Below are 268,405 nucleotides of genomic sequence, written 5' to 3'. Positions count from 1 at the left end.
AACCTCTTCTGGTTGACTATAATGATGTCCTAATAATGTAATTGAGAAATATTGGGATACTCTGGAATGATAATGTGTGTATATCTATCTATCTATCTATCTCTCTCTCTCTCTCTCTCTCTCTCTCTATATATATATACATTTATTTTACAAGTATTTATTTACTTCAATGATAAACTACATCAAAGAAATCCCCATCTATGCGAAAGTGCGAAGCGCAGTGTCGGTTGTGCATCATTGATTGCTGATTTAAGGAGCGATGTTCGCGACACAGACTGGATCTGTGGGACAAACCTGAGGGGTGATACTTTTATGGTTTCCAATTTTATAAAAACGCAACGGCAGTGCATCAGTAACGTGTCCCTGTCGCTGTTTCAGTAGCAAGTAAAGCCGAAAAACAGAAATGGACTGAACTTGAACAATAAATAAATACAGGTTTATAATCATTTGGGACTAGAGGCAGAGCGCCATCTATTGGTCACATATGCGCACTCCCTTCGTTGTCCTGCATGAACCCGGCACAACGCCTGCACTGTGTGCTGGGTTTAGGCAACAATAATTAAAAGCAATTGATCTTAATCTCTGTGTACCTGCGTTGTATTTCGTGTAGTCTGACGCATGCGTGCTTTGTTCACAGGAGAGGGTATTCCAGCAAACACAAAGTACTACATAATAGATATGGGCTCTACAGTGTGGAATACAGGTGTTCCCTTAAGCAAGACACTATACCTGGATTGCTCCAGTAAAAACTAAAAAAGTGGTAATTGTATGTAAAAAGTAATGGGTCATATTGTAACAATTGTAAGTTGCCCTGGATCAAGGCGCCTGCTAAGAAATAATATAATTAAAATACTAATACTAATAATATACAACCATTCCATTTCTTCCCATCCCAAAACACCATCTTAACACAAGTCACTTGGGGACGTGCACAAGTGATGCATTTTATTAAGGAGTTCAATGAAGTGTAGATGTAAATCATGGGAGAATCACACAATCTTCGAGAACTGCTAAATAAACATATAGCATGCATTTCTGTGGGTCTTTAAGCAACATTAGAGAGCGTAGTATGGAGAAATATCAGAGGGTCGATTGGCAGGCATGAGAGCAAGAGGAAGACCTTGAGTCACTTGTTTGTATGTTTGTTTGTTTGTTTGTTTGTTTGTTTACAAGAAGGGAATTAAATGTAGAATGTCCCCCAGCTGCTGCCCTGAAAGGATCCCAGTGAGTCAGGTTTACCTTTACGACTGGGAATTTGTTCTACAGCTCCTAAATGCAGAAAAATGATTCAGATAATAACATAACTGTATATATCAAGAGAGGGAGGGGAGAAAAAAAGGGGGTATATTTTAATTTCAATTTTATTAAGGCATATGTCAGGTTTAATAGCCTTAGTGTTCAGATCTGTTTCCTGGTATGATTGTGGTGTGCAGTGCTCTGCTCCTGACTTTGATGTAATGGAGATATTAATTTGCATCTGATTAAATTTCCTTTCTGCATATATTAATGTGGCGTGCCCGGGTCTGCTTACGCTCTATGAGCCAAAGACGGGGGGGCAGGCACACAGGAAATGAGTGACAGTGCCCCCAGGACGCCAAGGAGCATTACTGAAGGCTGGAATTAATTACTCCAATTAACAACAACAAGGTCACAGGGCACTCAGGCCTCCAGGAAGATGTAGATGAAAGCGCAGAATCAGAAGAGGGATCTCTGGTGGAATACAGTTTAGGTAAGTGGAGAAAAGTGTCCCAGATTTCAAATTGGCACTGTTTATAGACGGTTAACCTCAGAGCAATAATAATGCAATAATATTCTTCTGCCCTTTCTTTCCCTCTTTCATTTGTAATGCACAACATCTGTGAGCTGAAAGCCCAGGCACTGTGGAGCGACGCCGAGTACCAGCCGCACCGCAGTATTCAGTTTATCAGAAGTGCGTCATGACTAAATAGATCCATGGCTGTTTGATCCCTATTAACAGTTTTATCTAATCGCTTTTGGATAATAGACTTCATAATTACCAGCTTAGGGAAAAAATAAATCAAAACAAAGCTATCCAAAATCCTTTTTCTTTTTACAATTGCCAAAGTTTGGTCCTCACCATATGATTTCTCAAAACAAGTGTCTGTCAAGATGTATAAAGATTGGAAAGGGGGCTGTTCTTCAAAATAAAATAAAATAAATAATACATAAATAAATAAATAAAGTTCCCCCCACCACTACAACTCAGATAATCAAAAACAGGTGATAAGAACAATATGCCTACCTCACCACACTGTGGGTGGCATGTCTTGACTTCTTTCAGGGGTCTGTTGGCACCTCTTCCAGTCACACCACTTTTATATCCGCTCTGTGCCCAGCAAACAGCGGTGCTCTCTGTGGGTCGTGTAGGAGAATAGGAGAAGTCTTGCCAAATGGTGTTTAACTCACATCAGTCACAGTGTCAGGAATGAAGGAAACAAAGCTGCTCTCCCTGAATTGACTTACCTGGCATGGCAAGTGGAGAGTGCCTGAGACTGGGGCCTGTGTGCTGATGCTCTAGTATAACCATGGGAAGAATGGCTGAATTGTGGGCCCTACAGGTTGGGGCTTTAAGAGACGGACTGTATAGCAGAGCACTGTGACTGTGCTGTATGTTCACTCCCTACAGTCACTAACAGTCAGGTCCTCAGTCGGGTAGTCTGGGGAAGTGAAGTGGGGGGTGGAAACACTTGCGATTGCTCCTGTCGCAACACATTGGAAAAAAACACCTCTCGTGAGGAAAGGGCGGAATGCTGTTCCCCCCGAGCGAAACGTGTGTGCAGCGCTGTCCTCAGTTGCAAACAGGTCTATTTGAGGAACGGCACTTCTGCCAAACACAGCTCCGGAGATCTGAAGACTCCGGTGGCATTTATGACAAATTTCTTCACATCTGTCTGAGAGATGGAAGTTTATTTCCGTTTGTTTTTTTGCTCTCTCTCCCTACAGATATGATTGTTCTCTAAGTAAACTGCTTGTTATTCACAGATGTATTTGTATGAATGTTTTTCTTTTTCTTTTTTTTTGAGTGTGACAGCAAATATTGAGAGGGTATTTTTAGCCCTCCCTGGATCACTCTTGAGAAGGGGTCTAGAAGGCTTATGTTGTTGCCTGGTAATCTCTCTGTCTTTTGCTGACATTTGCAGTAAGAACAGGAACGCTCATGGAATAATAATAGGCTTCTCTGATATTGTTGTTGTCGTCGTCTGCTGTTGCGAACAGCACCGTGCCTGGCAGTGTATCTTAGGGAGCAGGGAGAGGATTCACCGGCTCAGAGTTTGTATACATCCTGCCAGGTGTGTCCCCTGTCCTACCCATGTGTCCGAGTGAGCACTGGAGCCTGCCTGAAAGCCCGCTGCCCTGGGCTGGATGTGTGCCCCACTCACATGGGTAATGCCATGCAGTATACCAAGGCAAGTGTGCAGAGAGGAGGGGAGTGGAGGCTTGCTGGTTGTGTCTTGGCTGTTAATTAAGACTTATTGAGAACATCCTTTACTGGTTACCTTTTGGGTTGGTAATACTCAGATCAGACATAATCAGGATCTTCTGCGATACGTGTTAAGATTGAGTTGTTTTTGTTTAGCTTTTTTTCCAAGTTAATTTGCAGGGACCCTGTGAGAAACTCTGTGCATCCGTTCAATTGCACGCTGAACACGCTTCAGAAAACGGAGAGTGATGGAGACAGATTGATCTTTTGTTTTTTTTAACCTGATCTTCCAGAGTGTCCAGGGCTTTGGAAGCACCTCATAGGTCTGCTCAGAGGTTAATGCACTGAAAGGTCTGCTAGTGCACTGCATAACCAGTCCAGTCCCACACATTCACACTGCACAGCCCCTAGCCTTCCCTTTTGAACACAGCTCTTCATTCCCCATGTTGGGAAATACAGTGTGTCTCTATGTCAGGTCATTTCTCTGACCACAGCTGCCCATCTTTCAGAGGAGACACAAGTCTGTAGACTCTGGGCTGGGCTGAGGAGCAGAGCAGTACTGGACATCAGGATAGGATATGGGAAATACAATTCAAATATATTATATATATAAAAGTAGTAGAAAGACTTAAAAACAGACTCATTTACTAAAGGTCCTCATTCTCAAAGGCAGTGCTCTGGAGCTGGTCAGGGGTTAACTGGCTTTTCAGCACGGTAATTGCTGTTTGAAGGTACCATCCTCTTGCTAACAAGGAGCCAGTCAGCAGGGGCCAGCAGTCAGAGCTCCCTGCTGAAGCTGCTCAGGGATCACGCTGGAGCACAGTGACAGTCCTGTGTCAGCCAGACTCCGGCCTCCTCTGCACAGTGGAGACAGACAGGAAGTGCAAAGCAGGCTGCACCCAATGTACTGCTCTGCCAGCACTACAACACGCTCCAATAAATCATCTTCATCTAAAATCACACCAGAGAAAAAGCTTGCAAAGCGATCATGTGCATTAATTTAAAATAAGCAAAGAGCACACACATGCATGCACGCACACACACACAAGACTTCTGGGATGACAAAAACAGGAGGTATCATTCATCAAAGACAAAGTCAATTAAAGGAGACAATTCCAGAGCTGTACAGCCAAAGGCTTTTGCACAACTCATCTTACTGCGGTGATCTGGAACTGGCTGCCCAGTTTTCCAATGTGTTCATTCTCTGCTCACTCAGAGGGCCACAGTCCGGCTCATCTGTGCCGCCCACTCATCGCCCCCTAGTGGTGAGAGGACAGTGTGCCACCATTGTGACCATTTACAGCAGTATTGCAACACTTCCCCAACTTCTGGCGCTGTATCCGGGAGACACGCCAACTTCACCTGCCAAAGCCAGTCACGTGTTGTCTTTTGTATCTGTACAGGTTCACATTTGCAGATGAGAAACTATGAAATACGTCTGCATGCCGTGTTGTATTGTACCACAACTAGATACACGACGACCAGGGTCACACACTTACGGAAAGAAGCCCGCACATTGAATGCAGAATTAATACATTAGTATTTTTAATTAAGGGAAGTAATCAAAAACCAATAGGAAACCCAGTTTACTTTGAAACAACATCCCACCTTTTTCCACGCTTCACTGAATCTTTAAATGAACACAGCCATAGAAATGATTTTGCCATTAGTGTTGCAGACTACCGATTGACCTTGTGTGGCCAGAGTTCACAGGGTTAGGCATGTAGTCATGGTAGCTCTCACTTTGTATTGACCTCGACTGTAAATACATATGTAAAAAACAAAACAAAACCTCCTTCACAGCCAAGCGTCGACAAGAACTGGAATCCTGCACTCGGCCAATTAAGCAGAGGCATCCAGGTGCGACAAAGTTGTTGTTCCTCACGTATGGCAGGTAAGGAGACATCTCTAGGTGCAGCCAGCTCGCTGTGCTGGGGAGCAAGACGTGACATGACCCTTGGTACTCTTTAGTAAAACTTTTATTTTCTTGCATCATGCTACTGCTTCTGGAGAGTTGCCCATAAGCCCCAGCCTCCCGCTGCCACAGGGGGTCTCCAGTTGGCACCACTTGTGACGTTGTCCCTGCTGGGCCCACTGAGGTATTTCCTTCCTCGGACCAGGCTGTTCCAGTAGTTCTCTCTGAGCCTCTGGATTCATTTAGAGTAGGTAGAGTACAAATCAAACTCACTTTCACACTGACGAGATCTCTCACCGAGGCCACATACACAACTATATATATAAAAAAAAAACGTTTTATTCCAGGGTTTGTTTTATTGTAGTATTTTATCATAGTTCCTTTTCTTTTATTCTTCTTTCTCACCTCTTGCGTTACATTAATGTGCAGTGTTAAGGAAATGGTATTACCAAAAGAGAAATGACTAAATTAAAGTAACTGACAACTGAGGTATTCTACTGAGAAACGCTGCATCAAAAAAATAAACAAAATAAACAAATAGAGAGACGACAAACAAACAGACAACCAAAAAAAGGAAAATCTGCAGTCACTGAAGTTATTTGCATATCTGTAGGAAAGAAACAGACTCTGCTTTGCACCATTGAAAAGTCAGACCGACTCCTGACCAAGACCAGGGCCAGGTAGACACGGCATCTACAAAACTGAAAGCAATAATATAAAATAACCCCACTGACATTGTAGCACACGTTCCTTATGATATAGGCAGTTTTGTGAATGCTGCCTTGTCTGGATCTGCACAGACGGACAATGCACCAGTTCCCAGGAAGGCTGGAATATGCACAGCACAGTCCTCAGGGCACAGACTACTGCCACCGCGCTGCCATGGCAAAAGCAAGTAAGGCTGAATCAGTAAGGCCATCTCCCCGGTCACTACCCAGGCTAGGCAGCAAGAGGAGGAAAATGGATGTCTTTTGTCCCTTCAGTCTGGATACACGGACTTACTTCCTGATGTCCCAGGCAGAAGTAAACTACCAGATTCGGCATACATCAGTGTTTTTACATTGACACAATCATTGAAAAATATTATCATAATGAAAATGATTTGACCTTTGAACTTTGCTTGGATGCTATTGCTATCAATATCAGCCTTTGCTTGCCCTGTCTTGTGCTGCTCCCCCCATGAGTAGCAATGACATCTTTGAACAGACCCCCCCAACCCTGAGTGCTGATTCTGGCGCTGTCTGTACCCCTCCAGGACAGAGACCATCCATATACAGACCACGAACAGCACGAGCAGGCCCAGTCCATAAACAGGAGGACAGACAGGCCTTCACAGAGGGGAAGAGGGGCAGGTCCGTCCGTCACAGCCAGCACACAAGGGGTCAGACAACACCCTGTACGCAGGAGCAGAGAGACCGTCCATACAAAAGCAGAGAGATAGAGACAGACAGAGAGAGAGAGAGAGAGAGAGAGACAGACAGAGACTGTCTGTAGATGCAAGGAAGGAAAGAGTCTGTACACCAGAAAAGAGAGTCGATCCATACAAGAGAGGGAGAGAGGGGTGAGAGAGGGAGAGGCAGTGTGCACCTGAAGTGACAGATGCAGTCAGTATGTAAGGTGTGCCAGTCACAGTCAGTCCCCCCATTAGGACCATCCTGGCACATGTGCAGTAATTGAAGGCAGTGACCTGACCACTGAAGTCATCCTGAATGTGAGCGCTTGGCAGGCCAGGCGCCAACGAGCAGGCCGAGGTCAGAGGTCAGCGATCCCGCCTCCTGGACCACAGGCCGCAAATGCTGAGTTTAAATGTCAAGATTACAACAACATTAACTTTAATGCATCACAAATGTATGCATTTTGACATTTCTTAAAAACAAAAGATAACAAAAACAAAAAACATCTCTTAAATTATTTGATTTTAAAATACTATGGAAATAATAATAATAATAATAATAATAATAATAATAATAATAATAATAGTAAAGGTTTAAAAGGAAGTTGTGTTCTCCTCAGAAGCTTTACAAACCGTTCTGTCTCGTCCGAACAATGTCAGCACTTATATGTACAGAAAAAAAAAAAATCAGCCTTCGGATGTGGTGTTAACTGAACCACATTTCAAACTGGCTTCAGCTGTATTTAAAATGTCTGTATCTGGGTGGTTACCAATGCGGACAGGGGGGTCAGAGAAGATGAGATGACTGACAGCTGAGGAGAAACTATGTGATTCCCCCCGACTGCACCCAGGGTGACGCCCTCTACTGGCAGAGGCTCAAAGAGGAGGTAGAAAAAACACAACGTCACATACAGGGCCCTTCAGATTTTAGCTTGGCTAATCTACCTGCCTGGTCACAGAATTTAAGGTGGCGCCGTTTCCCAATAAAGCTTCGCCAGGGGAGGGGTAGGTTCAATATCTCGCCCAGGGTCAGCTATGGTGGCCTCAGGGAGTCAATGACGTTCTGGGAAGGTGGCCCATTCAGGTGATAACAAGGCAAACACCACCCATATCTACAGCATCTCCACCTTCACTCTGCGTCAGGGAGTGAAGGGAGAGGGCTAAATGGAGTCTGTCCGGGGCTTTGAAAGCAGGCAGAGTGGCAACACAGCAAAAGGGCCTGAACCACAAGTTTATGTAACATACTCCATTTGTAGTAGCTGTCAGGGGAAATGAAGGATCAGGGGATGGAAGGGGAATAGACCAGGCAGACGCCCCACTGGCTGCTGTTCAGTGATAACAGGATTCCTGCCCCACGATAGCGAATCACAACGTAGCACTGAAGACTATAGTATTGTCACTGACTTGGGCGTGTGGACTTCTTTCTCTGCACCAGAGGAGCAGAAAGACACCAAATGTGAAAAAGTTTGAAGTGTTAAAGTCAGTTTAAACATGACTCCTAATTTTTCCCTGTCACGGTATTTATACCACAATGTTTTAAATTTTACAACGCCATGGATTGTAAATGGGTTTGACTGTGTATTCAATCTTATGCACACTTTTTCAGTTCCTGACTGAAAGCTGTGTGCACAGATGCTTCATTGTAATGGTTTTGTAATTCAAGGACACAGTTAATTAAATCGTGGTTATGGATTAAAAGTGTGTGTAAGAATCGATAACCCACGCACACAAACTCATCTCATGTTTCACATTTAGTGTGAAATCATACTCGGGGGCTCCATGGCCTTCCTGTTTCTGCTCACTTGTAAAGCACATTTAAGTGTGGAACCTTAAAGCACCAGTAAATGTAACCAAGTGGGACTACAAAGTGTGATGCACCAGCTCTTCACACCAACTCCCCCATGCTTTAGTGTTACTATGAACATGGTCTTCACATTGGAAATGGGGTGGCTGACAGTCGGATGAAGAACCAGGAAAGAAAAGAGATGGAATTAAATACAAGCCATTGTGGAAGGCTGCTTGTCAGGAAAAGGCAGTACAGAACCAGGTACACAATTACCTGGACACACCTACGAGTGAGAGAGAGCCAGCCTGTACAGACATGAGGTAGTTCTGTTGTCCGAGAGCAAAAAGAGGAGAACATTATAAAATGCAAATAATTTTTTAAAACACACATAACGTTATAAAATTAAATATAAAGTAATTGCTGGATAAGATAATAATACAGTGTTCTTGTAACATTGTTTCATTATTATTTATATATATATATATATATATATATATATATATATATAAATATATATAAATATATATATATATAAATATACACACACACATTTATATAAAATATTATATATATTTAAATATATATATATATATACACACACACACACACATATATATATATATATATATATATATATATATATATATACACATATACATATATTTAGTTTTCTTTCTTAATTGTACAGAGGTTAAATGCACCTAAAATATTAGGCATCTGAACCCAAACCGAAGCCAACGTGTGTCCCCTGGCCTGGAGTCTGGAGGGGTTCAGTGTTGGTGAGAGCTGGTCGAGGCACTCGCAGAGTGTGTACATAAAGGCTGTTGCTCCACCGCTGGGTGTCCACTACTGAAGCAGTGTCCGGAGAGACAGCGGGGGTGGGGGGAGGGGCACTCCAGTCACAGGGGTAGGGGCAAGAGCACGATGCTGTGGCACCTGCAAGGGTCAATGCAGCCTCCTAGGCAGTCATCCAAATGTGAGCGCCTTATCAAAGCTGCAGGGTGGCGTGCTGGCTCTTGGGTTTCCCTTCCCGGACGAGTGTTATGGGTGTGGCGCTTGGAGAGCCACAGTGTGGTGAAGGGTGACGGCAGCTCCTTTCAACAGACATCTTTCATTCCAGCACGAGAGGTCACTCTGCCTCCCGGATACAGCATCGCAGGGGGCGGAAAACCTGCTGCTGCTGGAAGTGACTCCGCAGAGATCAGCACCAACTGTGCTGCTGGAATTAACTGCACTGCTAAAGGGGGATTTTGATTCATGTGCTTAATTAACTCATAGGAATAATCTGTGTTGCTTGTATACCAACCGCGCCAGGTTCCCCTCTCCTCGTCAACTGAAAAGGGCACAGCGCGAGACCGCCGATGCAGCAATCACTGCAGGGGAGGAATCCTGCCACTGAAACAGAACACCTCTATCCTGTCGTCCATTCAAAAGCAAACCTCATTCCTCCCCAAACACTGTGTGGTGAAAAATCAACACTGCATGCCATTCAAAGGTAAAGAGAATTCCTTGAATCAAACAGCAGGAACTTTCTTGTATATGAATGTGTTTTTTAAGAACTCGATGAGAATGGCCCGCTCTCTCTTGCGTTTCAGGGGTTGCATGTTTGGCAGCTCAATGATCACTAAACCGAAAGAATAAATTATAGCTATAATGTATATACATATAGACAAGTATATACAGCCTTTAGTTTCTTCCTTCAGAGGGTATGCAGTGTACTAGAACGCAGCTGATTGAGAGCCCAGCTGTGTTTCTCATTATCCTCTCAGTGCCCCCCCCTTTGCCTAAGCCAAAACATAGTGACCTGAAGTCCTTGCAGTGGCTATGGACACAAGTAGTTGTGAGCTGTTGAGGTAGAGTTCATGAAACCAGAGTTTGCAAAATGTGACTGGGGCTCCTGGGGGAGCAGCGGGAGGCCCTTGCCCAGGGGGAAATGTTTGTTGCTGGGCTGGAAAGAGTCTCCGTTCTCCAGAGCGGCGCGGTGCTCAGTAGGGGGGCTGTGGAAGCCGTTGCTGAGCCCCTGGACGTTGTCGCTGCTGCTGCCATGGCTGGGCTCCTGCCTGCTGTGTTTCCACCTGGCAGTGTTCAACACCTCCTCCCCGTCTGTGTCGCCGTTCACATCGCTGTGATTGGTCAGCGTCTTTGGGGCAGGCATGCGGGAGTCCAAAGGATTGGCGTCTGGTGCCACAGGGGATTCTGGGAGCTGCTCGGGGGCTGAGGTGGCATCGCCCTCGTCATCATCACCGTCACTGTACGAGAGTCGCCCGCCGGAGCCGTCGCCCTCACCATCCCACTCCCCCTCTGGCTCGGACAGCTCCGAGTGCACAATCACTTCGGCCTCCACCTGGTTAGAGCCCACTGCCGAGTAGGGCTTGCTCTGCACCTCGCCCTGCAATACAGACACACACGCGCGTGAAAACCCATATTACATCACACAGAGTCAAAAATAGACACAGCTGAAGTAGGTGGGAATAATCTATTCATAAAAGTGTGCTGTTGTTTGAATAATTGTTGTTTAACTAAAGACGCTCAGGAGAATTTAAGCCCCACCAAATCCTTCCATGAGAATATCCTGATCAGTGTATTCTCTATAAAATGGCTCACAGTCCCAGTAAAGCATGGTGTCTGTACTGGCAGATCCCCAGAGGGGCAGACAGAGCTGACCTCAAGGATGGCAGGTCACTCTTAATGCCCCTTCTCCACCAAATGATGGCCCTCAGGGGAGCAATGAACCCTGGCCACAGAGCGGCCATGAAGGCAATTTCTCTGATGGGATTTACGAGCCCACAGAGCCTCACTGTCACCCCCTCTCCCCTGCCACGCAGCTGGAGCGCAGGGCAGGGTCTTCAGGGACACAAAGAGGAGACGTGCAGGAGAGACTGAACATAAACTGGAAGGGGTGTTTATATATATCGTTTTGACTTTCAGCAGTAAGTAAGTGCCTCCAGTGACTGTTAGCTTCTGGGGTTTTCCTGCTCCTGTAACACCATTACAGTTTCTTAGAAATCTGATATAGATGACATGCAAATTTATGCTTGATTTGAAACAATTAAAAACAGAATTTAATGTTTTATGCCTGCTGTTTGAATAATTAAGCAGTTTAAGTGTGCAGCATACTTTTTTTTTTTTTTTTAAGTGCCTCGCACCCCCCCAAAAAAACGCACTGAATTTGAATATCGTGACAATTAGCATCTCTGAAAAGATGTGTAATTTTCTTTTGTGATCCTGCTCTCAGCGATTCATTCGCTACCTCACACCTCTCACACACTGCGGAACTGAGGGGGAGGCTAATCTGCTTTACAAATGTCACATTCTAATTAGCTTTTGAAAAACACTGCTGTCCTAGCGCACTGCTCTGGGATAATTACAGCCTGCACACCATTGATTTCTACACGCTGTGGGGCAAGGGGGGCACTCACGGCGTTGTGGGTTGTTTCTGACTATTAACCATCGAACCCGTGCCGTTACTGCCTTTGGAAGGGCCTCCATCATCAGCCACCATTCAGGACAGGAGGCACAGAGCATGCCCAGGGTTGTTCCTCTATAACAGTGACCAGTTAGTCTGTATCCCACTTTCATTCATTCTTCCTCTCTCGGTCTCTCACCTTGTTGCAGTCCGAGGCAGGGTTGTCCAGAGCCCTCTCCGGGGGCCGTTTACTTGACGGACTCAGGAGGCCGTTGCTGAGCACAGTGCAGTCGTCTGTAATGGTGTCCCGGTAACTGGTAATATTGTTGGCCCAGTTTCGACTGACAGAACCATTCCAGGCAGGCTGAGGAGGGAGGGAGAGAGAGAAAAGAAGAGGCATAGAGCAAGGAGAGAGTGAGAGGAAGACAACGAGAGAGAGAGAGAGAGAGAGAGGGAGGGAGAGGCAAAGAGAGAGTGGAACAGGGAGAAGCAGAAGAGAGAGATCGAGGGGGAGGGGGAGAGAAAGAGAGACAGTGCCTTTCATTAAAGCAGCAAGCAGGGGGGAGAATGACAGTGTCCATGCGCCTGCAGTGAAGGACCCCCCTTGCTCACAACTGACAGACTGCAATCAGCACTGAGTGCAGGGTCGCTTTCGGGCAGGATTAATTTGTGACATAAAAAAATTCAGATTTCACTATACTGCTCGGAGTTTGTCTTGAGGCCTGCCTCATACTACAGAAACAAAAACAAAAAATAAAGACACAACAACACAACTCCACTGCTTTCTGACTAGTGCCGTCAAACAACGTATTTGTGGCTAAATATGTGCGAACGGGGCCTTATTTCTACCATTACTCAGCCCCTGTTTGTTCGGCACTGTTTGTGAGAATGGAAAAAGAAAGATGATTGCAGACAAGATTTTATTCTTAATGTATTCAGTGAATAATGCATGCAAGTATGAATTCATTTCCTTTACTGTGCAAGGTGTTAATTAGAACGGGAGTAGCTAATGAGCGCTGGGCACGGGCTGCACTGAGAGTGTGTACAGCGCTGTACATATGGCATCAATGAATCATGTTAAAACCGACACTGCCTTCAAACAAGATGGCGATACAGTCTCCAGCACATTTCACTCTCTGAAGACTTTTCCCCACTCCTCATTAAGCGGGAGATGTGTTTGCTCATCTTTGAAGGGACGGAAGGGTTAAAAACACATGTCAGAGAACGCCTCCTACACCCTATTTACATTTGGAAATTGTCTGCATCGTTTTCATGATGCTCCCTGGGGTCCCGTCGGGAACCAGAAAATACATGTTACTTTCTTTTTCTCTCTCTCTCTTCCTTCCTTCTTCCACTTCCATAAAAACAAAACACAAAGTCATCTGGAGTTCATTGGAGAGTTAGAGGTAGGGAAACTGCAGCAGACTGGAGTGTTCCCACATTGCAGCTCTGCCCGGGGTTCAAGCGGCAAAGTCACAGTTACCTTGGGCTCCAGGGGCAGGCTGTCCTCTGCCAAACTGGTCCCCATGAGGCTCTGCTCTTCGGTCAGCTCAGTGACCTCGGTCAGGGGGAGTGTGGAGTCCTCGGCCCGTGGCGACATCAGCGTCTCCAACTCGTGGCAGTCAGGCGCGGACACTGGGACCTTCCGGTACTGAGGGGGGAGAGCTGAGGAGTCCAGCCCCCCTGACAACTCCCTGAGAGGGGCAGCCCGGCCAGCATGGGGACAAGAGAGGAAGAAAGGAAGAGAGGAAAAACGTCAGGCAGGTGTCAGAGTTTACTGACTGGTCCACTGCCTCACCCATACTAACGACCAGATGCCTCCCTCCTCCTTCCACCCTCCACACATACACACACAGCCCTTTCTCCTGAGATTGTTTATAATGTAATGCAGTACGGCCAAAAACAAGACTACAGCAAGGCTGAGGAAACAATCAAATTAATCTCAGATAATGGTACCTGCCAGGGAAGCTTACGGACACCACTATCTGTAGCATCACCGCCGGGCCTCTCTCGGGCCACTCTACCCGGCATCATGACAATCGTTCACGTATGGGAAATCTCCCTAATGGGATGCGGCCTCTGCCTCTGCCGCCTGGGCTTTACTTACATCCGTCAGAAAGGAACAAGATTAATGTTAGAATATTTTTCGCTAAACACATAAATAAATCTCCGCAATACGATCGGCTCCCAGGTTCTTCTCTGACCAAATTGTAAATAAAACCGCTCCGTAATTGATGGGAGCTGCAAGCGAGGTCTTACAGACAAAGTTCCTGCTCCGCGCCGGCGCCACCCGCTACTTGGCCACGGGGCTCCGCCGCTGCCAGCGTGGGGAGATTAACCGAATGGCAGGCAAGCGCAGGACTGTAAACCGCCTGCATCATTTTCAATCAAGGGTGCTGGATGGCGATAAGGGCTTTATCTCTTGTAAGTGCAGCCAGGCTATCTACAGGAAGCTCTCATCCCTAAAGCTATGTGCAAAACAGCACCATTTCAATCAAATTAGCTAATTTTAGTACATCAGTACTGCAGAACACATCAGTGTAAATATTCTCTCAGATCCTGGGATTTCATTGCTCATTAAGTATATAGCTTTTTAATAGAGAGTGCGCAATACATCCCTGCAGCTCTTAAAGCACCAATGGCTGTGTGTCAGTCAGGGCCTTGTGGAGCTGAGCTAAGCACACTGGCACTGGCTCTCTCCCATGCTGATTGGGTGGCTTGGATTTCTACACACACACACAGATTCTTACACACGCACTATTCTACAAAACATTCACATAACTTAGCCAATGTAACTGGGGAATTTACCCAACCCTGCCTCACTCTTACCCACCTGTCCAGCTCTCTCACTCCCCTGCCCACTCACTCGCTCACCTGGCCTTGCTGGAGCGGAAGCTGATGCACATACACAGCAGGATACAGAGCAGTCCCAAACACACACCCACGATGATGCCCGTCACCGAGTGCACATCCAGCGGGTCTGCCGAGAGGGGCAGAGAGACAGGTTATCTCCATGGCAACAGCAGTATCTTGTTATTAGAGAGTACTACAGCCTTTTTTTTTCTTTTCTTTTTTACTATTTTTTTTTACAAATATTGTTTCTTGAGGAATACAGGTGGTATGTAGGTACAGTGGCTCTCAAAAGTGTTCGCCCCCCTTGGAATTTTCCACATTTCATTGTGTTACAACATGAAATCAGAATGGATTTAATCAGGAGTTTTTGCCACTGATCCACACAGTAAATGTCCATTGTCAAAGTGAAAAATATAATCTGCAAATTGTTCTACATTAATTACAAATACAAAACAGAAAATACTTGAATGTATAAGTAATCACCCCTTTGCTATGACACACCTGATTGAAATGTGGTGAAATCAATAGTCTCTAGAAGTCACGTAATTAGTTGAATGGAGTCCACCACAGTTGGTTAGTGCAATTCCTAACAAAAACTACATCATGAAGGCGAAGGAACACTCAAATTAAATCCTGAATAAGGTTCTTCAAAAGCACCAATCAGGGGTAGGATATAATAACATTTCCAAGGCATTGAATATCCCCTGGAGCACAGTAAAGTCCATTATTGAGAAATGGAGAGAATATGGCACAACTGCGAATCTGCCTAGATCAGGCTGTCCTCCAGAACCGAGTATCTGGGCGAAGAGGGCACTAGTCAGGGAGGCCACCAAGAGGCCTATGGCAACTCTAAAGGAGTTGCAGTCTTCCACTGCTGAGCTGGGAGACACTGTGCAGACTGTAACAATAGCCCGGGTGCTTCACAAAAGTGGCCTTTATGGGAGAGTGGCAAAACGAAAGCCATTGTTGAAAAACTCAGATCAAATCTTGGCTAGAAGGCATGTGGGAGACTCTGAGACCTCTGGCCTCAATGCTAAGCTCTACGTTTGACACAAGCCTAACATAGCACATCATCCTGAGAACACCATCCCTACCGTGAAGCATGGTGGTGGCAGCATCATGCTATAGGGATGCTTCTCTGCGTCAGGGCTTGGAAACCTTGTAAAGATGGAGGGTAAAATGCATGCAGCAAAGTACAGAGAAATCCTGGAAGAAAACCTGCTGAAGTCTGCAAGAGACCTAGGACTTGGGAGAAGATTAATCTTCCAGCAGGACAATGACCCCAAACATACAGCCAAAGCCACACCAGAGTGTCTTAAAAACAAAAAGCCCAATGTCCTGGAGTGGCCCAGTCAAACCCATGTTTGTAACGCAATGAAATGTGGAAAAGTCCAAGGGGGTGAATGTATCAATGTATGCATGTATTCATTTATATATTTATTTTAACTGACACTGTTGTATGTTTGTATGTTGGATGAGAGGGGGAGGGGGGCATCATTCAAAATCAACTGCAAAATGTGTTGGCCTGCATGTGCTGGTCCCCTTTCAACTGCATCTTCTGGGACACCCCCTGACAGCAGAGCCACAGTGAACTCGGCAGTAATGGACCCTAATATGGAGCCCCATCCTGGCCTGCAGAGCCCTCAGCGGGGGCTGTGGGGCCAAACACCTTCCACCTGTGACTCGCGACAAGAGGGGGTGAGCAAGAGGCAACCGCGCCCCCTACAGCCACCCTGAGAGATTGTGTGCTTGTGTGTGCGTGTGTGAGCGCACTAAAACAAACGGCTTTAGGAGAAAAGCTACACATGATAAAATATGTACAAATACACTGTCATGTGGGAAGATTAACTACGCTCCCCCCCACCCCCATCCCAGCTGGGAGTCACGCTGCTGTTTAAAATGATCCATCAGGGAACCAGTGAAGCGCGGCCCAAGAAAAAAACAAACAAACAAACACAGAACAAAAAAAATAAAATTACAGTGAGTGAAAAGATAAAAGCCTCGTCTCTGCCCCACTCACAGAAGCTGCCAATCAAACAGGCACCTCGGGGAGGCGGCTCTGGTGACTGCGGAGAGGGAAGTGCACAGGGCCTCGTTGGAGCCGGCTGAGCATGGCAAGAAACACGCGTTGTTTCGCTGCGTCCCCCGAGAGCCGCACACGACCAGCGTGCAGTGCTCAGACGCAACCGTCTCTAGTTTCGAAAACCAGCACACGTGACGGCGGAACAGGGCCAGCAGTGGCTCTCTCACTGACGAGAGGAGGCGCCCCTCATTCCCACACACCCTCCTCGGTGAGCTCAGTTGTCAACAGTTTGTTTGTCCCTGAAGAGCACCACTCAGAAAGCTCTCCTGAGAAGACGCTTTGTGAGGGAATAGTATACTTTCTTTTTTCAAACTCATGCACAAACACCTTCAAGGAGTTTTCCTGTGTTTGCTTGCTCATCCCCAGTCTGCTGAGCGCAGCCCCGTTACCCAGCACAATGCACACAAGCTACAGTGCCACAACAATCTTCCTTTAGGTTCTGCTGCAGGCTAGTGTGGGACTGTGGGAAGGAAGAATCCGCTGGCGGATCCTGAGAACGGTAAGTTTAACCATTCCGCTGCTGGAATTAGACGCAGGAATTAAATGAATGAACAGGGGGGTAGTTACCGGGCCTCTTGTCCAGCAGCGTGTGGACATCCTTCACCTGGGTGAAGGGACCGGCCCCCACCACAGTCCACGCAGACATCTTGAAGAAGTACCGGGTGGCGCTCTGCAGCCCCTGCACCTCTGCACTGAAGATGTTCCCTGAGAGAAGGGGAGAGAGAGAGGCTTGAGGGAGAGGGAGAGAGGCATTGGGGCGGAGGGGGGTACAGGAGTGAGGGTGAAGCGGGGACTCAGCAAGAAAGACAGGGAGGAAGGCATATTGACAGGGGAGGCAAGAGTGAGAGAGAAGCAAGGAGTGGGTGAGAGAGAGAGACAGAGGAAGGAGGGGGAGGGAAAGAGAGGGATGGCGAGGAATGTTGAGTGCAGGTGTGTGTAGGACAGGTGTGCACAGGGCCCCACAGGCGGACTCACCTTCCCGGGTCAGGGAGCTCCACAGGCTGTCCGGCTGGCTGCTGTTGCTGCTGTATAGGATGCTGTATACCACAATGATGCCATTGGGTTCCAAGGGGGGGCGCCAGCGCACCAGCACAGCATAGGGGTTCAGGGGGCTGAGTTTTAGCTCTGAAGGTGGGGTGGAGGGTCCTGGGGGTGAGAGGGGTGAGACAGCTGAGCGGTCACAGCAGAAACTGACACAGCCCTGGCTCCCAGTGCTTTTCATTTCTGGTTCGCACAGCCATGTACAGAGCTGTCTAAGGACCAACTATATGGCAAACCAAATTATCATTTAGAGATACCTGCAAACCATTTAGAGATCTAAATAAGGTGCTTTTTAAATATATCTTTACATTATTTGCAGATCTCTCTAAATGATTTGAAAATATCTGCAAATCATTTAGAGATATATGCAAATGACTTCCTGTATTTTGGCTGAGATTATCACTTCCTGTTTCCTCATTCAGTTACATAGAAATGAATGAACAAGTTAAGAGGAAGTGATAATTTTGGGATACATACAGGAAGTGATTTGAAGATATCTCAAAATGATTTAAAGATATCTCCAAATAAACAGGAAGTAATTTGCAGATATCTCTAAATGCCATACAGCTGGCTCTGCCACCTCCACCGGTACACCGGAAGCATACATGTACATCTTTTCTTGCACATCACAAGCATACAGCTCATAATGTTTTTGTGATGAAGGAGCCGCAGTCTTCAGGGAGAGACAGGAAGATCCAACAGGAGCAAGAGGGAGAGAGGCCGAGAGTGTCCTGACTTGCTACTCACTGTCCGGGAGGGTGGACTCCTGCACCACCTTGCTGAAGGGGCCGTCCACTTCCTGCCCATTGGACTGCACAGCCAGCTCGTACAGCGTGAAGGGCTTGAGCGCCCCCAGGAGGATCTCCTGAGCAGAGCTACGGACACAGAGATAGGGTGGTTTAGGTGAGTTGCTGAGCTACTGCACTGCGCTGTTACTGTGAGGTGTGTTGCAGTATAGTACTGTCTGGCTCACCTGGTGTGGTAGGAGACCAGTGAGGCGTTCTTCAGTCCAGAGGGGCTGCAGCGCACAGTGTAGTTGATGATCCTGATTGCGCTGAAGCGGGGCCTCTCCCAGCGCAGCCAGATTGTGGTGGAGCTGTTAGCCGAGGCCTGGATCCCACTCGGGGGCAGCGGGGGCAGCTTGTGCACCCCAGGACCTGCAAAGCACAGCCAACAACAAGACCCCCTACATCAGTCAGACAGACAGCCAGCCTGCCCTGTGCGCCAATGCAACTGTGGTCCGGACAATGCTTGGCTTCCTCTCTTGACGTCTTGACTTTTCACAGGTCAAATGGTTGGCCATTCCACCACTGAGATCAACACAGAAGCACCCAGTTTACTCACCGACAGTGACCGGTGCTCTCTCCGTCCTGCCCTTCCACACAGCAGCGTAGCCGTCCGCCTGTTTGTTGAAGGCCCTCACCTTCACCTCGTACAGCCGGTCTGGGACTGGGAGAGAGAGAGAGAAGGAGAGAGTCGCAGGCTGCAGTCAGACTTGCTGGGCTCGTGGATGCACCACAGAGAACCGGCAGCAGGCCGAGAGGACAGAGTCTCTCGTAGGGCTCGTCAATCACTTCATGTCAAACTTATTAGCCCCATCAGCTGCAGCAATCTGAGAGGCGCAGTTGGAGTGTGCCGCCCACCTGCCCCTAACCAGGTCCCTCTGGGTAAAAGACTGGGTGGGTCTTCAGAGACTGTGTGTGACAGAGTGAGAGGGAGAGACGCAGTGTGTGAGGGAGAGAGAGAGGAGCGGGTGCAAGAGTGGTGCGAACGCATAAGCAAATTCTTTCTGGGTCACAGCAGAAGGTTGACTCTCAAGAATGGCGGCAACTTCAGTTCAGAAGTGACCTAGATGTAACTCTGTGGAGCTCTGCCAGGGAAAGGCACTGACACGGCTAGAGAGAGAGCCGTCTTCAAACAAGGTTTGCAGAATGTGTAATTCCTAAAGATAAAATAATCTTCTGGAACACTTCATTTATTTATTTATTTCCTCTAAATTTAAATGTTTCATTTCAGGCCAAAATGAGGGATATTAGGCTGCGATTAAAAATAAAATGCTCAGGGAATACTCCACTAGATGCTAATTGCCTCACTGCTTGGTGCACCAATCCTTTAATAATTATAATTAATGCAAATTGAACTTATTAATGCAGATTAGGAATAAGAGCTGTAGCCAGCCTTAACACAAACAGTGTGTGAAGGTACAGCAGGTCTGCATTAATAATGAATGACAAAAGATCCTCACTTCTACAGTTGATTTAAGAAAGTGCTCACTGGAAGAGGGCTTTAGAAACGCTACTGGCTTTCGCTTAAAAAAAAAAAAAAAAAAACTCCAGGAATAATGATTGCACTACCCAACTAATTAAGAAGAAAAAACACCAGCAGACATTTCAGATCCTATAACACACTCAACACATGTCAGTCAGCACATTTTCCTCCACAGCTCAGAGCAGCAACCACCAATTCTGCGATTGACTTCACTACGGGATAGCGAAGTCAATCGCAGAGTAGGACACAGTGTGGAGCAACCCGAGGCCTCTCCCTAACCGTGGTCTGCTGCCATGGTACACCCCTTCCTCTCCTGCCCATCTGCTCAGCTGCAGCCAGGAGCTCCTTTGCTCGGTTAACAGGCAGCGCGCATCAGTGCAGAGCGCAGTCCAGCAGGCGGGGGGGGTTCTAATAAGAGTGCTACTTCATATCTGTGAAAGCGTGGCAGCCTGTCAGAGCTGACATGTGGCTGGATTAGGAGCTATCTTGCCATATCAGCAGTACAATCCTTGGCGCATCAATTTGTCAAAACTGGAAAAAAAAAAAAGACAGGCCACAGCTGCTCCTCCGACCGTCTCCTGTGAACCAGAACTGCATCCCTCCTCAGAAATGTGTGTGTGTGTATGTGTGTGTGTGTGTGTGTGTGTGTGTGGTGGGTGGGGGGGGCGCTTTCAGGCAGTGCTTGGCAGGGTGAGGCGCTATACATAATCGGACTGCGTTCGATTGGTCTCCGGAGGCCCACACTCACCCAGGCCGGTGATATCATATTGTTTAACCTTCTTCCTGAGGCGGATGGTTAGGCCCTCCCGGCCCTCCCCTCTTGGTGTCTCAGGGCTCTCCTCATTGGCCGGCTCCTCCAACTCCGCCTCCCGGTAGTACAACTTGTAGCCCGAGATCTGAGCGTGATTGGCCGGTGGCTGCCAAGTGACATGAAGGGAGTCCATCTTGGCTTTGACTTTCAGCTCCGTCGGGGCGAAGAGCACTGCGGGGGGAGAAACAGTCAGTCTAGTCTAGTCTGTCTCAGTGGATTGAGGTGTCCCAGCACGCAATTTCTAAATGTTGTCATGACAAGTATGTAATATAAGGGAATGCGTGTCCATATGTCTATGAGATGTGTAAATGCATATACTGATATTTTGAATGCCGTGTGTGTGTATTTGTGCGTGTGTGTAAAACCACTGGCTGGCCATGCAGTGCCATCTCAGCATAGCGCACCCATGCTGTGGTTGTATCGGTCGGGGGTACGGTGCAGTGTCCAGTCGGAGGGCATCCCGAACCCTGCTCGCGTTCCCGCAACGATCCTGACGCGATAGAGCCGGTTGGGGTGCAGGCCGGGCAGCGTCACCTGCGTCTCGTTCCCCGCCACCTCCAGCGAATACACCTGTTCTGCTGAGAGAGACACCTGGTCACACTCACCCTCTCCACACAACACCACCGCCCTGGGGGTCACACACAGTACACACAACATGTGGACAGCGGTTATAGGAGGTGGAGTAGAGGTGAAGTTGAGAGACTTGACTGGGAGGTATGGTCTGTTTAAATCTATGGCATTATTGTTATCATCATCATCATCTTTGAGATAATTGAATAATTGATAGTGCTGGGATAGTGTCCTGCCACTCACCGTCCTCCGGGGGGCAGTAGTCAATGCGGTAGCGGATCAGAGTGCCACGGCTCAGCTCAGCGGACAGGGGCTGCCACATCACACGGATGTCTGTGGGGGAGGTGCTGAGCAGGGACAGCTGGGGGGGGGCGCTGGGCACTGCGGGAGGAGACAACACACAGACTCTGGATCAGGGGTCACAAAGTAAGAGGCAGTGTCCTGCACAAACAAAATCCGCCACACTTCTTCTCGTGTGTTTACAGCAAAATACAAGTTGTTCTACAAAAAAAAAAATGTCATGCAAGGGCACACCGTGTCCCTGTTACTTCCCTGCTGCTGTGGTCTGTGGGAGCTGAGTAGCTGGCTGCTCCAGACAGAGACAGAGAGAAAGAGACACTTACCGTCCTCCAGGGTGTGCACAGTGACGGAGGCAGAGGTCCTGCTGGCGCCCATGGGGGAGTAGGCAACCATGTAGAAGGTGTAGGCTGTGTTGGGCTGCAGGTCTCTCACCGGGAACTCTGTGGTCTCATTGTTCACAGCAAACTGATACTCCATGTTATCTGAACCTGCAGCATGTGGTGAGGGGGGGAGAGGCAGAGGGTGAGACAGACCAGAGACCAAAGCACATCCCAAGGCAGGCATGCATTCAAACGTATCTTTATGTTTTTAAACTACACTGCTCTGCATAAGACCCTGAAGAACCAGGGGCGCTCAGGGACCAGGGGCTGGCCTGTGAGGGACGCATGATGCACATACCCACGGCCTTCTGGTAGTGCACAGAGAAGCCAATGATCTGGTCACTGTTGTGCTCTGGCCGCTCCCAGGACAGCAGGGTGGTGGAGCTGGAGGTGGGTAGCGCCGAGACGATGCGGGGGGCACTGGGCAGACCCTCGCGCACAATGACCGACAGCTTGGCCGTGGCGCAGGCCGTGCCCAGGCTGTTCTCGGCCACGCACTGGTAGTAGCCGGCATCACTCAGCCCAATCTGGTTGATGAGCAGGATGCCCGGGCTCTGGGTCTTCACACGCCCATTGGACAGGATGGGCGCCCCGTTCTTCAGCCAGCGCAGCGTGGGGGAGGGCTCCCCGGAGCTGTTGCACAGGAAGCGAGCGGTGTTGCCCCGGGAGAGGGAGACCGTCTCCGGCGTTTGGAAGATCACCGGTGGAGCTGCAGGGTGGGGGTGAGACACAGCATCAGCATCACACAGGACCAGAGCAAGACAACTAAGTGGCTACGTTCAGTTAGTTGCGTCCACTTTCCTAAGTATGTAGGGAAGCTACATAAATACATTTTAAGTACAAGTACACAATCCATCCTCCTCACTAAACAGAAATAATTCCTGTGAGGGTTGAGATTTCCATAAGCTGATAAATAGGCTGATGAACAGCAACCCAATGTGTTGACCTGGTACAGTTAAAGCATTGTGGGGACTCAAACTGTTAAACTGGGTCTGTGCTTCATTTAAAAAGCAATAATTTATTATCTCTTCAAATATGAGTTTCACTCTCTTCAGCTGATTTGGGGTTTCCAAGCTAAAGGCAGGGTTTCACACAAATTACAAATATGGCTGTCATTACAAACGGGAAAAAAAATAATTCCAGCCTTACTAAGACTGACTCACCCAGAACACGCAGCTCGGCGGCCGCCATGACAAACTCGCGGGTCTTGGGCTTGTTGGCGCGGCAGACGTACACACCGGCGTGGTGAGGCTGTGTCTCTATGATCATCAGGTTAGTGGCCAGGACCACCGCCTCTGTGGAGATGGGCTTCCCGTCTGCAGCATGGCGGGGGGGAATAGAGAGAGAGGTGTGAATACATAAACAAATTCCTTCTGGGACACAGCAGAAGGGAGACTTAACATCTCAGGCACGGCGGCAGCTACAGGTAAGACAGAGACAGAAGTGAGCGAGGAGACGGGAGAGGGGAGATGTCTTCCTTGCACCACTAGGTTGCGTGCAGAGTGATGGGGGGCTGGGGGGGATTACATTAATAAAGCACATCCCACTTCATAGCAGAGTGCGATCCCCTCACCCTGCCGGATCCAGGACACGAAGGGCGTGGGCTCGGCCTGGGCCATGCACTCCATCACAGCGGTCTGGCCTGACACCACGGTGGTGTTCCTCGGAGACACCAGGATCACCACCTCCTCCATGCTGGGGGGGGGGCCTGTGGGGACATGGCACCCTGAGACACAGAGACACACAGGCACACACCGGGACACACAGCTGGGCACACACTGAAGCTTAGAAGAAACTGCACCCATTGATCCCCCTGTTCTGGCCCCCCACCCCATCCCCCAATATTTAAGATTTGTATATCATCCCCGCTGTCTGCAGAACTCCATGTCCAAGTGTGCTGGAGGCTGCCTGGCCCTTTGTTTGTTTTTGCCCTGAATTGCACTTCAGTAATGCAGCTACGAATCCTGCATTATAGAGCACAGCAGCACTCTGTCCCTGAAATGGAGACCAGAGCAGGAGACTGTCCAGCACAACACAGACCAGCAGAGGGCAGCAGCAAGCAGTATTAAAGGTTCCAGTGACAACCTGCCCCGCCCCCCTGTACACTCCATAATAAATAAATAAATGCCACACACACTTGGACATGATGGTGCACGGATTTCAACAGAAAATCTGCAAGGATGTGTGTCACATGTAAAGCAATATACCAGAGAGAGAGAGAGAGAGAGAGAGAGAGAAATGTATTATATATACTTATATAAATGTAGATCTAAACCTGTTTTGTTTATTCCCCAACAATATTATTATTATTCATGGTTCTATTGAACTCCTTTTGTAGTTGCTTTGGAAAACATTATACATGACAGGCCAATAAAGTACATCGAATTGAATCGAGAGAGGAACAGAAACACAGAAAGACAGAGAGTCAGAGAGAGAATAAGAGTCTTTCAATCATACTTTGCACAGGAAGAAAATGCGAGAACAACATTCAGCTGAGAGCCAGACCAAGCGGGAACTGCACTGTTACTGTAAAAAGTTCCCGGGATATCAATCGAGTTCGAGAGGAGGTGGCCAGCAGGGAGCTGCCGGGCACAGTGATGCTGAGCTTCTCCATCTGGAGCCCAGAGATATCAGGACAGGGAGGACTGACCTACCCTTGAACACACAGAGATGGAGGAACACTCTGGCATTTGCATCCATTTCTGAACTGTGCACAGTTAATCCAGACTAGTTGTGTTTTTGTGTGCTGTTAATTTTTTGTTGTTGTCGTGTGTGTTCGTGTGTACGTTTTTCTCCTTTTCCAAAATTAATTCCAAGAGTGTTGTAGTAAGAAATATATATGATATCTAAAAATAACTAAACTCCCCAAAAAACAATGAGGACACTGTTGGGAAAGAAGCATCTAAATAAATAATTAAGACGACAATGCCTCTCAATTATAGATGCATGTAGGGCTGCTGTGGAGTAAATGGGTCAGGCCTCTGTGTGATGTCAGTGGCCAGGTCGCACTACAGGAGCCTGCCCGGGTGCGACCTTGTTATTTATGAGCTGGCGGTCAGTGGAGCCCCAGCTACAGCGCTGTGCACGGCCTCTGCAAGCAGCTCCAGATACTGAACAAACACACAGATAACCAGCACCACCCCTCCGCAGTAGGGCCGTCCAATCCCTGCCCGCCAGCCTCTGCCCTCCCCGGTATATAAACATAGCCCTGCGGAGCACCTGCTGACGGGGGGCTTGACTGGCAGCTCACTTCATCGATTAGGAACCTCGACCTGGATTAAAGGGCCAGGATTGAAGTGGAGCCAGAGCCGAGCTGCATGGACTTCAGATGCTGCGAGATGCCGAGGGAAACGCGGTACGAACAGGCAGCCGCCCATGTCTCCAACATCACGCTGCAGTGAAGACACACACTTCAGCTTCGCCTCAGAGTTCTGTCCTTTTTCCAAACCTCTAGAGCAGTGGTCTCCAACCCTGGTCCTGAAGAGCCCCAATCCACTTACTCTTATAGGTCACCTTAAATCACCAATTTTGAATTCTGGGAACCCAAGTGAGTTATTAATCAATTAAGCAAGTCAACCAAGGGAAATCTTGACTCGAGAGATTGAAGGTATTCAGATAATTGCTCCAATGGTTTCTAAAGGACTGAATTTGCCAAACCAACCACCTGCTTAATTGTTTTGAATTAAATACGTTCAGGTATTTATAAGTTGGTGATAGAAGGGTGACCTCTAAAACCTGCTGGATAGAGCCTCGCTCCATCCTGGGGAACGTTAGTTCAGCCTCAGCGACTGGGTGCTGAACTGGTGGAAGACCTGGTTCACAGAAGTTCTCTCATTAAGTAACTACTGTAACTAGTAACTAGTGCAGACTGGGGGCGGAGGGGGGGGAGAGAGAGAGAGAGAGAGAGAGAGAGGTGGCGGGGGGGATTGATGCAGACAGAAGAATGCGAAGTGGGTGCAGATTGATAGAGCTAACAGGAAGCCATAGTGGTACATTAATTTTCTGTATAAATGCTCACTGGTTATGACTGTCACCTGGGCTACTGCAATCTTGTGGGGAAAAGAAAAGGGGGTACAAAAGCTGTCACAAAAATGCAATAAAACCTCTTCTCTGTGACAGATCCGTCTCTCCGCATGTCACCGGTCTCCTTAAACAAACCCAGGAGCCCCGGCCGGCACCCCACCGCAGCCCTTGCGAGGTGTAAAGAAATAGCCCGCTGGTATACATGCTGGGGGCAGGAGTACTTCTCGCTGTCAGATCATGGGAAACCCAATAACTCTCCAGACACAACAGAGATGTGCTTAATCTGATCAGGCTGCAGGAAAATAAATAAATCAGGCTGCCAGTCGGACACCACATTATGGCCCTGTAATGAATACGCGGCCCTCCGGTGGGTCTGGCCCCGGCTTCTGAGAGCGCCCAGGGAAAACACTCATCTCCGCTTGAGTCTCCCACACACTCCATTAGTGTGACCCACGCAGTGCGGACGGGGAGGGTAATCCGAGCCAGGTGGGCAGGAGAGAGCAGCACGATCGGCCTCCATAACTCAATCTATTGATCTGCCAAGACCCCCCCCCACCAGCGTAACGCACGCTAGTCCAGAAGACGAGTTTACACTGAGTTTGGCCACTGCCATGCAATCACCACAGGGAAAAATAATTATAATTTCAAACAAACAAACAAAAAAACAACTCCAGCAACACAATGAAAGTACATCCGCTGACTGCGTAGGAGGAGGATAAACAATGTCTGCCAACTGCTTTCAGATTCATATTCACTGCAGTTGAAATGCAATCACTGTGTGAGCAGAACCGCAGGCCAGCCTGTGCAAACACTGTGTTAATTCCCCTTCATTTACACTTTCTTTAAAGATTTCTCAGGACTTCCGCTCACGGAGTGACAACCAGGGCAAATAGCGCACCTTGGAGTGTAAACATAACTTGGCCGCGAACTTAAAGAGCCACCAGCAGGGGGAGAGCAGTGACTGTCCCAGGGGGCTTACCTGGTGTGACGGAGAGCTGGGCATCCTGGCTGTAGCGCTTCCTTGCCGAGTTGGAGGCCACGCAACGATAAGTGCCCTCGTCCTCCTCTTGCACCCTGGTCACCTGCAGGACGCCGCTGGGGAGCGGGATGAACCTGCAGACAGATGAGACAGGGCCGTCAGCCTCTCTCCGCACAGGACCCAGATGGGCAGAGCACCAGCCGTGTCCGGAATTCAGTCAATAAAACGTTTTATTCCGGCCTTTTTTCTATTAAGACACATCTGTTAAGTTCTATTAAGCCCACAGGGACAGGCATGCCAGGGTATCTCACTTTGCTTCCTTTGCAATTTTTTCCTTCATTCATTGTTCATTTAAAATATTTTACATAATGCTAACATATGTTACATTAGTTGCCAAATTAAACAGGTGAGAGATGCAGGCAAAATAGATGAGATCAAGTTGAACAATTCAAATATAAGTGAAACCAACAAAACAATTAAGAAAATGGGCATAGAAATATTAGATAAGAATATAAACAATCTAATAACAGCATCTTTCACAGTGACCTTTTCCTTCCTAGGTTTGTTTCCAAATAAAAGCCCATATTGAATATAAGAGCCAATCAGATGTGACCATAGTCTTTCCTGATTGGTCTAGGGCTTAGGTATTTGAGCACGGCGAGGTATTCCAGTATGCAACACCGGCGCTGCCCGCCTCTCTGACAAAAAGGCAGTCCTGCACACTGTTGGTCTGGCTGAGGTCTGGAGGTGGGGTTGGTGTGGGCACTAAACTATCCAAACACCAGGGGGGAGGGAGGGAACAAACAAACAGCAAATACTTTTCAATCTGGGTCATTGAGAATTGGCCGTCACATGCTTGCCCAATAGCAGCAGCAGCCACCGCAGGCCAGAGTGCCACTGCTTCACGCAGCAGGATTGTCAATATTGATCTCTATTTTGCTTTCCCACCAGCGCTAAGGCAGACGGGAGCCAGGGCCACAGACCATCACAGTGCTGGGCAATCACACTGAACACAGGCCCTCCACGTTCAGCTGAGGGTTGTGAGAGAGGAGAGAGGAGAGAGGAGAGAGGGGAGAGGGGAGAGGGCACTGCAGCTGGACTCGCCACAGAGAGACGAACCAGTTTCAAAAACCAATTGGTGTCGGGTACAAATCCCAGCCGTGCCAGTTCACCCCCCTATGTGACTGTGTTCCCAGCTGTGGACTAGGTCACTCGAGGACACAAGAGTTATAAAACTAAAGTAACTAAAATAACAGTGCCGCACGGTGACTGGTGCCATGCTGTGGTTGGGCTGCTCTGCTGGGCTGCCCTAGCCTTGGGTTTGCCTCTCCGCTCCATCGCATCACAAGGCTCTGTCCCGAGAGATCAAGCATAATTTTTGTCGCATAAAAGACAGGTTTAAAGTGCCCAGGAAAAGACAGCAGGTGTGGTCTTCTGAAGCCGTTGATATAGTGCTTAAAAAGGTGAATGTTGCGAGAAGGGCTGGTGAGGAAGAGCCTGGAGACTGCGGCTGTGGAGAGTGCAGACTCTGACAGCGCTGCTGAGGAGGACATCACTGACTCCGTCTCCAACGACACTGCGGGATATAGTGCCAAAAGCATTAAGGATTTTTAAGGGAGAACAAGGGGAAGAGGAATGTAGCTTTAAAAACAGCTTTGAAACAGTAAACCTGGGGGAGGCCGGGTTCCAGCATTATTTCACTGGCCAGGCTGGATACATTTTATACAGACATCATGTCAATCTGATTGGTGGCTGCCGTATCACACCCACCGGGCCTGTCCGACCACTTTCTCATCACTATGAGTGTCACCCTGCCTCCTGTCCAGCTGCGGAGTGCCTACTGGCTTTTTAATAGTTTGCTGCAGGACAGGATATTTTGTGATACGTTTATTTTCTTTTGGCAGAGGTGGAGACAAGAGCGCCCTAGGTTTGCCTCCCTGAGGCAGTGGTGGGAGATTGGCAAGGTTCAGACCAGGCTCTTCTGCCAGCAGTACACTGAGCATAGGACTGACAGCTTGAATGAATCTATGAAGGAGCTAGAAGGAGAGATGCAGGCACTCCACCGAGCCCTGGACTCTGGAGATTCGGGGGTATTAGAGGACCTCAAAGCTAAGCAGCAGCCATTGTCAGAGCTGCTGGGGATGCAGGCTAAAGGGGCGATGGTGCGCCTGTGTTTCCAGAGCCTTACACAGATGGATGTACCCACTGTGTTTTACTTTGGGCTGGAGCGCAGGCAGCAGCAGAGCAGGGTGATGAGCAGTCATGCCGCCCAGTTCTATAGGGAGCTGTACTCCGCAGAGCCGGGCAGTTTGGAGCAGCAGCAGCAGTTTCTGCAGGGTCTGCCTGAGGCCCCACAGGATGGGGTCCAGGGGCAGGAGGCCCCACTAACCCTGGCAGAGATGACCTGCGCAATGCAGGAGCTCAATAAGGGCCAGGCGCCGGGGCTGGGTGGGCTCACTGCAGAGTTTTTCTTAAGAGTTTAAGAGTTTAAGAGTTTAAGAGCTTAAGAGTTTGAGCTGGGCCCAGACCTGCTCAGTGCTGCAGGAGGGCCTGTGGGCCGGGCTGCTCTCCATTAGCTGTCGCAGAGCCGTTCTGACCCTGCTGCCCAAGAAGGGGGATCTGTCCTCCATTGGAAACTGTCTTTTTGGGTTATGACAGACACGTTTTACCTTAAGACACCTCCCCATATCCTTCCTTCCCTTCCTGTTTTTTATTGTACGGAATTAAAGGTGTAGCAGTAGTAGGTAGGGAGGTAGGGGGCTTCAGTCTGTATTGGCTGTTGGAGGAGCCACTGCTGTGGAGGCCTGTGTTTAGCTGCCCACTCCTGCTCTCCAGCAGCTTCAGGTCAGTCCTGCTTAAGGCCGGCGTGATTCGGCTGGGGGATTTGTTGGATTTAACAGGGGTCAGTGGGTTGGTGCCGGGCTGGGTGTGCGGTTGCTGAGAGTCGTTGACAGACTTCTCTGGGCAGTGCAGAACGCCCTTCTGTGCTGTGGAACGGCTCTCCCAGGCCCTCACACAATGCTGCTGGCCCCAGGACCCCAACCCCATCTTTCCCCTTGTGCATCTGTGTCTCTCAGTCCCCCCTAGCTCCTCAGGCCGCCTTCTGTCGCCTCACAGTCTGTGTAGTGTGTCCGTCTCCACAGCCCAGCACCGGGAGCTCTACCAGCTCAGTGTGAGGGAGCTGCATCATCAGCAGCTGCAGCCCCTCCCCGACACCCCCTGGAGGGAGCACCTGGCTCTGGAGGAAGACGCCTAGAGGAGCCTATACAACCCCCCTGCTCCCCAAGCACTCCGCAGACCTGCATTGGAGGCTTCTGCATGGTGCCACTGCAACAAACTCTTTTGCACACACACTGGACCCCCGAGTGAGCGACACCTGCCCCCACCGCGGGAAGAGAGACACATTTTCATTGTTTATGCCACTGCCCTATATTAGAGCTGCTGTTCACTGCACTGGAGGGGCTGTTCAAGCAGCTGGGCCTCTTTTTCTCTCGCACTGTGTTTATTTTAGGAGTGCAGTACAGAGCGCCACAGACAGGTTTTCAATTAGCAAACTTTCTAGTAGAGCAGGCTAAGCTGGCTATCCTGAGCAGTAGGAGAAGTAGGACTGAGTGCGTGCAGCAGCAGTGTGCACTCTCCCTCTTCAGGTCTCTCGTGTGCTCCAGAGTGCGACTGGATTACAGTTTCTACAGCCTGACGGGAGACCTGGACGTTTTTCTGCAGATGTGGGGGGTCAGGGAGGCCCTCTGTGCCATTGACTTTGAACATTCCAACCAACTGTTTTCATTTATTTTAATCTTTTACTGGTAGCACATGTTCAGTGTTTTTTATTGAGGGTTTTGGATGGGTTATAATGTCTGACGTATAGTTCATGTTTTTAAGTGTTTCTAGTTTGTGTTTAGTTTATTGTTAGTTTTTTGTAAAATAAAAGGTGTTAGAAATCAAATCTCTCTCTCTCTCAAATCCCCCTGCCCACAGCCCACCAGTTGCCATGCAGTGTTGCTGACAGCCAGCATGCCGACGATCTGACTGGAATACTAATGGCGCTCTTCCCACACACACTGCTCCTGCCATTACAGCATCCGCATTCAAGCGCCGGCTGCTCTCTCTCTGTCATACAGGGCGGAATGGGGACGGTCTTTCACTATTATTATTATTATCATCATCATTATTATTAGTCTGCATGTGACAACACACAGACTACTGTTTTCTTACAGGATTATCATCATCATCATCATCATCATCTTTATTATTATTATTACTACTGTCCCTTGAAATAAATCATTCCAACCAGAATTATAACCAGATATTATTAGTTTGTTTAAACCCTCTTAAATGAAAATCTATATATAATAACAAACAACAAAATCTAATAAATTGAATTTAATAAAAACAGATCTGTGGCATATTAAGACAAGCAGGCTGGATCTAGGCGCAGTACCTCAGTGGCGCACTAAGGGAAGCTCGGGCTTCTGCACTCACTCTTCCCATCAATATTGCTGCTGAGGGGGCAGGAGAATAACTCCAACGCAGCTGCTCTCTGGAGAAGAAATCTGGGGCGCAGGGTACTAGGGTTCACCCGCACACATCCCACCCTAATTACTGGGGCTGGGTTCCAGGGGAGACTGAGCCCCAGGGCTACTCCCGCCGTGCCCAAATTGAGCACCTGGGTGGGGGGGAATTGACACACACCACATTGCTTCCTGTCGGGAACAGGGTCGGGACACGCCCTGCTCTACGGTCAACCACTTCCCTTCCCCAATCCCTTCCCGCGGATTCTCCGCACCGAGCCCCGGAAAAAGCTCCAGGAGTGGGGTTTTCAGGCTCCAGCTGTAACACCATTTAAGCCAGCTGCACAATGCTCTGGGCAGGGCTGAACAATGGCAGTAAAAGCGCATGCAAACACTGCAGATTAGCGCCAGCAGAACATGCTTCCCCCTCAAGCAGGGCAGCCACATCCTGTTAGTTTAGCAAGCCCCTCGCAAAAAAGCATTTTAGCACAATAAACCAAGGCTATGCCTTAGGACTGCGCTAAACATCTGTAAAACGCTTTTATTCAGGAAAGGAAAATGCACAACAACAATAATAAAGACATTTGTCTGAAGAGCGGTGTTTAAGCACAAACTGATAGCATGCTGCTCCTGAGGGGAGGGGCTGTGACTCTGTGACGGGCGAGGGGGAACGGGACAGGACATACTGGAGCAAGTGCCCTGCCTTTGGGGGTCAACCTTGTATAACACTCCAGCACTATTACACATGCACAGTCACGGTTTGGAAATTGTTTATTAAAATTCAATCTAAACAGAGAGAACGGCCGTCTTTAGCTCCTTGCCCCTCCCCCCTGGGCTTCCAAGCATCTTTTGGCATTCGCACACCACGGTGCTTCCTGCCGTGAGGGGGCTGAACTTTCCCTCTGTGACCTTTGCCCCCCAATCCCAAACTATACAGCAAGAGGGGAGGGCAGCTACGTTATCTCTGAACCTAAGTGACCGGACAGAGATTACGACACTCGCTTGACTCAGAGTGACTCTCGCTGCTGCGCTCTTGCTCAGCCCAGAGAAAAAGGCTGCCCTACTGGCGGAGAGGTCCCTGCCACCGCCACGCCGCACCACACCGATCCACCAGCCCTGCACATCCAACACACAGCACCTCCCACACCACACTGCCACCAAATGCTGAACACAGGCTCTTACTAATGACACACGGGCAGGAAAGAGCCCCAAGGGGCAGCAATGCATCCAAAGACTTTGGTCACAAAAGCATTTAATAAGTGACGAAACGTGTTGAAAGTTGAAAGTTGCTCTTAAAACAACCTGTGGGTCAAACCAAACAATGTGACAGTGCAGTATTCACTCAATTAAAAGGTTCAACTTTCTAATTAACCTTTTAATTAAATGAGCAAACGCTATGCTTTCTTTTTTCGTATATATTTATATACACTCACCTAAAGGATTAGTAGGAACACCATACTAATACTGTGTTTGACCCCCTTTCGCCTTCAGAACTGCCTTAATTCTACGTGGCATTGATTCAACAAGGTGCTGAAAGCATTCTTTAGAAATGTTGGCCCATATTGATAGGATAGCATCTTGCAGTTGATGGAGATTTGTGGGATGCACATCCAGGGCACGAAGCTCCCGTTCCACCACATCCCAAAGATGCTCTATTGGGTTGAGATCTGGTGACTGTGGGGGCCAGTTTAGTACAGTGAACTCATTGTCATGTTCAAGAAACCAATTTGACATGATTCGACCTTTGTGACATGGTGCATTATCCTGCTGGAAGTAGCCATCAGAGGATGGGTACATGGTGGTCATAAAGGGATGGACATGGTCAGAAACAATGCTCAGGTAGGCCGTGGCATTTAAACGATGCCCAATTGGCACTAAGGGGCCTAAACTGTGCCAAGAAAACATCCCCCACACCATTACACCACCACCACCAGCCTGCACAGTGGTAACAAGGCATGATGGATCCATGTTCTCATTCTGTTTACGCCAAATTCTGACTCTACCATCTGAATGTCTCAACAGAAATCGAGACTCATCAGACCAGGCAACATTTTTCCAGTCTTCAACTGTCCAATTTTGGTGAGCTTGTGCAAATTGTAGCCTCTTTTTCCTATTTGTAGTGGAGATGAGTGGTACCCGGTGGGGTCTTCTGCTGTTGTAGCCCATCCGCCTCAAGGTTGTACGTGTTATCGCTTCACAAATGCTTTGCTAGATACCTCGGTTGTAACGAGTGGTTATTTCAGTCAAAGTTGCTCTTCTATCAGCTTGAATCAGTCGGCCCATTCTCCTCTGACCTCTAGCATCAACAAGGCATTTTCGCCCACAGGACTGCCGCATACTGGATGTTTTTCCCTTTTCACACCATTCTTTGTAAACCCTAGAAATGGTTGTGCGTGAAAATCCCAGTAACTGAGCAGATTGTGAAATACTCAGACCGGCCCGTCTGGCACCAACAACCATGCCACGCTCAAAATTGCTTAAATCACCTTTCTTTCCCATTCAGACATTCAGTTTGGAGTTCAGGAGATTGTCTTGACCAGGACCACACCCCTAAATGCATTGAAGCAACTGCCATGTGATTGGTTGGTTAGATAATTGCATTAATGAGAAATTGAACAGGTGTTCCTAATAATCCTTTAGGTGAGTGTACATGATATAACATATAATATGATAATTAAATTATAAGAAATTCTGTTTTAAAACATAAATAATTGAATTTCACCCCCTGTGGTTTGTCCCTGCTCTTTATAGTCCTCAGGAAGTCGGGGACTGACTTTGCTTGGTTCCTCTCGTTGGGAGACACAGCAGAACACTTCCCTACCCATGATGTCATGATGCACACACACCGCACCGATTGACTGCGCGCACTTACTGCATCCACCGGCTACCAACACTGGCCGCTACACTGAGACCAACATGCTTTCATTTTATGGTGCTGTAGGAGACCCTGCCAAATCCAACACCTTGGCAGTGGTCCATTGTTATGAGGGATGTGCCAAGAACAATGCCGGGATCTCACGTAATCGCTGGAGCCAGCCTGATACATCCAGCACTGAGGGGAGAGAATGCCAAACTCCTGACACCTTCAGCAGGTCAATCCTTGACCTGAGCAGACCCCATTTTATTTTAAACATAAATCTTCCCATCTCTATGGGATTTTACACTGACCATCGTGCAAGAACAACCACAACCAAGTCCTGCTCAGGTGACCTAACCTGGAGGGTGGCTATTACAGAGTGAAGGCCCCTGTGAGTTGAAGGGTAAAGAGCTGGGGGGAAAATAAGTGATGACAAACTACCTGAGGCCATTTGAGAGATGAAGGGAGGGAAGTAAAAAAAAACGTGTTTAAAAAAGTGTTTTTTGGATATTTGTGACGCACCGTCACTTTCATTAAATACATATTTGCATTGACAGTATTCTTCCATATTCAGTTCAATGTTATCTGGGGGTTCATTAGTTTATAAATGTGAATATACGGTTGAAGGTGGGGTGTTATATCTAATGCAGTCTCTATATGGTTACAGCTTATATAAATATATAACTGTAAATAAATATGACACTTCCAAGCTTAAAATAGTACAGTATCCACAGATTTCTCAGAGCCTGCAGAGAGTTTGACACCCCAGGTTTGAACAAACAAGGGGCCACCGAGCGAAACATTGTGGTTTAGCAAACAGTGCATTTTAATAGAGAGAAACAGACATTGTGGGTGGGACTCTGACCTGGGCTCTGCGGGTAATGGAGCCTGGTCCTTCTCCCAGGTGATGAGGGGGGCTGGCAGCCCATCCACGTGGCACTGGAACCTCGCTGCCCCCCCCACGGGCACGCGATGCGGCTCCGGGTGCGACAGGAAGCGGGACAGACCTGTGGAGAGGAGACGCCATGAGGACAGAGCTGGGAGTGGCATACAGCGTGCTCTGCACGGCACTGTCAACACACTCAGCTCATCACAGCACAGCACTGTCAACCACATACAACAGGTTCAGCACAACACAGCACTGTCATTCACAATTCACACACAGCTTCTCGAACTCAGTACTCTCAGCTACAACACACCCCTGGACACAGAGCTCTCCTCTCGACTGCACACAACATACTCAACAAAACGCTCTACTGTCAAACACCGACACAACACTGTCCTGTCACACATGCAGCAGACACACTTGCAGCACTGTCTCTAGTCCACTCCACTGCATTCACATAATATATATAAATTATTAAATTATTATAAATTATTAAATTATTAAACTCCACCTTGGAAAAGGAGGCGGCCATCTTGGTAGAGCCTCTTCAGGCTCTAATTGGCTGTGGTCTAATTGGGGTAATAGGATAATTGAATACACTTGGGGAGAACTATTTAAAAAGCCTGAGGGGGGTGGGAGGGTGAGAAGGAAGTACAAAGGAGAGTCTAAGGGAAAAGACAAACACAGTGTGGTTTGGTGGCAGAAACAAAGGGGTTTTGTTACAGGGTAAACTGACATAGCTGTCCCTGGCCAGTTGTTTTCATTTTGAGGTATATTTGAGAGCCCAGAGACGGGTTAGGTTTTTGTTTGTTTGTTTTTTTGTCAATAAATACACACCCCGGCACTTCCAACTATATCTGGTTGTGCGAGTTTTCAGATTTATTGACCATAAAGGGAAGCTGATCTGTCACAATATACCATATATATGTTTTTAGCTAAATCCGTCAGGGAGTGGGTTGTAAGAGACTGGCTGCTGTACAAGGGCAGACAGTCTTGATGCTTCTATCTCAATCCACCTGTCCGCCTCCCCTCCTCATACTGCGCTGTGACATCAGTGGGCTGAATCAGAGCTGCTGGAGACTATTTTTATTTATGTTTTATACTGTTTGCAGATTTTAAAAAGTGAACAATTGGGACTTGGAAGCTTTTACTTTCCCTCCCTGTTGACTTGCATCCTGAATTTTGGTGAGACAGATTGCACAGACCAGCAGCCCAGGACAAGCCAGCGTGGCACCACATCTGTCCTCCTCCTTCCAAAGTTTTTTTTTTTTCCCTCCCCTTCAATCTGTTGGCTCCCATAGCCAGGAGGAGAGGAAGGAGGAAAGCAGCCTGTTTATACAGCCGTCTCTTTGCTGTCTCACACAGGTGTGTCCCTCCACTCCTCTCTTGGGAGAGGCACACCGGCAGTTTCAAATATTTAATTGGTTTCTAGCTGTTAAGAATAACTGAAAATAGGAGAGGCGGGGGGGGGGGGGTGTACAGACATGCAGACTGCCTGATTTGGTCTTCATCCTGAAACACATAACTTCTATTTGCATTTTCACTCCAGCCCCATTGCTGTCCTGGTCAGCAGTCCACGGGAACCGCAAGATGACCGGGATTGGGCCATGTGTGGAATAACACCAGAGATTTAAACGGCTTTCATGTCCTGAAAACCAGAAATGCTGTCGAACTTTAATCTCAGTTCTACAGTTTACTTTCCTCTTCCACAGAGGATTGGTGTAAAGGATGAGTAAAACTGCCTGAAAAAAAACATCTGCGCTGAAAACGAGGAGAGAGGCCGGATTTTTTTTCATGTGGCAATTTATTCTGTGGTTCCGGAGGGAAATGATGTTTTTAAAGATGCTTAAAAGGAGGAATGTTCAGAAGGCTCTTACGATGCTCCCCTGACCACAGTTAGCAGCCATCACTACAGATCTCAAAGTATACTGTTATTTTTGTGTGTGTGTGTGTGTGTGTGTGTGTATACACATGTGCCTGTGTCCGTGGCAGGAAAATAGTGCAAAATTATTGCACACAATACTAAAAGATAAAATAAATTTAAAAAGACCTCCCCAAAACAATGTCACATCACAGAGTTAATCAATAAAACCTGGTTGGTGTAGTTGATCTGGAGCAGCCCCAGCAGGGCCCAGCTGATTAGGAATTCTGGCAGCGTGCTTTTCACCCAGAGTGATTTAAGTGTTTCCAAATGATTCACTTTATTTTTTCTCATTCTGCTCAGGCAGGCTTTCGAATTAACTTCCCACAGGACAATGAATCGCATTTACACCTGCGGACACTGCAGCCGTGCAGACACACAACCCCAGCAAATCACCTGCCCCATTGGCAGCAGGGGGGGCTAGCTAGGTAAAGGGCACATCGGCCTGATTTTCCAACAGCGCTGGGAAGCAGATGGGAATACCAGTCACTCTCCATTTCAATTGCCTTCCGTGACAGCACACTACCTCGCCCCAGGTGTCCCACACAGGCAGTGCGCACAGAGACAGCGATAATGGGCCGTCCCAAAAGCACACCCTGAGCTTGACCCCGGTACTGAGAGTTGTGCAAAGCAGGCGCAGAATCAGCGGCCGTGCAGGGGATGCAGGGAGGGATGCGAGTGCCATTGTGCAGAGGCTGCCAGGCCCCGCTTTTGGAGAGGGAGCACGGTGCAATGCTACACACGCAGCGGTGCAATTCTAAAGCATGGAAATTTACAGCTGAATCTGGATAGAAGTAAAAAATCTATACATAAATACAACAATACATAAGTAAATAAATGCTGATGTGCATTATTGCTAGAGGGGGCAGATGCGTGGATCTCTAACCAGAACCTGAGATATGCTGGACCTACTGACTCTTTGACACACTCAGACACTCACACACACGGACACACATCCTGGGGGTGACACGTGTCGTCAGAGCTATGCAAGAAAGCCATGTGTTTCCAGTGCTTGTGGTGCGTGTGTGAGGCTGGGAGGAAGAGAGGAAGGAAGGAATAAATACATAAATAAATACATACATACATACATAAATGTACACATAAATAACAATTGAAATGTTAAGACAGCGGACAAGTCGCCCTCAATAGATCAGCGCAAACAACTGTGTGGGTGAGATTACGATGTCCATGTTGCAACTTCGATGCATACTGCGGCAGGGAGTGTGTGTCTCTGTACGCAGGGGAGTTTGGTAACCCGGCTGCCAGTTAGATGCATTCGCCTCACGTGCACCAGAGCCACCTGGTTTTCAGGACACCCCCCCCGGAGCCTTGGAGAGGAGCATGAGCAGAGAACTGCATGTGAGCAAGTTAAATATTTACAGTCCCCGAAAGACATGGCAATAGTCATGCAAATCTGTCCCGGACTGCTCTCTTTGCACAATGCACGCTGGCCCCTGGTCAATAGAGCAATCTCATAAAAATAATAAGCATATGACAGCTGCAAAACAGGTGTGTGGAGAGGGGGGAAAACAAAACAGGGGGCCTTAATCTCCTGCCAGATGACTGCAGATTTTACCTGGGCCAAGCACAGCCCAGCTGGCCTACTGCAGGTAGCCAGGGGCAGGGGGAGCAAGGCGCGCTTCACTGCTGAGCACCGGTGCGCTGCGTTAACCGTGACAGCAGGGGCCTCTGAAGACATGCTGGCAGTAGAGTGCGCGGTGCCAGGCCTGCATTCGGGAAGCCTCCCCCCGTCCCTCCACAGAGTAGATTCGCTGCACTTCAAAATGACTGCTGCTTTCTAGTTATTTATTTATTTATTTGTATTACATCGCAGTAATTCAAGTGGATAATTTGAAGCTGATGTGTTCTGTAAGACAAACATGCACGCACACACATGGAAACAAACGTGAAGTCTTTCGGCGTCCCAGTGAATAAACAGGCAGGCCAGTTCATGAGTCATGATCAAGTGCAACAAATGTGCTCAGTGACCCCAGATAGAATGCAGAGAACAGTTATCTTTTATTTTATTTTCTACATCCACACTTCTTTCTGTCCGATTTTGTAAGACTGGCGGCGGCTGTGGGGGCGGGACTTACTGGACAGGTGCACCATGACAGTGCGGCTGGTGACGGCTCCGAAGGCATTGGTGGAGATGCAGGAGTACCCACCCTCCACGCTGGCGCCCCCCCCGCCGCGGTCAAGCATCCTCCACTCGTGCAGTGCGGGCAGGAGGGCCAGGGAGCCATTGGGCAGAACGCGCAGGACCTCGCTGTCCACCACAGGCAGCCCGTCTCGGACCCAGGACACATTGACTGGCCGGTCCACCGCGGCCAGCTCGCAGTCCAGCAGCAGGGATTGGGTTGGCTCCAGAACCACCTGGACTGGGCCGGTGCCACAGCTCAGCTCCAGAGAGAAGGATTTATCTACAGAGAGAGAGAGAGAGAGTTGGACACATTGTTGGACTAGTCTGACACCCCCTGCCCTACCTCTCCATGACACAGAGATCTAGTTCCTGATCTACGCAGATAGCCTGGTGCTGCTGTCGCCGACAGAACAGGGGCTGCAGTGGAACCTGGCCCTGCTGGAGCAGTACTGTCAGAAATGGGCCCTGACAGTCAATCTGGACAAGACCAGAGTTATGGTTTTCCAGGAAAAGCTTCAGCTACCTGGGCCTGACCCTCAGTGCCTCAGGGAGTGTCAATCAGGCCACCAGCATACTAAAAGAAAAAGCATGTCGGTATAGCAGCCAAATAGGTGTCTGCCTGCCACAGCCAGAGGGACAACGTGGGGACAATGGGTAGACAATGTGGACAATGGGTGGACAGCCTGCAACCGCACAGGCTCACTGCTACAGGGAGCAGGGGGGCAGCCACAAAGCCCAAAGTCTGATATAGGATCAGCGCATCAGTGGGGGGCAGTGTTAGAGCTTCTTTCTAAGGTGGGGGTGGGGGGACTTTACTGGGAACAAGGAACATTTTATTGAGGTCTAGTTTTTTCTCATATATATTATTACGATTACTAGGATATATATTACTTGTATGTATTGAAATGTACCTAATCATACCATTTTCAAAGATGTTCTTATTCTTTTTATTATTTTAATGATGTTTAATCTATGTATTTATTTTTATTTCTATTTTTTTGTTTTACTTTATTTTCTATAAATCTATATTTTCCTGTTAATATGCATCAATTATATCACATGCTTTGGCAATACTTGTATACAAATGTCATGCCAATAAAGCCTGCATTGAATTGAATTGAATTGAGAGAGAGAGATCTAGTTAGATAAACAGTGGTGTAAAATGCAGTGCAGTATAATCTCCCGTTCACATAAAAGTTTCCGCAAGTCTGTTCTCTTCAAAACACGTTTCCCTCAAATCAGCAATTACTGCTCGGTTACAAAATCCAGATCGAATACAGCAAAGTCAAACATGCACCTTGGACATCCCCGAGCTCAGGCCCTTGCACAAGTTCATATCCCTATGCTGGTCGTATATATCTTTTAAACCCCGCTGTAAGCAACACACATGTAGCATATTTGCTAGCAGTTGTGAAAATGCACAGTGATAAAACATACACAAACTTTTAGGAATATATATATTTGTAATCCCCCATCTTCCTGCAGTGACTGATGTGATAGAGACATTGACATAAAGGAGTCAATCTGTGCTAGTGTGCCTTCTATGCCACACTAGCACAGTTCCTGTCACAGGCCTAAAGGGATCCAAGAGCTACATAACAGCGGCTGTGCTCTCCGTGTCGCATGGTGGGGGATGGGTGGGATGTGATTGCAGTCGAGGCACAGAGAAGCTGGTGCTGTGAATGCCCAGCAAGCGAGGGCAACGGACTCCCCGGGTTCTGCCCCGGAGTGCAGCTGAAGGCAGAAACGGGGCTCAGCTGGCATTGGGGCACTGTGGAGCTGGGAATGCAGAATCATACTTCAGGAGGCAGGAAGAGCAGCTCCCACACCACTACAGTGTTACTGGAAACAGTGCAGCTAATGGCAGGGTGCACTGTAAAGCAGGCTGTGTGGGCACAAACAGCACACAATAATCACACACCCTGACAAACACACAAATACACACATATACTCATTGATGCACATACACTCACAGACACACAAATACACACACACACATACACTCAGAGGTGCAAACAGATGCACCCAGAGACGCACACGGGCAGCTGCATGCTCCCATGCGCTCACAGCGTCTCTCGCACGCTCTGGTGGACCTGCTCCAGACTATTTTGACAGGGTTCCAAAGACACAACGTCTTCCGGCCTCACTTGGCAAGGAGTTTATCAACACTACAGTCCACTCCACCCCACTCCACTTCTCTCCAGCCACATGGCTCCCTGTCTGCTGCCCTCAGCGACTGGCCACTGCACCGCACTGTGCACGCCGTGTGACTGAGGGGAAGGGGCAGGGGGGGACAGGAGGGAGACATGAGGCCGGGGCAGATTGCAGTACAGAACGCCACCGCCACCACCCCCTATTCCCTTCCCCCAATGAGAGCCCTATCCGCTGGCTTGAGACCTTCACCTGTAATTTTCACATTCTCTGGACCATTCAACAATGTGCAGCAAATCACAGAGATTGCCTTCCCACAGAAATAGGTCAGCTCCTGCCAACTACCTGAAAGGAAAACAAAACCCTCCTGGGATATCAAGTTTCTTCCCTTAGGCCTGCCTGCACAGCTCTCAGGATGATATGTGATTTTTCCACACTGTCCTTGTGCAGAACTCCCAGTCTGATTGATTACCCTTAAGCCTGTGATGATCTCGCTGTGTCTAATTACTCCCGGGTGTGGTTAATTAGCTCCTCATAAAGCCCGGCATGACACTTCCTGTGTGTGACACGGGCGTTCTGTCAGGCGCCTCGTGCAGGACACAAAGATTCCATTTCAAAAATTAATTTCCTTCAGGGGCAAAAACATTTCTCTTGTGGAAGCTTTCTCGCTTCTGCCACCTCTGCCCAGAAACATCACTCAACAAAGCGTCGCAACCAGAGTCTGTTTTGTGGGTGAGGATGATGTTAATTTTGGAGGCTTGCATTATTTTATTTTTTAAACTCTCCCGATTTGGCATTGCACCCTCTGCTTACACATGTCCTCATGTTCCCACGTGGCAGCCCTCAGTGTTAACCACAGAGCTACAGGATTCCAGGTAGGACCGACAACACTGCGGTTCTCACATCCACATGCTCTAAGGCACCGGTCAGTCACAGGGATTTACTACTACGTGGCAAAACGGACAGTCCATCCATACAGGTGTTGGAGGGCTGTGGTCTTTTTTTTTTTTTTTTTTTTATCTGGAGCTCTCTCAATTACTAAACCAACCTAGTACTGTTATCAGTGGCATATTCATAAGATCATTGAAAGGTCTTGAGCATTTCCACGGCTTCAAGGTGCATTTGATCCAAGGTTTGATCCCCTACCTGTATGACAATTTGCAGTCTCCATGCAAAGTCTGCTGGTTTCCCTTCTCTCGACTCAGCTATACTAAACTATACCCCTGACAGAACTAATCGTTTGCTTGATTAGACCGTTTTGATTGCTTTTGGGGGGGGATACAGGCATTCAAACTGCTGGTCCGTAACTTGAAGAGTTTATTTCGTACGCAGGTTAATGGCTCCCCTGTGCAGCACTGCTCCTCTCATCACGAGCCTTTCGTCTGTTTGGGATTCACTTCACGAGAGTTTAAATGACCCCGCACAGCATCCTGATTCTTGTGTTGATTTAGTGTTATTGGGACACAGCACGTTAACTTCACCCTCCAGCTCAAACAGAGGGACCCTGGCACCACCGCTCACAGGCCCTGCTGCTGGAGACCGCGTCTTGGAATTACAGTAGGCCTGCCCGAGTGGTGCCCCTTTCCGGCAGGCGAGACCTGTAACACTGTCTCACTCTCTCACACACACTACTGACAGCCACAAAGACTAGCTCTCTGCATGCACACACACACCATCCTCCCCAGTGCTCAAGGCATGAAGTGGCATTCAAAATGTATAGTCAATGAAAATAAGGAGAGCACTCCTGTGAATACTTGGCCAGCTCCGGCCTCGTTGTGTATTCAGATTGAGCTGCAGTGAATGCGGGGATGGCAGCTCGCCAGTGGCTCATCTGCACAGCCTGCCCTTGAACTGCCGTGGTGTGGCGTCCCCCGCCCCAAGGTTCTGCGAGTTGAGTGATGCCCATGCACACCCCTACACTCTCACCCACCCTCCCCTCACATGCACTCTCCCAAGCAAGAGGGCTGCTGGGCGAGTGGGCGAGCACCCCACAATGACAATTGTACATGGGAAGCTTATGATGGGATGCCTACGTACACCAGTCCTAGAGAGCTACACTATGGAAGGTCTTAATATGACCCCTACCTGAGGCAGGGGGGAACTGTTGGACTAGCCAATGAAGCCAAAGGTAATAGACCTTCTGTATTGAAAGTCAGAAAAGCCTGTGGATCTGATCATCCCCTCTCATCACTGTCCTTCACCCGCAATGACAGAATGAGAGAGAGTCCGGGCACAATTTAGAGTAGCTTCCAATTAAGAAACGAAAACCTATTCAGTGCCACAACTAGAACCGCAGTGCATTCTGGGTTCACTGTGTTAAGTGAAACAGTTTGCAAAAAATAAGAGGGGAAAAAAACGTACTAGAGAATGCCGTAATATTTCCCTCCAGAGCAGTGTTGTGATCGCTGCTCAACATGCAGGGAGATCCCTGTACCACAATATTGACAGGGAGCCAAGTTATAAAGTCAAACAGACTTCTGAATTGTCTAAACATTTAACATAATAGGCTTTTATCTGCACGTCCCTCAGAAACCAAGATATAATGTTATCAGATGACTCGGGAGGAAAGCAATCACTTTGGTTTCCTAATGCAATGGAGGCAGTGAGATGGAGAGACAGAGAGGGAAAGAGGAGAGAGAGAGAGCAGGGGCAAATAAATGGATGAGTGGAAAAAGAGACAGAAAAAGAAGAGGGGAAGAGACAAAGGGAATCGCAAGGAGAAGAATGAAAGAGAGGGAAACTGAGAAGAGGGGAATGTCTGAAACAGAGCAATGCCAGGCAGCCCAGACTGTCTTCAAAAACAACAGGAACCAATGGGAATTTCTCCCAGTAGCTCAGTGCTCTAAATCAGGTTTTTGTTTCAGTAGCCAGCTTTTTTTATTGTGGCTAGAAAAATAAAATGTCCGCCCATAACTGAAAAGCTATAAATATGTATTACATATATACACAAAATATTGTTACAGTAATAGCTGAGTGTATTCATATCTTTCATTTAAAATAATGTTATCTGGGGAGTTTAATTAATATTGTTAATTCAATCATAGTTATTTATCAATTATGTATTCTTGTGGAGAGGATACACAATCACAGGTACAAGTGTCACTTATAAAATAAAGGCATCTGCCCCCATAGCTGTAAATCCTCACTGCTGGTTGGCTATCGACCATATGAGGTCTATAAATGTTATAGTTACATACAGATGTTTGTCATGGCGACTGATCGTTACTTTTGGGCCCTGAGCTGCTTGCTTTTTGAAAGAAAAAAGAAACCATAGAAACACTGTGATTAATTTATTTGGAGAGGTGTGCTGGCTGTTGTGGTTGGCTGACATCCCCTCTCCAGTATCCTCGCTAATCTTATTATAGTCAGGTTCTTTATTTCCCATCGCTTTCGGTCACAACAAACTATTTCAATGAATAGATTACATAAATACAATAAAAGACAGACGAGCTCCTCAGTCTCTGTGACTTTACACTAGCGGTTTGCAAAGGATGAGCGCCAGCGTTTCGGGAACGACAGAGTAATCTGATCACCCCTTCGCTTTGCTTTTAATCCCTCCTAAGTGCCTGCGAATTCCTACGTGCAATTAAAAACTTACAGTCTAAAACATGGCTAAATACCTAGCTCTGGTAAAGTGTGCTGAGGAATATCTGAGTAGAAGAGCCGTCCCCCCCGCTGCCTCTCTCTCTGCACATTGACAGCATGACTGCTAGATGTGACCTGTGTGACCTGTACAGCTGAACTACAGTGCTTTAATTAACAGGAAAACTGGGCCAACTAGAGCCTCTCTTTTCAAAGCTCAGAGACTGAACACGAGTATCAGGGGCTAACCCTGTTGCCCGTATGAATCTGTCTGAGCTCTCAAGCGTCATCCCATCGCCTACACCCACAGACACATGCAACTTAAAAAGGTCAGGCTACCTCTCCGACAAATGAACTGGAGTTTCATACCTGTCCTCAGTGATGTCTTGTACAGCTGTGGGGTCAGCAGCGCCTGGGTGTAATGAACAGCACTTTATATGATGTGCCACTTAATAATAATGTAATGTTGCGTGAAGGGAAATTGCACCCCTGTGCTATCACATCCGTGTTTCAGGTGGTGTCAACAGGACCCCACGCATTAACCAGCAGTTATAGATTAACCTGAAATTACAGATGCTTACTACAGCGTATCTCTTTCCTGTCCCACACAAAAAGGGGCCCAACTTTTTCACACAAATAGTCAACATGAAGCAGAAACACATCCAACTGTGTGGGAGAGTCTGGAGATGTAGAATGACAACAGGACAGGACTGTGACACTGTGTTAAAAAAGAGAGAGTAATCAAGAGACAGGGAAATGGAGAGCTCCCTGACACAGGTGGGTGAACAGGCTTCTGCAACTCTGAGTCGTGAATCAGCCCACATCAACAGTAAGAGGAAACCTCCCACCTGTACCTGGGTCAGCGCCAGAGAACACCTGTATCGAGGTGCAGGCCGGGAGGAACTCTGTCTACCTGACAACATGTCCTCCACACAGGTGAGAGAGGCTGTGTACCTGTGGGTCTCCCCTGCAGCACAAGGACCGAACTCTCTACTCGCCCACATAATGGCTGAAACACTCGAAATCAGAGCCAACACCAGATTGCTAGACTGGTGGAGTCTCCACATGATTTTACTTCCCCCCCTCCTCTTTCAGAGGTGTAAATCTCATCTCATTTACAGTCCAAGCCACAAGCCGTGCATCAGCATTAGTGTATTAAAGTGAGCATGCAAATTCCATTGGTTGTTAGGAAAATGCTTTATTCACGAAAACCAATTCCAATCTTGAAAGTCATGAAAACTCACAGCTTTCAGAAATTGCACCCGAGAATTGTGTGCAAGTCAATTTTGAGAAAACTAATACCTCCAAAAAACTTTCAAAATATGGGCTTCCAGAAGCGAGTGGGGTTACTCTACACGTGCAAACTGCTTCTGCTAACTAACTGTCCAAGTGCCCTGCTCGTGGGGAGGGGGGGCAGGGAGGGAAGTATCCTATACAAAGTATATTCAGATTGTTTTTGGAAGACTTCATGTCAGTTAAAGGTACTGGTTTGACTGAAAGGGAAACATCCAGCAAGTGATTAAATGAGGAGGTCAGGGTTAAAGTGTGCACGTTAGGCAGACACACCAGTTTGCTCGGGGCAGGGCTGTGATTTACCGACAGAGGCGGAGTAGAGTTTTATGGTGTACATCATGCCTTTGATTTACAGCACACCTCCTCTTCTGCTCTCTTCCTGCAGGGAACTCATCGGGCATGGAGTCTATACTGTACTGAACCAATAACTAGCCACATGGCTGGCATAACTACTGCTATAAAAGCCCAGACGATAACCAGGTGCCACCCTAGACACAGCAGCAGCATCCCAGTGAATCCGTTTATCAATTTCCAATGGCTATGCATCTTCTTGTAGGGTCACATGAGATGCGCTTTTGTGATCTGTAAGTACAACAACAGCAACAGCAGCAACAGAAGGACCGGTTTGATTTCAAAGGCAAAAGTGATCATACAAATCACCCAGGCAGTCAGCTCTTATGGCTTGTGGGGCGTTTAACTGCACTGTAATGCAAGCAGGTGGGTGCTGACTGAAGCATTGGACAGAGCGCCCCCCTCCCTCGGCCCCGGGCTCTTCCAGCCCCACTGCTCCACCGAGAATGCCCTTTGCCTGGCACATTCTGATCGAGCCATGCCAAGAGGTGGCAGAGACTTCCTCTGTGCAAGTGGGCAGCAGGAGCTGTAAACTCATAAATAATTTGACACCCCATCTGCTCCCCTCCTCCGTACCAAAAACCTGCGAGCAGCACAACTTGAACCACGGCCAGAAAGCATTTAATCTTTGTAGATTATCTTATTAGGGGACCAGAGCAGCAGAGAGAGAGAGAGAGAGAGAGAGAGAGAGAGAGAGAATGCTTTCCTCTTCAAATTACTCCTGCTGTACAACCATGCTGAGGTCTGGAGAGGGGATGGGCCAAGGGTTTGAGGGTCTCATTGGGGGATGGAGAGAAGAAAAATATAAGCTCAGAGTGAAATATCACAACAGGTTGAGTAACGGGAAAAAAAAAAAAAAAAAAAAAAACACAGCTGCAGCAGCCTTTCTTCATTTTCTCGGCCGGCGCTGCTCTTCAGTGTCCTGGTCACTGAGCAGGCCAGGGAGTGGAGAAGAGCTACTTCAACCTCGCTTCCCTGCCGCCCCTGCACTCAGGCACTGTTCACTCTCCTGTGCCACTTAAGAGCCGCCTCACTTCTGACGAAAGAAGCTCGGACTGCTGTGGGGCATCACAGAAATGGCAGCCAGAGCAGCAGCCTAGTTGAACGGATAGGAGAACATGAAGTTTGCAAACGAGAGGAGGCCATTCGACCATTGTGCTCGTTTGGTGTCCATTAATAACTAAGTGATCCAAGGATCCTATCCAGCCTATTTTTAAATGATCACAAATTTTCAGCTTCAACCACATCGCTGGGGAGTTTGTTCAAATTGTGACGACTCTCTGTGTGAAGAATTGTCTCCCGTTTTCTGTCTTAAATGCCTTGAAGCCCAATTTCCATTTGTGTCCCCGGGTGCGTGTGTCCCTGCTGATCTGGAAAAGCTCCTCTGGTTTGATGTGGTCGATGCCTTTCATGATTTTGAAGACTTGAATCAAGTCCCCATGTAGTCTCCTCTGTTCCAGGGTGAAAAGGTTCAGTTCCCTCAGTCTCTCAGTAGGACATTCCCTTCAGACCTGGAATAAGTCTGGTTGCTCTCCTCTGAACTGCCTCTAGAGCAGCAATATCTTTCTTGAAGTGTGGAGCCCAGAACTGTCCACAGTATCCAGATGAGCTCTAACTAGTGCATTGTACAGTCTGAACATTACTGCCCTTGTTCTCAATTCTACACTTTTGACAATATACCCTTGCATTCTGTTTGCCTTTTTATTGCTTACCTACATTGCTTGGATGGAGAAAGTGAGGAGTCCACATAGACTCCTAGGTCTTTCTCATGTGTTACTTCATCTAGTTCTATTCCTCCCATAGTGTAATTATAGTGGACATTTTTATTACCTGCACGTAATACCTTGTACTTTTCCACATTGAATTTCATCTGCCAGGTGTCGGCCTGAATATTATCCAAGTCCCTTTGAATAACCTGTGCTGCTGAGATTGTATTTTCTGAGCCACCTATTTTAGTATCATCTGCAAATTTGATAAGTTTGCTAACTATCCCAGAGTCCAGATCATTAATATAGATTAGAAAAAGCAAAGGCCCTAGTACTGATCCATGTGGAACTCCACTAACAACCTCACTCCAGTTAGAAGCAACTCCTCTAATCAACACCCTCTGTTTCCTATACAGCAACCAGTTCATAATCATCTACTTACATTACCCTGAATGCCTACAGCTTCCAATTTGAGGATCAGTCTTTGGTGTGGGACCCTATCAAAAGCTTTTTGAAAATCTAAGTATATCATATCATATGCTTTCACCTGATCTACAGCTGCAGTTGCATGTTAAAAAAACCACAATAAATTAGTATGACATGATCTGCCTCATCTGAACCCATGATGGACTATCTCCAAGAATATGGTCTTCATTAAGATGCTCCTCTATTTTCCAACATTTTACAAGTAATGCAGGTGAGACTGATTGTTCTGTAATTTCCTGGCTCAGTTTTGTCCTCTTTCTTGTGGATTGGTATGACATTTGCCGTCTCCCAGTCAGTTGGCACATCCCCTGTTCTAAGTGTCATTTGGAATATTTGAGTTAGCGGGCTATAAATAATTTCCCTCATTTCATTAAGTACTGTTGGAGTTATACCATCTGGCCCATGACGGTCAAGGTCTTAAAAGCCATTTCAGCTTTTCCATGCATTCGTCTCCTGTGTTTCCCTAGAAAGCTCCCTCCCCTCTCCCCACATGCACATCAGCACTGTCACACTGCGTGTACCTCCACCTAGAAAAGTCGGTAAGCAAGGGTTTTTTGTTTTTGTTTTTATTGCTTTGTTTTGTGTCTTGTTTACCATCCCCCGCCCCCCACATCTTAAGATGTATACCGGGGCCTGTGATCTAAAGCACTGTATTAAGTCTGCAGTTCGAGTCAGTGCTGCTCGCTTCAGAAACAAAACTGCAAAGGGAGATAAGCAGCTCCAGCAGCAGCAATTAATCATGAAAGCCGTGACGTCTCCCTTTCTCCCAGGAGTGGGCGGACGTACTTGTTGTTTTTCATCGACACAAGCCGATACGATCTCAGCCTCTCTGGCCCAGGATAGAGTGGTTGTTTTCTTCATCTTGCTGCAGTTAACTCTCACTGATTGTGTTTATTTATTTATTTATTTATTTGATATTTAATGGGGCCTGGCATCTATGGTATGTGGAGAGCTCTCTCGCTCTCTGGCATTCCCTCTCTCTGTCATTCTCTCTCCCTCCATCCCTCCCTCCCTCTCTCTGTCTGTCCCATGATGTCTGTAGTCTGTCTGTAGGTCAGTGGTGGGTCACAGGTTCTTCTGGTTTGTATTCCACCTGAGCTCCAAATGACTTCACAGAGACGGTTATTTTGCAAAATGGCACGATTTAAGCGTGGTTTCCTGGTTATAAGCATGCGCAGGTTTCAAGATGCCAAGAAAGCTGTTTTGAAGAGGAGGGTTGTAGCTTTTGGTATGATCAAAATATGTCCAATTTATTATATTTTTTTTAAATAACAAACTAGTTTTTAATGACCACCACAAAGCAAGCATTAGAATGAGAGCAGAAAAAAAGAGAGCATCATTCTGCACTTTGGTTTCTGTGTGCATGGCAAACTGCATTTTCTAGTAGCTGTTTGGTCAGCATGTCTGTATGTGTGTGTGAGTGTCTGGTTTGTCTGTCTGTCTGCATGTGTTGGTCTCTGAGCATTTCTCTTCTAACTACCTGTTTTGTGTGTGTGTGTGTGTGTGTGTGTGTGTGTGTGCGTGTGTGCGCGTGTCTACCTGTCTGTCAGCCTCCTGTGTTTGTGTGTATGTTTGTTTGTGTAAGTGAGTGAGTGTGAGAGAGTGTGACTGTGCTTGTGTGCCCAGCCAGCTGCTCAGTCAGGGGTTAACCATCCCCCCAAGAGCAGCCCTCACTAGCCCTCACTCACAGCAACTACAGCCATGTGACACGGCAGCCAGCACCCAGAGAATGGGAAGAATGTGATCGTATGACTGTTTACCCAGCGAGCGCTGCGAAAAAGATCCCACTTCACAGAGGATAGGCACACACACACACACACACACACACTTCCACAGAGTCATTCCCATCCAGACAGACAGGCAGGCAAACACACTCACACAGATACATGAAAAAATCCTCCCATGGAAAAGCTTCCATTGACAGACAGGAAACTAGACCCCCTCCCCCTCCCCATCCCCAGTGCAGTTAGGCCAGGTTTCCCCTCGATCTATGGGGGGGAACAGTGACCCAGCCACAGCAGAGCAGGCCAGACTAGAGGGCAGCTACATAAACTTAGCGTGACCGTCTCCACAAACGCAGCGCACTGCCTTCTCACAGGTTTGGAGACAAACAGCCCATCGCAGCTTCTCGTGAACTCTACCAAAAAAAAAAGAGGGGCCACTTCAAGGTTAGCACCCCCAGGGGTTAATCCTCCGAAACCCCAACACTGAAACTGAGTTTGGAAGATAAAGTGTCACTTAAGGGGCGGGGATGGGCAGGAGGCTGAAAGACCTGAGAAATCCCATTGCCAGTTAAATAAATACATTTTGTGGATACTTGAGTTTATTTTTAATGCCGATTTGATGGGATTCCCTCAAAAAACACAAATGGAGAGGTGCCAAGAGGTCCGATGCGATTTCAGTTGGTCTAGTAGGCTTCCTCTCATGGTCTTTCAAGGGGTTATTTGGCATCAGATCACCAAGTACTGACTCCGTGTTAAACTGTGTCTCAGATTGGATCGCTCACCTGTGCCCAGGCTGTGGGATGGATGTGGGCCGTTTCATACACTTCACATGGGAACCCAGAAGGACTCTCCCTCTCGTCGCAAGAAAATGAATCATACTATCATGCCCAATTAATTTAATTTTGGTGCAACACATATCGTGACACATAAGGCAAGTGGCCGGCATTGCTTGTCTCATTAATTAGTAATTAGTAATTAGTAATACTCCTTCTGCAAATTATCAAATTGTGGAAATGGTGCCCAAGTCTGATAAAGCAGGTTTTTGCAATCACAATTCCTTTCATATGTACACAAATAAAGAGAAGACACAATCAAGGTGTATGGGACGCATCTGAAATTCAGTGACATGACTTCTAATACAATACAACACAACAAGGAGTCATCACAGTGATATTGATGTTAGACTTTGGGCGCAACAGCACCCTGGCAACACATCAGTCTGTGAAAGCAGCTGACACGCCAATCAAGGAGCCGCCAACAGCTCACAGTACCAGCGACGAAGAAAAGGAAACTAATTTGTCCACATGTGGAGTTGCTGTTTTTCTGTCAGATAAAGAGCTTCAGTAGTAGAAGCTGCACGGAAATGACCCCAATCCCAGACTGCACTTGTCAGCAAACTCCCCGTCACGCAGGCAAAGCTTCCGGTCATCGTGTAGAACACGTGCAGAATTAGGATTTGCACCCGGCAGGTCGGTTCCCTTCAAGCTGGTTCTGACCAGGCTGAGAATTCACATTTAACATGCAAAATCCCAGCATTTTCAGCTACAACAGCTCAGCCTATTTCTTCTAGTTTTGCGGCCAGGCACCGGCAGCCTTCAAGGACACAGAGCAATCAGCATTTCTTGTGCCGAGCACCTGAAGCATGACTGGTCGGTCACTGTCGGTGCTGAATTACCGAAGGCTGAAAACAGATCAAAACAAGAGACGACCGCAGGAGCAATCTGCCTCCAGTGCTAGCAGGACACCGTGAGGTTCCCCTGTCTAACTTCGGTTGACATGAACTCAATACAGGTTTACGCAACCCAGAAATAGGAGATGGAGTAAACAGCTGCTGCTAATTACTGCCTCAGCTCGCACACACCCACATAGAGGCCCGGGGAGGCTCAAAATAAACTGAACGGAGGGCACAGACGCTTCAAGGCTGTACGGATTCTCATCTCGCAAACCGCTACCCAACCACGTAACCACACCCCCAACAGGGAAACCCACAACTCTGCAGGTTCACCCTGTAATACTCAAGCCACTCCCCCTTCACCCATTCAAAACTGACACTGATCCTGTCACAGTCACCTGAAACTTATGGGCATATCCTCTTCAAATAGGGCCTCAGCCCTGTCTATTACAGTACTTCTTTGCATAATACAGGCCTTCATCTCTCTCTCTCGCCTGTGCAAGACCAACAGACACAATGTGTTTCTTAAAAAAACAAAACCTTCAAGTGCAGAGACACATACAGATACACACAGGCAGGTCAAATGTACTTATGTTAATAAAAGAGTAAAAAAGTTAAAGAGCTTCAATGAATGGTCTAACTCTTAGATTTTATTTTCCTGTCCTCACTGCCAGGAAACACAACGGCGGGTAAAGAGATTTGACTCGTCTCCCGGGCCTGAGGGATTGTTGGGGTTGGAGGGAATGGGGATTACAGCAGCAGCATGCCTTACAAATTTGAGATAATGCTAATGAATTTTAAGCCAACAGCATATTCATTTATATAATATAATTAGCATAATTACAACATTTGCAGAACAGCTTCTTGAAAATGCAATTAAGTTCATGAATAAAACTATTCAGCAGGACTCACTCAGTTCCTCCTCCTGTGGAGAATAGGACAGTCAGTTCCAATGTGTAGCCGGCAAGGCCTGGCCTGGCTTTACTGCGGGCCCAGTCAACCAAGCAGGAACAAGGTGGAGGGGGGGAGATTTGCACCAACACTATATTGATGTCGTCCATTATACCACCCTCACTTGCAAGAGCTTTAGCACAACAATATAATAGATTGGGGGATTGCAAAATGACTGATAATCTAAGACACTAATGAAAATAATCTTGAGAAGAGCTTTTATCATCTCGGTTACCGTGCCGATCCCATCTAGACTAAAACCCGGCGAAGCTCCAAACTAAATGCAACAGAACTTCAAACCCATTACAAGGCAATTCTTTGGTATTACCCATTATATAATTTAATGAACTATCTGTCAAACCAACAACAGCACCATTGACAAAAGGGTTGGGCCAAATTTCTGGACTGAATCAATTGGGAGGGCGGATACAAGACATTTTGAAGCAGGAAGCTTTGTTTTGCTGTTGGCCATTCGCATTCAAACACCCTGCGGGTCACAGCAGGGGCCAGGCAGCAGGAGGAAAACACACCGATAAGACCACACACTCCCAGCGCCTCCCTGCTTCACAAGGCCCCCTGAGGTCAGACCGTACATTGTTGTTTAGCAGCAAATACACACACACACAACTGCATTCACAGATAAATAAAGATGAATGCAAGTGTTGATCTTTCAGTGCGTCAATAGGCCTGGTGAATCTGCATGCATGTGACATTCTCCAGCCAGGAGTCATGGGAGACGGGTACTGGGGCCATGTGACACACAGCACAATAGCAACAGTGGCTGTTATCCAGCTAAAAGTCATGGACTCCCTGCAGCCACAGCCCAGGAGCTCACTCCATCGCAAAACAACTTCAAGAAATAGTTTGGATTCAATACAAAAAACACCAGGAAATCGTCAAAAAACAAGCAAGACAAAGAGGGGAGAAATAAAAAAACACAAAAAGCAAGACATTTAGATCTTCCACTTTATTCACTCTCTCTCACACACACACATTACACACTCTGTCCAGTGGCGGGCTGCAGGAAGCACTCACAGTATTCAGTATGCATGAGTTCACCAAGCGATGTGCATTTCACTTGATCTGTCAGATGGAAAACAAGCCCTTTGTTTAGAACGCGATACAAAAACAGCTCCCCACCCTCCCCTTGGCTCCTGAGCACAAAGCCCCCACAATGCCCGGACTACGCTTCCTCAAACACATTCCCCCCATCCAGCAGATGAGCAGAGAGCTCCTCTGGGCTCCAGCGTGGACACGAGGGACACCAGGGGCCCGAGGTGGTGGCAGAGACAGCCAGAGCCATTCTGATGTGCACAAGACCTGCGGTCACCAGCCTAGACACCTTGGGAGCCAACACAGCTTGGAGCAATAAACATTGTCTACTCATCTACTTGTCACTAATCAAAAGTCTTTCCAAACTCCCCCAAAAGACAGTTCGAGAGAGAGAGAGAGTGGAGTGCATAGAGCTATATTCAGCAATGACAGAAAACACAAAAACATTGAAATATGCACTATTTTGTATTTTATTTATCCCTTAATGCTCCCCTGGTTGATCTCTATCAGCACACACAGAGTGTCCAAGGTCTCTTTAAATTAGAACGATTCTTCTAAACCTGTTTGGCACCTTCATCCAAGTATATTTAAGGAAACTTCTATTCAGTGGATTTCAAATTCTGTGGATATATCTCACAATAAAGGGGGAAATTTGGCTCTAAAACTGGACCTAACCACACAATGTCCTGCCCACAAATGTCTCAATACAGGACAGGTATGGAAAGTCATCTTGTACCAATATAGAATGCTCATAATAATGTCGAAAACAAATAAATACAGCGAACACAGTGAATAGGCAGCCGCCTGAGTGATGCTGGAGCCCTGTGGCATCACTGGTCATTGGTTTAGCACTGGTTGCCCACCTGGCAAGCAGCTGCTGTTGCCCAGGCAAACGCTTCCACAGGTCCCTGACTGCAAGACGTTTGTTTCAGGGAGAGAAAAACAGAATAGCGTTGTCGTGGATACCTCCAATGCCAGCTGATATTTAACATTATAAAGGTCAGAGGAAGGCAGATCAGCCCCTACTTATGGCGCATTTCATAGCGGGGGCATGGGTCTCCGTGTCGCAACTAAGTCTTTAGTTTAACAGCTTTTCACTATTTATGGAGGGAATCCTTTACTAAGCTGATTAATTAATATTGTGCTGCTCAAATGTTGTTAATATGATTAGGTTCTTAAGCTACACTTGCGCAGGACATATTGAGCGCAAACCAAACGCGCCGGCCCCTGTGCCAGCGGTAAAGCAGCAGAGCAAGTTGCCCTAGTCGCCAAATGTTATCGAAACAAATGCACCCATAACCGCAGAATTTCAATATTTGTTTAAGGCATTTTTATTTAGTTTTGTGTTCATTGGTAAAATAGTCAATATATATTTAAACACATGTTGTGTGCGTTGGTTACGTGTGCGATAGAGCCATGACAATATTTAGGGCAAACCATTCATGTGCCTAATGGTTTATGTAATTTAATGTATTTGTTATGGTTTATGTATTTGTTTGTCCGTTAATAATCTGTAAAGCGCTGTCTTCCATGCGAAGGGAGCTATACTAAATAAAAGCTGATTGATTGATTGATGGATGGATGGATGGATGGATGATTGCCGTCTGGCGTTTTGGAGCGGTTTGTAATGTCCACCTCTTGATGGCAGACAACGACATGCTGTGCACACAGTCAGTCCTGAATGCATGTTTTACCCTCATTCCCATCATCTCAATTCAATACAATTAACTTTCGCTTCGTGTTTCTCATAGAGGTTCATATGCCTCCAAATATCCCAAAATACTCGAATGATGCGTTTCACGACTGGGACCGTCACAAATGGCAATACATGCATGAATCCAGATCCATGCCTTTCCACTGTAGTTTCCCCGTGTTGACCGCACACAGATCCGTCTGATTTGCTACCTGCACGCAGCCTGCTGTTTAAATGCGCCTGCCTCTGCGCTGCTCTTTGTCATGTAAATGTGCTGGCGGGACCCCCCTCTCTGTCGGCCTGGCTGGGGGCTGCCCGGCTGCTGGCGCTTCCTCCACAACAACAGCGCCCACCCGAGACGGGAGCGCACACCCCTTCCCCGCAGCTATAACAACACGGAGCACATGGCACTGGTTTTAAAATCACACGTTATTACCGAGATACCGTTACACGAACCCTCCCCGAATACCTGCAAGATCTCTCAAGCTGTTTTTCACCACTACTATTATTAACAGTAGTGGTTTTATTATTCATAGTGGTTATTTTTGGTGATGCCGAAAATCCATACGTTGATTTAGGTTACAGCGTAAATGCATTGCATTTCGTTCACCTACATCAACATTTACAGCCTGTCTTTTCATGAATAAGACTCTGGCAGTGCTGGGCGCAGGACATCGCATGGGTCCAGTCCATGAGACCATGTTAATATAAAGCCCGATTTCCAAAGCAAAACGACGCGTTGAAGAAGAAAAAACGATGTCTGCACTAAAATCAAGAGGGGGTAACACAAAACACGTCGATCCAGCTCGTTTTGGAGAAAGCACACAAAATAAACCCAGGAACAAACAGATTGGATTTTAAAATCCACGCTGTGTAGACGACACCCTCAATCAGGGCATTTCCTCCAGCTTTCGGGCGTCCAGCATACATCTGTCAGCCCGCGGGATTGCAAAACACCCTCCTTCACAAGAGCAAGCCCCCAACACGCTGCCCTGCAGGGAGCACCCCACACCCCCAGCACACAGCTCGCTCAACTGTGCAACTTTGTAGTTAAATTGTAACTTTGCATATCAAGTAGACCCCGCCGCTACAGAAGTAACAGTTTGAGAGAGGGGTGGGGGGCGCAAATACTCAGGAGAGTAAACATGATTTCCCCCATGCACAAGGCTTACTGAGATGAGTGCAGCTAAATGCGAGGAGGGTGCAAGTGTGCCACGCATCTCTCTCGCTCACGCACACAGACACGGGATCAGGGAAACACCACGGACATGAAACAAACCTCTTTACCTTGAACGGACAGAGCAGGGAGCCCCAGCGAAAGTAGACACAAAAACCAGAGATCCTCCAGCGCCATGAACAGCCTTTGGTTTCCAGCAGCAGGAGCGACGCGTGTACTTACATACACATCTAGATGCGAGACGGAGGGATACGCACACGCCCGCCTTTGCTTATTTCTTTATTGGTCTGAATGAGTCGCGTTGGCTGCGTCTGTAACGTCTCCTACAGGGAAGCGCGACAGCGGTGAGGGGCGAGCCGTGGCTTCGCCCTCCGGTCCATCGCCATGTTGTGAGCGAGTGTGTGTGTGTGCGCTCGCTGCACACAGTCAAGTCCCGCTTTAGGTGTCCACTGGAGACGCCTGAACCGCTGCCAACAGACCAACACACCCCCCAGCACCATGCTGCTTCCCAGCCAACAGCCACCGGACGGACTGCGGCCGGTCCCGCCCCGAGTCCCCAACGCCGCTCCTGGACCAGCGCGACGGAAAGCTGCGGAAAGCGCTGGTTCGGTTGCGCTCAGTGACAGGACGGCTCGGCGCTGCTGCGCAGATAGGGAGAGCGAACGACTGGCATTGTAATGAATTGGGTCAAAGCATTAAAGGGATACGAGTGGCTCTATATGTTGGGCACTGTCTGTAGGTGCCTCCATATATGCATACATGCACTCAAAGGTGGTGCACCGTTACTGTTACTGATGCACCGAAATGACTCTTTCCTCCACCTGTCCCACCAAAGAGCATGACACGTGGGGCCTGTTGTAAACTCAGCGAGAGCAGCCCTGGTCTCATGGGGTAATTGCCGCCACTAGATAACAGCAGGACAACAAGCAGGTGGAGCCCCCCCATTACCCTTGCACCCAGAGAGCTCAAAGTGGGTCCTATAATTAAATACATCACCCACGCATTGGCTTTGCAAGTCTGCTTGTGTAAGTACTCCTGTTTTTCCCTGCAGTTGGTGACTGCTGGGTCTGCTCAGGACCAGAGCAGTAAAAGGTGATGAATGGAGGTCAGCGAGCTATAGGCATGATTCAGTAAACACCCTTGTGGCGGGAGTGAGATGAGGCCAGCAGGGGTGATGTATGGCTCAGTCGGCGCTTTCTGACACAGACGCTGTCGAAGGATCATTCAGGCCGCAGGACTGATGCCACTGCAGCGCTGATATCATTTTCATGGCTCCCCTGGCCTCATCCTGTCACAGGCCGGTCTGACAGATGACAGGAGCGGCGCAGCTTGCATCCGCTGGAAAATAAACCCCTCTGAAAACTTTTCTGGTCTCTTTGTTTTTGGTTTGTTTGTTAGATCATTACTTAGTTCATGAAATTTGACTGTGTCTGTGTTGAGTTGTGTGTGTGTGTGTGTGTGTGTGTGTGTGTGTGTCTGTGCTGAGTGAGTGCTGTTAGTGACCAAAGCTATAAAGAACAAGAGATTTTATTAAATCTGTGCCTCAACTAAAGCCAGGCCTTGGTCTTATAAAATGACCCAAACAATGGTGCAGTACAGCACACCACAAGACATCTGAATCAAAAACACCTGCAGCTCTCATTCAGTGATTCTTTACCCACTTCAAAGACATTCTTGGTAACCACAACAAAGGCTGTTAGGAGGAAGAAAAAGCTGCCTTTTCCTTTTTCCTTTTACAGCGGAAACAATGTGAAACAAGAAAAGAAAATCTAAAGATAATAATGAAGAAGCTTTATAAACCACAAGTATTTGCAAACATCTAGTTTTATCCAAAGTAGCTAATTCGTGTGGGAGAGCAGACGATTGCGCCTCACCACAAACAGTGGTTTTGGCAAAGAACACAGGGCTTGTGGTTTGGGATTATTAATTCTGAATTTCATCTGCAAAGAGTGGGAGAAGATCTCTGCTCCATGACGCTGCTGATTAATGACAGCAGGCTGAACAGTCTTTTAATGGATGCCAGCGTCAGCCCTTCAGAGCTTTTAAGAGATAAGTGATTGTAAACCAGAAGACTGGAATGTTCCTCACTTTCTATTCAGGGCTGTTATGGAACGGTTCTGGCTGTTGTCAGTGTAGAACATTAATTTGGCAAACACATGCTCACATCTAGAATGATGATGTCTGTGTTTTAGTACTGGCATTGTCAATTTCATTGAGGAAAATGGAAGAACTACTTTTTTTTTTTAATATGCATATACATATATATTTATCTCAGATGAGCCTGCGTGGGATTAGTTGGCTGCAAGGTCAGAGATGATGCAGTTCAGAGCATAGGTTTAGGGGAGAAAATGCTGTGTCACAGATTTAAAGAGAATAGCACCTGCTCGGTCACATCTCCCCTTCCTTGTTTGTTTTCATATCCCATGTCTCCCTTGCAGATTTTACCATTCTAGAAGGCACAATTATTCAATTGACAGAACTATGTCATCTCTAAGATTTGTGCAGACGTACAACGCCACCTGACATTGACTTCTATGGGTGGATCTGATCACAAGAATCACAAGAAAGAGTTTTGGTCCTGAGCTCTGTATGCTCACCAGTCAATCGCACAGCTGTCCTGCACCTACACTGCTGTCTCACGCGGAATGGGAATGGGATTTGAAAGCATTCACCTTCTTAAAACTTGTCAGATCACATGGATCAAGCCGATACGAAATATCTGAGGCTGCTGAATTGTATTAATTCCAGTCATGAATTATAAGCAAGAAGCATCATTTAATTAATTATTATCATTATCATTATCATTATTATAATGGCTTACAATAAGATTGACCATTTAAAATCTGAGAAATGTAGAAATTGAATACGTTGCAGTAGGTCTAGCACAGCAGTTCATATGGTGCATTGTGAAGTATTTTCCCCCATCTAATTAAAAATTAAAAATTAAAAATTTGTTTGCAGATGGTTTTGCATGGAGCTACTGCAAGACTTTTAACATGCACTAAAAATGAACGAAAGAAAAGAGTTTCCAGGAAAGATGAGAAGAGGAACACAAATCAATGCATGTTGGAGGGGCACTGCCCTGCAGCTCTCCCTGCATCCGAAGTTGGTGTGTAATGGGGGTGGGGGGGTTGAGGGAGAGACGCTTGGCTATAAAGAAGCAGTATCCATAGAAACAAAGACTTAAGGGTGACACACTGACAGACAGTGGTGCCCTGCTGCGACCTGGCACGGTGGCATCGACCCAGAGAGTGGGGAGTGGGCACAGAGCCCAGACACAGGATGGCACTGAAGGTACAGGACAGTTAATCAAAATAACAATAATAATACAATACATTAAACTAAACATGCATGCTAACATACACAAACACAAACATGCACACATTCTCCAAGTTGATAACCCTGAGCCACCCCCACCCCACCCCGAGTTCTGGGTCTTAAACTCGGTGCCTTCCCTCCGCCCCTCCCTCCTCGATATTCTGAGCACATCGAAGTATGAGCTCATGGGCACAGCTCTGGGCTCCATCTGCAGGGCCTTTGTCTTCTCTGCCTTCTGAGTTTAAAAGAAGAAAGAATGAAAGAAACAAAAGTGGGAAAAAATAGAAAAAAGGAGAAGAGGAAGCAGCAATAGAATAAGAAAAGGAGGAAATTACCTTGTGCACAAAGTGAAGTTGTTACATGTTACATGCAAGTGGACAAAGGCAAGATCTACAATTTCAAGGTGCTTCAAGGAGATAAAGGCAGCATGGAAACTGATACACCAGGTGCCATCCCTGGCCCCCCGCTCGCCCCCTGCTCACCAGCATGGCACTGAGACCCTCTGTCTGCAAGATGCACAGCCACAGGTCAGAGGTCACCGCTGTTCAGGTGCAGCGCATCCTCTCTCTCACATTGTGCTGTTGTGCTGTGTGCAAAGGTGGCAAACCTGACTGGGGTGAATCCAATAAATAGACATTTTTCTATTGATGGGAGCATGACACCCACACACTCACAGCTTTTATATATACTTCTACAGGATATCCAGGCACAAACACACATACATAAAGACACTGAAAAATAAGACAGACACATACTAATTAAACATACATAAAAATATATACCTACATACAGTTTACATAAATATATTAGTTAGATAGCAGGAGCAATACTATAATGGATTTCCCTCACAGCCATAAGAGTTGCCCCTCTGTCCCTGTGCAGTTACCCAGCCTTTCCTGTCTCAGCTGGACTATTGTAGAGTTGGAGGGTATGTGTGTGGAGGGGGGGATTAGAGTCTTCTCTTATGGTCGCTATAACCAATACTTCATAAAAGAACCACCTCTTACACTAATTAGCTTAAAACTAGATTTTAAATTCCAGTAAAAGGCAACTTGCGGGTGAAAGCATGGCTTCAGTGTGTGCTGGCAATGTGTTGCCTGAAGTGTCCCAGTCAATAAAGGGCCTTGTTAGCAGGAGAAAAAGAGCCCCCACCAACAAGCCCTTATCTGTATTTGAGCTCTCCATTGAAGGTGCATGTCATTAGAACTAGTGTGAACAAGGACTTTCAAGAGCCTGTCCAGACTGTTCGCACTGAATATTCATGAGAGTGAGAGATGGAGAGCAATGGAGGGGGAGAGGGGGAAAAGATGGAGGCGTGCTGAATGTGGGAACTCTGTAACAACCAAGCCGCAGCCACCACCACAAAGGGAAGAAAAGAAGTTGTGTTCTGTAAGATTTGATTTTCCTTTATTTACAGGTTTCAAGGTTAAAGCAACACTGAAAAGTCTGAGCTCAGAATTAAGACTGTAGATACCGTACTTTTTCATTTGTATCATGTTCACGCAGAGCTCTTTAGACACTGAGGCAAAACGCCAAAATAAAAACTCGTTTTTTTTCTCTTCATGCAACACAAGAAAAGCCATTGTGGTGTTTTAAATGGGAGCCATGAACAAAGCATTTTTCTCAGCTGCCCTTTTCATCTCTAGGTATGTCCGAACAAACCTTTTGTAATGAGGAGCCATTGAGACAGATTGAGATGTTCTGCCCACCTTGTTGACTGACTGAAAGATCTGATTCTGTAGTGAAACACGAAGCCCTAATGACACTTAGCACACAATGAAGAGGACTTTATTCTGTGGAGAATAGACAATTACTATGTAATTATTTATTTATTCATGTGATAGGTGCCTTTATCCAATTCATCCTACGGGGTCAGTAGAATCTAATAAAGATACACAATGGTCTTCATCATTATTAGCCTACATTGATCATTGTTCCCCTTGCTTCAATCGGCTTCCCTTTTCCAAGTCACGTCTCCAATTGGAATTATTTAATCTTCCCATCTTTTATGCATTTGTTTCCTAGGTCTTTTTTCATCTCTTGGGATCCATTCGTTGGCTTCCTTTAGTCCACCTTAGATTCGTTGTTCTTGCAGTGTGTCCATCCCATTGCCATTTTAACACTCTTTCAATGATGTAACATATTTCAGTTTGTTCTAGAATCTGTTCATTTCTTTAATATACATATAAACAAATAAAGTGGACACACTTTAAATATCATCCTTAGTGAGATTGTTTTTCCCCTCCCGGTGTTGTTAATACAAAGCCTGTCACAGCCGGTGGCTCTGTGTGATAACATCCATCCGGTAATGCTTCATTCTCGCTGGAATTCATTTTCTGAAAATTGGCATTGAGAGCAGTGGAGATGCTGTGTGGGCGCGGGTGATGTGCCTTCCTCCAGCTGTCTGTGAGGAGACAGTGTGTGTGTTCGCGCAGAAATCATCTCCAAGCAAACGTTTCTCTGCATCTCGGGGACTGTATTTACACGGCGATGGGCTATACATGCCTCACACAGACAGAGATGCCAAACTGTAGTATCTCTCTGACATGGGACACCCACAGCCTATGCTGAGCCAGAGCTGTTTAACCCTGCTTAACTGTACACACTTACCCCCCTCCGTGTTCAACCACAGGTCTTTCAAAGGGAAGACGCTTCTAGAAACTTGTATTATTTTTTTAACAACTCTATTTATGGAAAGGTTTCTTTCTTGCGAAGCGTAGCAGTCTGAATTCATACGGAGTGACAGAAGTGACAGTTGTCGCCGCTGCAGCCAGTTAATGAATTCAGCTTCATTTCCCTCTGAGATTAATTGTCTGTTTAACAGCTACAGTGTGCTAAGAAAAAATAAAAATAAAATAAAATATACATATATATATATATATATATATATATATATATATATATATATATATATATATATATATATATATATATATTTTATTTTTTACAAGATCAATGATGAAATATTAAAGGTTCAAACTCAAAAACAAAAAAGTCTAGTGTGGCTGAGTCATATCCCTCTCAGGAGAGATTGTGTCGGAGATTACGGAGGCAGCGTGTGGCTCTCCTGTTTGTGTTGACAGGATTGTCACATCTCTCTCCTAATGAGGGATAATGCAGATGTTGAGGGGGGGGCGGACATTGTGTGTTGTGTAGATGGGCAAGTAGAGACTGCTGTTTGTGAACAAGACACAATTTTCCGCCCTCTGAGAATCTTATCCCACACACACCTTTACTTTGATTGAGTCCCTGCAGCTAGCTCGGACGCTGCGTGTGTAACCAAGGGAAGGAGAGCCCATAGTTACCTGGCTGACTGACAGTTTAACAGCCGGACAGCTCTTCTGTTGTTGTATAATCCATAACACCAACTTCTCAGCAGTAGAGTGAGCTGCTTCAGTATTTTTCCTGGAGCATTTCGGATTTTGCATTTTTTGAGACAGCCTGCGTTTTTGGAGCTGGTGTTTGACTTACACATGGAAGCTGTGTTCCTGTCATACTACAGCAGACAACTGCTTCACACATCTGGGCGAAGACACATTTCTCCTTCCCTAGGACAGACTTCACTGGAGATAAATCTCCCAAAAACAGAAATCACTTCTTAGGCCCTTCTTCCTTCGTACCACAGAGCACTTGTCAGGAACTGTGCCGCTGTTTCCCTGCAGGAAGAGCAAGGTGCTGGTTTTGATGCAACATCCTGCATTCATAATATGGTTTTATATGTATATGTGTGAGAAATGCATGAGGGACAGTGGTAGTTAATAACATTCCTGAAGAATGTATGCCCAGCATTTTGAATATGTACTGCGCTCGGCTTGTAAATAAATCACACTTGCCCACGGATACAGCGACCAGGAGAGATGTGTAGCCGAGATGTCGCCAGCAAGAGACTTCTCTGTGCTACTTGCAGGTGAGGGCTGTAATGTGTGGCGTCCTCCCTGCCCTGCGATTGGGCTCCTTCATGCTGCCACGTGTCCACGTGCACAGGACCACACTGACACATGGGCCACAGCCCTGCAGAAATAACTCTTAACCATCAGTGAAGAAAGGGCAGGCTTGACACAAGCACAACTAAACAGGAGGGGACAACTTCCCAGCTCCAGCAGTCCAGTGGCAGACAGACAGGGCGATTCTGTACCACAAGCACAGGGAAAGGAGTGTTTAACGGCATATGTCATTTCACCGCCACCCATCAATCACTGCAGCTCGCTAAAACACAGCGACGCCCTTTCAAAACGCAGCGATTTGTGTGATTTAGTGAGATAGAGATGAAATACAATGTACCTGCGGTTGGGGATTCTCCAGCGAATAGCTACAGCGTTCAGAGGCTGCAACCGCATAGAGTGGCGTCTTGGTGACCCCTCCACTCCCCGGCCCCCCTTCCTCATTCTCTGCAGTCCAGGTTTTTAACACCAGCACGGTTACTCTGTAATCGGCACCACTTCCCACAGCATGTAAAACACTCACATGTCCGTCTTCCTATTCAAATCTGGGAAGTGTTTAATATGCACTGAGGATTTCAGAGTACACGCCAGAAAAATACCTATTCAGGTAGATAGATAAATAGATAAACAGATAGATAGAAAGACAAAGAAAGACAGATTACAGCCCCAAAGCTGTTGAATGAATGTCTCAGTATCTGTCAGTGTAAGACAGCCTCTTCGTCAGACAGTCTTTCTATCAGGGCGGTACTGGAGGAGGGAGTTGGCGGGGAGGTACTCCCACCTCACCTACTGCACTCTCTGTCACAGCGCTCCTTTCTCTGGTTATTGAAATCCCCCATGAGCCCAAAATGAAATTCTTGCAGGGATTAGGTGGTCTCCGTCTGGCCCGTTCACACGGCCTTGTCCTTGCTGCTGCCCCTGTGCAGGCTCTGTGATCCTAAACTCCAGCTACACCCATCTTTTTGCTTGGCTCCCCGTCTGCTCACCCTGCCTGGCCGTGGCCGCCCATCTACTCTATGCCTACTAAGCCGCGTTTTCTGCCTGAAGTTGTTTTTAATCTGCGCCCAAGCCACTTCTCTATAGCCCCTCTTCACAGAGCAGATTTCAGCTCCTTAAATAAGCATATGGGAAAATGGAGATTGGAGGAGTGGGGCTTTTCAAACTAGGGAGGGATTTGGGATTCGGAAAATGATGATTGCTTAAAATGTTTTCTTTATTCGTCCCCCCTATGACGCCACTCCACCCCCCCCCAGGGGTGAGAGAAAGCTCAGTGCACAATCTGACAACTGTGCCTTAAAATGGTCTGGGCCCGGAAGACCACGGAAAACAACTGTGCTGGATGACAGAATAATTATTTCCCTGGAATTATTTCCCCTTCACAACAGTTGACCAGATCAAGAACACCCTCCAGGAAGTAGGTGTATCTGTGTCAAAGTCAACAATCAAGAGAAGACTTCACCAGAGTAAATACAGAGGGTTTACCACAAGATGTAAACCATTGGTAAGCCCCAGAAACAGAAAGACCAGATTAGAGTTTGCCGATAAAGAACTCTGTACAGTTCTGGGAACTGGTTCTCTTGTATTTAATTGATGATTTGACTGCTGACAAAAGCAGCAGGATGAATTCTGAAGTGTTTAGGGCTATGTTATCTGCTCAGATTCAGCCAAATGCTTCAAAATTCATTGGATAGCCCTTCACAGTGCAGATGGACAATGAAACATACTGCAAAAGCTACCCAAGACTTTTCTAAGGTGAAGAAGTGGAATGTTCTGCAAAGTCAATCACCTGACCAGAATCCAATTGAGCAGCATTTCACTTGCTGAAGGAAAAACTGAAGGCAAAACACCGCAAGAACAAGCAGGAAGTAAAGACAGCTGCAGTGCAGGCCTGGCAGAGCATCACCAGGGAAGAAACCCAGCATCTGGTGATGTCTATGGGTCCCAGACTTCAGGCAGTCATTGACTGCAAAGGATTTGCAACCAAGTATTGAAACTCACAATTTCATTCATGATTATGTTGTTTGTCCTATTACTTTTGAGCTCCTAAAATTGGGGGGACCACATATACAAATGGGTGTAATTCCTACACCGTTCACCCAATTTGGATGTAACTACCACTTTAAGGATGAAAGTCTACACTTAAAACACATCTTGATTGTTTCCTTTCAAATCCATTGTGGTGGCGTACAGAGGCAAAATGATGACAATTGTGTCACTGTCCAAATATTTATGGATCTAACTGTATACACTCACCTAAAGGATAATTAGGAACACCTGTTCAATTTCTCATTAATGCAATTATCTAACCAACCAATCACATGGCAGTTTCTTCAATGCATTTAGGGGTGTGGTCCTGGTCAAGACAATCTCCTGAACTCCAAACTGAATGTCTGAATGGGAAAGAAAGGTGATTTAAGCAATTTTGAGCGGGCATGGTTGTTGGTGCCAGACGGGCCGGTCTGAGTATTTCACAATCTGCTCAGTTACTGGGATTTTCACGCACAACCATTTCTAGGGTTTACAAAGAATGGTGTGAAAAGGGAAAAACATCCAGTATGCGGCAGTCCTGGGGGGGCGAAAATGCCTTGTTGATGCTAGAGGTCAGAGGAGAATGGGCCGACTGATTCAAGCTGATTGAAGAGCAACTTTGACTGAAATAACCACTCGTTACAACCGAGGTATGCAGCAAAGCATTTGTGAAGCCACAACACGTACAACCTTGAGGCGGATGGGCTACAACAGCAGAAGACCCCACCGGGTACCACTCATCTCCACTACAAATAGGAAAAAGAGGCTACAATTTGCACAAGCTCACCAAAATTGGACAGTTGAAGACTGGAAAAATGTTGCCTGGTCTGATGAGTCTCGATTTCTGCTGAGACATTCAGATGGTAGAGTCAGAATTTGGCGTAAACAGAATGAGAACATGGATCCATCATGCCTTGTTACCACTGTGCAGGCTGGTGGTGGTGGTGTAATGGTGTGGGGGATGTTTTCTTGGCACACTTTAGGCCCCTTAGTGCCAATTGGGCATCGTTTAAATGCCACGGCCTACCTGAGCATTGTTTCTGACCATGTCCATCCCTTTATGACCACCATGTACCCATCCTCTGATGGCTACTTCCAGCAGGATAATGCACCATGTCACAAAGGTCGAATCCTTTCAAATTGGTTTCTTGAACATGACAATGAGTTCACTGTACTAAACTGGCCCCCACAGTCACCAGATCTCAACCCAATAGAGCATCTTTGGGATGTGGTGGAACGGGAGCTTCGTGCCCTGGATGTGCATCCCACAAATCTCCATCAACTGCAAGATGCTATCCTATCAATATGGGCCAACATTTCTAAAGAATGCTTTCAGCACCTTGTTGAATCAATGCCACGTAGAATTAAGGCAGTTCTGAAGGCGAAAGGGGGTCAAACACAGTATTAGTATGGTGTTCCTAATAATCCTTTAGGTGAGTGTAAATATACAAACAAACATACACACACATACATACATTCATGAAGTAGTGCAATGCAAAGAAATTCGAACTCACCCACCTAGCCCCATACCAGGCCTCTTGCCTGTGTTGCTATATTATCCAGAACTGGATACTAATGTATCCTTAAAACAAGATTTGTACTTTTAGCAAACGATCACACGTGGAAATGTTCACTGTGTTCAATTCCACCCAGGTCTTGAGCTGCTGTGGTTTGGGCAAGATCTATTGAACCTACTGGCCTGCTGCTGCCTCTCCTTCACAGCCCAGCCCAGCACAGATCTGCCCTGAAGTGGCTTCTCTCTTTACACCAAGAGAGGGCGAAGAGCTGGCCGGGGGCCCAAACTAATCTGCAGACTAATCTTCAGAGTGACAGCACCCAATTCCGCAGGTCACCTACACTGCCCTGCGACCAGAACATGGGGGATGCAGGGGGACACATCGAATGGACTGCCGTTGGCTGACTCTGGCTGAGATTAAGCAAAACTCCAGCAAGAGGCCACTACTCAGAGAAAGTTAAAATTCTACCAACTATCCCCTGACACAAACACAGGTGCCTCTCACCCTCACACACTTACACACACAAGGCCAGCAAAAGAATCAAGTTTCTCTTGTGGCTTTTTATTCTATTTAATTATTTATTGATTCATGTATCTTTTTCACAGAGAAAAAGGTAAGGTGAAGGCTTCTGAAAATTTACATATACTGAGCTGACTAGGCCAAGCTCTCTCTGGGTAGTCACTCAATTGAGGGACGCCCCAGGGCCCACCCACATCACACCATCCCCCACGACTCAGTGTGTGTGCAGATGGGCGTGTGTACATTACATGATTGTGCTTGTGATTTTGCATTTTAAAATGTGAGAATACCTGTAGCAGTTTCTTTTCAGCGCCCAGCAGCACCGCAATGTCAGACAGTAAGATTCTTACCTTCAGCGACGTGCCGAAGCGCGGGGCCTCTAAAGCACGTAATGGCTCCAGGAATTTTCGCATTTCACTTTATACACATAATTTGATAAATGTGGCGCAGGAGGCTGATAGCGAGGTGTAAATTCATAATTTCAATACCGCTGATTAAACCCGCACTGATGAAAGAGCCTGCCCATCTGACGCATATTTTGCCAAGCTGGAGTGACGCTGCTAAGAGCTCTGTAATTGTTCCGATTCTCATAAGAACATAAGAAAGTTTACAAACGAGAGGAGGCCATTCGACCCATCGTGCTCGTTTGGTGTCCATTAATAACTAAGTGATCCAAGGATCCTATCCAGTCTATTTTTAAATGTTTCCAAATGTTCAGCTTCTACCACATCGCTGGGGAGTTTGTTCAGATTGTGACGCCTCTCTGTGTAAAGAAGTGTCTCCTGTTTTCCATTTTGAATGCCTTGAAGGCCAATTTCCATTTGTGTCCCCGGGTGCGTGTGTCCCTGCTGATCTGGAAAAGCTCCTCTGGTTTGATGTGGTCGATGCCCTTCATGATTGTGAAGACTTGAATCAAGTCCCCATGTAGTCTCCTCTGTTCCAGGGTGAAAAGGTTCAGTTCCTCAGTCTCTCAGCAGGACATTCCCTTCAGACCTGGAATAAGTCTGGTTGCTCTCCTCTGAACTGCCTCTAGAGCAGCGATATCTTTCTTGAAGTGTGGAGCCCAGAACTGTCCACAGTATCCAGATGAGCTCTAACTAGTGCATTGTACAGTCTGAACATCACTGCCCTTGTTCTCAATTCTACACTTTTGACAATATACCCTAACAATCTGTTTGCCTTTTTAATTGCTTCCCCACATTGTTTGGCTGGAGAAAGTGAGGAGTCCACGTAGACTCCTAGGTCTTTCTCATGCTTTACTTCTTCTATTTCTATTCCTCCCATAGTGTAATTATAGTGGACATTTTTGTTACCCGCATGTATTACCTTGCACTTGTCTGCATTGAATTTCATTTGCCAGGTGTCGGCCCACAACTGAATATTATCTAAGTCCCCTTGAATAACCTGTGCTGCCGAGATTGTATCTGCTGAGCCACCTATTTTAGAATCATCTGCAAATTTGACACGTTTGCTAACTATTGATAATTAATATAGATTAGAAAAAGCAAAGGCCCTAGTACTGATCCCTGTGGAACTCCACTAACAACCTCACTCCAGTTAGAAGCAACTCCTCTAATCGACACCCTCTGTTTCCTATACATCAACCAGTTCATAATCCATCTACTTACATTACCCTGAATGCCTACAGCTTCCAATTTAAGGATCAGTCTTTGGTGTGGAACCTTATCAAAAGCTTTTTGAAAATCTAAGTATATCATATCATATGCTTTCACCTGATCTACAGCTGCAGTTGCATGTTCAAAAAACTCCAATAAAGTAGTAAGAGGTGATCTGCCTCGTCTAAACCCATGTTGACTATCTCCAAAAATATGGTTTTCATTAAGATGCTCCTCAATTTTCTGTCTAATCATTTTTTTTCCAACATTTTACAAGTAATGCAGGTGAGACTGATTGGTCTGTAATTTCCTGGCTCAGTTTTGTCCCCTTTCTTGTGGATTGGTATGACATTTGCTGTCTTCCAGTCAGTCGGCACATCCCCTGTTCTAAGTGTCATTTGGAATATTTGACTTAGCGGCCTATAAATAATTTCCCTAATTTCTTTAAGTACTGTTGGAAATATACCATCTGGCCCAGGTGATTTGTTTGTTTTTAATTCTGCTAGTCCCTTTAGTACCTCCTCCTCATGTATCCTGATCTCTCTTAGGGTTTGACTGGACTGATTGTTAACCTGTGGCATGTTATCTGTTTTTTATTTTGTAAAAACTTCTGTGAAATACTTGTTTAGTGCATTTTCCACATCTTGTTTGTTTTCCAATATACTTCCATATTTGCCCGTTATCTGTTTCACTTCCTATTTTATTGACCTCTTGCTGTTGTAGTATTGAAAAAAACTTAAGATTTCTTTGCAGTTCAACATATTCTTTGTATTTTGTTTTGTCTCTATCCCTTTTGTATGCGCTATACAACATTTTCTTTCTCTTGATATTTTGCATACTTTTATTAAACCATTTTTGCCAATGTTCTTTGGTCCTCAATTTGCTAAGTTTTGGTACAAATTTCTCCTGAGCCTCAAGTAGTATATATTTAAAATATAATCATCCATTTTCAACTGAATGTGTCCAGTGTGCTCCAGTCTAACTCTTCTAAGTGCCGCCTCATACCTTTAAGGTTTGCTTTTTTAAATTGTAGACCATTGTTTTAGACTTGGACCTTGTTTTTTGAAAGAATGCCTCAAAGCTAACCATATTGTGATCACAATTTGCCATTGGTTCTGTAACTAGTTTCCCTCTGACTCTATCTTGGTCATTTGAAAAGATCAAGTCAATGCATGTGCTCTCTCTGGTTGGTTCCCTTACAAATTGAGTTAGAAAGCAGTAATTTACCATCTCAACCATTTCTATTTCTGCTTCTGTGGTTCCAACTGGGCTTTCCCAGTCTATGTTTGGGAAACTGAAATCCCCCATTATAACAGCCACATTCTTGCTACATGCAGTCCTGATTACATTGTACAATGCAGCATCTTTCTGAATATCTGAGTTGAGTGGTCTGTAACACACTCCTACCAATCCAATCCTCTGGATCTTTTATTCAAACATTTAACCCACAAAGTCTCTGTTTCGTTACTAGGATCTAATTTGAGTTCTTCTGCCTCAATGTCATTTCTAACATATAATGCTACCCCACCACCTCTTCCATTTTGCCTGTCTCTTCTAAACTGTGTGTATCCTTTCAACTTGTATTCATCCCCATCATTTTCTGTAAGCAATGTTTCTGTCGCTCCTACATCATAGTCACCCGCCAGCACTGTGGCTTCTAAGTCTAATATCTTGTTCCTTATACTCCTGGCATTGAGGTACAAACATTTCAGGACTTTCCTACTAGCAGTTTCCCTTTGTTTTCTTTCCTTAGTGGAACATCTCCCATTGTCAGAGCTCCCTGCCCCCCTGGTCCCTAGTTTAAAAGATGTTCAATTACTCTGCACATACGCTCTCCCAATGCATTAGCCCCCTTCTGTTTAGATGTAGACCGTCCGGTTTGTACAGGTCCCATCTATCCCAGAAGAAAGACCAATGCTCCACACATCTAAAACCCTCTTCCCTACACCAAGATTTCAACCACGTGTTAAACTTTCAATTCTCTGCCTGTCTCCCCTGGCCATGCACGTGGTACCAGAAGTATATTGGAGAAAACTACAATGGAGGTTCTGCTCTTTAGTTTCTTTCCTAACTCTTTAAATTTGTCTTGCAGAACCTCTGCCCTTCCTTTTCGTATGTCGCTGGTTCCAATGTGGACCATGACCAGTGGATTCCCCCCGGCTTTGGCCAGTAGCACGTCTACAAGTTTAGGAAGATCTGCAACCTGAGCACCAGGCAGGCAAGATACCATGCGGGTCTCCTTGTCACTAGAACACACTGTGTGATCTACACCTCTAAGAATTGAGTCTCCTACTATAACTACCTCCTTGTTCTGGGGGGGGAGGGGGGACACCATGGTGCTCTGGTGCTCAACTGCCCTCCCATCACCCTCGGAGCCATCACTGTCCAACTCGGTGTCCAGTTGGGCATTTCTAGCTCTTGGTATGTCTCTAAGGGATGTGTGTGCCCTTTTCTGCAGTTACGACCTACTGTAACCCAGCAGTTCTCTACGCTGTCCTGCTCTAAGGTCTCAACTCTCCTAGGTTTTGGCATGCACACCATCTCTCTAATGTGCTAATTGACCAATTCTTCTATATCCCTAATACAGCGCAGATCTTGATCTCTAGGATTTCAACATGCTGACAACGTTCACAAATGAAATCATCTTCGATGAGTTCATCCAGGAAGGCAATCATTCTGCAAACCTGACACTGTAGTGGCCACATGCTCCTAAATTTTGCAAGTGTTTTTTTTTTTGGGGCTCTTGGTTTCTGTCCCCTGGTCAACTGCTTGACTTTTTTTGTCACATGTCTCAACAGCAGCTAAGTACCCTTTTGTCTACTTGCCCCCAATTCACACCTAACTGGCTCCAAATGGATCCACCTCGGACAACTTACTTAACTGCAGTTATAAGCATCCCAATGTAAAGCAGGGCCATCAATGCTCAGTGACATTAATTAATTAATTTATACAGTGGGATGGGAGGGAAGGGGGGTAAATCAGAACGTAGTAGTAATAATACAAATAATAATAAGTAGAGAACAGTACTCTGCTTCTAGTCAGTGTGTCAGTCAGTCTGTGGCTCCTGTCATTTTTATTTTTATACCTACAGTACTGTATGTGTGTACAATGGTCAACTGATCCAAGAGTCAATACACTACAGCTGAACAGTTCTGTGACCACAGGGAGCCGTTACAACAAGGGTCTGTGTCTGTGTAGCACAGCCGAAAACATGTTATAATAAGGGTCTAAAGTTTACTATAGATCGCCAGCATAGTGGCAGGGCTGGAAATCCTTGGTTCACTATAGTTAGAGATAAGGTTGTCATTTGTTTTAAATTAGGAAAATATACATATGTAGAAGTTTTTAAATGAAAGTATCAAATTGTATTAATTTTAAGTTTCAACCCCACAATTCACTGTGGTGCGCTACTGCTTGAGCTAAGCAAGCTATTTCGAAAGCTTTTTAATATCTGTGTACTACTGTAGATTCTGTTGCCACTTACACAGCTGTCAGTACATTAGCCTTCGGCGGTGCTGTTTCAATAGGGGGCACTTAAAACATGAGGCTATGGAAACAGTACTGAGCATAACCTGTACTGAACCTGAGCAAAGCTGTGACTGTGACAAGAGCCTTCTTAATTAGCTAACGGTGTCATGTCCCCAAGATCAGGGAAGACTCCAGTTGGCAAAGAAGATCTTAACACCAGCCTGTGTTAATCTCAGGCTCTCAGCCGGCTGCCACCCCAGAGCTGCAGAGCGGAGCAGGGCTCTCCTTGAATCCAAGGCCTAATTTAAAATCTGTGGTTTCAAAGGACATGGCAACCGCAGACCTCTCTCTCTCTCTCTCTCTCCCCCACACACTCTCACTCACTAACTCACTCATTCACACAAAGAGCTGTAAAATACTTAAGTTAGCACACAGCTCCCCCTAGTGACGCTGGAAACACATTGGTACTACAATTACTACTACTGGTCCTGTTTACACTCCGCACAGCAGGGGTCCTTGGCAAGCGTCTGCTCTTTATTTTTATCACTGACCGTAAAACAGGGGATCGGGTTGCAGAACACTTAAATTATACCTGCAGGAGGGGGGGGGGGGCTCTATCCTGGAAGAGCCAAGTGCTAAATTAATTATAGGTTTATCAACTTATCAGGTGAATGCGCCGGTAAGCTGAGCTCCTTAACAATTTGAATGTATTGAAGCAGAGGACCTCTGACACGATGGCAGCCTTGGAGGTGATGCCAACGCTGGGGCAGGGAGCCGAGTGGGACAGACGGACTCTGGGGTCTCACGCCACCCTGATAACCAGCGGAGATGCCAGCACGGGCTCTGATCCTCGCACCCTGACTGTCTAGATGTTCTGCTTCTCGGGTGATGGGCAACTCCAGCTCCATATCTCAGTGGCGACCGGAGTTCAGCCCTTTGAGCCTGATCCATGCCAGCTCTCTGAAGCAGCAGCTTCCTCCTCACTCGGTGTTGCCGGGGTACACACCTCTGCCCACTGCACCCTGCACTGAATGTTACTGCACTGGATGGGACGGGATGGGATTGGACTCTCCCACAGGGCTGCCAAGGAAAAGTTTCTGTTTCTGTCAACTCCAGTTCAGAGAGCTGCTGCACCCCCCCCCCCCCCCCCCCCGCAGCATGCACACTCACCTGTCAGTTAGCCTAGGATGATCAACAAAGGAAAAGCCTTCAAATAGGGAAGTTATTGAAGATCACAATGCGTTGCCTGCGGTCTCTACTGGTTTACGTGAAGATCTGGGAATGTGTGTGTCTTTAAAAGTATGAGAGGAGCAGCAAGCTTCAGCTAAAATAATTCACAGTAGTTCACAATTTAACAAAGGGAACCAAACAAAAATCAAATTCTATAAATAGCAATCAAAGGTAATCAAAAACAGGCCCGACACCTGCAAAGTAGGCCAACCAACTGATGCCTGAAATCATCTTCTGGATCAAAGCTAGAGGGAAGCAGGGAGAGAATAATGAGTCCCCTCATCCACACTAACCCTGTTATACATGTGATTAACATCAGAACTCAGATGAAGTGCATGACGTATTCATGTGTTAATCCTGTGCTTTTCATACATTCATTCATGAGGAATACTGACCATCATTCTGATCAAACGATTAAGACTACTGCCACCTACTGGCACTCTTTGAGCAGTGCATCTCAGTGCGCTTTCACACAGTACAAAGTCTGTCTCTTCTCTCAAATCCCCCGAGAGCAGGACGCTTTCAACGGCTTGTACTGATTTACTTATATATAAGAAATGGAACACTTAGCCTGTTTATATTGGCAAATATTAATCCACGCAGGTGCGAGAATCTACTAATATAGCAAACGCAGAACAAAGCATTAACAAAATTAACTTGTAAGAAATACATGCAAATAACAGACCAATTTAGTTCCTACTGTAAAGAAATGAAGCTGTTCTCTAAAGCTTCTTTTTACTGTAAGCGGGTGGGAGTTTTACAGAGCATATCAATTGAAATATGTTTAAATATATTTCAATTACACTCATAATGAAGCAGCTGAGAATATATGTTCGCTATCCTTGCAAAATATCTGGCCCCTGCAGCTGCGCTCCTCTCATTATCAAGCACGTAGGCGGATTCACATGAATGACATGCTGATAAAAACAGATTCGGAATGGAGATATGTTACCTCCCCGGTATCATGCGTGTGAGCAGCCTGCTGTAGAGTGGGTTGTGTGCTAAAATGACAGCATGACGTCATTATCATAATGGGTGACTCCCAGTGTATAGGCTATAGGTGTGACGTGAAACAAGGCGGGAGCGAGCACGCACAGACGCTGACGGCGGCGGCAGGTTGGCCGGGGCGCGCACGCCGTCTCTGCGGAATGTTCTGGGTAATGAGACGCAGGGAGAGACGGGAAGTCGGGCGCCTGCGTGTGATCTGGGAGCCCATTGATTTTGAAAAGCTGCTACAATAAACCCCGCACTACACGTCCAGGAGCCGCAGCCCCCCGCCATGCAGCCCCCCGCCACGCAGACCCTCACCCCGCACGTGTACTGGGCGCAGAGGCACGAGGACGTCTACCTGCGCGTGGAGCTCAGCGATGCGCAGGTGAGGCAGCAGGTCCTGCAGCGACCAGTGCGCCTTCCTGGTCTGCATGCATGCGTAGATGTGAACACCTAAGGGTGCGATCGCCATTGGTCAGAGCGAAACCAGTACTTCTGCTAGTCGAGAGCAGTTTTGAAACGATCGAGCCGCAGAGGGACCTGATACCGGACGGGTCAGCCGGGCAGGAGGGCCGGAGTCATTCCAGTATGACGGGGTGCCAGTGCTTTACAGTCATAGCAAGATGCTTTTGAATTAAAATGACTTGCAAACCCCGTTAGTTTAAACATAGCCTATACTAATTCCATTTACTAAGGAAAAGTTATATACATGTTTTGTCTGAATACATACCAAATACAAAACATTTCCTTTGCCATTTTAACCATGCATGAAAAGGTGGATATCCAGTTTCAAAATACCCAATTGCTGTCATCCCTCAGCTATTTCGAGGCTCTAATGAATCAAATGCATCAGACTTTCCTGGGCCACATTAGGAGGAACTTCGCATTTGAAGGTGGATCTGTAGCTGTATCTGTTCTCCTGGTAATTATGGCTATTTGGATCCCACTGCCAGCAGCACAGTAACTATAGCCTCATCCTGGCAACTTGAGCCGTGCAGACAAAGGGGGCATTGCTGAGCCGAGGGACCAGATGCTCAGCCTGCACACTCTTATGCAAGTTTCATGCAAATAAAAGGCGCTCAGGAGGATGTGGTGTGAAACAAAGGGTCGCGTATCTCTCTCGGCTCCCCCGCTTTATCAGGAGGCCTGTGTATCTCTGATAGATCAGAAAATGGTCAGCAGTGATACCCCTCCCCCTACCCACACGCCCCACACTCTTATACAGCTTACCTGGCAGAGACATCATCCAGAGAGCAGTCCAGCACAGTGTGGGACAAATTACTTTCTGTAAACAAACAAGCAAACAGACAGAGCGCCAGTGTTCCCTGTCTCTGCTGAAAATGGCTGCCCACTGGGATTCCTGGGGACTTCATGGCTTCTGATTACAGAACCTGCAAAGTGTTGCTTGTGTTGATGTGTTAACCCGGATGGAACACACTGGAGTGACTGCTGGGAGGATGAGATGATGTGTGTCTGGGGGGTAGTTCCCCTTCTGCAGCGGGTTTATCAGCACAAAGCCACGTCTCTATCTGCAGGGGAGGGGAAGCCTGCATGTTGTTTTAAAGTAACCAGACTGCGATTCTGTCAGCATTAAATATTAAAGGGGTGCATTGGCCACACAGTTTATCTAGGCTGATTGGTGTTATCACAAGGCAGCAATTGCACTTAAACAGGAAGGAACCGCTCAGGAGGAAACTCACTCACTGTCGTCTGCAGAAGCGCGCCCTTCTGTTTTTCGCCCAAGTCCGAGGCTGTCGAAGGCTGTAACCGCCTGGTCCGGGGTGGCGTATAGCAGGTTATTCACTCTCCCTCCTCCTTCTCCTGCAGAATCTGGACATCAGCATTCTCGACAACATCCTGCACTTCAGAGGTGAGTGTTTGCACCGGGCAGGGCCTCAGCAGCGTGTCCTGGTCTTTTGGGTCTCCTGAGTAGTTCTGAGCTGAGGGGGGGGGTGGGGGCAAGTGTGGGCGCTCAGACCGCAGCTCTGGAGGGTTGTGTGCGCCTGTATCGCACAAGCCGTTTAAAACATAGACCAGGCTCTGGAATGCAGACGACTAAAAACTGAAAGATAAACAGCCAAACCAGGTGTCCTGCTGGTCGTGTGTCCGCACTGTCACAGACATCTACTGAATATGTGGCAGCTTTACGCACTCTATGTGGGGATGTAAGGGATGTGGTTTCCTTGGCACGTCTTTACACGAGTCATAGTGCACCTCCTTCATGAGTTTGTTTTGTTTTGTTTTTGTTTTGTTGAGGAAACCAAATTATAATGTACAGCATCCGTTACAGCTCTTAAAAACATTATTAAATCAGGTATGTACGTAAATTGCATGGGGGGGCTGCAGAGGTGTGTTCAGTGTAACCCTCGACCCCTCCACACTGACACTCCCCCACTGCTGCTGTTTGCAGGTCAGGGCCACGGAGCCAAAGGGGACAATGAATACGAGTTCAGCTTGGAGTTCCTGTGGCCAGTGAAGCCAGAGGTACGGCACTGTCGTGTCCATCTCCAGAGAGCGGCGGTGTCCGAGGCCTGGCCCTGGAGTAGCCCCGTGTCTTCTGTCTGTCTCAATTATTCTAGCGGAGTCTCCCCGTTTCTTTGTTAAATTCGGTCTTGTCTGTGCATGCGTGTCTGCCTGTCTGTCTGCCTGCAGGTGCAGTACAAGTCGACGCAGAGGCAGGTGAATATCTCCGTGCGGAAGCAGGAGCACGGCTGGTGGGACAGACTGACACGGCAGGACAGGAGGCCGCTGTTCCTCGTCCCTGACTTCGACCGCTGGCTGGACGAGTCCGACGCAGAGATGGAGCTCCGAGCCAAGGCAAGACCCCCTGACCCTCCCTCCCTGCTCACACACAACAGCCACGGTCTTCCTGAGGGACCAGTGCCTACCCTTCTTTGTGAAAGTTTAAAACCGTAGCCACACGCTGGCCCCCAGTGTCACAATGCAGGGAACTTACGCCCAAACTGGTCCTGCTCCTGGTCAGAGATATGTTCTAGGTTCCATGAGAACAATTATTTACTGTGAAGTAAACTAAAGTTCTGTGCTGTACTGTTGACGGAAATATTGAAGTCCTCCTGCTCCTGATGCTGACAATACAGCTCCCCACGCAGCCACACTAACTCTACAGTGATTCTCTGTCCTCCATTTCTTTCCTAAAGGAAGAGAGAATCAACAAGATCAGCTTGGAGTCCCGAGTCCCTAAAGACCGTGAGTATCCCCACTGCGAGGCTTGTGTGTGTGAAGGGAGATTAAATGCTGTTAACGTGTGATCACGTTGTGGTGAAATAAGGCACGACCATCCCTCTTGACACATATTAGGAATGTGTTGCAGGTCTTTGTCGCTGCAAAATGTGCAGTTAACAATTGCACAGTGAATCTTGGGTGTTTAACTTTGTGTCTGGAAGCAGGTAGAGGGATGAGGGAACGAGAGGCAGAGAGATTGCAACAGACAGGAAAAAAGGCAAGAAGGCTTGAGCAGCCAGAGAAAAAGCAAGGCGGGGAGAGAGAGAGAGAGAGATAGAAAGCAAGCAAGCAATGTGTATCTCTTATGTGTTGTTTCAGCGTTCAGCAGCCTGAAGAGGGGCTATCTGTTCATGTACAACCTGGTGCAGTTCCTGGGCTTCTCCTGGATCTTTGTCAACATGACCGTGCGCCTCTTCATCCTGGGAGAAGGCAAGCGACCCGCGCCGTTCAGACCAATCTCTGACAGCCTCCACCCGCTGCTCTGAGCTCTCTGTTTTGTGGCGGGGGAGCCGGGCCTGTGTTTGGACCCACTCTGTCACTGACTAGTAGATAAACCAGAGGGCCTCTGGGTAACTGACTAAATGGCTGTGCTATAAAAAGGCTGTCGTTTGATGGTTTAGACAATGAGTTTAAGAGTACTGCCACACTTGTGAAGCCCCGTACTATATGGATTATTTTCTCAGCTTCACTGAACATGATGCAAATTTGCATCCCCTGAAGTGAGGAGCTATTTTTAGCAGTGCTGGCTGAGCAGTAGTTTAAACGATTCGACTGAAGAGCTGCAAAGCTGAGTTTTGTGTTTTTATTTTTTCCTGCAAGCGAAGATGTTGTTTAACTATTCTGTTCGATTTCACCCACTTCCTTTAAAAAAACTAAATTAAGAAACATTTTCTCATCATATCTCTGCTTACTTTCTGCTGCTCAGATTCCTTCTACGACACCTTCCACACCATCGCAGACATGATGTATTTCTGTCAGATCCTGGCAGTCGTGGAGGTGGTCAATCCGGCCATCGGGCTGGTCAAGACTGGGGTCATCCCGGCCATGATCCAGGTACAGTCCTTTACAGCACAGAAACACAGACCTGGGGCACTCTGACACAATAATCATGCAAAAACACAATCAATCAATATGTTAAAATATATGTATTTTGCAGAACACCAGCACAAACAGTCAGCAAAAAATTACTTTTATGAAGCTGAACTGCGTGCGAGATCACATTACTCCTGTCTAGTTTGCTTCAGAAGTTATTTTAATCGAAATTGCTCAAATGAGAGTTTCTGATGACACTTACTGAGCTTCCTGTAAATCTGACCACAGATCCTCTTCTCTGAGTGCTGTTTCAGCCCCCTCACACTAGCAGTGACGGCTGATATCATAATAGATATGTTCTTATTACTCTTGTTTTCGAAGGCAGAGATGAGGCAAGCAGCGTTTTATTAGCGGCATCTGTAATTATGTCCTGTATTGTGGATGGCCTTGTATAATACATAGCAGAGTAGCAGTGCAGACCATAGGAGTATAAACCAGATGAGGGGGATTGGGGCTATTGAACTCACCCCCAGCTGGCCTAAGACAAGATTACTGCCACCCCCCCATGGGCAGGCAGCAGGCTGTCCAGTCCCACTGCTGCAGCTCTGATACCAGTGTGCTGCCCCCTGCAGGTGGTGGGGAGGAACGTCATTCTGTTTGTGATCTTCGGGAGCCTGGAGGACATGCAGAACAAAGCGGTGGTGTTCTTCGTGTTTTACCTGTGGAGCATCATCGAGATCTTCAGGTGAGTCCTCCTGGGCGTGCTGCACAGGTCAGAGAGGTCAGGGTGTAGGGGAGGGCATGGACAGGGCTCAGCCCAGCGGAGGTAGCGACTCCGCTGACACCCAGCTGCTTGTGAAGCAGCGTGATCACACAATAAAAACATGCTTCCCCGTTCATATGGCAAAAAAGTAGGGGAAAAGTGCGGAGGATGGCTGGAGAGAGAGTGTAGTACAGAGATACAAGATATAACAGTATTGAACTTTGGAATGGACCTTCTGACCACGACTTCAGAATTTGACCTTGGATTGTTTGCCTTTGCGTTCGTGATCTGTTTACCTCTGAGTGTAATGAGGGACTCGAAAAGGAGTTTCTTTTACGTTTACAGTTTTTAATGTTCATGAATACCCTGGCTACCCCTGCGGCCTCTGAGCTCCCAGTCTCTCTCTCTCCTGCCCCAGGTACCCGTACTACATGTTGGCCTGCATCGACACAGAGTGGAAGACACTCACCTGGCTCAGGTACACGATCTGGATGCCGCTGTATCCTCTGGGTGTCCTGGCAGAAGGTAAATGGCAGTGCTTCTCTTCTCTGACTTCGCTATGCAGATTGCACAAGAGAGAACACAAAATAAAAGCTCAGTTGCAAAGAGACGCTGCTCACACCTAGCTGTGTGTTCTATTGTTTGGTAGATACATTTTCTCATTCTCTCTCTCTCTGTCTCTCCCTCCTTCCACCTCGGTCTCTCCCTGTCCGCGTGTGCAGCGGTGGCAGTGATCCAGTCCCTGCACATATTCGACAAGACTGGTCTGTACAGCCTGCCTCTGCCACGGGCCCTGGGCAGCTCCCTCAGCTTCTCCTACAGCTTGCAGCTCTACCTGGTGCTCATGTTCCTGGGTGAGTGAGTGAGTGCAGTGGCGTCCCCGTCCTCAAGGGGGCACTCAAGGACACACTGCTCAGCCAGTCTGTCTGCACGCATGCTAACACATGGTATTATACAGTGAAAATTCTACATCATCCCATGCCAAGAAAGTGATTCAAGTTCTTAAGTCATTTAGTGAGATGATTGAAAGCCACGTGTGTAATACACACACAATGCTACAAGGGTAACAACTTCCCAAATACATCATGGGAGGTGAGGAGATTGGCGTGGTCTGGGCCATTTAAACAGTTGTCTCTCAAGGAGTTTCTGTAAGGTGTCGAGGCCCTGCGCAACCCGGACGCAGCCGGTTGGGGAGACGGGCTTCTGAAGGTGCCCTTGTGTGTTGCAGGCCTGTTTGTGAACTTCCGGCACCTCTACAAGCAGAGGAGGAGACGATTCCGGACCAAGAAGAGGAAGGCCCAGTAAGCCGCCTGCGGCCCCGCCCTGGTCGCTGGGTCCCAGCGGCCACCTCTCCGGCTGCCTTCTCCACTACTACTGTACCACGTCCTGCGCATTGCGGGCCCCCGCCACAGCCCCGGCCCTCTCAGCCGGGACCAAGTGCATTCCTCCTTATTTTCAACCGACTTGTCTTTGCATGATGATCATGAATATTGAAAACTACACGCAATGCAGAAACACTCGTAGGTTTCTTTCCCCGCGCAGAGAGAGTAGTGTTTTTTGTTGTTGTTTGTTTTGTATCCTGCCAACAACAGGCTTCTCTCTTTCTGACACACACAGCCTGTCCATCTCCCTCCTCTCCTGTCTTGTCTGTTGATCTGATCTGTCCTCCACGAACCTCCCCTCCTGGGGCTGCTGCCAGTGTCTGAGGTGACCCACCACCCAAAATCATTAGCGCATCTCAGTGTGGCACTTCTACAAGTCTGCTTCCTGTAATTGGGACATTTAAAAATAGACTGGATAGGATCCTTGGACCACTTAGTTATTAATGGAAACCAAACGAGCACGATGGGTCGAATGGCCTCCTCTCATTTGTAAACTTTCTTATGTTCTTCAGCTGCAGACCACGCAATAAGCAGACCAGACAGTGCTACTGAACCAGCTCTGCATTGCCCTGTAGTCAACGCTCTGGGGCCAATTAGTCCTTAATCGCAGTGCATTTAGTTGCCCTGACTACTGTTAAGAGAGGTAAAATGTTATTTGTATTAAGGTCTGATAGTAGCATCATGTGACGCTCGATCCAGACACCAAGACCATCTCCTTCGGTTGGATACCACAGACATGAGGACTGGCCTTCCCAGTGCCACTCAGTTTAGATGTCACATTGACAGTAAGAAGCAGGCAGTAGTGTCTGGCACATCATTACTGCGTTCTGGAAGGGGAATCCTTTCAGCCTTCATAGCCAGAGGAGCCGCAACTCACAAGCCCACACATGATCTTATTTGTCTAACCCCGCATTAATGTAGATGGCTTGTTTTAGTTTTTTTTTTAATGTAAGAAGAGATCAGTGGAAGCAGAGATCAATCTCAGTAGATATGATCACTTTGAAATGCTCAAGCAGGATCAAAATGATATAGTAACGAATGAATTAAAAGGCCTGTAGATTTACTGTATTAGCAAGATGAGTGTGTATTGCAAGGATCGTTTGAGGGGCATTGCAGGGCAGGAGCATGACCTCGCCAAGAACCAGCAGGACCTCTGCCAGCCAGAGCTGCACGTCCCCCTCCTGCAGGGCCACCGTGTCTCCTGGCTCTCCGTTCACCCTGAGCTCCTCCACAAACTAGGGACCGCCCTGCAGAAGACCCAGTGACCCTGCCCGAGCGCAGCAGTGCCACCCTGCTCTACAGAACTTGATCCCACACTTTGGTTTCATACTGTCACCCACCCTGAATGTATCACTGTAGCAACAGGACAGCAGGAACCTCAGGGAAAGTGGACTTTTTTTTTTTTTAATCCAACACACTGGAAACGTGTCTAGTATTGAGGACAGTGTTAGAATGGCACAATCTTAAGTCTGGTATTGAAAGCAAAAAAGTAATAAAGATTTAAAAACACCACAAAAAACAATTGTGAGTTTTTTTTGTTTGTTTGTTTTTTAATTCCCTTGTCTGAAGTAACGGACTTCCCTGGTTGTCAGAAACAGTCCGGGCGTCGGATGGAATGGTGTGTGACAGCGCTGTGTAAAAAAAAGTCTATAAAGAAGGAAAACTGCCAAAGAACTACTGTTTTTTGTTTTTCTAATTTTAATTATAAAGAAACAGTATGTACAAATCCTTTGCCATATAAAAACTCCGGTGTAGCCGGTGACATTAAACAACTTAGTTTCCACCACTTTTTGTGTTTGTGTTCAAGGTGAATAGCACAAGACAAACCCCACTTCAGTATTCAAAACCACAGCTTTTCACTGAAGTCATTGTATACTTTGGTTTGTAGTCAAGTAATCAATTACTTCAGTTTTATACAACTGGACAGAGACATGACTTCGCCACTGTGCCAGGAAGGAGTGTGTGCAGAGAGGTGCTAGATTTCTCTCTGTCTGTCCATCCGTCCATCCCAGCTGCACAGAGATCTGTGAAGACAGGCTGGGCAGCAGCCGCACCGTCACGCATGCACAGCCTCAGGCCTCTTGTCTGGGGCTGCCCACTTTAAAAGCCCACCAGCATGAATACACTGGGTGTCCGTCTTCAGAAGCAGCTTGTTCGGGCCGGATGGATGACAGTCGGCTGCCATGGTCAGCCTGCCGAGAGTGTCCACTGTCAGATTTCTTGGGAGTGGGCGGGAAGATGTAACCCTCACTGTGAGCGCACGGCCGCCATGTTCCCCATGGTCCAGACAGACATGTATGGGTGGCCTCTCGCAGGTCCATGGCAAAAGAGCAAGAGAAGGGGAGAGGAAAGAGATCCTCAGCCTTCCGCTCTCCTCTTCAACCTCTCCTCCCCCCCCCACGTCCTTCTCTCCAGACCCCCCCCCCCCACCCTCTCTACATCCTGTCGCCGCTGCTACTGCTGGTGCCCCCAGAGAAGTCAGTGGGCATGGGCACGATGTTGTGTGCGAAGGAGGCGTGCTGCGAGTCCCCCGTGCTGGCCAGACGCAGCTGCTGCGCTGCATGAGAGAGCTGGAAGGCGGCGTCGGGGTGCGCGGTGTCCGGCAGCAGGGTGCACTCCCTCTCCAGCAGCTCCGCCACCCCCTTGAGCAGCTCCCAGAATCCCAGAGCCAGCGCGGCCTTCCGCAGGCGGTTCAGCTCCTGGGGACGCATCAGAGACGATGGTAAATATTCAGAGATCACTATCAGAGAGCACTACCTCAGCAGTCACAGAACATCCATTAACCTGAGCTCTCACCTTATAGAAAGTCTGGGTCTTCTCGGGGAGCTTCCTGGCATTTCTCAGGATCTTCTGCACGTCCGTCTGCGGGGAATAAATACGGGTTCATCACCGCAAGGAATTGGTAATGTGCACAGCAGACAGTCATACGTGCTCTGCTGTGGTTTTCCAGGCGGGCAGCAATCTACTCTCCCCCCACCACCCCGTGAGTCAGTACCTGCAGCCCCGAGGGTTTAATCCACACGGTGACGTTCTGCGCGTAGCTGCGCTTGTGCTTCGGCTGCAGAGGGAAGGGGCTCCGGCTGTCGTCCTCTCCGTACGGGTTTTCCTTGGCGTCTGCAGTCAAGAAAACAAGACGATCAGAAGAGAGTCATGGCCGACTGGGTGGGATTTGCGGGTCACTGTCCTGCAGCTCCATACCTGAAATGGGCCCCAGCTGGGAGATCTTGCCCAGCCATGGCAGCGGTTCGGGCCCGGGTTCAAACAGTGACATCATCAGGTTGGACTTCTTCTTGCTGTCGGCCTGAGAGTAGAGCATGCCATACCAGTCGGGCCTGGGGGAGCACAGCGAGGAGAGGGTCAGAGACCTTTTTCTGCAGTAGACTTATTAGCCCTCACCCCTACTAGCCCTGCCACCTCCCCTCCTCACCCTAGCTGCACCAGCGCCACCATGCCCTCCACCTTTAGGCTGCCGTGCAACAGGACGCAGAAATTCGGGCTCTTTCCTGCCATCTGATTGGCCGAGTTCTCGTCCTCCGTTTCTTCAGGGGCACCGGCTCCCACCTCATCGCCCTCTGTAGCCAATCACAACACACCTCACTGCGTTAGTGCTGACCCACACACACACACACACACAGATGCACACAAAAACAGCACAGACTGGACCATTGCAGGCACCTGTGGGAAAACATGCTTCTCAGGGGATTCCAGTGAGCAGACCTTGTGAAAATGTATAAATGAATAGCCAGGACACAGCAGTGTAGTGCACAGAGATTGGATAAGGCAGAGTGCACTGTAACACTTAATCTGTAAACCTGAACAGATGTGTCTACTCCTCTGCCAGACCCCAGGAGCAGGTCCACTCACCCTTACTGACCGCGATGGGCAGCACCAGGTGTCTGGACAGCACAGGAGGGCTGGAAATGTCAGCGATCTCTATAAACCCCACGATCTCCAGATCTGCATCAGTAGGGTGAAAAAAAAAAAAAAAACAGAATACATAAGACTACATAAAAAATAATAATTATAACAGAACTGCTAATGGAGGTTGGCTGCCCTGGTCCTATAGTTCCTCTTTCTCTTTTGGTTTTTGCTCCTGCTGAGCTCCCTCTTACCAAAACGCATACTTTACTGAACCACTTCCAGCTGTGGACACATGAAAGCAATTAAAAAAGCTGCAATAATCAATTTCAGCTCAATTAAGTAAGTGGAAGAAAAAACAACAGAAGACACAGAAGTAGTCCAGGGGCAGGAGTGAGAGGCACAGCTAAGAGAGGACAGATACACTTCGAAGCTGGCCTCCCCCCACGGTGGGGTTCTGGTGGGACGCTGGGCGGCCGTACCTGTGGCGATGGTCCTGGGTAGTGGGTCGACCTCTTCGTCGATCAGGATGGGCTCCGGACGCGGGAACACCTGCACGTCGGAGGCCTGGTGCCCACAGCGTAGCACGGCATGGAAAGGAGAGTATGCCTGGTCTATCAGCTTCCTGTGGGGACACGGGGGGGAGAGGGGTCACACACACACACACACACACCACTGTCCGCCCACACCGCCCCTTAACGGAGCACCTAACTGCTGGAGTAACGCTGACAGAAGTGATGCAATTATGATGAGGACACACAGGAGTGCCAGCAGCGGCGTGTCGGCGTGGCACTCACCCGAACATGGCCTGCACGTTCTTCAGGCACAGCGGCCCCTCCACCGCCAGCACCTGCCCCTCACCGCCGTTAATGCTCACCAGCTGCTCCAGGTTGTTCAGGGCGTCGCTGCTCTGGAGCTGCAAACACAAGGACGGCACCCTCACTCACTGAACGGGACGCAGCCCATCACACAACCTTGGCAACTCCTCCCAGATGGACTCTGTGACCCGGGGGGATCCCAGAGTGGGAGAGAGAGAGAGAGACACCCGCCCCGCCCTGCCCAGTCATACCTCCTCCATGCTGGCAATGCACATGATGTACAGCTTGGAGGGGAAGGCAAAGGGCAGTGGGAACTTCTTGTCCTCTCCGCGCTGCTTCATGGTGAGCAGGGAGTGGCGCAGCGAGCCCCGGCCGATCCCCAGAGCGCCATCGGTCACCAGCACCACCTGCAGGACGGGAGGGGAAACGACAGGCCGGACAACCGGGGGTATGAGGTTAAGCAGGCGACAGAATCGTAATGACAGAAAACTGTAGCCTTTCCCCACAACTGTGTGTGGGGCATTGAGGGAAATTATTAAAAGCCTCCTACTCCTAAAGTGTCCAAACTACAGGACACCACGATCGTGCTGCAATGCAGAGATGCATGTGGCACAAAACACTGGTCTCTTGCAACAGGCAGACGCTGTGCTGGACATACACACTACCTGGCAGGGACAGGCGCTGCCCCACTCCTGCTGCACCACGTTGCTGACCCCGTGCAGAGCCGCCTCCAGGCACGTCTTGTCGTAGTCCTCCATGTTGCTCAGCGCCTCCTGCACACAAGAAAGTCGATTTCTTCTACATTGTATTCATTGTTAATTGTATATTTTCCCCAATCTATTGCCGGGGTTCTGAATTGGAAAATGTGTCCTGTGATCACCGACGGAGAGGGAAAACTGGCACAATGTGTGAGCATGACTGTGTGTATGTGTATATAAGAGTGTGTGTGTACCTGCAGCGTGTTGTAGTCCCTGGTGAAGGGCACCATGAGCTCCCACAGGGAGGAGAAGGCCACCAGTGCAGTGAATTCCAGTTTGTAGTTGGTGGCCATGTGCTCGAACAGCATGGTCAGCCCATGCGCTGCCAGGTTCTTGCGCTGGAACTCCTCGCTGCCCTCCAGCGCCACCGGCCGTGTCATCGACAACGACACGTCCATCAGCACCACCGTCGGCATGGCGAGGACGTTTCGTCAACCACCCCCGATGCCAACCGCAATCTCCCACCAGGGAGGCGTCTCTGCTGCAGAACCGCACCCGGGTCCGTCTGGGCGAGCGCCTGTCCGCGCCTGAGAGCTGGAGAGGGACAACAAGCAGATTTACAATAAACTCTGCCTGTATTGACATGAATCCACAAACACAGCAGCACCACTGCACTCACCCGAGTCTGCGGGTCAGGTCTGCCTCTTGACCGCTGCAAAGCTTGAATACAGCGGGGGAGTCCTGGACCAATAACAATGCGAGATATAAGACGGAACATAATGCTAAAAACGAACCCAACACACTTGCATATATGTGTAGTGCATCACTTAATAAATACCGCAAGCCTTTATAACTTCGATTTTGAATGGGCTTTAAAGAAATCCACGTTAGACATTATTCTTAATGCAAAAACAAACAAAGGTAATAGCACAGCATAATAGTGGCGTCTGAAGTCTTTGCGAGAGACGTCAGAAAACGGCACAGGATACTGTGTGAGGGATCGGGCGCATCGGGGCTCCTGCGCCTGACTGACTCATCCTGCTCATAACTTAATTACCTGTCAATAACAAGATTAATTAGTGAACGCTACACATACCCAAATACTCCAGCACAGGCACGGACTTCTTTCCGCTGCCTCGTCCGTCCCATAAAGCGTCCGTACGGCAACTACGTGCGTCCGTGTCTTTGGTTCCCAGCATGGGGAGCAACGCTGCGCAAATATCGTTCATCGTTAATCAGTGCCAACAAACACAGCAGGACATGCTTCAAGGTATAGGGTTACACTTGCAGACTATGTGTTACTTATTTGGGCCATAGAGTATTTGTGTATTTGTCAAACATATATTTTGCAGGCGACAGGAAAGTGATGGCGGATCTTTGTTGCTGGTGGTCCCGTAGCGCCGCCTGCTGGTACAATGCATGGTTCAGTGAAGGTCGACTCCATAAAGCTGTCTGCAGGTGTCAACTGTGCAGGCCTGTTCTCCTGCATGTGAAAAACAAGCCAAACTCCGTACAGCGATTCAGCGTGATGCCTGTGGACGTTGTTTGATTGAATTGTAATGCATGGTATCAATCCATAATGATCCATTTATAATTGATTTTAAAACCCAAAATGCAATTGAACACAATGAGTGAAACCTCTCCAAGCCTTGCGTCATCGTATGGCCAGTAGCCAATCAGCAGTGAATTGTACTTTTGATGACTTTGGTGTCTCTCAGTCTTGCATGCAATCGTCCAATACATCATCTATCTATAGCTCTCATCTCATGCCAAAGTACCGATCTGTTACTCCTCTCACAGCTTTTGCCCCAGACATACACACCTTCTCCTACAGTACCAGTTCTGCCTCATACAGCATAGGGTGCATGATGTATTGCTTTGTTTGTGGCTTGGTTTATTTCTTGTTAGACACGTACAGATTTACACAATAAGCAATGTAAGCATTACCTACGTGCAGTATTAGAATCAATACACAACTACATTTAAGCATTACAAAAGCTCAGCAGTAAACAAAACTCAACCCAATTATAATACATTTATACTCATCTTGCATTGAGTTCCAGTGTCATTGAAGACTCTAGAGGCTTCCCAGAACACAGTACAGAGATGTGTCATCCCAACACACTAAAAAGACACAATACACAAGATTAAACTGAAGCAGTATACGCTTCATGGCTATAATATATTGCTATATCGGATAAACAAGTTCATAAATATGTTTAATGATTTCATTCAGTCACTTAGGATACAACACAATTAGTAACATTGTAACTGTGCGTGTCTGTGCCAAATCAGTGTGGCTCCTCCCTGGGTCTTGGTTTGTGTTTGAGCAATTTCCCGTGCCTAGTTTGAGAGGAGGATTACACCTGCTCAGTTTATAATCGCATAAACTGTGTCTGGCTGGCACTGCACGGCAACTCTGCCACAGTCGCCCGTTAAACCCGGGTCACATCCGCGCTGCCCGGGTCCCTGCCGGCGAGGGAGCCGAGGTGCGTGTGTGTCAGAGAAAGAAACAAATGGGCATGTTTTCAGAGATAATGAGAGTGTCACAGATAGCACCTAATCCTCTTAAGAGGCTCCAGGTGTGGTGCTGATCCACGGAGCGGATGTCTTGCGCGGCGTCCTGTCGCTGAGTGGGCAGCGTTTATCCGCCGCTCTGACCGCAGCGCTGCGCCACTTCGCCTCCCAGCGCGCCGGGGAAGGGCTCTCACTGCCGGCAGAGCGGTCACAGGACGCCCGCTGCGTTGTATGTAAGTTGGTTTATCACTCACCTACAACTCGACTTGCAAATTGAAAGTGTAATGTTTTTTTTTTGTGTGTGTGTGGTCTAATTAGCTATTGTGCCGCGTTAATATAGTTTGATATTAACACATGTATTGCCATATCTTACACGATAGTAGTGATAACAATAATAGCATCAATTAAAAAGAAGATCAGTGTTTTTCATTGTGTGTTTATATGTGTTTTGCGAGTTTGAGATTAAAGTGTTCATGTCCCGAATTTTTCCCATCTCCCCGTTTTTCACTGGCGAAAGGGCCGAGTCGTTGTTGTCCGTGTATCCGTGCGTTTTCCCCGGGGAGCCTGGGGACGGGGGCTCTGGGTTTACGCGCCGCTGGGTCCAGTTCAGGAGGTTTCTCTCTCTCTCTCTCTCCGGGGCGCGTTTGGCAGGATGAGCAGGATGCTGTGTGTAGTCATAGTAACAGGTGTCCCTGTCCTCCACCTCGGGCGCTTTGAAGGACAGCGATGCGCTTTGATGGCGAGCACAGTCCGGCCGTGGAGACAGCCCGCAGCGCGGCGCCACAGGGCTGGAGGCGCTTGTTCTAACAGTTTGATGGCTCTCTGTTCAACAGGTCCGTCCGTGCCGCCCAGCGGGAATGTGGACCCGGCCTCTGAGGATGAGATGAGAGGAAGCCCTGGGGGAGGGGTGTGTTTGAACCACGGAGTTGTTGTCTTATTGTTGTTGTTGTTTTCCCTTTTCTATTGCAACATTTTCTGAAGGCTGCAAAAGAAGCTTTAATGGGTCCAGACACTGGAATCGCACTTGTATAAACCCACACATTTGATGCACTGGAAACACCACTGACAGCAATCCCGATCACAGCAGTCCAGGACAGGGAGGGCGGGGGGATGTATTTGTCCAGGAGAAAGAGGCTGCAGTGGAACCGGATCCTGTTCCTCCTGGTGGGGGTCCTGCTCTGTTGCCTCTACCAGCTGTCCATCAGGAGCCCCTGGGCCTTGGAGCCTTGGCAGGCTGGGGGCACCCTGGGGGTGGAGGGAGACAGTAAGCTGGGGCTGCAGCTCAGGGAGCTTCCCAACCAAACAGAAGTGGAGAACCTGACTGAAACAACGACCCATGCAGCGGTGTCAGCAGCCATGACCACCACCAACCGGACTAATATCAGGCATTGCATTTATGTGGACCCAGAGCCCCGGCCCACTGTGCCAGCCATGCTGAGCCTGCTGCCCAACACCACCACCCCCCAAGCCAACACCACCGTTCCCCCCCATGGCGGAGCACCCCACATGAAGGCGGAGTACCCTCAGGACATCTTCTCAGTGCAGCAAAGGAGGCAGGGCTGGGTGGCACTGCACATCTTCGGCATGATCTACATGTTTGTGTCCCTGGCCATCGTGTGTGATGAGTTCTTCGTGCCCGCACTGGGCGTGATCACCGACAAGCTGGCCATCTCCGACGACGTGGCGGGGGCCACATTCATGGCGGCAGGGGGGTCGGCGCCCGAGCTGTTCACCTCGCTCATCGGCGTCTTCATATCACACAGCAACGTGGGCATCGGCACCATTGTGGGCTCGGCTGTCTTCAACATCCTGTTCGTGATCGGCATGTGTGCGCTGTTCTCCCGCGAGGTCCTACACCTCACCTGGTGGCCGCTGTTCCGGGACGTGTCCTTCTACATCCTGGACCTGATCATGCTCATCGTCTTCTTCCTGGACAACACCATCATGTGGTGGGAGAGCTTGCTGCTGGTGACCGGCTACGCCTCATACGTGCTCTTCATGAAGTTCAACGTGCAGCTCGAGCGTGCCTTCAAGACACAGCTCAACAAGCACAAGAGCATCGTCAAAGTCATCGCCCTGGAGGAGCCTGAGCAGGTCTGTGTTCCTTTATTACTCCCCTCTCTTCTTTCTTTCTTTCTTTCTTTCTTTCTTTATGTTGTGGCGAGGTCCAGCTTTGTTTCTGTAACTCAAAGCATAAGTGGGAAGGCTTGCAGTGCAGTTGCCACACAACATTGTGCATATGATGGCTTTTTAGGACAGCTGTCCATGCACGACCCAGGAAGAAACCGGGTACATTTTGGGGAGTCGTTGGGAAAAATGTTACATTTTTATTAATAAAGAAATCCAATATATATTTGCTATTAACACTCAGCAACAGAGCTATCACTGTGGAGCTGCATAAGGACAGAACACAGAATGTATCGGGCACAATGTGAGGAACTGCAGCTGTCTGTGCCACGGCCTCACACAGGCTGCGCAGATACGTTAGCTGCACAGATCTTGTCTCTGTGCCTCTCTGTGGTCCCACCACCTCACTGCTCCAGTCCAGCACACGGAATAGGGCAGCGAGGGAGCCAGAGGACCTGCGCTTTTGTGGCTTGTGGCTTTCTTCCCTCTCTCTTTCTCTCTGTCGATCTCCCTGTTATGCAACATCTCATACCAAGTCACATTGGTGTATAATTCTGTCTGCCTCTAATCCTGCCTCTACCTGACCTTCATTCATTGTGATAAGCCACTGGGACACAGGTTCACAGTAATATGAACGCAGTGTGGGAGGGAGGCCGGGTCTCTGTCAGGGAGCAGTCATCAGTACAGGCACAACAGAAATTAAGAAACTTCCTTTTCAGTTTTTTTATAATCAGATTTTTGTTTTTTGTAGTTAAAGTCCAAGAAAAAATAAAACAATTAAGAACATAAAATATACATGTGCAGTTGGGTTTTTTGCTGTGGTGTAAACATCAAGCCAGGCAGTCGCAGGCCATGTTTAAACATTATGGTAGCTGGGGCTGTTTAATTAACCTCAGTCCTCCAGGTAATGGGAAACCTGTGTCTGCATGGTAGTCTTCAATTAGAGGAAGTGAGAGAGCTCCCAGGTGTCTTGGAGGAGTGGGAGAGCCCGCTGGAATCAGCCATCTGCGGTGCACCGCCTGGGGAAGAGTCAACAAACCTTCTATGGCTTACAAATTAAAACTTTAATTCATTTTGAAATTGTTGTCCATATCACTGTGATTTAACCTCCCAGTTTTCAGTGATTCAGCTTTTACACAGCTCACTCTGTCTGCCGCCAGCTTGGTGCTACGGGACGGCCAGGTGAGCCTTGGGTAGATGGCGGAGCTCTAAGGGTTTGAGTCGACCACTCCTGAGCCAACACAGGTCAGGACAGGGGGTCCATTGGCAGGGATTTATGCTTTTCTTTTCTCAGTGTTTTGATTTCCTGTTGATATTCCTTTGCAATCAATCATCTTTTTTTTTAAAAAGCAACTAAAGACACTAAGGTGCAGACATTTTGACAACCAGCTACAGCTCTCTGTGCTTTACATTGGAGTGGAGGTGATATAAACTGTGTGGCTCGGACCACTCCAGGTTCTGTCTCCAGTATTTTTCACCCAATTGCAGTTACAAGTTTGTTTTTAAGCAGTGATTGTGGCTGATTTTCAGTGTTCTAACACAAATCAGATCAGTCAAATTTAACACACGGGCAGCCGGGACGTCACAGGGGTCCTAGTTTTCAGGTTCATGGGCCAGTGCCCAGCAGAAGACCCCCGAGGCAGTTGGGCAGCGCTGGGCTCTGCATATGTGAGCTATCACAGGCGCTGGCTTGCAACACTGTGACCTTGCCTAGCATAATAACTTTCACTACTGTCCTTACTGGGCCAAAGCTGATCCCCACAGTGCAGCTCCTAATCCAGCAGCCAGTGAGGGGCTTTTCTCCCACAAAGATGACTAAATGGTAAAAGTGCTATATACTGCACTTATAATGTGTTTTAATGTGATTGAAAGAAAAGCTGCTGCTCTGCGGTGTGGTAAAGACCCCCCACAGGGCTAAACCGAGTTTTCTAGTGTTGGGGCGTGCAGGGGCTTCTTACCGACCCAGGCTCCCGGCTCTCAGGACAGGATGTCCCTGTTGGGGGGAGATTCACAACAGACCTCGCTCTCTAGTACAGCACAACACACACCCTGCCGCATTTTCACAAACTGCAGTTCTCAATTTCCTTACTGAGGTTTCCAGGCTCAGATGGCTGCCTTTCACTCTAATATTTAGGAGGATGCAGAAAATTACAGCTTTAGCGCTGTATCCATGCCAACCTTGTTTAAATACGCACTCATGCATAACTGGGATGAAATGTAATTTATTAGCCATTATGGTGTGGGGGTTGGTTGATAATGGACTATTGACAGTGTGACATTGAAGCAAAACTGTGTGCATTTACAGGGTCACTGCTTCTGGAATGGAAATAGCTATGCTATGAGCTGTTTAGTACAATTTAATGAATAGAAAACCTTTTGTAATGATCCAGGATTTAGTTTTTAGCACTTATGTGGCATAAATAGTGTGACAGATGCTGATCCCACTGTTCTTTAGCTTGAGAGGCTGGTAGGAGGCTTCAGACCACACCAAAGACCAAACCCAAAGGGCTGAACCTGCTCAGGGCGGACAACTCTTTCCTACGAGTACTAGTAACGCAAGGCAAGTAGTATGATAAAACATTGTAAAGTGCAATCTTACAGGAGAATGAATGACTAACTTACAAATAGAGTCTAAAAAGATGTGTCAGGGACTCTGCTGTTTTGACTTCAGTGAGAAGGTCATCCCACCACTTAGGGGCCAGGGATGAGAAGGAGCGGCTCTGGAGGAAGCGAATCGGGGGAGAGAAAATACCAGACAAGCCACAGAGTTCTGGATGAGCTGGAGCGGGCGGGTAGTAGTTGCAGGCAGGCCGGGCAGGAGGCAGTTGCATTAGTCCAGGCGGAAGAGTACCAGGGACTGGACGAGCATCGCTATTGAAAAATTCAGGATTTTTCCAGAGAGCCACATAGCAGTTGGCATCAGAGCGCTGAACAGAAACAATCGGGCACAAAATACGTGAAAACGTCAACAGGGCAAAGAGATCGAAGCCAGTTGAACGGGCCGGCCTGGGGAGTGGTGGTCTGCTGTGCCACAGCTTGGCCTCTGTCCCTGCCCCCTGCTCTGCACCGTCTCACTCCTGCAGATCACCCTTATCCTGCAATCACCACAGCCTGCCATGGCTCAGTTGGGCCTGTCTGTCCGCTCAGGATTAACGGTCCTCATATACCTTGCATAGGAGCTGCAAGTGCCTGTTGTGGAAGCTGGCCGCCATCAGTGGACAGAGAAGCCAATCAGTCATGCAGAAGCCAACGCTGTTCCAATGCATTTCCAACATGCCCTCCTGTCGCAGAGTCCTTCTGTGCCGGCTACTCAGGGCACTTGAGAGCACGTCTCTCCGTAGTCAGCTGCAGCCTTAACCTCTTCTTCCTGCTGTCGCCTTTTTCTGAATTATCAAAGGCAATCAGCCACGCACAAGCCCCCGGGTGCGGAGCGTAATTGTCATGACTGGAAGAGCTAAATTACAAATCACTGAAGAACTCTTCAGCTGATTACAGCACGTCTGGTACTCTTAATTTCATTTTCTACCCTGACAAACTGAGAGACAGGGAGAGAGAGAGAGCTTATGATTGAATGGTGAGTGAATCAGTGAGAGGAAATGAGGAAGAGACAACAAAAAAAGAGAGAAAGAGAAAGACAATCCTTCCAGAAACTACAGCTAAACAATTTTGATGTGTCTTTAACAAACCTGTGAATTTTGGTGCTCCGGGCTGTTGGTGTCAATTTGTGTCCCCCTCCCCTCTCTTCTTCTATGGCAGAAAGCAGTGGAAATAAGCTACAATTGTAAGTGGCATTGAAGATACTGGGTTATCCTGGGCCTGCCTTTCCCTGTGGTGAAGCAAAATCAAACGAAGCACAGTGGGAGGCCCTGTGAGTGGCGCTGGAGCCCAGTGCTGCAGGACATCCTGCGCTCTCCTGGGCCTTGTGTAATCTACTGTCCCCCTGTCATCCACAGAGCGACGAGTCACCGGCCACCCAGGCAGCCCTGCCCCCGCCCCCTGAGGACAGAAACAGGCTGAAGGTAAGTAGGCAGGATGGCCTCTCTCCATCCATCCCCTAACGCTTCCAACCAACCCACCAATCTGGTGGCTCCCTGCTGCAGCTCTGTGAGAAAGGCTGGCAACTGTTTAAATCCCCGTTCCATAACGCTGCTCAGCCATTGAGAAACTATCTTCCATTATTCACCACTTGTAAAACAGTTGCCAACAGACGGATGGGAAATGCAAACGCTGGTGGTCGGTTTAGCTGCTCTTCTAAATTGAGCACGATCCCTTTTTAATGGCAGGACAGGACTCTGGTTAGACCTTTGCTTGCTGGAAATGTTCCTCATGTAGACTAGGTTTTGTTAAACTGTAGTCCTGACCCTGTTGCTCCTCCTCTATCCCCCAGCTGCGGCCCACCCTACAGAGAGGAGGCAGCTCGGCCTCGCTGCACAACAGCACCATGCGAAACACCATCTTCCAGCTGATGATCCACACGCTGGACCCGCTGGGGGAAGGTGAGGGAAGCCCCGCTGCGCTGGGGAGCAGGACGGTGACCGGGCAGAGCACCCTCACTGACCCAGGGGCCGACACATACATGGGCAGTATATTAACACCCTTACTGGGAGCACAGACACCAGAGGCGATTCTAGGATTTTGAAAATTGGGGGGCCATAAGGGGGCCATGATTATTACAGAGGGGCCGACGTGTGCTAGGGGGTCCGGGGGCATGCTCCCTCAGTTTGTAAGCTAAGATTGAAGCAAATTACAAGGAAAAGCTTGGCAATTCATTAAAATGTACCACCATATTTGCTACCATTTGCTAGTGACAAAATTATTTTAAAATTGACATTAACACAATAGACAAGTGATACTGTATGGCCATTTACAAAATGGACAAATATAGACAATTTCTCCACTCGTCTCACCAATAGTTGTTTAAAAAGGCTCGTCACTAACACTATCATCTCACGCATCAATATTCTATGATCGAACTGCAGCGCCGCTGGAGCCGAAGGGTTAAACATGAGCCCGGGACTGTAGCTCAGTGGACAGAAAAAGAGGAAAAGTCCAGTAAAAACTGGATGTAAGGTAAACTTAAACTAGTGTAGCTCAGCTATCACCATTCATTTAATGGTCTGTGTCGTAGCAGAAATAAAATTCAGCACAGCAAGAGTATTTAAACGATTGATTCACCATAAATTGTCCTGTCTTGAAACTAACCTGTAGTGTATCTGTGGCTGTGAGCCTGCGTGGAGCGGAGAGCAGAGCGCAACAGCAGCAACACCAGTGTGTTCAATTCATAACTTCTTTCTCACCTGGATTCTTGCTGTACAGTACACACACAGAAAAAGGACAACTTTTGCAAAATAAATTAGCGTACCCCATTGTCTAGAATATGAATGGGAAACTGACTATGACATATACTCAAATTTTGTAAGACTGGGGGGGCACTCGGGGGGGGCACTCGGGGGGGGGGCAGTCAGATTTCAGCAGGGTCCAGTGCCCCCGCGGCCCCTCCCGGCTCTGCCCCGGACAGACACACACACACACCCGGACTGGTCAATACACCCATTCACTGACTGGCATGACCATTATACGGTAAGTGGCCCTGCACTAACACTGACAGACAATTATAATGCACAAGCTGCACACAACTAGACTACCACTCCACAAAGTTGCATTCTGATCATATCATATTTTTTCCATTTAGAATGATTGATTTTTGCACTAGATGCCCTGTGAGTGTCCAGCCGTCACACTGTGGGAAATGCAGAGATGTGAATGTATTTGTGTGAGCTGGTGTTTCACTGGAGGTTTGAGGGTGCTGTGCTCGTCCCGCGGGTGCGATTCAGTGCGCCGTCACTGCGCTGTGGTCAGGGATCTGAGCTGAGTACTCATTGCTTGTCCAGTAGGCACTGGGCTGGTCCCTTGAACAGAATGAGATGTGAACTGGAGTGCTGTGTTTTGGGAGTGCTGCAGGTAGTCTCTGCCTGAGCAATGGGGTGAGCAGTGGGAGAGCACTACCCTTGGGGGGCGGCAGTGATATGATACATTGTGCTTCGGCGTTGACCATTTACAGACCAGAGAGTGTGTTTAAACAGTGCTGGAGAAGGACATGGCGCTGTCTGTTCTAAGATATCCTATAAGACATCTAACCAGAGGATGAGACGTTGATATCTTTATATCTTCAGCAGTCTTATGAATAAGGGGCCGTGCAGCCGGTCTACCAGGTCTGAGAGTGACCTTCTCAGCTGAGGCACTGGATTGATCACAGTGGAGGAACTGCCGTTAGGTAACACACAGTTCGGCCTGCAGCAATATGACAAGGACCCATTTACCAAGTTAAATTAACCAAATTAACAAGCCCCAACACTGGTAGAACTGAGGCGCTGACCAATCTGTTCACTGCTTCCATTCGAGGGTCACTAGAGAATCCCCTGTACTGCATTAAGGCCCCAGCTGTGGAGAAAAAACAGATCCAGACAGCACCCAGCACTCACAGCTTATCCAAAACCCCATCATGCACACACACACTTTTTGAATTACCTGGCTGTTTTCCTAAGTGGTGGGTTTTCAAACATGAGCATGGTGACTGAAATGTGTGTCAGGCTGGAGTCCCTTTTGCCCTTCTCCCAGTCGCAGGGATTAATGGAGCGCTGCTCCAAATGAGTTAAGTAGAGATTGCTACTAAGCAGATAAATACCTCTATGTATATCAATCTTTATACTGGTCCATCAATGGTCTGGGGGGGTGGTCAGAGAGCTGCATGGTTTCCCTGAGGTGTATGGGGGGCCGAACTGGGGTTTAAGTTTTGATCCTGATTTTTTTATATATATTTTTTTAAGTGTTCTGTGTTTCCATGCTACTGACAATGTGTGACAATGAGGTCTGAGAATGATGTGGCTGTGGAAACTGGTCAGCGTTACTACAGCACAGGGACCACAGCTCTGTGCAGGAGGCCTGGTCTCCGGGAGCTGCAGTGAGACCACCTGAGCCAGCTGGCTCTCTGCTGCCCTGGGCTGAGCTGTCTGTGGTGCTGTCTGTGGACGTCGATTGGTGACCTGCAGCTGGCTGCAGACAGAGGGCCTCCTGACTGTCCAGTGTATCCTGTCCCCTGATAACACTAGGCTAGGGGTCAGCTGGGTCGGGGTCGTGACCCATGCTGAACCCACAGCAGCGTAGATCCACCCTCCCCCCAGTTTGGAAGTGACCTTCAGCCTGTCCTCAGCCCTGCCCACTGACAGGCAGGTAGATTGCTCGGAGCTTCTGCTCCTTAAGCAGCTTTGCGCAGAGCTCATGAAAGCTGGATGACAGCCAATGTACTCTGAGCCCAATCTCTTTAGCTCGATAGGCAGGGGGCCTGAGGCTGCCAGCACTGCTGAAGTGACCAGTATATGCTCAGTGACAGGAAGAGAGGCCCAGAGGTGGCTGGTGTCAGCTGGGTCCCATAGAGATAGTGGTGAGCTACAGAGAGAGGCAAAGCAGGCATGACTGATGCCTGAGACTCGCTGCTGCTACAGGGTCCTGGGATCCGTGACTCTGCAAGTACAGGGGTCACAGGGTCACAACCTGGCCAGCGTATCAGCAATGTCTGCAGCCCTCATGTCAGTAAGGAATTCAGCAGGACTGGGTCATGCACAACTGGAAAAAACGGCAATTGCAGGGATTCCTTGACTGCACCGTGTGCTCAGTTGCACTCAGTTGTGCTGTGTGCCGGTGTGTGGGGACGCTGTGCAGTCTTCTCACTGTGGCTGTATTCTATTGTCCCTTCAGATTCCATCTTTAACGGGGAGGTAAAATCCTCAGAGTGCAAGACCAGGCCAGGTAAGAGCTGGGCCTACAGCAAGCCATGCCCTCCACCTGTGCTCCATCACTGTCACTACCTACTCACGTCCCTGTGTTTTCATATCACTAAAAACAAAACACTTTGAGATTTCTGCATGTGATTGGCATATACATGTGTGTGTGTTTGCATGTTTACTTAACGTGTGGCTTCAGTTTCCACGCTTCCATGTGTACTGGCTGCGTTTATTGTTAGTTTTGCATTTCATCTTAGTGGAGTGAAGTCTTAATGTTGAGGGTCTTTGTGAATGACCTCCAGAGGTAGCCTTTAATGGGGACGTCAAACCCAACAGTTCAGGTCAGGGGAAAGGTAAGGTCTGTGAGGGCAGAGCAGTGTGTGCTGTGCTCTGCGTGCTCAGCTGAGCTGTGTGCGGTGTGCTGTGTGTTGGTGTGCTGTGACCTGAATCTCTTGTGGTGCCTCCGATGGGCAGTAGACCCTGCTTTTCTGCAGACCCACCCGCAGATTCCGAGACGGGCTGTGAGGGAATGAGGCAGGAATTCCTAAAAATGGCAGAATGCTATCCAGTGTGTTCCATCTGCATTCATTTCAATTTTTTTCATTTAAAAAATGAAATGTGATTCTTATGTATTGTATTTCCAGTGACAGTCTTGCGTCCCCTGTGTTGCGCTGCCTGTGTTGTGTGGAGACGTTTGGTGTTGTGTTGTGTTGTGGTGTTGCATTCCGTGGTGTGCAGTGGGCATTGCGTATTTATCACATGGTTCTGAGAGGCGCTTGACACGAGTCTCGACTACGTTTACTTTTTCTCATTTGCAGCGAAGTTTAAGGACAAAGCTGAGATCATGAACAGCATGGCCAGGGGGAAGGCCGAGAGCAAAGGACGAGCAAAATCCGAAGGTGAGCCAGACAGGCAGCGGGGTGCCCCTCTCCCGCCGGGGCCCGCACGCTCCTGCCCCCCACTGTGTACGTTGTTCAGTGTGAGTTTTCTTTCCCTACCATAGTGCTGTGTTATTCAGCTGTCCAGTGCTGCCCAGCTTTATTTGTGTGAAGTCATTGTCTGTAGAGAAGGCTGCCTGGAGTCCGTGCACACCCGCAGTTCACCTGGAGTTTGCGGTGCTGATGTCACTTGCTGGTCCACAGTGTGTCAGAGGCCACGTGTCACAGTCAGCTTCCCGTGTTGACTTCCCTTGTGGGTTTCCCTTTAGAAGCGTTCACTGAAGTGTGACCCTGGGAAAAGCACAGCGGAGTTCAGGAAAGAAAGATGGAGAATGGAGAGATAAACTGTGAGCAAATAGTACTGACACAAAGTCAACAGATGCAGCCGTGAGCTGGTCATCAGACAGTAGGACTAGTAGGGTGGCACGTATTAATTAGATTGCCAATGATGTTTCTGACTAAATCACTCATTTTGCTGCAATCTTCAGGTGGCTGCAAAAAGATTCCGAGCATGCACCATATTGCATTTAACCACTTACAGAAATCTGTAGCAATGGCATGGCTTTCTAACCCCTGTTGCTTTAGAATCAGGACCCTGCTGGCATGAAAAATCAGTGAGGAAGAGAGTTTTAAATCATTTGTCAAGTTGGATTATTTTCTCATTCCAAATGGTTGTTGAGAGTTATGGATTTGGCAATTTTGTTAATCCTATTGCCACACACACACACACAAAGACTGATTAACTTATATACGAAAACTTACTTTGCATTAATATATATATATATATATATATATATATATATATATATACAGTGGGGGAAAAAAGTATTTGATCCCCTGCTAATTTTGTACGTTTGCCCACTGACAAAGAAATGATCAGTCTATAATTTTAATGGTAGGTGTATTTTAACAGTGAGAGACAGAATAACAACAAAACAATCCAGATAAATGCATTTCAAAAAAGTTATAAATTGATTTGCATGTTAATGAGTGAAATAAGTATTTGACCCCTTCGACTTAGTACTTGGTGGCAAAACCCTTGTTGGCAATCACAGAGGTCAGATGTTTCTTGTAGTTGGCCACCAGGTTTGCACACATCTCAGGAGGGATGTTGTCCCACTCCTCTTTGCAGATCCTCTCCAAGTCATGAAGGTTTCGAGGCTGACGTTTGGCAACTCGAACCTTCAGCTCCCTCCACAGATTTTCTATGGGATTAAGGTCTGGAGACTGGCTAGGCCACTCCAGGACCTTAATGTGCTTCTTCTTGAGCCACTCCTTTGTTGCCTTGGCTATGTGTTTTGGGTCATTGTCATGCTGGAATACCCATTCACGACCCATTTTCAATGCCCTGGCTGAGGGAAGGAGGTTCTCAGCCAAGATTTGAAGGTACATGGCCCCGTCCATCGTCCCTTTGATGCGGTGCAGTTGTCCTGTCCCCTTAGCAGAAAAACACCCCCAAAGCATAATGTTTCCACCTCCATGTTTGACGGTGGGGATGGTGTTCTTGGGGTCATTCCTCCTCCTCCAAACACGGCGAGTTGAGTTGATGCCAAAGAGCTCGATTTTGGTCTCATCTGACCACAACACTTTCATCCAGTTCTCCTCTGAATCATTCAGATGTTGGCAAACTTCAGACGGGCCTGTACATGTGCTTTCTTGAGCAGGGGGACCTTGCGGGCGCTGCAGGATTTCAGTCCTTCACGGCGTAGTGTGTTACCAATTGTTTTCTTGGTGACTATGGTCCCAGCTGGCTTGAGATCATTAACAAGATCCTCCCGTGTAGTTCTGGGCTGATTCCTCACCGTTCTCATGATCATTGAAACTCCACGAGGTGAGATCTTGCATGGAGCCCCAGACCGAGGGAGACTGACAGTTATTTTGTGTTTCTTTCATTTGTGAATAATCGCACCAACTGTTGTCACCTTCTCATCAAGCTGCTTGGCGATGGTCTTGTAGCCCATTCCAGCCTTGTGTAGGTCTACAATCTTGTCCCTGACATCCTTGGACAGCTCTTTGGTCTTGGCCATGTTGGAGAGTTTGGAATCTGATTGATTGATTGCTTCTGTGGACAGGTGTGTTTTATACAGGTAACGAGCTGAGATTAGGAGCACTCCCTTTAAGAGAGAGCTCCTAATCTCAGCTCGTTACCTGTATAAAAGACACCTGGGAGCCAGAAATCTTGCTGATTGATAGGGGATCAAATACTTATTTCCCTCATTAACATGCAAATCAATGTATAACTTTTTTGAAATGCGTTTTTCTGGATTTGTTTGCTGTTATTCTGTCTCTCACTGTTAAAATACACCTACCATTAAAATTATAGACTGATAATTTCTTTGTCAGTGGGCAAACGTACAAAATCAGCAGGGGATCAAATACTTTTTTCCCTCACTGTATATATTTTTATAAACTGAAATGAGAGAACTCTGAGACAAATGATTTAATAACCTTTGAGATGTGCTAAAAACAACAACAACAACATGTGTGGTAAGTTGCTTGTTATGGTACGGGAATGGAGGTACATCAGGGCACAACTGCTCAGGAGCCTATACCCAAGATAGAGGACACTGTGTCTTTAAACTGTCTTTTAATTTGTTCATGGCAATTAAAATGGTGAACACCAAATAGCCTACAGGACCCAAGAAAACTGGGTCTGTACAGATGACAGTCAGCAGGACTGCCACCTGTATGCCACACACCTGTTGCTGATTGGGGTGGGTTCCTCTAATAAGGAAGTGTTTGATCTTTAGTGTGGGAGATACAAGTAAGTCCTGTACTGGGTCTATATATTGTTTCTAGTGTTTTCTTGTTTGACTTTTGTTTGTATGAGAATCCTTTTTGTGTACCGACCTGTTGCTATTTGACCCGGACTATGAACATTTAAAGCACAGCTTATGACATACCATCTTGTACTGGTGTATGTCACTTCTTATATATTGCAGAAGAGTCTATAAAGATAGGAAATAACATAAAGAGCACAGAACAAGGTTGTTTTCTAACATATGGTGGAGAATGCAGGAACAATCCCACTCAGCAGTTGTACCCTAAATGTACCGTCCGTCCCATACCATACCAAGCATCTGACCACACATGATAAACCAGGAATGGTCAAGACTGCTGAGTGAAGAAGATGAACAATGTAAGTGCAAAAGGAAAACTCACATTGCCAACAAACACTGATTTAAAGACAAAAAAAATCTGATCTGGATTTTATCATGTCAAACAATACCATTATAGTGGCAAAAATTGTTAATGATGATTCATTATTTGATTTATATGCTTCAAAATATATATTTTTTGTAAGGAGAGAAAAATAACTAAAGATCTCTTGTGCTGGAAAAAAGTTGTGAAAAACGAACAGCATTCAACCCTGCAAGATTAGGAGCACCAAGGATATGACAGTCAGATCACCAAAGAGCACTTTCATTTGTCCTGAACAAGTGCCACCGAGTTTTCTCTGACTGCAGCCGGGCACATATTGAGACCCTAATGAGATTCTTCAGTCTTGCAGGCAATTCACTCTTGAGGCTCTTGTGAATTCTGAAATTGGACTGACATCAGGGCTTTAAGTGCTGCTGCTGCTTCGGAGGTGATCAGTAGTGCCATTTAAATGCGTGCTTGCCTCCTTTCATTTTCAATCAGAGTTTACAATCAGTCACAACGCAAAATAACCCTGTATATAAATCATGTGTTCTCGCGGATTAATCGCATTAATCGCCTGTGATACGTCTGCAGTGTGCATATTCTATGGTTAGACATTTCTACCTGTAGCTAAAGGTATGTAATTAAAAGTGGGCTCAATGTAAGCATGTTAACACTTACTTTCACAGTATCAGTGCGGTGCTACGTAAACCTCCCACCGAGTCCAGCTTCACCATGCAACACTAGACATTAGAGAGGACTACGCAGTACCTTACCCAGCAGTAATCCAAAACTCATCACTGCAAAAACATCCATGCAGATGTATCTCAAACTGGAAAATAAAAGGCATACAAACTAAAACGGACAAAACAAAATGCATTTGTAGCAGTTTTAATTTGAAGCAGTGCTGTGCAGTTCTGTCCCTCTACCAAAGATCACAAGCCAGCACCTGTTTCTTCTGACTGACAGCACAGGATTCCTTTCATCCCAGATGTTCACTTGGCTGTGTTTGCACAGGGTAGAAATTCAGATGTGTGTTTAGGCTTTTTCATGAGGCAGTAAACAGTAACCAGGGCTGGCCCTAGTCCTGCCTGTGAAACACACAATTTCCAGACTGCAAAAATGACTCCTTTGGCTTCCATTTCTTGTACCTCAAATGCGACATTTTACCGGAGCACACCACATTACACATCAGTGTATTTTACCATGCCACACCACACTTTACCATATTTAACCGGACATACTATGATGAAAATGATACTTTTACATCCTATTACTGATGCATACTACCCCTTCAGATACTAAAAATTCTAGTTGGCAGTGGATCACCTTTGTGTGTACTGTACTGAGAAACAAAGAGAATGGGTCTTGTTTTGCACATGGCTCCTGATGTTAAACACAGATCGTCCTCTGGCTGCTTGTTGAGGGAAGCGTTTAACTGCCTCTCAGGGCAGGAGTAACCACGGTAATCTCCACTAATTAAAATCGTAAGAAAACTAATCTAAAAAAAAAAGAGTGGATGCAGGTCTGCCACGTGTGTGTTTGAGTGTGTGTGTGTCAGTGAATAGCTCCCTAGCTGGAGAGGTACAGTGTGTGACTATGAGAAGAACTGTCTGTCTATTTGTGTTTTTGTCCAGGCGAGCCTCTGGTTTTCATTTCCTGTCTTTGTGTGTGCACAAGAGCTCTCGGGGGAATGGGTTAGCTGACACAATGATGCTTTTGCTTTGTCCCTTATGAATTACAAATGAGCAATCAAGCACGTCCCAGCCCAGCCCCAGCGGCACAGAGCACCTGGCAGGCTCGGGGGAGAGCGGAGGGTGGACTCTGCAGTTGTCTGACGTCCCAGAGCTGCAGGGATTCTCAATATGATACATAATGCTGATGCTGATATATTATACATTTACCACAGATATTAGATCACAGCATTTGCCCCCACGGTGAATATTTTAGGCTTGGAAGTGAACACAGTGTTCTGTTTAGCACGTCCTACTGATGCTGGTTGAGAGTAATCAAAGTACTCTAATTAGGCTGTAATACACGTTCACTCCTGCTCTGCTGTTCACCTGGGGATCAAGTGAGAAGGAGTGCGTGTGTGCGTGTGTGTGTGCGCGTGAGTGAGAGGTGCATGTGTACAGATCTCTGACCTGTGTGTTATTTTGCGGTCCCTGTTGTTTTCTCCTCTCACTGATGATTAGCCATTGATGGCAAGACCGACCTGCCCAACACCGTCAATGTGCAGGTGACCCCCCCCGCTGAGCCATCCACCTCGCAGCCGCCCCCCATCAAGGAGGAGAAGATGCAGACGATGCAGGAGCAGCCTGAGGGGCAGACGGTAGGACACAGAAACGCCAGAGACACTGCCCGGCTCCAACACACTAGACGGACCACTACTGCTCATATCGATCATTGTATGCATTAAACACAAACAATAGATAGATGGATCAATGAGTAGGTGGATTGAGATTTCATTCACTATTTTCCGGCTTCATTGGCTACAGTTTTTTGAAAGAAGAACTTATGATTAAAACTGCAGTAGCAACAGATGTTTTACTCTTACGCCCCTAACCTGAGTTCACTTGATCACATCTGTATGTGTATCTGCTGATGTTTCCTTGCTCTCTCTCCCTCCCTCTGTGTGTGCCAGGGGGCGGCAGGCTCAGGGGGCTCGGGCAGCAGTGAGGACGATGACAGTGACGATGACGAGGATAGTGAGGAAGAGGAGGACGAGGACGAGGAGGAGGAGGAGGAGGAGAGTGACGAGCCGCTGTCCCTGGAGTGGCCCGAGACTCACCGCAAGCAGGCCACCTACCTGTTCCTGCTGCCCATTGTCTTCCCACTGTGGCTCACAGTCCCCGACGTCCGCAACCCGGTAAACTGAGCACAGCCACTGAGGGAGAGAGAGGAGGAGCGGGAAAAAAGTAGAGCGAGAGAGAGAGAGACTGAACTTAGATTCTCCAGACTGCACACTGTCCGGTGTGCAACACTAACGCAGCATGAGACGCAAAACGTGGAGTGAAATAGCCACTGTGTAAAACCGTACAGAGAGAGGGAACATTTCATACAGAGAGAGAGAGAGGGAGAGAGAATGTCCTGCCATGTGCACATTGACCGGCAAATAAAACTAAACCAGCTGAGTGTGTCTGACGGGAATTTTGATAGTGAGAAAGTCTGTCTGTCTGTCTCTGTCTGTCCATAGGCATCAAAAAAGTACTTTGCAATGACCTTCCTGGGCTCCATTGTGTGGATCGCCGTGTTCTCCTACCTGATGGTGTGGTGGGCGCACCAGGTGAGCGGCCTGCTCCTCCCACAGCCTCCCCTGGGAGTCCTGGTGGGGATTCGCAGGCACTCCAATACCAGTCCAACAGGCTCTGTATCTGGGGGGGAATCATCTCATAGTACCCCGGGTTATTTACAGCCATAACACCTGTTTAGCTGGTGCCTGTCAGAGTCCATGTGCCTTTCAGCTCCTGTTCACTAGAAAGCATGTTTATAACTGTGTGCAGACCTTCTGACTGCTGTTTGTGACGTGTGGGTTGTTGTCTGTTTGATCTTGTGTACAGTGTATGTTGTGGGAGTGTGTTTTTTAATTTTGACCAGTGCATGTTTGAGCATTTCTGCCAGCTTATGCCTGTGTGCATGTGTGTGAATGTACTTGTGAGCATCTGTGCCTGCCTGTGTGTGTCACACTGTTCTTGTGCATCTGTTGGCTCAGGTGGGCGAGACAATCGGCATCTCAGAGGAGATAATGGGCCTGACGATCCTGGCAGCAGGTACCTCCATCCCAGACCTCATCACCAGTGTGATCGTTGCGCGGAAGGGCCTGGGTGACATGGCCGTGTCCAGCTCTGTGGGCAGCAACATCTTCGACATCACTGTGGGGTGAGTCTCGAGGCTCCGACTCCTGCCTGCCTGTTGGCTGGCCGCCCATCAGAGATGGCCTGCTGTTCAACAGTCTCTCTCTCTCTCTCACACACACTCACACACATGCACACACACACTCACAGACATACACCCAGCAGAGAAAGGGCTTTTGCTATTGTTCTTTAATGTGCCGGGACTTTGCATTTGCTGAAAGTGCAGATAGGTTGTGTGTAATATCCTGGTACTGTACTGGGGTGGTGCTAGTGCTGTGACTCTTCCTGTCTGATGCTGTGCCCCCCCCACCCCCCACCCCCCACAGGCTGCCAGTGCCCTGGCTGCTGTTCTCGATGTTTAACGGGCTGGTACCAGTGCCCGTCAGCAGCAATGGGCTGTTCTGTGCCATCGTGCTCCTCTTCCTCATGCTGCTCTTCGTCATCATCTCCATCGGCGTGTGTAAGTGGAAGATGAACAAGCTGCTGGGCTGCACCATGTTCGGCCTCTACTTCCTGTTCCTGGTGGTGAGCGTCATGCTGGAAGACCGCATCATCGTGTGCCCCGTGTCCATCTGAACGTGCCCGGCACCGCGCTCCCCACGTGGCACAAGATCTGGACACTCACTCGCACTCGCTACACATGTAAAACCTACATGTGGAAACAGGACCTAAAATAAACCCTTTTCAAATAGCCAAAGCAAACCCCAAAACACATTTTTGGTGCAGTTGTGTGTTGTAGCTGAGAGCTTAGAAAGGAAGAGAAAAATACTGCTACCACCCCCCCTACACCTATTCCTAGGTCTATAGCAACTGTTCTGTTCTTAACAATGATAAAATATGCACATAAACTTCGACTTTGGCAGCCCGGCAGTTATATATGAATATAACATATACATAACTGTGATTTCTATTTCTACAGACTGTAAATAAGAATATAAAAATAGTGGTGAGCGACACGGTCAGTGATGGGCAGTTTAAACTGCAGACCAAGGATTTCCTTCTTGTAAAGCATTCAGGATGAACACCTTCAAATGGACATTCATATAGACACAGAGGTGCAAAGGTTGTTCTGTGTAATTTAACACCGTCTGCAAAGATCAAACCCCTTATTGTTGTGCAGCTCCTCCATTTTGCTGAAATGTGAACATAGGTTGTATGGCACTGTTGAAGTAGATTTTTAATGCACCAATGATGGTAAACAAGGTAATGAAATGTGAAAAATCATATTTTAATGAAATAATTCTGATAATTTGTACTTTCCCTTATTTATGCATGTGTAACATGTTGATTCAGAAAATAGGTCTATCCAAGAAACAGAAGGGTTACGCCTGACGTTAGTCTGCACGGAGGTCTGCTTAAACTGGATCTGACTCGTGTTTACAGATTGTGTTATTTATCGCTATTTATTTAAGCTATTTGTCGTTTTTCATTTTGTTTTTTAACAGCACATTCAAAGTAAGACAGAATCGAAGGTTAACCGTGAATACTGTACTGTTCCCACTGTTGTGTGAAGTGTTCAGGCTTTTTCACTCTGGAAATGAAATTGGCTCAAGCCCTTTAGGCTGAATGTTTCTTTGCTGTTAAATACAATGAAGAAATTAATAAACCTGACAGGCCAGCAAAGCACTGAGGGAATTTCTTGGTATAGTTATTTCTTTAATGTTGTTTAAGGGTGATCTCTGTGCACAGGGTTTCAGAAACAGCTTCCTCAATCACCTGACCATCTGAACCACATCTGTCTCACCGTGGATCAACACTGCAGCTCGGCAACATAGACTGGAGAACCTGTCAACACCAACAGAATAGGAGGGGAGGTTGACAACTGCAAGCTCGCAGAAGTCCTGAATATAAATTAAAGTGAGTGGCACTGATGATGGACAAAATCAACGAAAAAACTATCAAAACCCAGGTGAGCGACTCTGGTACACTCGAGTGTTATTGCTCAGGAGTGCTGCACCTCGCCGGTGCCCACCCGAGAAGCGCACAGGAGTTTCCGGCTACATGTTCCCACCCTGAACCCCAAACCCACTAACCAACCAACCAAACGAAACAAGCAAACAAGACCGTTTGAGTGAGTTTATTTACAGAATTACAAAATTCAACCATGCACATCCAGTCAGTCCCGTTTCTGACCCTCATCCCGAGACCCACTCTGGCTGTCTGTACAGTTCTGTAAACATTTGGTACACTATGAAAAATTCAGAAAGAAAAAACAAAACAAACATTTCACAGTGACCTAAAATACCGGAGTAATCCAGACAGGAGCCGGGGTTACGAGATTTTCTTCTGTCACAGGTCGTCTTGTACAAAACACATGATCGTGACCCTGTGGGTGTTCACTGCCCTTCAGCAGGCTGTGTCTGTATATGCACAGTTACTCCTCATAACAAAATATAATAATCAGATGGCATGAGAGGTTAAATCTAGACCTTTTCAATATATTAACGATCATCATACATTTGAATAAGCAGCAGCTTCAACACACTTTGCATAGCACTACTGCAAACCCAGCCAGGCACCAGAGGTGCGAGGGAGCCAGGGCAAGTGGGAACAGCTGTCTGTCCACGTGGCCAGCTCTCATTGGACACCTAGAAAAGGAACTCCTCCTGCAGCCACACAGCCAAACACAACCTCCCCGTCCCCTTCAGAACTCCATCTCAGAACAGAACCCATAGAACTCAGAACCACACTTTCCCTTCAATTTGCCACACACTGTAGCTGGACACATCACCTTTAAAGGATGAAATGTTGTGTAGAAAAATGTTGAAGACCTAGAAGTCCTACATAAAAATGATATAAAGCCGAGTTCAGCTTTATGTTGGTATGTGTTGCTTAACCATAAACCTCCAGTCATAAGCTTAAAAGTACAGACAGGTAAACATGAAACTGGGGTTGCCATGCAACAAATTAATTAAGCGTGCAAGGGACACCTGGCTGCCAGCTGTGAGATGAACAGAATGACTGAGTGTTCGCCTACAGTGCGCGACAAACTCCTAGTGCAAACAAAAGTACTTCAACTTGGAAAATCCTTTGAGGTTTTAGTGCAGCACAATGTAAATGTAATTTTTCTCCCGTAATCTTTTTATTGTGAATCATGTAACCGACGTTCTCAGGTGCAAATGTCACACGGACACGAACTAAGAATAGTGTATCTGGAATTGAGAGAGAAGTGTTTTTAGCTGGTCTATGAACTCTGCCAAAATGATGAGTGTCACCGAGGCCATAGGGTTCCCCACAGCCACAGTGCCAGTGTGGACAGCCATGCCACTCAGGGCTGGACTCGCACTCCTGGTGTCATCATTCAACTCCTTCAGACTCTCAGCTGGATTCAGACTCGACTCTGTCCAGACAACAGAACGACCCCAATGCCCTCCCACCCCCCGCCCCACATTGTAATTGATTGTACCGCTTGAAATAAAAGCTCATTTCTGTGCTGTTTTAAAACAGCAAAAGTAACCAATGTACTTCTCATCGTTTCAATTACATTAAATATGAAACAAAAACAGAACAAAAAAAACATTTAATATATTTATGTATATATAAATAAATGTATCTATAGAGAAAGTAAAAGTACCACTTACATTGAATATTTATAGGGGTTAATAACACTCAGCTTTGCCACTAAGGAACAAAAACCATCAGTTTAAATGCTCCTTGAAAACAAAAAATAAGCTCCGTCACACTTGGTGGAAGTCTCCTCTTGTTGCAGTCAGATGACACTTTTCTTACAGATGTGTCACCATAACTGCAGCCCCACCTGTTAGCCTGCCCTGACCGCCCCACGTCCAGCCCATCGCGTAGACTGAGCAGAGAGCTCGTGAATGTGCTTGTCAAGCCTGGCTGGAGAAGCTTGGCATCGCTGGTCATTATAACACGTCAAGGCTGGGCCCAGCTGTGCTCGAAGGAGTGTGTCCCTAAACACTGCCCCCAAGGGCCCACCAAGGACAACACCAGAAACACGTCCCACCCCGAACCCCAGCCTGACAAACAGAGAGCAGCTCTGGGGAAGGCCAGTACCCCTGTACTGAGGAGTATCAACACAGGAGTGTTCCAGTGTTTTGTCGTCATCTCTCTGTAGCTTGTACAATATTGTTCGGGCAGTATGTTGTAAATGTTTCCTCTGTACACGTGGGCATATTGTACAGTGCACTGAAGCACCCTCTGTACACAAACATATTCCAGTATTGTGTAGTATAGTCCTGGATACAGTGAGGGCATGTAAGGGCTACAGTGGAATATGGGGCCAGTGTTGTGTCACACGGGCAGGCTGGGGCTTCCTTCAGAGCACCCGCATGTCAGCACATCTGGATTCTATTTTGAAGAGCTTAAAGGGTTAATAAAGCCCTTGCAAACAGAGACAAAAGCTCACAGTATTGCTTTACTATGACATTAAAAATTAACATTGCATCATATAATTTGTTTAAACTATTTAAAACTTTAAAATTTGCCTTAAAAAACGAGTATCAATGTACCACATTTTTGGACGTAGGCATGTATGAATATGAAATAGTTTTTGGTTTTCTAATATAGCTTTGTAACGAATAAACAAGTGCAAAAGGTATATTTCCTGAAAACAGAACAATAATATAAAGCTACTAAAATCAAACTAAGAGCTTACACACACTAGCAATTGTAGTATTTTTGTACTTTTGTGCACCAATGGGTGCAGTTATACATGTTCCTTCCAGGTGGATAGGCATTGCACACGCCTGGACGAGCTCTGGGACATTTCATAGGGTGCGGAGTTTACAGAAACCCGGCTCAGAAACATGCTGGCAAGGATGCGCTATCCGCCTGTGCCGCCCACTCACCAGGCAGGCGCTCGCTCCTGTGCCCGCTGTCCACAGCTTTCATCCTCAGAGTTTTAAAATACACGACCTGTGATTGACACACACAGAGTCCTTTGTAGTGAATGAGGGGCACACAGTGATGGGAGAACGGCTCCCACTGCAGCACAAAACCTGGGGAAAATATCAATTTTTTAAAAAAAGTCCCCACCGCTGAATATCTAGCTGTAGCAAAGCAACGAGTCCTCACATGTTCTTACACGGAGCGAAACGCAGCACACGCTGAGCAGACAGGAGCAGGGAATCCAGGAGAACTACTGGGGCACAGAAGTCAGTCTGGTGGACTGGGGACTGCACTGCGCTGGGTATGAACAGCCTCTCGGCGAGGGGAGAAGGCTCAGCTCGTCACCTCGCCCACACGGAGCTGCCATTCAGTTCGTGTATCAAGCGGGACTAAATACGGCACGAATTAAAAAGATGCACAACTTTTCAACAGTCAACAATAACAGGGGAATTATAGGGGGAAAGGTCCCCTGGTAGTAACAAAAATCCACTACAATCGCCAGCATAAAAACTAAAGCAGACATACCAAAATAAATAATGACTGTCTGTATAAATAGGTGTCCGAAGTTAAGTAAAATATTGCCAACATTGGTCTTAGTATCATATGACTATAATACAAATGCTATTTTATAAAATTTCGAACCTTTTATATACATTTTGCATTGTATTCCACAAAATCTGTACAGATTCGTTGTTTTTGTGTTTATATTTCTCTACAACTAGCCTGTAAGGTTGCATTTTCTCTCAATATTATGAAGTGTTTAGCACACATAGCAGGCTGTTAGGGGGTCCAGAAATATTCTGACCAAAAAACAAAAACAAAACAAAGATTCGAGAGCTACTCCTCCCAAGAATCCCTCACAGGGTCATTAACCAAAATGAGACAACAATAAAAATAAACAAACAGTCAAAGGAAACAGGACCAACTGTGGCCCAAGCTGGCTCTGTCCATCTTGCTTGCCTGAGTCTTGTCTTTTGCTCCAGCAGGGAGGGGGTTAACACGTGCGTTTGCCTGCCCTGCGGTTCATTCGACTCTCCTGGAGCAGCCTGGAGACCCTTGGGAGCTGGAGAAGCCCTCCTAGATGGGTATTTGCTGGCAGTGTGTGCGTGAGAGGAGTTGAGGGGCAAGAGACAGGTGAGAGACAGACAGAGAGGGGCAAGAAGGCCAACAGGGGAGAGGGGTGAGAGCAGGGAGTGCATTTGTGCGTCTACACACAGACCTGCCTGGGGATCCCATGAGGCGTGAGTGAGAGGGGACTCTCCATCTCTGGCAGAGGCAGAGGGAGGGGTAGTGTTTTGTAGGGTGTGGGACAGAGCGGCTTTCCTTCACAATGTCAGTCTGGCGCGGTGATCTGGGAGAAGTGGGGGGAAGTGGGGCAGCGAGAGGGTGTCACACTGGATCTCCATACAGATTCACCTCTTGGGAGCTGGGGGGGACACAGGCCGCGTCTCGTCAGCACAGGGAGCGACTCACAGGAGCCCCGCAGACCGACAGCCTCTCCACCCGCTGAAGCTGCAGGCGCACACGGGAGGGAGGGGGCGGTGGGGGTCACAGGTCACAGGGCAGGTTGGTCAGTAGCAGCAGAGCAGAGGGGGCTGGGGGCTCACAGGTAAGGCTCTCCGAACGTCCGGCGGCACTCCATGACCCCCACGCTGGGCGGCCGGTCGCAATTGTGTGTCAGTTTGACCTGGTTGGGGGTCAGGCGGTCATAGGCCATCTTGTACTCCCTGTCGAAGGCGTCTGCCGGGGAGGAGAAGAGACACTGAGGGAATGGACACCAAAGCAAACTCTACTTTACTTTAAGCTAGGTAAACATACTATAAAAAGATCCTCTCCGTTCTGTCTCACACAGACACCGAGGAGTCAACGCCACATAGGCCACTCACCGATGTCAATGTTGTCCTTGCCCAGCGCCACCAGTGACAGGAACAGGATGTCTCTGTACAAGCTCCTAAAACACAGGACAAAGAGACCAGGTTCAGTAACTGTGGCCAAGAGCTCGTGGGTTACAACTTGGGTGCAGTCTGTGTCCTGCAGGAAGGAGGCATGGCCTGCCAGTGTGGCAAGAGGCGCGCATTTCACAGCAGACAGAGGAACTACATCAGTATGGGGGAGAAAAAGTTCTAGAAACCAAGCTGATGCCTCAGTAACTCTCACCACCCCTCACCTCTGCCTCTTGACGCCCAGCCTCTGCCCCAGCAGCTCCAGGACCTGGCTCATGGGCCGGTACACATCATTCATCTGGATGCTCTTGACCACGCTCTGCAGCAGCTCCTCCCCAAAGGGCTCCTCCTCCTCTGGCAGCACGCTCATCACCGGGTAGTTCAGACCTGCAGGAGAGAGAAGAGCGGCATAGAAGGACGTGAGACAGGATAAAGACACGTAGAGGCGCACACTGCAGAGGACTCGCCACATTCGCCCAGATCAACAGCTCAGCACAGACGCACGCACACTGATGCACACACACCGACACGCCCCTGAGGAGCACACTGCTACACACTGCAGGACACACATGCTGACAGACAACGTGGGAGCACAGGAAAAATCTGCAGGACACACGGTAACAAAGATACTTTGAAACTAACTGTGACGCAGACTCTCACAATCTGAGCAGGCAAAATGCACTACTCACACTACCTGGCTGCACAGACTACACTGCAACACAGTCACACTGCACTGACAAAGACACACGGCAGCTCACACACTGCAATCACAGCACAGCCCATAGCCACAGTGCAGCCGCCCCGGCAACACGAGCACAGAGCACCATCAAAACCACTCAGGGAGGAGCAGCAAAGTACACAGAAAGGCTACTCAAGCAGATAGGACAGAAATTAACCAAAAAAGAGAATCAATACATCTTCAAATGTATTGTTATATATATGCAAGAAGAACCAATCAAAGATGGACAAAGGAAGCTATCAAATAGATCCCTAGAGACAACTTAAAATATATGTTTATTATTATTTTTTAGATTTTAAAAAGCAGCAAATGGATTAAAATAAAGTGATGACATCGAGCCCAATTTCTGCAGGTGGGGGATAAACCAGCTGCTGTAACACAAAGTGATGCAGGAAGAAAAGGAACACGCATTTAATGCGCAGCCAATCACAGAGCTCGGGGGGGGGGCACCAGGGAGGAACATCAGCAAAATCAGTGTTTATGATATACATGTATAAGTATGCAAACACTCACTCTCTATTAAAAGAGTGCAATTAAGACCTGTAATCACAAAGGACAGAGAACAGAGTTCAGTTTACATCCACAAGGAAATGCGAATGAAATGAGGAAAATTACTTGAAAGTGCTTCTGTCCAAGACTGCACACCACAATGGACTGTGGGGTACAGCACAGGTGTCCAGGCCTGGTCCTAACCAAACCACACAGTTGCCTTAACCCTTTGAGAAGTGAGATCATACCGATACGCTCTAAGTGAGGTGGTCCACAGGGAGTAATCACGTAACGGTACGTTGTACAATTGAAAGGTAATACAGCGCATATGAAACTCTATAAAACTAGCTACAACTGTTTGGCAACCATATTTTACTGTAATGAATTTAATTTGGTCTTTATCTTGTTATTTTTGATACTTTCAGTAAAACTAAACAGTAAAAAGTCAAATCAGATAAAAACATACCATTACAAGCTTTGCACTTATAATTGTGTCAAAGTGTTATTTAGTTTATTACGTAAACTACAGTGTCCTGTTAAAAATGGGTAATGAGTGTCCAGTAATATCATATATTCAGTGTAGCGAGTTCATACACATGTGACAGGTTCGTTTTTGAACAGGGAAAGCAAATAAAACCGGTACAGAACAAAAGCTGCCTTCTGGCATTTTATTTTGGCTTTTCAGCAAAACGTGCAATAACAGAGTAAGAAATATCCTCCTCACGGATGTACATGCTCAAAAGATAACTGAAATAAGACTCAGTCAAGGTGCTTCCTGCTTGCAATAGATGCGGGGATTGCGTTCTCTACTGCAAACAGAAGAAATACATAGATCTATAACAAGGGAAAAACACACAAACAAAACGCCAGCTAAAATGCATATTGTCAACTGATAATCTCCCATAGAAACAAAATCTATTCTCTCTCTTTCTCTCTCGCATATTCAAATTTTGAAGTACTTTATTGGAATGAAAAACAACAAGTGTTTCCAGTGTTATAATTTAAATATTTATAATTGTTTGAAAGCAAACTTAACTATATTCTTACCCTCAGACATTCTTGTCTTTTTAAACTGGTAATGGATAGAAATGTAAATAATAGTTATTTAATTGTAATAAACTTTGAGTGATTTCTCCCCTAGTGTTCAATCTTATTTATTATTTAATATACAATGTTGTTACTGTTTAACACGTAAAATAACTAGCTGACTGGATTCAGATGTTTAAAGTTATATACATACACCGATCAGCCATAACATTATGACCACCTGCCTAATATTGTGTAGGTCCCCCTTCTGCCACCAAAACAGCCCTGATCAGTCGAGGCATGGACTCCACTAGACCTCTGAAGGTGTGCTGTGGTATCTGGCACCAAGACGTTAGCAGCAGATCCTTTAAGTCCTGGAAGTTGCGAGGTGGGGCCTCCATGGATCGGACTTGTTTGTCCAGCACATCCCACAGATGCTCGATTGGATTGAGATCTGGGGAATTTGGAGGCCAAGTCAACACCTTGAACTCGTGATTCATCAGACCAGGCCACCTTCTTCCATTGCTCCGTGGTCCAGTTCTGATGCTCACGTGCCCATTGTAGGGCTTTCGGCAGTGGACAGGGGTCAGCATGGGCACCCTGACTGGTCTGCGGCTACGCAGCCCCATACGCAACAAACTGCGATGCACTGTGTGTTCTGACACCTTTCTATCAGAACCAGCATTAACTTTTTCAGCAATTTGAGCTTTAGTAGCTTGTCTGTTGGATCGGACCACACGGGCCAGCCTTCGCTCCCCACGTGCATCAATGAGCCTTGGCCGCCCATGACCCTGTCGCCGGTTCACCGCTTTTCCTTCCTTGGACCACTTTTGATAGGTACTGACCACTGCAGACCGGGAACACCCCACAAGAGCTGCAGTTTTGGAGTTGCTCTGACCCAGTCGTCTAGTCATCACAATTTGGCCCTTGTCAAAGTCGCTCAGATCCTTACGCTTGCCCATTTTTCCTGCTTCTAACATATCAACTTTGAGGACAAAATGTTCACTTGCTGCCTAACATATCCCACCCACTGACAGGTGCCATAATAACGAGATTATCAGTGTTATTCACTTCACCTGTCAGTGGTCATAATGTTATGGCTGATCAGTGTATAATCCCCCCTCGTTTCCCTCAGGGATGATGTCGCTGCAGGAATCGAACGTACTGCTCAAAAGGTTAAATAAAAGACTGGTGTCATTCACCAGTCAGCAGTGTTCCCAGCACAGACCAGTCCCAGAACACTCTGGCCAGCATAAGAGACAAGAGAAGTGCCAGAAACAGGCAGATATTTTGAACCCGGGATCGAGACCACCCCAGACAGTGAGCCTGCTTATCCAGGCAGAGGGGGCAGCGCATACCATTCACAAGAAAATGGACTTTTACAATCAACGGTGCCAAGAACACCCCACCCCTTTTAAAAAACACAAACGGACGCACACAAATTGGCACTGCAAGAATCCTAGGAAAGAATGGTGAGGGAACTGCTTTGTGAAGCCACAACAAAGACAACACGGCCTGGTGTGAGACTTCCAGGAGGCAGACAAGGCACTGCGGTGAATGTAACCCCACAGTTGGGGGAGACACCTACTGTGCGTGTTCCACAGGATGTAGAAGGGCTGTATGGGGTCCTGGTGCAGCTTGAGGTTGTCCCAGAGGATCTGGATCAGCACATGCTTACTGTCCTCAGACATCCAGTGCCGAGGGACCTGCGGACACACAGAGCCTGATCAGGAACCGAAGACACAGCACCACACTAAGACCTGTATACACTGAGCTATTACTATAACAGTACACTAGCAAAATCTGCCTGTCCTGCTCGTACCTGGGAGCCACGGTTGCAGTGCTCGGAGGTGAGGATGAGGCCCGGCAGACTGCTGGGCAGGTCAAGTCTGCGGAAGTACCACACCAGGTTCCAGAAGACGATAGGGTGGTGGTCCACGATGTCAGACACGGTTATGACCTGGTCGCCCTCGTTCTCCAGCAGGCTCTCCAGCTCCTTCCACAGCACCAGTGGACTAAGGTAGGGCACCGTCACCGGCTCAGGGTTGTGCAGCCGCCAGTCCAGGCTCAGGGGGTCCTGCCATGGCAACACACACGCAGTCAGACACAGAGGCTCAGGGCTGTTGAAACACACGGTCTCTGTGCTCTGCAGGGGGCTCACCGTGCTGTCGTTGAGGCGGCTGGGCAGGCTGCCCGTAGGCACGCAGTGTCCGTTCCTGTGGGCCTCCGGCCGCTCCTCCAATGGCCCCAGGGTACTGATGCTGTGAGCCATGGGGGTACCTGTGCCCTGCCGCCGCTCAGATGGGATTGCAATGCTGTGGGCTGGGGAGTACCCCAGAGAGCCAGGGCTGCACACAGAGACACAGGGGAACACAAATTGACACAGACATGCAGAGACACACCGAGAGAGAGACACACAGAAAGAGACACACAAAAAGGTAAAATAAACAGTTCTGAGTGAGACAGCTGCACATTCACAGAGAGATCGGCTCAGGTCACCTAAATCGTATCATCGGCAGCATGAGGAGTGAGCATAATAAGAACAAAGAGACCTCTTGAATTACATTATCATCTTTTTAGTTGTTTACTTTGTTCTGTTTTTTTTCCACATTGTAAGGTATGGTGACCTCAGGCTGTTTGTTTATAACAAGGATGTCAGTGCACAGCATCATCAGCTGCGCCAATCCTCACTGCGCTCTTCTGAAGAGACACTGAGCTCTCTGACTTCCCCAGCCCTTTCACTGCGCTGCTCTCAGTTTACAGGACAGCTTTCTCTAAGTAGGGGGGGCAGGACCAGGTGCTCTCTGTGTGAAGAGCAGTGATGACAATGCTCAGCTGTGAACAGGTCCAGAGAGCAAGCCCATCACAGCCACATCAAAGCCACCCTTAATTATACAGGTAGGATCCTGCCTCAATGAGCACAGCCTGCAGACAGGACCGGCAGCAACAACACTTAAGGTAATAATGATAATAAATATATTAATAAGGAAAGGAAGTGGGGAAAAAAAAAGAGATGTTTATAATACAGTCACATCCTGGAGATATGTCGTAATTTTGCCAATTGCCACAAACGCAATGTTAAAATGGGGAGGGTGGTTCCAATCAATTTTGACAAAAAGATATCTATATATATTTATACTTATGAACATTTAAAAATAACAAATATGAAAAACAAATGACAATTTGGCATTTACTCTTAAAGTGTAACGTTAAACAGAAGAGTCCCTATTTGAAGCCATTGTGAAAACAGTAAATAATTCAATTAACTGTAATAAATAAATAAATGGAGAGCAGGGAGATGATTTTGTTATAAGGGCACAGATCTGCAGAATACTACTGATCCCATTGGTGGAGCCGTGCATAACTGAAGACGAGACGACGTAATTCGGGAGATGACTATTATAAGGCCAGCTTCTGTATGGAAGTAGTCAAGCAGTGTCTCTGAATTGGCTGGGCTTGTGTGACAGGGGCTGATGGCCTCCTCAGCACAGTGTGGTTCTCCCTACAGACACGAGGAGGCTTAGTAAGGCAGCAGGCAAGTACCGATTCACACACAAACACTGCGGCCACAAGGGTGTACCTGGTGGAGCCGTGGCAGTGCTGTGTGGCGATTTTGGGAGAGGGGGGTGAGAGGGCCATGGCAGGGCAGTGGGGGGAGAGAGCAGACTGCCCCACCCCAAGGCCGGCAGAGGTGGAGCAAGATGAGGCAACGCCCTCCTCTACTGACGGGCTGCTCTTCAGGAAGTAGCTGGAATAAAACGCAGAGAGCCTCATTAGCACTGCAAAACAGACACACAGACACTGCCCAACACACTCCCACAAACAGGAGGGACAGAGATGCATGGATGGAGAAAGGAGCACAGACAGACAACATTCAGAAAGAGACAAAAAAAATAAAGGAGGGAGAGATGCAGAGAGGCTGATAGTGACAGAGAGAGCGAGCCTTAGGGACAGTGTGTAGGAACTGAGAAAGGAGAAGATGTTTTATTGTTTCATTTCGTGTTTGTTTGTATTTTCACAGCCTTGTTTATATATTATGATTTTATTGTATTACTCTGTGTTGTATTGTCCCTGTTTGAAAGCTTTGGCAACACCAGAGCACTGCAGTCATGCCAATAAAGCTCATTTGCATTTGAATTTGAGAGAGGGCGGACTGTGTGCTCGTACCGGCCTGGCCCGCGCAGGTCCCGGATCTCCACGTTGAGGAAGGGCAGGAAGGGGTTGCCACAGAAAGGGCAGGTGGTGTTGAGATTGGAGTCGTCGGCCGTCCAGCCGGCCATGATCTCCTCGTCGTACACCAGGCAGTCACACGTCTTACAGCGTGAGCAGCTGGAGATCAGCACCTGCAGCACACAGACACACTTTCATTAAGCTTGTTTCCAGGCTGGATCAGCAGTCACTGTGCCCACATGGTGCCCAGCCTACCTCCATGGCGTAGTTCTGGAAGATACTGGTGTTGCTGGTGTAGCGTGAGGACCCCAGCTCAGACTTGTCCGGCAGGGGGAAGTTGGAGGAGGAGGAGGAGAGCACATAGCCTGGACACACACAAACAGTTTACTTCACTTTACTCTGCGTGCACACAAACACACAATAAAAACAGCTCCCTGACAGGGCTTTCATTCAAAATCTAAAGAGTTTACAGCTTCAGGTTATTGCAGATGTAGCTCATTCCCAACAGGCTGCCATGGAGAGAGAAGCTGCAATCAGACAGCACTACCTTGTTGGCACCCACTCACTCTCTCGCAGTGCATTCGTAAAGAGATGCTCTCTCGCCAGGCGCTGCTGCACAGATAAATCAAGAGTCTACTGTACTGTGTTTTGTACTGGCTGGGCCGCAGTGCTCACCCGTGTGGCAGCCGTGTCGGGAGGAGCTGTTGTGCGAGGTGGGGCTGTCCAGGCCGGTCCGCTGGGGGCTCTTGCCCCCTGGGCCGCTGATGCCATTGCGTTGTGGGGAGGTGGGTCCCTCGGTGGGGTTGGAGCCGGTCTCCTCGTCCAGCAGGGAGGAACAGTCGGGGTCAGCCAACCCCGTCGACGAGATGCTGGCTCTGTCATAGTTCATGTCCTGAGACTGAGACGGGAGGGAAAACACTGGCTGAAACAGGGAACACCACATCCTCCCAGGGGGCATCTCCTACCCAGCTACTCTGCCATGGTGTGTGTGTACATCTGGTTTGTGGGTGATTTAAGTTACTGTGGTGTTTTTGACAAGTTCTGAAGTGTGTAATGGTAAGAAAAAAAAAGCAATTCATATCAAAGAAAACAATCATACTCTGTACATGGCTCTATACTGTCACCTTCTGGTTGGCTGGAGGACCCAGTGAGCTGCACGTAGGGCACGTAACAATACCCTCATTAAAAGAAACACTGACAGAACACACAGAATACAGAAAGACAAAATGAAGGGGCTCACCTTGGTGGGGGTAGTGTAGGTGGCCAAGCGGGAGTACCAGCGGCTGGCCTTCTCAGCGACACCCTTCCCTGCAGAGAACACGCTGCTCTTGAACACGTCCAGAGTGGGGGTGAGCAGGGTGTCCAGGGCGAAGGAGGAGGGCGAGGGGGAGGCCAGGGCCCTGTCCCTGTCCCTGCGTGGGCTGCTCTGGGAGAAGGAGGGTGAGGACCAGAGGCGATCCCGCGGGCGACCGCTCTCTCCGCGGGGCGTGCAGGTGCGCGAGCGGGGCAGGCCGACTGGACGGGGGGAGCTGTGTGGGAGGCTGGAGCGGCGGGAGGCAGACGGTGGCGGCAGGGGGCTGGCGAGGTCCTGCTGCAGGTCCATGCTGGGCGCCCGGCTGCTCAGGGGGCTGCTCATGTTGTTCATGTACATCTCGATCTCCTCCGCCAGGTCGCGGCGCGCAAGGGGGGTGCAGGAGTCTACGCTGCACGCCTCCTGCTCCTCCTCCTCCTGATGCTGCTGCTGCTGCTCCGTCTCGGCCGCCAGCAGGGACAGCGGGTCAAAGCCAGTGGCGATGCCTGTGCGCTTCACCGCACCCAGGAAGCTGCTACTGCTGCTGCTGCGCTGCACCCCCCTGCCCCTGCCCCGGCGTCCCTCCCTGTCCCTCTGCCTCACGCACCCCTCTCCCTCCCCGGGCTCGCCGTCCAGATCCTCCAGGTCAAAGATGGCTGGGGAGTCAGCCTTGTCCTCGTCACTGGAGTCCCTCTCCAGGCTGTCCCTGTTCCGAGGTGACTCCACTGCTGTGCAGCCATGGATGTCCAGCGTGTTGGGCCTCTGTGCTGCGCCTCCTCCTCCTCCAGAGATGTCCAGCGTGTTGGGACGCTGGCTCTTCTGGAAAGAGTTGGCCAGTATCTTGGCGTCTGCCCCCAGCTTCTCCGCGATCCTCAGGGGGTCAGTCTCCGGTGCTGCACCCCTGTTCAGCCCCAGTCCCAGCAGGCCCCCCCCTACTGGCATGTCCCCACTCAGCCTGCGACACCTGACCCCGGCCCAATCGAGTGCCCCGTTACCCCCTTCCACTGCACTCTTGTGTCTCCGGCGCAGACTGCCGCTCTGGACCTCGCCGATCTCCTCCAGAGAAGTGGTGAAGAGCAGCCCGGCTACATGGTCTGCACAGAGACAGAGAGAGAGAGAGAGAGAGAGAGATTATAACCTCATCCCCATCGCATTTCAATAAAATCATAAGTAAAAAGTATTGTTCAGTGCTGCATTTTGGATTTGCGGGTACTGACCTGTGCTGGGGTCACCAGACTCACCCGCACAGTTTCCACGGACGATGCCGCCGCTAGGTTGGAAACTGCAGCTCACTTCAGGAAAGTCCAACTGAGGGAGGCAATCGCCGCTGCCCTTTGCACTCTCGCTTTCGGACACTGCAGGGCGAATGCAGATACACACATCAGCCAATACAGAACTAACAGACAGACACTGGTGCTCGGGGGATATACAGCTCCACCTCTGCTGGGCTGGTTAAATGGTTAAGAACATGCACGAATCCTGTAAATTCTGTGTGGCGTGTCAAACCCACTGTCCCCACTAGAGAGCAGCAAAGGACAAGGATTTTAAGGGGAACAGGGCTAAGGGAAGTCTGCTTCGCTCATTCCTGAGCAACAGTAGAGTAGAATAGATATATATGATTCCCTCCTGTCTGGACTCACAGGAGCTGGAGTCGCTCTCCTTCCTATCCTCCTTGTCGGGGGTGCGCTCCTGCCCAGCCACGCTGCCCCGCCGTACCTCATCCTTCGTCAGCGAGTTATAGCCCAGGTCAGACTGTCCCCCTGAAACGCACACACCATGCTCACAGTCAGAGACACGCACACACACACGGCCAGAGAGAGACGCACACACCCACACTCACAATCGGACACAACAGGAATTCAGACCAGTCCTCCCATAGTTAGACCCTGCAATCAGACAGCAGACGTTGTCACCCTCTACCACCCTACTCACTTCTCTCCACCCTCTCAAAGCCCAGTCTTTCTGCCTCTCAGACTCTTTCAATCCTCTGTCTCCCTCTCTGCTCTTCACCCCCCACCTATCTCTCTCTCTCCTCACTCTCAACGGCAGTGCAAGAGAAAGTGAGCGGAGTTCGTGTTTCCTGGCAACTGGCTCGCTTGATCTTCAACTGACAGCGCCTCGGCTTTCATCTATTTTGTGAACCCTCTGCATCTTCAGCTGCAGTCAGTTCTTTCTTGCATAAAAAAATAAATAAACTTAAGTAGAGAAGTTTTCCTTTCCGTTATTCCCTCTGATATGAGTACAAGACTTCAATTAACATATTAAAAAAACCTTTTCTGAAGTACAAGCGTTCTTGTTTGTCAATGTCTGGCCCCGACCTTGAGAAGCATTCAGAAGACATAACTCAGCTAAAATATGATATTGATTTGTGTGTCAGCATAGAACCAAATGAATCAGAGGTTGGGAATCCTTCAATTAAAATTAGATGTCAGTTGGGAATCTGTAGGGTGCTGGGATGTGCAAATATGGCAGAAAAACAGATTCCTAACCTCTGACACATTATATCTATATATATATATATATATATAGATATATATATATATATATATATATACACACACACACAGTGAGGGAAAAAAGTATTTGATCCCCTGCTGATTTTGTACGTTTGCCCACTGACAAAGAAATGATCAGTCTATAATTTTAATGGTAGGTGTATTTTAACAGTGAGAGACAGAATAACAGCAAACAAATCCAGAAAAACACATTTCAAAAAAGTTATAAATTGATTTGCATGTTAATGAGGGAAATAAGTATTTGATCCCCTATCAATCAGCAAGATTTCTGGCTCCCAGGTGTCTTTTATACAGGTAACAAGCTGAGATTAGGAGCACTCTCTTAAAGGGAGTCCTCCTAATCTCAGCTCGTTACCTGTATAAAAGACACCTGTCCACAGAAGCAATCAATCAATCAGATTCCAAACTCTCCACCATGGCCAAGACCAAAGAGCTGTCCAAGGATGTCAGGGACAAGATTGTAGACCTACACAAGGCTGGAATGGGACCAAGACCATCGCCAAGCAGCTTGGTGAGAAGGTGACAACAGTTGGTGCGATTATTCACAAATGGAGGAAACACAAAATCACTGTCAGTCTCCCTCGGTCTGGGGCTCCATGCAAGATCTCACCTCGTGGAGTTTCAATGATCATGAGAACGGTGAGGAATCAGCCCAGAACTACACGGGAGGATCTTGTTAATGATCTCAAGGCAGCTGGGACCATAGTCACCAAGAAAACAATTGGTAACACACTACGCTGTGAAGGACTGAAATCCTGCAGCGCCCGCAAGGTCCCCCTGCTCAAGAAAGTACATGTACAGGCCCGTCTGAAGTTTGCCAACATCTGAATGATTCAGAGGAGAAATGGGTGAAAGTGTTGTGATCAGATGAGACCAAAATCGAGCTCTTTGGCATCAACTCAACTCGCCGTGTTTGGAGGAGGAGGAATGACCCCAAGAACACCATCCCCACCGTCAAACATGGAGGTGGAAACATTATGCTCTGGGGGTGTTTTTCTGCTAAGGGGACAGGACAACTGCACCGCATCAAAGGGACGATGGACGGGGCCATGTACCGTCAAATCTTGGGTGAGAACCTCCTTCCCTCAGCCAGGGCATTGAAAATGGGTCGTGGATGGGTATTCCAGCATGACAATGACCCAAAACATACGGCCAAGGCAACAAAGGAGTGGCTCAAGAAGAAGCACATTAAGGTCCTGGAGTGGCCTAGCCAGTCTCCAGACCTTAATCCCATAGAAAATCTGTGGAGGGAGCTGAAGGTTTGAGTTGCCAAACGTCAGCCTCGAAACCTTCATGACTTGGAGAGGATCTGCAAAGAGGAGTGGGACAACATCCCTCCTGAGATGTGTGCAAACCTGGTGGCCAACTACAAGAAACGTCTGACCTCTGTGATTGCCAACAAGGGTTTTGCCACCAAGTACTAAGTCGAAGGGGTCAAATACTTATTTCCCTCATTAACATGCAAATCAAATGTATAACTTTTATGAAATGCGTTTTTCTGGATTTTTTTGTTGTTATTCTGTCTCTCACTGTTAAAATACACCTACCCTTACAATTATAGACTGATCATTTCTTTGTCAGTGGGCAAACATACAAAATCAGCAGGGGATCAAATACTTTTCCCCCCCACTGTGTATATATATATATATTATATATATTACATACACATACATACAACTGTGTATATATATATATATATATATATATATATATATATATAAATGCTTAATGAAAATCAAATTCAAGGAATACATTGATTCAGGAACAAAACACCTCAATATGAAGAGGTTCTGTACTGATGAATAGGAAAATAAATATACACACACACACACACAAAAGGGACAACAAATAAGAGAGGGATTCTGAGACGCAGCTGGAGAGGAGAGAGCAGTGACGAGAATGATGAAGGAAAGAGAGAGAGATACCTGCACAGACACCGGTGTCTCTCAGGTCAGAACAAGTCCAGTGTGCCAGGGATGGCCAAGTCTCCTTCCCCACACTGCCATACCCACAGCTCACTGCATGCAGGGCAGAGACACGCAGGGCGGGAGGAGAGGGACAAAGGAGGAAAATAACCAAGAGGGGAGGAGGACAAGAAAAACGGCAGAGAGGCAGGGAGATGGGGTCAGGGGTCAGGGGTCAGGGGCCAAGGGATCGGAGGGATGTGGAGAGAGCACCGGAAGGATGAAGAGTGAAAAGGAAGAGCGAATAAATAAATCAGGACATCGATATCGCCCAGGGAAGGAAGAGTGACATCAACAGAGTGCATGGTGGGGGGGGGATGAGGAAGGGGGCGGCTGTGGCGAGAGATGAGAGAAGACGACGACAGAGAGGTTTAAGAATGAGTGGTGCCACACGGCAGCAGCCCGTGTGGACCGGGAGGAGCAGTACCTGCGCTAGATCTATCATCAGTGGAATCTACTTTGATTAGGTCAGTGCCGAAGGGCCCCGGCTCCGGCGCGTTAGTGTCGTTAGAGCTATCCAGGCTGCCATGGCTGACAGCATCCACATCGCTGCCATCTGCTCAAAGACGACAATACATTAGCAACCCTGCAGCCCAGCTCCCTTCTCCCATATCTCTCGTCTTCCTCCTCTCTCCTCTCCCTCCTTTCCCCACATGCTCTTCTCTCTCTCTTTTCCTCTCCCTTGTCTCCACTCCTTTCCCCTTAAATTTTTCCCCCTGTGCTGTGATATCCTCTTTTCTCTCTCCTACCCTCCATTCTGCTCTCTTCTCCCCTGCCCTCCTGCCCCCTCTCCTCTCTCCTAATCTTCTCCTCAGGCTTGCTTGTGAGCCCTGGAATAAAGATTGATTAATTGGATTTATGCCTAAACCCCCCTCCCCTCTTCTCCCTCTCACTCCAGTCTTACTTCTAAAGATAATTCCTAAGAAAATAAAGAAATTTAAATACATAAAATCAGCTGATTTTCTTCAAAAACAAAACCCAGAGGAAATGTCAATCAATAACGTCCCTGCAGAGAGCACAGTGCTTTTACTGGTGGGGGGGAAATGCTGGTCAAACAGGAGTCTCGCTTGACTCACTTTTGAAAATGTATCGATTGGGGAGGGGTGGGGGGGATGAATAAATAATAAGAATTAAAATAAGAAACAATCTGACTGGCCAAAAAAGTAATGCACTGTAACACTAGGCACAGGCCTACCCACTGTAGTTAGAACAGCCACCCTCCTTGTACCTGCATGCTGATTGGCCTGTGATGCAAGGGCCCCTGGGAAAGGACAGTGTGGTGTTAATCACATGTCAAGGACCCTGGGTGGACAGGGCAGGCCTGGAGAGGCTGCCTTGAGCAACACACATTCTTCAGATGATCTCAATGCAGTCTACTAATTAGTGTGATGTCGGTATGTTTGAGTTTTCCTTCTGGGAAGGGCAAGGAGGAAGCCTACAAGAACTGGCACATACAAGATCTGGGGGAGCTCAGGATCCCATGATGGGACCCACCTCCGGGGACGGTCAGTTCCCCCTGCTGGAGCCCGAGTCCAAGATCTTTTAAAGATTTTACGGATGATTGTTTTTAAAAAGATTTTAAAAACGAATCTTAATTGTTTTTAAAGATTTAGTTGCTTTTAAATCACATTGTTTAGGGTTTTTGGTATAGTTTTGTTATATTCTGTTGTCAAATACATTGACCGTTTTGGGTTTAATTTAAAATGCATTGGACCTTTTTTGTTTGTTTTTTATTTTTTCCTTTTTAATTGTTTCTTTATTTTGTTCAATGCATTTTCAGTTATTTTCAAATGTATTTGACCTTTTTGTTGGTGAGCAGTTTTTGCTTTTATCACGTTTGTTTTGTTGTTTTGGGCACGTTTATTTTAAAGTTAATTGTTTTTGTTCTTGTTAAAATCACAGATTTAAAAAAAATTTAAGTGATTTTAAGGATTGATTTTAAAGATTTTAATCATAAGTATTAAACAAATTGAATTGTTATTATTTTATGAAACGAAAAATACTAAATTCAATAAAATAGTATTTCCTTCTGGGAACCACTGGGGGTCATGTGCGTGTGTTGGTCACTGACAGTGTGGGTGTGTGTGTGTGTGTTTTAGATATTTTTTTATCTTGCAACAGCCAGATCTGTAGAGGTCAGAACTCTCCTGGCAGGTCAGAGGTCGTACCTGAGAGGGGCATCTGGGCAGGGTTGGCCTGCTGTTTCTTCAGTGCTCTCCTGAACTGGGCCACCGCCAGGACAACGTTCCTCAGTTTCATCCACAGAAAGTACCCACCTCGGGTGCTGGAGGGCCAGGTACTCTCCAGCACGGCCTGGGGAAGAGCAGGGGAGAGAAGAGCAGAGTGAGCACTCTCCACAGCAGCAGGGCAACTCAGATAAGTGTGGAGACAGCAGCGTTGGCCTCCTGCACAAACTGTACCAAGGAACCAGACGAACACACCCACACACTCACTCACTCACAAACAGATTATCTATAATGAAGTCTATTTAAAGGTTTATAGTTATATTTTTTCCTATAACAGAGACTCGTACACTGCAAAGGACAGACTCAGCAGAGCGAGACAGAAAGGGCCGGGCAGCAACTTAATTGCAGATGGCCTCTTTTCCAATCAATTGCTCCAAAGTGAAAAGCGCATCTCCCAATACCACTCTGTTCAATCACGTCTATTAAATCAAGTCTCGTTCTTGGGAAGCCAGCAAAAGCAACGAAAGTTTGATCCCCTAATTGCGCCGCACAGAGCCGACATCACTGAGTCGAGCGCTGCAGCCTCGGGCACCAGGCCCTGTGCAGGCAGCTCTGCAATCTCTCTGGATCCCCCTGAAAGAGTCTGGGGGAGCCCAGCTAATACCGCCCTCTCTGTCTGCGGGGCTTCGTCTGAAGTCTGCGTTGATATCCGCGTGGTGCAGGGCCCCTTGTGATCCGGCTGTGCTAATAAGGGAATTCAATTAATATTCATATGTTTACTCTGCCTGCTCTCATCTCCACTGTGGCTCAGTACAGACGCCTACCACATTCATAAGCAACAAGCCAAGAGTTGATCCCAGCAAGATTTTTGGGTTATTATTAATACCATTATCATTAATATAATTATTATTTATGATTCATAGTAGTATCATTATTATGACGAGGATCATTAGTGCTCAGGAAGACATAACTTGGGAGAGCAGTGTCTTGTTCAAGCGGAATTTGAATCTACAGTTCGGCAGATATCCAACTAATTGGATTTTTTTTTAACCATGTTAGCCCTCTCAGGCGATGGCACTGAGTAAATCTGGGCGCGGCACTTATTAGAACTACAGATAAATTCAAATGCACTAAGGAGCAAAGACTCTTATCCGAGGGATCCGCAGGAGACGATCTTGATGTGGTTTAAATAATTTTAACAGCCCGGCTAGAGCACTGCAGAAAACCCCAGGCTGAGTCAACAGCTGCAGGAGAGCACGGACACGCCTCCTGATGGCTGACAATCCAGTGGTTGTTTTGTATTAATCAAAAATTGAAAAGAATATTGTGTATGTATTTACGCGTATATGTGGATGTGGGTATTTGGGTAGGTAGGTAGGTAGGTATGTATTAATTAATTTATTCACTCATTCAAGTATTCATTCATTCATTCCCTCAGGCAGGATCTGGAAAGTGGTGACTAGGACCCAGGCACACCTTGTTGTAATAACCGTAGGTAATGGCATTGGGATGGACGCCAGCTTTCTTCATCTCAAACAGAACTCGAACCGCCAACACGGGCTGGCCATACTGCCCGCACAGCTGCATCAGCACCCGGTAGCACACCTAGAGTAGGGGAAGAGCACAGAGGCGGCGTGGTCACATCAAACCGAGCCATCAAACGGGATGCGCTTGGAAAATGGGGCGACACCAAGACACAGACACACACACAAAGTTGCAAACCTCGTCCGGGGGTTGCAGCTTCTTGACCTGCATCTTGCGCAGTACGTCATAGGCCGTGCGTAGTGCCCGCACCTTGGAGTGGCACACCTTGACGTAAGCAGGCAGACAGATGAACCACAGTCCGTAGCAGTGCCTCAGCAGGCACTTGGACCACATCTGGGGGATGGAGGAGTACCTCTTGGCTATCTTATGAGCAGATTTGATTTCCTGTTAAACCAACAAATCCATATTAGAGATCAATATCAAGAAATGGGTGAAACTATTTCAGACCAACAAAGAGACAGATGGACAGAGAGAACACAAGGCCGAGACAGACTGACTGCTCACCTGCTTGGTCCGGCGGAACATGGGGGCGGGGCTGGCAGGGCAGCTGTTCCGGGAGGTCAGCCTGGTCACTGGGATCCACAGCCCCTTGGGTCGGTCCATCAGTTCCAGATTCAGAGCAGGAAACCCGTTGTAACTGCAGAGCACAGGGCACAGGACACTCAGACACTGAAAGACCATGCAGCGCCCTCCCTTGCTGACCTATCTCGAAACCTTCTCGTGTTGGTTCTGTGCGAGACTGAAGCAGCACACAGGTTGGAAGCCAGTCTGACCGCTCTGGGGCAACTAAAATCCCTGCAAGTTACCAGTCGGGAGGAAGCTGCTTGTATAGCAACCTCCAGCATCAAGAACAGTATCCCAACAGAGACACAGCAGTCCTGCCCCTCCAAGGCAGCGTGTCACCACGCTCTAGGGTAGGTATCATAGGAAAGGTGTACCAGGTGGTCTCTCTCTAATCACTGGCTGAAGACAAGAGTTCTGGGGGAGCTGGGGGTGTCTGGGGTACCTGTGCTGCAGTGGGTACTCCTCTCCCTCGGGCAGGGGGGGCAGCTCTGGGGGGGTGATGAACACCGTGTGCTCGCTGCGGTGTGATTCGTCCAGCTCAATCAGGCGTGACTCCTCCGGCCGGTCGCTGTCCACCTGAGTGGACACAGAGAGTGAGGGGAGGGGCACTGAGCTCTGAGGCCAAGAGTTTGACAGAGAGAGACAGAGAGACACACCAACACATACACAGGTCAAAACAACACGCCCCACCCAACGCAATGTGAACATCTGGATTTCAGAAACAGCTGTCTGGCAAATGTGTTGAGAAGATTACGCGGTATATAAATGCTAAGCAGGCAGAGCCCTCCACGACAGAATAAAACAGGAATGAATATCAAATCAGGCACCGACAGAAGGAAGGGTTTATTAAAATATGGCCCGTTTGTAGGAAGCAATCAATACTGGTTTAAACGTTATTCTCTTGAAAACAAACAAAAAACAAACAATTGCCAAAAAACAGGCCTCATTCCAGTCACGACCTGACCCATGTTGCAAATAATTTACTGGCACCCTGGTTATATATCTATATCTACCCTCACAGCTGGCTAGCAACCCCTGACTAAGACATGCTGGCCTCCTGGGTGTCAGTCCCAGCAGAATCAGTGGAATGTCAAGGGAGAGGGAGAGGGGGAGAGGGACAGAGAGGGAGAGGGAGATAGAGGGGTGAAAGGGAGGCAAAGGGATGCTGTGGAACTCTCAAAATGTCTAATAACCCAGACAGATGTTGGCACGGGGCCGTGGTGCTGACACACCAAAACCTCTCGTCAAGAAAAGGCTCCATTAACACTCTGGAACGCCATTAATCTGCACAGCCATCAGTCTGAATGCAACACATTATTTTGATTACCGCTCCCCCTAATCGCTGCAAATTGTTTACTGTAGTGTTTTACAGGAGCGGGGAGACTAAGTGTGCTGACAGACGGGTTTCACCACATTGCTGCTGATCGGTTTTGTATCAGAGTATATCAAATATGTGTATTAAATATAGGAAATCAATTTTATAAAGAATAAAATAAATACATCAAAAACAGGATGAGGTTGGAACATTAGCTTTTTCTTCCCTCCTTTAGTATTTTTGGCAAAAACAGACTTGTGCATAACAATGACAGCGCCAAGCTCAGAGCTTTGGGGGTGTATGGTTACATTTACACAGCTGATTGTGTCCCGCTGTACAGGTCAATAATTCATGAGAGAGAAACCCTGTGCATGTGACCCTGGTGCAGGGAACAGCAGGTAGCCGTGCTCTGCCAGTCGGGAGAGTGGTCCATCTGTGAGTGCAGCTTTTTAAATGGATTCCACATCCCACAGAAGTGTCCAGCATTCACCAGAGCCATACCAGCAGCATGAGGCGAGGGGGTGCATCAAGCCTTTCTGCCCCACTGGGACTCAGGTGAGCCCCTGCCTCTCTCTGCACACACCTAACTGGCAGCAATACTGAACAGCGGGGGCTGCGGGTCACAGCTTCCCACCGACACGCTGGTCTGCTCTTCCAATTTACAGAGGGGAAAGGGGAGAGAGATATAGATACAAGGACACAGGCTAAACAGTCAGTGAGGTGCAGACTCTCACAGGGGTTTGTGTTGCAGCGGTTCTATCTCGTAGGACAGACGTGGCAGCAGCACTTGCAGTAGTAAAGAAAACCAGACTTTCTCAACTGTAGCCTTCCTATGCATACAAACAAGGCTCAGGCATGCCATTCCTGTAACTGTCCGCGTCCAGGCTTAGCCACACTTCACTCCACAAAGAGCTGACAGACTGCGGCCTAACACCAAGAGAGCTCTCCTCTCTGTCTCCCAATCTCTCCCTCTCCCTCAACTGAAAACATCTGCTCAAAATCATTTCATCAGCAGTGCTGTGTAATTTGAATGAGCTCAAAACAGCTGCAGCACAGTCCTCCAGAAGAACACGGAGGGCCGGGCCCCTCTCTCCCGGGCAGCGCGGCGCAGCTGCAGTGTGTGTGTCTGCGCAAATATTTAAATAAAACAAATTAAAGAAAAGTTGACACAGAGTGACGGACTACAGGACGGCCCGGCCAGCTCTGAGCCCTGGGGATTCTTTCAAAGCCTCATTCTTCAGTCACGGACCACTCAATGTAATGAGCGTGCAATCACACTGGGCGGCTGCAGTTCCTCTGGCGACATGCAACACAGATGTGGGATTTTAATACAATAATAACCGTCATCACCATCCTCTCCATCACGACCCCAACCCTGGGTTCAAAAAGTGTCGTCATGAAGGCTGAGGCGTTCTCCCCACAGACTGGGCGGAAGGTGCTCAGTCTGGATTGGACACAGGCTCACTGCACACAGGCTCCTGAAGGGCCCCCACTCACTGCACAAGGGCTACAAGTGGATTGGCAGAACACTGAAGAGCCACGAACAGCATCTGCACTCACTCTCATTTTTCTCTCTCTGCTCTCTGTGCTCTCTCTCATTGTTTTCTCTGTGCTCATTCTCTCTCTCATTCTGCTCTCTCGCTCATTCTGCTCTCTCTCAGCACACTGGTTATTTCAGGATAGGGGAAGCAGTCCCAAAACAAATTCCTCTGGTGCAGTAAAGGGGCCGTGCTCCTGGCCTTTGTGCATGTCATTTATAGCACTGTCAATCTGCGTCACCGAGGGAGTGACGAGCCGGCTCCTGTGCAGCCCCTGTCACAGGCACCAGAACTGAAAGCTTTCACTACAGAAACAAGGAGGGAGAGAGGGGAAAAGGAGAAAAAAGGAACCATTCACGAAATTCTCTTACGGGCCTGAAGGCGATACAAAACAACAACGGAAGGAAAAAAATAAATGAATAAAAAGGAACAAAACATCAAAGTCAGCAAAGATTTCCTCCAGCAATTCAAATTAAAACTGATGTTAGAGGAACCTTTTATTTTTTTATTTTTAAGACTTGGAAGATTGCAGTCCTGTTAAATCTACACAGGCACCACTGGTCTGCCTTCCTGTGAGAATTACTGATTCCTATGTCCTGAAAAACGCACTCAATTACGCTAATCAGAGGAAATGGCGTGTAGGAGTGTGCCTGGCCTCTATTCATTTGTATCATTTTTTTATTGTATTTAAAGAAAGGGAGAGAAAGAGAGAGAGGGGGAGGGAGAGAGAAAGAGAGAGAGAGGATGCGACACACAGAGAGAGAAAGTGAGTGTGCAAGTGAAATGATTTTTGGGTCCAGTCAATTTGCTCAGGAGGTAGCGCTGTCTGACTGCGGCTCCTCAGGAGAGGGGGAGGGAGAGGGTAACTAGACACCCCAAGGGATCCAATGCGAGTCCCAGAGCCTTTTGAAAGATGAACTGTGAGCAAACCTGACACTCACAAGGCAGCCCCCACTCCCCTCTCCCATATCACATTACAGCCGACCAATCACTGGCTCTCCAGCTGGCCCAAGTTTCCAATCAGAAGGCCCCGTCCTGTGGGAATGCCAGACCAACACTGGCACCTGACCCCGCCACAGAAGTGCAGGTCACCCCCCTCCCCAGGAAAACAAGAACAGACTCCTAGGGCCCTCTGGCCAAATCCAGAGCAACTTGCACAGATTGCCCACAGGAAGGGGAACCAGTCTGTGCAGCTCACAACCGGGGCACACAGACACAGCCTCCCCAAAAATCCTTATCTAACTAGTGCACATCAAGGTACAGTTGCTCAGTGGCAGGGAAAGCTCACATGGACTTCCACAACCAGCAAAACCAGTAAGATGATCGCTGTCACCAATGCACCGTGCCTCACACATCCCCCTTAGTACCGAACACAGACAAACTGCTCCAGAACAGCTCCACCCCGCAGGCCACTACAGAGCGTCCATGAAGACAAACCAATGGACACCGTTAAAAAAACAGAAATAAAGATATAAGAAATGATGACAAGACTAGACCCGTCTATGCTTGAACCTCTAAAGATGCTCTGATAAACCTACAGGCCTGTGTCCCTGATGACATTAATTATGAAAAGTATGTTTAAAAAAGAAAAAGAAAAAAAGACCATACAAAACCATAATGGAACTTGCTTTAACATTAGGCACCTTCTGTCACGCAAATCATTTATTTAAAATACAGGCAGACTGTGTGCCCTGTCAGTGGGCCAACTCTCCCTACGCAGCGGTGGCTAACTCATGCGTAGCAGTTGCACACAGCGGTCAAATTAACAGTGACAGCTCAGGCGCAGGCTGCCCCATAAGAGCTTTCAGACACATGTAGCACTATTTCAAACCACTTTCCTGCACACTGACAGTAACCGATTACAGATCTAAACATACTCGTTCCCTTTAATACTTGATGGGATTTTCAGAAACGGAAGAGGCTCTTTTGGAGGAGAAAAAAAAAAAAAAAGGAATTAACTGGCGGACGAGAAACACGTCAATTAAGCAAGTTTAAAAACTCCCCTCGTCAATGTGTCATGGTGTATTGCGTTTTATGATGTTGCACTGAATGCCAAAATCAACGCCCATGAAGTCCAGAGGGCAGCTTTTCCTCTCCATCACACAGCAGACCAGTGCAGCATCACAAGCCGCTCGTCCCTTGCTACGGCCACCTGAGCATCCAGATGGGATTGTGACCAGGCCCGAGCTCTGTCCACAGTGCGGGTGCTATACAGGGAGGTGCTAGCCGTGACAGCCACGCTTACCTTGACTCCTTTGTCTGCACTGCGCTCTGTGCTGTACAGCTTCACAAGACAGAGGGAGAGCGATCGTAGAGAAAAGGGAGAGAGGAGAAATCAAGACAAGTTCAAGTTTTAGAAACAGGAAGTTGAAGAATAGCACAGCCCAGCAGAGCACAGTGACACATCATCCCGCTCCCTCCGATATAGTCTTTTTCCAAAGTATGATATTTCTGCAGATGGAGTCGTATAAGCAGGCTTACTTTGTCCACACAGTCGTCAAAGAAAGCCAGGCTGGCATCCTTGTCACTGACGAAGGAGCATTCCTCAATGAACCTGATGAACATCTGCGTCTTCGTCATGAGAGAGTAGAACTTCTGGTGGGAGCGATCACGGCTCTTTAGAAACCCTGTGGGGGGGTGAAAGAGCAGGGCTTATTTTCTTTCTTAAATGTATATACTAGAGACTAAAGGGTTAACAAGGACTCCAGCTGCACAGCACTCGGCGCCACTGCTGGTGCTTCCGTAAACCTGGAGACACAGTAGAGAGGTCACCAGTCAAGCTCACCGCACAGACAAAGAAAATCTGATTAAAATGGGTGTGTGTTGCAATAACTTCCATCTATGCCTTACAGGGAGGAGGGGGGGTGACACATTAATGAATCACTGGCATGTCTAAAACGTGTGGGCTTCCACTCACTTCCCTTCCACAGAAGTGCCTTTAAAATTTTGGACTGCTGTTTTTGGCCCTGGGGGATGGTGTTGGAAACCTTCTTGTGAGAAAATAATAAATAAATGACTTATCACCAGCCTGAGGTATAACGGAGCCAGACTCTTGTGCCCCTGACCTTGCCAAGTGACCTTGCACTGTTAAAAACGTGTAAGACAACACTCTGCGGAACAGCTGCACTGAGACCGGCCTGGACCACTGTGCACCCTGGGTGACGCTCCTGCTACAGCGCACCAAGCACGAGTTCTGTGCGTCACTCGTATCCCTGCACAGTCACGCGGCCGGAGCTCGGCTACCACGCAGAGATCAGGACACCTGACCCCCTGTGACACTCAGAGGTGTCAAGTGTTGAGACCAGCACTTAGGCAGACTGTTGCTTTGACACAATTCATCGTTTAAAAAAAGAACCACCTAATTCCAATGTAGACAGAAAATAAACACCACATGAAATTGCTTTTCTACTCTTAACCCGATTGCATCAGTCATGAAATGTGTGTCAAAACTCCATCCCTTCAAAAGAGTCACTGCTTGGTAGCAGTCAGTCAGCCAGCCAGCAGGTCAGTCTGCACTTCAGTAGGTCAGTCAGTCAGTCCATTAGTATGTCAGTTAGGGTATCAGTCAATCAGTGAGTGAGTCAGTCAATCGTTGAATAACTCAACAGCGCAATAAGGCCACAGCAGGGCTGTGGGCCGGCAGTGCAGGAGTACCTTGCAGGTCGAAGAGGGAGCTGGCGTCTGTGGCCTTCTCGGAAGGGGCCTGGGTGATGGGCCGCAGGTAGGAGCGGTACCCCTTCAGGATGGCGGCCATGAAGCGCAGGAAGGCTTCCTGGATCTCCAGCTCCAGCGTGTGCAGGGTCTTGCCTGAGCTGAAATCATAGTCGCTCATGGACAGCTCCTGCAGACCATCCTCTCTGGGCCTCTGCTGGGCTGTACACAGGAATCACAGGGTCAGTCAAGCACGCAGGGCGGGCAATACCACAGGAAACCCGGCAGGGAGGGGACAGAAGCTGATGGATTCTAAGCTGTAGAGTCACCTTAAAACAGAGCGCTTGTTTTCTTTCTTTGACCCCCCAGCGTAGTGACAAGGGCCTGCACGGTCACAGACTGGAGTGAAGTGACGGCACCATTTCACCAGCTTGTGACTGCACCCCAATATCACCGAGTGTAATTTTCTGTTTCTTCACACAGGCAAGCAAACAAACAGATTATGCACCCCTTCATGGATTAAAAGCAGCTCTCAAACAGCTGTCTTTCTAGGGGGTGGGGGGGCAACGATGACAATGCAACAGACAAAAAAAAAAAAAAAAAAAAAAAAACATAAGAGCATAAAATAAGACAAAAAGTCCTATTCCCCTCCCATTTTTGTAATCTCATCAGTTTCCACAAACCTTCTGCCAGTTGTTGGTAGAGATTATTCAGGAGATTCATCAGGTTTTTGCAGGCTTTCTTTGGCAGGATTTTCCATGTCAAAGCCCTCTTATCTTCAGTACTGAGAGCCCAGCGCACCGTGGGCACAGCAGCAGCCACGCAGTGGGGAGGAAAAACAAACACCAGATGAGAGGCTGGGACAACACACAGACTGGGCACACACAGTAACACACACACTGGGTACACACACTCACACTGGGCATTCACATTCACTCTCACACACTCCCACTATGACACAGATTAAGATTATTATAGGTATATATTTGATAATAATCAAATAGTTATTGAAGGAAATTGATGGGTTGATTGGTGCAACGTATACACCAATTCACTCACTGGGAGATGGTGTTGGTGTCCAGGTCCACACAGCTGACATCGGGGGGAGGGTCATACAGATCAAAGTAGCGGGAGTCCACCCCCACGATGAAGGGGCAGGGGGCGCTCAGGACATCTGCCAATGCCAGGGGGCACAGCGGGATGTAGGGGCATGGCCAGTGGAAGGGGAAGATCATCTAGGACACGGGGAGGACAGGGACAACAGTTCAGCTCGCCACTGTGGGTCTTAGTGTCCGTGTGTGTGTTGCTGCAGTGCTCTGTGTTTTCAGTTCATTTGTGTGTGTTTGTCTGCAGAGCTTAAGAGTGGCCAGCATGTGCATCTCTGTGGAGGGATAGGTGGTGTGTGTGTCGCTGTAGAGGTCAGCTGGGCGGGATGTGTAGCTGTCGAGGGAGCGGTCAGAGGGGTCGGAGTGTGACTCACGGAGACGAGCGCCTCGGTGACGCTGGTCAGCACGGCCGGCCGCAGGGAGTGCACCAGGATCTTGTGCTCGGTCACAGCAAAGACCAGCAGTGTCACTGCGTTCTCTGGGCCGAGGTTCTGCAGCAGCGTGGAGAACCGTCCGCCACTGCAACAACACGAACAGAGAACACAGAGGACAGGCCATCAAGACACAGGTCGGACAACAGGAGCCAACAAAATCACCTTCAAGGAAAGAGGAGGCTTGAATCTGACAGGTCAGGCCCCCCAAGAGAATAATGAGAATACCAAAAAATAAGGCCACTAATAGAAACATGCACGGGTCAGAGAGGAGGAAAAAACCCTCCGATCTCTTTAAGTGTCTTATCTTGGTTTAAATGCAAGCTTGAAGTGAGCGGCCAATTTAAATTCTGTAATGCATTGTGACCAGCGTGACCTACCTTAGTGGTAAAGGGGACGACACTGGCTGGCTCAGCATCAGGCTGTCATGTGGCGACAGCTGTGAAAAGTACACAGAGTTACACGCAGTCCAGAGTGGAGCTCTTCACACAGCAAGAGACGCATGACTCGAGAGTGAAACAGCACTGTGTAAAACCATGCAGACAGAACACTTCACACAGAGAGAGAGAGAGAGAGAGAGAGAAAGAGAGGGAAAGAGAGAGTGCGTACTTCTTCAGGGCATCTTACCTGTACCAGGATCCTGGGCCTCTGAGAGGAGGGGAATGGGACTTTGTGCATGAAGTGAGATATGTGCCTGAATAAAGGGAAATAAAAATAAAACATGAATAAATACATACATAAACATAGTCAGTCGATGTTCCACAAAAGACAACATGCTAGACAGGTTTTGATTTACTTCCTATTTTTTATTTTATTTTGAGAGGCAATGTGATAAGAACAGACATTTAGGGAAGCCCACAGGCCAGCCTACACACCCCCACCACCGCCCACACACACTCACTTCTCAATGGGCAGAGCGTGGGGGCCAGAGATGGAATAGCGGTACAGGAATGTGAGGTACTTCCGGAAGGCGTCGAAGAAGGGCCAGTGGGAGAGCAGGCAGATGCACTTGTTGGTGTGAACAGCCTTGGACATGTTGGGCCTGGAGTCGGTGCTGGAGAGGCCCAGCTGGGAGCGCTGCTTGTCTGTCAGCCGCTCCTGAGAGTAGGACTCGTAGAACTGGATGGCAGCTCCATACACCTGGGGGGGCAGGAAACACTGTCAGTACTGGAGTCAGAGAAGGACAGAGAAAGATATGTATTTAAAACAAGAAAGAGAATACATATATACAGTTAGGTCCACAAATATTTGGACAGTAAACATTTTGGCTCTGTATGCCACTACAATGGATTTGAATGTAAACAATCACCCAAACTGGGTGAACGGTGTAGGAATTACACCCATTTTTATATGTGGTCCCCCCAATTTTAGGGGCTCAAAAGTAATTGGACAAACTAACATAATCATGAATTAAACTGTGAGTTTCAATACATGGTTGCAAATCCTTTGCAGTCAATGTCTGCCTGAAGTCTGGAACCCATAGACATCACCAGATACTGGGTTTCTTCCCTGGTGATGCTCTGCCAGGCCTGCACTGCAGCTGTCTTTACTTCCTGCTTGTTCTTGGGGCGACAAACTCACAATTTAAATTCATGATTGTGTTAGTTTGTCCAAATACTTTTGAGCCCCTAAAATTGGGGGGACCACATATAAAAATGGGTGTAATTCCTACACCGTTCACCCAATTTGGATGTAACTACCCTCAAATTAAAGATGAAAGTCTACACTTAAAGCACATCTTGTTTGTTTCCTTTCAAATCCATTGTGATTGTGTACAGAGCCAAAATGATGACAATTGTGTCACTGTCCAAATATTTATGGACCTAACTATGTATTTTTAAATGTCCGCAAGGCGAGTTACTCCTGGTCTGGACGGGATCCACCACATCTCTGACCTAAGAGCCCTTCCATGCTTGGTGCTGCTTCCCATGTTTCCCTGGGAGAGAGGCTCAGTCAGCCCTGTGTCACATTGTTGAACTACCCCCCAGAGCAGAGGAAGGCCAGCACTGGAAGAGTGTCTATACCTTCTCCGAGCACAGACTGGTGAATAGCAGCTGTCCGCTCTTGTTGAAGAGCCAGGCTCCTTCAGCGGAGCAGAGAGGCGGGCCAGGATTTTCAGCCCTCTCAGCAGCTAAGACGCGCCTCCCAGTGACCTTGAATTGAGTTTTGGCTCAACTCCCCCCCACACGTCTCTCAGCGGCTGTCAGGTATTTCCGGCTTTGCCACTGCTGCACTGTCTGCAGATCGAGTTCACCCAAAAGTCAAGACTACACTCTTGAACGTGGGAAGAAAGGAGAAGTTCTGGATAACTTTGTGCATTTGCATTAAGAAAAATAAAAATAAAAATGGAGAATCATCCAAACCAGCCGTCTCTGGGGAAACTTGCAAGACCTTTCTTCTCATTTGTTTGTCTCTAGATTTTAAGCTTGCACATATTTTTACAGGCCAAATTCCTTTTACATTTTTACAGAAGCCATCTGCCCCGGAACTTGCTCAGCACACATTATTGCCTGTAACCGCAAGCGCTCCGCTTCAATTCCCAACGTGGGCAGAGTGGAGCCTCGTCCAGCGCAACAACAACCCCCGTCCCATCCCGTTACCTTTTCCCCCGAGGCTCCAGTCAGCACGAAGGTGGAGAAGACGGGCAAGGAGTATTTGGTTTGGGAGGGCCAGCACTCAATGGTGGCTCCCATGGGCAGGCAGAACAGAGGCACTGACTCCGGCAAAGGGAAGGACTCATAATCCTCCTCAGGGTACCTGCAGATCAGACCTGCGAACCAAAACACGTACACAATAACATTCAGCACTGGTCTGGGGAAATAAATCACAAAACCACAAGCATGCAACACAGCCGACCCCGAAGGAAAGCAGTGTGCTGTACAAGGCTCCAAGCTCTCTCTCTCTCATAGTTTTTTTTGCAATCCTAGTCCCACAAATAATTATGGTTTGTCACGTGTGCAGCCTGGCTCTTGAGAGGATATACTTGGCCGTCTGTAAACAGTGTATTTATCCCTGCCCTTTTCAATCATGTTTTTATTTTCTACTTTTGTTTTGTCTTTTTGCCTTCTCATTGACCCCAGAGGTGATCTACTTAGCCTTGGAGAGAGAAATGCTTTCAAAATGGGCTGCAAACTAAAGACTAATTTTAAACCGGGACGACCAATTCAAGCGCCCAGCGGAGAGTCCCTCTCAGTGCTGGCTGACTGGCAAACAGATGACATTCCTGCACTGAGGAATTGGTTCAGGCTATTCTTACATGCTGGTAGAAATTACAGGATTACAGACCGCCTGACATGCGCACGAGTCTTGCGCACTTTACTGAAGCAGCGGGGACACAGACCGACAGACAGACAGACAGACAGGGTACAAATGCTATTAGGACTTACGCTGTATACTCTTGAATATCATATTTTGCACTCATTGTGATTACCGTATGACAAGAACCTTTCTTTTTTTTAATGACAAGTGTAAATCGCACAAGGCCATCAGCTAAGACATAATACATTTTATCCCATTCCCCAGCTAGATCCCTCCAGTCTGTTAGATGCAGGGAGTCCAGGTCCGCTCCTCACTGGCCCATGAGACAGGGATGAAAGTGTACCCGTTGTATTGCAACAGGGCAGGAAACACAGCTGGTGCAGCACTGGGAGCATCACGCCGCCCCGGGGGCTTCCGGTGGGGCTCCCGGCCACAATGTTAAGAATGGGTTTCAGTTGACCGTGAGGCGTGAGAGAAGAGCGGAAATGCCCCAGGTCTTCTCATTTCACATCTCATTACCGAACATGTGCTAGTGATCAAGTCACTTTTCCAACGAGGGGGGAGGGGCTGGTATACAAAAAAAAAAGACAACACTACCAAAAACACAATAACGAAAAAGAAGTTTCCAACAGCAGCAACAACAACAAAAAAGAAAAAGTAATTTCCCTGAGCTCATCCCTGGTGTCAGAATAAGATGAACTGGATGCGGTTAAACCAGTTAACAGAAACGCTACATTCACTCTGGACACTATCTGCTCCACAAAGCTGTCATTGTGCTGCTGTTTAAAGAGCTGATCATTATGAACGTCTTATCACAGCTAGCCAGGGAAATAACTTTACTGTGCTCGCCTTTAAACACATTTCCACACACAATCACTAGAATGGCCACTGCAGCCAACAACATATTAAATGTGTAACAATAACAACAATAATGCTCTGTTAGTATCTGCCAGATTAGATACAGTATGCAATCTGGCACCCAGGGCTCACAATCCTGGGGAAACGGATTTCAACACAGTCCAGACTCATCCCACAACAGTTTGACACTCCATGCAGCATTTCCAGGCTGATTTTCATTTTGGGGGTTTGGTTTATAGGCGCTGTAGTGCTTGACTGTACCTGTTGATTGTGGTTTACTTCGCAACCATGACAAGACTATAAAGGTCTTTGACCTACAACTACCTACAAACCTGTTCCTAAATGCACTTTTTAAATGCATATCTACAAGCAGTGGCAAGCGCCCTCCTAAAATAAAAATAACCCGTAGTGTACCCCTGGTTTTGTAATATTGCAGGTTTTTTTGCAGGTAGGTTAAAGTCCTAATCTTCTCTAGGTCAAAAAATTAAATTTGATCGAAAGTTCACTCTTCACAGTCAACAATGACTCAGCAGATGCACAGCTGCCATAGATCAGGGGCAGCACAGACTTGTGGCCTACAAACAACACACTCCCAGCAGGACGAGGTGGTAAAATAGGCAACTGAAAACCTGAGCCGCTCATTAAGGAAGGAGAGAGAGAGAGAGAGAGAGAGAGAGAGAGAGAGAAGGCAGCGCCAGGCTGGGAGATGGTGTAAGTGGACTACTATATCCCTGCAGGAGCAGACATCATCAGAGGACTCACCAGCCTTGTAGGCAATCATGTTGGTTTTGGCCACAGACTTCTTGTAGCAGAGGTACACCGATGAGCCCCACTGTAAGGATCAAAACACAGGAGTGGGCATTAAGAATTTTAAAACAGGATCTACGAAAACTACAAAAAGTTTGGAATGGGTCTGGCCAAGCAACACAGCACTGAGGTTTTGGAGAGAAGGTGGGGGAAGAACAGGAAGATCCATCCTGCTCAGCACAACATTTTACAGGCCTGCGAAAATCCTGGTCTACTCAGGCAGGGTTCAGATATGGGCTGGCCCAGCAGCCCTGTCTGGCTGCCTGTGGTCAGGACTGCTGCTCGGGGGCTTGGATATGTGGACGCAGAAGATCTGCTCTCCCTAACCACTGTGATCTATTTAAACCAGCCTTAAAATACAAGGCTTAAAATACAATGCAGTCAGCACAGTTAATTATTGCACAGTGCAGCCATTGGTGCAGGGAAGAGAATGGTACGATGAGTGTTGTGTGAGTGCTGACATTAACAAGGGTAAAATGAGAGTCCCTGGGCCAGCAGTGAGTGCTGCTGGGAGTTGGATTAGACACACTCCAGCGCTCGCAGCACGGCCCGGCTGTCTCGCACCTCCCTGGAACATCTCCCCAGCTCCCTGTGTTCACTCTCACAGGGCTGACTCTCTCTTTTCTGCACTGCCCCTGGGTGTCTCAGAGACGAGAGATGAGGGAGCATCGAGCAAAAACAACAACAAAAACATTGCTGACAGAGCAGTGAGTCACTTGCTGATGAGAAATGTAACCTAATTCTGCCACCAGCAAGCACCATGACAATTCTGAGATTGCTCTTTGTGAATTGGGAAATATATGGTGTAATAACTGAGAATCGATAGGGATCAGGAAACAATGCAATAACATGCGAACAGAGCACGGAGAAGTGCAAGATGTACGCAAAAGTAAGGATGCAGTCTGGCATGACTAAGGTGCTAAACTGTGCCAAGTCTCTCTCTCATTAGCACCTTGGCTCTGAAAGCCGTCATTAGCATCATCAATTTTGAAAATGCAAAAATCGCCCCAAGGTGACAGTTTGGACAATGAAATCTGAGAAGAGTCAGGAACGCACACATACAGACTGAGACCTCCTTCAACTCTCCTCTGTCTATCTCCCCCCCCACCTCTATCCTTCAGGAGCCATCCTTGGAGGATTGTTTGGCTGTCACGGTAACATCCCCATCAGCTCGGTCTGTCTAGTAGGACACGGCCATTAGGAACAGCCAGGTGTCGCACTAAAAATACACCCTGTCATTGATGTGACTGGAGCCACACCGTGCTGAAATAATAATAGTGATAGTAATAGGATGGGTGAAGTGAACTAAAATAACAGTCATTCTGTTTAAATTACAACAGTCAGTACTCATCACAGTACTGCAAATTTTTGCAGTGTAAAAGCATGTGTTCCTTTTGCTTCATGACATGGGAATGGACAAATGAGCCTTTCGGGGCCTCACTAATAAACATGCTGCCGTCTGGAGACTGGCTCATGGGAGGGGGAACATAAAAAGATATGGGCAGCTCAGTGGTGGGAGCCACAGCCTGCGGGCCGGTCTCTCACCATGCTGCTGTTGAGGTTCTTGTCCACCCTGCAGAAGGTGTGCGGCGGCGTCTCCCCTTTGCCGGGGATGGTGATGCAGATGTCGGTGACGGCCAGCGAGGCGTGGGATTGGCTGTCGGGCGCGCGGCGGTACGTGACGTAGATCCTCTGGGATGACGTGCTACTGATGTTGGCAGGGCGTCCCGACGGGGTGGTCTGGATGATCTGGCAGCCGTTCTTCAGTCGCTCCTTCCACTCATACAGCACCCTGGACACACAGCGTGGTCACGCAGGGAAACAAAATGGTGGACAACGAGGGACACGGGGAGAGGGGTAAAGAAAAACAAAGGGACACGATCAGAAAGCTCATCCATGTTTGTGTTTATAGTGTTTTACAGTCCCCATCATGTCATGAAAAACAAGACAACTGGAGTCCTGGGACTATTTTTTTGGAACTCGGAAGATTAATTCACTGCTTTATTCTGATGGGAAAATCCGTAAAAAAGATAAGTGTGTGCTTAACGTGTGGCTAAGTGCCTTCTGACTACGACCTGCTCTGAGGGAGCCCTGATGCACAGACATATTAACACAGCCCTCAGACAGATAAACCCACCACGAACAGACAGGCCAACAATGCACGGCCTCCCTGGCACAGTCCATCCATCACCGAGTCAAATCGATCTGGCAGGTCAGTTTGTTGTAATGTCCCACACAGAGCACATCACTCACTATGCCACACTTATCAGCACACCTCAACACTTACAGTGCCAAGGCACAGACAAATCACACTATCACAGACAGTGCACAAACACGCACTGAGAAAAAGCACCGACAACAATCTAATGCTGCTTCTGCAAAATTCTGTTTACAAATCCTGCTGAAGGAGGAACCCTCCATTCCTTTGCTGAACAACGCAGTCTAGAGCCACTTCTCTATTTATTTAAATATTGTTTATTTAATTTTCCTGACGAAGTGGGAATCATCCCAGCGAAAATCCCTGATTTAGGATTCCCAAAAAAGCCACGGTCAACCCAGCTGCTCTGGAGGAACTGTTGGGACTGGCACTTGAAAGCAACACACAGAATGAAAGCAAGACACACCCAGGATATAGTGGGGGGTCCATTCCGCTCAGGGCTGAGCATCTGCTTCAGCTAACTGATGCTATGTCAGCTGGATGTCTGCCTCCCTTACCTGTAGTCCAGGACTGCCCAAGCAATGAGAGCTGTACCAATCAGCAGCTCGGGGGCGACTCCCTACCTCCCCTGCACACTCAAAGTCCGTCAGAAACTGGACCAATTATATCAACTCCCTTAAAACTGAGGCTGACGGACAGAAGGGCTTACAAAATAATTTAACTCATTTTGTGCGTGGGTGAGAGAGAGTGTGTGTGTGTTGTGTGTGTGTTTTCCCCTGAATGCAGCATTGACACAAATCTCAGAACCACAAACACAGAAGTGCTGACTGTAGGAGCTCCATTGTGCCGCCTAGTGCCTAGTTCTGAAGAAGAAATAACCTGTTTTTCTACAGCACCGGATGAGCTGTTTACAAATAAGACTAAACCTATAAACAAGACTGTGCCCTTATAGAGCAATTGGGAGCTCTTTTATAAATGCTCTATGTACTCTTGTAACAACATACTGCAGAATAAGCATGATACTAGTAAAGTGCAGGATAGGACAGTGAGATCATGCTGAAGCATGGAAAGGTGCAGTATAGCACACCACAATACCAACCAATGCAGACTAATACTGGAACGAAAGTACATGCCTGCTACAACTAAATGGGGAGGGGGGCAGACAAACTAGCATGCAAATTGAGTGTGATAAACTTCCCTAAGGTTAGCGATTGCAAAACACTACGAGTTGAAGGAAACTTGATTCCAGCTCATTTCTGTCTAGCTGAATGCTGCTCGAGGGGGGTTTCCTTTGTGTTGCACCATGTGCTAGAAGTGAGTCACGACTCTGCCAGGCACCCACTGCGGAGTCCAGATTGCTGGAAGTGAGGTGGGCTTGAGCAGGATTCTCTCTGCAGGAGTGAAGAGCCACCACACTCATCTTTTTATATAACCACAAGGCCTCCACACAGCGGCCCACCCTGCCCTGCCTCCTGCCTCCGTTCACATGCCTGAGTGCCACACCGACACAGGACTCCTCTTTATTCACCTGATAACAGAAGCTCTGCTCCATTGTTCCAAGACAGGGAACTGCTCTTTGGAAAAGGTTTCTGAAACCTACCGGGGGTTTTGCCAAAAGCTAAACACTGTCATCGTCTCAGAGAGCAGTTCCTTGTAAAGAATTTAGGGGGAAGTGTGGAGTGATTTTATATATATATATTTTTTTTATTTCCCCCCATTTTATTTCTGTATTCAATCTGCAAATGGAATGCGTTTAAAAAATCCCTTCCGTCAGAGTAGAGTGAAGGACAACAACTTCATTCGTCAGGAGCGGCGAGGGAGATGCTAACAAGTGCTTGTATGAGTGAGAGAGACGGTTGACACTGGAGATTGACGAGATCCCATCAGCGTAGGGAAGTGATAGTGAACGTTTCAATTCAGTGAGCAGTGTGGAAGAGCAGACACACGCTGCAGAACAGGAGAGCTTGGAGGCGCCCCCCCCCCCACACAAACTCTCACATCGTACAGACACACTCAGATTCGGACAAACACATGTACCACAATTGGTACACGACCAAGTGCACAGACGCACATAAACATGCACACAAAAACTCCAATCCCACGATGAAAAAAAGGCTCCCACTGCACAGCACATCAGGCCATTTCAGGCTTTAAAAGCTGCAGGCTCATCTTGATCATGTGAATGCAGTACTCAAATCCATGCCAGAATCCCACCCTGCTGGGACACAAACAGCTCCCAGTGAGGCAGTCTCCACTGCCCTGCTGCAAAGTTCTCTGACGGTACCAAATACATTCCCCGCCACTACTCATTCCTGGACAACATTTTCCAGATGAAGCAGAAAAGCTTCATATATTTTTAATTTTGTGTGTTCCTCATGGCTGTCTATGGAAATGTACTCAAATCAAGGTAACAAGCATGAAATATTCAGCACCTGATGCTTTATTCCTACACGAGGCTGGGGCTTGTTACACAGTACCTCTGATGGCAAAGACTGCTAAGCTGGAAGGGGCAGCTGCCTGAGCTTTCACCCAATCTCTGTGCAGCTCTGTGGAGCAGCCAGTTCCTCAGTTGTGGAATTGAATCAATGTATCAATCAGTCAAATGGCTGTAAAGCTTGCTGAGCCAATCCCCTGCAGTCGTGCAGATGAAGGCAAGGTCACCGACTGTCCGATACCCTCCGCGTGTAGCTGGAGCTAATACCACACCAAGTGGCTCACATACACACACACACACAGACACACACCAACATACAGACACAGGCACAGGCACATAAACACACACACTGTTGTCTCTCACCCCAGGTCAGTGAGTGGTGGCTTGTCCCGGCCCCTCCTGTAACACAGGAATATCTGGGGCCCCATGAGGCTGCCACTGTTGAGGTCGGCAGAGAGGCCGGAGGGGGTTGTGTCCACGCAGGTGTAGCCTTGGGGCACCTCCTCGCCCAGCGAGCGGATGATGACGGCCACATCCGTGATGGGGGCCTTGGGCTTGGCTGTCTTGTGGCAGATGTCATTGAAGTGCAGCTCCTCCTCCAGGGGCTTCGATGAGTCCGTCAACCCGGCCACCACGAAGTAGTCTGCAACACGATGGCCTTTGTCTTCCATCATCTTCCATCCCAGCAGACTATCTGGTGTGGAGGGAGGAGAGCACAGACAGAGACAGGAAGTTATAAAAGGGAGATGGGGCGGGGGGGAAGATTTCAAAGCTTTTTCTTGCTACATCTTTCTCTGGTGCTTGCGGAGCGTAACAGGAAATATTTGGTAATGAATCGAGGATTCCTAATAAGAAACACGAAAGCTCGGCTAATTTCGCACTCTAGTTGCAATTAGCAAAAACAAGGTCAAACTGTCACCCAGGAGTTTTCTTGAATGAACCTCCGCAATCAGCCTCAACACCAACAGAACCTCATGTCAGACTAGGACAGAAAGAGAAGTCATCTTTTGCTACACATTTTATAAATGGTTTAGTTTGCCTTTTTTTGTTTGTATGTTTGAACCCAAGATATGAAAGAACAGTATTTTACAGAAGCAGCTCCAACTCTCCACCAGCTGTGACTGTGTGCTGAATACTGCTGGGCTCATTATCCCAGCATGTCGACCCGTGTCATTCCATTTCAACAACTGTGGGCTGAGGCGTCCCTTAATAAGAACCTCTCACTGCTCACAGAGATGCAGTTGGTTAAGACTCGGGGGTTTGCATCCCCAGCACGGAGGAGCCAAGAGCATAAAATACTATAACTGAGCCCTGTGTGGCTCCCTCTCACCACAAAAGAAAATCCTACCCTTCCTCTTCTCCTCATGCTTTTACAATTCTTGCCATTTATTTCTCGATAACGAAAGGACACACCCAAGGGGTAAGCGCTGGGAAGAACTCACACACACACACACGACTGTAATTAGGACGAGGAAGCTATTTATTTACCCCACATGGAGGAGTGTTTGTATCCAGTTGAAGCAGCGTTCAAACACAGAAACACATACAGCAATGCAATGTCGGATGACGTGTGGCCATCCAAAGAGCCAATTCCTACTGGAGGCTATAACCAAAAGCTCTGCCAGTTTATCTCAGAATGACAGCTTCAGAAAGACACTCCATACTTGTGGCTTATAGGATTAATTGCGATTCAAAGTTGCATGTAAAATATTTTGCATTTATTTTTAAACATTTTATTGTAATTTTCTACACTTATTATTATTGTTTCGCAGTTTTTTTTTTTTTTCCTCTTTCTTCGGATTACAAAACCAGAAAATACTGTTGTCGGCACAACAGATCCTGTCAGCGTATCCAGTCACGTCACCACCTCAGTTGGAGGGAGGCGAAGCAGCCAGGAGCTCTGTCTGTGTGGCATGCAGAAGAATCTCTGCCAGACTGCTTGCTCTCAATGGGGCACCAGGGGGGCGCTACACCCCTGCTTCAGTCTTTCATCACTCACCGAGTCACTCCTTCACTCTCTTGGTCAAGATGCAGATCTATCCCAAGTTTACACAAAACACACCATTCCAGCCCCCTTCTACTTCTCTCACTCTGTCTCTTAGTTTTCTTTCTCTTCCTCTTTTGGTCTTCCAAACCTCAGAGATACGGGGGCAACTCTCTAAGTAAGAGACACGATGACACAGCCAAGAATGTTTTGTGTTTGCAAATCTATTTCCTGTAATCGGAAAATGCCTCCTGGCTCCCCCACCCCCACAGAGAAAGAGACTTGCCGATGTGACCCTCGGTCGGACATCCGGACTTAGCCTCAGCAGCTCCAGGGCACACCTGTCTCAACTCTGCGATTGCAGGCTTCCCACAGCCTCACGCCCCCCCCCCCCCCACCCTCCACCAATAACCACTGGCGTCAACACTCCCTGACAGCTGTATGTGAAACTTCTTACAGCCAGTCAAGAGATTAATGGAGTTGTTTGTTTGTTTATTTGATTGATTGATTGATTGATTTGTTTGTTTGTGTTTTTTTATCAGGGACAAAGGAAACAAACCCAAAATCTCATCCTTGCTGCCAAACACTGAAAGCAAGGCCAATCTCAGCACAGACCACTTTTAATGGACCCTGTACCCTGTATAATAGTAGATACATAATGTTTCTCTGTGTTGTAAAGAAAATTCTGTACATTCTGTAGATAAAAGAAAAGAAACAGAACAACCCCCGGGAACCAAAGAATGCCCTGCTGGTTACCGGCCCAGAATGCAGACTCCGTGCTGCTGAGCCACTCTCCAAGCAACTGGCGACCTGCGCATCATTGTCCCCTGCCATCTGCCCTCTCCTGCCCCTCACACAGGTGTTCCCCAGGGTGCAGAGGCCCGTGTGCAGCAGACACGGTCTGCCCGGCGCCCTCACCCTGTGTCTCTGTTTTTTCGTCAGTGTCTGGCAGGATGTTACCTGGCTATGGCCGGCTTTATAATTGAACCCGGTGTTTGACTCAGATCTGTTGTTTTGTGTGTGTGTGCGTTTGTTTTTGTTTTGTTTCGGAAATCCGTATCATTATGCTTAACTCCGCTTCATTCTCCCCATGAGTGCCTTCCACATCTTCTACGTGGAGGTCTAGAGCCAGCTGACATAAGCATTGAATTGACAATAATGGTAAAAAATAAACATCTTAACTAAACAAGAGCAGACAGGAGCCACTGCCGAAGCCTGCTGGGAGGTCCTAAACCTCATGATTTCATGCTTTAATTAATGATAAGTATACAAAAAGACACACACAGACACACACAAACTATATACGTAATTCTGTTAACAATATTGGATGTGTTGTGATGCGATGTGGGAGAAGCTGGCGAAGGAGGCTGCAGCTGTGTGTGTGTCTGTGTGTGTGTGTCGGCCCGAGTGTCAGCTGTTGTAAGGAATGGTCCTCGCTGTGTCTGAGATCATCTGTTTATACGGAAAACAAAACCAGGCTGTGGCATGAGTGGTGGTGTCAACGCGGGGGCTTGCAGGGAGCTCTGAGGATCAGAGAGGGACAGAGGCGCTACTCCCAGTCTCCCAGAACAGCCTAACCATCAAGCAGACTAAATATGTGGCCTTTGTAAGCATGTGAAATATGTGGCTTTAAAAAAAAAAAAGATTAGCTCAGTTTCTCTCAAACTCTGACAGATGATGCCACTGCTGTGTAAATATTGAAAGTTCATATTTTCTTCACCATAAGGTAATACACATTCCGAACCCATGCCATGTGAATCCAGCCACTGACTCTCTGGAGCATGGTTGTCAGACTCCAGTCCTGGGGGGCACCAGTGCCCAATTACTTAATGTGATTATTTACTCATGTAGGCTATCTAAAATGTTCATATTTTAGTTTTATATCCAAAGCCTTACAGTGTGTGGATGACTCAAAACTCAAAACCCACAGAACATTCCAGAGTCTGGAGAGACGTATTAAATTAATTGAGTTAATTGTTTAATTAGACCAATTAAAGTGCCAGGAGCTGGGCTGGAATGAAACCCAGCAGACACTGCGGCCCTCCAGGACTTGAATCCAACACCCCTGATCTGGAGAGTCCCTAGAGAACAGCCCACACACTCCCACATCCTGAGTCTCCAAAGTGGTTGAGAACAGTCATGCAGGATCAGTCTTCAACCACAACCACCACCACCTTTCACTTATACTGAGCCAGATCACTACAAGGCACCTCAGCATGTTTGACAGAATAGACTGACCCCAATAGCCAAACAGAGTGACATCAATTTCCACTGTGTGACCACTGCACAACATCATCAACAAAATCAACATCAATTTAAACTAAACACCAACAACAAGATATAATCAAACACAAGAGCATGTTCAGAAGTTGTTTAAAGCATGGACAACCCTGCACTACCATGTCTGACGAACAAATAAACAAAGTCCTTATAAAAAATGGGCCGAGAGCACGGACGCCTGCAGGGGGGCTGGCCCTGGGGATCACCCGGCTTCTTCTGCTTCTCATTGCAGCTGAGATGAGTGACTTAATCAGACCAGTTAGTTGTTTCGATTTTCAGCTCGGTGCTCCTTGGCCACTTCAGAGCTACTTCTAGAAGACATGTAGTGCTATGGCACTGCGAGGCCAGTTTGTTTACTTCTCATCAGCTTCCTGTCCGGCTGCAGACAGTGGACCAGAGCACAGGGAGAGAGAGGCTGCTAAATATACAGCCAGGAAGGCGGGGGACGTGACACGCATTATATAAAGGATTATATATATATATATATATATATAGCACATAATCCACTGCTGCTCACCACCACCTGATCAGAGGAAACTTCAAAAAGCAACGCTCACCATGGCAACGCACATGAAAATCCCCATGCACAGCCACACATGTGGCAGGGGTGGGGAAAAAAGAAAAAGGGGGAATAAAAATGGTTTCAAGCTGCTGGCCCATCTATGAACAGTCAAGAGGTGGTGGGGGGGTGAACCTTCAATCTGTGTGAGATCTGGGTCTCTGTCAATACCAGACAGCACGAAGTCCTGCCCTTGCTTATTGAGCTGAATCTGCAGAGCTGGAATACAGCCTCCTGCCTCCAACAACAACAACCCCCAGCAAAACAGACAGCACTGCAGGTAAACACGGTAACAAACCAGCCAGCCAAACACCAGCAGAGGAGAGCAGTAGGTCCTGTCTGATCTACACAAAGCTTGGCATGCACAGCACGACACAACACAGCAAGACCACGCCAACAAAAGCCAAAACACACAGGCTTTGCCCAGTGGCCCTTCAGGCTGTACCTATCCACAATGCACGCTCCACGCTGCCCAGGAGCCTGGCAAACACGCCAACGCAGCCACCCCTGTGAGCTGTTGCAACAACAACACTTGTATAGTTTGAGAACTGCAAACAGGAGCGCCCCACAAATGCAGGCTGCGACGTGCAGGTCGTAAGGTGGACACAGGGTCATCGACCTCTGGGCACACAGTCTGTACCAGCCTCACTGCACTACCAAACAATGGAAGGGGGACAGTAAAACAACATTTTAAAAATACAAAACACAAACTGAAAACCTGGTACAAAACACAACAGCTGCACATACAGGAGTCCTGGAACCTGTGTCTTAACTCTCCAAATTTCTCCATCATTGCTTTGTTGTGAGTTTGTCTTTGTGCTACCGTGCAATCCTGAAACACACTGCCTACCTGACTGTCTGCCTGAAGTCTTCCTTGCATAAACTCCACTAAAAACACAACCCCGTCAATCAGTGACAGCAGAGTGCGTTCAAGCTGCCTCGCACTGCTCTGCTGGAACCTTCCTCTCCTCGTGAGACAGACCGTACAGACAGACTTCTGCCTTAGATCTAGACAGTGTGTGAACAGAGCCTGAAAACACAGACACACAGAGAGAGAGGCGCTGGTATTATCTTCCAAAAAACAAAAAAAAGGAAATAACTCAGAAGTCTCTCCTGTCCACTCCCCAGTTCCCTCTTCAATTAATCTGCCCTCTTAAACTCACGTCAAGCGGCTCATGGCGTCACGGCTAGGCAGAAGGCTTTGAGGAAGTCATTGCCACGGTTCCCTTTAACTCAAAGGATTGGGGAAAACTGCCAGCTCAGGCCGGTGTTGAACGCACTTCCTAAATAGTAGGAAACTGTTGTGAAAGACCAGCCACGCATGGCTGGCACCCTTGTCACTGGCTCTGCTACGCTCAGGAAATAGCAAGAGCTTCTCCCCCGACACCCTGACGTCACACGAGAAATTAAACACTTTCATTACACAAGGGCATGGGAGGGAAGCTGGGGAAACGAGGGTTCATAAGTGGACACTTATTTCTCATGCCAATACGCCACCCGTCGCACAGGAAGTCTGGTTGACACAAAAGGAATGAACCAGAATCTGGACAAAATAATGACCCATGTTGTAATGCACACTGACAAAAAATACTCACAAGCTCATAATACATTTGTTTTACTTCTCCCTCACCTTTGACAGAAGTGAGCGATGGCCTTCCACTGCACTCCATAGCTTCTCAACTGCTCTACATTGGGCTCTTGTTCTTTATGAAGCGAGTCATAGAATTAAACTGCCATTATACGATCGAGAAAAATGAAAAAACTGTATAAGTATCCAGTTACAATAAACCAGTGCTGCATGTGCGGATTGTGATGCTTGGGCCAGAGGCTTGGGAACTGGAACCAGTTGTGTCTGCATTTGAAACAGACTGGCACACCACAGGAAGAATGCACGCCTACTCAGCGGACTCTCGGTGCCCTCGGCAGCAATACAACTCCTGCGCAGGGAGAAACCACTGTGACCTTAGGGGAAACTGCACTCACACAGGGTCAGAGACTCAGACTCAGAGACGCGCTGTCCCGCCAGGCCCTCCCACGAGGAACCGGTGGGGAGAGGCCTTGGATTAGAGAACCAAAACACACGATGAACCAAAACAAAACAAAGCCCGCTCACAAGCCCCCTTTTTCCAGGACTGCTTACTTCCTTTAACAATTTTACATGCTATTAGACAAGTTGGGACTGGGTAAATATTTACGCTTTGTTAGCTTATTGTGCAAACTCGGCTCCGGCGGCACCGCAGTGCTGTGCGTCGGCTGAGAGCTTAGGGCGGCATCCCCTGACTTAGTCACTGTAGCGCACACCGGGAATCGGAATAAATTTTGTAAAAGCGCACACACACACTCACTCTCTAAACACACACGTGCCACATCAACCACACATGCTCTCAGTTCAGACCACTGGGAGAGGGACTGTCTGCGTCTCCAGGCTTCCTGCTGCCCAGTGTCCCAGCAAGAATGTTCAGTGCAGTAAACCGCAGAGCCTCCATACTGAGAAATGAATACTTAATAAACATTCTTCCGACTGAAAACACCACAGAAGGAAATAAAAATAATCGAACATGAATTTACCACTAAAAGTACTCCTGAAGTTTTATATATGTTTTTTAAAGTCCATTTTTTGGTATCCAACATAATCTAGCAGCAGAGAAAGTTATGTGGTAAATTATTCACAGTCAAATAAATAGTTCACAGAGGAGTGGAAAAGCTAATCAGCGAAAACAAGTCCGCCGGGTAACACCAGTGGAGCCCACCCTCAGCAGAGGCACAGGGCTCGTCATCCGGCCCGCAGCCCCGAGTCCCAGGGAGAGCTGGCCATTCCCCCCAGCCGCACCCTGATTTCTGCATGGTTGGAAAAAGCCAGTCCAGGATTGCAAACAGAACCTAACACCGCTACCAGACGCACAGCCAGCCGGCAACCCCAGAGACGCTGCAGCTGCCTGGATCCAGGGAGGAATGACAGCACTTGGCCAGGGAAACGGCCTGACTGGGGAGCCAGGAGAGCAGGGCGTTGGACAGCGAAATAGATGCCGAGTGTACAGCACAGAGGACAGAGAGGGGGGTATGTAACCAAAGACTGGAGATAAGTAAAATAAATAACTAAATGGTGTGCTAAATGTTTAGAAAAGATTAAAAATATTTCTGGGCCAACATCTGTTCCTTGTTACTCCAAATAGGTAGGTGTTCATTCAGCTTCAAACATGCAAGCAATGCAGATGTGCAGGAGTGTGTGCGTGTGTGAGGGGGGTTAAAATAGCAATAAAAACTGAAAACGAAAAAGCATGAAAGAGACTAGGAAAACTGTGGTACTCTGCGGGTGCAAAACCACCTGGCAAAGGAACCTGCAAAACTTCAAAAACTGTGACTTGTTAAATAATTGTCCACTGCAGGGAGGGTCTTCCATGCCTCACTGCCATAACATTGCCTGCAGAATCCCACACTCACTTCAGACAGACTGCCAAAGGGAAGCTTCTCTGTTTTGTTTAGTTTTTTGTTTTTTTCCAACCCCAGTTATTACATTGAAATGATCATAAAGTATAGTTCTCCATTCTGTCTGAATAATTTAGCTGTAGATCAAAGACCTCAAGTCTTTGTTACCCTGACTATTTTGGCACAGTAGTAGTGTGAAGTAGTAACGCGATTCCCCTACAAGAGAGCTGCGCTGTGCCGGGGTGTTCCCATGCAGACGAGTACAAGAGATCCATCGTCGTTGTTTTCAGGGCTTTTTTCAACAGGAGTGTATGCACTGATGTAAGCCTGTATGCATCCATGCATATCAGTGTGGCACATGTAAAGGCATGTGTGGGTCTCTTGTGATTTTGTGCAGTTACCTCTGTGTGTCTCAGTGTGTGTCCATGCGTCTGTGCATAGGTGGGTTTACCTTACCCCATCACCACATTGAGTTTGTGCGTGTGTGTTGCCGTGTCTTTGTGTGTGCCTGCGTGCATTTGTCTCTCTTTCTGTGTCTGTGCGTCTCTCTACTGACCCTTTCACACCAGCATCCTTTACCCAGGCATCAGGCAGGTCAGGTACATGCTTTCACATTATATTTTCTATAAGCAGGTTAGATATATGGTCACAAAACAAGTCCAGAGTGCACAGTGCCAGCTCAATTGACCCACTGTACTTGTGTGTGCCTTCACACTCAGGCAGGTCAAAAGCTGGGTTTACGTGCTGGTGCGTATGGGGCTTTTGTGTGTCTCTGTGTTGCAGGTGCAGGGAAAGTCCCTTGGCAAAGTTAGCCTGGTGGGCAGGTTTGATTGGTCCTTAACAGAATCACTGGCACTGCCACTTCGCACTGTAAACACTGAATACCACTATGAGTCTGACACTACAGCAGGGACTCCACCCCCAGCCTCAGAGGAACCCCGGTGATTTCTGGTTTTCACTCCAGCTGGTCTGTCAGTTAACTAAATGACTTAAACAGACCGTTTCTTGTAATTGTTTTGCAAATGAAAACAACTGAAAAAGTCACGCAGAAAACACAGTGACTTTCCAGCATGGTGTCAGTTCAGCAGCCAGAGAGCAGAAGGACAGAGAAGACAAAAACAAAAGAACAGCAGAGAACCAGGCTTTCCAATCGCAGTGGAAATACCTTCTCAGGAGATCAGAATGCATGTCCTGAAGGACGAGGGAGGGGGGGTAGACTGAGAAAGTGCTGGTGCACAGATTTACACTCCTGATTTCAAAACCCAAGAGCCATGAAGGTGAACTTGGTTCTGTACTTCTTCAAGGTCCCTCAACTAGAAGCCCCAGGCAATAAAGCACTCCAATCATTGTGCAGACCCTGATTGTTTCTGCTCACAACACACACACACCACATAACGTTCAGTTTTCTACTCAGTCCCAAATGTTTTCACTCAGATGAACAATGCCATCTCTTACCTTACCTTAGAGTCTAACAATGGACATCGAGACCTTCCTCTATCCTCTTACCTCTCCAAAACTGCCATCCCCGGATGATTAAACTGCACACAAAAAAACTAATCCGACCTCAGGGCATCCCTTAAGGTGCAGCTGTGTGACATTGGAGGGGGAGGGGCCTCTCAGCTGCGGTCCAAGCTGAAGGGGGGCAGTGGAGCGTGGAGCCCAGGAAATCATGGCAGGTAATCTTTCCAGCATCTGCTATGCTCAGTTGAGAACAGACGTCAGGGTTAGGAGTCACAGTATTACAGACTGTGGTTTAGACTTACAGAGCACTGCTCCCTCTGCTGCAGAGGCTCAAACTGCCACCTGGGTATAGGATGCCGCCACCACGGGATTTAACTGCCCCTGCCAGTGAATACACTGCCGCCACCACCACCACCACAACTTCAAAAACCACAACAGCACATTGTAGACAACTGAGGAGGTTACACAGCAAACACACGCATGTACTCACACAATAACCCTGTGATATAACCTAAAGGGCCACCTGCACATATATTTTTAAATAAAGGACGTAAAGGTTTCGATGGTCAAGAAGGGCCCTTGGGCTATCCAGAAACAATGCACCAGGTTCAAGGAGGCTTCAGCTCGGCTTTGTTTTCTTGATTGATGTTTTATGGAAGGAGTCAAATGCAGCCAACAATGACCTGGTTCTTATGGGATTAGTCCAGTGCGCTCTACAAGACGGGATGAAGCTAAGCCTGTCGTATTACATTTTAAATGACTGCCCTGTTCAAAATGAGGGTTCAGCTTGATACAGTATCATGAATTCTCACTCACTTTACACAGTAATCCGCACTCACACACAAGTGTCAGACATAAAAGTCATAACTTGTCAGTGATAAGCAGTTCTACAAGGAATGCTTTTAACACTGTGGATTTTTTTTTTTTTTTTTAATTATAGTTTTTCCTTTTTCTGGTTCTGTTTCTCTCCCCCTCCACCCCACATTAACTGAAAGTGAATTGTTTAAAATCAAAGTAACTCAGGTTTTCTAAGTTTCCCTCTTCAAAACTGGACCAAATGGGAATGTCAGACTTTAATAATTATTGCACTTAGCCTATCAGTCAGTACTATGCTGACTTACAGGCCCAAGGAACCCCATGCGGTCAGGGCCGGTACAGATGCAAACAGGCAACACGTTGTCTGCCTCTCTGTTGAGCCCTCGCTAGATTTCCACAAAGAACCACTGAATTTATTTTTGTTGCAATTCCCACTCCCATATACCGGGTCTTCACACATCCTGATGGGACAGAGGCCTCAGTCCGAGAGCACCTCAGCGAGCCGAGCTTTGGCGCATCTCCCGAACAAATCGGTTCGTTCAGGGTTCCCACCCCCGCAATCACAGGACTATCCTCCACATCTCTGGCCCTCTCCCCCCTCCTGGTCCTTCCTGCTCCTACAATAGTAGTCTGGAGATCTGATTCCCCCACAGTGCTCCACAGTACAGTATGTTAATAACTTGTGACTGGTTGCTGGCAGGCCCCCATTAATTAGCCAGGTGCTGCTGATGAATATTAAACGGCGCTTTTCCCTGCCTGAGCAGACACAGCGAGCTCTGCTGCCAACCTGGCAGGCCGAGATAGCCAACAGCCCAGACGGCTGCGGTCCCCCAGTGTCAGCTGACCTGTACGCAGACACAGACCACTCCCTGGCAGCTCTCTGCCTCTAACACTTCTACTACCGCTAACAAAAAATTGAACTACAATTAAATTGTACATGTTCATCCTGAAGCCCTCTGCACAGTACAACACATAAGAGAACATTTTCACACACACACAAAAAAGTTTTATATATAATCACAGTCAACTGATACCCTGGAGAGCAATGTGGCTGAAGTGCAGTTCCAGTTTCTCCAGTGGTTTGGACTACGTGTAATTAACACCTCAATCCAGCTCCCTATCAGGACTGGAAAACCAGTAATACTACAGGGAACAACCAGGGGCCACTGGGCCTTCCGCTCAGGCACTAATTGCTTCAAGATATGCTTTGCTAACCTTCAAGAAACTCAAAAGCAGAATCTGCCATTGTTTTTTTTTATTCCTCCTCCTCCTCTACTTTTCTACTGACACATTACAAAGCCTTGAATGACAAGTCGCTCAGCGCAACGAAGGGTTAGATTGGCACAGGGTCCTGGTCATGGTCCTCGTCCCCATCTCACCTCCCCCTCCCCCTCCCCTCATTCCTCTTACAGACCTAATTCCCTGCCTAGCACTCAACCTGTCTTAAGAGAGCTTATGGTTTCAGGTCTGCTGAATCTCCCTGCAGAAGACAGGTGCTTTATTTGTAATGTTTATATATATACAGTATATTGATTTTTGTTGGGGGAGGTTAACTCCAGTTTTACAATTCTTAACCAATTGCTGATTTGTGGTCTTCCCCGTTGGAAATGCATGAATAAATGAATGAATGAAGGAATTAACAAGCAAAAAGAAGACTCATTCAATCTAATGCTCTCTTTGCTCACATGTACTAGACTACAGAGTAGAGGAGACTGCAAAGTGGAAAAGTAAAAACAGCTGAGTGTGACTTACATGTAATTTGTTTATCATGATTATGTATTTATTAGCAGACACCCTTATCCAGGGCAACTTACAGTTTACACAAGAAGCAAAAGTTTCACACATCAACCCAACCTCCCATACCAACATAGTATGATAATTATATTTCAACGAATTGCATTAGATTACCGTTTAATGAATCTAATTATACTCATGCTTGTGGCAGCATGTTTCTACTAGCCTGTGCAAATCACCCTGTCTCTGCTAATGCAATGGGATCCTTGCTCAACCCTGGGTACGTGCCAGTGCTGTAGCTTTAGAGAAACTGGACAGAAATACGGGGGGGGACCTCCATCCCATTAGCTGTACTTAATGTACTCTTCAGACTGGCTGCTTGAATGGAAAGATTAAAGAGAGGTAGCCAGAGAAGAAATCAGTAGAAATGGACCAGACCTAGAGGCTGCAACTGATATATATATATATATATATATAGCAGGGGGAGAGAGAGAGAGAGAGAGAGAGAGAGAGAGAGAGAACAGATTTATAATTACAGGTAAGACACCACACAGAGAGATGTAAAACAGATAAGCGGAGTCGCTTCTTGAAGCTCGACAATCTCCTTGCCTGTTGCGCTGTGATCCAAGCAGAAAGCTGCTTCATATTAATGTTTCAAACCTCAGGCATTCGTCACTGTCAGGCTGAAGGCTGACAGCACCCCTGGGCATTCATCTGTATGAGCTGCTTGGAGGGGGTCTCCCAAGTGTGAATTGCAACTGTAGAAATGCCAGTGTCCCAGTACTGCCTGTGGGGGCTGTACCATTACATCACTTGGCTGTGTTAATCAGAGCTCTCTCTCAGACAGTGATAGCACACTCACCCTGCAAACAAACAAGAACCACAGCACGGCCATCTACACTGTGCTGTGTAGGAGACGTGCAACCCCCCCCATGTCTTCAGTCCATTATCCCTATAGACCGAGTGACCTAAGTGTTTTTAACCATGCCATTATGTCAATACACTACTGTAAGTGCACTTGTTATCTTTTGCATTACTGACAATACAGAGTTTTCTTTTATTATTATTTAACCTGATTGCAGAGTGGCTGTAAATGCTGTAGTTAACACAGCAGTGCTGGTGGGAGAGAGTCTGACACGGCCCCAGTCCCACACTCCATCACATTTTAAAAAATAAAATAAAAATAAAAAAGGGGGCAGGATAATATAATGCAAAGGCTTAATATTTATTCAGGCATCTATAACAATATCCTGTAACATTCCTCTCTTTGATCCCTGTCTGGAATTCCAACCAGGTTTCAATTTACTCAGAACTAGCAAGGAAAGAGCAAGGAAGCGAGATCAGCCAGTGAGAGCTCTTCGCTCGGGTCCATCATTACCTTGGTCACAGTTCCGCTTTATTATTTATAGATTTTTGTATATTATCATTTTAACAAAAATGGCTCTATAGTACTACTTCCATTTCAAGTGAAAAGTAAAGCACAGGATGAGCCCAAGAGGAAAAATTGATACAACAAACCCTCAAAACTACCACACTGTGTGCTATCAACGCTGTGTGTTGACTTTAGGGCAAGCTCTACACTTTCCATATCAGGTTTAATTGATTTAAGTGCCCTTTTTATTTTTATATGTATATACAAACATGCATTAACACAGAGGGGTAGAAACATATGTAGCACAAGGGAAGAGAAGCCCCAGCTGTTAAACGCTTCTGCTTCTTCTCAGTGTGCACTGTTAATGACCGGGTGTAACGGCCTTTGAAGAACCACCACATGGGTCAATAACGCACAGGTCTCTATGGACTCTGGGTTCAGGCTTCACTTCATCTGTATGAAAGCGATTAACACCGGAGTGAAAGGTCGGGCACAGGGAGGCAGCCTCACAGGGCGTACCTGATGTCTTACATTAGTAATGCAGACGGGTGTCTCACTTGATCTTTTTCCACTCCGCTGGCACCACACTGCGAGGAAACCCATTCCCTTCACGACTACACATTCCTTTAAACATTTATTTGTCTTGCTAGTAAGAACAATGTGCATGTTTTATATTACTTGTGTCTTTTTCCCTGAAGGGTGCAGCATGCATCCCTGCACTGAGCACTGCACTGTTCTACCTCACAAACCCCAACGCCACAATGAAAGGAACCGCACGTGTGATTGTGAAGGTTAACGGGGGGGATGTCAGAGCAGCGTGGGCACCCCATGGTGGCAAGGCTGCAAAGAACACTCATACCCATTCTTATGACATCACACTGAGAATCTCATCCATTCACACACTGATTAAAAGTGGGAATTCCACATGCATAGCGGCGAGCGTGAGTACAGTAACATTCAAAGCACTGCGTCACTTACTGTAAAAAAAATCCCACAAGTTAAATACCAGTGCCAGCAAGAGTAATCAGAAAGACGTTCAAGGTGCCAAGGGAGAGAGCAAGAAAAAGAAGAGCGCTTTGTGCATTTTTATTGGTTTAAACACACTTCCTCTTGACTATCACTTTTATGGCAAACAATTTCTTAATTAAAATTTCAATACATTTTAATGGAAAGAGAGCCATCTGCAAGGCACCCCCAGCTGTGCAGCACAGCACTGGAGCTCCTGCACATCTCACCCAAGTTTTAGTGTGTATCCAAACAAGGGATGAATGGCAGGTCATCACAGTAGCACAGTAGTACAGTGGGTTGTGCGTTTAATATCCCTCAGCAGAGAAGACCGCTGTAGATCTGTGTTACTGTCAGCATTTCCGTTTCTCTCGCAGTGTGTTTACTCTAAGGGCTGCAACTCAGATCTCTGTACACAGAGAAAACCTGTCTGATTCCCAGGAACAACAGCCCAGTCTCACTAGTTTCTGCTTGAACACTTAATCCAGATAGTGGAGGGTGTATGGAGTGGTAGAAGAATTTGGTCAGCACTGCCTGCATTTGTACTTGATTAGTGTAATAGTACCATTGGGGGGTGGGGGGCAAGACCTAAACAGACCAGGTTACCCTAAATAAACAGATTAGTCCCCCGTTACCCTGGCATGGTGGTGTAAAGGCTGCCACAGATTCCTGACCAGGGCATCTGTATCTCAGCAAGTGGAAGGATTCTCTATAGCAGGGGTGTCACACTCCAGTCCTGGAGGGTCACAGTGTCTGCTGGGTTTTGCTACAGCCCAGCTCTTGGCATCTTAATTGGTCTAATTAAATAAATTAACTTGATTACTTGAACCCTTCTCTCCAGACTTTGAAATGTCCTGTGGGTTCAATTTTTTGAGTAATCAATAAATTGTCAGGTATGGGCTATACACATTTAATGTTAAAGTTTTAGCTAAGTCTAGAGAATGACATTGAGTAATTGGGATTTCCCGTAGGAAAAAAAAAAAAACAGGAGACACTGCGGCACCCCAGGACTGGAGTCTGACATCCCTGCTCTACGGTGAAGGGGGAACCAGCTGCAACTATATAAATGCATCTCAAACGGATATACATCATACATATCTAAAGCTGTGTTGTTGTAGTTCCTTCTGCTACTACTAGCGGTGATGCCAAAACATACCACAGAGATTTAGCAAGTGCATTGAAGGCAAAGACCGCATGGATAGAAATGCAGCACCCCGGGGCAACAGTGCGCCGCATAGCCGAACTGGCCATCTGGCAATTCTGGCAATGCTGGCAAATGCAAGATGGGCCGGACCATATTTTGGTTCAGTGGGTTGGTCGAAGTTGAAAACAATGTATACATTTGTTTGCACTATTTCTTATAACGAGCATTTAGCCGATATGTGCAATGGCCACCACCGCTACAAACATCAATGGGCCAGTCTGGCACTCTGATTGGCTGAGCAGGAGACTACGTTCTTTATGCAAATTTACATTCAAAGAAGACGCGCCTGAGACCCGCTTTCACTGTCATTCATTAGAGGCGGATCGGAAAAACGGGACGGTGCTGCGTTCATCAATGTGGACAACAGGCTGATTCATGTTGAGAAGTGTGGTTTATATATTAGCAAGTAATGTTAGTAAAAATAAACTTCAGTTTTAATCTGTGCATTACAATCTTCTAATTAGTTTATTTATTCATTCAACACTAGGATGAGGCTAAGCCTAGCACAGACAGTGAAGCAAATGATAAGGACGTGCAGCTCCATCATCAATTAGAAGAAAAGGAACAGGCAATAGAGAGGAATCCCCCAGAAAAGTCAACTTTTGACTATTTTGCATGGCCTAACGCAAGATTTCAGATTGTTTTTTTGCCTACCATCCAGTGCAAACCTCAAGAAATGCTGTTTTAAAGAAAGCATTTCAGTGTGACGACAGCACAAATCAGAAGTGGTTGACATACCGTGAGAAAACTCACACATTATATTGTGCTGTATGCTGTTATCAACTTCTACACTGGTACGACTTGTTGAGAGGCATACCATGTTATAGGCCTGGGGTACAAGTTCCTACTCACACTGTCACCCAGGCAGCCTGTGAGAGGAGCTTCTCCCCTCATAAATTCATAAATAATCAACTCAGGAGCACCCTATCCAATGAGCATTTGAAGGCATTTATGCTGATGGCAAATGAAAACTAAATACTTATGGCTCTAGATATCGATGTTGTCATTGACAGAGTGGCAGAGAAGAGTGAACTGCTGCTAAACAGACAGACAGACAAAGTGACAGCAGAGGACGACAAGAAGAAACACAGACAGACAGACAGAGGTAGCAGAGCAGGACAAGAAGAAGCACAGAGCCACAGGCAGACAGACAAATTGACACAGAGAAGAAAAACAGAGTGGCACCGACAGACAGAGAGACAGCAGAGACGATGCAGGGACAGACAGCACAACAGGGAGGCAAGGCAAAGGAAGCACACCTACAGTGATGAGTAGTATCTCCAGTTGTCGTAGTTGTAATATTTGTCTTAAACATGTTCTAAAAGTGCTGGTCAAAAAAGGAGAAGGACTATCTGTTGCACACTCCCAGGTGTGATGCCAGGGCTGAATTTTGCTCCCAGTCCGCCCAGTGCAATTCATTCATTACTCCACCAGCTGGTTTAAGTGATATAAAAAGTGAATGAGTGCATTTAACAGTGGCTCGGTTTCTTGCCACCTCCTCCTCCTCCTCCCGTCTGACACGAAATGACTCTGACCCCCCACGCCTGACATTACCACAAATAACTCCGTGCAATGCGCTCGTCGCCGGCCCACTGCGTATTTGGGCTTATTCCACGTATCTGACCCATTCTCCTGGGGCTGGTCTGGCACGGGCAGGTCGGGTCTGACCCAGAACCAAATAAACACACACAGCTGGATGTCAAGGCGCCCAGACACACGGCGGGAGTCTCGTCACACACGCTGGGCTGCCGGCGGGGATTTTACCGCTTGTGGATGGAGGCAGCCTGGACCGATACCGGAGCGCTAAGGGGCTTTTTAGCCACTACATACATGCAGGCAGGTGACTTATTTGTTTTAATCAGACACCCGAATAAAACGCCCCCCCATGAGAGCTGCACACTCACTGTCGCCAACCTCGTGTGGAGTGAACTCAGGAAAATAAAGCTTTTTTTTGTATAAATAATGAATTAACGTTTTTAAACAGAGAATGACATGAAATGCACAACCTAACCAGAGCAGCAGTCGTGCTTATCGGGAACTGCACACACATCTGCCAGTTCACCCCCAGCCGGGGAGGCGCTTTCAGATAAACCAGCCGCACAGCCGGGGTCGCGGTGCTCACAGGCGGGGCGAGGGCAGTGCTGGCGACGGCACGGCACGGCGCATCCACACCGCGGCTCCCAACCCCCTGAGCGGCCGGAGCTTTATTATGACAGGACGGCACGGCGAGCGGCGGTCATCGGCTCTACTCACTTCACTGGGGGGGGAGAAATTCAAGGTCCGTCTCCTGTCACGGCATGCACAGGCCCGGGCTCAGCCGCAGCTGCATCGTCCTGGATGAAAGGTTGGTTTATGTGTCTTTCAGTGTGATGGGTTTCAATGAAATCCAGCTCATCGCCGAGCCGAGCCGACACGTCTGCGCGCCATCTTGGTTGTGAAGGGAAGCCGAGCTGCGCGCCGTCTCCGCCGGGCTGGAGCGACCGGCCCGGGGGTTCCCGCAGGGTCCTAGAGAGACCCGCGTTCAATGCGATACTGTGCATCCCTTTTAGCAACGGTGGGGGAAAAGGTGCATTTAAAAGACAAATCTGTGAAGTGTTTTTCTTTTCTTTTTGTGTTGATGTTATAATATAGATTCAATATTACAACAGTCTTGCCGAATTTGTCATTTGTGAATCTTAAAAAAAAAACACCAACGTGCCTTTAAATGGACAAGCACTGACAATAACAGCATCGTGTGCTACTTACAGACTGATGTTAGTTATATCTTAACACCAGTCTTCTGTCAATACAATGCATGTGTTTATTTACTGATTGATATATGAAATAATAAATCTTACTGTGGCAAATCTAGATATAATTGGTTTATTTTACTGTGTTCCATATATGGTTATATTATTATGATTTCTGTAAGCATTATTGTATGGCATTCTCTATTTATTTATTTGGTTATATTTACTGTGCCTTTATTGTGAACATGTAGGTGCCCCCCGCTTTCTGTCTGAGCAGAGGTGCGAAATCCTCCTCTAGACACAACAGACGTGTTGCCATAGGCCGCTACAGTCACGTCAGGGTATATGTTCTTCATTCTTTTGTGGTGTGAGAGGAAAACATTATTTTATTCTATCAAGACAGAGATTTTTCACTGGCAATCACCACCAGGGCAGATGGTGCTGTTAGTCATCTCGGGTGAGGAGGTTGTGCCGAATGGGGTGTTTTAAAGGGCGCCGGCTGCCTGGCACTGTCCAGCTCTCTGTGGCGGGGGGATTTCAACAAAGTAGGGGGAGTGAATGTTACTGTTAAATGTTAATATACTGCTGCCGACTGGGGCCCAGAGGTGCGTGATATTTTGTTTGATAGAAATAAAAGGGAAAGGTTGTTAAATTAAGGAAAAACAGACAGGCCTATAGTCAGAAAACCTCAAGATACATGGAGAACAAGGTCCCTGCATTGCACGCTGTGAGATTCAGTAACACTGAGGTGCCAGTGCATGTCTGGAGCTCTGTACCTCCCTTTAACCTCAAACTCCTTCCCTAGTGAGGAGAGTCTGGCAGGAACCCCTCCTCTCCCCAACAGGTCTGCATTGTGTCCTGTTCCCCTGTGGTTCTCCACAATACTGTGGTCAGGCCAGAAGAGCAGAGACTGCATTTTAGGAAGTATGTTGGCAAGATCATTTAAAATAAGGGTGATTGTATTGGTCGGGATAACAACGCAGAGCTATTTACTGACTGTGACTTCTGCCATGTCTAAGGAGAGGTTCTGTAGTACTGTTTTCAGCACTGCAATGGTGTTTAGGGAGTCTCCTCATGTCTGTCAGATCCACCCAGCTCCCAGACCAGTGCAGCTGACGGAGCAAAAAGCTGTCGGTAAATGTACAGTGAAGCAGCACAGGATTTGAGGATCTATAGGAGTTATTTCCAGAACAAAATTCCACATTCCTCACGCTGCCAAGGCTCCTGGGGGTCACGGAGCATTAACATTCGGATCACCAAATCTCCAAGAGTATTAACTGTGACTCACTTAGTGTGGGAAGCGCACAGACACTCGCAGAGGAACAATTCAAGTTCAACACCCCTGGCATCTCCAGGTCTCCCGACCTTCAGCAGTGGTCCGGGCAGTTCTGGAAGGCAGGAGAGGTGCTGTGAGCAAGACTGTCCCCCTGTCAGACAGCAGCACAGGGTTCAGAGCCATATGCAGCTTTCCCTGAAGATCCACTTTCAAAAGGAGACTTTGGCCTTTTGCAAACCATATGTTCCCTATATTCCACAACACCCTGAGGAATAGGAGGGGTACCAGGCACTTTTTCTCCCCTGTCCCACCCTATTGAGGAAATAAAGTGAGAAAAAGACAGGAGTACACATGATACTGCAAGCAGCACACCACAGAAAGCTGCATGCTATTCTTTTCCGTGAATTGCAGAAACAACACAAACATTGATTGTGAACATGGTTGCTCTGTGTCCTGTGTCCTCTGTACCTTACAGCAGGCAAGGCTGTTCCAAGGTGACCCTGTGACCCTGGCAGGATGCTGAGTGCTGTGAAATTGCTCTTGTTCCAGGGGATGTGAGGAGTGCAGCTGTTAGGAAGGCTATCCTCTGCCTGTTGGCAGCCATGGGAGCTTAGAACAGCGGTTACATTATATAGTTGTGTAACCCAGAGGATTAAGCACATTGGCAGGTCTGGAAATAATGTGCTTGAGTCACTCTCCACAGCATGTCACACCACACAACGCCTTCCTTAAATGTGCTGCAAGACCAGGTAGAACACTCTGCACCATGTGGCTTTTTACATGTCCTTCTCGATTGTGTACAAAGTGATCAACCACACAAACAAACTCACTGATAAGGGCAATAGCGAGCTTGAGTTAAAAGCAATTAAATACAAAGTCAGCGGCGAGTCATGGCCCTCAAATTAGTCAAAAAAGCTGCAATGTCTCCAGTTGTAAAGTACATAAGAACCCCCCCACACACACACACACATTTCCAGCCAAGTTAGCGTGTTCTGTAGCAAACCAGAACTCATAGATCAACTCATAATCAGCTCTTTACAGTAAAATACAATCTCTTCTCTTCATTTAAAACTGGGGGGGGGGACTAAAGAAATAGCTTCACAATAGGGCATCAGTTTGGCCCAGTTCAACAGCAAGGAGAGACACCAAGGAAGGTACTTTCACAATTTTTGTGAATAGATGAACATAGCGATGCACAAATTAAGTTTTCCACTCAACTTGCAAGACAGGATGTCTGCCAAATGAATACATAATAATGACAGTAACACTAACAGTACAAAAAGAGTAAGAGCAGTGAAAACGAGATGTACTGACTTAGATTTGATTGATCCGCTTGTGTACTGGATCTGTTTTATCGGATAAGATCCCCCCCCCCAAAAAAACATAAATTTGGATAATCAGTTACTGTTGTTACGAAAGTTTGAATGTAACAATTGGAGAACCACAGCATTGAGCATTGTCTGTCTGTCACAGGTCTGCTGCGTTAAAAAACGAAAACGAAAGGGTTAGCCTGGCACCTAGTGGCCACTGACGGTATGTACAAGAGCAACCAGACGCGCTCCCTATTGAAGACCCTCATGAGCTGTGCTGTATTGTTATTCATAAGATCATGCATGTAAGACGCTGTATGTTACATGCAGACTTATTCCACAAACTGTGACCGATAGTGGCCGGAGCGTCAGGCTTTCAGACGATTAGTCATTGATAAGTTCATTCTGGGGTTTGTGAATTTCCTGCTGGCAGAAGCGGGGTTTCAATCCTCTACTGACCGAGCTATAGGGGCAGAGCGATTCACCCTCAACATGCACAGTAGTTCTGCTGTCGTCTGTGTAAATATTACCTAGAAAATAGTCTGCCTCCTTCCCCATTTGGTGTATGTATGCATGCATGCATGTCATATACGTGTATCCGTCCTCTGTCTGCGTACTGTACTGTGCGTCTGCAGGACCAGGGCTGGAGATCCTGCTCTACTGCAGCTCTCTGTACCAGGGCAGTTAGCAACATGTTAATGATGATAAAGATATGTATATATGTTGAAATACACACATGCATACATATATATAACCTATAGATTACTGTACACTGACAGTTATCAGTGATCTAATTATACAGGCATTCATTTATTTGAGTGTTCTGTCAAATGTCCAATATATAATTGCATGTACTGTCCAGTCTATGTGTGTCTGTGAGTCTTGATGTCTGGAGTCACTTCACTGTGTGAGTCTCCAGCTGTCCTGGGTCTTGCCAGAACTAGACCTGCAGAATCGGAACCGGTTCATCACCGACCCCGCCATCTTCACAATGTGCTGGTGCTTTTCTGTTCTTTTTTCCAAAGCCCTATTGGTTCAAAATGGAGTACAGAACAACATCTGCACAGCGCCGGCCAGCTCGCCCCTGCTGCCACCTGCTGCCACCTGCTGCCACGGCACCGCAATTACGGCATCCGCTTCCAATACAATACAAATAAACTGATTCTCAATTACGCAGCTTTACCGGCAGCGTTGTAACAGTGCAAATTAGTCAACATTTGTGGTTCATTTATTTTGTGTAAGAAAAATATAAAAGTCAGGTTCCACCGAGATTTGAACTCGGATCGCTGGATTCAGAGTCCAGAGTGCTAACCATTACACCATGGAACCGCCTACTCCTAACATCCGCAGGGCTCCTCATCACCCTCGGTACTATAAGAGCTGCCAACATGCTCTCACACCAGAAAGGCGGTGGACTGAGTCTTCCCTCTGCCTGCAGTGAAAACAGTCCCGCCTTTAAATACGCACACGCACATACCAGGGCACACACAGAACGACACGTGTGTTTGTTATGTGTACAACCCTGTGCTGCCAATGACACACGCACGCCAAACCGCGCTTTCACCAGGGATACATCCGACTTCCCCCAGCAAGCAAGCCGGATCTCGGCGAGTTTAAGCCGGCGAGTCACGCCGCAGATCGGCGGGGCCGTACAGTGCTCCCCCCCCCGCGAAAGATGCGTTTCTGAAGCGTGTGTTTGACCCCGCCGTGACCCCGGAAGTGCAGAAGGGCGCTGCGCGGCCGCTCATTGACTCGGCGGACTTCACGGCGGCGCTGATTACCGGCCTCTTCTGCGGGAAGATGGGGACCAGAGACGACGAGTATGACTATCTGTTTAAAGGTAAAAACAACGTGGTGTGATCAGCTGGTCGGTGCAGTGAGCTGCGGTGCGTTTGCAGTATCCAGGGGAAAGGGACATATTCCAGTTTGCGTCAGAGCACTACGGGCTGTAATCGATGTCTAACAGCCTATGAAGATGTCGTACATAATCGCCGAGGAGTCGGTGCGAGATCCAGTGCATGTTATTGAGTTACGCGACTGGAAGTGAAATGCAATAGTAATTATAAAATGAATAACTGCATAAACGCGTCGTCGATACTGGATGCGAGACCTGCCCGCCGGGCTGAGCACTAACCGGCTACAGTACCTGCTGCTCTTTTGGCCATTTTCCAAATCGGTGTAATTGCTCCCCGATGCTGCGCTATTGAAGACTTGCTGGCTTGTGTCGTTTGCTCTAACTTCACGTTGACGTGTCCTACATTGATAAAGGTAGGTCCAGCCCTTTACGCAGTGCCTATTCTGGGTGGGGGACCCGAAGCTGAACGATGCATTTATTTCGGCTTTAAAGCACCCGCATCTCACAGCCACCACAATGTCCTGTGCAGCCTCTTTAATTGGGCTCAAGCACGGACGGCTGTCTAACATGAGCTCCCATTGAACTGAGGCCCTCAATGTGCTGGGCAGTGCAGGGGCGCTCTTTCAGAGAGAGGTACTTCTCCGGATCTATATGGCTTCGTTTAATGGACTTTGAGTTGCAATATCAGTGCTTAGGAAAGGGCTTGTAGAGTCCCAGTACCTCTGCGTTATAAAGCATGGCACTAAGTGATAGCCATCATCATTAGCATTCTTGCATTCATTTCACAGCCCTGAGCTCCCTAAGGCATGATCAGCTTTGGGCTATGGTCGAATGTGTGTTACTCCATTATGTCGTCATGCCTTCCCAAGTCTCAGTCCATTTCCAATTAAACAGGACCACCGCTCACTGTACAGTAAAGCAGTATTGCTTCAGTAAGAGGCGTTCCTATTAACCTGACATATATTCAGGTTTCTGTTAGTGAAAGAGGCAGGGTCGCTGCTAATGATAGTTAATTTTATTTTATTCTGATGGAACATAGAATACAGATCAGATTCTGTTTTTTTTTATTGAATTTGACGACTCATTGCAGCACCTTTTGAGTTAACTTTGTTTTGCAATTTAATTATCCTTAGGGCGGATGTTACTAGAAATATGACCGGCGGGTTGAAACAGGTCTTTCCTCGCTGGTCTCCTGAAATACGCTAGAGCTTCTCATGCCCTCCCCAACACACACACATTCACACGCACACACATTCTCACACACACACACACACGCACACACATTCTCGCACACACACACACGCACACACATTCTCGCACACACACACGCACACACATTCTCGCACACACACACACACGCACACACATTCTCGCACACACACACGCACACACATTCTCGCACACACACACACACACACACACACACACAGACTCCTTTGCATTCTGGAATGTGATATGTAGCTACAGAGCCTGACCTTATCAGACTACTCCTGGAATAACACAATGGGAGAAATGTCTTCCAGTAGATTGTGCAGTAAAGGGTAACAGTAATCTGTAATGCAGTGTTGCATTGCAGTCTGTGCAATGTTACAGTCTCAGGGCGGGAGGCTCAATGCTGCCCCCGGGTTGGGGTTATTTCTACTTTGTGTTTAGACGCCCTGTTTTGGGAATTAAAATCACAAGCTACTGAAGAGTTGTTGCCCAGGGGCTTGTTTGTACTTCTTATTTCTCCATGTTCTCATTTAAGTGCATTAGCAGTGCCTCTCTCTCACACAAACAAATCAAAGTATGTATTTCTTTTTGGTGTCACAGTGTCAGCTTATCCAACATCATGAAGGCATGTCCCCCCCCCGGTGTTCACCTGCGTCTCTGTAACCCTTGTGCAGACACTGAGCCGTGATGCATGTTTTAAGACAGATTGTAGTATTCAGATGGGGCTGGATCCCCCAAGCAATGCAAAATGATCTGTTCCACCCCCCCACACAATTGTATTTTCCCCATGCACTGGCCTCAATCATGTACTTGTAATTAGCCAGGTTTTATTATGGTTTAATTTCTTATGTATTCATCATGCCCAGTAGAGACAGCAAGTTTTTGCTCTCCTCGCTGTATACATGAGTTGGCGTGCTACACTGTGGCGTGCAATTTGAATCACTCAGACAGGTAAGACGTTATAATTTACTGGTAATTAATGAATTAAGGGCATTGATGGCAGCACTTCTTTCGGTGACCACTTACAAACGTTAAATGTGGATAATTTCTCATGAGTTCTCATGGCTGCTATTCAATAGTCGAGGTGCAGGGCTGCTGTACCCGAGTGGAGTACTGGACTCAGGTTTCAATTTGACAGGGGAGATATGGTTTTAATTAACCCCTGATCTTGATAACAGGGCGACAAGGGGGATTGGACTGCGGAGTGTACAGACCCCCTTGTATATCAGGGTGCTCAACCTACACCCAAAATCACAAGCTTGCAAACCCACAATCGAATCTGTATTGTGTCTTTTGGGTTGCTTGCTTCCTTCTATCAGTAATTTTCATGATTCAGTACTCTCTTTCTACAATACAACATCAGTAGGTGTTGGGGGGGTTGGGAATACATATAACCCATTCTTTCATTGTTTTACAAAATGAAATAAACTAGCTTCTGGGATTTCCCCATCTCAGAAAACTATATGTGATTTAAAGGCACTTGAAACCAAATTCTGATTTACACATCAATTTGAAACGCAGCTGCTCCAACAGCACTCTGAGGACGGGCAGAGCCGCAGCACACGTTTCATTCTTTCCTCTCTAAACCCCAAATTTTTCTCTGATAACCTATATTTAATTTTAGTCCGATTCAGTTGTCCAGTGGACACTCTTGGACGAGCATGAATACAGATGATAGATACGTTTAAAAACAAGTGAACGCAAGTTCAGTAGCCCAGACCCAGGGCAGCGGGTGACCCTGTACACGGCAGTATATCCCTCTGGACAGAGCACAGTGCTCTCGCTGCCGATTAGAGGGGCTCAGGTCCCTTTCACTGAGAACGCACAGACGCTTGAAACTACAATACCTTGAATGTCAGAAAAATAAATGATAATTAATGGCTTAATTAGTGCTTCTGTGATGAGTGCCACTTCAGAGCTGCCCGCTGTGGCATTCTTTAATCATGAGCGAAATGTTTGTCTTTTGATGTATGTAGAGCCGATATGACCCCCGGTGGACTGGCTGGCACAGTGTGGAACAGAGCTTTCTTGGACTGTTTGCTTGACAAGAGACAAGGACACAGAATTACACATGTGAAAGTCAAAACTGCATATGTTATCAACTGATATCTGTATAATAACAAAATAAACCCCAGGTTCATACATTTTGTGAGCTTTTGACCTGATTGTGCAGGTTTATAAGATACGTAACTTGTGGGTGGGTGGGTGGGTGGGTAGGTAGGTAGGAATCATGACCAACCAGAAAGAGGTATTTCCACACACACACACACACAAGCAGCAGGGGATGTGGAAGATTGGACTCAGCCACAGTGTACCACCTGACTGACTGGAACCAACTCTGCATTGAGATCACTACCCTGACACGCAGAGTCTGAGAGCATGTGCAAGCCCATAAGGGGAGCGCTGCAGACCCCCCAGCTTCCTTACTTGTTCAGAAGTTGCTCTCTCTCCAAGGAAGCACACAACGCCGGGCTGGTTGTGGGGGAGCCTAGACCACGGGGGTGGCTTTGAGGGGAGGTTAGTTGTCGGTAAACGGATACCATTGCAACTCATCGAATACTCCGAACAGGGGAGCATGAAATGCCTTAATGTTCTTCCAGGCTTTCTGACTTGAAGAGCGTTGTGTCAGGTGATTGTTTTTAGTGGCGCAGAGTGAAGTGCTGGCCTTGCCCAGCTCCCGGCCTGTGAGCGCACAGTGAGCCAGGGCTGCTGTCCTGCCCTGGGGCTCCCTGCTGTACTGGGGGCATGCCATTTACTTCAAGCTGTCATGGAGCACACAGAAAATAGAGGTATGGTGGCGGGGTGCGTGTGTGCTTCAGGAGTTCGTGTCTCGGTATGACTGTGTGTTGTCACGGCCCAACTCGTACAGCACAATGCAGTTCAATAATCTCACACAAAAGGGCATGCCCCCCTGCTGTGCTAGCTGCAGGAAGAGGGGGATTGCACCCTGCTCTCGTTTGTGTGTGGGTGCAGAAACGGACACGCTTCGCCGCTCTCTGCACAAGCATTCCGATTTTGTTTTTGTGCGAAAGAGGAAAACAGAACAGGGCCCCCTCCCTCCAGCTGAGTGACAGCGACACAGCAGAGGAGGTCGAGCTTTTTCCTGTGCAGCTCAGTGTAAAGGAGCGCTCACAAGTGCAGTGGACTGAGGCCTGGCGGAAATCTGCTTAGCGCAGCGCACAACTGCTACACCGCGAGCAGACTGTGTCCAATTAGTGGGAGACACAGTACGGGTTTAGCACGTACAGATGAGAAACGCAGCCACGGCCCCAGAGTGACACAGAAACTCCTGCCCGCTGCATGGTCTTTCGCTGGAGAGAATACTATAGTGTGGCAAAGCACCCTTAAGTTAGAGGTGTATCCAAGGCTGTAAATCTTTCATAGTGTGTGGGAGCGAATGTGAGTGCATTCGAGCGTGTGTCAGTTACGTACAGCTTTACTGCACACACCTCTTCATTAAAATGGGTCTAAAGGGGCTTTGAAAAGAAATCCCAGCACACCAGCTCTGTGCAGTGTGCTGTGGGAGAGGAATTCCTAAGCAATGGTAACTGTTACTGAACAACACTATGAGTCCCCCTCACTCTCTCCTGCCTGCTGTACATGTTCTGAGCTCTCCTCTGCAGGGGTTGTCAGCTCAGGTCCTGCAGTGCCCCAATGTTTCAGTTCTCCAGCTGAGCTCAGTTACTTAATTACACCTGTAACTGAACCATCTCTCAACTGTGTAACGATCCTAAGAAGGGGTCAGATTTTCATTCGGTTAAGGATTAAATTAAGCAATTAAGAGCTCAGCTGGAACAAGAACAAGACAGCACGGGGGGGATTGCCGGGCCGCAGTTCAGAACCACCTTTACTGTATTAATCGCCCCCCCCTCTCTCTCTCTCTCAGTGGTTCTGATTGGGGACTCAGGGGTGGGGAAGAGCAACCTACTCTCCCGCTTCACCCGAAACGAGTTCAACCTGGAAAGCAAGAGCACCATTGGCGTGGAGTTCGCCACGCGCAGCATCCAGGTGGACGGCAAGACGGTGAAGGCGCAGATCTGGGACACAGCCGGGCAGGAGCGCTACCGGGCCATCACCTCCGCGTGAGTGCCAGGCCAACCCGCCCGGCAAATGGGAAACAAATATATTTCCATCCCTACAGTATCAAAGCTGGGACTAAAGCAAATCATCTGAAGTGTGTGTTGGTGTTGGGCAGGGGATAAAATTTACTTTTTTGGCCACTAGCCACTGTGTCTGGTAGAAGGAAAAAACTTACCAGCCAAAGGCAAACCTCACCAAAAATGCGTAAATGTGTGTTGAACATGTTAAAACATGGCATTTATTCAGGTAATTAATCTGTCACTATAACAAAAGCTAATTGCACACCTGTATAGACTAGACAGGTGTGTATGAGGGAAAAGGATCTGGATAGAAATACATGCTCCCACACAGTTTCTACTTGCAAGTGTTATAAGGTCTTTGATCAAAAGACTACATTCTATTGAATTATAACACTTCATATAACACATTTCAAATTAATCAATCACATATGCAATAACATGGCAGCTAATGGGGATCTGTACAAACACATTAAACTAACACATGAGAAGGGGTGTTATATGGTTACACATTATTGCTCTTCATACTCCTCTTCCTCTTCAGTGCTACTCCCTTCTTTGGGTTTCTGCAAATCATTAGAAGGATTTAATTGGATTGGCTAGATATTCATAGGGTCACGGTCTGTGGTTGGGTAAAAAATATATAATCTCTAGGAATGATGACAGATAGTAGCGTCCTTCCATTGGTCAATACCTGCACGTCAGCAAAGATGCAATGTGAACAAACCGCACGTTTCTCTTCAGCAGAATCTCCGCTACGCAGCAAAACATGCATGTCTCTATCACAATAGTTTCCCCATAAATTAATACGTTGTAATTGATGCAATTGATAATTACTTATCTAACACAACTTTGTTAAATATCTATATCAAAATACATTATTAGAAGACGTATGGAAATGGCATAATAACAGCAGACCTGTCAACTCTCACTCATCTCTTATCAGACTCTTGTATTATTGTTTCCTGACATTATCACAGCTGTTTATTCTCACAATTTCAAATTACAATTTCAATGTCACAATTAACTATAAAGGTTGTGACTATTTGCTTTATAAAGGAATATTTTGCAATTACAGCTGTAACTGACTGACCAATATGTTTTTCTTTTTAATTTTTTATACATTTTAATTCATTTGCCAGTTTAGCAATGTGAGCTGCAATGAAAATGCCTTAACATTAGTGTCCTTGTGGCAATGTTTTCCAGTCACAACAGCGAAATACAAAATGTATAAGACCTATCTAGCTCGCTAATTTATGTAGTCTACTTGACTAAACAATTGGCTTTTCCTTTCCAAACCACACTCAGACTGCCGCTCTGCGTTCAGAAACAGAACTGTGCGTTTGAGTTCCAGCGAATACAGAATAAATAGCAATAGATGGCTGTATGTGTATTCATGTGTTTGTTGCTCCTCTTCCCTTTTCTGTCACATTTATAATTCTGAAACACTTTGATCCAGGTAATTAAAAAGTCAGTAATTATGACTATGAAAAGTAATTAAGTCATTATTTTTCCACATCCTTAAAACATGATATTGCGGTTTGGCAAATCAACTAACATACCAACACTACAACGTCAACAAATTCATTCGTATCTTGAAAAATATCGACAAACACTTGTTGGCTACACGCCAAAGTGGCTGGTAAAATTGACAGATTTACCCGCCAGTGGCTAAATCTACCGCATTTGGCAGGTGGCAGGTGGCAGGTGTTAATTTTAATTCCCTGGTGTTAGGCTAATGAGTTATTTCCGTGTGATTAAAAAAAATTAAAAGGAAATTTGAAAACTATCCCAAACTAAGATCTAATTGGGGATACACATGATGGTAGGAATCCTCTTATGGTTATATTTAGGGCGTTTAAACAGCACTGTTTGAGTAATTTTGATACATTCTGCTTAAAAAAAAAAACTGATCAAGCTAGGGTTACATTGTGGTCAGTGGCCAGCCTACTAAGAGTCCCATGTAAACTTAGGCTTTTGTTAACCTTGGGGTTGATTGTCTACTGACCAACTCAACTGGAGGTATATTGGCTGAAATGTATAAGCTACATTGGTAATACAAACAAATGTATATGGGAGTGGAACTAATCCGTTGGATTTTAAATAACTTCTCATATAAAACATTGAATCCTTTACATGTTCTCATACGAAAAACAAGTACAAAGCGCTATTATGAAGAAGAAAACTTGCACAAAAGCAGCAATACAATGTACTAAATCATTTCTGCATTACTGGGTACAGCAGGGAGAAAACTCATTCCATTAAACTGATATTAAAAACATAAAAGTTTCCAAACACTTCCTTGCCCATCAGTCCAGGGTGTGTGTTGAGAAGAGGCGCTCTGATGCCCATCATTGTTCCTTCTGAGTAATGACCCATAAACAAAACAACAGAGGTGTCCAATACACAAAATAACGATTTTAGATTTTCTTCTCAAATTTAAATATTTTCCATGGACAAGCAGTTTGGATTTATGTCTAACTAGGGCAATGCTTTGTTGGTTAATGCAGTGGTTTTATACGTTAATTTACTTTTTAGCTCTTTCGTTTTGATTATTGGCTAATTGTTCAGTAAAGCAACATCAACATACAAAAAGGGACATTTGGGGTTTTGTGCGACCTGTTTCCTGCAGTTCCTTGCGGTTGCTGGAATTTCCACAGCAGACATCGTGGTGGAGACACGCAAAATCAACATGAAAAAGAAACTCCTTACATTTCGAAGACTAATTCTAAACATTTAAAATCCGCAGCAACGCCGTTTTCCCTTTTTCCCTTTCCATCATAGCAGCTGAAATGTGGGGCCGATTGATGACGTGGTGACACTGTCTGGCGAGTTCCTGTAGTGCAGACAGAATTACTGCGCAGAAAATCAACGCACAGTGTACGGCTGGTACACTAATGGAATAGGAACACAGTTTCTCTCCATCCAGCAGAATAAATACTTTAATAATAAAATTAATTATAGTAGGCCTACTACTGCTATTATTATTAATACTGCTACTACTAATAATACATGTAGAATATAACTCTTGGTTACAAAGCTTCTTGGTGTATATATATATATATTAATATATATGTGTGTGTATATAACTGTGTGGGACAGTTTTAGTGTATGTGTAGGTATATATCCCTGTATGACTGCGTGTGTGTATAACCCTGTGTGTGATAGTGTGAGTGTGTCGGTATATAACCCTATGTGACAGTGTGATGCTCCCTGTGTAGGTATTACCGGGGGGCGGTGGGGGCCCTGCTGGTGTACGACATTGCCAAGCACCTGACCTACGAAAACGTTGAGCGCTGGCTGAAGGAGCTGCGGGACCACGCTGACAGCAACATCGTCATCATGCTGGTGGGCAACAAGAGCGACCTGCGCCACCTGAGGGCCGTGCCCACCGACGAGGCGCGTGCATTCGCAGGTGAAGCTGGGCAGACTGGGACACAGAGCCTGACTCGCACAGAGGCGGGTACAGAGTAACACACTCACAAACACATATTGTCACAAACATGCACACACATACAAAAAGAGAACACCTCAACAGCACCTTTCTAACAATGTGAAGCATTCTCCGATGTGAAACATTTTGATTGTACAGTGAGGGAAAAAAGTATTTGATCCCCTGCTGATTTTGTACGTTTGCCCACTGACAAAGAAATGATCAGTCTATAATTTTAATGGTTGGTGTATTTTAACAGTGAGAGACAGAATAACAACACCAAAATCCAGAAAAACGCATTTCAAAAAAGTTTTAAATTGATTTGCATGTTAATGAGGGAAATAAGTATTTGATCCCCTATCAATCAGCAAGATTTCTGGCTCCCAGGTGTCTTTTATACAGGTAACGAGCTGAGATTAGGAGCTCTCTCTTAAAGGGAGTCCTCCTAATCTCAGCTTGTTACCTGTATAAAAGACACCTGTCCACAGAAGCAATCAATCAATCAGATTCCAAACTCTCCAACATGGCCAAGACCAAAGAGCTGTCCAAGGATGTCAGGGACAAGATTGTAGACCTACACAAGGCTGGAATGGGCTACAAGACCATGGCCAAGCAGCTTGGTGAGAAGGTGACAACAGTTGGTGCGATTATTCACAAATGGAAGAAACACAAAATAACTGTCAGTCTCCCTCGGTCTGGGGCTCCATGCAAGATCTCACCTCGTGGAGTTTCAATGATCATGAGAACGGTGAGGAATCAGCCCAGAACTACACGGGAGGATCTTGTTAATGATCTCAAGGCAGCTGGGACCATAGTCACCAAGAAAACAATTGGTAACACACTACGCCGTGAAGGACTGAAATCCTGCAGCGCCCGCAAGGTCCCCCTGCTCAAGAAAGCACATGTACAGGCCCGTCTGAAGTTTGCCAATGAACATCTGAATGATTCAGAGGAGAACTGGGTGAAAGTGTTGTGGTCAGATGAGACCAAAATCAACTCGCCGTGTTTGGAGGAGGAGGAATGACTCCAAGAACACCATCCCCACCGTCAAACACGGAGGTGGAAACATTATGCTTTGGGGGTGTTTTTCTGCTAAGGGGACAGGACAACTGCACCGCATCAAAGGGACGATGGACGGGGCCATGTACTGTCAAATCTTGGGTGAGAACCTCCTTCCCTCAGCCAGGGCATTGAAAATGGGTCGTGGATGGGTATTCCAGCATGACAATGACCCAAGACACACAGCCAAGGCAACAAAGTAGTGGCTCAAGAAGAAGCACATTAAGGTCCTGGAGTGGCCTAGCCAGTCTCCAGACCTTAATCCCATAGAAAATCTGTAAAGGGAGCTGAAGGTTCGAGTTGCCAAACGTCAGCCTCAAAACCTTCATGACTTGGAGAGGATCTGCAAAGAGGAGTGGGACAAAATCCCTCCTGAGATGTGTGCAAACCTGGTGGCCAACTACAAGAAACGTTTGACCTCTGTGATTGCCAACAAGGGTTTTGCCACCAAGTACTAAGTCGAAGGGGTCAAATACTTATTTCCCTCATTAACATGCAAATCAATGTATAACTTTTTTGAAATGCATTTTTCTGGATTTTTTTGCTGTTATTCTGTCTCTCACTGTTAAAATACACCTACCATTAAAATTATAGACTGATCATTTCTTTGTCAGTGGGCAAACATACAAAATTAGCAGGGGATCAAATACTTTTTTCCCACACTGTATACGCCCCCACCCCCCATTCTGGATACTTGGTCTGAGTAGGAATACAAAATCTAAGAAAATATTGACAATTATGACATATTCTGGAAGCAGACAGTCTACTGATCAAAACAAGACCATCCACATTTTGGTAGAAGCAACACACACCCGTAGAGAGCTCAACATGTCAAGATGGAAAACTGTGTACAGTGTACTAATACACAACGAGTTCACATAACTGGGTCTGAACTTCTCTGTGTTTGATAGAACATCAAATAATATATGCTGGGTTAATTATTAGGTTGTTCTGAACAAAACAAGCCTATTTGCACAACAATCCAATTGAAACTGAGTAATATGTGACCGTCTGAATGAGACCCTCCCCCCTCCCACGGAGCAGACTGTGTGTTTACCCCCCCGGGCTCTGAATGACGGCGGGCGACACGGAAACTGTAAATCGAATGTGTCTGAGAATGAAACGTGCTGGCAGCCAAGAGAATAAGCTTTCAAACAATGCGCGCATTGCAGGAATACAGTGTGACTTTGATGCTCTCACTCACTAACTGACGCACACATAAACACTCCCTTAGACAGAGATGCACTAAAGGGAGTGGAGTATTCTCCAATCTGCAGAGAGAGTAACAGTCACACTGGTATTACACTCTCACACACTTATACTCAAAATCTCACACTCACATATTCATATTCAGTCACACTCATATTCACCTTTTCTGCTTAACTGTTGTATTTGTTTATATTTTGTCTCTCCCATTCAGAGAAGAACGGTTTGTCTTTCATAGAGACCTCCGCCCTTGACTCCACCAACGTGGAGACAGCCTTCCAGACCATCCTGACAGGTGAGGGAGTGGTGCGGGGGTGGCAGCACAGCACTGTTCAGAGATCCAGCCTGATTTACTGAGCTGCAGGGCTCAGTGGATGGTTGACACTGGCTGTGCTGTGGTGGTGTGGTGTGGTCCTGTGCACTGGGCAGTGCTGAGCTGGAACCCAGGCCTGCAAAGATAACCAAACACAAGCACGACTTCATTGGCCCAGCCCAGCTCAGTTTATTCCATCCCAGACCTGTAACCTCTTCTCCCTGTCTCTCTCTGTCTCCCCCTGCAGAAATCTACCGCATCGTGTCTCAGAAGCAGATGTCAGACCGGCGGGAGAACGACATGTCTCCCAGCAACAACGTCGTGCCCATTCACGTGCCGCCCACTACTGAGAACAAGCCCAAGATGCAGTGCTGCCAGAACATCTAGCGGCTGCCCCGCCCACCCCTGCCCCGCCCAACCCAGTATAGTGTCCCCTATCTCCCTCCCCTATAAAAGCCTACTGTGGCGGGCAGGCAGGTGGGCAGCCAGGGCACCGGGCTGGAGCGCCGAGAAGAGGCTACAGCATCCCCAGAAGCGGAGCGTCACCATGACACAACAGCTGTGCTTGTCTGCCATGGTAGACTTTTATATGGGATACCCTTAATTTTAATAATCAGATCTGAGGATCTCAATAGAAATGTCTTAAAATATGATTTTTTATTTTTTTATTTTTCAGTTCATTTTACCTTATTGTATTTTATTTTGAACTGCATATATCATATTTGTTATTATATTTAATATATATGTATACAATCTATATACTAGGCCTATATATATATATATAATATACACTGTGTGTGTGTGTATGTATATGTGTATATATATATATATATATATATACACACACACATACATATATAAGCATATTCATATATATTTTGAGGAGACACTCTCTACACCTCCCACCACTCAGTGCCTGTGTCACCCCATTGTGTCAGTGTGGCGCCAGGGGCTCAGCTGTGAAAATTGACACCGACCGTAAGATCTGTCTGTGTATCGCATGGCATAAGAAGACAATGGCACCATGTGACTCGCTACTGAAAGATACATGACGTGCCATGACAGTAGCAGAGGGGACTGTTCGTTCATTGTTTAGTTCTTGTTTTTTAATGGAGCGCCTACCCTATTGTCCTGTTGTGGCTGTTACAGAGGTGTTGTCACTTTGTAAACGCAGCAGCCATGCTATGCAGGCTGATGCATAGACACGGCACAGGGGTGCTGGGAGTGGTGCACTGAAGCGGTCTGCATGGTGGCCTGACCCCTGGGGGAGGCTCTGTCCGTCTCTGGGACCAGATCGCAGTTCAGCTCATGAATACTGCATGGATAGCTTCGGTCACCGTTTGGTCATAGCTTCAGAGCTGCTGTGCTGCTGAGATACAGGGAGGTAGAAGCGCTGCTGCTTTGCAGGAGCTGGGCAAAAGGTTACAGAGGCTCACACAATTAACAGAAAGGTGAAGCCGCTCCCCTCAGCTCAGCCCATCTGCTGCCAGTGTCTCCTGGGCGTGCTCTCTGCTGCTTTCCAGACAGGGCAAAAGAAACCATGCCTGACAACTGGCAAAATGTATTAAAGACTTAAAGTTGATTGCTTTGCTACCACGTAGTGCCTAGTTTAAAACTGAACAGGTCAGTATTGATTCACATTCATTTATTACATTATTTAAACATACAATTACCCATTTATACCACTGGGTTTGTACTGGAGCAATCTAGGCACAGTGCCTTGCTCATGGGTCCCACACCTGGGACTGAACCCTCTGCTCAGGACCAGAGCCCTGACCATGACTCCACACTGCTGTATAGTGATTATGATTATGATCATATGATCACTGAGTGATGGGAGTTCCTGTGACTACAGGGAGGGATTGAGGTCCAGGCCAGGCTGGGAGGACCTCCTGCAGCACTGGCAGGGGGTGGATTGTGTTGTCAAACGAGCAATCACAAGTGACTTAAGAGCTGCTTCAGCACATCTGTCATACAGAGACACTGTTTTAACGCCCAGTCCTCTGCATTATAAGGAGAGAGGCCACAGGTGCAGCTGTGAGGCTAGTATAAACTCTCCTGCAGCGTGGGGGGGTGTGCAGCACTGCAGTTCAGCTCCTGCCCATGGAGTGACTGGAGTGTTGCTGGACGGCGGGGCCTGTCCGTCTGTCTCTGTGTCTTGAATGCGTCCGTCAGTCTGTCTGGCCTGCAGTGCTTATGACGTGTGGAAACGGAGGGCACTGCCACTGCCTGCTGCTCAGCCGGCTCTGCAGAAAGACAGTTTCACGAGTGTCTTCTTGGTGCATTCGTTCGTTTAGTTTATTTGCTTCTGTTGTTGTGTTGAATCTGTTTATACATTACCATCCCTGCCTCTCACCCCCCCTCCCCCCTAATTCCATATGTAGTTTTTGCATGTGCTGGTGATTCTCATTCCTGTTGTTGTTTTTAAAAATATTATGATTTTGAAATACTGTATTCTGTGCACATGAATTGAAATGGAAAACAAAACAAACCAATAAACAGGAATGGGGAAGTATGATTCGAGAGCCAGTGAGCGGTGCCTGGGTGCTACTGCACATCGTTGATTTACTGCAATTTCTTTCTGTCCTGAGAAGAGGGTTTCATATACTGAGCTGGTCCAATTAAGTGATTGGTTAATAATAATAAAAAATAACTTAATTGGTTCAGTTTACATGGGAGTCCTCCTGGTCTTTTGGTGACTAAGATCTTGAACTTGTCGAACTGATCTTGAAATTTCCCATCCAAACATATGAACACATAGACAGAGACAGCAGGTACAAGGACACGATGAAGTGGTGCAGCCATCTCTGCGCAAAGGAAGAAACGCACACCACCGCACTGAGCCGTTGCAGCTTTATTGTGTTGTATTAAAGAATTCATCAAGCAGCATTTGTCACAATGACAGCATTCGGCAATGACTTCCCCTTGAGCGCTGGAGACGTAAACAACAGGTGAAGCGTAACCTGGACTGAAAACTCGCACACACGCTCGCACTCACACACACACCCACTCACACACACACACCCCGACCCGATTGACTCACCTAATGCAGCCTTGTATCGAATGATTGTCAATGTGTTATTGCTTCTAGAGTACATGTTCTGCATACCAAAAGTTGTGAAGCTGTTAAAACCACATTTTGGACCTGATTTAGATGTGATTTTGATCCGTTTTTTATCTTGGGTCCCTTGCCTCTCGGCCAAAAAAGCAGAACATTTTAGAAAGGCTATTGACTGGAAGCTTAAAGGACCTTATGGTGCAAGTGGGTACTGTCCTGTCCTGTCACTACAGCGTCCTGTCTGAGAGCAGCCAGTCTTCAGAGGTAAGGCAGTGCAGTGACGCCAGCAGTACACTCTGGCTGGAGTCTGTGGTAGACTGACTGGGAATTCAGAGTTACTGTGAAAAGCTGCAAAAAACAACGAGTTAAGTCATCCGAGCAGCATTCCCCTTAGTGCGCCCACTGCGTTGACTGCAGTATGTAGAGGTGCGTAGGGTAACACGGTGGGCTTCCACTGCGGGAATCCGGGGGAAGACTAATGGCAAACTGCACTCGAGTTTTAACACAACTGGCCCACAGGAGGAAAGGGTCTGTCATGCTGCAGGCGCTTACACTGGGATTTCACATTTCGGTCATGCTTTTCTGTCTTTTATTTTATTTTATATTTCAGCGTTGCAGCTTTTCACTAACAAAATTCACTATCACTACCGTAAATAAATAAACAAATTCAATAAATACATACATCATAAAGAAATACATAATTGATAATACAAAAACAAAACAGGAAGACCCCCCCAACCACCACCTCATAGCAGTATCTTTAATATGTAAACCATTAAAAACAAATACAGAAGTCTAACCCCAGCTAGTTCCAGTATGGGTTTAAAATCAGTAAATAGGATCATTTCTTACTATTTCTTACAATTTAATCATGCTCAGTCACCAGGGGCTGGTGTCAGTGTGAAGGAAGAGAGTGGGACAGGGAGAGGGGGGGAGAGAGAGAGAGAGAGAGGGAGGGAGGTTAGGGAGAGACAGAGGGACGGAGGGATAAACAGGTACCACAGCAGCTGGGATCTGTGGCAAAGTATTCGCTCAGACTGGGAGATGCCACAGGCACAGTCCCATGCAGCAGTGTCGTTCAGTCCTGGAGCAGCGGGATCGCACAGTCCCTGCCCCTCCGGCATCATGCCTCCGAATTCAGTCCCATATCGTCTCCAAGGCATAAATCCACGCTGACCTTGCTGTGGCCCCTCAACTCCCGGAGAGAGAGAGCCGTGCTGACAGACTGTCAAGTCTGCCACTGCTAACCCCGCCTGTGCCTCCAGCTGCTCCTGGTCCTGTCTGTTTGTTTGTTTAGAAGGGCAGCTCAGGTGAGAGACTCTATCCACCGCCCCGCAGAGCCTCCATTACTCCCCAGCTCTAAACTTGAGTCCATTTAGTAGCTGCTTCCAGAAACACTTTACTCTGCCTTTCCAAAGAAAACAGAAGAAGAATCACAGTAAAAAGTACATAGCTGGTGTTTGTTCCTCCAGGCCCTGACTCTGGATCAACGAGGGAGCGTCTTTCACTAACTCTGCGATCAGCTCCAGCGGGTCTGTCCTGACGCCTCCTTCTGTGCGGTCAGGCAGGGGATGAGGACAGAAGAAGTAAAGAGCAGTGTCTCGCCCCAGGGGTGCTCTCCACATCGCCTCAGTCTTACACAGGAATAAAATCGTCATGCAGCAGTACAGGGAGATGGAGAGAGAGGGAGAGAGGGGGGGGGGAGGGACAGACTGCAATATTCTGCTCCAGTAATTTCTTTTGAACCTTGTTATTTATTTGTAATTGATGTGTTTTTGTTCGTTCTTTTTATATATATAGATATATATACATACACCGGCATTTGTTATTATTATTGTCCTTCGCACACAGTTTCTTGCCTCCGCTCTGTCCCCTGTGTGTGCTAGGGTCACTGCTGCTAGAGATAGCTGGCTGGACAGTCCAGGTGTCCAGCTGACTGACCGAGGGCAGCAGAGCAGCGGGGGCCAGTGCGGGCCATCCTCTACGACTGGGTGCCGGGCGGGGCGTCCTCGGGTGGCGGGGAGTGGGCAGGGCTGTGGCGGACGGGCAGCAGGTCGTAGTGGCTGGGGATGTGGCTGTTGCGGGGCAGGTCGTAGGGGTTCTGAGAGTAGCTGGGCAGCACTCCGTTGGCACCCTGCAGCAGACTCACAGTGGGCTCTGAGAGAGAGGGAGAGACAGGAATCAGACACACACATCTCGGGCACGTCTGCTGCCGCCACTGTCCCTAGTATAACCACCTCCGCATGGACACGCACTCATGTCTTAATTTAAAAAAAGCTGCCCAAACCACCGGGCTACAGAAATACTCTTGTCTGAACAGGAAGAGTGTGGGACAGTGAGCCCCCACCCCCCCCTCTATTAGCCACCAATCCCCAACCCAGACTCACCCACTTCGTAGACGTTCTTGGGGGTGGGGGTGGCGGTGCAGTAGGCCAGGTCGCGGTGGGCGGGAGACTTCATCTCCACGTAGCTGCTCTCGGAGTGCTTGCAGGCTGTGCCGGGGGGGTCCGTGATGGTGGCGTAGGGGTTCTCGCTGCTGTTCAGGGAGCAGGTGCTGGAGCTGCCCACCGAGCCCTTCATGTAGTCTGGACAAGCACACGACAAACACAGGGAAACGTACACACTCAGGTCAGGTATGCGACCGCAGGACACGCTCGCACTACCAGCAACACTTTCTGGACACGCGCCCAAGAGGAGTGCCCAGTGGACCGGCACTGGTCAACCCTGGTCCTGCAGAGCCACAGCGTCCTCTTCCTTTTTTTTCTTTCATGTTTTTGTTTTGTTTTGTTTGAGCCCATTAACTTAATTGATTCAGATATTGAGCCTGATTAATCAATTAGTCAACCCATCCAAGGTATTCCAATGCTGGTGGTTTAGAGAGACCTATAGACCTGCAGGATTCCAGATTCTCTCCAGGAAAAGGGTCTGGACTCAGAAATATAAACATACTGATATATGCTGCGGAGAGAAGGAGGGCTGCACAAATGACGGGTCACATGGACAAAAAACAAACCCAGACAGATGAGCAACTAGAGATATCATCTCGATTTCTTGATGTCCTGCAGAAAATGACACAGCGAGAGGAGGGGAGACAGTGAGGAGCGGGTGGAGCCGCGCCCCTGCGGACCTAGAGGAGTCAGTAACAGACAGGGCACCCAGCCACTGCACGTGCTCCCCCCTCCCACCAGTGCGCTCACAGCCTGCAGAGAGAGAGACGGGTTAACAGCACAATCACTGTCACACACACACACACACACACACACACACACACACACACACACACACAAACACACACACACACACACAATGAAAGCACCACACATACTGTCCATATGGAGCTGCCACATGCATTATCAACACTGCAGGTAAGTGGGGTTAGGGGATTAAAAGTAGGAACAATCAGTTAGTTCAACGAATTCATTAATAAATCAGCTACAAGCAAACTCAGAGGGGAGGGGGTGCCCCGCGGGGCTCCAGGCTGGGGGGGGCAGTGCCGCTGCTCTGTGATACTGTACCTTTGAAACACTGCTCTACAATGTAAGTGTTGTGGCGTCTGTCCAGCCCACAGGCACCTGCAAGGACAGGAGTAAAATGTATTTCCAGAGTCCTGCCCTGCCGTGTTTCAGTGTTTCCCCAGCCTGGCTTCTCTCTGGCTGGATTTGCACTCTTACAGTTACTGTTAAGAAATGTTGGGCCAAACTGTGATCTGAGCAGCAAACCGCTTCAGGAATCACCCAGTTAGTGTTTAACTGCTGCTTAACCAGCTGATAATGAACCTGCTGCCTTCTTTCTCATTACAGGAGAAAGAGGGTAAAGTTAGTCACACACTGGTCCCACTGATAACTACACAGTTTTATCAGTGCAGAGCAAACTCGCTCCGATTAGAAATTAACAGCCCGTGATTTCTGAGCACAACGAACGGCAAAGAAACTTCACAGCATTTCTAGTTTCTGATCATATTGTCCTTCTGCTAATCCTTAATTCCAGGACGCTGAACCAGTGACTTTAATTAGGAAAAGACTGAAATACAAAACTAGCAAGAAACAACCATACACAAAAACAACAACAACTATATATTATTAATCACCGCTGTGGTCATTAAAAAACTATTAAAGACACATTAAATCACAAATAAAATATGCATAAAATAATGCATGCCGAAAGAGTAGCCCAGGGGCAGATGTGTGTGGGAGATGGACTCGGGAGGGGCTGAGAGGAGTAGAACTGACCTAAGTCATTGAGATTGCAGTACGGCCTCCAGTCGACACTCTCTCTGACCCCTTTCTTGTTCTTCAGCTGCGGGAGAGAGAGTGGAGAGAGAGGCAGTGAGGCAGTGTGTTTACAGCAGAGAGTAGTGCAGCACATTAACAAATTATCTTAGGAGTAATAATAATAATAATACTGTAATCATATTTACAGTCCTGACACACAGCGATTCGTGAATTGCTGCCAGGTGTCAGAGCAGCCCTGTATCTGGGAGGAGGAGGCTGTTCAAAGGAATGTCTTAGGAGGCACCAAATCACTGCGATACCTTTTTCTGTCCACTAGGGGGAAGCACGTTTTAAAGTAAATTTTTTAAATCAGGGAAGGACAGCCTGCAAGCTGATGGAAGTCAAACCACATTAGGAGACACAAGCCATACGGATCCTCTTAAGTAATCCATACAATCACACTACTGTTATATTGGGTTAAAATAAACCATTGTTGAGGTGTTTGAAAAGTGGGCAAGTAATATATATATTTACAAATATCTTGGTAACATACACTGACACACCGAATAAGAAAAGAGTGACACATTTCAGGAGATAGTGGCAACTAAAGGCATATTTTTCCAATTTACTGGGATTGCTTTTGTGTTATATTTAACATGTTGTCCAATAGATCTACAGTAATATTTGTAACCAGGAAAAATACTACTACTACATTTGTATGTAAACATGTGTCAATTTTAATGTAAACCGAGTGTTTAGTGTTCAGTGTTGTCTATCAGGATCTCTGGGTGTTCTGCTGGTCAGCCCTGAGCAATGAGGAGTGCGTGGGGGGCCTACCGTGGCGGACGAGCTGGCATCCAGGTCGTTGGGAGAAAGCGAGGGGGCGCCACACTGCGCCAGAGTATGGTAGCTGGGGTTGGAGAAACAATGGCCGCTGCCACTGCTCTGAGAGGTGTCTGGGAAGAGAGCAAGTCAGCACAGTCCAGTACTGCAGCTGTCAGGACAGGGGACTAACACACACTCACACACACACGCACGCACAGTCACCAGGACACGCACACAGCAGGACCCTACACCTGTCTGCCAGGCTGTCAGGATGGCCCTGGAAAATAAAGGGTTAACAAACAGAACAATTTGATTGGCCAGGACACCTTTGCCCGTCTCCTTAGAGAAAAACGGGGCAAAAGACAGCAACATAAAAACAGAGCATCAAAGTTTGAGAGAGAGAGAAGCTGGAACAAAAAAAGACATGCAGGGTTGACTCTGGAGGCATCATTCACTGTCAGCTGAGAGGAGAGACGGGTGAGAGTTTGAGATTGAGAGAGAGAGAGAAGCAGAGAGTAGTGGTTTGTGGGCTGCTCTTTGCTGCCCCCCTGTGGACATGCAGAGTAGAAAGCGTTCAGTACTCTGTGTTTTGCGATAAAGACACACACGTCCCCAGCTGCAGCAGACTGTCTGTGTGTCCTGCGGTGACAAGCAGATCTCGGTGACACCACCTAGTCATCAGCCAGCTCGGGACAGACAACCTACTGCATGTGCCCCCACAGCACGGCTAGACAGCTTGTTCCCCCCACTTGTTTTATTCCCCCTGATTCGGCAGACATACCCTGAGGACTTGTGTGCCCGGGGGAGAGGAGGCGATCTGTCTGGGCATGGGCTCCCTGCGGCTACCTACTCCTTCAGACTGGCGGTTATTTTCTCTTCCCCACCTCAGAGCTGAGGGACCCAGACTGGCTTCAATACGAATGAGTATAGATGGGCCTCATGCAAGCTCGTTAAGAGGAGAGATGGCACAGATCCCCAGAATCTCTCTCTCAACTCACAGAATTATTAATGCACCCTATTAATTGCCCAGACAAGCAGTGCAGGGGGCCCCTTTGACATTCAGTTGGAAACAGACTCCGCTCACTGTACGGCAGCTCACTGTGGGGGTGTGGATCTAGGCGGTTCTCTTCTCTGGGGTTTCTCACACCATTCTCCTCTGTCCTGGTTCTCAAACCTTGTCCGTTTCCTGTTCCAGAGCATGTCACAGACATTCTGACATTCTCACATGCTCATTCTAGACCCCCTCACTCTGCACTACATTCTCTGGTGGTGTTCTAGAGCTGCGTTCTCATGAGGCAGAGTACGGGTGACGTCTTACCGGAGAGGGAGTAGTCTGTGCTGGTGATGCGCAGGGCTGGTGTGTAGGAGACGCTGGGCATGTCGTGGCCCTTCTCCTTCTGCCGCTGGCGGTACCAGGCAAACAGGCCGAGCAGCGCCATGACGATGAGCAGCAGGACGATGATGCCCACCACCGCGCCCACGGAGTGCCGCTCCGACGCCAACGCTGGGCTGATCTTAGTGTAGGGGTTCAGCTCCTCCATCATCAGTGCCGCTGGGAGAGAGAGAGAGAGAGAGAGAGAGAGAGAGAGAGAGAGAGAGAGAGAGAGGCGGGTGGGGGGGGATAGGTTAAGAAACATTTCCCTGAGGTCTCATTGGAAGTGGAAAGAGGATTGAGCCCGAAGAGTGAGAGAGCGAGGGAACGAGAGAGGCAGCCAGGAGGAGGAGGGAGTAATACAGAGAGGAAATGTCATAGGAGGTGGAGAGTCTGAGGAGTCCGACAGACAGGAGGAGCAGAGGAGCAGAGAGAGAGGGATGGTGAGAGAAGACGCGTGAACAGAGGGGGCTCAGTGTGAAGTGTATGACAGGACTACCCCCCCAGCCCCTCACCCTGGTCGCAGCGGATGCCCTTGTACCCAGGGCTGCAGTAGCAGGTCCCGGTCACATGGTCACAGGTGGCGTTGTTCATGCACTCGCACAGCTGCTTGCACCCGTAGCCAAACGTCCCGGCAGGACACTCTGGGGGGGTTAGAGAGAGAGGAAGATGGGCTGCTGATGGCCTAGCAGGCTGTGTTATGGACTCCAGTCTATTAGTCCATTGTGTCTTTTAGTCTGTTATGGACTTCATACGGCAGGTGTCTATTTATGGGGGATCTCCAGGGCTGGAACTGATCCCCCCCACTGTACAGTATTACTATTACACTATTACACTGTACATTATTATTGCACTATTTCACTAATGCGTAAAGAGATGCTCTGAGTTGTACTCTAGTTTTGGCCAGCGCAGGCTGGATGGTTGGGGGATGGTTGTTGGTACTCACTCTGCTCACAGTAGGGGCCCACGAACCCGGTGCGGCAGGCACACTGGCCGCCGATGTGGTCACAGTCAGCCCCGTTCTGACAGCGGCACACTTCTGCACAGTCCCGACCAAAAAACCCAGTGGGACAGCCTGCAGAAGACAGGGAGACAGAGAGGGAGTGGTACAGTGGGAAAGAAGAAGACAGGGAGGAGACAGGGAATGTGAGTAACTAACTGCACATGCACAATCCACCTTAAAACAGTGCAGCAGCCTTCTGGAAATTCACTGCTTCTAATTAGTTAGTTGAACTAATTATTAAATTAACTGAACCTGGCTCACCCTGCCCCCCCGGCTCTGAGTCACAAAGAGGCATGAATAACACCCACTGGGCTACAGCCTGGGTGGACCGGGTTCGAGGGGAGAACGGAGGCCTGTGTGCAGTTCCGGCTGGCAGTGTGTGTGTGTGGCACTGGGCAGTGGCGGGGGACTCACGCTGGGTGCAGTAGAGGCCGGTCCAGCCAGGGCTGCACTTGCACTCTCCGTCGTAGGTGCTGCACTGGGCTCCGTTGTGGCAGTTGCAGGTGTGGATGCAGTCGGGCCCCCAGTAGCCGGGGGGGCAGGCTAAGAGGGACATGGAGACCGAGGCTCAGACTACAACTCCCAGCATCCCCTCTGAGCACCCTGACACCTCCCAGAAGATACAGGATGAGGAAGGGGAGGGGGGGTGAATCTATTTGGTGGGTTAGTGAATGCAGTGTTTCTCTTCTGTCATTGTCTCCTCATTAAGCGTTGTCAGAACCCCTAAAGCTGGCCGGAGATCAGTGTGGCGTCGCGTCTCTAGTGCTGCTTCGTACCCGAGGCGTGAAGACACAGCCTCAGTGTGGGGACTTTACACCGACTCATCACCATTTCAGATACAAAGGTCAAATCTAAATAATGAGCTTCTGAAAGCTGCTGGATTCCTCCGTCTTTAGTTTTTTTTTTAGGGCCTTGAAAATAACTGTTAATAACAGGGACACGCTCAGCGACTCCACAAGCAGAAAAATAACTAAAACAATTTACACCTCTTTCATCCGATTCCAGCAAATTTAAATACGTTTCTGTGACGGCCAGGTTGCATGGGTGTCCCCTCGCTGCAGAATGTCATGCTTCAAAGGGTTATGAGATTCGCTGTTGGGAGAGGCTCTGGCTCCAATTACAGCCTGAGCTAAGAGCCTGGCGCGCTGTAACCAGGGGACTCAGCCCCGGCACCGATGGGCCTGCCTTCCTCCCACCACCGCCACTGCCTCTGCGCTGGCAGGCCAGGGCTGTGCTTTGGCACAAGAAACCCTTCTCTCAACATGTTTGTGCAAAAATGTTTTGTGTGTTTATTTGTGTAACCTCACAGTTGACATTGTGCCCAGTTTTAAAAATTAATAAATATATACATTAATAAATCTTGTGTTGCAGCTGAGGAGAGCTGCTATGATTTCTGAAACCCCCCACCCCTGCAGTTCTGAAATCTGCCCCCCATCCCCACACCCTCCTCTCTCTCTATTGGCTTTAATCAATGGGAACCAGCAGGACGCTGTGCTGCGCAGTGCCAGAGCCTCCTACCCTGGGAGCAGTCATTGCTGATCCAGCCGGGGAAGCACTGGCAGGAGCCGTCGATGGGGTTGCAGGTGCCGTTGTTGGTACAGGAGCACACCTCTGCGCAGCTTTTCCCAAACCGGCCACTGGCGCACACTGCGGACACAGAGAGGTCAGGACAGGACACTGTAACACACACACACACACACACACACACACACACACACAGACGATGCAGAGCAGAGCAATGGGTACAGGACAAAAGTAAAAGACACACAGACAGAGATTGCAAGACAAAGCCGTCTCACTATAGCTGACTGAAAGACACACGGGCACAGACACGTCAGATGAGGAGGGACTTTAAAATAAAAGGGAGAAAAGTGCTAACGGTCCCAACGGAGTGCGTGACCTCCCGACTGGAGGGCTGCAGTTATTAACACTCTGCTGCTTTGGAGCCATGGTCCAGACAAGGCGAAGAATATTCAACAGAATTAAAATAGCGCTTGTGTACATTTTTTATAAAATTAATATTTAAATGCTTCATGACATTCTGTTAAATTACATCTTTAATTTAAACATTTGAAAGCTTGGAGCATCGCCTGTCTTCCAGGTCTGAAAATGGGCGAAGGGCGACCGGGTCTGATGAGAGCCTGGTCTCAGGACCTGGATGTGTAAGACTACACACAGAAACTAGGACTAGGGCCCAAGAGGCTGGGTCTCTCCTCCCGAGCTGAGAGGAGCGGGAGAGGCTGCGGAGGGAAGGTAGTCTATTTTACAAAAAAAAAACTTGCAAATTAAATTATTTTAGATCTGCTTTTTTATTATTCTATTTCAACAAGTTTTTTTGACATCTTCTTCTTCTTCCTTCCTGGAGTTCTTTCAACATCCTCAAAGCCGGCACTCACTTATTTGCATTTCACTCTGTTTTTTATTATTATTTTCCTTTAGTTCCAGGCGGCGCTTCCCTGCGAGTGACTCCTTCAGACGCGAGACGTGACGGAGGGCAATGCCATCGCGGGGCCCACTTGTGCCCAGCTGGCGAGCCGCGTCTCCCCCGGAGCAATCGAGATCGGCACACTAACTGAATGATTTTATTATTATTTTGTAGTAGTAGTATATATTTTATCATATATAAATATATCACTATCTTCCCTTCATACTTCTTGAGAGAGTTTTCCGATCCATGAAAGTGAATTCTAGATGTCCCCCAAGCTGCTTCATCTTAATTCAAGCGGAGACTGGTTTAATTATCGGGGGGAAGAAAAGTTATATCTATATTTAATCCTGTTTTAACGAGGCAGCCCTGCTCTCCGCGGGCAGCTGGAGAGATGGGCAGCCATCCGCTCATTAAAGCCCAGCTCCCTCACAGTGGTGTAACGTGCAGTGGGAGCCGCACACACAGCAGCCTGGCGAAGAGCAGCTGACAGAAACCCAGGGTCAGAGGTCGGTCGTAATTGGGCAGCCGCAGCCCTCTGTGCCGCGGGGGGGGCTCTCTGACACCCCCGCGTGTGGCGAACATTTAATTAAGCCCACATTGATAATAAGGCCCTGTCAACCCCCTCCTGAGGTAAGTTGTCCCTGACCTGTGCTTAACCCCAGCTGACAGGCGGGGCGTTTCTTTAAGGGGATTTTTTTTTTTTCCCCGCTGTGTGTGTCAGTAAATGGTCTTATTAGGGGGAAAACAAACACCACTGTGTACACACACCCATACACACTGACTACTGCTGCAGTGTTGCACTGGACTATAAACGACATGTGTGGTGTTTTAGAGCATAGAAATTACATTGAAAGTAAATTGAAATAACTACTATCCAGCAGGAGGAGGGGACACTTGCCTTGGTTGCACAGAGAGCCGAAGAAGCCGGGCAGGCACTCACAGTGGCCGGTGATGTGGTGGCATGGCCCGGTGCTGTGCACACACTGTGGGCACGCCTGACTGCAGTGGTGACCATAGAACCCTGGGGAACAGACTGAGAGAGGGGGAGAGAAGGAGTAGGGAAGAGGAGGAAGGTTGGGCAGGAGAGAGGGACAGAGAGAGGAGAGAGAGAGGGGAAGGGAAAGAGTAAGGTTTTACAGAGGAACAGAATGAGAAACAGCGCACTGTGCTGTTTGCAGAGCGTGACGCGGCGTCTGATTCCTCCACAGAGGATAAACGGACCAGATCCCACAGCCAGCAGTAGAGACAATGCGTTGCTCAGGAAGGCAGACTGCGCCGTTTGTGCTGATGGTTTGGCAAACAACATCCCGCCCCGCCACCAGTGGGAAAGGCAGGAGACTCACAGGAGAATTTGGATCGTTTGTCTTGCGGGTCACAGCCCTGTCTCTTTCTCCCATTCCAAAGCCATCTTTCTTCATTACATTCTTAATTTGCCTTAATTGCTGTACATCTAAGTGGTGACACAGTGTTTTGTTAGTTGACCTGTTTTTTTTTGTTGTTGTTTTTTTTCACGCTTGTGGGTTGTTTTATTTATTTATTTTGCTGGCGTTGGCTTTCGCAATTAGGGTTATTGGCTAATTGGCTCATGCTGTAGGGACAATTAATCTCCTAAAACAGCCTCCAGCTTCTGTTAACAGTCTTGGCTTCCACAGACGAAAACACAAATCACTGCGGCCCTCACGCCGGCGCAGTGCGTAAGGGAAGTTTATAAAAATATAAACAGCTTTGATTTCTCTCCTGTGCCGACTCTCTGCCATGGCACTGGAAAGCTCATTTCAGTAATGAATCGAGAGAAAACAAGCGCCCTGAACTATTATTAAAGACTTTCACTTATTTTCAGGGTTTCAATTAAGACTTGTGACATTGACGTGGTGGGGCAACTCATAATAACAAATGGAATAGAAGGCCCTAATGTAACAGCAGATAGTGTGTGAGTGTGTGTGTGATTGTGTGTGTATGCGTGTGTGTGAGTGTGTGAGTGTGTGAATGTGTGTGTCTGTGTGCATGCACATATGCAAGTGTGTGTGTGAGTGTCAGTAGTTGTGGGGGTGCATGTCTGTGTGCTCCTGTGCTTGCATGTTTCCGTGTGCATTTTCTCAAGGGCATGTCATGGCCGGGGGGAAGGGCATGGTGTCTTACTGCGCTGACAGGTGTTGCCACGGTAACCAGGTGCGCACTCGCAGGTGCCGTCCTCCGGGGAGCAGGAGCCGCCGTTGTCACAGTTGCAGGAGACGGAGCAGTTGGGCCCCCAGCGGCCCTGGATGCAGACGTTGTCACAGTGGATTCCTGCAGGGAGACACAGGCCTGGCCATTAACACAGCTCTGTGCTTTTATGTGGGGCAGGGTGGGTCGCCATCTGAGCCGAGTGTTTTATCACAGAGGATCAGTTTGTGTCTTTGGGAACATTTAAAAATAGACTGGATGGCCTCCTCTCGTTTGTAAACTTTCTTATGTTTTTATGTGTGGCACAGAGGGGACTCCGGCCCCTGGGAGACTCATGATACTTTGCATCACTGTGCACTAATTAACGGAGATAAACTCTCTCACAGACTCACACTCTTACAAACTCTTAAACACTCTTTCACACAAACACACACTCTTTCTCTCAAAGTCACACACACTCCTTCAAACTTCTCAAACACACACACACCTTCTCTCTCTCTCACACACACATACGTACACGCACTCACTCTCTCTCTCTCTCACACACACACACACACACACAATTTCTCAAACACACACCCTCACACAAACACACACACTCTCTCTCAAATACACACACACTCACGCAAACACACACACACACTCTCTCTCTCAAACACACACACACACACACTCTCAAACAGACGGCACTCAGAGCCCCACACTAAGAGCAGGAGCTTTTCAGTGCATCTGCATTTCCCAGGTCTGCCAAGGGCTGCTTCCGAAAGGCGATTTCAGTAATAAAACGTTCTGCATGATTGGCAATTCATGCAAGCACCCTCCCCCCTCCACTTCCACTTAAGCATTTGTATAGCTTTCTGGAAGATCTGCTGAAACTCATGCGGATCGTTCTGCGCTGGTTTAAGTCACTGTAAAATCCCATGTAAGAGCATTACATAACTGCTGCCAGGACCTCCAGGTTTAATAGGTAGCCCACTATACATCTGGGATTTCTGGGATTTGTTTCAGAAGGAAAAGGGCTTTGCTGCTAAGATTACAACCCTTTTTTTTGCTTGTTTAAATAAAAAATATTATTAAAAAATGAATAAGTAATTAATAATTAAAGCACCTGAAGAGTCCAGGGAGAGAAGGATTAGAGTTCTTTTCTGGTTGTTTTGGGGAGGGGGGGTGTCATACAAAATCAATACATCATAGGATTTAGAGGATAGGAGACACTTTTCACTTTTCAATAATCCTGCCTGCATCAGCCTGCATTTCAATACAATCGTTTAAAGATCCTCAATTAAAGAAAAGAAAGGAAACAGTCTGACAGATCTGCCTGTGGCCATTCTTCTGCCCACTCCACTCTGGCTCTTCATTAAAAAAAAAAGTATCGAAGGAGCGAGCGAGTGTGCCATTCCTGCTCCTCTCTCTCTCTGTCAGCGAGCGGGCGCTGCTGTAGGGAGCACGGCCGGTCTGGGGGGACCCTGGACGACTAGAGAGAGGCGATGTAGAGAGGGGGAGAGAGAGCGAGAGAGGGGGAGCGAGTGTTTTTGGACGGGTTCCCTCCGTGCACGCCAGCCTCTCCGGCCCTGTGTGGGGCTGCCGCTCGGCACGGGCTCACGGCAGGCCTTTCAACACTGCGCTCATTTGGAAAATTAGCCTCGCCTGTCGGAGCCTCATTTGAAATTTCCTTTGACTGGAGACTCTCGGAGTGCAGGACGCCATTAAGGCACCATTAATCAAATACCTTTGAATTAAACCGGTGAAATTCAGAAAAGCTCATTTTTGAAACCGCAATTACAGTCAAAAGCTGGGGAAAGAGGGAGAGAGAGACAAGAGCAAGAAAGAGAGAGAGAAGCTGTAACTCATCCCCGAAAAACATCAAAGGGAGCACAGAGCAGCAGTGGGTGGCAGGGGTCAGAGTACGTTGTCATTTTCTCCACAATCTCCTTAACTCCACTGAATAACCGGGGAAATTAATCTGAAGGTTCAGATTAATTGGCGGAAATGAATTTTTTATCCCCCTTTTATTTTCAGCCACAAATGAATGAGGACATGATCCTCTGAGGCTAATGGATGCGGACGGCTGCTCCTTTAGAAAACCGGGGAGAAAAGAAGAAGCAAGAGAAGAAAGAAAGGAAGAAAGAAATTCCAGAGTGCCTTCAGATGAGATTGCTTGTTCCTCCGCTGACAGCCACCGAGGGGCTCCAGCCCTCAGTTAAAGGGAGAATAAACACATGCATGGAGGGACCTGCACTGGGGTTGCACAGTTGTATTGGGGCGTTTGGTCATTATTAACCAATCCAGGGTGACTTACAATTGTTACAACATATCACATTATTTTCACATTTGTACCCATTTATACAGCTGGGCATTTACTGGAGCAATCTAGGTAAAGTACCTTGCTCGAGGGTAAAACAGCAGTGCCCCCACCTGGGATTGAACCCACAACCCTCCACTACAGAGTCCAGAACCCTAACCACAACTCCACACTGCTACCCCTACTATGTTCATAGTATAACATGGTGGGAAACAGAGTTGTGAGCTCCTGGTCCTGCGAGAAGCACAGCCCTTGCAGTGTCACTAGGGGACATACAGCCATCAGCGGGGCCACAGACCTGGGGGAATAAAGGCACTGGAGCCCAGGGGCAAGGCCTGTAAAGCCACCAAGGGCCCCAGAGCGATGGGAGGCAGGAGGCCGAGCTGTGGGCATGTCCAGAGGCAGTTGTGGGCATCGCTGCTGGATGGGCAGTCAGCAGGTAAGATGTTTGACTGACTGACAGTCCCATCCGCGCTGGGGTCCCCAGCTCTGTCTTTAATACCCAGTCATGATCTTCCCAGCCCTACCAAACCCTCTTCCCCCTGCCCCCTGCCCACCGCTGCAGGGCCCCAGTGGCTCAATTATGGCAGGCAGATGGCTGGGTCCCTTCCTATCCAGAACATTATTCAGAGCATGAGAGAGAGAGAGAGAGAGAGAGAGAGAGAGAGTGCGCTGGGGACAACGAATCCGTCTGCAGCTAATTAAATTCCTCCCTCCTGGAGAATTTCATGCCCCTCAGTTCAGAACGTCTTAGCGGCACAAGACCTGAGGGGCCCTGCAGGCCTAACCTTTCCTGCAAAGCCCTTTTTACTTTTTAATACAATAATAATAGTGCCACGAGTCTCGGCTGTGTCTGCGCTCCCTGTATCAATAATTTGGAGGGTAATGGTTCAGCAGAGACCATAATGATCCTCGCCCTTGCTGTGACATTCAGCGTTTTAATTCCCCCCCTCCTTTTCTTCCTCCTTCCAGCTTTACTCATTTAACCCCCACGGTTTCAACATTCACCTCTCCACTGAAACGAACATGAAGGGGACAAACAAAATAAAATTAAATCTTCTGGCTGCGCTGTGGCGGCCCCATACGGTCTATTCCTGAGAGAGTCATGACTCCACGTCTTTATTAACTTGTGCATGAAATATTGGATCTTGAAGCACCTCCGATGGCATTACGGTGTCGGTGTGCTGGACGCCCACCCCCACTCTAAACCCACCTGGTGCACCTGGCAAGTCACACTACCTCCCCTTTCCACCCTCCCCTCCCCAGGCTTGGTGTGTACCTGTCCAGCCGGCGAGGCAGCGACAGTAGCCGGTCACGGGGTCGCAGCCGTCTGCGTGGCTGCAGTCACAGCGCTCCCGACAGTCAAGCCCGTATGTCCCATCCTGACAGAGACACAGGGCACAGCCACACTCACACAACCTGACAATGCAGGATACAGTCTGGTACATTATTGTCAGAAATATAATAATAATAATAATAATAATAATAATAATAATAATAATAGTAATAACCATAATCATCATCATCATCATCATCATCATCATCACTTTGTTTGATTTTGTTTTGAGGTACTGAAAAAGGAACCCCAGACAGGCAGACTCACGGGGCAGGGCTGCTCACAGCTGCCCCCTCTCCAGCCCGGGGAGCAGGTGCAGGAGCCGTCCATGGGATTGCAGGCAGCTCCGTTGGCACAGACACAGGACTGGTTACAGCCCAGGCCCCAGGATCCGCTAGAGCACAGGATAGAGCAGTCCACTCCCTGCCAGCCTGGAGAGTAGGATGAAAGTGGGAGGGAAGGGAGATTGAGAGGTCGAAAACGAGAGAATTAAGGAGTGGAGAAAGGGAGAGAAAGAGAGTGAGAGTGGGAGATTATGGATCACAAGCTGCAGGGACTCAGACCTCTGCGCTGTGATGCAGGGATGATTTCTGCGGCAGTTACAATTTCCCGAACCGCGAGCCACACGCAGCCGAGACGTGGCCGTGTTGATCTGGCAATGTGGGCTGCTGGTTGCGGTCACTCCTGGATGACCCGACACGCAACCCTGCGGTCAGAGCCTCCGTCTGGAGCGAGCGAGCGAGCGAGTGAGTGAGCAGAATTTGAAATCGCAATGAAAGTAAAATGCATTCGTCCTTGTTGGGGGTTCGGTGGAGGCAATGGTTAACAGAACTATCATCAGGCTTACAGCAGATTTTTAAATTATAAATAAGACACCAACTTAATGAAGAGACAGCCTTTAATGATTCTCAGTGGCGAGGGAGATGTGTTATTTATTACAGTGAAATCCAGCTGAGAGAGATAGAGAGAGAGAGAGAGAGAGAGAGAGAGAGAGAGAGACGGCAGCCAGCTGGCCCAGTCCAGCCTGCCTTACACAGTTGGGTAAGGAGAGCAGGGGGCTGCTCTTCAGAGGGCCGGTGGGCTCACAGGCCCAGAAACAGGCGATTAATTTAATTATTTAAATTAAATTTAGAGTTCAAATTCGAGTGCCATTTTCGGTCCGGGTCAGGGTTAGGGGTAGAGTCCCAATTACACTTAGGCTTTCATTAAGGTTCGGGTTGCTTATCTACGGACTAAACTGAATCAGGTTTTGTATGGGCCTGGCTTAAAATGTGGGTGTTGGCTGGGGTTGGGGTTCTGGCTGACGTTAGGGCTTAAAGCGGTCCAGGCGATGTATTGCAGCAGTGCGTGTGTTGAAGGCTGTAGGCTGTACCTTCTCTGCAGGAGCAGGAGCCGTCGATGGGGGAGCAGGCTGCCTGGTTCCTGCAGGCACACACAGAGGAGCAGTTACCTCCATAGGAGCCGGTCGGACAGGGCAGGGAGCAGTCATCACCCTGTGCATGGGAGAGAGAGAGAGGGAGACACAGAGAGAGAGAGAGAGAGAGAGAGAGAGAGAGGCTCAGACAGGCCACAAAATAAAGAATCCCGAGCAACAGTATGTTACTCATGCACACACACAACCCCCCCGGACAGATTTTGTCCCCCAACGCTTGATCCACACAGCCTCACCAGAAGATAAGACTGCCTGTACACTGTGCAATAGCAGAAGACGGCTCTCCTGACATGGGGGGATTGTGTGCAGCCTTAAACTAGCTCTTCCGTGTCTGTAGAGGGGGATCTCCCTGGCCACAGTGCGCTGACCAGTTTTCCCAGGCCTCCATTGCGCTGCTGCTATACTAGGTGACAACAACGTCCCACGCATCGTGTTGTAAACAGTGACCGGAGGGGAACAGCACAGCACTTAATAGAGCAAGGGGCATGTATAGTCTGCTGCAGAGTCCCCCCAGACTGACAACCCCTACCGCCCTCTCCCTCTCTATCCCTCTTCATCTCCCTCCCCCTCTCCAGCTCCCGCTCCGCCAGAGATAATGAGCTCACTGGAGATCGGCTCTGGCTCCGCACAGCAACCCCCGGCCCCTGTCTGCTGCTCCTGCGAGTCCCACACACGCGCGCTCTAATAAAGCACCCTATAAAAGAAACATCATCTTCTCACCCTGCGATTCTTTCCTGCCCGGATGCCATTTGAATGTATTGCTTTTTAACCTCGCAGCAGTGGGAGGAACATGGAGAGGCCAGGCCCCCTCCCTCCACGCCGCTTGCGTTCTTTGGCCCGGGAAGCAAAGCCCTGATTGACAGCTGGTGAAACTATTTTAAGTTCCCAGTCAGGGCCCGGTGGGAGAGGCCTGTGTGGGCCCTCCAGCTTGAAGGGCCTCTGGGGACCCAGCAGGAGGAGCTGTGTGATTAACATTTTGAAGTGGGTCTAAAGGCAGGTCCCAGAGGGAGTTGGCGCTGGAAGTACAGCATGGCGCCTTGAACCTCGCAGTACTGCTGCATTACTGCTGCATGTCACTGCCCAGCATCTGGATCTGCTCACTATTTTTGGGGACTGCTTGTTAAGGCACTGGGAGTTCTCCACTTCCCTGTCCTGTAATTAATTTAACCTGCCAGAATGGTCAGAAACAGCCGAGACGCACAGTGAGACGGGGGCGGGGGGATCTGCGGTCCACCTTTCTGTGCCGATGCTTTTGCTCTCATTAGTATTCTGAGCAAACTTAATTAGACAGGGGCTATAGGAATGGCTTTTTTCATTCTGACGTGCCATTGATCAGTCCTGCGCTTATTGATATGCAAAGGATACACACTGCTAATTAAACTTTTTTTTTTTTTTTTACTTCAAACCAACTCAATTCAGAGACCCCCCCCACACACACTCTCTCTCTTTATTGGCGATTTAAAATTGATATAAGGCAAAAAACTAAATGAAAGAAACTAGAGGAAACTAGAGATTGCTGCTACACACGTCACAAACAGGACACAGACTGCAGTGCCTCTCGCCCATTGACTCTCCTGATGTACTCGGAGCGCAACAAACAAGGCCGAGGCCCATCCCAACGTACCGCACCGTGGAACACAACAATGATATCTACCTATGTTGAGTTGTCGAACTTCAATACAATGCTGTGTCTGCTACAGTCACCTGGTCCGATGTGATGCCTTGTTCTCTCTATCCTGCCTGCGGGTATTAAATCTCTCTACACACACAGCGGACGAATTTAATTCCCTCAGTGATACTGAAAAGACTTCTGCCTTAATTATCAGAGGCAGCCACTTGACAGAGGAGGGGTAGGTATGCCAGCAGCAGGGCTTGTGGCCTTGCTGATACAGGGTTAGGGGGGCTCCATCTCTGTGCACAGCAATCGCCCCCCTCCCCTCACTCACACGCTGGTCTGCCCCCCAGCACCACTACCACCATCTCACAGCTGCTGTTTACCCCCTGTAGAAGTTTACAGTGGTAAAAACGCCAGAAACGTGATAGGAAGCCAAGTGAAATCAAGGTAGACCACAGAGACTGGGACGGTTCAGTCCAGGCACATCTGGTAAAAACACTGTACGTGCCTTAAGAGCTGCCCTAATTATCCGCAGTCATGTTTCACTGTGGTCATCTTTGATCTCAGCCGGACCAATGAGGTCCTGTTTAGACTGCTGAAATATGAGCTGCAGGAGGCCAGCCAGAGAGCCCATCGCTCACACACTTTAACATGGCAATAAGGGGATTAATGACGCGTTTGCACGGAAGTGGCACTATTTCATTACAGTGGCTGGCGACGAGGAACCTTTTAAGAGAAATTAACCAGTCACGGGGGGAAGGCAATACTCAGGGACACACAGTGCAGGCTGACACTGGATTTTTTTGTTTTTTTCTTTGGCCTGGCGGCGCTTAGCTCTCTGGGCTGTGACGGCTGAGCGATGCTGTGGGTCTGGCTGGCTGGCTTTCTGTCACAGCCAGTTCATCAGTGATTTAATGCCAGCTCTGTTCCAGGCCAGAGCCGGGTTGAAAACAGCAGGGCCTCAGACCCACAGCTAATTTGTCCCTCCTCTCTGGGTGGCTGCTGCCCCCCCGCTTCCCTGTCCCCTGTGAAAATACTGACGCCTCCTGGCAGCAGGACCCAGGCTCTCTGGGTCTGTGTAATCACTCTTGGCCCACATTGTAACTGGCGCTGGACCAAGGCTGGGCAGGGCTCTCAGGTTGGGATGGTGGCACTGGACCGTGCCCAGTGATTGATGATGCCCATGCTGGGAAGCAGAGTGTGCAGCGGGAGGCTGGCACTGTCCTGCGTTGCCTGGGCACCGTGCCTGCAGGGAGTGGGCACATTCGGCTGAGCAGAGCAGCCTCTCTCTCTTGCTTATTCTACGTTTTGCTCTCAGTTGCGCTCTCTCCCTCTCTCTCTCTCTCTCTTTGCACTGTTCTCTGGGTGCACAGGTTCTTGTTTCAGGCTCCACCCAGAGAGCTCATCACGCAAGACTCAGACTTCCCTTTTCAAACAGGACTGATGTGCTGCAGTAAAACAAAGTCAGGACAATATCTCTAACTTTAAACTGATACAGAAAGCTGTGCAATGGAGGAGCGTGCCGAGTGGCTCTCCACTCCAGCAGTCCGGTCCACACACATTGTATCAGTACAGGGATTTTAAATGGACACTTATCACTTTTTTCTCTGGAGAACAGACCTGTACTGTATGGTATTCATCCATTTTGCCTGCTGTAATAACCCACTTCACCTTGTTTGTTCAGCACTCATTTGATGCTAAAAGCCAATAAAATAATTTGCCTGTGCATTAAGCTGAATGCAGGTAGGATAATGTTTTCTCCAAAAAGTTGTACTTGTACATGAAACTTAGTTGCCAGACTTTGCTTTTCCATGCCGACCTGCCAGAATATTAAGTAGGAGAAAAAGTTAATTGTTACATCAAAGTAAAGTGCTAAATTTGATTGTCCATTTTAATTTATTGATTTACTCTTTTAAGCTCAAAGTTCATCTTTAAAATGTCCGCTTGCTCTGGAGAAGGGGGCGTGTCCTGGGGGTATCTCTGGTGTGGCCAAGCCCCCTGCACCAGCACAGGCCGACATTTTAAAAAAACGACTGCGTTTGACTGCAGAATCAGGAGGCAACAGTAGAAAATAAGCCTCATTATCATAAGGCACCCTGGTCTATCTGTCAGAATAACGCCGGCGGCAGTCCTACCGTGAAGCCGGGTGCACACACGCAGGCACCGGTGATGCTGTGGCAGTCCGCTCCGTTGGCGCAGGCACACAACTGCTGACAGCTCTCACCATGGAAGCCAGGGGGGCAGGTCTCATTACAGTACAGCCCCGCCCAGCCTGCTGCACACGTGCACTCACCGGAGAGTGGGTGACAGCTGCAGAGGGATGGCACAACACACGCTGTCACTGCCACTGTCAATGGGGAATTGACCGCTGCATGCTGGACACACACACTGCTGTACTATCCTTCACAACCACACTGCATCGTGCTATACTCCTGCCCTGCTGTACAGCACACTTTTACATGCCACACTGTTATTCAGTATGATGATATACAACAATAGAATCTATACTGCCTTCCTTCTATACTATTTAATGCTATGCTGTATTATGGGTCCTCTTATTTATTTATTTAGCTTGTAAAGCCAGCACGAAGATGATGAAAAATAGTATTAGCTTGACAAAGTGATGAAGGGGCAGCCCAAGCACAGGGCTGCTGGCTGCCATTAGGAGCCTCTTACCTGAGGGTGTTGGAGGAGTTGCATGGGCAGTACCTTTCGCAGGTGAGCCCGTACAGCCCCTTTGGGCACATTCTCTGCTGACAGTGTGCACCCTTGAACCCGGGCTCGCACATGCACGCCCCATTGATGTGGTAGCACTTGGCACCGTTCTGGCAGTCGCACTTCAAGGCACACTGCAGGCCATAGCTGCCCACCGGGCACTCCTCCTGACACCTGTGTGAGAGCCAGAGAGAAGGACAGAAACAGGCAGACAGACAGACCGACCATCAGTGCACGTCATGGGGTACATATCATTTCAGTATGGCAGGGCTCTGTATGTCTAAGGCAGGCTGGGGATGGGGCTGTGGCGCTGTGTCAGAGGATGGGGTCGTGAAGCTGTGTCAGGGTGCGGGACTGTGGCACTGTGTGAGGGAGAAGGACTGTGGCGCTGTGTCAGGGAGAGAGACTATGACGCTGTGTCAGGGAGAGGGACTGTGAGCACTAGAGGTAGAGAAGAGAAGTCTGCAGTATGGAGGAACACGCAGCACAGCCGGCCCAAGGCGGGGGATCAATCCCGATTCAGACAGGTGGTTCCGAGGGAGTACAGCAGCCTCTTTACTGTACTACACTGCAGCAGGCCAGTCCAGGACAGACACACACAAGCACAGCGCCCGACCCGATAGCCTCTTCACTGAGACATCACCCGCCAGGCAACACACAGACAGATGAGTTTCTGAGCACGCTGGGATTGGGCCGCAATTACACACAGATAAAAACAAGCATCTACAGAACCCAGGCCTTGCAGAAAGGTCATAACAGCTAGACCCCTGGCATCTGCACGCACCGCTCCTGCGCGGGCGGGAGGTGAAGCTCCAGTCATTAATTGTAATGAATACAATTAGAGCTTCAAAGTTTCCTGCAGCTGAACTGGAGGGGAGATCTGTGGAGGGGCTATCGCACCTAGGCTAAATTTACCTGCCCCTCGAGCCATCAATCTGACCTGTCAAATAAAGCCATTAAGAACTAGATAAATATCTCAATTAAATTATAAAATGGGCTCGTTATGTCTGGCGTTTAAATTACATTGGCTTTCGCCCTTATCAGGGGAGGCGAGTGTTATTACACGGGGAGAGCGCTAACTCAATCTGGGGTTATTCCAGGCAGGCTAATTCAGCTGTCAGTGGCCCTGAATGAATGAGGGCAATTTCGCAAAATATTAAACAAAGAGGTGCCAAGACATCTCTCCCGGATGACCTCGCTTCCTGGAGCAATCGTGCTTCACATGTAAGGCCATGGAGACCGGACTTCAGCGGGTGCATGGGGCGCAGAAACCAAACGGATCCCTGGATTTGGGCTTGACCTGATGAAGAGCTCTGTGATGCAGTAGCCTCTCCACAATCCATTGAGCAATAGCCAATGCGTGGGAGATGAGAACCTCAAGACAGCAAGGGCAGGACACAGAGGTATGCTGTGCCGGGGGGGCGCTCGCACTGCCGAGGGCCAGCCGTCTGGCTACGAACACTTTCGCATGGGTCAGTGTCTTCTGCCAGCTGAGAACATGTCATCACTGAAGGATGTGGAATCTAGGAGCGCCTTACGCACTGGAGCACATCCGGGACACGGCCTCCGCATCCGAGTATCAGTGCACTTGGGATAGGAGTGCTACATCCACATATACAGTGTACACACAGGCACATAAGTATGCTAAAACTAAAGGGCATATTACCTAACTGAAGGACTGGAGTAATGCATGCAGACACAAGTATGCTCACCCACCCACACATCAAAACCAAGCTGCTTCACTGAGTTACACTGGATAGCAGATGACTGCCTGACTGGTGGAAACTCGATCTCAGGACTGTCAGTCTTTAATAGTTTGTTATTTTGTTCGCCATTCAACAGACAGACAAACAAAGAAGCAAACAAATATAAATCAATAAAATAATTAATTAAACATTCAATCCTAAGCAGGCTGCTGGCGGCCATGGCGTTCGTACCTTTCCCCTGTGTAGCCCGCCGTGCACTGGCACTGCCCGCTCACATGGTCACACAGCCCACCGTTATGGCAGGGACAGTCCTGGCTGCAGTTGATGCCAAACTTCCCTGATTGGCATGGCTGGGCACACACTGAGCCCTGCAGACACACAAGGAGATCCAGAGCGTGAGCTGAACTGGACATGTTTGTATACCCACTCACTCTCATTGACACTCTTTCACACTCACTCTCTCAGGCACTGTGTTTCTGGAGGCACCCACTGTCTTACCATCCAGCCAGCTGGACAGGAGCACTCTCCGGACACGTGGTGACACACTCCTCCGTTCTGACAGGGGCATCGGAGTTCGCACTGGGCACCGTGGCTGCCAGGGGGGCACCGCTCCTCACAGCTGGGAGAGGAGGCGAGGTGGCGGGCAAACAAGATAACCAACAGAGCCGAGTTTAGGGAAAAAAAATCCCAGAACTACTTAAATAAAAGAAAAGAAAGAAAGGAAGGAAAAAAACACAATACACCATGCAGAAAGAGGAAAGAGGAGTTTTTTTTTAAGGCAACCAGGCCAGACACAGCACTGCTCAGCTACTCACAAGGCTCCAGTGTATCCTGGGGCACAGTGGCACTCGCCGGTCTTGTGGTCACAGGTGGCACCATTCTGGCACTGGCAGTGCAGCTGGCAGGCCTTGCCGTAGTAGCCGGCAGGGCAGATCTCCTCGCAGCGCCAGCCCTGGTAGCCGTCGTTGCAGACGCAGGCGCCAGTGATGGGGTTGCACAGCGCGTTGTTCTGACACTGGCAGCGGTTACTGCAGTGGGGCCCCCAGTGGTCACTCTCACAGCCTGCGGCACAGGGACACACAGAGGCACTCAGAGACACACTTACAGACATAAAGAGACTACTGCACTCTCCAGCCAAGCTATAATTACCACGCAACTTTGATTTTATTTGTTTGTCATTTTATGTTAAAATAATAGAAATAAAAAAATTGGAAAAGCAATCCAAACTGAAGAAAGAAACATCTGAAACCAGCAGCCTGTAGCACCTGTGTGACACCTTAGCTTAGAGTAACGTCAGGCTGTTTCACTCCCTGGGTACTTAAACAGGTGTGAGGTTAATGTGGCTGTAAGTGCCGAATTAACTCATCTGTCAGCGAGCGGCGAGCGCACAGCTCCTGACAACATCCCTCAGACACAGCCAGCACAGGGCTTCATTACAGCAGCTCCTTAATTACTGACACAAAGAGAGCCACAACCAAGTGAGTGATTACAGAGCAGGGAATGGGAGGATTTGTGGGGGCTGCAGTGAAGGGAACCAGCAAATATCAGTTTCCACCATTTCCACCATGGTGTGCAGAGGCGTGCTTGGGTGGAGGCAGACATCCATCAGTCACGCTTTGGTTGGGTCACGAAAGTGGCGCTCTCCGGGCACCGAGCTGAACTCCCGACATTTACAAATACAACCATCAGAGGGACACACGTCAACATGCGCGGCATCAGCTCCCGCAGGATCAATGGGAGTGAGGGAGATGGCAGAGGGAGTGAAGCTTGTCCTTTCCCAAGCCAGTCCCCCGCGACCCCTGCCGCACAGCCTGCATACGAATCCCTGCTCTTTTAAGACGTGGCCTCACCCTGGGGCTGCCAGGGGCACTCCAGTTCTTCAGTGTTGGATGCCAATCCCCGCTGAGCAGCAGTTTCTTATCAAAGGCACGGGCACAACAAAAGACAGAACATCAGGCACGGACACACAAGAGGACCTCCACAGCTGTAACTCTGAACAGGGAGAGAGATCATGAAGGAGCAGATCGCAGGCCAGCTATCACTGTGGTCAGAAACCGGCATTCGTCAGTTTCACTGGAAGGTCTTCCACAATTGGAAAAAAAGCCAACTTTGGCATGTGTAAAATCTGAGAATAAGGCATAAACACAGGGATCGCAGTAGGATGGGTGGTGTAGTAATACTGTATGATGCACATCAATGCAAAGAGGTGCAGAGCCCAGTTGATGCCGATAGCAACCACCTGACAGCTACACAGTCCTCACAGAGCTGTCTTCAAAACCTACCGGTTTGCTCTTATCTTCTCTGTTATTACCATTAATAAACAAATAAATAAATAAAGCCCCAGCACACAAATAAACTGTAATATAGGCACTGCTTAATTTGCACAGCTTTCTAATTTCTCCAGCAGCTCAACAACCATTGCAATTTGAGAGTCTTAAAGCTTCTTTAGCCCCGAAGTTAGATGCTTCAGCACATTTGAGTAAAGCCCATTTTCCGCCCTCATCTCCTGCACAAAGCAGTGACGCAGCCCTCGGACTCGCCGGAGCGGATTTCTGCGAAGGCATTTGACTGCGATTAGGGCGCGGGGAGTTCACACCTGGAGCACGGCACGCTGCTTGGCTTGGTAAGACACAGACTCCCCGAAAAAGTATAAGAAGAGTTATAAATAAATAAACACACTCTTACATACACACATAACACCAGTCTGGCCAAATAATAAAGGGTAAATTACACATGTGGGAATCAACAGTGCTTCTCATGCAGAGAAAGCTCTGAGCCAGCGATGCTCCTGGTAGCTCTGACCAAGATTGGGAGGTTAACGTGCCAGGAAGGTTTTTTTTACCTGGACACAGAGCTCACAGACCAGTGCCTGTTTTACGAGCAGAATAATGTGCAGTGTCCTACCCTGGCAGATGTTACACACAGAAAGATAGCAGACAGTAACAGCAGCAGCCTGCAGTGCATTGTGACACCTGACACAGCACCACCCTCTGCTGCATAGCCTATGTCTCACTGCCATTCCTGCATTATGGCCAAACATCTAATTGAAAGGGCTGGGACTGATGTTCTGACACATACACACACACACACACACACACACCTCACTTTAATCAATTGCAACTAAGTATACAAAATAAGGGTGTTTTTGAAAGATGTCACACCCTTAAAATAGGTTATTTACAGGGTTGGGAAACTATAGATTTACAGATTTGAGATTGGTGTTAATTTGAGTTTATATGGTTGGTTTATTTTCTTTGGATTACTTTGAATGTAATTGGATTTGATTTGGTTCTCATTTGTGATATTTGCACTTTAACTTCCCCCTTCCTATGCAAATCTCCTGAATTAATTGAGGTTGATTGAATACAGAGATACTCATATTGAATATTGACAACTTGTTAATTGAATTACTTGCTGTTCTGGGAATATTGTAATTTATTGTTGCTGGATTTTGCACAACTGATCTCAGGATTTTATAACGTTTATCCTTTTTTTAACAAAATAAACATCTTTATGTTTGAAGTTTGCCTCCTCCTTGCATGGCACACTTTATAATTGTTCTCCCAATTACAGAACCTGTGTGGGAAGTTAAAGGGGTTCTACCTGTATATAAGAGGACCTTGCCCTCTATAAACACAAGGTTGCGTAGTCGGTTTTAAACAACTTTAAACCTTTTTAAAAGCTGTGTATTGACCCGCTACACAAATACACACTCACACACAAACCCAGAGAAGCAAGAGACAGCTCCTGTCAACCATTAAAAAAAATCCACCCGAGGCCCTGACAGGCACAACCTGAGTCTAGATGGCTCTCCAGTGCGAAACTGATCTAATAAAACCTCCTCACGTTACTTAATCAATAGGCTCCAACGGGCGCGGAGAGGAGGTTTGGCAATTAAATGAGTAAGCAAAATTTTAAGCAAAAGGCATTAAGTAAGGGAATTTGTTTTCAAAGTGTTTTAAATCCCAGACCACAGAGTTTGTAAGCCAGTCAAACACGGCAGCGAAACCGCAGCCTCTGTCCAGCAAGGATCTGTGGCCGGCTCGCCCTTTGAGGTGTTAAAATCAGAGATGGATCACGACTGAAACACCTCACTCCTCTGCCAGGTAAACTCATCACCGTCTCCGCAGGGAGACATCAAGGCAGTGACACATCAAATACACTGTTAGTTTGCACCAAGAAGCCTCATGCTTTGACGATAATCCCCAAATGCATTATGGAGGAAAAAAGGTTAAAGGAAACATTGAAAATACATAAACAAATAAAAAAGTAAGTATCAATTCCCGTGCTACCACATCCCTCCAGTGCCGAAATGATGAGTGTACTCTGGTGTTAAAGTGCAGGTGATGAATGCTCTTTGCTTCATTAAAGCTGCTGTTGTAAGAGATGTCAATACCCAATATGAATCAGCTGCGGTTTTCAGCGGAGGGGCTGGCAGATATTAGGACGTTATTTATGAGCTTATTGATGATAAGGAAGAAGATACAAGAGACGTTTATGAAACACCATTCCAAAACCTGACGGATGCATTCCTAAATATTCTTTAAAAAATATATTAAAAATTAAATGCCAATAGTTAGAATGAGGGATTTTCCTGACTCGCTTAGAAACTCTCTAACCTGCTGCCGCCTTCACCACACCTGGCTGTTGGTCTAATTTGGCCTGGACCAGAAGCAACGCTACCTCTCACCACAGACGAGATAATCCTGTCACCAGGCTTCACCAGAATGATGGGAAGAGAAGAGTATGGAGAAGGGAAGGAACTGCTCATGATCCGAAGCATACCACCTCATCTGTGAAGCATGTAATGGCATGGGCATGTATGGCTGCCAAGGGAACTGATTCCCTTGTATTTATTGATGATGTGACTTCTGACAAAAGCAGCAGGATGAATTATGAAGTGTTTAGGTCTATATTATCTGCTCAGATTCAGCCAAATGCTTCAAAACTCATTGGACAGCTCTTCACAGTGCAGATGGACAATGAGCCTAAAGCATACTGTGACAGCAACCCAAGACTTTTCTAAGGTGAAGAAGTGGAATGTTCTGCAAAGTCAATCACCTGACCTGAATCCAATTGAGCAGCATTTCAACTTGCTGAAGGCAAAACTGAAGGCAAAACGCAGCAAGAACAAGCAGGAACTAAAGTCAGCTGCAGTGCAGGCCTGGCAGAGCATCACCAGGGAAGAAACCCAGCATCTGGTGATGTCTATGGGTCCCAGACTTCAGGCAGTCATTGACTGCAAAGGATTTGCAACCAAGTATTGAAACTTATGATTATGTTTGTTTGTCCAAATACTTTTGAGCACCTAAAATTGGGGGGACCACATATAAAAATGGGTGTAATTCCTACACCGTTCACCCAATTTGGATGTAACTATCCTCAAATTAAAGACAAAAGTCTACACTTAAAGTACATCTTGTTTAAAGCACATTGTTTCCTTTCCTTTCCTTTGTGGTGTTGTACAGATCTAAAATAATGAAAATTGTGTCACTGTCCAAATATCTATGGACCTAACTGTATATACAGTATTTTACAGAATACAGTATTTTTTAAAACATGCTAACATTTGCAAAAGTCAGAAAAATAATTATTAGAAAAATACCACATGAGCCTTTCCTGGTCAGTGCCTCGGGGACTCAAGGACAGGCAGGGGGAGGAGCCCATGACCCACACTGAGCCCCATCAGGAATGCATTTGCCACAGTCTTCAAGCACAGCCTGTGGCTCCCAGGAGTCCTGCAAGCCATGCTCCTGCTCATTTAGCATGCGTTTTGCCGTTGATAAGAAAAGCCGCAATTATACTGGAAACTTACTGCAAAAATAACTCAAAACTTAAAACCCAGCACACCACCAAACCAGCAGATCATTTCAGAAACCTACAGCCTCCCAATATAGTGTCTCCATCAGCACACTGTCACAGTCCCACTGCCTGCCGAGATCAATAATTCAGTAAAAAAAACATACAAAAAAAGGCTCTGAAAATGGGGCAACAGAAACAAATAACAGAAAGAAGTAAACGAATCTGTGATTCAATGATAGAGGACTGTAAGTAAGAAATAAGTAAATTAACAAAAACAAACAAACGGCTAAACACAATGAATGCATTTGAGTGTGGACACGTGGGGTCACAGGCACAGCTAACTATGGGCCGACTGCGGAGACAATGTCAAAGGAATAAAACAGTTCGTACGACACTTAATTTGTGTCCATCGATTTCCTATTTTTAATTAATAATTCTAATTATGATGCAGCAAATTTAGCCATCAGCCAGCAGGGGGTCGATGGCAGGGTATTGATTGAGGCAACGGGCTGATCCAGATGTTTCTGACGCCATTGATTTCCTGCTCCGAGCGTGTTAGGAAACGCAGAGCCGTGCTCGTCCTCTGTGGGGAGGCAGGGTGGGGGGTTGGGCAGGGGGGCCAACCTGGAGGCTGTCTTACCATGTCTGTCCAAAACACAGGGGGAGGCAGAAAAGGGATAGGCAGACAGAGACTGGGCACTCCCCTCTCAGTCCTGGCACATACTTTTTCGCATTCCTGCTATAGGACCCAGACTGGTACCCAATTTTCACCCTCCTCACCCCAGGTTCCTGCTGCCTCCCTCACAGCCAGCTGACAGTGCAGTGATGTCCTGCCAGACACAGGAGGTGTCCGGGGCACAGGCCCAGAGAGCTGGGTCCAGTGTGACAGGTCTGTCCTTTGATGTAATAATTACACTGGGCATATGTGACCTCACCCCCTTGCATTTGTGTGTGTCTGTGCGTGTCTGGACATGTTTGTGCATGCACGTGTCTTCTTGTGTGTGTGTGTATGTGTGTTGACGGGTTTGTGCGTGTATGTGTGCTTTTGCGTGTCTGTATGTGTGCGTGCACATGTGTGTGTGGGGTGGTTTGAGTATCCCACAGAGCACCAGAGTCTCCTGCTCGTCACTCAGGGATCCTGGATGTCCCTGAGCTGGTGTTAATGGTGAGTGAGAGAGAGAGAGAGAGGAGGCAGCCAGAGCCCCAGTATCAGAGGGAGCCTGAGAGGGCACGGGCAGAGGGCCGCTTCGAGCTGTGGGACCTGAGGAAAGGCTTTAATGACAGCGGCTGTGCCAGAACTGCTGCTGCTCTGTCAAGGACTGCCAGAGATCCTGGCATCTGGAAACACTGTGCAGGACAGAGAGAGAGAGAGAGAGAGAGGGTGGAGGGGGGACACTGCCAGAGAGAATGGAGGAGAGAGAGAGAAAGAAGGAGAAAGGGAAGGCAGCCTGAGAGAAGGAAAAAGAGAGATAAAGAGACAAAGCCATCCAGTATAAAATCCTCCTGCTCTCTTATGAAAGAGGACTTATTATCTTGCGTATATATCCATACATGACTAGGTGGTCCAGGACAGGGCGGGGGGCCGGTGGTTGAAGGCCAGACAGCTGGACAAGCTGCTGGACCTGGCAGAAAGAATCTGGCATACCTCCAAAGGCCACCCGTCTCTCCCTCACTGCCTCCACAGGCTGCCAGGGCTCAGGACCTTGGGCACAGTACAGCCCGATCCGAAGCCCCGTGGATCTGAAATCACGAGCCTCCCTGCGACGAAGGAGTTTTCTGTTCGAACTCTTGTTTGGTTTTGTCTTTACCCACTAAATATTTGTACTCAGGCAGCGATGGGTCTTGTTTCTTTGTTTGTTTGTTTGCAAGTCTGACACAAACAGACGAGAATCTCTGCAGCAGCTGACGCAGAGCGAGGAGAAAGCAGTTGTGCGAGTTCTTGTAGGAAGTCCATATCCACAGGGGCTCTCCACCTTTAACAAACTTTAATAATGTACCTCTCAGACAATCTGCAGAGCCTCCTCACGGTACAGTAATTGCCTTTTAATGATCTCGCATTAATGCAAATGTGCTTCAGAAGGAAATAAATCTTGCACAGGGTTTACGACTCTCTCCAGGTAGCTGTCTTCCCACTAAGAGAGAAAGTATTAATGTCAGGGAGGAGAATAGGGCGAGCCATACAGTTTACTGCCAGGGTCAGATGTCAGCCTCCAGCCCCTCTCACTGTATCATGCACACCGACCAAGGCGATGAAAACAACCCTCCCAATTTCTTCTACCAGGTCGCTCATAGAAACATATAATTGACATCTACGTCTGCTCGTCTCCCAAGATAAATTGGCAGGCTGCATAAATCTTATTTTGCAGCTTGAGCTTGTGATGAGAGAGAAAAAAAGGTCTGTTCATCATTGAGCTGGCACAGAGAATTACAGCTCAATGGCACATAAATTAAAATGGGTGTCTTTTGTCTTTTTTCAGTTACATTTACAATCAGGTTGTCACTGCTTGTGATTTTGTCTGTGCACAGGACTGTCAGGTGTCACAGGCAGGGTCCTCTCACTGTGACCCCCTCCACAACCAGCCAGGTCACCCAGTTAACCTGCTCAATCAGACCAGTTTTGGCAGGTTGGAACAAAAGCAAGTCTGAAGGGCGATGCTTCCACAACCACCCCCTCCCCCTCACAATATCATCGCTTGCGTGCTCTTCCTGTGGCCCCGGGGAGCTTGGCTGAAAGGTCAACCATCCCGGTGAACCGTGTGTTGAGGCGCGCAGGGACCAAGGAATTATTCCTGTGCGTCTTCAGAGTCACAGAGAGGTCGCTGGAATAACGCGCTGCCATGGTGCGTGCCCCTGAAAGAAATTGTTTGTGCTACACAGGCGTGGGAGTGGGTGTTTTGGGGGGAGGCGGAAACCAAGGCGCTGCAGGAAAGTTGGGAAGATGGAAGGCCCTGCTGCTCGTCTGAATGGGCCATTTGTCCCCAAATTTCTCAGGACACCGCGAGTTGAGCAGAGTCAGGAAGAAAGTCGACAGTCACTGACTTCCGAGTAATAGAACAGGAAGGAGACCAACCTCCCCCCAAACCAACTCAGATTTAAAGAGATGTCTGAAGAAACAAAAAAAATAACAATTCACTTTGTTCAGTCTGGGCTTTTATTCAGACTTTAGCCTTTGCTGCTCTGGACGTTTACCAGCTCTATCGATCTGAGGGATTGAGGGATTCCTATCTGGGCCCAGAAACAATCTCTAAACTTGTGCTCTGACTGGAATAGGTCAACTTTAAATCTTAACTTGCGTAAGCCTGGGGTAGAGAGAGAGAGAGAGAGAGATACACACACACGCACACACATCCAATAAAGTAATTTAAAATAAGGAAGAAACAGAAAGAAGGTGAAGAGCTCGGATATATACAGTCTGACATGTCAAGAGCCCCCAGAAGCAGTTACTAACAAGTCTAGAGAGAGAGAGGGAGCAGGTGGGGAAGGGGACACTGCCAAAGAGAAAGAAAGAGAGAGAGGGGTCCTAATGTAGTTTGACCTCAGCAGTTGCACAGTGACCTCTCAGACTTGAACACACCTGCTGCATGCTGCCTCCTTACTCCGCGGGCCAGAGGTGACAGCGCACGTCACAGCAGGTTTTTCTCTGCGTGGCAAAACCCAGAATTTAATTTAATTTAATGTAATTTAATTCCAATGGCTTCTAAAGACTACATTAACGTAATCAAACAAGGAGAGAAGAGAGCTGTTTATCTCGACCTTGGGGAATGCTGCGGGTCTGCACTCGGGCAGTGCGGCTTCCACACAACACAGCTTGTTTATCGGGGATTTTAAAACAGCACTCTATTGATCTCCCAGTCAAACTCGCTTAAAGAAAATAGCGAGTAGAAGGTCCTTCTGTTTCTATAGTCCACTCTGGAGAGGGCAGCTGCAATGCTCTCATTCCCACTGACTGCATCCTAACGAACGTCAGAGTGGAGTACAGAAGAAAAATTAAACACATGCAAATTCTATTTAATATATAAATACACCTACGCAGTATACCTGAGTCACACGCTACATTGCTTTTAAAACAGTCAAAATCTAACCATACCCAGAAAGTCAAAACAAAACACACTAAAATGCAGACACACTAGCACACAACCAGACACTCCCACACTCTCACACACTAGCAAACACACACCTACACACTGCTCACACACTTACACACTCCCTAACACACACAAACACACACTCCCGCACCCCCGCACTCACTCAGTCACACTGCTCAAAGCTTTCACTCCTGACTCTGGGATTTTTTTCCACTGCCTCCACATCACTTTACCCTCAGTCAGGGTAAAAACTCTCCAATATAACACCTTCAAATGTAACATACTTTTGTCTCAGAAGTGTGGCGTCTCCTTCCCCGGCATCACAGGGGTCATGTAAGTCAGACAGGTGCCAGTGAGTCCGTGCCAGGACCGAGCACATGATTCAAACACAAGGCAGCTTGGGCTCCTCCAAAAAAAAATTAGATTAAAAGTTTGTTTTTTTAACTTTACTCCCAACAAAAGGAGGAGTATGTCAATGTTTCGCTGACAGCTAATTGGACTTGGCAGCGCTACAGCTCAATTCGTCAGCACTGGGGGTTTTGCTGGAGAGGAGCAAGCGAATCGATGTCCCCCGGGACAGCTTGTAATCACTGCACAGCTCAAATTAAGTCCAGGGTTAAATATCAGGAGATCACAGGTACAGCCTTGGATGTGCCAGAGCCTACTAATATGCTCGCCTTCCCACTGCAGCCAAGGACACTGCGAGAGGGCAGCCAGCAGGCCTGCATACATCAACACCACCCGACAGACTGGGCTCGGGGCAGGATTAACCCCTTGCTGGCAGGCACTGCAGAAACACACACAGCCTCCTCTCCGCCCTGGTCTACTTCAGCTGACCACGCTCTTTTACTGATCATGCCACTGCATTTAGTGCTTTCGTCTTCCCCGTTCCCTTAATCCTTTTTATTAAAATGCATCTTTAAAAAAGGATATATACATACAGTGGGGGAAAAAAGTATTTGATCCCCTGCTGATTTTGTACGTTTGCCCACTGACAAAGAAGTGATCAGTCTATAATTTTAATGGTAGGTGTATTTTAACAGTGAGAGACAGAATAACAACAAAAAAATCCAGAAAAATGCATTTCAAAAAAGTTATACATTGGTTTGCATGTTAATGAGGGAAATAAGTATTTGACCCCTTCGACTTAGTACTTGGTGGCAAGACCCTTGTTGGCAATCACAGAGGTCAGACGTTTCTTGTAGTTGGCCACCAGGTTTGCACACATCTCAGGAGGGATTTTGTCCCACTCCTCTTTGCAGATCCTCTCCAAGTCATTAAGGTTTCGAGGCTGACGTTTAGCAACTCGAACCTTCAGCTCCTTCCACAGATTTTCTATGGGATTAAGGTCTGGAGACTGGCTAGGCCACTCCAGGACCTTAATGTGCTTCTTCTTCAGCCACTCCTTTGTTGCCTTGGCTGTGTGTTTTGGGTTATTGTCATGCTGGAATACCATCCACGACCCATTTTCAATGCCCTGGCTGAGGGAAGGAGGTTCTCACCCAAGATTTGATGGTACATGGCCCCGTCCATCGTCCCTTTGATGCGGTGCAGTTGTCCTGTCCCCTTAGCAGAAAAACACTCCCAAAGCATAATGTTTCCACCTCCATGTTTGACGGTGGGGATGGTGTTCTTGGGGTCATTCCTCCTCCTCCAATCACGGCGAGTTGAGTTGATGCCAAAGAGCTTGATTTTGGTCTCATCTGACCACAACACTTTCACCCAGTTCTCCTCTGAATCATTCAGATGTTGGCAAACTTCAGACGGGCCTGTACATGTGCTTTCTTGAGCAGGGGGACCTTGCGGGCGCTGCAGGATTTCAGTCCTTCACGGCGTAGTGTGTTACCAATTGTTTTCTTGGTGACTATGGTCCCAGCTGCCTTGAGATCATTAACAAGATCCTCCCGTGTAGTTCTGGGCTGATTCCTCACCGTTCTCATGATCATTGAAACTCCACGAGGTGAGATCTTGCATGGAGCCCCAGACCGAGGGAGACTGACAGTTACTTTCTGTTTCTTCCATTTGTGAATAATCGCACCAACTGTCGTCACCTTCTCACCAAGCTGCTTGGCGATGGTCTTGTAGCCCATTCCAGCCTTGTGTAGGTCTACAATCTTGTCCCTGACATCCTTGGACAGCTCTTTGGTCTTGGCCATGGTGGAGAGTTTGGAATCTGATTGTTTGATTCCTTCTGTGGACAGGTGTCTTTTATACAGGTAACGAGCTGAGATTAGGAGCACTCCCTTTAAGAGAGAGCTCCTAATCTCAGCTCGTTACCTGTATAAAAGACACCTGGGAGCCAGAAATCTTGCTGATTGATAGGGGATCAAATACTTATTTCCCTCATTAACATGCAAACCAATGTATAACTTTTTTGAAATGCGTTTTTCTGGATTTTTTTGCTGTTATTCTGTCTCTCACTGTTAAAATACACCTACCATTAAAATTATAGACTGATCATTTCTTTGTCAGTGGGCAAACGTACAAAATCAGCAGGGGATCAAATACTTTTTTCCCTCACTGTACATAATAAATAAAATCAAACTTCCAATCCTGCAGACTGCATCTGAGATGTCTGCTGACGAATCGTATTCCACATCATTCACCAGATATCATTCCAGCATAAGAGCTAAAGATAAACAACATGTAAAAAAAAAACCAGTTGTTGCAGAGTTGTTGCACTAGTGATAAATACTTTACAAGCACAGACACTGTGACACACGCTGGCGGTCTGACTCAGTGTGGAGGCCAGCCCGGACTATGAAGTTTCCCTCTTGATTAATATTCAGCGAAACCTATTACCTGGCAGCTGTAATAATTGCAGCCCAGTGTTAAGGGCAAGACATAGCGGCTCAACATGCTAATTATGAATCAGAACATCGACGCTTGCCTCATGATGCTTGCTCTTATGAAGAGCATTGCGATGCACTGAATATACTGCTGCAGGCACGGGTCTCTAACCTGTAGGGGGGAGAACTGTTAAAAAAGCAGCCGAAGACGGCGGTGTCGTAGCTCGAAGGGAAACGGACACACTTGAACAGATTACGATACTAGCGCAGACAGAAGTTCTGTCTGCGAGACTGGGAGTAAGAATAATACAAAAAGGTAAAAAGCTCTCTCTTAAAATGAAGGGTGCAAATAACACTCTGAAACAAAGTCCTAAATACTGTAAATCTCGCCTAATGTGATTTTAAGAGCAGCTAGAGGGCTGGTGCACACTTCTGCCATGACCGCAGACATAGACACAGCACGGCGACTCTGAAAACAGCCCTCTCCAGTTCCAGGGAACTCGGGCGCAGGCATTAGCTCATTATTAACATCCTGCTAATGAACAGCAGGGGGATTCATCACGTGGGCCCCCATCCATGCATCATTAAGCAGCTCTGTGCCCGGCGTTAGGATGTTAATGTAGTGATTTATTTAACCAATTAATGTAAAACAAATCACCCTGCACCGGGGATCTGCCCTTTCATTACGGAAGCGCACACTTGTGACCCCCCACCCCTCTATGGCGCTCCGTCAGAACACATGCACCTCCCATTCACCCCCCACAGACTGCATGGCATACACACCTGCCACTACAATCCCACAGAGAGTTTATGCCACTGGGGCAAAATGAGGAGCGGGGGTGCTGACGAAGTGAAGACTGGGGTGGGGGGAGTGCAGACAAAGTGTGGACTTCACCTTCTTTTTATCAGATACCTTCGCAAGAACATATTAGCCGTTGAAAGAAGAGGAGAAAAACTAAGGATTTGTCATGTTTTAAGTTTAAAAAAAAAAAGAATTGCATAAGGAAATACTTCAAAGAGCTTACTAACAGGATAGTATCAGACATTTTTTTTAATTTTTAATTACAACCAATACTAGTTCGCCCCCGCACCGCCACCCCCCAATTACTTCAGCACTCATGATGCAGTCTGCTTTGGTTCCTGTGTGTGTTTGATCTTTGCTGGCTTCAGCTATAACAAGGGTGGATGCCTATTTCATTCAGAAAAAAAATAATAATTACTATCAAATACAACCATCATGAAAAAAGAAGAAAAAAATAATCTCATTACCTAGAAGCCTATCTCCTATATGTCAAGACAGATGAAAATGCCGGCTACCGAGGCAGTCCCAAGGGCTGGCCTGCATTTAAAAAAGTTTTCAGCACGGCAGCCAGGCTCTGCAGGGACCTCCTTCATGGAGGCATGATGGACCTCGTTCTGCTCGAGCCTCGCTTGGTGCCCCTGCAACTCCCAGCAGCACGTGGGGCCCACAGTAGGACACTGCCAGGGCTACGGGAAAGAGAGCAGGCCGCTGGTCGGCAGGATGAGTAGGGTGCCAGTGAGAGTGTGATTGAAACATGCCATTTAACTCTAAAGACAGTGCTAAAACAGAAGGAGATACAGTAACAGTGCTGCATGTTCATTAAATGTCCATACTGCCTATAACCTAAATCAGGGTGCTGTGACAATGGTGGTGGACCAGTAGGGTGCACTGTTCCCACTTCACCAGGTATTCCAAATCAACACCCTGGTGTGGAGGCTGGGGGAGCAGTGCTGTGGGAGTTTTGCCCCACAGCGATTCCCATGTCAATCTGTGAGGGTTCGCAAGTTGAGTTGTACTAATCGGGGGAGGGGGAATCGCTGGGGAGCACCTGACCTTGTATCTGCGCAGAGGTGAAACTCAGACCTGACAGAAGGCTTAATGCTAGTCCCAGTTAGTCGCAGTTGCATTGGCTTTCCTGTTTTCCTTCATAATATTCCAGGTGATTAGCTTGTGCATGCGTGTGCATGTGTCTCTGTACGCGACCGTGAGTAAGTGTGCGCATGCATGACAACCGTGCCCACAGTCCCAGCAATGGCTCGAGTGCTGCCAGCGGCAAACCTGCTCGTTCGTCTTTAACCTTGACCCTCGTCCCTCGGCGCACTGCGAGAGTTGGAGGATGAGAGCCAGGACCGGAGCCCTGCCGCTACTATCCCCCAAATACACTGCGGCCGACAGCTGCGCTCAGAACGGCTCAGCAAACTGAAGCGCTCAGACTCCGCACAGCTGCGGTGACCCTGAACACCCGAGGTACACGAGGAGGGTTTGGGTTAACAGCACCACGACTTAAGCATCATGTATATGGGCTGCACATAAGCACCCAGCAGTGTCATGATGTAGATGCAATATTGTATACTGAAGATATTGTACTTATTATTGTACAAAGTAATCTTTTATTATTGTTATTATTATTTGCTTCTGAGCTGACACCCTATCTCAGGGTGACTTGCAGTTAACTATAGATATAAGTATCTGCTCAATTAATAACAACAACAACAACAACAACAACCAATATGGGTAGCACTTTATAATAACTACACATAATAAACCATTAACAATGGATTAGTTCATAGTTTATTCATCATGTATTAAGCATTTTTACCACATTTATAAACGTTAGTGAACTATTAATAATCAATGTATAAATACTGTTACAACTGATTCATAATGATTCATAAGCTATATGATAATGTATTTGGTGATCGTTTTTTCATACTTTATAAATCATTTATAAGCCAGTTAAAAATGATTCATTATGGCCATTATAAACCAGTTGTAAAGGACATGTTATGGGTTTATGAAGTCAGTAAGAAAGCATTAGTTAGAGCTTGGCAAACTAAATAAATATATGGATAAATGTAATCATACATATAAGGTATTGAATATTTAGGAATGATTAAGGGATGTGTTAATAAATTTCTTACCCACATTTACAAATACATGAATTGATGATTATTATGAATATTTATAAAGCATTTACTAATTATTAGGTAAGTGTTTTGTGTGGCCTCATCTAAAGTGGGGACTATTTAGGCCTTATAAAGGATTTATAAATGGTTTGTTACTCCCAAAAGGCTGGTCATGCCTTAAGTACCATTACAGCCGCTATCTGATGCTCCAGAAGACCTAAATTTAGCTTAAAGCCTTCCTGAATTAGCGACAGTAAAATAATAAAGACACACTGAAAACCGAATTTTACAGTATGAGCATTTTATTGAAAAAATTGTTTACGTAACACTCTCCTGAGATTTGATTTTATACCATAGAATAATCATTGGCTTTTAAATACGGCTCCCATGATCTGCCCCTTGATGGTTCGGAAATGAAACCATAGACATTTAAACAACATTGCTGCATATCATGCTTCCAAACTTTGAATAGGTAAAAGAAAAACTAACTAATGAACCATTATTTTAAAGGATTATGTATATATATATATATATATATAATGTAAACAATCCCCCTCTCGACCAAAGTCCAATCTTAATTATTCTAAATAAAACAAAATTAAATCAATAAAAACGTATACTGCAAGCATGCCTTTTGTGTGCCGATTCCCCCAATACTCCCAAGCCAACATCCATTTCCCTCATTATCTAGCAATACTACATATAGTAGACAGGCTATATAAATATATATATATATATATATATATATATATATATATATATATATATATATATATATATAAATTCACACACACACACACACAACTATTTTGTAGATTGACATCTGTATTTAAGCCCGGAAAGGGTTTGCCGTAGAGGGAAATGGATGTTGGTCTTCTGGACCATCAGATGGCGGCTGTACTTAAGGCATGAATAGCCTTTTGGGAGTAACAAACCATTTATAAATCCTTTATAAGGCCTAAATGGTCCCCACTAAAGAGGCCACACAAAACACTTACCTAATAATTAGTAAATGCTTTATAAGTGCTCCTAATAATCATCAATTCATGTATTTGTAAGTGTGGGTAAGAAATGTATTAACACATCCCTTAATCATTCCTAAATATTCAATACCTTATATGTATGATTACATTTATCCATATATTTATACATAGTTTGCCAACCTCTAACTAATGCTTTCTTACTGACTTCATAAATCCATAACATGTTCTTTACAACTGGTTTATAATGGCCATAATGAATCATTTTTAACTGGCTAATAAATAGTTTTTTCATACTTTATAAATCATCACCAAATACATTATCATATAGCTTATGAATCATTATTGAATCAGTTGTTGTGGTAAAAATGCTTAATACATGATGAATAAACTATGAACTAATCCATTGTTAATGGTTTATTATGTGTAGTTATTATAAAGTGCTACCCAAATATGTAGGTAGATCACAACCATTACCTTGTCTGGAAGAGTGTAATTATGAATCAGAACATCGATGGCCAAAATTAATGATTCAAAGACAAATTCCAGGCCACTTTCCTCTCTGCCACTCCAACACTTTCAAATGCTAATCTGAAGACGTCAAAAGGAGGGTAAGATATCCAGTGCCTTTAAACATGATCAAGTGCCCATGCCTAACATTTACTGTACTCATCTATATACCACCAGCAGATAAACCGGGGTTTGGTGCAGCTGTTTCTCATATTTACATGTAAGGCAGTCCCCAGGCACACCCATGGGTGACAGCCCTCCTCTGTGAGAACATGAGCTGGGCTCTCTGGCACTGCACACTGCCTCTGCTTCATTTCCCCTCTAAAGCCCATCAAAAAGAGAATGAGGAGGCTCAGTGCAGGGCAGAGAGGCTTAGCGCAGTGCCAATGCTGCCAAACCTCGCCTGGCACTCTGCACAAGGGCAACTCGTGCATTTTAAAAGACACGGATAAATAAGTAAATAAATACATCTGATCACTTTGTTTACTAGACTTTAAAAGCCGAGACTGAAAGGTAGTTTCAAACCAATCAAGAATAATTCAAAGAAAAAAAAGCTGGCTACAGTTCAGCAGAGAGCAGGGGAACAGCAGGGGTCAGTCAGGCTGAGAGAGAGCGAGATGAAGGAGAGAGGGAGACAGATGAGAGAGAAAAAGGGGGATGAGCGAATACGCCACTCTGAGAAACTCACACCTGCGCTCCCCAGCCACACAGGCCGAGCCCTCTCTGACCAAGAAGGCGAGCAGGAAGTTACTGTTACTATTTGTTTCTGAGCAGACCCCCATACCCAGGGTGCCGCTCAGGCACTGAAAGAGGACCAAAAGCAGCGTTGCAAAAAATGTCCTCTAGGAACGGGTGAATTGAAGCCACTTGGAAGTCAGTCAGTCCACTCGGTTCCGGCAGGGCTGCCAACGATCAGGCAGTAACACACATCCAGCCACAACAGGGGAGTGAGCACACACACACAGGGTGTACTCCGCAGGAAATGAATATCAGCTCACACCACAGATCATATTAACCGTGCACTGCTGACAAGTGTTGAGATGCCGATTGTGTAAGAGGCGGCCGGGGACATGTAGAGCGCAGTGGTCTAATGTGGCGCAGCGAATCGTTACAAGGGAGCTGAATAATTCACGTGAAAGTCAGTGGTGATGTCACCCACCTCACCCCGGGGAGCGGCCGGCGGAGAAGGGAAAGCACAACAGCTCTCAGATTGATGTTTTTTAAAAGAAGGGGGAACCTCAGAGGAGTTTAAGGGAATGCAGTTTTTTGTTTTTTGTTTTTCTTGTGGCCCGTTTACAATCTACTTGTATTTATTTATTTATTTTACAAGGACATCCAGAGATCAGAGCTGGATGCTGCCCGTCACGTCACGCACAGTGCATTCAGCTCCGTCCCCAAAAGAAAGACGTGGTTGGGGAGGGAACAGCAGCCGGGGTAGGGGGTGGTGAGTGGCCACTCCAACTGCATAGATCCAGAGGAGAGCCGGGGACGGGAACCCCAATGTGTGACTGTGTGTTTTGAGGGGGGAACTCTACAGCCCACTGCTTCTCAGCCCTGCTCCTGCTCGTCTCTGTCCCAACTAAGCTCTCAATGACTTAACGGAAGTGATCATTTGGCTAATTCATTTTTAATCACAATTTGGCAATTCATCTTTAATTATTTAAAACATTTAGGGAAACATAAAAATATATAACTTTTTAAAGAGTCAAATTAAATTAATTAAATTAAAATTTCGATTTCAAACCTCAGAGCTCCACTGCAACAAAACCAGTGGCCCGTGCGCCCGCTGGTCTGAAGAAGCGCCCCGAGCACACGATCACACAGGGCGGTTCCTGTGCTCCCTGGGCTCTTTGTCAGCAGTGTGAAGCGGCGCGCGTCGTACCTGGCACAACACCATCTGTTCCCCCGCACTCTTGATAAATGATCTGTCCACAAGCAGGTGAAATCCTCCAGGAGTATGCAACTCAACTTCCCCAAACCCTTCCCTCTCCTCCACTGCTTTCCCTCCAAGCCTCACTCCTTACACACAGTACATAACCCCAGAAGAGCCAAAGCCCCCAAACACCGCCGCCTCTGACTGGGCGAACCCCAACCTGTAAATCTGCCTCTCACGACTCCAGACTCTCTGGAGAATCTCTGATTCAGCAACAGAATCGGTGGGAAATGCTTGGGACGGGGAATCGCAGCTACACAACACAGCCCACCTCGCTGAAGCGTGTTGTGAAGAGGAAAACTTGACCATCTTAAAACGCCACTTGACAAAATGCAAGGTGGCTATCTGTATATAAACACTGCATACCCGCAACAGGAAGAACATTGTACATTACGATAACTTTGGAAATAAGAAAATCTGCAACAAACCTCACCGACTGCTATCCACTCCCAGCACACGCACAGGAGACGCCCTTCAAGTTCACCGCGTGTCTGTGAACTTCCCCTCAGGCTCATCAAATGGAGAGCCAGGTCAGAGTTGAGGCACCAGAAGACTTGCCTTCTGTCTCCCTTGTTCCCCCCTCAACCTCCCCCCCAGCAACGCGTGTTGGAAGAGTAGGGTCGCCCAGGAGGCGGTGGCAGGTGTATGACAGCGTGAAGGTGCCCACAGGTAAACTGACCATGCTGGCGCTCTGCGGAGCACCCCCCCACCCTCCAGCTCTCTGGCTCTCCTTTCTCGTGTCCCAAATAAGCTCCACCAAGGGGGTAACGCTCCCAAATGCCGTCCCCCACTCCACCTGCTTCAAATAATTTTAAAACATTAGTGGAGTGTGCGTGTTCACATCCCCAGGACAGGAACAGCACTGGCACTAGACCTGTGCTAGCACCTGGGGTTTCAAACACACTGCAGTGGGGCTCGTCTGCCCCCACAGGCTGGCCAAGGCTGCGAAGAAATAAAAAATGTTGTCCCGTTCTAGAGCAGCAGGCAATTTTATAACTGGCCAGACCTCCTCTTGCTGGCTCCACTAAAATTCGTATTAACAGACCAGCACAGGGGGAAACTTAAAATGAAAAGGAAGAAAGAAGAGAGAGAGAGAGAGGGGGAGACATGATGCACCATTTGTAAGAAGGAAAAAGGGGGCAGATTTAATTTTAAAATTGGCAATCGTTCCTCGTTTCATACAGATGAAAGATCATAAATGAAATATGCTGGATCCCTGCCCGGTATGGAAATGAAAGCTATGAATAATGCCTCCGACTCAGTCATCGGGTCCGTTTTAATAGCGTGAATGAGCAGAACACCCTTCCTCTTGGTTTGTGGAGGTGCTCACCGAAAAAAACACCTGCAGTACCCCTGCTCCTTCCGAGATCTTCCTGCACCCAGATGCAACTCCAGCGAGGTGCAGAAGTGCCAATGTTACATCTGCTCTGAGCCCCTTGGTGTTGGGGCATCTCCATTACACTGTCTGATATCCTGTCGTTTCAGCTGAAACATCGGGCCAGTAACAACACCGCTGGGGAGGGTATAGTTTTCGGGGTTATGTACAGCACAGCACAGCGGCGACGCCGGCGTGTAAAAGTGGGAAAAAAAACAAAAAATCAAACGCCAAGACCACGTGAGTTGCGCTGTATCCCCTGCTCCTTTCCTCACTCTCTCCTGCATCGTTCCCCTTGCAGGAATATTAATGGCAAGTCAATACCGCACTGTGGCAGCTTTATTCAGCTGATTGCTTGACCTCGGGAATGTTTCCCCTTCGTCCCAGAGCAGCCATAACCTCCTGTAAACAAAGGGTCTGGGAGCATGGCAGCAGAGTAATAACTCTGGAGGTCAGGGGTCAGCCTGCGGATTGTTTCTGCATCCATTACTACCACTGCCAACGCAAATAATGCCTAATAATGATAAAGGCCACTCCGAAGAGCTCCAGCCTTACTTTGCATGAGGAATTGAGCAAATTCCCCCTCTCCACCCCACCTCCCTCCAACACCGACAATCCATATTCATCAGCCACGCTCACTTCCTTCCAGAAGGAAAGAAAAAACAAAGAGCAAGCACTAAAGCAAAGCCGAAGTCATTATTCCCCTGTTCCTTTTTACGGCTGTTTGTTCTTTCATTCTTTCGTACAAGTAAGATCTAACTCTTTCACTACCCTGCGCAGCCAACCATGCACTGTACTTCCACCGAGGCCTCCTGCCCCACGTTCGAATGGGAGTGCGGCTCGCCCTCGAGAGGCCTTACCATCCTATGTAGACACATACTCTCTGCATCAACGACGCTCAACAACTGTGTGCAGTGGTAAATCACGGTACCATCACAGGGTGCAGTAAAGGACAGTGAAGTGGTAGTAAAAGTCTCTGTACCGGTGTGCCTGTGTGTGCACTCATCGTAGCGAGTTTGTGTGCTTCAGTGTCTGCATGTTCATCACAGTGTGTGTGTGTAAGGACTCTGACTCACCACTGGAGCAGTCCAGGCCGCCCCATCCTGGCTCGCACTGGCAGGTGTCTGGAGAGATGCAGCGTCCGTGGGCACACTCCTCTGTGCACAGCGCTGCGGGGACACAAACACAGGACTCGGTCAGGAGATCACAGCGCACTCACACACTGCACCAGACACAGAGCACACTCACCAGTCACACTAACCCAGAGAGCAGGGGTACGTACCCTCCACACATGCACTCACTAGCTTTGTTTTTAAGAGCATCACTATACTTTTTTTCTGTAGTTCTATCCATGTAATATGATGTATTATATATACTTGTATGAATGTATATTTAACATTTTTTGTTTTGTTTTTATTATCCAACCCACACACACACACAATATTATTATTCCTTTTTCTATTTATTATTTGTAGCTCCTTTTGTAAATGCTTTGGCAACACATTATACATAGCACGGCAATAAGGAATTGAACTGAATTGAGAGAGAGGGAGAGAGAGGGAGATGCACCCAGGAATATAAGATCTGTAAGGCAGTTAAAACAGGAAGCCCTTGAGCCCAGGTGACATATTAGGAACAGCCCAGTGTCCTACGTCCACAGTTCCCGGCTCACACATCTGTTTATTGCATTGACCTGTTTGTACACATGCTTGCGCAGCACTTCAAGGGCCGAAAACGAGCTGCAAAGCCTCCCTAATTTGATCAGCTGCAGCTTTGTCATGATGATACTTTAGTGAAAGAGCCCGAGGTATCAGAGTGTTTACTAAGTGTGCAGTTTTTTTGATCGCTGGTATTGAACAACACAGCGGCCCATTGATCTGGGCAATATTAGCATTCCTGGCATGGCTCTCCCATCAGTTTGTAGTTTGACTCAAGCTGGTAATAAAGTGACCTACATTGAGTGTTGCCACTGTGCCAGATTTCTTTTTTCCTTCCTCCTTCTTTTTTTTTTGCAGAAAACGCATTTAGCATGAATTACATTGCGTCAGCCAAGGTCACCCAGACAGCAGGGCTAAAAGCGGGCGGCTTCTTATCTCGGGCAAAACGCAGCAGGCAAGGTTTGTCTGAAACAGGCACTCTGATTCTTATCTGCAGCTACGCCTTATTGTTGAGGGCAGGCAGAGAAGGAGACTTTCCGTACGACAGCGCAAGGTCCTTCATCACGAGGGGATCCAAAACACTGCCTTCGTAAAAGAGACTTTCAAAAACAAACTTAACAAGAAAAAACAACGGAGGTTTCGGGTTTCTCGGCATCCTCCTCCTCGTGTTCCCGTGTGAGGCTGTTTAAGGCAGAGAAATTCAAACAGTGCCTCACTCCACTTCCGTCATTCATCTTATAAGTGGATTCATTATTGATCAGTGCAGGAGGCAAACAGGTGGCTGAACCAAAATCCAGCACCAGAAATCCAGCATTTTGATTTATTTACTGTTTTCTGATTTTTTTTTTTTTGTAAAAAGGATCAGTATCAATACTTTTATTATTTATTTAATGGTATTGTCAAGTTTTTTTAATTTCTCTCATTTAAAATAAGGGATGTTCTATGTGGCTACAGACAGAGAGACAAAGAGAAAGAGAGAGAATGTAGAATTGTTTTGTAAATGTAGCTTAATGTATGTTATGTCTGTAAACTTGTGTATATTGTATTTATATTATTGCCACTGCACTGGTCTGTATTTGCACTGGAATCAACTGTAACCTTGTCATTTTTGAATGTTAGAATTTTTAATATTGAGAGAGAGAGAGAGAGAAGTGAAATGTTTCCTCTCCTGATTGGCTTAAGTGCCAATGAAGAGACAGCGGGCTGTGTGATGTGACCCAGCAGGGATCAGGGGCGACTGCCATGATCTCACTATTGAAGTACTGTTGTCTGGCTCTGGCCACTGATTGATTAACAATCAGTCAATACAGAGTAGCCCAGGAGGGGGGGGCAGGGGTGGCCCAAGCATGGGGGGGAGCTAAGAATTCAGCTGATCAGAACTGCGTTTTTCTTCCAAACCCCCCTCCCCCAGGGCCACGCTAATCCCAGAATTGCTCCAAAGGCAAAATGCTAAACCAGGGACTCAAGCAAATAATATCAAAGGATTTTACAGCATTAGGAAATCTCAGGCAGACTACCCAACTCCTGCTGCTTAAACAAAAAAGAAGATGGGGCAATTTGTGCTGACTTGGATGACAAACGGGCGACTTGAAATCAATGGCAGTGCGCCGCACATTCAGAGAAAGAGAAATCTTAATTCAATGCCGTCCCGATGAGAGATTTATTTTAGTGTAAATCAGCGGTTTCTGACGCGAGACAGAAAAAGAAAAGAAAAGAAAAGAATAGAGATTTAATATGCAACCTTTTTTTCTTTCTTTTTCTTCTTTTAACGCAAAACTGTGAAAGAAGGACCCGGTGAATGGAGCGATTAACAAATCAAAGAGAGTGTAAAGGTACTTACACTGCTAGGCTGAACCAGGATGGCAAAATAAAAGCCCTGTGCATTTTAAATTAAGTCCAGCCACTAAATTTCTCCCCATAAATTAATTGCTTATCTAAGAATTCTGTTCCGAGACATAAGGCTTTTATCAAGATAAAAGGATAATCTAACTCATTACACTTAGGGTGTTATCAGAGATGGTAACAATAGAGCTAATTGCTAATTGTCATTCAGTTTTTATAAATGGGCTGCTTCCTTTCTTCCTTCAGGACAGGACTTGGGAAACTGCAGCTCCTCCCGCCGGTCCCGCTCCGTCAGCGATGCCCTTATTAGCCATGCTGGCCCCGGCCCAGCCGCTCCCGAGATGGGAGGACACACATATAGATCATTCAGCCGCAGAACAAAAGCAGAACATGAGTACCTTTCTGTTCTTTAGGGGTACAAGATTCGGACACAAGAAGGTGAGCTTTCCAGAGGGATTCAGAGAGTGAGTTTGTGGTCCTGCGCCGGCTGTGTGGGGATTAGATCCTGGCTCACCGCTGCAGTATGGATTTGACAGCCATTCCCAGAAGAAAACCAAACAGAGAATTCTGCGGCCTACAGGGAGTCCAGGGAGGGATGAGGACGGCAGGGGAAAGGAATGGGAGCATATCACGGGGGGAAGCCAGAGAGGACAGGCTGCAAGGACGGGGTATCCGAATACTGGAGGTATAGAAACTGGAGGGGGGGCAAGAGGTAGGGTAGAGTAGGTGTCCCAAAAACCTGATAAAGGAGATTGGATGGAGGAACTTGGTCCAAGTAGTGCTGGAGCTCTCATTTAACTGTCCCAAGAGCGATTGTGCTCCAGCTGTCCTTCTGAAGAGCCCTCTCCATCAGCCTGGGACTCTCCGCTTCCTATTTCAGTGTTCAGTTCCAACTCCCTCATCACTGGCGCAAGGCATCCTGCCCTTTATGAGCTCACAGGAGGAAACCGAAATCAAACGGCTCCAGCACAGCACAGCACCTGGGTCCCCTGAGAGGGCAGGGCCGCACCCCCGACGATCAAAACCAAGAAGAAAAAAGTACTACAGATCTCACTATCCTATATATTTTTTTGAGTTAAGAAAAGTTTTCTTTGAAGCGTTAAAACAGTAGCAACAAAGTGATACAAAAATCAAAGAGGAAAAAAAACTTGAAGCAGTCTAAAGATCTTCAACTCATTAAGACTCAAACATAAAATCCACTTTAGATTACTTTACAGGACTTCATAATTTTCTGCAGCCTAATTAATGTATTATTAATTGCCTGTTTGATACAGAGATGGATGCGACTCTTCTTTACTTTCGCAGCTGGTTTAAACCCCAGGGCTGGGCGGGTCTGAGGGAGTCTGCACACAAGGAGCCCTGTAGTTCCTCCTCAGCCCCACACTCACCTCAGGGACTCACGGCTCTGGTATTCGTCCGGATTACTGTAGCGTCAAGGAAGGAGAGAATAGGAAGCACAGGCTGTCCGGTGCAGGTCAACTCACATGAGGGGATAGAGCCAGTCTACTTCTATACAGCTGTATGGCACAGTACAGTACAGCACATTACAGTAGTGCACACCACCACACTGAGCAGCAGGGTCTGCACTGAGCATTCATACCCAAGACTCAAGCTACCCATCACTCTGAGGTGGCCTGTCTGTGACTGCACCACATCCAGACAGAGTGACTCTTGACAGAGCCAGTCCCGGGTCTGACCGCTTAGAGCAGAGCCTGGTTCACACTCACTGCAGGATGAAAAGGCTGTGTGGTCCTTGTCTTTTCTAAGTAAGGAAAAAAAAGTATATATATATATATATGTGTGTGTGTGTGTTTAAAATAAATAAGACCACAAAAACGGATAAACAGAATAGGAGAGTCTGTAATACCACTTCCACTCGCATGCTAAACATCACTCGGTGTACAAATCTCCTTAATCCTCCTGGAGCCGCCCAGGAGCTTAGCGGGAAATTAACACCGTGTAAGAACAGCAGCCAGCCAGAGAGCAGAGGGAGGCTTCAGCACCTCCGACAGCTCCACTGCCACACCCCAGAGACTGCCAGCAAGGCTACAACTACAGTGCTTGTGTTGGTTTTTGCTGTGGAGAGCTGTTTTTGCATTCGTTCACATGCCGCACAAACAGAAAAAACAGGGGCCCACAGTATCAAAAAAACCCTCCTACCAGCACCAGCACTCATTGTATAGTTAGACCCCGCTGGCAGAGTCTTGGTGCACTGCTTTACCATTTTTCATGCGATTGCGACCGAGGCAGTCTAATGGGTGCCTGGGTGGATACAATTTTCTGCAAAGTTAAAAGGAGTCATCGAGCGTCTCTCCTCTCCTCTCCTCCCGACCGAGCAAGGCGAGATGGCCAGGGATGGGGGAGGTGACGACAGGGATCATCCAGCCACAGATGGTAAACAACCCTTTCATGGCACAACTGCTCACAGAGATCGACTTCCTACCCACATCAATAGGCAGAGATTAAACTATTGATCAGCTTCTCTGTAGGCCCCGGGACCCCCTGGAAAGACCACAGCTGTCCCACAAACCCCCCACTGCTGTGTTTGCGGGGGGTTAGAGAGTCAGAAATACCTGCAGGCAATGGGGATTTTACAGAGGGGCCAGGCCAGGGACTGCCCAAGCCACTCAGCGTGTGGGCACCCTGCCACATAAACACAGCATTGAAACACACTCAAGTGCACGATCAGAGCAGGACTGGAAAGAGCACTGTGAATGAGGCCTTATTCTCACAGAGGAGAGAGAGAAAGAGAGAGAGAAAGAGAGGGAGGGAGAAATCCATTTAGTAAATTAGAATCTTTCCACCTGACTCACATTTAAAGGCAACCTTTCAATTAGACAGTGCTCAAGAGTATGGCACAACAAAAGACCTGCCTGCTGCACTTATCATTAAGGCAGCATGCGAGAACATTTGAGAATTGCCCTACTACATCACGGTCAGTAGCGAATCTCAACAGAGCGGCCCAGGGGCAGTGAGTCCGTGCAAATTCTGCAGGGCGCCGCACACAGAGACAGCCCAATAAAGCCGTTTACACGCGGCAGCTGGAGCGGCATTAGTATACAATAGGTTGCAGCCTGGGGCCAAGCAGGAGGCGTAAAAAACACATCCTTTAGAATCTACTATCTAGGTTATACAATAGATTTTTTTTTAGTATAGGAAAATCAAAACAAGGCACTCACGTCTGGCGACGGACCTATTTATTTGTGCTTCTTGACGTTCGTTTCCACCCCAGATACGGCACCTATCTAGGGTACCAAGACGCCTCTGAAGGAATCAAGAAACATCTCCTGTGACATATGAACTCCCTGCTCAATAGCCGACAGTATTGTTAAGTGGAAACGGGGGGGATAAAACAACACCAAAAAATATATCAAGAGAAACTACACAAAGCAATCACACTTGTGTCCCATTTCTGTTTCAAAAGGAGCAGACAAATAAAATGGGATGAATGGACCCTTAGAGGGGGGATGTGGTCTGCACCCTAAACTTCTCAGGCTTGGAGTTTTCAGGCCCCAGACTGTGTGGATACTGTTTAAACAGCGGCTCAGACCGCTGGGCAATGGGAGTCTGGCAGTCCCTCCGTGGTGAAGCGGCACTCACAGTGTCCGTGGAGGGGGTCTGCTGCTAGAGATATTCACCATCCAGCACTGCGGCCAGGTCCTGTGTGAGGCACTGACCGCTTCCATTACGGTTGTCTTTGGACTTTCAAGGCAGTTAGGAACGATGCCAGTCTATTTACTTGCGGTCACTCACAGCCAGATACTAGTGCACTTACAATTACACAGTCACACAAACACACACACACACATGCACACACATGCACACACACATGCACACACAATGGCTGCAATCAATTGTAATTTCGATTTTTTTTTCTCAGCTGTTCCCAGGGGGTTTGAGAAATCACAGCTTATTTCCATTAGAAAGCGGAATTAACTTTTCTAGAGCAATCTCTCTGTTAAATAACAGAACTGTTAAATATCTTTTGGCCCAGCTTTGGGGTGTGGGGGGTGTGTCAACTCAAAATTAATCACAACAAGCAAGATTGCAGCTTCCTGTCACATGACATTCACAGCGCAGGATTAATCCGCCTGATGTGGCTGCATATTATTATTACTTGATTTCTTAGTAGACAACCTTATCCAGGGTGACTTACAATTGTTATGAGATATCACTTTATTTTGTTCATTTACCCATTTATACAGCTGGGCATTTACTGGAGCAATCTAGTGTCATACAACTACTGTCCATATTCAACACATACAGTGACAGACAGAACACAGAAAGACATGCAGACAAATATGCAGAAAGAAGGACAATTCTTCGATGGTGGGCTAGAGACCAGCATGTCATTCAGCTTCTAAAACATGTAAAATAAAGAAACTACGGTAAAATAAAATATTATAATTTAAAAAAACTATACTTCTGATTATTGTATTTGTATTTGTACAGACCACAAACCAATGCAAGGATAGTGTGGACTGTTTGCGTTTTTGGTTCCAGTTTTCATTTTCCCCCCTAAACCGAACAGTGCCAAGACACAGGGTGACAGGAAACAGGACAGGGGAGAGGTAGAAGGGGACAAGACCGAGGGGTGACGGGACAGGGCACAGGGGCCGTGGCGGTGTGACTCACGGACGCAATAGTCTCCGCTCTCAAAGTATCCCGGGCAGCACTGGGACCGGCGGCGGTACATGGTCCGAACTCCCCGCCGGTACGCCGTCTTGTAGCTGATTCTGCAGGACCAGCAAAAGAAAAAAACTTTTACAAGAAATAAAGTGGAAATCACAAAGTTCTACCCTTGAAAAACTCAGAAGAACACAGAGACCCTTTTCTGAACCCTCTCTCTTGCTCTCTATCTCTCTCTATCTCCTCAGGTTTTGCTGAGAGTCTGCATTATCTGCTTGGTTTGCCTCATCTCAGCAGTGACAGTCTGTGCAGTGTGTGTGCGTGTGTGTGTGTGTGTGTCTCGGTGCCTCCCAGCGCCTCTCTCTAACTCAGCCAAGTCTGTCCTTGACTCCCAGACTCGAGGGGAGCTCTCTCGCTGTCTCTCTCCAGACAGGCTCGGTGCTGTGTGATGCAGCTCTGTGAACTCTGAGACAGTCAGCGCAGTGCTGGTAACACACCAGAGACAGACGCTAGAACCAGCAACCTGCACTGAGGAGAAACGCAACCACAAAGCTTTAACAGGGTGATCTTCTACCATGACTGCGATAACTTTCACCTCAAAAACAGCTCCTGCCTAACTCTCTGACACTATATTATAAAGTTACTACAGCAGCATCTCTGGAGTGTTTTTTTTCAAGCAGAGAGCAGATTTTGCTCCAGATGTCAAAGCTTCAGATATGATCACGTGGTTTCAGAGAAATCCCTCCATCTGTGTGAAGTGTGAAAGCACCGATTTAAGGCTGGAGCGACAGCATGCTTGTGTCAAGAGGCTGTCCTCCCTCGATCCAAGGATGCCTTGGGCTTCACTGGATACTTCATGGTCTGGGCTCTCAGCTGAAGTGTTGACTAGAAACCCTACTGCAGCGATTCAAATTTGGGTATCGCTGGCAACTGCAAAAACTAAGGTGTCAGAAAGACGTCTCCAAAATGACTTTATATTTCTATTTGACATGAAGCAATATACAGAACCGTGGATTACTGTAATTTATTTATATATTTTCCCACCTTCTGCAATAATAAAACATAAGCATTCCGTGTTCGTGACAGTTTAATGTTTGGGTCACTTAAACAAAGTCATTCGAACATATCAACCCTGCGCAGCTCGCATGAGGGGCTGTGCTCGACAGGAGGAAGCAGCTCAACCAGGCCAGCGAGCCACCCCCCCCAAGCTGAACCCACCTGTGCCTGGTGCATTTAAACCAGTTGAGGATGTCCGTGCATCTGGTGTAGTAGATCTGATCGAAGGGGTGAGCGTAGGACTCCTGCACAGTCACTGCGTAGCTGCAGAGAGAGTGGGGAAGAGGGACAGTCAGCTGAGAGATGTGACCTGAAAGGCAGGCAGCTACAGGTAAAATAGTTATACAAGCCGCTTTGCTTTGGCGCAGCTCACAAGCAATTAGTCTTTCAATTAATGAACTGTAGGTGACAGGTGGAGTGGGGGGGGAAAGCATACATTATCCTGGGTGCCGGTGCCAGTTCTGCAGTTGGAGGAAATGTACTGTTATAATTAAAAAGTGTTTTGCAGTTGATCAGGGGATATGAGTGAGTGAGTAAGTGAGTGATTTAGCGATTGAGTGAGTCAGTGAGTGAGGGATCTCCCTCCTCTCCCAGTATCTTTAATGTCTAACAAAAATCAATTGAAAAGTCAGGTGCAAATCGGAGTGCGAGATGCAGTGGCATGGAGTAAGCAGCACAAGCTCTTTCCTCTGCCAGTACAGGAGAAAATGCCATCTGCCTGATACCTTAATCTCTCGTTTTGCCCCTGTCTCCCCATTTGCATAAGCAGGATGCAATTATGATGGCATATTTTTCATAGCTGACACTTGCGAACACAACATAATTATTTCAGCGAGAGGGCGCGTGTGATTGATCCCGGAGGAAGCGCACTGATCAATTCGCCCGATGTTCCATCTCTATCTCCACTTCCATCTGCCCGCCCTGCTCTCTGCTCTGCCTGGCAGATCAATACTTATGGAGATGCAATGGGAACACACCAGCACACCCACGCTCTCCCACCTGCTGCCCCCCAGCGCAAGCAGTGTGTTCCAGTCTCTGCTCCTAAACTGTGCACATTATTATTATTATTATCAGTGACAGAGAGCGAGAGAGAGAAAGAGAGACAGACAGACGGACGGACGGAGGGAGAGCAAGAGAGAGAAGGAGAGAGACAGAGACTGAGGGAGGGAAAGAAAGAGAAGGAGAGGGAAAGAGAGTCTAACTAACTCTAACTTACCTCTCCCAGTGGCTGCAGACGTTGGGGTCGTCTGGGTTGAGCCCCCAGCACATGTGAAGGATGCAGAAAAACGCTGCCAGCACCAGGACCCATGGGGAGCCCCCGCCCAGCTCCATTCTCACAGCCTGGGCAGAGGACCGAGAGAGAGGTAGATAGGGGTATAGGGAAGGAGAGAGGGAGAAATAATGGTGTATCACTCGCGAGAAGATGCTGGCAAAGCATGTGTGTGCTCCACAATACACCGTCACCCCCGACAACAGGACAGGGAATCCTCGATATACCTGGAATCCCCCTCGCCTTTTAATTTTTATTTTTGAGTTGCATTATACACAACAGAAGAGATCAAACAGGAGAGCATGTGCGAATCTCCACTGACACCTGTTTACGCAGCACGACAGTTGTCTGTCAGCACTGTGAGCACCCAGCAGGAGGCGGACAGCATCCAAGGGACTGGGCCAGGGGCCGGGCTGTGCTTGGATCCTAACTGGGGGGGCAGCGGTGCACAATGACAAACGAACAGGAGTGTCCCCGGCCCGGCACGCAGAGCAGCCCTGACTCCGTTAATACGGCAGGACTGAGAGGAGGGTCGTTAATCCCCCGAGGGAAAGGAAATCAATGTCAGTTTCACTTCACCTAAGTACCAGTTCATCTGCGGAGTCAGAGGTTAAATTCACGTGTGTTCTGGGAAACAGGATGATTAATTCGCGCCAACACCAAACGCTCTCTTCCCCTCTCTTTCTGGCACTCTCTCCCTAACCCAACAGATACATAGAACTAACTCTTCATGCTTTTTTAAACTTTAAACTTGATGGAAGGGGTGTCAGTAGACCCCTCTCACCATTTTACAAAACACCCCATGGAACTGCGCTCTGAAAACACACACTGAGGACAATGTGTGTTGGGGGGGCGCTGGGCTGTGCCATTGGACACAGGGTTCCTGTGTGTTGTATTGAGCTGCTTTGCTTTAAATATCGGGGGATAACTGGCTTAAGCAGGTCTGAACTGCCACTGTCACACACACGCAAACACACTCACACCAAGACAATCCCAGAACACACTGCAGGTCACCTCTGAGCTTCCGAGTCTGTAGCCACAGCTGAAACACCACACAGCTCAGCAGCTCTGACATGACAAACACCACAAAGTAAGAAACAAGCAGAAGCATGCTCCACACTCACCCCCAACACCTCTTCTTGGGCACCTGCAGTCCTGGGCTGGTGAAGTTGGGTGGGAGGGAGGGTGGTGCTGAGCAGGTCACAGAGCAGGGAGCGTCCTGGAACTGGGCACCTTACAAGAGCTCACACCCTCTGTGGAGACTGCACAGGAGACAGGCAGCAGGGCCCGGCAGGACGGCAGAGGACAGGTCAGGATCTCCAGAGGCTGTGTGTCAGAAAGAGCGGTAGAGAGCAAGCAGAGGGTCAGTCAGAGAGAAGAGAGAGAAAGAGAGAGAGAGAGAGGAGGAAATCCCCAGGACACTCACGCATATATCACTGAGCCAAAGGAAAATCAATGTGGGTGTCAAAGGTATAGCTCCAGCTTCTCACTATGCTGTGCTGTAACATATCTCAGTACAGCCCCACACAGCACAGCACAGTTCGGCCCAGCACTGAAATTCAACATTTGAATGCAGTTTTAAAGGTAAAAGGCAAACGACAACAAGAGGTCCATGCTAGCCAGTGTGATGACAATTACAATAACAGATCTCAGAAAGAGAGCAGCTACAACAAACTATGGCAAGTGTCATTTAGAGATGTCTCAAAATATATTTTAAGATATCTTAAATTGAATTGCAGATATCTAAAACTAACTCAATTTCAAGCTATCTCATATTCAATTTGAGATATCTTAAATACAATTCAAAACTTCCTGTCCTTTTTGAGATATCTCAAATTGACTTCCTGTCCTTTACAATTTGAGATCTCAAATAGGACAGGAAGTAAATAAGAGATATTTTGTTTAAAGCTCCATTTCCAGATATCTCAAATTCAAAACAAGATATTTCAAATTAACCCCAATTTCAAGATGGGTCAAATTGACTTCATGTTCTATTTGAGATGTATTTAATTGTATTTGAAATATCTCAAATTGGACAGGAAGTCAATTCGAGATGTCACAAAACAGACAGGAAGTCCATACAAAACATACAGCATGTTCACAGGAAGTCAATCCGAGATATCTTAAACTGACTTCCTGTTCTATTTGAGATATCTTGAATTGTATCAGGAATTGTATTTGCGATATCTTGACATGGAGTTAGTTTGAAATATCTGCAATTCAATTTAAGATATCTTAAATTATATTTTGAGTTATCTCTAAATGACAATTTGGCTTGCCGTAACAGACGGATGTGTTTATGAATTAAAATTCCACAGCCTTCCTGTTCCTGGACAATGTTGATGTTCCAAGACTCTCACCATGCCAGATTCAACAGCAATGCAAAACAACACTTATACCACAGGCGAAAATGACACAGTTGTGTCTGTGTGACACTCTCATCTAATACAATGCGCAGAAAAAAAAAATAGAAGAAGCTGCCATTTTAATTAATTGATAAATTTATTAATTGTAATACCGAGACTGTCCCATGAGCATTGGGATCTTGTGAAAACACGTGACTCTTGACAAGAAAAAGGACAGTCACACACAATCAATTACTAATCTGATGACAGCTGGGCTTTCAGCTGCGATGTCACCTTTACTGAATCCAAGGGAAAAAAATAAAAGAATAGGAAAAAAATCAATGCCGTACCATTATTACTATTACTGTAATTGGCTTGTGTTCAGAAATCTGAATAAGAAAGCACAAGAAAATCGGACGTGATGAAGAAGCTAAAATTCAGCAGAGTTGGTTTGATAAAAACATCCCGAGGGCCGAGACCGAGGGCTGTAGTGATCGTCTAACCTGCAGAGAGCAGGGAGCTGATCTGCCTGCTTTGCACCACTCTGCCACCCCTGTCCCGCGCTTCCTGGGGCACAAAGCCTCCTCATTGCAAGTGTGCAAGGCATTATCAGTGGCATTATTAGCTTTTTCATCAAGGACACAATAAGGGGCAGTTCTATTGCATGATCGATAAAAAAATATATATAAAAATAAAAATAATAGCAGCACACTTTGAACAGGTCTCTTATGCAACTGGACCCCCTTTACAGGTCTCTCCCTGATTTTCTTCTAATTAAGATGTAAAAAAATGCAACAAAAGCCTGCTACATTTTAAAACACAAAGACTCATCAATAATTCATTTTATTCCCCTCCTTAAAATGCAGACCTTACAAACTCCCTCACCCCACCCCCATGCCAGGGACAGAGGAATAAAAAGATCTGGATCCCCCCCGACCCCAATCCACAGTCCACAGGGTGCTTCCCCCGTGTCAGTAATAACAGCTCTCATGCCCATCTCTGCACAGCTCAGTGTGCTCAATAGGGCAACCCCAGCTCAGCTCTGCTCTGCTCAAGGAGATTGAACAGGCGTAATGAAGAGCATAGGGAGAGGTTAAAAGACAAGAACGCACTTCCAATTACAAAGGCGTAATGAATCATGTAAATGTACTATCACCTGTGTGAACAGTGCTCCTACGCAGTGTGCTTGCACGGTGTTGCCCGTGCTCCGAGTTGCCCATTATAACGGACCTCCCAGCAGTCTGCCCTGTTCTCACACCCTCCTCACCTTGCAATAACAGCATGCCCACACACACAGACCTCACCCGTCTCTGCAGCACTTCAGCTGTTGCGCTTGTTATTTGCGTCTTATTATTTCAGTATTTATTCAATTCAATTGCTGGTGTTAGTTTGGAAAAGTATTTTATGAATTATATGTGTTTGTGTAGTCATGTGTTTGCCTTACTTATGCAGTTGTGTAACTCAAGAGTTTGTTTACCACCAGTTAATCACAACGTCAGGTTCGTCCCCAGATCATCGGTGAATTGAAATCACCACTCCTGGCCTGTTCAAAGGGCCACAATTAGCAATGCAGGGGATTGTTAATTGTGGATGTGTGGAATGTAGGGTACAGTGTGTCAGGCCACAGTATCACAGTGAGTGTGTGTGTGTGAGTGAGTGAGTGAGAGCAGTCAGACTTTCCTGTCCGGGTGAGAACAGAATGAGAGACAACCAAGCCTACGAAAACAAGGTGTGTGTCTGTGCGTGAGTTTGCACGTCTGTGTGTGAAAAAAGACAGTGAAAAAGTACAAAAACCATTAAAAATTTATATATATATATATATATTACCTTAGCAACACCAGCACGCAATAACATTTAAATCACAACATGTACCTTACATTCAATGAGTATAGATTGATTGGTAGCAATAAAGGACCCATAAGCGTTTCTCAGCTTCAATCCCCGTGTTCGGACAGGCTGCCATCGTACAGCTGCAGTACTCTCTCTAGTCAAGTAAAACTTTAAGAATTTGACTTTCAAGAACAAACTGAATTGATTATTCCTTGGTTATATCTACCAGTTCTTATATTATTATGATTTCTTTCCCAGTGAAAAGAAGGCTTGCAGGCACACTGTGACGAGCTGCATGTCTGGCACCTGGCGGACAGAGCCCCTCTCCCAGGTGGTCCTGTATCACTGCAAGAGCGGTTTGGTATCTGTCCCTCGGTGTGTAAACACACAGACACACGTGCTGCCCAGGCTGTCTTTCACACTGTGCTATATGAACAACTGCAGCCACATGCCCTGAATGTGTACCATAGAGCTCAATGCAATTACCCGGCCTATTCCCTGGGCACAGCGTGTCTGAGTCTCCGGTGACTGATGCTGCAACTCAATAATACACAGTCACTGTGCCAGCCATGCTTTGGGGTCACTCCCGCTTTTTTCTGCCACTCGAGTAAATATGAGTGCTTATGTATTTACTTGTGTATCTATTTCATTTTATAGATTGATTGAAAATCACTCTGACTCTGTTCTCATAACACAAGCAAGCTTAACTCTAATCCAAAAAAAGTATTGTTATTATTAAAAATATTATTATAAAAAAAGGAGAGAAAATGAATTGACACATTAGCTGTACTGGATGGGGAAACAGTTCTCTCTTCTATGAATTTCCTCTCATGCAAAAAGGATGAGTGATTCAGACAAACATCACTCCACAGGACAGCAGCACCACCAGTGTCACTGTGCTTCTGAAAACAACTAAAACAAAGTCCTTACCCTCCATCTGTGTCCCGGACAATCTCTCTGTGGGCAGCTCTGTGGCTTTGGTCTGGGCCAAGCCCGGTACCCCGCCTGCACAGCACGTGGGGAGTACAATTTAATTTTAAGTGATACTTTCCCATCGACTTTCCTTCAGGGGCCCATGTATGTTCTGCAATATTAATTGCATTTAGGCTAATTTAAATAGAAACAAATGTTGTTGATTTTTCTACAACAAACAATTAAAACCCCACATAGGGACCTGCAATCGCCTCAGATGGTATGTACTGCAGATACTAATAAAACAAATAAAAACACATAATCATTTCCATGTGATCAGTGCTTGTGCATTCTGTTGTAATGCTCCCCGGTGCTCTATGCAGACCAAGGAGGGAAAGCACAGCAAACTTTCTACAGGAATTAGACTCATACTGCATGCTTTATTAATGTCCTGACGTCTCATAACCAGGCCTGTCACACACTAAACTTGTGCAGTTGCTCTACATCAAAAATAATCAAAACATGGAACCCAAGGGACAGCAGGCTGCTAATCTCAATATCATCTTTCATTTAAGTAACCTTGTGAAGAGTCTACACAGGCATGCAGGGCGAGAGGTCCTGTGTTGGGATGAAAGTACCCATAATTTATGTATTTATTTACTTATTTATTCAATTTCACAAGCAAAGTTCTTTACAGACACTTTCTTCATCTCCTCAGACACCTCCTGCATTTCCAATCTAAAATGTGCCGTGTGTTGCCATGCGTGGGTCTGCTGCCCACTCGTCAGTCCCTCCGCATAAAGTCAGCACCAAGTAAAAGCTTTCCAAGGGGAGCAGTGGTGAAAACAAACACACACACACACAGGTGAGCAGGCCAACTCCTGCAGCATCTTGACAAGCTAAAACACCTTCCAAACAATAAAAATAGGGCATTTAACTGCTAAATAAATAAATAAATACATACATACATACATACAGTCATACATACACTCACCTAAAGTATTATTAGGAACACCTGTTCAATTTCTCATTAATGCAATTATCTAACCAACCAATCACATGGCAGTTGCTTCAATGCATTTAGGGGTGTGGTCCTGGTCAAGACAATCTCCCGAACTCCAAACTGAATGTCTGAATGGGAAAGAAAGGTGATTTAAGCAATTTTGGGCGTGGCATGGTTGTTGGTGCCAGACGGGCCGGTCTGAGTATTTCACAATCTGCTCAGTTACTGGGATTTTCACGCACAACCATTTCTAGGGTTTACAAAGAATGGTGTGAAAAGGGAAAAACATCCAGTATGCGGCAGTCCTGTGGGCGAAAATGCCTTGTTGATGCTAGAGGTCAGAGGAGAATGGGCCGACTGATTCAAGCTGATAGAAGAGCAACTTTGACTGAAATAACCACTCGTTACAACCGAGGTATGCAGCAAAGCATTTGTGAAGCCACAACACGTACAACCTTGAGGCGGATGGGCTACAACAGCAGAAGACCCCACCGGGTACCACTCATCTCCACTACAAATAGGAAAAAGAGGCTACAATTTGCACAAGCTCACCAAAATTGGACAGTTGAAGACTGGAAAAATGTTGCCTGGTCTGATGAGTCTCGATTTCTGTTGAGACATTCAGATGGTAGAGTCAGAATTTGGCGTAAACAGAATGAGAACATGGATCCATCATGCCTTGTTACCACTGTGCAGGCTTTTGGTGGTGGTGTAATGGTGTGGGGGATGTTTTCTTGGCACACTTTAGGCCCCTTAGTGCCAATTGGGCATCGTTTAAATGCCACGGCCTACCTGAGCATTGTTTCTGACCATGTCCATCCCTTTATGACCACCATGTACCCATCCTCTGATGGCTACTTCCAGCAGGATAATGCACCATGTCACAAAGGTCGAATCATTTCAAATTGGTTTCTTGAACATGACAATGAGTTCACTGTACTAAACTGGCCCCCATAGTCACCAGATCTCAACCCAATAGAGCATCTTTGGGATGTGGTGGAACGGGAGCTTCGTGCCCTGGATGTGCATCCCACAAATCTCCATCAACTGCAAGATGCTATCCTATCAATATGGGCCAACATTTCTAAGGAATGCTTTCAGCACCTTGTTGAATCAATGCCACGTAGAATTAAGGCAGTTCTGAAGGCGAAAGGGGGTCAAACACAGTATTAGTATGGTGTTCCTAATAATCCTTTAGGTGAGTGTATATGAAGAAACTATTCCAGTGGAGAATTTCTATACCTGTGAGGGGGTTTATAAAGCAGCCAAACTTCCAAACCCAAAACCTATCCTTTTGATTCTATTATGGACGGGGCCCAGATTCATCAGGAAGCTGGGCAGAGCTGTGGAGGATGACTGACCAGGAGGCAGGTTGGGAGTGTGTATTCCTGGGCTGATTCAGAACCCCGACACCCCACATCAGTCAAGCAGAGAGGCTGTGTTTCACTCAATAGGGGCCATGCGAGCACCGCAGCCCTCCTCTGCGCTCCGAGCAGCGCGCCTGCACACCTGCAGGGCTGTGTGACAAGAGCCGGCGGTGTGCAAATAATAAAGCAGAATATGCACACACACACTCGATTATATATACAAATAATAACAACAATCCCACCAGGCAGAGTGGCAGGAGTGCAGCTGAAAGGCCTGGGACACTGGGTGTTTAATTGCCAAACCCACACAGCAAATTAACACTGAAGGACCATCAGCATCACATTACTGTCACTGCGCGAGTCCAGGCCAGCGCTTACCAGACCCTCGCAAGGCCCAGTGGCATCCTGGGCTACATTCAGGCAGCAGGATGCTAACAGCAGCCGTTTATTTTCCCAGAAAACCCCAGCAGAGCTCAATTAGGCTCCTTCCACCATCGAGGCAATTACTCACTGCGTGAGTGTCAATATAATAAGGGGATAATATGCTGCTTCTCATAATCCTTTGACAAATTACAGAGAATTAGAGCGGCGCTCCGGGGTGGGAGGCGCTGTGTTGTTTACACTATTCGCTCAGCCCGGCCTGACCCCTCACTCTGCCCGAGAGGAGCGATGTGGAATTTTTAGTCACAGTCGTTCACCCACTGCTGTGTCTGGTACTCTGGGCCTTTCCGCTCAAGTCAGAATCCTGCATCTGCACAGACAGGCAGCGATGTACCCCACCATGACAGTCTTAGGCCATAAGAAAGGGTGTAGGAGTGGACTGTGTCACAAGGTGCTCCAGACAAACCCCCATCCCCACCTCCAGACTCCCGGGGCCCCTAATGCACAGGCCAATGAAGTCACTAGGTTTGGGATCTAATTCTAGGTCTAATTTTGTAATTCATAAAACAGAAACAACAGAAACAGAACAAGACCAGCAGAAAGAAAAAGCACCAAAGCCAAACACAAAACAAAACAAGATCAAACAACATGTTCTGCAAAAATAACTGTGTCTGGCACAGACAAAGCACCCAGAAATCAAATCGCGCTGTACTCCTGGCTCGTACATGAGCATCTGTCACAGGAACTCAGGCTTGTGTGCCTGTATATGTGCAGCTAGCGAGATCAGCATTCCAATCCAGCTCGTTCCTGCACACAGCAGCGAATGGAAGCCCCGGTGGGCTGTTTACATCGACATTAACGTTGCTTTCTGAGGTCCTCCAACCTCAGTCACTCTGCCCTGACACTGCCATCCACAGAACGCCGCCCAGCCCACGATGTCACCAGTCCCGTCAGCCTATGCGTCTATTAAACAGATCGCCGCGATGTGTGTGTGTGTGTGGGGGGGGTAAAAACACAGCTGTCAGGGCAATTTTCCGCTCCAGCAGTTTCACACCTCGGCTGCTTCTCGGCAGCGCTGTTGAACTTTTTCCCTTTTCATACAAGCATCTTTCTTTGTCCCAATCATGAATTTTGTATGCAGGTGTGACAAAGCATGGCAGGGGAGGGAATGGGGAGATGAGACAATGAAATATAAAACAGCAACATCCAAATTGTTTGTATTGGGCCCTGGAGGAGGAGCAGCTTAATATGAGTCGACAGGCTAATAGCTCACAGCGAGCAGAAGAGAGGGGACAGAGCGCTGCCACACACCCTCGGTGCTCGTTGGGCAGGTTTACTGGGGCAGGTGAACTGGCCGTGCACAGACGCAGAATAGAAGAGGGGATGAAAAAGTACAAGAAGGATGTGCATCACACCTCTCAGGGCAGGGAGTCCCAGGAGCTTTGGGTTGGGGGGCGACTAATTAATTAGCTCCACACTAGAAAAGCGCAGCTGCTCCGAGGATATTTTTAGAAGCCATGAGGTTTGCCATGAAATCAATCTGCAATTTGTAATTTTCCTGCATAAGTCAAACAGTGTGCATGATAAGAATAAATCCACACACTACAACCTGAATTTCCCTAAAGTCCCATGTCATCATAAAATAAAATACAATCAAACCTAACAAAAAGATTGTCTGATATTACATACAGCTCAGGATTGGGCTCCGTCAGAGCTTATAGCCACACAACATGAGAATTAAATGTATTTAACACACTAAATCTGATCTAGTGCATCCACTGCCTGGAAAAGAAAAGAAGAGCAGTTTCAGGGGGAAGATGTGACAGAAGCCTGAGAGGAAAAAAGATTTGCGTTAAGTTACGATGGGGGAGCTGCAGTGGGAGCGATCAGGGAGCCCTGTACACAGAACCAGACAACACTGTACAAGCTAATGAGAATCAGTTCATTAATCAGCTCATTAATAAAGAAACAGTATCAATTCGGCAGTAATCAACACCACTCTAACATGCAGCAATACATAACGGACCCTCTTCCTCCAGCACCAAATTTACTTACAAAAGAAGTGATTAATAGTTAATCAGTGAACTACGCTTTCCTTTTTTTTTGCTCGTTTGTTTGACTACATTCTCATCATTTTCCTTCCGGGACTCATTTGCCAAGTCCTCAGGAGCACATTTAGTGTTTTGTTCAGGTGATATAGGGAACTAAACATAATAAACTCAGCCTGCTGAAAGCAAAACAAGACACAGCAAACAAACCACGGACAATCCGATGGATTACAAGTCAATACACGGTTTTAAAGGCTCCACAGCTTATTCAAATAGTTGCACAGTACAGGCCAATCTCTAACAGGCTCTAACTGCTCTGCCTACAGCCCAGTGTGGCCATGTGAAACTAAACAGCAATGGATTATTTTACAAAAAAAGAATAAATTAATTAATGAATATAGGAGCAGTGCACTTGGAAAGCCACGCAGGATGCTATAGCGGGTTCCTCTTGGTGTGTCTCTGTCCTCCTCTGTTTCTCCATGGGGGACACCCTGTTATCATCCTGGCAGGGCGGCGAGGGCATTGTGGCCTCAGCCTACCCCTACATCACAGCCTCTCACACTCTGCTCAGCCTCCTGGGGCACCTGCTATTTTACTGATCCACACAGCTGGTCCTGACATGGGGGGGAGTCTAACTAAAGCTGTCCCTTTTGGATGTAACTGAGTTTCTTCAATAAGCGAGAAGGGTTTGTTTTTCACGGTTCCCAAAACAATTAGCTACCTCCAGTGAGCGCGACACGTGGAGCGGCCTACTCTCGTTTGGGGGCCTTTCTGACATCGTCCCGCTCTTAAAGGCACAGCTGCCGTCCCCGACAGGAGTCACACTCCAGTCCTGGGCTGATTTATCCGTTTTCCAAGCTAATTAACCTCCAGCGATCCCCTATCAAATCCTGAATTGAGCATGATTAGTCATGGCCATTAACGACTAAAATAAATTCTGGCAATCTCCCGTAATGCTGATGGGCTGGATGGGCGCGGGTGGAGAGGCGACCCGTCCTTGAGTTTTGGACTTGTGGTGACAGCCTGCCCCCCCCCACAACAAACGTTAAAGTGCCCTTGGTCCTCTGCCTCCTCCCCATTTCACCTGCACTGGTGGGGGGGGCTTACAGAAAATCACACAGCCCTCCCACTGAGCTTTGCCGTACAAGAATAGCCGTTACACAGAGATAATATGCAGGTAACGCATATTAGTTCTCAGAGTAGTGAATTATTATATTATAATTACGTTAAATTAAGTTTAGTTAATTACTCTGCTAAGTTAAATAAAGGGTAGTTAAATATTCGGCCAAATTATAGAAGCCCTGCCATTAGGTTACAATCACGTTTCTACCAAGTTCAAATCAATCGAGTGCAGATTTGGATGGGCCAAGTACAAATGTTTCCGGTAGAGTCAAGGTTAGCAATGGCTGGGTAGCCTAATGGTGAAAATTAAAAGGAGAATTAAGTGAGGAATTATATTATGATAATATAAACTTGGACTAGCCATAATTCACAATTTTATTACAAAGGTGTTATTGCTGCAGTGATCAAGGCTGTCAGCCTGTCAGCTGGTTTGTCCAAGTGTGCGGCATTCCAGGCTGATGTCACACTTCACCCAGATCATTGTGAGAGGTCTATTGGAATTGCAAACAAATAAAGTCGTTAGGGAAATCACCCTGTGGCTAATTAATAGGCCCTGGCTGTCAGTACACTGCGTTATTAAAGCCAATTAAATCACGACTGGAAAAAACTGAAAAAAGGATAATAAATAAATAAATTATAATGTTAAAAAAGCTGTTAAATATCAACAACTTCATAAATAAAGTCTGTTTGATCCTCGTTATTTAAATTCTCACGTGTCATGTTTGTTCTCCCTCCTCTCATACAGAAGAGAAATATCCAATTACCCGTCACTGTATTATTTGCACAGATACCAGCCCACAAAGCCACGATAATGTTCTCTTTTCCTGCGGTTTATTATTAAATTAGCAAAATTACAAACCTGCCCTGAAACAACCCCCCAGGCGTAGAGAAGCGCTGTTGTAAACGGAGCCAAAAACAAGACCGATTACGAAGAAGAACAACAAAAACAATGGGGGGCAGCCAATACAGCGAATAATTAACGTTTTTTCCAAATGATTAATGAATAAAGTCATTAGTACACTGAATCGGGACCTGTTACACCGACTTATAGCAGAAACACGCACACACACACACACAGTAAGCAACAAAGCTATTTAAAAACATATCAGCACTCCACTCGTAAAAGTTAAAGTAGGCTTTTACAGTGACTGCCATAACACTAGTCTTACACTCTTAAAAATACCTTCATCCCTCAGAAGATAATGCACCATAAGCTGAAGCTGAAAATTTAATGGACACCAAACGAGCACGATGGGTTGAATGGCCTCCTCTCGTTTGTACACTTTCTTATGTTCTTATGTTATACTCATAGTTGGCTTGTTTTTATGGAGACACCCAGTGAGCACTAAGTGTATTGAACTGAAACAGGTGCCGTGCTGCCAGAGATACAGACATAAGTTACATCACCTCACAGCTCCTACCTCCACACAGACACAGCCAGCTTCAGACCACACAGCAGGAACCCTCAGTCCATCCAGGGCTCTCCGGCTCGCCTACTGCCCTCTAGAGTGATATGTCCACTGTGGAGAGCTGTCCGTCTCCTGGCCCTGCTATAAGGGTCCGGCAGGCACCAGTTGGTCTCTGTCTGCTCTATAATTCATGAGTTGACAACTCCAAGCATTCAGTCATACGGCTTTGTCAAATTCCCGGGGTGCAACTCAAACCACGTTTCATTTACAACCTGACCAGCACCCATTGATTTCAGATACAGTGTGGCTGCTGAGTAAGCAAACACGCTAAGGCCGGACATTTACCAATAACATGAAAATCCATCATGTATGGAGGAACATGTGGTTTCATGTGCGGTAGTTGGTGGACGTCAGGTCTCTGTTGTGCAGCCTCACATCATAGCAGGCCTGCCACCCCTGGACTGAACTGTGGCCTTCCTCAGACTTCGGTGCAAAAGAAGGGGGGAGAGGGAAGTCATTACTGGTGTGTACGAGATAAGACTGACACGTACAGGTTTGCAGAGTCAAACAACAGACAAACGGGCACACTGAAACACCTGTGATTTCTACAGTGGCTTTATGTTGTTCATGTAAATTCACAGGATTGTCCTATGAAAAATTGCAGGAGAGAGGTTATTCCTAAATCCACTCCGTATCGAAGGTTTCTGAATCCTCCGTGACAAAATCTCTGCCAATTTACCTATAATTTAAATAAATAAAGTGTAGTTTGATAGGAACACCTGGAAGGAACAGTAAACACAAGTGAAAAGTGTCTAGGACAGTGAAAAGGCCCTACTGAAGGCTGTAAACTGCAAAGGTGTGCTCAATGTAATTGTCTGCGTTACGCTGCAGGTTCTGAAGATTATTTGCATGTGCTGTGCGGTGTTGAGCATCAGCATTACTGCACGCGACAGCCGCCTCCTGATCTGCTCCCCAGGGACGCAAAATTAAATCAGACATCACGAGTTGACGGATTATCGTCCCCGAAAGATGCTCGAGCCAATTAATGAAATGAATCAATCTCAATCTCAATAAAAGTAAATGAATAATTATCATAATTACTGTAAAAAAAAAACTGAACACCTGCAATGTTCAGGCTTTAAAACATTGTTTTAAAACCCCCGACCCATTGCATATTTTCTCACGGTTTTCCAGCACGGGGGTCCCGAGACGAGGGGTTTATGTAAATGCTTCTCTGACGAGAATCAGCAGACGCCAGCGAGCACATCAGCAGTATTTGTAAAAAGTCACTGAATCCCCAAGAGGGCCCCGCGTTCATTAAGATGGACTGGAAGAGAATTGACGAAACCATTAAAGGAGCAGACACTGGTGATGCTGGAGGGAGAGAGGGGGAAGGAAGACAGTTCTGTTTCCCCTGAACTTGGCAAAATTGTGAGCTTAAGTTTGACATCCTGACAGTCCCTCCTCCAGGAGCAAGGCTTAACGTGGGCTCTGATTCTGAGATCTATCAGAAAAATATCTCAGGTATTCTCCCTGTAGGGCCACTCCATTGCTCCACTGCACAGCCACTGGCCCTCCTGTCCCTAGTGACCAATAGGAGAGCAGGTTTGGGTGGAGTGGGCAGAGCGAGAACCACCCTGCAGACAGTCAAGCCGGAGGAGCCAGAAAGAAATGGCCATTGTGGGGTCTTTGCGTGGAAGGGCTGTAGGCAGTCCTGGGAGGCAATGGGGTTGAGGACTGATACAGTAAAGAAGAAGAATATACATCAGTGGCCTTTATTTCAAAGGTCCCAAAGCAACTGGACAGATAGAAGCTGGGAGCTTTTGCAAAGGTGTGTTGTGGAGGTACTGACTAGTGAGGAAGTATCATAGATTGCCTAACACATTATTTTCCGACGTCAACAAATAAACATGTTTTGGGATTCCACGCTGCATGCAGCCTGCAGGGCCTGCGCTGAAGAGAAAATATTCACACACAGCACACACAAATTCTCTGTTGGGTCTCCTATATTTATTTATTGTGGGGATTTTTTTTGTTCTTCAAAAGCTTACAACTACACAGAGAAACTTGGGAAATGTGTCTGCTGCACAAACACCCCTTCAGAAGGAACTGGGGCCCCAGCATACACACACACATGCCAGACACTGAGAGCAGCAAGCCAGTTGCTGCACTGCCCACTGCGCTGAGCCCCGTAGGCTGCGGAGTCACTGTAACCTGCCCGTACTTTAAATGAACAAATGCAGAACTACTGCCCCCCAGCACGCACTTTTAACAGCAAAGATATCCTCCCTGACATTGCAAGGCTTGTTTGTGTCCAGCTTGGTGAACAACAGTCATCTCCTGCTCCCTCCGTAGCCCCGATACAACATTCACAGAAATGCTGCCATGAGCTCTGAATAACCAGATCAATGTCGTTCTTGTCCCATCTCTCCATCTGTTTTATTCTTACAAACTTCACATTTAACTTCTCAGCAAGATTTTCACTAACTTATGTCAATATATAACTTCTCCTTCTTCTACTTCTTCTTTATTTATTGATTTGAAAAGGATGAAGCAAAAAAGAAAAAACATCTAAGAATGGCTCTTTCAAAGCCCAGATTCCCCAGAGTACAAGAAGCCTTCTGAAGCAGCAAGAAAAAAAACGAAAAATCATCAGATATTGAAACTGATGTGCATCCATAAAGGCAGAGGGAAGAACACCAGAGAGTGAGACACAGAGAGAGAGAAAGAGAGAAAGAGAGAGAGAGGGGGGAGGAGTGTATAACATTCACCACCTGGAAAAAATGTAGATAAGGACACGGGTTGCCATAACAGAACAAGGTCTTAAACAATAAAGTGGAGCTACTCTATAGGTTTAGATTAAAACCCTTTTGGCTCCTGAGCAGGCTCATGCTACAGGGCAAAGGTCATGTCAGAGAATTACCCGTCTGCAGAGCGGCGCCCCCGGTCTCCTGCGTTACTGTCCGACCATTACATCACACCCCCTACAGTAACGCACATGCTCAGATCAGTTTCTGAACAACGCTCCCAGGATACATACAGTCAGGATACATCAGATGGCAATTAATAAAATAAAATAAAAACGTGGATCAATGTAGACGTACACTGTAGGCTGTACACTACCACTAGAATACCTCAATTTTTCCAGTTTTTATTGAAATGTACGCAGTTTAATATCTCAATGTACTCTGAAATTAAAGCATAGAACAAATAAACAATTGAAGATAAAAAATGTAACCTCTTAAGCTGACAAACCCCTCTGGTACCATTAAAAGGGCACCACATCCATGTGCTTCTCTTTAATCCCATGTGTACTCTTCACTGTTGTGTTGTTTGCCAAGTGTTTGGTATCCCATGAAAGCTGAGACTCTCAGCTTTCTAACGATGTGAAGCTTCTCTGCTGTGAAAAATCTGGATTTTATACCCCCCCCTGCATTCTGAAATGGGGGCTGGAGAGATACTTGGTCTGAGTAGGAATATAAAATCTCAGAAAATATTGACAATTATGACATATCCTAGAACCAGACAGTCTACTGATCAAAACAAGACCATCCACGTTTTTGTAGAAGCAACACACACCCGTAGAGAGCTCAACATGTCAAGATGGAAAACTGTTTACAGTGTAATAATACACAACGATTTTACATAATTGATAGAAACACAGAGAAGTGTGTTTGCAGCAGACACATGAATATTGGTTTTGAGTTATTTAAGGCCAATTAGAAGTTTAGAACCCTCAAGAACAATGTTGAAGGGGGTGGCCCTTTTGGGAGGTAATGTTCCTGGAAGCACAATGAAACGTAAAAGATGTGTCTCTATTAGAAGTGTTGTGAGAACTTGCAGTTTTGCCCTCCTTATAAGATTTAGCCTCTCTCTCTCTCTCTCTCACATAAGTGCCAACTCTTAATGCGGTGCAGCAAGGCCTACCGGGGCGGCAGGGCAATTACTCTTTTGAGGAGAAGTCACCAACAGTAACGTCTTTCGCCTGCAGACAGACTGTGCTTGGAGGACAACAGCGAGGGGGGTGTTGGGGGGGTCTTATAATGCAGTGATTTATTCTTCCTCGGGTGAACACGGCAGAGCAGCCTTGCCTTTGTCAGGAGCGCGTGTCTCCAGCATGGCCACCTTAACCCCCATCCCAAAACTAAAAGCCCATTCCCCTCCCAGGCAGGGCGCTCTGCGCTTGTCGCGCTGACGGCTGCGGGACTCGGTAATGGGGCTGACCTGTGCACCGCCCGCCCCTGCTCAGTGCATTAATATCGTATTTGTCCCGGGGAACGCATTTAGGATTTTTTTTTTTCTGTCGTCGTTTTGTTTTGGCTTCTTCCCATCCTACCGAAACACCAGACAGATGTACTTTGAAGTCTTTCATCTCTTCCTTTTTCTTTTCTCTTCCTTTCTTCTCTGCCCCCCACCTACCCTGTTGTCATTGTTGTTGTTGAATAAATAAGATGTCCGTCGCTGGAGGCTCCCACTCTAATGGAGCTTTTTATTGTATGTGAGGTTTGACTTCTGTGCACTTACTTACAGTGCCCCGAAACTGTGGAACGATCTCCCAGCCTGTGTAAGAGATGCGCCCCTGTCTCAACCTTTAAATCACAGCTAAAGACTCACTTTTTTATCTGTTTTTCTAGTCACCTGTGTGCCTTAGACATACTGTGCTCAATGTATTATGTCATCTCCTGCATTTCACTATCTGTAGCTGAGCACAATTTTCTCTTTTTGTCTTCCAGCAAGAGCCCCCTTCCAAAGGGGCTGAAGAGGCAGGATATCCCCCACCCTAGAGGGCAGATAATGCACCCCCACCCCGGAGGTCAGGCTGACGAGTCATCCACACCCAAGGGCTGATGATGTTCCACACACCGGACCTGGCGAGGGGCCCCCACCAGAGGGAAGTCCACAGCGAGTTGCACCCTTGAGAATATTCTGATCTTCTTGCTGCAAGTCTCATATGATTATTCTGCCTGGAGAGGAGGCAACCATTATGCATGGGCCTTAAGCTGTGAACCCCGGAGATTTGTTTTCTCCTGTAACAGTTTGCTGTCCGATTGGAGGTTTTGTTTTCTCTCCTATTATATTTTATTATTTATGGTTTATTTATTTGTTTTTTATTTGTTTGTTTGTTTATATTCAATCTGTAAAGCGCTAGCCTGCAAAGGGTGCAATACTAAATAAAAACTGAATTGAATTGAATGAACTTCCACAGCTCCTGTTTACCAACTCCACACCCTCCCTTTGGGGTTTTTATTGCATTGTCCCAGAATAAACACTCTGCACACTCATTCGCTCCTATGAGGTTTTTTTCTTAAGTCTGACATTTATTACATGGCATCACCTCCACTAATACTTCCATCTGGGCTTTCTGAGATATTGCTCTAATTCACTGTGTGCTGGAGCCTGAGCAGGTCGTGGCTGGCTGTGATTTCTAAGAATTTCTGATGTGAAATATAACCAAATCAGTGAAATAAATACGTGAGAAATACCAACTTCACAGAACTTCAAAGCTAGGAGTAATGTCGAAGTGTGAATATGCAAACTCTCATCTTTTTTATATAAAAGGATCCATATTCAGCCCTTTCATATATGCACAGGCACAGAAATTAATACATTTTTAAAGTGTAACTTTTTTATCACTGTTTTGAGCAAATCTTAAACTTCATTCTCTATCTAGTATAGACTTTTCCTGTCTGCTTTCAGAGTAGAGATAGCATACACATGTACACACACACACACATATATATATGTAATATTAATTCCAATACTAGACATGGCAGAGCACTTCCCTGCATAAACGAGTGGCATTCTGGAATGCCAAAACAGTTTGTCCTTGGAAATTCTAAAGACTGCATTCCGCAGCCAGCACTCCTTCATTAATCAACCCTAATTAAATTTATTGATCCGGCCAAAGATTTGGATTTCCAGTTGAAAGCATTTACTAGACCGTAAACTCCCGCAGCGGGGCTGTGGTATATCCCAGAGACAGAAGAAGCAGTTCTGTCTGCCCTTGCAGGACACAGTTTTCAGACTGGGCTTTAATAATGACTGGGGGAGAATGTAAAGCACAAAGAAAAACAGCTTTCCCCTCCTGTTGAGTTACAGACGTCACTATTAATGTCAATGCAGTATGGACGTGTTCGTAGAAGCGTTGGATTAATGAGTGTTAGTGTTTGTTGTTGTGGAGAAATTCTGCTGACACTCTGCTCATTATTACCACTTAATTCTCTTTCTTCAGCGTGGTTTCAGTACAGGGAGTAATTAACACATTTTCTACACCTACTGTAACATTCCTCTGAAAAACACTTATTAAACATTAAGACATATGGACATTTACTTTCCCTGTAAATTCACATTCATTGTAAATTCTGTGGGGTCTTCATTCTCTCTCTCAAACTTAACCCACACTGTCTGACCTGTTATGCGACACATGCCATGTAACTGAAAATACAAATATCTCACAGGAAACAAGCTGCAAGAAAACCAAAGACTCCCCCCTCAGTTTGGAACAATTCTACTAAAACTACTTTAGGTTTTGCCCGCAGAGAATACACAATAACCTATTAAGAGAATAAGCTGGAAAGCTGGCTGATGAACACATTTAAAAAGGAGAAAGACGTTTAATTATACTAAAAGCTCAAGTCTTCACATCCGAAACAAAAGCTGCATTACTATATTGCCAAAGTACAGTTATGACAAATGCCCCAGTGACAGATTGCTACCGTGCACTTAATGATTCCCAACCAAACACACAGTGACGGCGCACATCCCCTCGCAGTTCGCAGCCTATTGTACTGACTACCCATTTCATTACAGTATTAATTCTGCAGAATGGCAGCCCTCCTGCAAAGTGTAAAGCACTCTGCACCCTCGCCCCTCTCAGCCCGGCTCCTTCGCCATTAGGAATCGGGTCCAGTTGCCATGAATGAACTGGAGAAACAAAAGGCTCCAACTGGGCAGTCCTGGGTAGTGTGCATTCAGGCCCCTGGGACTGCCCTGAAACCGCCAACAGTTACAGAGTATGTCCTTAAAACAGTGAGTAACAGCCGTCGGCAACAACTCTCACTCTGGGGAGCGATGCTAGACAGCCCCACACCCGGGGGTCAGGCACATACCATCAGCACTGGTTTTGCCTGACTCAGAAGCACCTGAGCAAATTAAACAAATATTCTAGAGTAAATACACAGTGAAGCATGAAAGATACTCATCACACACTGTGCTAACAGACAGCAGAAGAGCAGGTGCTGTGGTTGGTGGTGATTATAGCTCTATATAATTAATGTGGCTCTAAGGCCCAGGTGTACACAGTGCTTTTCAACCTTCACGGAGAGTCAGGTGTGGTTTAATGTGCAGAGCAACACAGGGCCTATATCATGTGTGTTATATGAAACTGTTACACATGTCCGTCTATTTAGCATTCCCTTTAAAATTAGACACAGTGTAACATTATTGTCATTAAATTATTGTTACCATTGCCAGCAATAAAGTATTCCCCTCTGAATATGGCCACATCTGGTGCTCTTGCTTGCCCTTTTCCTGTATTGACTTTGTGTAAATGTACAGATCCCTAATTCAGTGCAGTGAGAAGGACTTCTAATTTAGTAATTTACTCTCCTGTACGATAGCACATTTTGTCATATTACTTGCTTTACTGTACTAGTACTCGTATTGTTTATTTTGATTTCCCCTATGTTCCTTTTCCCTTGGCCCTTGACTGCGAAATAACAATTGCCAGCAATTGTTTCAGTGTGAATGGGGTTATATTGTCTGAACTTATCAGCTTTTACAATCTAGGATGTAAGACCTTAAATATTGTTTACTGTATATCTCCTATACACTTGTGTAAATTGTAATTTTTAAAATGTATTATGCACTTTGTATTGCTCTTATATTTTGTAAGTTACCTGGACAAGGGAGTCTGCTAATAAATAATAATAATAATAATTATTATTATTATTATTATTATTATTATTATTATTATTATTATTATTATTATTAAGTAACATGCAGACATCTCTTCGTTCGCCGCGGTTGCTTCTCTACTCAAGGCTGCCATCTAGCGGCGAGTCCGTGCACTGCGGCGCCCCCTGTCAGAGCTCCCGCTCGGCCGCTGCTGTTGCGCTGTAAGTGTAATGACCGGGGGTGGGGGGATCAATAGTGAGTTTATTTTTTCCCGCAGATCCTGAAGGACAGCCTCTCACCTCATCACAGAAAACGGTGACCCTACTGTCCAATTCAATCAGCATCCAGAAACTACTATATCGCTTTCAGATCAACTGCCTGCCTGGGAGGCATTTACAATACAATGCTGCCCGTCGCCCGGCTGGAGTGAGTAAAGTTGTGGAGCGGGGTGCTGGCTCTCTGTACACTAGATTAGACACAGCAAGTATAACTGCACGCTTGCAATCCCAAACAAGTACAAATGCATGCTATAGTGAAGCAAAGGAGCCGTTCGGGTCAATTCCGGAGTGAGACTTCAGTGGGAACACTACCTCCGACACTTCGGTTTTAATTGCAGATCAGTTATGTAAACGCAAGTTGTAAATGGCGCATTTCTGAGGGCTATTTAAAAAAAACAAAAAAAAACGGTTTACTTTTGATGCCTAATGACGGCGCTGGGGAAATCAGCTGCCTGACACAGCAAACAAGAGAGAGAAAGAGTTAGCATGTCCATGATGCATCAGTTAATGTTGCGGAGGAATAATGTGACAGGTCTCCTGTGTAATTCTGTTCGAGGGAGGAAGTTCTCTTGAAGCTCAACAGCCCTTCATTATCTTAACAGCATTAATCTTGAATGCCCTTGGATGCATTTCTACTCAGGAATACAGTGACTTCCAGCTCAGTCAGGACGGGCTGTATAATCGCCCCCCGTCCCCCGGCTCTGCGCCCCTGAATCCACCAGCATCGAGGTTGACAGCTGATGTGCGGGACAGCGGCGGCCCTGCCTCAGCCCAGCACTTGTCGGATGTACAAAAATGTGTTCAAATCTAATTAACCTATAAATGTCAAAAAAAATATATATATTGTTGGTTGTACAAGGCAGGTTCAGCAAGTATTCTTGTCTTGCGCAATTGTCACATCGAAAACATCAGCACTATCAGAAGTGGCATTTGAAGTGGGAAGGTACTAAACCCACAGAGGGAGACGCACAGAGGCTATATAAATGTGTATGGGTATGCTTTTCTTTTGGTTTATTTCATTTATTTTAAGCACCACCGGCGCTGACGGGTTTGTTTTTATTGCTATCTTTGGCAGATCGATGCGTTTGGTCAATAGTCTGGAGTTACTCCCAGCGGTGCGTGATGCAGAACTCCCAAAAGAAAAATTAATTAAATCAGTACAACACCATCACCCCCCACCCCCCGTGTGGCAGCTGGGATTCCTTGTATCGTCCGGTGCCTTGAGCTCACGCTGGCCGTCGCCACACGGGGGGACTGGTGGAGTGATCGGGCGACCTTGGCTCCGACCTCGGACTGCAGCCCTGCGCTGCACCGCTAATTGCAAGTTCATTTCCACATGCGTTAATATCATCATCATCATTATTATTTATTTTATTGCTAGTGCATTATTTTATTTAGTGGGACGCTTTGGTGTCCTTGGGGTGAAAGGCGCTATATAAGTTCGTATTGTGTTGTACTGCATTATATTGCATTACAGTCTATTTGAAGGACTGTAGTTACATTATATCGCTGTTAAACCGGAATCTAGTCATTGCACACTTTCTGCGTGTGAACTTGCCGACACTGCACATACTGTTCACAGCAGAAATGTGTTGTGCGCTACTGAAACAAACAGTAACTCTTAATCTTCATAATAATACATTTTGTGTGGCACGGTGTTACAGTCTCTGACGGAGCCCGTGTGTCCCTCCGCTGCTCCGGATACAGGGAGCTCCCCGCGTCCGGCCATTCTGGACCTTTACCACCAAAATCTCTGTGTCTATATCATACCCATGCCTTGGCAGCGGAGTGTGCGATTCGGTGGTTTTGTCCGTGTCCCTCACACCTGTGCGATGTCTGCTCAGAGGGGGCAGATGCTGTCGTGCAGTGCAGGAGTATGATGAACACTGGGACGTGTGCACGGTCTCCCACCGGAGGTACCGGACACCCTCGGCCCCGTTCCCGAGGCAGGGTGGCGCAGAGGCTGCATCGAGCTGTCCCGGTACCGCCCGGCCGCCGCCACGGAGCCGCTGCTGCGCTAGAGCACCTGTGCAGAACTCCAACTTTTCCACACTTGCACCCCTGCCTATGTGTATGCTAGCCCCTGGGTTTGTTTCATTTCATTATCGCAAGCCTTGGAATACGTCAGACAGTTAAACACGGAGTATAATAACCGCAGCAAAGCTACTGTATTAGCAGCCAAAACACAGCGGCTTTTGAGCAGCACCTCTGAGGGGGGTGAAAACTTAGTCTCCGCAGGGTACAGCGTGCTGGTCGGACCGTGCGAGACACCACCTGCACCGAGCTACTCCGTTTCTACAGATGGCAAAGACCCGAATAAGAAACATACACATCATCATATTCACAGAATATATAGATTTACAACATACCTCTCAGTCGGTCTCCCCCCCGGCCCCGGCCAGTCAGTGATGCTGGGACAGGGCACCCCTCCAGCGACAGCCAGGTCGGAGCAGCAGCCTTCTAGTTACCACTGTGATGCGCAAGTTGTACGAAAATCCTGGATGGACTTCGACAAGTGGAGTTCAAAACAGGAGCACCTTCAGTGTGCTAGTGTTATGATGCTGAAGGTGTATTTTAAAGTTGTTTCCTTGTGCTGGCCGTGGTGGGTGTGCGCTGTGCGGCGGTGCAGGCTGTACACACTGTTACACTGCACAAGTTGCTGATTCCCCCGATGCAGCTCCTCGGCTCGCCTCCCCGCGGCTGCTCTGATCCCGGGCAGGAGCGCGGACCATTTTAAACACCCGTGACGTCACAGGCGCTGCTGCTGAAGCAGGCGCTACTCCCGGCTCTAGCCCCCATCATCTCGGAAACCAGCGTGCAACTAAACACAAGACACACACACAGCCAGCAACTAAACACAAGACACACACACAGCCAGCGTGCAACTAAACACAAGACACACACACAGCCAGCGTGCAACTAAACACAAGACACACACACAGCCAGAGTGCAACCAAACACAACAAGACACACACACAGCCAGCAACTAAACACAAGACACACACACAGCCAGCAACTAAACACAAGACACACACACAGCCAGCAACTAAACACAAGACACACACACAGCCAGCGTGCAACTAAACACAAGACACACACACAGCCAGCGTGCAACTAAACACAAGACACACACACAGCCAGAGTGCAACCAAACACAACAAGACACACACACAGCCAGCAACTAAACACAAGACACACACACAGCCAGCAACTAAACACAAGACACACACACAGCCAGCAACTAAACACAAGACACACACACAGCCAGCGTGCAACTAAACACAAGACACACACACAGCCAGCGTGCAACTAAACACAAGACACACACACAGCCAGAGTGCAACCAAACACAACAAGACACACACACAGCCAGCAACTAAACACAAGACACACACACAGCCAGCGTGCAACTAAACACAAGACACACACACAGCCAGCAACTAAACACAAGACACACACACAGCCAGCGTGCAACTAAACACAAGACACACACACAGCCAGCAACTAAACACAAGACACACACACAGCCAGCGTGCAACTAAACACAAGACACACACACAGCCAGCGTGCAACTAAACACAAGACACACACACAGCCAGCGTGCAACTAAACACAAGACACACACACAGCCAGAGTGCAACCAAACACAACAAGACACACACACAGCCAGCAACTAAACACAAGACACACACACAGCCAGCAACTAAACACAAGACACACACACAGCCAGCGTGCAACTAAACACAAGACACACACACAGCCAGCGTGCAACTAAACACAAGACACACACACAGCCAGAGTGCAACCAAACACAACAAGACACACACACAGCCAGCAACTAAACACAAGACACACACACAGCCAGCAACTAAACACAAGACACACACACAGCCAGCGTGCAACTAAACACAAGACACACACACAGCCAGCGTGCAACTAAACACAAGACACACACACAGCCAGAGTGCAACCAAACACAACAAGACACACACACAGCCAGCAACTAAACACAAGACACACACACAGCCAGCAACTAAACACAAGACACACACACAGCCAGCAACTAAACACAAGACACACACACAGCCAGCGTGCAACTAAACACAAGACACACACACAGCCAGCGTGCAACTAAACACAAGACACACACACAGCCAGAGTGCAACCAAACACAACAAGACACACACACAGCCAGCAACTAAACACAAGACACACACACAGCCAGCGTGCAACTAAACACAAGACACACACACAGCCAGCAACTAAACACAAGACACACACACAGCCAGCGTGCAACTAAACACAAGACACACACACAGCCAGCAACTAAACACAAGACACACACACAGCCAGCGTGCAACTAAACACAAGACACACACACAGCCAGCGTGCAACTAAACACAAGACACACACACAGCCAGCGTGCAACTAAACACAAGACACACACACAGCCAGAGTGCAACCAAACACAACAAGACACACACACAGCCAGCAACTAAACACAAGACACACACACAGCCAGCAACTAAACACAAGACACACACACAGCCAGCAACTAAACACAAGACACACACACAGCCAGCGTGCAACTAAACACAAGACACACACACAGCCAGCGTGCAACTAAACACAAGACACACACACAGCCAGAGTGCAACCAAACACAACAAGACACACACACAGCCAGCAACTAAACACAAGACACACACACAGCCAGCAACTAAACACAAGACACACACACAGCCAGCAACTAAACACAAGACACACACACAGCCAGCGTGCAACTAAACACAAGACACACACACAGCCAGCGTGCAACTAAACACAAGACACACACACAGCCAGAGTGCAACCAAACACAACAAGACACACACACAGCCAGCAACTAAACACAAGACACACACACAGCCAGCGTGCAACTAAACACAAGACACACACACAGCCAGCAACTAAACACAAGACACACACACAGCCAGCGTGCAACTAAACACAAGACACACACACAGCCAGCAACTAAACACAAGACACACACACAGCCAGCGTGCAACTAAACACAAGACACACACACAGCCAGCGTGCAACTAAACACAAGACACACACACAGCCAGCGTGCAACTAAACACAAGACACACACACAGCCAGCAACTAAACACAAGACACACACACAGCCAGCGTGCAACTAAACACAAGACACACACACAGCCAGCGTGCAACTAAACACAAGACACACACACAGCCAGCAACTAAACACAAGACACACACACAGCCAGCGTGCAACCAAACACAAGACACACACAGCCAGCAACCAAACACAAGACACACACACAGCCAGCGTGCAACTAAACACAAGACACACACACAGCCAGCAACTAAACACAAGACACACACACAGCCAGCGTGCAACCAAACACAATCAGTGATAAGAGTTGACGTGATAGTAGTAGAAGTTCAGTTAGGTAGTAGAATGCATCAGTAAGTAGGTTAGCAACTGTAGTATAATAGCAGGAAAAATCAAAGTACATTTTTTAAAACAATGAAAATCTAGAAACAATGGTAAAACATGGTAAAGCATGGTAAATACACCACGCTAAAACATGGTATAAGGTGAAGTGTAGAGTGGTGTAACAGTAAAAAATGTGGTAAAGATGTGTATGTGTTTGTGCACACAAACACATACACACAGACCAGTATCATAATAAGCGTTTATTAGTATCTGGACCAAATACTGCACTCTTGTCCCCTGCGATCGCCCCCTGTTGCCTACAACATGCAATTGCCCTCCACAACACTAATGCATATAGACTCTGTGACTGATATAGTAATGCATGGGTGTCCAACCCTGGTCCTGGAGAGCCCCAATCCACTCAACCTTATAGGTCACACTAAATCACCATTCTAAATACTACTTCTTAATCAATTAAGAAAGTCAACTAGGGGAATTCGTCCCTCAGGAGGCTGCAGATACTCAGATGATTGCTCCATGTTTCTAAGGGACTGAATTTACCAAACCTCCAGCGTCACAGATCAGAATGAAATACTCCCAGGTGTTTATAAATTGGTGATACAAGGGTGATCTCTAAAACCTGCTGGGGGCTCTCCAGGACCAGGACTGAGCACCCCTGCCTAATGTAAAGACTGATACACTAATGCAGTGGTTCTCAAACCTGTCCTGGAGTACCACCTACCCTGCTGGTTACTTAATTGAAATAATACATTTCCTAAATCAGAGCCATTTCATTATTTTTAACAGTAGGGGTTTTAAGTTAAGTATACAATTGTATAAGGAAAATATTATGTTATTAAGGAACCAACTTGGTATCAGCTATACAATTTAAAGAGTCAAATGTAATCAAATTACTTCAATTAAGGGTTCAAGGGTTCAATAAGACTGTACAATGCACTAGTTAGAGCTCATCTGGATACTGTGGACAGTTCTGGGCTCCACACTTCAAGAAAGATATCGCTGCTCTAGAGGCAGTTCAGAGGAGAGCAACCAGACTTATTCCAGGTCTGAAGGGAATGTCCTACTGAGAGACTGAGGAACTGAACCTTTTCACCCTGGAACAGAGGAGACTACTTGGGGACTTGATTCAAGTCCTCAAAATCATGAAAGGCATCGACCACATCAAACCAGAGGAGCTTTTCCAGATCAGCAGGGACACACAGACCCGGGGACACAAATGGAAATTGGGCTTCAAGGCATTCAAGACAGAAAACAGGAGACGCTTCTTCACACAGAGAGTCACAATCTGAACAAACTCCCCAGCGATGTTGCTGAAGCTGAAAATTTGGGAACATTTAAAAATAGACTGGATAGGATCCTTGGATCACTTGGTTATTGATGGACACCAAACAAGAACGATGGGTTGAATGGGCTCCTCTCGTTTGTAAACTTTCTTATGTTCAATTAAGTAATTGAGAGCTCGGTTGGAACAAAGGGTAGCGGGTCCTCCAGGACAGGTTTGAGAACTGCCTACATGCACTACTCTAGCATTACACCCTGTAATCTCCCCGCTTCTGAGTTGCATTCATACACACGGGCACCACTAACTAACCTGCTCTATTGCTAGTGGTCACTTTTAAACCCGGCCTTTTTGGTGAATTGTAAATCATTAGCACAGAGCCCCGGCTTTCAATTACCGCATCGCATTGCTCTCTGCGCTGCTATTGAGCAGCTCAGTCTGAATGTATTTGAAACCAAATGTAATGTGTAATGCTACGTTTCGGCTCTTTACATGGCTGTTATTTTCACGTCGAAGGAATTATGATTTCGGTTATACAAACTATTTTTTTCAATTCACTTTTAATGAGAAGAAATATTGGGGAACAGTTGCATTCTTTGACCTGTACGACACTTTTTGTTCCGTTATGTGGTGGCGTGGGTGCTGTTTGCCAGGCATTGGCCAGCTGGTTAACTAACGCCTGTACTAGTGT

At 47.2% G+C, this 268,405-nt stretch overlaps 7 protein-coding genes and 1 non-coding gene across 12 annotated transcripts; 3 read left to right on the top strand and 5 right to left on the bottom strand.

The window, feature by feature from the left end:
* Positions 1-9,069: 9,069 nt before the first annotated feature.
* On the bottom strand, positions 9,070-57,934 carry igdcc4 (immunoglobulin superfamily, DCC subclass, member 4). 2 transcript variants are annotated; one of them, XM_066701251.1, is made up of 20 exons: positions 57,518-57,934; positions 39,522-39,848; positions 35,484-35,625; positions 27,251-27,384; positions 23,822-23,956; positions 23,412-23,564; positions 22,547-22,957; positions 22,192-22,356; positions 21,812-21,949; positions 21,403-21,576; positions 20,936-21,169; positions 19,264-19,368; positions 18,893-19,076; positions 18,667-18,794; positions 17,854-18,024; positions 17,446-17,583; positions 14,817-14,922; positions 13,426-13,636; positions 12,142-12,306; positions 9,070-10,925 (listed from the first exon to the last, which is right to left on the bottom strand). In XM_066701251.1, the coding sequence occupies exons 1-20, from the start codon at positions 57,582-57,584 to the stop codon at positions 10,359-10,361; spliced, it is 3,855 nt and encodes a 1,284-aa protein (XP_066557348.1). In that variant the 5' UTR covers positions 57,585-57,934; the 3' UTR covers positions 9,070-10,358. The 2 variants fall into 2 exon arrangements, with proteins under 2 accessions (XP_066557348.1, XP_066557349.1); XM_066701252.1 differs by having other exon boundaries at positions 21,403-21,573.
* An 18,280-nt stretch (positions 57,935-76,214) lies between these two features.
* Positions 76,215-83,976, top strand: hacd3 (3-hydroxyacyl-CoA dehydratase 3). Its single transcript, XM_066701250.1, has 11 exons — positions 76,215-76,419; positions 77,862-77,904; positions 78,445-78,518; positions 78,687-78,851; positions 79,193-79,241; positions 79,596-79,706; positions 80,203-80,330; positions 80,942-81,054; positions 81,491-81,597; positions 81,795-81,926; positions 82,301-83,976. Exons 1-11 carry the CDS (start codon positions 76,324-76,326, stop codon positions 82,375-82,377), a joined length of 1,095 nt encoding a protein of 364 aa, XP_066557347.1. The 5' UTR covers positions 76,215-76,323; the 3' UTR covers positions 82,378-83,976.
* Positions 83,977-83,990: 14 nt separating this feature from the next.
* On the bottom strand, positions 83,991-89,027 carry ints14 (integrator complex subunit 14). The gene is made up of 13 exons (XM_066701249.1): positions 88,925-89,027; positions 88,508-88,569; positions 88,083-88,422; positions 87,796-87,903; positions 87,382-87,537; positions 87,110-87,228; positions 86,795-86,937; positions 86,319-86,411; positions 85,882-86,026; positions 85,653-85,786; positions 85,450-85,568; positions 85,251-85,316; positions 83,991-85,153 (listed from the first exon to the last, which is right to left on the bottom strand). The coding sequence occupies exons 3-13, from the start codon at positions 88,302-88,304 to the stop codon at positions 84,890-84,892; spliced, it is 1,569 nt and encodes a 522-aa protein (XP_066557346.1). The 5' UTR covers positions 88,305-88,422; positions 88,508-88,569; positions 88,925-89,027; the 3' UTR covers positions 83,991-84,889.
* A 1,236-nt stretch (positions 89,028-90,263) lies between these two features.
* On the top strand, positions 90,264-109,812 carry slc24a1 (solute carrier family 24 member 1). 3 transcript variants are annotated; one of them, XM_066701246.1, is made up of 11 exons: positions 90,264-90,578; positions 91,179-92,439; positions 96,426-96,491; positions 96,860-96,968; positions 100,228-100,278; positions 101,072-101,152; positions 106,528-106,664; positions 106,977-107,201; positions 107,529-107,618; positions 108,045-108,211; positions 108,513-109,812. In XM_066701246.1, exons 2-11 carry the CDS (start codon positions 91,456-91,458, stop codon positions 108,760-108,762), a joined length of 2,160 nt encoding a protein of 719 aa, XP_066557343.1. In that variant the 5' UTR covers positions 90,264-90,578; positions 91,179-91,455; the 3' UTR covers positions 108,763-109,812. The 3 variants fall into 3 exon arrangements, with proteins under 3 accessions (XP_066557343.1, XP_066557344.1, XP_066557345.1); XM_066701247.1 differs by lacking the exon at positions 100,228-100,278; XM_066701248.1 differs by lacking the exons at positions 100,228-100,278; positions 101,072-101,152.
* A 436-nt stretch (positions 109,813-110,248) lies between these two features.
* On the bottom strand, positions 110,249-167,435 carry dennd4a (DENN/MADD domain containing 4A). 2 transcript variants are annotated; one of them, XM_066701244.1, is made up of 33 exons: positions 167,121-167,435; positions 149,390-149,720; positions 145,980-146,226; positions 144,390-144,459; positions 142,112-142,281; positions 140,413-140,651; positions 140,139-140,205; positions 139,892-139,950; positions 139,455-139,599; positions 139,034-139,209; positions 138,658-138,758; positions 137,978-138,196; positions 136,805-136,950; positions 136,569-136,607; positions 131,913-132,046; positions 131,411-131,543; positions 131,084-131,290; positions 130,838-130,966; positions 129,344-129,488; positions 127,603-127,731; positions 124,336-124,455; positions 123,913-124,050; positions 122,645-123,789; positions 122,080-122,302; positions 121,660-121,769; positions 121,402-121,577; positions 120,815-120,982; positions 119,396-119,582; positions 119,057-119,311; positions 118,823-118,940; positions 115,205-115,367; positions 114,924-114,988; positions 110,249-114,777 (listed from the first exon to the last, which is right to left on the bottom strand). In XM_066701244.1, the coding sequence occupies exons 2-33, from the start codon at positions 149,698-149,700 to the stop codon at positions 114,641-114,643; spliced, it is 5,871 nt and encodes a 1,956-aa protein (XP_066557341.1). In that variant the 5' UTR covers positions 149,701-149,720; positions 167,121-167,435; the 3' UTR covers positions 110,249-114,640. The 2 variants fall into 2 exon arrangements, with proteins under 2 accessions (XP_066557341.1, XP_066557342.1); XM_066701245.1 differs by lacking the exon at positions 136,569-136,607.
* A 4,004-nt stretch (positions 167,436-171,439) lies between these two features.
* On the bottom strand, positions 171,440-171,511 carry trnaq-cug (transfer RNA glutamine (anticodon CUG)). Its single transcript has one exon. It is a non-coding gene; the product is annotated as a tRNA-Gln (tRNA).
* A 348-nt stretch (positions 171,512-171,859) lies between these two features.
* Positions 171,860-185,875, top strand: rab11a (RAB11a, member RAS oncogene family). The gene is made up of 5 exons (XM_066701242.1): positions 171,860-172,022; positions 177,136-177,331; positions 180,568-180,761; positions 183,259-183,339; positions 183,605-185,875. The coding sequence occupies exons 1-5, from the start codon at positions 171,983-171,985 to the stop codon at positions 183,742-183,744; spliced, it is 651 nt and encodes a 216-aa protein (XP_066557339.1). The 5' UTR covers positions 171,860-171,982; the 3' UTR covers positions 183,745-185,875.
* A 336-nt stretch (positions 185,876-186,211) lies between these two features.
* Positions 186,212-240,441, bottom strand: megf11 (multiple EGF-like-domains 11). The gene is made up of 24 exons (XM_066701243.1): positions 240,327-240,441; positions 239,273-239,374; positions 238,061-238,161; positions 231,002-231,094; positions 210,339-210,585; positions 210,022-210,142; positions 209,755-209,891; positions 207,779-207,991; positions 207,238-207,412; positions 203,428-203,548; positions 202,323-202,486; positions 201,999-202,101; positions 198,394-198,540; positions 197,153-197,287; positions 195,345-195,473; positions 194,241-194,369; positions 193,770-193,898; positions 193,339-193,467; positions 192,770-193,003; positions 191,464-191,582; positions 190,645-190,711; positions 189,931-189,987; positions 188,803-189,000; positions 186,212-188,572 (listed from the first exon to the last, which is right to left on the bottom strand). The coding sequence occupies exons 1-24, from the start codon at positions 240,377-240,379 to the stop codon at positions 188,397-188,399; spliced, it is 3,279 nt and encodes a 1,092-aa protein (XP_066557340.1). The 5' UTR covers positions 240,380-240,441; the 3' UTR covers positions 186,212-188,396.
* Between the last annotated feature and the right edge of the window lie 27,964 nt (positions 240,442-268,405).

The sequence above is a fragment of the Amia ocellicauda genome, chromosome 4 (assembly GCF_036373705.1).
Source record: "Amia ocellicauda isolate fAmiCal2 chromosome 4, fAmiCal2.hap1, whole genome shotgun sequence".
NCBI lineage: Eukaryota > Metazoa > Chordata > Actinopteri > Amiiformes > Amiidae > Amia > Amia ocellicauda.
This window is presented reverse-complemented; position numbering and strand designations above follow the sequence as displayed.

Bases quoted from the DNA above. Each gene is read 5' to 3' on its own strand.
- igdcc4 (XM_066701251.1), bottom strand. From the start codon at position 57,584: ATGGCGCTGGAGGATCTCTGGTTTTTGTGTCTACTTTCGCTGGGGCTC. The intron at 23,957-27,250 runs GTAAGCCCCCTG...ATGTCCCCACAG, and splicing joins CCAGCTCTCCGTCACACCAG to GCCCCCCCCCCAGCATGGAG. The intron at 22,958-23,411 runs GTGAGTCAGTCT...CCCACCCTGCAG, and splicing joins CGCCGAGCTGCGTGTTCTGG to CTCCACCGGTGATCTTCCAA.
- hacd3 (XM_066701250.1), top strand. From the start codon at position 76,324: ATGCAGCCCCCCGCCACGCAGACCCTCACCCCGCACGTGTACTGGGCG. The intron at 78,519-78,686 runs GTACGGCACTGT...GTCTGCCTGCAG, and splicing joins TGTGGCCAGTGAAGCCAGAG to GTGCAGTACAAGTCGACGCA. The intron at 81,055-81,490 runs GTGAGTCCTCCT...CTCCTGCCCCAG, and splicing joins AGCATCATCGAGATCTTCAG to GTACCCGTACTACATGTTGG.
- ints14 (XM_066701249.1), bottom strand. From the start codon at position 88,304: ATGCCGACGGTGGTGCTGATGGACGTGTCGTTGTCGATGACACGGCCG. The intron at 87,904-88,082 runs GTACACACACAC...TCTTGTGTGCAG, and splicing joins GGGACTACAACACGCTGCAG to GAGGCGCTGAGCAACATGGA. The intron at 85,317-85,449 runs GTACTGACTCAC...TATTCCCCGCAG, and splicing joins TTAAACCCTCGGGGCTGCAG to ACGGACGTGCAGAAGATCCT.
- slc24a1 (XM_066701246.1), top strand. From the start codon at position 91,456: ATGTATTTGTCCAGGAGAAAGAGGCTGCAGTGGAACCGGATCCTGTTC. The intron at 106,665-106,976 runs GTAGGACACAGA...TGTGTGTGCCAG, and splicing joins AGCAGCCTGAGGGGCAGACG to GGGGCGGCAGGCTCAGGGGG. The intron at 108,212-108,512 runs GTGAGTCTCGAG...CACCCCCCACAG, and splicing joins ATCTTCGACATCACTGTGGG to GCTGCCAGTGCCCTGGCTGC.
- dennd4a (XM_066701244.1), bottom strand. From the start codon at position 149,700: ATGATGGAAGACAAAGGCCATCGTGTTGCAGACTACTTCGTGGTGGCC. The intron at 146,227-149,389 runs GTGAGAGACAAC...CTGTGTGTCCAG, and splicing joins CCACCACTCACTGACCTGGG to GGTGCTGTATGAGTGGAAGG. The intron at 139,951-140,138 runs GTAAGATGCCCT...TACTTTTCACAG, and splicing joins GGCCCAGGATCCTGGTACAG to CTGTCGCCACATGACAGCCT.
- rab11a (XM_066701242.1), top strand. From the start codon at position 171,983: ATGGGGACCAGAGACGACGAGTATGACTATCTGTTTAAAG. The intron at 172,023-177,135 runs GTAAAAACAACG...TCTCTCTCTCAG, and splicing joins GTATGACTATCTGTTTAAAG to TGGTTCTGATTGGGGACTCA. The intron at 183,340-183,604 runs GTGAGGGAGTGG...CTCCCCCTGCAG, and splicing joins CTTCCAGACCATCCTGACAG to AAATCTACCGCATCGTGTCT.
- megf11 (XM_066701243.1), bottom strand. From the start codon at position 240,379: ATGTGCTGGGGGCTCAACCCAGACGACCCCAACGTCTGCAGCCACTGG. The intron at 203,549-207,237 runs GTAGGACTGCCG...TCCCATGCACAG, and splicing joins TGTGTGCACCCGGCTTCACG to GGTGATGACTGCTCCCTGCC. The intron at 202,102-202,322 runs GTGAGTCTGCCT...TGTCTCTGTCAG, and splicing joins GCTGTGAGCAGCCCTGCCCC to GATGGGACATACGGGCTTGA.